Here is a 288358-nt window from a genome sequence, read left to right as displayed (position 1 = left end):
TTCAGCTGTCTCCTGATCTTCCTGCTTCTCCTTACTTTGTGGACATGCTCCATATTGCTGTTATGTAACCTGTATTAGACCTCCTACGCCAAATACTTCACTTCACAGGCACTCCATAACTTCACCTTTTATTTTTTTAACTTCTACTTTACTAATCTTCTTTTCTACATTCCCTCTTTGTAATATTATTTTCTTTATTGTAAAATTTTCCATATCTGGATGCCTTTGCCTGTATTTCTGTTCGAATACCTATGGGGCTGCTTTCTTTAAATTGATTTGGCTTTCTTCTTTGCATAAATATTGCACCATATCAAATCTCTCTTTCTTTCCCATGTCCATATTACTTTTTTAAACTTTTCAAAAATCTCTAGGTTTTGTTGTTTATATTTTTGCACTTCCACATGAGAAAAATCCAACATTACTTGAAATTTGTATGGTGCCAACATCAACATCTTCGGACATTTCAGATTCCAGTTATGGGGTTTGTGAAAAAGGACATTTTTTGGTGGAGAGACCAAATTGCTCAGAACCCAGGTCTCCCATTTTCCCTTCCAACTCCAGCACAGTCTGCAAAAACATATCCCAGAGACTTTGGGGAGTAGTGTTGATGTGGCTCAAACTGCAGAGTCTTTGAAACACAAAAGCAGACCAAAACACATGAACATAAAGTAGATGTTGCTTATAAATGCTCTCAACTCTCTCAATCATCTGTTGTCCTCTGGACCACTACAGGTGTTTTCAGACAACACCACAGTGATGTGGTATGTAAACAAACAGGAGGAAACCAGATCTTACCCTCTGTGCAGACTTTCCATGATAGCCTGGGATATAGGTTTTCAGAGCAAACTCACTGTACAGGCATATTACATAATTTCAGAGCAAAATCTGTGTGGCAGACAAGCTGAGAAGGACCAGGACAGGCCCTCACAAATGGAAACTGAATCAGAGGATCTTCCAAGAAATGAATCAGAGGATCTTCCAGAAATGATCCAGCTGTGGGGAACACTTCAAATAGATCTTTTTTTTCCTCCACTCACAACAATCATTTGGCAATGTTCTGCTCCAGGAGACCATATAAGAAGGCCTGGAAGACAGATTATTTTTCTTTTCCTTGGACATAAATGTTCCTGTATGTTTTTCTATCCTTTCCCTAACATCCAGAGTCATTCCAAAGATTCTGAAGGATTCCCTAATGATCATTGTAGTGCATGCCTCTTAGCTGTACAGATTTTTGCAGAATGTCTTGATGTTTGCCTTATATTTTTGGTCCTTTTTTCTGTCAAATCATTGGCAAGTCATTGAAGACTAAAGTCAGAAAATAATGACAAACATTTGAGTCTCGGACTTCATACTTTTTAGAAATTTCATGATAACCCAAAACCTGCTATGCTATCAAATTTAAATTTAAAGTTTGTAAGAACAATATATAAAAATTGTCCCTATGTTTGGGCCTTTGCCCCAACACTATTTATGCCTTTTTCCAGATTTTTTGCTCTAAGAGATTAAGAAGTATATTGTGGTGACTTCCTTCTGGCCCAAACAACATTGGTTATCCCTTCTTTTTTTTCTTCACAGGCTGGACCTACTGTCTCAAGACAGGGGGTGTTTGATACATCGTGACCTCAAACAACTGCAGCTAACTGCCTAGACTATAGAATTGTAATATATTTAGGCACCTATTTTTCTGATAATGTGCAGCAGGTATCAAAGGAAGTAACAAAACCTGCTACTAGTAAATAATATATTAACAAATAGAAAAGATTTTCTAGTTGGTGCTAAGACAGGAACCAGTACTGTTTCAGGTCTAGTGTTTCTCTGGTTGTACATTATTTGTATAAGTTACAATTCTCTGGTATGTCATACCGCTCCATCAAAGTTCATTTCTTGGTTATTTCAGCATGTCTGCTCATAGATGCCCCTCTTTCAGTGCAATCTCATGTGATTTTCTTTTAAATGGATGTTGCATACCAGGCCTTCTAGAAAACAGGTGTCTCTTCCTTGGTATCTTAATTTTGTGTTAGGGAAACTAACTCTTACTCCATTATTAAGCTAACTTGAGATTTTTAATATGCAAAACAGTGTTTCTGTCCTCTGCAAGAAAAGTATCTGAGTTCCAAGATCTTATAGTTGGTCAACCTTATTTTATTTTCCACAAAGATCTCTTATCCCTGGCTGTAGTGTTCAGGATGTTCAAATGGTCAGCAGAAAATCACCTTAGTGCATGTATACTAAAAAACAGAATATGCTCAAATCAAAAAAAAAAAAAAAAACCTCTGGAAGCCTCAATCCAAGTTGCAAAATCTCAATTCCTTTATCATGGGACTGATGAGCTCTGTTGTATACATGACTATTATAATCTGTGGCATTTGGGAAAGGGTTAGAGAAGTATTCTAGAAACAGCAACTTACTCCTCTGTGCATACATTTACAAAGCAGTATAAACCAGATTCCTTCTTCAGATCTAGGACAAGTTTTGCTAGGAACATTCTCCATGGGCTCCTAGATCCTCATCTTTCATTCTCCCAGTCAGTTTAATCAATGATAATCTGCCCATATAGCTAAGGCTGCTGAATCACTGTTCTTAATGATGAACATAGTACAGTTGTGTAAGTAAACTTACCATAACAGTAGATGTTCCAATCATCACTGCTGCAGTAGCTGCTGTCTCCCTCCAGCCCACTTATTTTTCTACTTTTTTGGTTGTCAAAGTAAGGACCCTTATTTATATTTTCCTAGCACTGACTTTTTAAGGGCTGTAGCCTCCCTCCCTGTCTCTCTCTGTCTTTCGGTATGAATGCTCTGTATAGTGTGACACTCAAACTTCTCTTTTTAGTCAGCTCAGCTTGAGCTGACTCATGGTTTAGGTGCATGGGAGGTACCCTTGACACTTTGGAAGTTGGCCAGCAGTTACAGCCCATATAGCTAAGACTACTGTAGCAGTGATCATCTGAATATGCACTGTTCTGGTAAGATTACTTACATAACTGTACTTTATCATACAATATTTTATATACCCTACTACTTATCTTTTTTTTACACTTGCTTCTGTTTCAGAATCAAATGAAAACTCTGCCATAGCTGGTATTGCACTTAGCACTCCTCTATCCATTTTTCTTTGCCTGTATTCTGTTATCAGACATTGGTATTGAATGCAGTCTCTAACCTGGAGCCCAAACATCTTCGTGGTCTTATCCCACTCTATTAACTTCCCCTCATTAGTTATTTGCTTCCAACATCTTGGTTCCTGTATTCGTTTTCTCCAGTATATTCCAATTTCCTCTTGTTTGTTTTCTGTACCACTCATTGCAGTCATCCCTGTTGTTAAAATCTCAGTTCTTAGTTATTAGAATCTCGGTTCTTCATTCCCTTGTTGTCTTATTTATTAGAATACATTTTGCTACTTTTTGAATATAATGTTCTGTATGGTTGTTATTTTTCCTTTAAGGACGTGCATCCAAAATTCTACTCTCTCCTAATTTTTCAAACCTGAGCTGTATAGCAATAAGGTATCCCTTCATCTCAGGTAATCTTAAATTACCTTGCTCTATGAGGCGAATCAGCTTATCCCACTTCACTCTTGTGCTCTTCCCCTGCCAAATAAATTCCTTCAACTCTTTACCAATTACCATCCACAACTTCAGTGGTTGATAAAAATACACCTGACCTGTTAATAAAATTCAAGGGACTAAAAGCATTCATTTTGCTTGTATCTTACTACCCGTATTTACAATAAACTGCTTCCAGTTTCTCAGTTTTTCTTTTATCTTTTGTTTAGTCTCTTCGCACATATGCTTAGCTGCCATAATATAATCGTTTTTAATTCATACTCCCAAATACTTAATCTCATTATGTCCCCATAGATATGGGTGTTATAAAACAATTAATGTGTGGGTACATAGTTTACCACTATAGCTTTTGTTTTATCTTCATTAATTTTTACATTCATACAAGACTTGAAACAACCTCAAAATGTTCCGCAGAACTGAAATGTCATTTTCTGGATTTATCAAACACAAAATACAATCCTCTGCAGTGCAAATAATGCTGACTTTTCTTGGGTCCCCATGCCAGTTATATTACTGAATGTGTGAGTCTCTTATTTTCTTTGCCAGGGGCACTAAATATAAAGCAAATAACATAGGTGAAGAGGACACCGCCACTTGGTTCCTCTCTTCAAACATGACATGTCGGAGGAATCCTCCCACCTTAATTTTTGCCTCTGACCCTTCATATATCCTCCTAATTAACTGCATTATTCTATCAGGAAGTGCAAACGCTATCATTGCCTGACTCCTAAAATCCCAGTTCACTCTACGGAATGCTTTCTGTGCATCAAGACCAACCGATAATAGCAATGTCTACTTAAATTTTGCTTCCCCCTGGATCATCACTGTTCTGTTAATGTTATCAAATGACTGCCTCCGCTCCTTAAAACCACATTGATCCATAGCTATAAATGTTGGCAATATCTCTGCCATTCTCTTAACTAGTTTATGCACTTAGTATAAGTATGGCTTAAAACTGAAATTGGTCTATATAAAGCTGGGTGTAAAGATTCTTTGCACTCTTTGGGTAATACAGTCACCACAGCTTTCTTACAAGATGCTGGTACTCAAACTTTTAAAATACTGTTAAACAAAACTTTCCAGATATTTTTCACTTTCTTCCATCCCAACCTCTAACCAGGAATACCATCTGCTCCTGGAGACTTTCTTGTTGATTCATTATACATCAGCATTAGTTTTCACATTTGTCTGCTTTATATAAATTTTCTTAGAATTTCTAAAATATCTTTAATACCTCTGTAAGATCAATCATCATTTTTCTTGTCTTAGGCTAAGTTTAAAAACACCTCTTATTACTTTCTGATGCTTAAGTTATTGTGCAAAAAAATGTTGTGCTCTGGAGTTGTTATAAAAAATGGTTGCTTAACAAAACACTTCTAAGGCTAGTCTTTTTGAATGGCTGAATAGACACAGATTTATCCAAGGGTTATCATTTATGGCTCTGCTTGATTTGAGAGATGATCACTATTAAGTGTTTAAAAAGGATGGTAAGACATTTTAAGTGTGTATACTTAAATGTGTATATGGCTAGGCATATTATGGTCCCAGTGATCACTTGCTTAATATTGCTCCTGTGTTCCTATATGTAATTTTGCATATTTGCTGAACTGCTCACCAGTATACCATGTAGTGCAGCTACCTGCAAAGAAGCACTATCTGTGTTATTTGGGATATGTAATTACTGCCTGCATTGCAATGTAGTGCCACCAAGCAGTGGCGGTGTTACACAGAAGGTTAGTGTCATTGTCTTCGACTCCCTGTTCCTATTTGTCCATCTCTTTGAATCCTGGCCGCAGCCTAATGGTAAGATCTTCTCTGTGTTTGATGCTAACCAATGTTTCTGTCAATGAATAAAGATTAGTTCTAAACTATGTACATTTAATGTACCTTTTAGTAGAAGTAGATTTCTAGGGTTACTATCTGGAATCTTACCAGCCCTAGAAATATTCCAGTGAACTGGAAAGTTACAATTAAGGCACTAGATGAAGTAGTCAAATATTTGTTTGTTGTTTTTTATTCCTTCTGCTCCATTCTTTCTTGCTATTCCACTGTCCTGTCTATTGCCTGGTCTACCAACTGCTCTTAATGCTCTCAGACTATTTCCATTATCATGCTGGTGCTGGCATAGAACCTAAGAAAATTGGCTACTTCTACCAGGGATTTTTTTAAATTTATGACCTACCCCTTGGTATCCTCCTCCATTGTTCTCCTGTTACATACAAGGGGCACTCCTCTCTAAGGACCACACAGGTAACACATCAACAAACACCTCCCCAGGATACCCTGTCAGCATCTCCAACACTCAAACTACTAATCGACCCTAGGTCGCCTGAGCCCCAGTTAAAGCTTTATCCCTCTATACCATGGTGCTGATCTAAGCAACATACTTGCTGATACTGTTGTCTCTAGTACTACTGAACAAGAATTTAACCTACATCTGCAGCCTCAGGAGTTAGAACACTAGTCCAGTAAGCCAAAGGTCGTGTGTTCAAATCTCATTAAGGCCTCATCTTGTTCTCTAAAGTCTAGTAGTTGGTGCAGAAGTTGTGAACTGTACTTCTTGTGGTACAGGGCTTTATTCTCTCAGCCCTCATTTGTCTTCTGTGTGACCTTGAACAAGTCACTTAACCAGATAATTATTAGGGACATCTTATAATTTGGGCTAGGCTCCTCAATGGTCCCCTGAAGTGCAAGCCTAGTAACTACCTCTGGACCTATATAAAGGTGACAGATCAATGTAAAAAGGCTTATAGCTAAATATAAGCACACATCAAATATGTATGACTTCTGTCAAACATATAGTTCATGTTTTGTCTTTTACAGGGCTTAACCTTAAAGATTACAAAGTGAAACCAACAGCAAGTATGCAAAAGTCTCTTTAGAAGTGATCGTTTATGTGTTTCCATGGTATGGCACTGTATCCATCCAAGTTTGCCTCTAACTTTTCATATGTAACAGTACAAATCAGTAAGCTAATGAAGTACAATACAACATGATTTTGGTCAGTGGAGTAAGAGAAAAGCTATGAAATGATCAAATATTTATCTATTACATAACTTATATTTAAAATCTGTTATATGGTACAACTCCAAATTCTGCAGGTAGGAGATAGTCAGGATGGTCTTGGTGCAGTGCAGCTGCAAGAATGTACAGCAAATAGTTTATACATCCATAGCTTTAAGTAATGCTTAAACAAGCTGCTCAAATAGAGAAAGAGATGGTAGCCATAGTTTTAGCTGTCAAATGTTTGACAACTGTATCTGTGATAAAAGTGTGGAGTCAGACTATAATGCATATCAGAGCATATAAAAACTCTATGCAGGGCATCTGCAAGATTTCAAAAAATGATATTTTGTTTGCAAAAGGTAAGTAGATGCCACATAACTGATAACCTACAGTAGAACAGCCCTACATGAGATTAAAGAAGATTTGTTTGAGAATATCTAGAAGTCTAAAAGTCTAATGGATTGCTTCAATTGCAAGTATCATCTGAAAAGTTGCTTGCATTAAAGGTTTGCACCACAGATGACTGTGGGCTTGAGCTGCTACATGAAATTTTCATGACAAGATGGCCAAAGAATGCATATTCTCTTTATCCAGTCATCATAGCTTTGATCTTACTTTGCCTGTTAAGGTGATTTGCCAATTATCCAAAGCTTATTATTTAAAAGTGACAGTTATTATACTGTATTACTTACACTACTTGACAGCATGATAGATTAAATATAACAGAAAGCAAATATGCAGAAAGGATGGGGTAAGGGGAGAATGCCCTGGGTGCACTGTGTTAAGTGGCATGATCAATGCTGTAGAAGAGGTGTCACTTGGTCCCTGAAACTTGAAAGCATTATTAGTAAGCATTGAAGCAGCCAAAATCATGATGAATAGCTCTGTGCCACAGTTCATCAAATATAATACATCTATATAATAGCTTAGCAAGAAGACATGTCTGTAAACATTTTTTTTGTTTTTCTTTTTACCCCAAGTCTGAGAACTTTTTTTTTTGCTTGTTAATATGGGGATAGGTTTGAGGGTACAAAATGAAGGCATTGTCCAGGTAACTCAGTGACCTTACTATAGCTCTGCTGTGGTTTTGTGTGGCATTCCTCACCCTGAACAGAAATTACATGCATACGATGAAAGGAAACCAAGTATAATGTAACATGGCAGCCTGAAAATTTGTGGAGCCTTGAAATGCATTTTTATAGCTCTGAAATGGTTTGAAAATTTTTATTAAAGTATTTTGTTCATTATGAAAAACTTTACTTAGGATGTACTTTTAGATGCAGTGGTAATAAGACAGATGCATGTTGAATTCTGAGTGCCAAGTCACAATTCCTGACAATGCCATTTTTTCTGAATGAATATTTCAAATACTGGAAACATTACTATGTTAAGTTGTCAATCTCGCCTTCCTTCTTGCTGGATGGTTCGGAGCCGATTCTCAGCTCCGACTCGGCACTTGCTAAGCTCAAGAGTCACTTCCACCAGCTCGAGGCAGCCCCATATCCCATGATGCAAGGTGGAGATTACCCAGATCTCGTTTGCCGCTTCGCTCATGAGGTAACTTTTTACCAGCTCCTGGTAAGTGAATTTTTCTACCTTTTTTTCTGAGACTTTAGTCCACCCCAGTACTTTATATTTATATATATATTACTTTATTAACTTCCCGATTCACTTATCCCTATTCCCGTTAGTGTCCCATTCCCTTTATTCATATTTTTGCTAGTCGGGCCTTAGGTCTTTAACCCTCCTATATTTTTCCTGTCAGGGTTTGTTTGGGTGTGTCTGTGTGTTTTTTCCCTGTACTTGGTTTTGTTAATCTAGTTTAATTTTTGGACTGACTGTGTAGTGTGTGTGTGATTAGGTACTCAGTCATGTCTAAAGAGGCTAGGGTCTCAGGCTTCAAGAAGTGTGACTCGTGCTGTCAGAAGATGTCTCTGACAGACGGTCACACTTCTTGTATTTATTGCCTGGGACCTCTACACCTGCAGGACTCCTGTGCTATTTGCCACTCCTTCAGCCAGAGAGTCCTGCAGGAACGTAGAAATAAACTTATTCTCAGGGGCTTATTAAAGCCTGAGAGCTCCCCGGCTAAGTCCGGCTCGGGGAAGCCCTCAAAGCCTCCCAAGGCCCAGGCTTCAGTGTCCAAGCCTTCAGCCTTGGCTCTGACTCCCTCGGAGTCGAGATCGGCTCCAGCTGGAGCCGATCCTTCCTTCTCTGAAGGTTCGGTATCTTCTTGCTTCCATGCCTGTGTCGGCTCCGGCTGGAGCCGACACATCTCTGACCCAGCTCGGAGCCGACAAGTTGTTGGCTCCAACTGGAACCGAAGGTTCTTCGGCTCCGATGGCTCCGTCGAGAAAGAGATCCAGATCTCCGTCGCTGGAGTCTATTCATTCGGCTCCGGCCTCTCCCTTACTTTCGGAGCGGAGCCATCTGAGCCGATCCTCAAGGTCTTCCAGACTCTCAGACCATGACTTGGAGAGAGTGGTGAGTAGACTGCTGAAATCACAGGCACTGGCCCAGATACTTCATAGCCCATTTCAGCAGACGACCGCTATTCCACACCTTCCAGAAATTCCTCCTTCGACTCTCCTTCAGAGCTCGGAGCCGGAGCTTATTGGAACTGTGACTGTTGGTGCTTCGGAGCCGATACCACTCCTTTCGGCTCCATCGTCTTCGACTCCTATCTCCTCCTTGAGACCGTCCTTGGAGGGAACCGGTCATCGGGCTTCCCTTGTTGGTTCCGGGGGGCGAGTGGCATCGGACCCTTGTCCGACCCCGTTCTCCCCTTTGGAGCTTCGGCTTTGGTAAGCTCGGTACCGACATCTGCTTTGGAGCCTTCCCTTTCGGTGGGGACGGGGATTCCTGTTTCCTCGGAGCGGGAGCTCTCGGTCCTCCCCGAGAGGGGAGCCTTCGAGGTGATGAGGAGTGTACTAGTCCCCGAGCTGAGTCAACAGTCGGTCCCTTTAGCTCCTCCCTCTTCAGTGCCTGTAGATATCTCTTCCCACTCTCTTGCTCCCGGACCCAGAGATCCATCGCCCCAGGTTTCCCCATTGGGAATACCTTCCTCTTCCGAGGTTTCTCCTGATCCTTCAGGGGAACCCCCGCGTAAGAGGACTTGCAAGAGGAAGCATTTAGACTCCCCTGAGTCTACATCAGATACCGACTTAGATGAGTCGGAGGGGTCCCCAAGATCCCCCTCTGAGGATGTCTCCTTTTCAGACATTCTTGAACTCCTGAAACAGAGGGGGAACTGGCCCTCCATTAACCCCTCCGAGGATGAGTCGGTATACCTGGAGGCTTTTGGATCTTGACCCTCCACCTCCTGGGTGTCTCCGCCTTTCGACCCCCTCATGGACATGATAGCTCGAAAGGCGTGGGCATCTCCTGATTTTGTGGAACCAGTCCCCAGGAGGCCTTCTAAATTTATCACGGCCCCCACTGAAAAACAGTTTCTCACCAAAGGTGTCCCGGTTGATGCCATGGTGGTGGCGGCCGCCACCAAAAAGGAACTTGCAGATCCTTCCGTACCGGTCCATCCTCCTAACAAGGAGTCTAGGACCATGGACAGGTATGGTAAGTGGATGTTTTCCTCAGCGACCTTTGCTATGCGTTCGCTGAATTATCTATGTCACTTCACCTGACTTCAAAGAGATATCCTCAAGGAATTGGGTGAGGTGGTACAGGATCCGTCAGCTGCTGGGGCTCAAGAAAAGATTGCCTCTCAGCTGAGAATCCTAAATTCCATAACTAACTCCTCCATGCGGCTCATTTCTTATGCAGCCAATGGAGCGAGTAGAGCTGCAGGCACAGGAGTGGCTCTCAGGCGTCAGTCCTGGATGCAACTTTGCAATTTTGCAGACCCCTTTAAGGTGTCCTTCACAAACTCTCCCTTCGATGGGACAACTTTGTTTGGACCTCAGGTGAAGGACACTTTGACCAGGTGCGAGCAAGATGGCAAGACTCTTTCTGCCGTAGGAGTCCGTTTCTCCACCCCTTCAAGGCCTTACTCCAAAGGTCAGAAGGGAGGGAAAATGTGGTTCCGAAAATCTCAAGGAGTCACGCCTGACGCACGTGGTCAGTTTACCCCCAGAGGCAGAGGGGGTAATAACAACAGACGCCACCCTAGGGGCAGAGGGGGTCCGCAGAATCAGGGCAGCAGAGAGCCTCTCTCTGACAAGCCCTTCCAGCATCCCTGAGGTGTTGCCCAACTGCCCACCCTTGGAGGCAGTCAGGGGGAGATTGTCACTGTACCCAGAAGCCTGGCTTTCCCTTTTTCAAAACAAATGGGTACAGTCGATCATATCCGAGGGTTACAAAATACCTTTCGAAAAAAGCCCCTTCCCTCAAAAAGGATCCCTTCCAGACGTTCCATCCGGTCTAAGGGAAATTGCAAAGCTAGAGGCTTCAAAACTTCTAGAGAAAAGGGCCATCCAGCCAGTTCCAGCAGGCCATTTAGAATCCGGAATCTACTCAAGGTTCTTTTTGGTCCCCAAAAAGACGGGAGACTGGAGACCAATATTAGACGTCAGCAGACTAAACAAGTCTGTCAAAAAGACGAGTTTTCGGATGGTCACACTTCAATCGATTTTGCCCTTTCTGGACAAAGACAACTGGATGTGCTCTATAGACCTTCAGGATGCGTACTATCACATAAAAATCCACAGACGCTCCAGAAGGTTTCTCCGCTTTCGGCTGGGGACCGGTCATTTTCAATTCAGAGCCCTGCCCTTTGGTCTCACCACAGCCCCCAGAGTGTTCACCAAATGCATGGCAGTGGTCATGGCTCACCTGAGACGTCAGGGATTCCAGGTGTTTCTGTACCTAGATGACTGGCTCCTCACAGCCACCACCAGGCATCAACTTCTCCAGGCCAGGGATTACACTCTACGTCTCTGCAGCCAGTTAGGGATTTCTATCAACTTTGAAAAGTCTTCCTTATCGCCTTGCCAATCTATTACCTTTATAGGTGCAGATCTAGACACTACTCGGATGTCAGCAAATCTAACAAATCAAAGAATCCTGGATATCCAAAATCATGTTCGGATCATCCTATTCAGCAAAAAGGTACAAGCCAGGTTGGTCCTGAAAGTGTTAGGCCTAATGGCAGCTGCCATCACACTTCTTCCTCTGGCCCGCTTTTACATGCGTCTCCTACAGTGGATGTTGTTTACCCAATGGTCCTTCCAGCAGTTGCCCATGTGTCACAAGAGCCTTGTCACACAGATCTGCAAGAGCCACCTATCCTGGTGGATTTCTTCCCCCCTAGTCCATCAGGGCAGACCATTTGTCCCCCTGGCCCCGGTAGCCACGGTCACTTCGGATCCCTCCCTGATCAGGTGGGGGGGGCATTATTAGGGCAGGATGGTCCATGGCACGTGGCAACCATTCGAATACCACCTGCATATAAATGTCCTAGAGATGAGAGCAGTGCTTTTAACGTTGCAAGCCCTCAACGACTTTCTTCCTTTAGGAACTATCGCAGTTCACACGGGCAACATGTCCGTAGTATGGTATATCAACAAGCAGGGCGGGACCAAGTCCTATCCTCTGTGTCGAGAAGCTCTCAGACTTTGGCAATGGGCGATCTCCTCTCAGCGGTTTCTGATAGCAACGCATATCCCCGGGAAAACCAACATCATAGCGGACAGGTTGAGCAGAGCTATACTCATGCCTCACGAGTGGTCTCTCAAACAATCTATAGCGGAAGAGATTTTTCAGAAGTGGGGCCCTCCTTGCTGCGACCTTTTTGCTACACCCCAAAACAGCAAATGCCCAGACTTCTTCTCTCTTTTTCCACTTCCAGGCCATCCCCCCAGAGACGCTGTAACCCAGGATTAGCCCCGGGGACTTCTTTATGCTTTTCCCCCTTTTCCGTTGATTCCTCAAGTGCTTCAGAAAGCTACCGACTTGAGAGCCAAGCTGATTCTCATTGCTCCTTACTGGCCTCGACAAATTTGGTTCCCATTCCTTCATCGACATCTCTTAGAGCAGCCTTGGCATCTGGACCCAGTTCCAGATCTTCTGACCCACCAGTCGGGTGAACTGCACCGGTCCATTCGTTCCCTCAACCTCACTGCTTGGTTGCTCCACTTCCTTCCTTAGCCAAGCTTCCTATGATCTCTAATCCCGTTAGGGATATCATAGTAGCTTCTCTAAAGTCCTCTACCAGAAGGATTTACTCTAGCAAATGGCAACGTTTTTCCTTTTGGGCAAGGTCTAAGAACATAGATCCCTTTACTGCCCCTATTCAGTCAGTTTTGGACTTCCTAGCTGAAATTTTTCACTCTGGTTCTTCTTCTTCCACAGTTAAAGTCCAGCTGGCAGCAATCTCGAATTTTCATGTCGGATTTGCAGACCAGAACATTATGTCTCACAAACTTTGCAAAGCCTTTCTCAGAGGGATCTTCCTACTTAAACTCCCTGTTAGGGATCCTCCACCGCAGTGGGATCTAAATTTAGTGCTGGCATCCTTAATACTTCCCCCTTTTGAACCGGCTGCTACATGCTCGTTAAAATTTCTCTCTTGGAAGACACTCTTTCTAGTCGCTATTACTTCAGCTAGAAGGGTGTCTGAACTTCATGCTCTCTGTGTTCGTCCCCTTACTTGGTCTTCCACAAGGATAGAGTATCTTTGAGAACTAATCCGTCCTTTTTGCCCAAGGTTGCTTCTAAGACAAATTTAAACCAATCTATTGATCTTCCAGTATTTTTTCCCAATTATTCTGACAGGGCGGAACAAAATTGCATTGCCAAGATGTTCATCGCCAACTCAGATATTACTTGGACAGAACAAAGCAATCTAGAAAGTCTGATCAGCTTTTTCTTTCTTATGCTGAAAATAAGAAAGGTCTCCCTGTTTCTAAGGTGACCTTATCCAGATGGCTGTCTTCCACTATTTCTTACATTTATCAGCTTAGGGGCAAACAGCTGATCTCAATACCAAAAGCACATTCTACCAGAGGCCTAGCCACATCTACAGCCTTTCAGGCTAGACTACCCTTAGACACTATTTGTGCAGCAGCCACTTGGGCCACTCCTCATACCTTCGTCTCACATTACAAATTGGATTTGGCCTCCAGGGACAGGGCGAGTTTTGGTTCCACAGTTCTCAAGAGTCTGTTCCATTGAGCCACCCAGGATAGAGGTGCTACGGACCTGGTCCCATCCAGCAAGAAGGAAGGCGAGATTGACAACTTAACATTTAGAAGTTATGTACCTACCATAACGTTCCATGTTAGTTGTCTTCTCTACTTCTTGCGTCCCTCCCTCCTGTCCCCCTAGCCTGGACAGACCTTGAACTATCCTCTTCTCTGGGAGATTTCTCCCTTGGACACCAGTTAGCTCTGCACTTAGTTACCTGGATTCCCCTTACAGTTTTTTCTCAGGTTAGTTCTTCTTCTTCCCTTGGGGGAAGATAGTAGGTATTTAATTGTTGTTTAATGGCAGCAAAGTATATTTATTTACTTTGTACCCCTTCACTACTTGAGTGCCTGTCTCTAATACCGACTTTGTATAGAAATGTCCTTTAAAGTATGTGTATTGTGTAGTACAACCACCAAAACTGCCTTTGTATTAATTTTGCATAAAATATTCACTTTAATGATTTTGTATTTGAGTGCTACCTCCCAAAATGCCTTTGTATATTTTAGATACAACATTCACTTTAATGTATGTACATAGCTCAGTGCAATTAATTCATTGCTGAACTCTTGATATGTCTCTGTTATAACCTTATAAATGATTTGCTTTAATAGATGTTTTGCACATTGCTTTGTCATAATAACTGTATATATGTAACCATGGTGCTTTGTCCCTAGGCTTCTGCTGAAAAGGGGGTTTAATTTCCAGCTGGAATTTCCTGGTAAACAAATGTAAATAACATAAATATTTAATTTAAGTGCAAAACACTAATATCCACAAAAGGAAAACTACAGATCTGTTCCAAGCATATCTGAAAACTAAATGATAAAGTTAATAAACTAAAAGAGCTGATAGAACATGAGTAATATTGCATAAGAAATGGATGTAAACATTGTTACATGGTACATAGCTTTGAACATTCATTTCTGGTCTAAAGAGATTGATACTGTTATACTGTAATGGTGCCAGAGTATAGTTCAAATTCATTGTAGTTAGAGCTTTAATCAGAGAGTAACCTCAGGTGACTGTACCACAGAAGGGCATATTTACATATTATGGGGAAAATTGCTAAGTGTGCCCCTTCAGATCCACCACCCGATTGTTACTGTTCAGGACCACTGTAGTGCATTGCTTGACTGTAAAGGCCATCCTTGGTATTTAAAGATATGATGACTCCTTGTGCTAATTGCTCAAACATGTTGCTTGATTATTGCGATGGTGAGAAAATGTTCTTTCAGGGACAGGTATGGCCACAATGACAAAGACCTTATTATCAGCTCGTTATCATGTCTCTAAATCAAACACTACCACTTACATACCTAACCATGCTAATGTTCTCCCTTGTGGCATGTGCATCACATTAGCAAAGGCACCCCCATACATACACACACATAGTCAGACACCCATGCATGCATACACACATACACACCAACAGACAAGCCCTGCCACACTCAATCACACTCACAGTCCAGCACGCACACACACACACACACACACACACACACACACACACACACACACACACACACACACACACACACACACACACATACATACACCTGAACTCTTGTTTCCTTATTTAACCCCCCAAGTGTGATCATCCAAGTAGACAAACACATGCACACATCATACAGACATATTCATACAGCCTCATTCATGTCCCTACAGACATGCACACATGCAACCACATATATACACATTATAGCTTTCAACTGTCCAGATTTTTACAGAATGCCCAGATTTTTACTTATATTTTAGGTCTGTTTCTAATATAATCTGTGGTTTTCTGGCAAATCATTGAGGAATAAAATCACTAAATAATGAGAGACATTTAAATTTCAAATTTCATAGCCTTCAGAAAATATATGCTAATGTAAAACCTTATATGCAGACAACTTTCAATGTTTATAAGAGCAACAGTTAAAAATTGTCCCTATTTTTGGTGATTTGTTTCCCATTATTTTTAACTTTGTCCATAATTCTTGAACTAAGAATTTGAGAGTTGTGATACAAACAATCTAACACAGCCGCCCACCCCCATGTCTATACTGAACTTATCTGCTCCACAAGTATTCCCATAGAAGTGAATGGATGACTGCTGTATTTTGACTCCGATAGTAAAATTTTATAAAACCAAATGATTATCTTGCTTAGCATAGCGAATTAGAAGTCAAAAACATTTCTCAGGGAGAGCAAATGTCTAATTACATTAGCCATTCCCCCAACTTTCTCATTAGTATATATAGGGTTTGGAAGTGGACTGCTGTCTGCCCTGAGGCCCCGACAAAGGGTAAACCTCTGTGATAGACCAGTCTGTAAATCAGAAAGTTTTAGTGCAATGAAGAAACCACCTGAATTTCTGAATCCTAGGGTATGTTACAGAGGTCAGCACTTCAGGATTCTTTCAATGTTCAGCAACAAAAGTACATAACGCAGCAATAACTTGCCATAGCTAGGGGCTGGATTCATTAACAGTAATTCTAAGTGCAGCTATTGTGTAGGTGGCATGGCTCATCTCACACACAATAGTGAGCTATTTCATGTTCATTAAATGGCTCTACACTTAGTGTAGAGCTGCAAAACAAAGGTAGATGCAGAATATGATAGCATAAGTAGCATTTTTACATGCTAATTAACAAATCAGACATGGCAGAACTATTCAGGAAGCTATAAAGCGATTGTGTACACTCAGTGTAGCCATTACCCTGTAATCAAAAACTCTTTGGATTACAGCCATGATTATACTTAGAAAAAAACATTAGTATTTGCTACTGCCATTAGAGATTTTTATGTGCAGGAGGGTTTAATTAAAGTTGCTGATGTTGTTGCCAGACCTCTGCCAAGAAGAAGAAGAAGAAGAAGAAGTGTTTTTATACCCTATTTGACTTAATATGGACTGCATGACACAGAAAATTGAACAGCAAAACTGGAATGACAGGGAAACAGTATAGTAAATATGCAACCTTTTCTGCCTCATCTGAAGACCAAGGTAAGTGAGGAACCTATTTGAAAAAATGTATTCATTCCATATGCAAGTAATTATATACCTTTAAAATGACAGATCTGTCCTGTGAAAAATGTAAATAATATTGTATGATCATGATGTCTGCAATATCCACCTCCGAACTTTGCGCAATAATGTTGAGCAAGCATTTTACTTTCCACACATATATGGAACTGTAACTACATTATAAATGTGCAACACCAGTGGACAGTCATCCATCATTGACACAGGGTGGTGGGAGAATACAAGAGGGAAAGCTTAACACCAAAAAGTGATTGAGAATTATTGAATTGTATTGTCTACTTGAAAGCTGTGCAGTATACCTGCTGTTGGTGTCCTCCATGTCAGAACCAACATCACTGTACAAAATAAGTAGCAAAATTAAAGCTCCATATTAGTACAAAGAAGTACACACAATCCCCCCAAAAGAAAGGAAATGAAAACCAAGTGGACAGGTCATGTAAGGAGCACAACAGCTGTGTAAGCGAGAAGTACATTTCAACATTAACCAAAGGAATGTACGCTTTTCCAGTACAAATGGGTAAAAGTTTCTTGGCTCTCCACTTGTGCAGAAGGCATTCAGTTATGTATCACAAACGTAATACATTTGAGGCCTACAAACTTCAACCCCCGATCTTGCTAGAAACTGATACAACACTCTTCTGCAATAACTTGCCAGATGAACATAAAAAATATTCAATAATGTCATGTTACATTCTTCACAAACTTATAACAAATAACTGATATACATCTCTGTGCCACCAGCAAGGAACAAGCAATACCTACACTAAGTTATGGGTATATTGTGAAATGCAGTCCATCACTAAGGAAACAATACATCATTTTATAAAAAAAACAGCAACTCACCATTGCATCAAAGTTAGCTGTGACACTGAAAACTTGTTTTGCAAGCAATTAGCAGCATGCAGTTTTCTAGATAAACACTCTCCCCTACCAAAATACACATTTCCTTTACTAGATGATTACTTTGATATAGTGCAGATTCAGCCTTGTCAACACTGTGAATATGCAAATATGGTGTGACCTCATTAACATTCATGAATTCCAAAATTTGCACTAAATGCAAGGAAAGTAAACATGGTGTAAGGACCTACACAGTTGCATGCATATGCCATGCCTCTGCAAGGATGAACATGGAGAAATGTTACCTGCTAATTGTTTGCAAATGTGAATGATTACTCTGACTGCAGTATCAGTCAGGGTCTGTCAGGGATAAGGTACTGACAAGAAATTCTGTGACTACTAATGACTGACTTAAGAGCGGAATATTCCTAACATTGATATGAATTCTCCATGACAACAGTTTCTGTCTCTCAATATAATTGTGTCTGCAATTCTAAGGGAGTAGATTACTCATTGAAACCTATATCAACTGCAAGGGAAAGCACTTAGCAGTCTTGATAGAGAATCATATATATTTGAATGAATTTCACAAAATAAAAAGAAGCAAAGAGGTGGAATGTTCAGATGTTTTGTTTTATATTGCGTGAGGAAAGATTATCTGCCCTGTTGCCATTATCACAGCTATCCACACATCTAACTACAAATTACACAGGACAAAGATCAGGAATTTTTTTCTGTTGCACCTGTAATGTCAATTGATACTATGTCACATATCGAGTATAGGTAACCTCTTTTTTATTTTCACAGTATAAGAATCTGAGCTGTATCTTGTGAATGCCCTGGTGTCATAAGGTTCTAATCCAGACATGGCCATGTTTGTGTGAGCATAATGATGTTTAATGAGCATACCTTCATGAAGAAACACAATCAAGTTGAAGAAATATCTAAAGTATACATATTAATTACTTGTTTCATAAAGTTTTCTCTATTTTAGTACCCTTTTTCCTTCTTTGTTTGTGCACAGTTTGGCATTGTGGACTCAGTAGTAGTCCCAAGCAGTGAACTACAGTTCACTGCCTAAGGAAAATAGTGAAAAAAAATATTTTAGGTTGCCTTCTGTAGTGTAAGCAAGCCTTGTGGCAGTGCACAGTCATCAGCACTCTGGATATTACTTAGTAAAGAAAATGCACCTGTTAGGTAACTTTCTCTGTGGTACAAGGTATAAGTGCATTGACCTTACATAAAGAAAACAGCTGATGCTTGGGTTTGAATCCAGTGAAGTGATAATTTTAAACAGGAGGGGGCTGAATACATATTTTTACACATTTTACAATATCATTGTGTTGGTGTTTGAAAATCAACTATTTCCAGTATTGCTAATAATGTGTGAGCTGTTGTATTTCCCCTTTGATATTATTTGCCAATACCCACAATCCTGATAATGTGTGTCAGAAATTAAAGTTCAGATGTGACTAGGAGATTGAGAAGGATGAATGTGTCATTATAATGTACTCTGTCTGGTTATTGCCATGTATACCCTATGCTTGAATTAAGTTTTCCTTTTGGCTTTTTTTCTCTGTCAGTTTTTGTTTGTTTGTTTTTAATGCCTTTTGTGTTTGCTCTCTGCTTGGTAGCATGCAAATATGGTTCACTTCCTATTGAAAAAAAAGTGAAAAAAAATAATTTAGGCTGCCTTCTGTAACACAAACAAGCCTGGTGGTGGTGTGGAACAAGGCGTAAGTGCAGTGATCATAAAGACCAAAGACAGCTGCTGCTTCAGGGTTCAAATCCAGTTGTGTGAGGGCTCAATACTCAAAAATGGACATTCCATTTTTATAAGATTATAACTTCAGTACTGCATGGCATTAGCAACTCAATATTTGCAAATGTAGTTATTAGGTTAAAAAGCATATATCTGATATGGCACAGTGAAATAGATTATTCTGTTTGTCATAGCATACCATTGTGATTAATTTGTTTTATGACACAGTCATGCCTTTCTATTGTATTTGGATGTGGCCAAAGTGTACTTATGTATTTCTTATATTGCTTTATGTATTGAAATAATTAAGTAGTGTGACATGCCATTGATCTAATTATGTCTTTTTTGTCTGTCCTCTAGCCTATCACTCCTTTTTATTTTATGTTTTTAATACATTGCTTCTGAAAACAATATAACCATCAGCACAGGGAGATAGACCATAGGATCATAGGAGGTTACTAGGCTATTGGCCCTGAGGCACTTATAAGCCTAGCCAAGAGTTTATCCCATGTTTAGACAAGTCAGCACCCAATGCCACTGTCCAACAGGAACACAGGTGAAATCCCAGTGGTATATTTTCTGTTTCCCATCCAGTTATCCAGATTGCGCTTAAAAACAGGTAAAGAGGTACTTTGCTTGATGTGGAGAGGGAGTCTATTCCATAGATGGAGTAGTCTCTGGGACACAAATCTGTCCTCCAACAAGTCCTATTAATGCCACAGACCAGGTTGAGGCCACACGAGAGTCACTTGAGTGAAGCTTGACTTTCGGATATGTAGGAGCCCATCAAGGTGGTGTCCATGATCACCTTGTATGCCAGACAGAGGTCACTTCTGAGGAGTCTGTATGAAACTGAGTACAGGGATAGGGCTTTTAGCCTATCTGTGTATGGTAGATGTTTGAGGCCCTGGATTCTCCTGGTGTGGTCTTTCCAGCTGGTGCATGTGCTTTGCGAGGTACATGCCGAAAGGAGCACTGTACTCAATAATGGGCCTTATAAGGGAAGAATACAGGGATGGTATGACCTCCTTGTCCCTGGATGAGATGCCCTTACTTATGAAGTGGGCCATGTAGAAGGCTTTCCGTACAACGGAAGCAACATGGTAGTCAAAAGTCAGGTTACTATCACCTTGGGTGCCCAAATCCCTCACGACTGATTGCGTACTTAGGAAATTGTTATTAATGTAATAATTTGTGGGGACGTCACTGTCCCCAAAGGGGATAATGGTGCATTGTTTGGTATTCAGCTTGAGGCCATGCTTCTGGCACCAGTCATTTGTCTGAGAACCTCTTGGAGTATGTCCACATCACTAAGGGGAATTGATGACAACACCCAGCTTGCTGTCATCTGCAAACATGGTCAGCCATAGCCCACTGGTTTTGGCCTGCATTTCAGAAAAGTATATCCCAAATAACAGAGGCCCCAAGACCAAACCCTGGGGTACGATGCTTGTTATGGGTCTACTGCTTGAGGTGGTTTCCCCTATTTTCACTAGGTGGGATCTGTTAGTGAGCCAGTTTGCTACCCATATGGTAACATATGGATTGGTGCCTAGTTGAGAGAGTTTATCTATTATGCCAGATTAGGGACTAGTATAAAAGGCTTTGGCCAGGTTAGGGTAGGTGATGTGCACCATCTTCCCCTTCATCCATGGCTTTGGTGACTGTCTCAAAGAAGTCAACCAAATTTAGCAGACATGACTGCCCCTTGACAAATCCAAACTGTGTGGGATTTAGTGTTTGGAGGTTGCCAATGTCCTTGTTAATGAGGTCCATGATAATCCATTCCATGGCCTTGCGGATCAGGCTAGTTAGGCTGATGGGTCTGTAAGTTCCCAGACCGGTGGACACTCCACCTTTGTGTAAAGGGATGAGAGTGGCTGTCCTCCACTCAGCTGGGATGAAGCTGGTACTCATGCTTTGGCTGAATAGGACACCTAGTGGTGCTGCAAGTTTCTGCCTAAGTTCATGTAGGATTCAGCCTGGTATGTTATTGGGTCCCATGGAGGCTGTTATTTTGCCTTTGAGAGAGCAGTGATGACCTGTTCCCTAGATATAAGGGGATGGGGGAGGTACGGGGATGTACTGATTTACTGATGGGGGGAGAGAGGGGTGAATTTTTCACTGAATCTGTCAGCCAGCAAGTTTTATATATCTACGGCATTTGTATTTGTGGTGTCCTTGACCACCAGTTTTGAACAGATCTGAGTGCTTCCTTTGAGGTTGCGGACATATGTGAAGAATGCCTTATGATTGTGTCTAGTAGATGTAGCAAATCTGGGCTCAAACTTTGCTTTGGAAGATTTCACTAGTGCTCTTATTTGCTTGTTCAGGCTAAGGAGATATTGCTTCCAATTGGGCACCTGCTCCTTCTTGGTCTTGGACAGGATTTTTTCCTTTTGTTATAGAGTTTTTTATTGCAGATGTCCACCAGACAGGTTTACTCTTCCTTGCGGAGGATGATTTAGTCCTGTCGGGTATTCCTGATTCCATGCATCTATATAAATGCTCATATAGTGCTTTCGTTTAGTTTTGGATATTGGTGGCAGTTCCTACAGAGGGGGAGGGGGCTGTGAAGCTGTTTATGCCATCCCTCAGGAGGCTGTAATCAGCTTTGGAGACATTTTTATGTCTAATCTTAGCTAGAGGCAGGTTGGAGGAGATGGTGACTTTGAAAGTGACTACTTTATGGTCAGATCTTACCAAGGAAGATGATACTGTAGGGATGCTGCAATCATTATGGTTCAGCCTGCCATACCTCCACAGGTGGCTGTGGTGGCACCATCACAGGCAGCATAGGCGTCCAGCACATCTAGGTCATGACCTGCCAGCATTGCATTTACAACTCCTACCCTACCTGCTCCTCCTGCTTTGGATAGCTCTGCCCTGGCTGCTGATGCAGTGGTACCCTCTGGGAGCAGTTGTAGTGGAAGTGGTGATTCTGTTACCCATCCAGAGCTGACAGGACTGGTGGAAAGCATGATGTAGAGGAGCTTTGGTGCCCAAATTGGCAGGGTTAAACATGTCCTGTGTCATACTGCCAAAACAATGCCACATCTGGGACTGATCCAGAAAGCTGACGCATGAGACAGTAATGATAGTTATGAGGGTGAGGACTAGATTCTCACTGATCTTAAGATGAACATGGATGCACCTCCAGGGTCCCCTACCTATCCCCAGTCATGTTGTCTCCCAATATTTTGTCTCCATCACTGTCCCTGTCTGTCTTGTATGTTCTGTATGTCTGTGCCTGCTACCTAACCTACCTGACCCTCTCATTTCCAAGCACATTCCCCAACATTCCTTACTCTCTCCAAACAAAAAAATGGGCACCTGTCCCAGAAAAAAAATTATACCCCATACATAACTCCACTTCACCTATGTGTCATCTTGACACACTTGATTTGTTCCAATTGGCTATGCAATATTTTTCTGTTGCTTTCACCCAGCCCTGGTGTAGTGACTCTCCAAAGTCATAAAATTCTTTGTATAATTCTACATTTATGTTTTGAACAGGTAGATATCAATGTTGCTCTATGACCACTCTCCTGCAAATTCCTGTATTCTTTTCCATGTGTCCTACCCTTTGCTTGCCACCTCTATTTTCACCCCTGTCCTATCAACCCCTTTTTCTTACAGTTAATGTGGTCAAAAAATAGGATCACACACAACACCCATGGCCAGAAATGGCCCATGGAAAAGCCTTCACTTTTTATCCTCTGCATTTGTGCAAAAGTTGACATCATTCACCAATGCTGAGTGATGGTGACTGCCATTCAGTTTCCTATGGCAAAAGCTGAAGATTTTAATTTCAAGCGCAGTAGTCCAGTTACTTTTGTGCAAATGTGCTTAAATCTGCTGCACCATGGGAATACAGAGTGAAGACAAAATAACAGTACTACTCTGAAACAGTTACTGTAACAGTTCTTAGGCTACTGGATGCAATGAACTAGAAGTTCCTATGTGGTATTTTGAGATAATTCTCACGTTTTTAATTTCTCCAAGTCTTTTGGGTTTCTAATACCATGACGGGAATGGACCACATTCCTAAGTCAAAGTACGATTAAAGATCGTGAAATTAGTATTGTTTCACTCTTTGATGTTAGCCAAACATGCTCTTCACAGTACCCGCAATGTGCCCAGTAATGACTCCTTCTGCAGTTCATACAGTGTTACATGAACTGGTAACATATCTAAATATGATTGTAAATTCTTTTTTATAAGACCAGTTGCTCCTACTACTATTGGAACTGTCGGGGTATCTTTCTTCCACATGGCTCTCATTTCTGCCTGCAGATCAATGTATTTTATGACTTTGTGTCTGTCTGTATGTAAGACACTGTAGTCACTAGGTGTGGCAATTTCAATGATCAATGCTACTTTTGTCTTCTTTTCTTGGACCACTATATCCGGTTTTCTAGCATCTATCTTTTGAACTGTTGGTATTGGATGATCTCATGTGATATAAACTTCATCATTTTCTATGATTCTTTGTGGCTCATGTTTCCCATGTTTTTCAGCCACTTTGATACCATAATGTTTCCACAATCTCCAGTGTAACAGTCTCGCCACATTATTATGCCTTTCAGTATACAGTCCCACTGGCATTAGTGCGTCACAACCAGCAACAAGTTGTGTGACTGTTTCCAATTCAGTTTTACAAAACCTACATATGTCTATTTCTCCCACATGTTCAATGGACTTTGTAAACCAGTGTGTGCGTAGCCCACTATCTTGGGCTGCCAATATTAACCTTTCATTGCTTGATGTGAATTCACCTCTCCTTAACCATTCCTGTGTTCGTTCTTGATCAACATGAGGGTCTTCCAGAAGTTTTCTATACTTGCAACTATATTTATGTTTTTTCTACATTTCTTGCCTTCTCATATGGTCCTTCACCTTATATTCTTTCTTTTGTGCTTTAGCACATTCAGTTGCTGCCTGTTTTATATCTGCTTCTGGTTTCACTTCCATTCCTGCTTGACGTCAATATGCTTCTGCTAAATTAAGCAGAGACATCATCTTAGATTTATTCTCCTCATTTCAAAATTTTTGCTGCATTTGGATCTTGTGAGTTCAGTAGATATGTGTGGAGTCCCACGATTGCAGCTCTATACACGTAATCAATTTCAGGGAGGTCAATCCCGACTTCGGAACGAGGAATGTATAATCTTGGTATACACTGATTTTTTTATAAATCATTTGGTGAGTATGAAACATCATTCTTGTTTCAATATCCAGTCTATCCAACACTTTTTGGGCCAATCAATCACTCCAAAACTATAAGTTAGGACAGGAAGAGCAAATTGATTTATAGCTTGGATCTTGTTCCTAGATGTTAATGCTGTTTTCAGGATTAATTTAAGTCTTCTAAAGTACTCCTTTCTGAGTTTTATTCACATTTGTTCATGTTTTATTGCTGATCCTTCATCAATTCCCAAGTATGTATACACTCCCTGTTGCTCAAGTTCTTTTATATCACATTTTTGTCCCAAACTGATGTTTTCCTGGTGCTGCAGTTTTCCTTTTTTAAAGGTTGCTTTTGCACATTTATCAAGACTAAATGACATTCCAATATAATCTGAAAAAGTTTTGACAACCTGCAGCTATGCTTTCAGTTCCTCATCTGATGAGCTATATAGTTTTAAATCATCAACAAAGAGAAGATGAGAAGTCATTAGACTTTGCTGTTTTCTAGGAGCCAGATTCTAGCCATGGCCTAAGCTGTTAAGTAAACAGCTTAATGGATTAATGGCAAAGCAGAATAGAACAGTGACAAAGAATCACCTGGAATATCCCCCTTTGAATTTTTATCACTGGGATAATAATCTGTCCTTTATCATGGCTTAATTGCGAAGTAGTCTGCCACTGTTTCATGGTTACTGTAATGTAGTCAATCAGTATAGGGTGTATCTTATACATTTTTAAACACTCTTTTATCCATGAATGTGGGATATTATCAAATGCTTTTTTGTAGTCAATCCATGCCATACGTAGATTTTTCTCCTTCTTATAGTTCTTCACTATAACTTTGTTTAACAACAAATGATCCTTTGTTCCATATGACTTTCTTTTATTGCCCTTTTGTTCTACTGCCATAACTGAGTTTTCTTCTAAATGACTATAGATTCATAGATTCATAGATTCAAAGGTTTGTACTAGGCTATCAGCCCTAGGGCCTATACAAGCCTAGCCATAGCAATTCCCTGGTTATTTCTTTCCACAATATTTACTTCCCTGGACCCCTGTCTAGCAGGGTGACTGACATGATCCCCAGGGTGAATTTGCTGTCTCCCATCCAGTCGTCAAGGTTCCTTTTGAAGTGGATCAAAGAGGTGATCTGCTTGACATGTATTGGCAGTCTATTCCAGAGTCTGGGGAGTCTCTGGGTCAGGAACCTATCCCTCCAGCATATTTTGTTCATTGTGATGACAAGGTTTAGATCCCTGGAGAGTGTGGCTCTGAGGGATTGGGATTTCTTTAAATGTAGCATGTCCAACAGCTCTGGGTTTGACATGGCCTTGTATGTTAAGCAGAGATCGCCTTTGAGTAGACGATATGCGACAGAATATAGCTGGAGTTTTTTCAGATGGTCAGCATAGGGCATCTGCTTTAGACCTGTGATTCTTTTAGTGAGGTATTTCTGTGGCCTTTCCAGTTGTTGCAGATGTCTTGAGAGGTACATACCAAATGGGGTGTTGTATTCTATAATGGGTCTAATGAGGGATGACTACAGTGGGACAATGATCTCTTTTTTTCTGGATGAAAAGCCCTTAGTTATGAGGTGTGCCACATAGAAGGATTTCCTGACTGTTGTGGTGATGTGGTTATCAAAGGTGAGACCACTGTCCACCTGTGTCCCTAAGTCTCTTATCACAATTTCTGTGTTTAGTGTACTGCCACCTTATGTGGTAATTCATGGGTACATGTTTTTTCCCAAAGGGGATAACTATGCATTTCTTGGCATTGAGCTTGAGCCCATGACTCTGGCACCAAGCATCTGTTTCTGTAAGGCCCTTTTGTAGAATATCCACATCATTTGGGGATTCAGTAATGGCTCCCAGTTTGCAATCATCTGCGAACTTTGTTAGCCAGAGTCCATTAGTGTTGTCCTGTACTTCAGAGAAGTAGATGCCAAACAAGACCAGTCCCAGGACTGAACCCTGAGGTACTCCACTTGTCACTTGTCTGGAGCTGGATTTGGATTTGGCTACTTTTACAGTGTGGGTTCTGTCAGTAAGCCAGTTGGCAACCCATCGAGTGACGTAGGGATTATGCCCAGCTTAGTAAATTTATCTATAATTCCAGAGTGGGGGATGGTGTCGAAGGCCTTGGCAAGGTCCAGATAGGCTGTGTGGACCGCCTTACCCTTGTCCACAACTCTGGAGACTAATTTGAAGAAGTCAGTCAGGTTCAGGAGAGAAGATCGGCACGTCACAAACCCAAACTGGGTGGGGTCCAGTGTTTGAAGGTTGCCAGTGTCTTTGTTTATAAGTTCCTTGATAATACATTCCATGGCCTTGCAGATCAGGCTTGTCAGATGGATGGGGCGGTAGTTCCCAGGATCCAAGGTGGATCCTTCCTTGTGGAGTGGGATAACTGTAGCTGTGCGCCACTCAATGGGCATGAAGCCTGAGGTGAGGCTATGATTAAACATGACACGTAGGTGAGGTGCCAGTTCATTTTGTAGTTCATGTAGTACACAGCCCAGGATGTTGTCTGGTCCCATGGATGCTGTATGGGATCAGTATATTTAATGCCATTCTGTTGTTGCTCATAGCAAGTCTGAGCATTGCCATTTATATTCTTGACATAGCTATAGAATGTCTTGTTGGCGTCTTTGGAATCTTTGGCAATTTTATTTTTGTAAGTAGTTTTGGAGGATTTTATGAGGGATCTCAGCTTCTTACTGAGGCTGGTAAGGGAGTTTTTTTGCATCCTGGGATTTTCCTCTTTTCTGCAACAGTTTTTTTCCTTTTGTTGTAAAGTTTGTTTATGGCAGGGGACCACCAGATTGGCTTCCTTTTTTGGAGGAGAGCGCCTTGGTTCTATTTGGGATGGCACGATTCCTGCACAAGTGGATGTGTTCATACAGTGCCTTAGTGTAGGATTCAGAAGTCGAAATTTCAGTTCCCATCTGCATGGGTGTCATGAAGTTTGTCACTTCTGACTTGAGTAGCATGAAGTTGGCTTTGGAGAAGTTTTTTACGGAGGTTTCCTAACGGAGGGGTAGGAGATGGATGTCAATGTCAAGGGTGATTAGCTTATGGTCAGACCTGACCAACAAGGGGATGACCATAGGTGTGGAGCATCAATTTCCCATGTTGGTAATGACCAGGTCTAGGATATTGGAGCCCCTGGTGGGACTATGGATTAGTTGATCCAGGGCATTGGAATTTATGAATTCCAAGAACCGTTGTCGGCGTCAATTCCCGTGTATAGTTTATACATCGTTGGAAGACAAGTTATTGGTCTATAGTTTTTAGGGTAGCTTGCAGTTTCACTCTTAAGTAAGAGCATTGTTTTTCCTGTTGTTAACCAGTGCGGTGTGTATTCAGGGTGCGCATATAAATAGTTCTTACTAATGGCCAAATCCTCCTGCAAAGAAGTTAATACTTTAAGCCAAAAGTTAGGTACTGCATCTGGGCCTGGGTTTTTCCAGTTAGAGGCTTTTTTCAACTTTGTTTCAATCTCTCTGACTGTTATTTCATCACATTTCATATCCTGTACCTTTAAACTTCTTATTCTTTCTTTTACTTCTTCCTATCCATTTAGCATCTTTGTTATGTTCCACAGGAACTTCATAGATACTTCTCCAAAATATATCTACTTCCTCTTTTATTTTATTTTATTTATTATTATTTTATTTTACATTTGTTTACCAGGAAGGTCCAACTGGACACATGTCCTTTTTCAGTGGAGGTCCAGGGAGAAAAGCTCCAGTTAGTAATTAGACATAGAGTAATACAAGACATAAAGGTCATAAATTTAAATGTGATTACATACAAATCAATACAAGATTTAAATGTGATTACATACAAATCAATACAAGAAGGAGAAAAGCTCCTGTTAGTAAGTAGACATACCAAATAAGAATAAAGAAGAACATGGTCATAAATGGAGTAATACAAAGGTCAACGGTCAAAAACTTAAATGTGATGAAATATAAATCAGTAGAAGACATGTAACAGTAGTGTATATACAATGTTATACAATGTGTTATGGCAGCTAGTAGTGTATATTCCATTAGTAAATTAGAGGAATTTTGTGCAGGGATGTGGAATATAGAGAGCCAGGATGAGATTAGATTGTGGTATATGTAAGATCTGATAGTGTATTTCTGTTGAATTTAGACATCAGTGGAAGAATGTTGTTTGAGGTAGGTCACATTGTGATGTTAAAAATAATCCTAGTTTCTGTGTTTTACATTAGGCAGGAGTAGTTGAGAGTGGGTTCCTATATATCAGCCGTGGTTGGAGTATGGGCAGAGTGATTTATTTTGGAGATGATTTTTTAGACTAGTTTTAAATAGTGGTAAGGCTTGTATAGCGGTAATGTTTGCAGGTAGTTAATTCCAGATTTTACCTATGTAGTTTGGGGAGTCCCCTGCTCGGTTTTTGGATAAGTGGGTTTTTATTTGTTGTTTGTATGAGGATCGGAGTGTTCTGCTGGTAACATAGGGTTGAAGAAGAGTTTCTAATGCTGGTATTTTATATGGCTCTGACCAGATTTTGTGGACCATTGTTAGTTGTGCATATTTTAGGAGTTGGGGGAGCTCTAACCAGTTAAGTTGTTTCAGTGCGAGGCAGTGGTGCGATCTAGCTGGTGAATTTGTGGCATATCGTACAATTTTATTGTAGCAGAATTCAAGTTGTTATAATTCAGTTTTCTTGAGATTAGTGAGGATGGGGGCTGCATACAATAATGTGGAGGTTGTGTGTTTGTGGAATGGCTATTTTGGTATTTATTGGTAAAGTAGTGTTTATTCCTATATAGAGTACCAAGTTTTTAATGTACCCTTTTCACTGCCTGGGAAATGTGAATATCAATTTTGAGTTTGGAGTCTATTTCTACTCCTAAAAGTTTAGTGTGTGGTGATAGGGTGATTAGGGTATTGTTAGCTGAGGTAATGAAGAAGGTGTTAGAGGAGGGATGCAGCTTTATTTGGGAGGAAGACTATTAGTTAGTTTTTTTAGGGTTTAAGATTAGGTTAGCATTTGTAAGCCAGGACTCAACTTTATGAAAGGATTTTTGAGTTTGAGTCTGAAGCTCTAACAGAGAAGGTGCAGAACAAATCACTGTGGAGTCTTCTGCATATTGGATGAGAGCTGCATGAGTGGTTGCTAGATGGAGGTTGTTAGTAAATATAGAGAATAGAAGTGGACCTAAGATAGAACCCTGAGGTACTCCAAGGGTGACTGGTAGTAGGGGAGAAAGAGTTTGCTGCCAGGAGACTGCTTGCTGCCATCCTGTGAGGTAATCTTGGAACCATGCAAGTGTGGGGTTTGAGAAATGTAGTTCAGTGAGAGTATTAAGTAGGTTAGTATGTGAGACCATGTCAAAGACTTTTGACAGGTCTAGGAAGATAGAAGAGACATAATTATTATTAGTCCTGTGGAAGTTGACAGTGTTAGTGTAGTGGTTGCGATATGGTATGGTCTGAAACCATGTTGGGTATTAGTTAGAAGATTGTTAGTAAGTAGGTAGTTGGTAACCTGTTTACGAGTTACTCTTTCAAGTATTTTAGATAGGGGAGACAATATTGCAATTGGCCTATAGGTATTTAGTTCTGTTGATGGGCCACCTTTATGTAGGGGAATTATATAGGAGGTTTTCCAGATGGGAGGGACCAGGTGTTCAGCTATGGATCTATTAATTAGAAAAGAGACAGGATATGCTATACCTTCTGCTGTTAACTATAAGTATTCAGCAGGTAGAACATCTGCAGCCAGTCTGGTGGGTTTTAATTTCTTCAGTAGCTTTTGATAGCATAAGTTGCTACTGGTTACAGAGAGAATAATGGTGAGGTATTATTTGTGGAATTGTAGGGTTTGGTTGTTGAGGGAGTTTGACTCTTGGATAGTTCTAGGTTGGTTTCTGTAAAGTATTTGTTAAATTGAGTAGCAATATTGTCTGAGTTGTTGGTAGTGGTGGGAGGAAATGTTCTTGTTTTCCCCTGGTAGAAGGATCTTGTTTATAGTGGACCAGAATTTTGTGGTGCTTGGATTGTATTTCTGTGTAGTAGTTAACCTTATCTACTTTAATTTGTTTCTTAGCTTTGTTTCTGAGTTCCCGAGAAGCTTGTTGTGTGGTTTGGGATTTATTTGATTTCCAGTGAGACCAAGCCTTGCCGCTACATTTGAGAAGATTTACTGTTTCTTTTTTTAGCCATGGGGCATAGTTAGATTTAACACATATTTGTCTAATGGGTGCTTGGGAGTTTAGGATGGAGAGGGAGGTAGTGTTGAAGTAATTAATGGCATCTTGAAGTGGTATCTGTTTTAATGGTGTCCAGTTGTAATGTTTCAACATTTCTACAAGTTTGTTGGGGTTAAGTTCTTTTTTTGGTAGTCTTTCAATTCCTTTTACCTTATTTCCCAATTCTCTATAAAACTTTTTTGGATCATCAATAAATTGCTTATTTTGTGCTTTTCCCTTATATTTATCTTCGTATCTTCTAAGTCTTTCTGCCTGTTTTGAAATTTTTAGTTTGTTATCTCCAATAGTGCATAATAGATCCTGTTCTTTTCTAATATTGTGCATTGCTTTTATCACATCTGTCTTTCTTAGTATTTTTGTTGATCTGTTCCCTCTTCTATAATCTTCTAACAATGACACTTCTTGTCTTAGCTGCTTTATAGTTTTCGCTAGTCGATATTTCCATGATGGTATTCCCTTTTGCCCCCTCTTTTCCCTCGCTACCCTGTGTTCCTGTGGTAGAACTTTATCAGTTATTAATTTAGCAACACAGTAATATATGCTGTTTACTTTTGTTATATCGCATGGATCACTATAGACAGTCCTAATTAGTGAGTTCATTTGTTTTATCAAGCTTCTGACTTTTGGGGTTTTATTAACCTTCTGCAGTTTATTTCTCTCATTGATCTTGATATATCTGTCTATTAAATCAAGGAAATCTTCTCTTAACTCATTTTCTTCCATACTGAGGGCACATTCCTTGTTTTCTGTTTCCTGCGGGCATTCTATAGAAAGTTCTGTAGCATCTTCCTGTGGCACATTCTCTTCAATTTCATCCTGTGTCATCTGTTGTTCTGTCATATGGGAACTCAATGGCCTATCACTCCTCAACATTGACTGCATAAGAGTTTCCACAATTTCCTTTTCCTTTCCTTACTGTCTAGCTCCAAATGAATGTTTATACTGGTTTCCTGTGGAAGGCTGCAAAATATCTCGATATAGCACCTGACCAATTGCTTCCTGTTCTACTGGTTTCCCCTTAATTTGGATATCCATTGCCCTATCCTGTTTGGTGCTTTCTGTATTCAATTTACTACACTGAATCCTTCTCTTTGCAGCTGTTCCATAACCTCAATTTCTATTTATTTGACTTCTCCATTACTAATCTCTTTTTCTACTTTTCCACTTAGTCTTCTTATTTTTTGTATTGTAAAGTTTTCCATATCCGGATTCCTTTGCCTCTATTTTTCTTCAAATATCTTTGGTGCTGCTCTTTTTTTATTAGTTTTGCTTTCTCCTTTGCATAAATATTGCACCATATTAAATCTCTTTTCCTTTCCCCTGTCCAAATTTCTTCTTCACATGTCTCCTTATCTTCTTGTTTTTCCTTATTTTGTGGACTCTATCATGCTGTGATGTAGTCTGTTTTAGACCTTCTACATTAAACCCTTCACTTTGCAGGCACTCCATAATTTCAACCTCTATTTCTTTAACTTCTGCTTTACTAATCATCTTTTCTACATTACATCTTTGTGCTATTAATCTTTTTATTGTGAAATTTTCCATATCTGGATGTCTTTGCCTGTATTTCTCTTCAAATATCTTTGAGACTGCCTTCTCTGTATTAGTTAACTTGGCTTTCTCTTTACATTCATAATGCACCATATCAAATTTCTCTTTCATTCCCATGTCTATATTTCTTTTTTATATTTTTCAAATATCTCTAGGTTTTGTTGTTTATATTTTCTCACTTCCTCAGATGCTTCTTTTTCCAAAGAGATAAAAATTTCTTGATCTATATCCTGTTTTTTGTAAATCTGTTGTATTAATGAATGCAAATTTTTATTTGAAGCTTCAGACAGTTTTTCCTGCGGAAGTATTTTTCTTTCCTCTAATTTCTCTCTTAATCATTTTGTATATCTTGTGTCTGGAAATTCTGGGCTTCTTACATAATAGCAACAATACATAATTTCTTTCTTATCCTCAATAGTCCACTCTATCGTCTTTATGGCTCTTCTTTGACCAATCATTTTTTGTCGTTTTTGTGGTCTACTACTTCCTTCTACAACAGGGTGGCCATCCACCTCCTGAGCCTGATCTGGCTCCATTGTAGGAATGTTTCCATATTTTGAGGATTCTACACTGTCATTTTTTCCAGTCCTGGCACCAGTGTGCCTACCAGGATTGGTCACTTTTTATCCTGGTCTTGTGTACCCAGCTATCTTTTTTATTGTTGATTTACTTCTGTCCATGATATATGCTATATAAATACAGTCTATATATCAGTGTCATCTTGGTGAGATTTTGTGGAAAACAGGGTCCACCTCGTGTAGGTACTCACCAAGACTTGAGGATGAATTCAATTTCAACACTACCACTCTCCTTTGCTTGCTGACTTTTCATCTGTCCATCAGGACCCCTTTCATCTCTCCATCAGGATTCCTGCCTGTGTAGACTGATGTTTTTGCATAGTGTCATGGGTTTAATTACAGCTGTAAGTCAAATTATTATTTCAGGACATTTTGTATTCCTTTTATAAAGTCAACAGCAAACATGCGTATTTCTCTCCATTTTACAAAATTTCATTAACATACCATTGGCATGCTGCAGCAAGACATCATTTGCAAAGGCACTGCATTCCCAAAAGGGAGACTTAGTAAACCACCCTTATCGAATACTTATGTCTTAATGTTGGTTGTACTCTCCTATCCCTTCTTGCTACCTATAGTAAGCACTTTATTACGCAGAGCATGACAGCTTAATAATGAGGAAATAAGTAATAGTAGCACATCATACAGATAGTCCTACATGTCCCAGAAAAAATACTGCTGCTGTTTTGATCTCCATCTGCCCCTCTCTATCTGTTCAACCCTTTTGCTTCAAGGGTTCTAATCCAGCATTAGCTAAGTGTTACTGGCTGTTTTTAGTACACTATTTTATGTGTAGCTGTTGCCTACATATTATCTGTTAATATTACCCCTCTTCTGTCATAAGCTACTTGGTCCCTGCCTCCCTCTCACCCACTCAATGCATTTTCTCCCTTCTGTGTCATTAGTTTTCTTCCTCTGCATTTGCACAATGTCTGGCACTAAGCACCAAATGTAGCTGAAGCTAAATGGAAGCACATAGATTATGGTAAAATATTGTGTTTTTGCCTTTTACCACTTTACTGTGGTGCCTTTTGTGCTGCTGTGTTTAGTCAGGTTAATCTATTTTTCAACAAGCTGAAGAGTTGAATATACAGCTTGCAATTGTGATGAAGGCAATGAAGAGTAATATATACATTCTCCTCTTCTGCAATCTGTTATCACATGGGAAGTTTGTGAAGTAGGAGTTCCTATGTGGTGTGTTTAGACAATACTCAGGTTTGCAGATTTTTCCTTGCAATACTTTCAAGGTTTGAATCCAGATGTATGCCAAACTGTTTTTGAATGTTTTGTATGATTCCTGTGGGTGTTAACATTGGCTACACCTTTTCCTAACACACCATTATCCTGCTACTATACTAATATGCTTGCTCTCTATTGTGAAGCCTCTGTTGTACAGATCTTGCATGAATAATTATGCTAATAAAGCAAACAGCAATACAGCACAAATATGTAAACATGAACTAATGTATTAGTACATATGTCTGTATCATGTATTCCTGTCACCAAATGTCCACCTCTTCCCACCACTTTTGTGTCATCCGATAAATCTCATTGATTCACAGTTGTTTCCATAAACCATGTTTCCACCAGCAATAACATGCTTGATACCTCATCTGTTTAATAATACCCCTCTAGCACACATATAAGGATTGACTAACTGCAACTGTCATGACAAATTTGTAAATCATGACGTCTGACCATAACACATATCTGTTTTGTACTCCCACAGATTTACACATAATTGTATGTGTATAATGCTTCTTTGTGCAAAAGTTGGCACAGAGCACCATATACTACCACTAATTCCCATTCTAAGTTGAACATCTAAAGATATGATTATGAATGCATTAATACTTTGCCATCAGCAGTACAACTGAGCTTGGTAAGCACCGTGCTTTAGGCAGAGAGTAAAAATAATTACAACAAATAATTTTTTGTTTAGGTTGCATATTGTCTGTACGTCTGTATTGCATTTTGATATCAAGTTATTAGGATTTCAGAGTGATGCTGACTCAGTTAAGTCAGTCTGCTAACGTATATTTGCACTACAATGGTTACACTCGAAACTGTAATACAATGTTGGATAACCTATTCAGACATAATTCATCAGTGTTATTTTGCAGTGGACTGTCCTGTTTAGGAAGTGTCTGTTTGTATTGTCAATATACATTGCACAAGCATGAGCAAAGACAAATGTTCAATCATCTCAGAATGAAATGGCCTGAATGTTTGATTGACAATCCACAGGTTTACAACTGTGATTGTCATTGGTATCCCATACTGTGAAACAGGTACATGTCCCTCACAGTAATGTAATGTACATGAAGGGCAGTATTTAATCTTAGCAGAGAAGGATGGGGGACAATCACAGTACTGTTTGTCTGGTCTGCCTACACGTATGCATTTGTCTGAAAATCTTTGATGTACAGTACCAGCTCTTCCAAACAGTGAATTTTTACTAATTAAAATATGCTTTTTCACATCATTAAATTCAGACTTCTTCAGTAGTGCTTGTGACTAATAATGTGCTCTGTATATTGTGTAACTAGATAGGGGAAAGGTTCACTTCTCACCATGGGGACATTATGTGTGGGGCTGCAATATCAGGTACATATAGCTTCCTGAACAGACATGCTATATTAACTTCCAGTCAGGGAAAAAAATAACCTGGGTGAGTATTCCACCCTCTCCTTATCCCAGTTTACCATAGACTTTGCTGTTGTTAAACACAATGGGAGGATATATACATATGTCTGCCAAATATGCAAGAAACATCTTCTGTGCAACACAGTGATGAGGTCATCCTGTCAAAAGTGCACTCTGTTCCCATAAGAGTCAGACTTCTCCTGGGGCACTTACAACTAATACTGGGTTCTCTAGATTATGTAACCGGTTTCGGAGATGGTTCAAATGTGACAGTGGTAAACTTGGGCACCTGTGTGGTTCTGCTGTCATGTTAATACACTTTCCACAATAGATGTGCTCTATCCACTTCCATTCAGGAGAAAAAAATGTACTTTGGACACAGTTCCCTCTGCAGTTTATCCCACTTTTAACACAAATTTCTTATCTGAAACACAGTATGAGATCATTCTGACAAAGATGGACTCTCTTCTCTTAAGTGCCAGACTTGTCCTGTGATGCTTGCAGCTAATACTGTGCTGTCTAGATTGTATACCAAGAAAGGTAGGAGGCTCAAATCTCAAAGTGGGGAACTTGTGTGTGCATCTTCAATGTCAGTTACTTATAGCTTCCTGAATGACAGTGTTGTATCAACATCCACTGAGTGGAAACCTCTAACTTGGGAGAGGATGCCCCCATCCCCTTATCCACTTTTACCTCAAACATCTTTTCTCCATTCCACTGATGATGTCAGCATGTCAAAATTGTACACTGCACCTTTCCAACTGACAGTTCTCCTGTAGTGCTTGCCGCTAAGTCTGTGTTGTATAAATTATATAAATGGACAGGTAGGGGGTTCAAAGCCAACGCTGGATCAATAATGTCAGTGTGTGTGTATACTCTCATGTAGAACTGTGTCCATGACAACATCCTCTTAAGTAAAATTCCACTTAAGTGACATATTTTGCCTGGCAAAGGATTACCCTATAGATTTGTACTACCCCCAGCCAATAAACATTTTTGGAAACATAATGCTTACATCATGCTTTCAAAAAAGAACCACCTCAAAGTTGTCATAAGAGTTACTCTGTGGCACTGGCTGTTAAAATATTGTGCTGTCTAGACTGTGTAAGTTCAGAGGGAGGAGGTTTGAATCCAGCAATGATGGACTACTGTCAGTGGGTGTTTGTCTGTCATGCTGTATAGAGAAGGTTTGCAATGTGTGTAGCTGTGTAGTATTACTGTGTGCTTCAATTGCCTTCATACATTTTTAGAACACCAAAATATGAAAGAATAAGAAGTTATATACCTACCATAACGTTCCATGTTAGTTGTCTTCTTCTCGCCTTCTTTCTTGCTGGTTGGGTTCGGAGCCGATCCTCGGCTCCGACTCAGCCATCTTCAAAAGCTCGAGACCTGCTTACTGGCTCAAGGCCCCCTTATGTCCCATGATACCTGGCGCTAGATACCCAGATCTCATTTGGTAACCTAACTACAGACATAATAATAACAACTATAATAATACAGTAAATTTAGCAGGATACAGGAACCTACTGGAGAGACTGACAGAAGTAATAAGCAGAGAAGACTCAGCCAGTGATCAACAAACCTAAGGAACTCTTCTCGGTCTACTAGGATAGGGGGATGGAGGGTGGGATGCAAGAAAGAAGGTGAGAAGAAGACAACTAACATGGAATGTTATGGTAGGTACATAACTTCTAAATGTTAAGTTGTCTATCTCGCCTTCATTCTTGCTGGTTGGGACAGCGTCCCTAGCACCTCAATCCTGGGTGGCTCATCGGAACAGACTCTTGAGCACAGTGGAACCAAAATCAGCTCTGCTTCTGGAAGCCACATCCAGTTTATAATGTGAAATGAAGGTATGTGGATTAGCCCATGTAGCTGCCGCACAAATGGTTTCCATTGGCAATCTGGCCTGAAAAGCCACAGAAGTAGCTAGAGCTCTGGTGGAGTGACCTTTGGGTTTAGCAGGAAGCTCTTTATTTCTTAACTGATATATAAAGGTAATAGTAGAAGTCAACCACCTAGATAAGGTGACTTTTGACACCGGTATGCCTTGTTTTCCCTCAGAGTAAGACAGGAACAACTGGTCTGATTTTCTGATTTGCTTGGTTCTATGCAAGTAAAAGCATAATTGTCTGTGGACGTCCAGCTGATGTAACTTGTATTCTGCCTTGTTGGAATAATTTGGAAAGAACACAGGTAGTTCAATGGACTGATTCAAATTATAATCAGAATTAACCTTTGGAAGAAAGGAAGGGTTAGTCAGAAGAGAAGCTGTATCATTGTGAAAAACTAGGTAAGGAGGACAAACACAAAGAGCCTGAAGTTCAGAAACTCTTCTGGGTGACGTAACTGTGACCAGAAGAAGGGTTTTCCAAGAAAGAAACTTCAAGGAACAGGAAGCTGCCGGTTCAAAGGGGGGCAGTATCAGGGAAGCTAGAATCAAATTCAGATCCCACGGAGGCAGGGGATCTCTTACTGGGGGCCTGAGTAGAGTGGTCCCTTTAAGAAAGGCTTTACAAAGCTTATGGGATATGATGCTGGAATCAGATAGGCCCGTATGAAAGTTTGAAATTGCAGCTAGCTGAACTCTAATCATGGCAGAAGAGGATCCTTTTCGAAAAAGTTCTGCTAGAAATTCTAAAATATGGTGCACAGGGGCTGAAAAGGGATCTATCTTCCTGTTCTCTGCCCATAAGGAAAAACATTTCCACTTGCTAGCATAAGTTTTCCTAGTGGTCGACTTATGCGAGGATAAGATGATTTCAATGAGAGATGTTGGGAAGCCTGGCTAAGGTCAGAAGTGGAGAAACCAAGCAGTGAGCTGAAGAGATTGAAGAGATTGGTGCAGTCCGCCTGATTGATGGATCAGGAGTTCTGGAATTGGGTCCAGGGCTGCTCCAGAAGGTGATGATGCAGGAAAGGGAACCAAATTTGTCAAAGCCAGTAAGGGGCAATGAGGATCATCTTGCATCCCAATGTGGTAGCTTTCTGAATTAGTTTGGGAATCAGGGGAAAATGGAGGGAATGCATAAAAAAGTCCCTGGGGCCAATCGTGAACTAGAGCATCTCGGGGAGGTGTCCAGAGAGAGGAAGGAGAGAGAAGAAATTGTCACACTTGCTGTTGAAGGGGGTGGCAAAAAGATCGCAGCAAGGCTGACCCCATTTGCGGAAGATTTTGTCCGCCACAGTCTGATTGAGAGACCACTCATGAGGCATAAGAATTGCTCTGCTCAGCCTGCCTGCTATAACGTTGGACTTCCCAGGGATGTGCGCTGCTATCAGAAACCATTGGGAAGAGATCGCCCACTGCCAAAGTCTGAGTGCTTCTTGACATAAGGGGTACGACTTGGTTCCGCCCTGCTTGTTGATGTACCATACCACTGACATATTGTCTGTTTGAATTGCAATGGTCCCGGTGGGAAGAGAGTTCTGAAAAACTTGCAACGCTAAAAGCACGGCTCTCATCTCCAAGACATTGATATGCAGATGGTACTCGTGAGGCTGCCAGGTGCCTTGGACTGTTCTGCCCTGAAAATACCCCCCCACCTGATCAGGGAGGCATCTATGGTCACCATAGCTACTGGAGGAGGAAGAACGAATGGTCTGCCATGGTGTAATGATGGGGAAACCATCCACCAAACAAGTTGGTTTTTGCATGACTGTGTGATCATTATCATGTGAGACATTGGGAATTGCTGGAAGGACCATTGTGTGAACAACATCCACTGAAGAATCCTCATGTGAAAACGTGCAAGGGGAACTAGTATTATAGCTGCTGCCATGAGACCCAATGTTTTTAGGACAAATCTGGCCTGAATCTTTTTGCAACCTAATAAGACCTGCACATGTCATCGAATGGCTAACACTCTGTCTGCTGGGAGAGTCGCTGACATGCCCTTTGTGTTTAAATTTGCGCCTATAAAGTTGATAGATTGACAAGGCGACAATGCAGACTTTTTGAAATGTATTGTGATGCCTAGAGTAGCGCACGTTTGGATGGTGTAGTCTCTGGCTAGCAGCAGGTGATACCTGGTGGTTGCAGTAAGGAGCCAGTCATCTAAATATGAAAATACCTGGAATCCTTGCTGTCTCAAGTGAGCGGTGACTACTGCCAAACATTTGGTGAACACCCTGGGGGCTGTGGGCTGTGGTGAGATCAAAGGGCAGCGCTCTGAACTGATAATGACTGGCTCCCAGCCGGAAGCGGAGGAATCATCTGGAGCGTCTGTGCATTTTGATATGGTAGTACGCATCCTGAAGATCTATGGAGCACATCCAATTGTTCTGACCCAGAAAGGGTAAAATGGACTGTAGCGTGACCATCTGGAACTTCGTTCTTTGAACAGACCTGTTTAGTCTGCTGAGATCCAGAATGGGTCTCCAGTCCCCTGTCTTTTTTGGTACCAAAAAGAACCTTGAGTAAGTTCCGGATGCTTGTTGGTCTGCTAGGACTGACTGGATGTCTCTTTTTCTTAGCAGTTTTGAAATTTCTTGAACTGCTTGATCCCTTAGATTGGGTGGAACATCTGGAAGGGATTTGTTGGAAAAGAGTGGAGTGCGAAAGAAGGGAATTTTGTAGCCTTCGGATATGATAGAAAGTACCCATTTGTCTTGTGTTATACTTTGCCAGGCTTTTGGGTACAGTGATAATCTTCCCCCAACTGCCTCCGAAGGTGGACAGTCGGGCAGCACTTCAGGGATGCTGGAAGGGCTTGTCAGAGAAGGATTCTCTTTGGCCCTGATTTTGCGGACCCCCCTTGCCCCTAGGGCGGGGTCTATTGTTGTTCCCTCCTTTGCCCCTGGAGGGGAACTCTCCATGTGTGTCAGGCACAGCTCCCTAGGATTTCCGGAACCACATCTTCCCACTCTTCTGACCCCTGGGATACGGTCTTGAAGGAGTGGAAAAATGGACTCCAACGGCAGAGAGAGTTTTGCCTTCCTGCTCACACCTGGTAAGGGTATCCTTCACCTGTAGTCCAAACAGAGCAAAACCATCAAAGGGGGTGTTGGTGAAAGATGTCTTGAAGGGTTATGCAAAGTTGCATAACTGCATCCAAGTGTGTCTCCTCAAAGCCACACCTGTGCCTGCGGCCCTACTCGCTCCATTGGCTGCACAAGAGATGAGCCGCATGGAGGTGTTTACTACAGAATTTAGAGTCGCCAGCTGGGAGGCAATCTTAGCCTGAGCCCCCACAGCTGATGGATCTTGAAGGGTATCTTCTAGCTCTTTAAGGAGATCCCTTTGAAGGCGGGTAAAATGGCACAAATAGTTCAGAGACCTCATGGAAAAGGTCACTGAGGAAAACATCCGCTTCCCTTATCTGTCCATCATCCTAGATTCCTTATTAGGGGGATGGACAGATGAAGAAGTTTCAGCTAACTCCTTTTTAGCAGCCGCTGCTACCACCATGGCATCCACGGGAACACCCTTGGTCAGAAATTGCTTGTCTTGAGGGGCAGTGATGAATTTTGTGGGCCTACGGGGAGTTGGTTCCATTGAGTCTGAAGCTGACCACGCCTTTCGAGCCACCACTGATATCATCAGTGGATCGAAAGGTGGAGACACCCAGGAGGTGGAGAGTCGGAAACCAAACGCGTCCAGGAATACCGACTCATCCTCGGAAATGTTAAGGGTAGTTCAGTTCCCCCTCTGCCTAAGGATTTCAAGGATATCTGAGAAGGAGACGTCCTCAGAGGGGGATCTCAGGGACCCTTCCAACTCCTCCAAGTCAGTATCTGGAGTGACAGACTCAGGGGAGTCAACATGCTTCCTCTTGCATTTCCTCTTTCGTGGGGGCTCCTCTGAATGAATGGGGGAGGCCTCAGAAGAGGAACATGCACCCAATGGGGTGCCCTGGAGCACTTGTTCCCCACCCTTGGGGTCTGGAGGAGGGGCAGAAGCAGGAGCAGGCACCATGGGAGGATTAGCCGATGAGGCTGACCGTGAGGCTGACTCAGATGCCAGCACACTCCTCATGACCTCGAAGGTGCCCCTATCTGATACCAGAGAAGGCTCCGGCTCTGAAGAGACCGGAATCCTTCCCGGCACCGAGAGAGAGGGCTCCGAAGCCGATGTAGGAGCTGAACTCACCTGCGCCGAAGCTCCGAGAGGGAGAACGAGGTCAGACAAGGGTCCAATGCCACTCGCCCCCTCGGAGCCGACGACAGAACCGAAAGGGGAAGTATCAGTGCCGATGGACCCATGGTTCCAGCCACAGCATGCTTCGGCTTCGAACTCAAGGGATGAGTCAAAGGAGGAACCACCGGAGAAACAGGTAGAGCTGAGCCCTGATGAGGGGGACTGGATAGCATTTTTGCCAAGGCCTGCGACTTTAAAAGCCTGCTCACCACTCTCTCCAAATCATGGTTAGATAACCTAGATGACCGAGAAGAGTGGGACCAATGACTACGCTCAGATTGCAGTAAGGGTGACCCTGGAGCCGAGTGTATCGACTCCAAGGATGGTGACCTGGAGCATTTTCGACTCCCTGACAGTTCCGGTCGGAGCCGAAGTTGATGTAGAGATAGGTGCTTCGGTTCCAGCCGGAACCAAAGTTGAAGCAGAAGCCATACTCAGCGATGGCTCCGAGCTGGGAGCCGAGAGCTTCGATGGCCTAGAAGGTTTCACTGACTGAGTCTTGGCCGGTGATCCTTCAGGTTTAAGCAAACCCCTAAGGATAAGCTTATTCCTATGCTCCTGCAGGACTCTTGGACTAAAGGCATGACACACCGAACAAGAGTCCTGCAGGTGTAGGGAGCCCAAGCAATAAACACAAGAAGTGTGACCATCTGTCAGAGACATTTTCTGACAGCATGAGTCACACTTCTTGAATCCCGACACTTTTGTGTCTTTAGACATTCCTGTGAAGGAAAATCAATTACAAAAAACAAGTATAAAGGAGAGTAGGTAACTGGAAAAAAATATACACAAAGCACACAAGTTATCACACCCTAACAGATACACACTATATAATATAAGACCTACAACTACCACAATTTCTAATGAACTTTGTCTACCTTAAAAAATAAAACAATGATAAGCCTCTAACTAAAATGGCTTACTTTGAAAAGGTAAACGGGAGTTGGGGAGGGAGGGAGAGAAAAACTCTCTAAGGAGAAAACAAGTTTTTAAGGGGGGGGAACACTAACAAACTGCCATAGAACCTACAGTTAAGCTATGACAATAAGCGTATATTCAATAAAGTACAAAAAAGTCCTAAATATAGTGAATAAAGAGAAAATATACGACCTGAGCCAGTAAACGCAACCTCGTAGCAGAAGCAGCAAACGAGATCTGAGTATCTAGCGCCAGGCATCATGGGACATAGGGGGGGCTTCGAGCCAGTAAGCAGCTCTCGAGCTTTTGAAGATGGCCGAGTTGGAGCCGAGGATCGTCTCCGAACCCAACCAGCAAGAATGAAGGCGAGATAGACAACTTAACATTGGTGGTTATCCATTCAGATGTGCACTGTCACAATTGTAAAAGAACATCTTGTGTGAAGGCTGCAATTCTGGCAGTATTCTGTATTTGGTGATCTTAGGTAGTCTGTTCAAATCCAGCCACTACTCCTTAAGCTGTCTTATGTCACTATGTCTGTGAATGTGCAGGTAGGTAACAATGTTGTCAGTCAGCTGTCTGTCTACTGTGTATGTGTATAGATGGAGATTACTAATACAATGATTTATGTTCCCTTTTTCACACAGAAATGCTTTTTTTGATAATGATAATGCCATGAGATGACATTTATCTTTCCCACGGGAAATACTAAGGCTTTTCCTGTGGCATGAGGACATGTGACTATGTTCTGTATGCTTGTGCGATAGTAAGGCATGTGTTTGAATCCATGATTATCCACACATTGCACCTGATTGCCATTCTCCTGTCACAGTGATGACTGTATTGTGCATCTCATGTGTCTGGTTATACCTTGCAGCAGGCAATGTTGAGTTAGAAACACGCATACAGCAACTCTTTTTTAAAGAAATGACAGGCATATATTTCCCTTGCAACAATAAAATTTTTTCATGGTTTCAAAGACCAAAATATCTCACACTTGTAGCTCCAGTGGCACTGTGGAGCATTCATTCTTTCCATGTCATGTAGCTTCTGTCGTCACATAGTCAGGGGTTCGAAACCCACATTGGCTGTCTGTAAGCATTGCCTGTCCTAATGCTGTTATGGATGAATGACATCTACAAGTGTTATAATGTGTACAATTACAGTGGGAGAAACCTCCCCCAGTACTTTTATCTCATACAAATTGCAACACAATCATATGATGTAATGACTTCACATAGGTGGAGTCTCACAGATTTCTTAAGACTTCCACTGTGATTCTTGTGATTCATACACGTTTGTAGTCAGTGGGCTTACATAGCTTGTTGTTCAATTCCAAAAAAGGGTAATATTCTATGAATGTATTAACATTACACAAAAAACACTGTACGAAGTTATTATTTTCATTTGTATTTATTTATTATTAAAGCAAATAATCTGAGGTACAGGCTAACACGGGAGGACTATGGCCGACCAAGTTCACAGATGACTGCAAACTGGGTGCCATAATCGACTCACCGATTGACACAAGCATCCTCCAAAAGTGTCTCACAGAGACGGATAACTGGTGCCAGAGCCATGGCCTAAAGCTAAATGCCAAAAAGTGTATAGTCGTTCCCTTTGGGAAAAACAAAGTGCCCACAAATTACCACATAGGTGGTAATCCATTAAGTACGGAAGAAGTAATTAGGGATTTGGGGACCCAAGTAGATAGCAATCTCTCCTTTGACAATCACGTTGCCAAAGTGGTTAGAAAGACCTTCTATATACCCCACCTTATCACGAAAGGGTTCACATCTAGATCAAGAGAGGTCATTGTGCCCCTCTACTCATCACTCATCACTCATCAGGCCCATAATTGAATACAATGCCCCATTTGGGATGTACCTTAACCGACACCTGCAGCAACTGGAAAGACCCCAAAAGTACCTCACCAAGAGGATCATGGGACTCAAACAGATGCCCTACGCAGTTAGGCTAAAGAAACTCCAGCTCTACTCAGTTGCTTACCGCCTACTCAGAGGTGATCTGTGCCTGACGTATAAAGGCATGTCCAACCCAGAATTAATGGACATTCTCCACCTCAGGAAATCCAAATCCCTTAGAGCTACATGCTCCAGGGACTTAAACCTCAGCACAGAAATAAATAGGACATGCTGGAGGGACAGATTCATATCCCAGAGGCTCCCCTCACTCTGGAACAAAATCCCAATCCATGTCAGGCAGAGCCCCTCAATGACCCTCTTCAAGAGAAATCTTGACGAGTGGATGGGAGATCGTAGGTTTACCCCTGGGATCTCTTCTGTGTCCCTACTAGACAGAGGCACAGTCAACTAATCTAAAAGTGTGGCGAAAGCCAAACACACTCTGGCTAGGTTTATAAATGCCCTAGGGCAGATAGCCTAGTATCAACCTATAAACCTATGAACCTATGAACCTATGGTGTTTATGTGCTGTTAGGGTGGTGTTTGCTGTAATGTGTCGTAAGCATGTCCAATATAATCTTGGATTATTTGTGTTCCATTTACAAATGGAGACCTTGAAGTACTGCATTGTTATCAGATGTGTGTTATAATTTGTCATTTGTGTTTTGATTGCTGTCATATTACAGTTTGTAATGTGCATATGTATATAAAACACATTCTTCTCTAAGAAGTGTCAGTGTAATAAACTGTCCATCTATGGTTGTTCAATGGCAAATGTTAAAACATGTCCCTTTCAGCTGTATATGACAGGATTATGCTTTATACAGAACTGAGTGGCGGATGCAGCATTACAGTCCATTATCACACATACATTCCCTGTATATACATGTCATATTCAATAACTGCACTGTATGTGAATGGCCCATAATGTGTCCACTGTCCTTGCTATTATCTCAGCTTGGTATGTTATCAAGATTAATATCACATTTAATCCCCTGTTGTATTGTGTCCATTTTCATTTGTTAGCATGACAATTATGTATGTGGGTAAACAGTTGCGAACAGGATTTATTATTACCATCGGTATGGATGCCTTTCTATTGAAAATATTTCTTTCTAGCAGCATCACATTTGAATGTATTAACTGAGTACATTTTTTCCATTTACCCTCCCATCATAACTAACACTGCACTGTTTACATTGTATTCTGTGTAAATTATCCCAACTGTACATCCCCTGCATCTACATACTTAAAAGTCACTGCCTTTACTTCATATAAGCTGTCCGCACATGCTCAGATAATATATTTGCCTACAGGCAAGTATTTTTGTTGAAATCTTGTGCTTGTGCTTTAGGCATCATTTCATGTGTATCAACACTATTACTGGCCATGAAATGGTGTTTGGAATCATGCAAGCTCAATGAGCATCATGCATATTCTCTGAGCACAACTGCTCATTGTGTTACCGAACTGCATTTGTGTGGGCTTTACACAACGCCTACACGATTGTTAATAAATCTCAGGGTGGATCTTTGCATAGTTCATGAAACAAGATAGTCATGATTTATGGAGGACAATAAAATCTCAGGCATACAAAGAATCACAGTCTGAAATACCAAGGAGATTGATTTTGTCAGTATCAGTCAATGTTTTTGAATACTTGGGGAAAAATAAAACAAAATTGTGTACTAAATCACCCTGGACAACCTGCAGGGCAAGTAGGCTGATTTTGAAGTCTGTTATGAATGCTGTTGGATGTCCAATAAGCCCTGTAGATTTAGGGTAAGTGCTTTATACCACAAAGGAATTGTGTCAAGGTACACCAGTTCGATTGTCGGCTGGAGTGCCTTCTGTGTGGAATCTGCATGTTCTCTCCACAGTCGAATTCACTTTAAAATAGACATGCAGGTTGGTGTGTGCATGAGTGGGTGTGCCTTCCATGAATGTTGGGTGCTGGGCTGGCAACTCGTCACTGTAAAAATTCACTGCCAATCATTAGTGGACCGGTGTTCCACTGTGGTGACCCCTAACTGGGAAAAGCCGAAAGACACCATTAAGTTAAGCACTGCACTCTGTAACTGAAATATATTGTTTAATGGTGTCCTTGATCTGAGATTACTTCCGGTGGTCTTAGAACTTTTTTTTTTTTTACTGAAGGACTCAAAGATGGTAAAAACATGTAAAACCTCCACAGTCCTTTACAAATCATTTATGGTTCTAATCCCTTTCTTCTGACACTCTTTTGATTCTTTCTGCCACCATGTACAAGTCTGAGATAATTCCACAAAGAGATGGCTGATTTAAAAAGGACTTCAGAGAAAGAAGCTCTCCTGAACACTTTTAGGACTATGTAACTATAAGCCAGTTGTGCTACACTTTTAATGTAGTAGATAAAGCATGATGAAACTAACTAGACATTGATGGTGTAAGGCTCCCCAAAATATCAGATTCTAATATGGGCCATAAGGGAAAGTCTTCTACTTTGGCAAACCGTAAGGTACATATATAATGTACGAGTGTCTAATCCTTAGAATTTCTTTGCCACTAGTTTGAACACTACTTCTGAATTCAGTCTGTAAGCCATTCTCCAAGTTTGTTCTACCAAGCCTTCTAGAGAAAAGTGCCCCATTGGAGTCCCTTCCTTCCTTTTTTTCCTCCTTGTAGTTTGTTTACATGTAATCTAGGATGGAAAAACGTGAGCGTAGGAGGCAGATTCCCCATAAAGATAGATAAGAGAAATGCCTTTTTTTGTTTGGGTGCTACACACGACCATTCACAGTGTGAGATTTGTCAGGCATTTATCCCTAAGAAACTCAACAGTCTTCTGACATCACTCTGTATTTATATAGAAAAACAACATCTGAAGCTTTTGGCTCAGGATACCATGGCCAAATTCACCTGCCCTGGTATTTAGCTGCCACTTAAGAAAAAAAGCTCAAAAGCCACACACTGATCCTGCTGATGACTAACCTCCATCAGATGTCTTAATCAGGTTGGATGAAGAACCCAAGGACCGCCAGGTGCTGCCATCAATTCCCTCTGCCATGACCCATTTGGAGGCTGACACAGAGCTATCTATCTGTATCCCCACTGAGGCTGTGCGTACTTCTAGTGCAGATGCATCATGGCTGATTATATCTAAGTGGCCTGGGGCAATTCCCCACATATTAGTTAGGAAAGAAGTGCCTGGTATCCTAAGCAAATCTTGACGGGGGTCTGAACCTCCTAGATTTGTTAAAATAGATGTTCCTTAAACAAAAAAAAAACATATTGCTTCTGTAGCTAAGGATCCTTACAAAGAGTGCAGGACTTTACTCAGGGGCTTTTTAATGCCCTTATGGCCCTGACCCCCCCCCCCCACAAAGTTTGTCTGACCTGACTTCTGCTCCCTGCTCTTCCACTCCTTCTAAAAGGCCCAGGGTTTCTGATTCTGCTGATGAAGAGTTGGATTCTAGTGAAGAGTCTTTAGCATACTCCTCCCAGATCTACTCTCCTCTTATCATGAGGTTTGATGAAGAAGATTCACTACCGCCTGATTCTCCTTTTGATGAATTATCTTTGAGAATACAGTGGTCCACATGATGGAACACTTTAAATGGGACTGTTCCCAGGTTTCTGATGTTCAAAAAAGATGCTGTGAACTCTTGCAGATGGACTCGCTTTGGCCTTCAGCAGTCCTAATCTTTGGCCCGAGAAGCCAGACAGATTTTCTAAAGTCCATGAGGATCACAAGTTTTTGTATAAAAGTCCTTCATCTCATCTTGCTGTTGTTTCCCTGTCAGCTGATAAGCCATCCAAACTGTTATCCTCTTCCAAGCTTTTACCTTTGGATAAGGACAACCTGTCGATGGAGATGTATGGGAAAAAAGGTATCATCCTGGCTGTTCCATCCCAACTTGGGGGGATTTTGGCTGATATACCTGATTCAGACAGTAAGACTTCTGCTCTTTCTCATTTGAGTTCTGCCTCTTAGGTGGCTCGCCATTCCATTAACTGTGGTTATGATGCTGCTGATGTCTCCTCTAGGGCAACTGCATCTAGATCTATAATGAGAAAATACTCTTGGTTGCACCCTCAGGCCGTACCTGTGAACATTAAGGCTAAATTATTAGATTTTCTCTTAGACAACTAGAATCTCTTTGGTACTGCTGCTGCAGAATTGTTTAAAACTCTCCAAGTTATGAGTAAGGTTATGCAGGACTTGAAGCAAATCTTTGTTTCTCCTGTCCTTATGTTCCAGAAAAAAATTATCCATGTCAACCTTCTTTTGTCCTTAGGCAGCCTAGGCAGTCTGCTAAGAGCAAGAGGGTTCCTAAGTGCATTTTCCCAGACAAGCCCTTTCATAGTTCTAGAGACCAAAAACCTTTTCCTGACAAATCTGCCTCTATCTGACATCCAGCCTCCCCTTCATCTTGGCCAGAATCGTCTGTCCATTAGGCTGATTCTTTTTTTTTTCTTGTTTTGCAACAGATAACTACAGATGCCTGGATATTCTCCATTATCCAGAATGGCTATTTCATGGTTTGGAAGTCCCTTCCTACATTTCTCAGTCTTCCTCAGCCTTCGTCTTGCCAGCTTCCTCATTTTCCTTTGGTTCTGCCAGATCTGGTGGAACAGGGAACCATCCAGCCGGTCTCCTTGTCTCAACAAGAACAGGTTTTTAATTCCAGAATGTTTCTGGTTCCCAGGAAGGAGGGGCTGTGGAGGACCATTCTAGACCTGTCTTCTCTCAACACTTTTCTCAACATTTTTCCATCTGTTGCCTCCTCAAGCTTTTCTATATCTCTGGATTTGAAGGGCGCATACTTCCATATTCCTATTCACCCTTTCTTCAGGCAGTTTTTATGTTTCTCTGTTTTTTCCTCTCATTATCAGTTCTCTGCTTTGCCTTTTGGTCTTTAAACAGCTCCAGGGGTCTTTACCAAATGTCTGACCCCTGAGATAGCCTTCTGCAGACTTCAGGGAATTAAAATATTTTCTTATTTGAACAATATTTTAATTCAAGTCCTCCCTCACAGTTCCTGCTTCAGAATCTACACTTCACCATGCTTCTGTGTGGTGTAGGATTCACCCTCAATCTCAAAAAGTCTGTGTTGACTCACTCTCACAATCAAGTGTTTCTGGGTAGCAAGATTCAGACCATTCCAATGTTGACTTATCTCCCACTTCCCAAGGTCTTCTTTTTGATTGCTTATTTCTAGTTTCTTTTTCCTGTTTCAGTCCTTTGTGCAGGGGAATTTCTCTGAGCTGTGAGGTATGTGGCATCCACCATTCCCATGGTTCCCTTTACCTAACTCCATATGAAGAAATTTCAATGGACTCCCAAGACTATTGGGCTTCAGCACTGCCACCCTCTAGAGTATCTGCTCCTTCTCTAGCTTGAGTTCCGTTGCTGAATTCATCAGATTTCCCTAAATTCAAATCTAACTTTTTAGGTTCCTCTCCCTACAAAGAAGCTATGCACTGATGTTTCTGATCATATTTGGGAAGCCTCTTCCAACAACTTTAAAGTCCAGGGTCTTTGGTCCCATCAACAACTGGGCAGACCACATCAACATCAAAGAGATTTTAGCTTCCAGGCTTTTCACTTCCTTTGGGTTCTAGGTCATCTGAAGGTTTATACAGACAATGCCACAGTCATGTTATACATCAACAAACAAGGGAGCACAACACCTTACTTTAGTTGCAGTCAGGCTCTTCAGGGTTGGGATTTTTCAGTCCTCCATCACTTGGTTCTTCAGGTGGTCTACGTTTCTTCAGAGCACAGTTGGGTGGCAGACTGTTGGAGCACATACAGGACAAATCCTCACAAACAGATGCTTCACAAGGAGGTGTTTCTGGACATTGTACATCAGTGGGGTACTCCTTTGTTATATCTTTTTACCTCCCCTCTGAACAGACAACTTCCCCAGTTCTGCCTTAGAGTGCAAAGTCTCCTGGCTTGGAAAGTGTATGCCATGTCTTTTTCTTGGAAGGGGATGTTTTGGTATGAATATCCCTGTCTTACTCTACTACCAAGGGACTTGCACAAGATCATGTGGGACACACCCAAAATCTTGCTGTTGACTCCCTTTTGGCCCAGACAGCACTGGCTTACCCTTCTATTGTATCTGCCCAGGGGCAGTCATCACAAACTACCACTCAGGATGGATCTTCTCACACATGACAAGGGATCTCTCATTCACCCTCATTTGTCCACCCTTCAATGATTTGAACTATCAACTTTGGATGATAGGGTTTTGATTCTTTTTAGCGACCAATTTCCTTAGGATTTGGTTTGAGTTTTGCAAGAGGCCAAAAAACCCAGTACTAGAAAATCATATGTGACTAAACGGAAAAGATTTTCTATTTGGCCTCTCAAGCATGACCTAGGCCCATTTTTCTGTGGGGGTTCCTGTGGCCCTTTCTTATTTGTGTGAGTTGCTCAATTTTGCTTTGGCATATTCATCTGTTAAAGTTCATTTGTCAGCCAGTTTTTCTTGTCTGCCTCTGACTCCACCTTTGGCTTCTAGTTTTGAAGTCAAACAGTTTTTAAAAGGTGTCCTTCATATACGGCCTCCACAAAAAGGCTATTTGTCCTTCTTGGACCTTAATTTTGTTCTTGAGAAAGTGACCCAGTTGCCTTTTGAGCCTGGAGTTTCATCTTCCCTTCAACATTGTACTTGGAAAACTGTTTTGTTGGTGGCTCTTACTTTTGTTAAGAGGGTCTCTGAACTTCAAGCACTCATGGTGGTTCTACCATTTTTGTTTTTTTTTTACAGGGACAGGATGCCTGTTCATACCAGTCCTTTTAAGTCCAAAGTAGTTAATGATTTGTCCTTGAATCAGTCCATTCATCTTCCTTCAAGTTGTACATTCAGATATCCTTGGCAGGATATTCCAAAAGTAAAGACTATTATGGTAAGATCTTATACAACTGTACTATCCTTCTGGCAGAAGTTACTACTACCAAGAAGAGAGTGTTCCAAGTCTGCAGAAGCTGCTGGTTCAAATAGAGGATTTTTTTCATGGACAAAATACAAATCCCAGTGGGGAGCAGGTTCCCTAACATGATGGTGTAATAAAAAATACCTTTATGGAAAGTCCCCCCCCACCCCATGCCTGATGACCATATAGCTTCCTGTCTGAGGAGGGCTGTCATCCATGCAGTCATGAAAGTGGTTTGCTTTTGAACTAGCAACCCAACAATTAGAGCATTTTTTTCATTTAATGATCTATCCTTTGTCTTGGAGTTGATATAAGGACTTGCTTAACTACAAGGGCTGCCTACACATTTTTGTGCATGCATGTGTGCTGATCCACATACACTGACTGGGTCTATATTATATCAATAAACGTTTAGGTTGTCGAACACCTAAATGTCGACCCCTAAATGTCGAAAACTACAAACCGCGAACGGCCAATTACACAAATTTTTTTACAGGGTAAAAATTTGCTTGGCCGGCGGAAAACAAAACATACTTTCAAACCCTAATCAAGTGGGGGGGTGGGCTTTGCCCCCCACACCCCCCTAACTAAATATACCAACTCAGAGATCGCTCTACATCAGGGAAAATTCCCAATGGCGGCCAAGTAAATTTTTTTCCCTGTAAAAAAATTTGCGTAATTGGCCGTTCACACTTTGTAGCTTTCTATGTTTAGGGGTTGATGTTTACGTGTTCGGCAACCTAAACGTTCACTGATATAATATAGACCCCACTGACTGAGGCTACCATCACATGCTTGAGTGGCCACAACTACATAATCCTGCCACCATCATGATGGGCCTTCATTTTACAGCTAAGACCGCATTCAGAGAAGCCAGAGAAAGAAGCCTGGAGGAGACCACCATCTCTCCCAACTGAATATGCATGCCCAGCTTCCCTACATGTGCCATCAAGGCTCAAGCTGCTAGTCAAAGGTAAGTTGCCTGGGCTGTAGTCAGGGCTTTCTCCTTCTATGCCACTGGTTTTATCCATCTATGACACTGATGCAGGCACCATAAGGAATGTTTTGGAAACCTTAAGGGACACTAAAGAAGATGAATCTTGTTCAGTATAAAAACTAGATATGGCAGCCAAATCTACTTTCATTTTTTTATATCTTGTATCTTTCTGTTGCCTGCCAACTATCAGTCCTGTCTTCCTCAGGAACTGTCATACAGGCAGCCCTCATTTGTTTTTGTTAGATCCAGAATCTCATTCTCTGGTGACTGATGTGAACACCTGCATCACTGCAAGGGCATTCTATGCCCTACTCTATCATGTATGTCCTTACACACACACCTGTGATGATTGCCATCACCAGCTTGGAATGTCATGCCCACACACCCCATCATGTGACCATGGTTGCTGTACCAGTCACCACTTGCACAGACGTAATTTGGCCAACAGAGGCCAATATCGCCCTTCCTCCCAGGATGGGCAAGCTGGCATAAGCCACTCATGTCTCTCCTCCCCTACCTTGCTTTAAAAGCCACTTGATGAACTTGAGTCATATGTATCAGTTAGGCTTCATTTCACTATACCACTGAGCCAGGGAAGTCTGCTTTAATTGATAAATAACATAGACCTAAGTTAAGAAGTACTGACAAATATTGAAAAACTATGAAAACAGGTCTGAAAAGGGCTACATATTGTGTCTAGGAGTTCGTTCTGGAAACCTCTTCTTGCCTTTATACATCTTCTGGATGGAATGTTTCTGAAAGGAAGGCAGAATATCTACTGCCATTCTGAAAAAGCCCTGATCTCTGGTGGAACAGCTAAGCTGCAAACTCCTGTGCCTACAGTTTCAAATGCTTTCTTCTGGAATGGTGAGACAGAATACCCGAGAGGAGTTTTCATCTGGTTCACAAAGAGGCTATCAAAATCACCCTGGCCCTGTGAATCCTGGACTTCTGGATCAACTTCATCATCAGAAGAAGTGGATGAAAAGCACAATGAAACCCCTGAGGCCAGTCCTGGCCAGTCCTGGACTAATGTATCCTTACTCTGTCTGCTAGCTGCAGGGATCAATGAGAAAAAACTCTTGACATCTGGCTCTGGTAGGACAAGCAAACAGGTTGCAGAATATCTTCCTGACAGTGGTCAGACTGATTCAGTATTTGAGGAGTATTAATAGGCAACAGCAAAGTCCGTCCACTGAGATTCATCTACTGTGGGGGTTTGCATGACAGTAACAAAATGATGGGCACAGATTGCTCACTCTCACATTCTCATTACTATCCAAAGAAAGGAGTAGAACTTTGCCTTATCTTGTTTGTTAACATACCAAACTACAGGCATATTGTCTAAATGAACTGTCAGAACTCCAGGAGGATGGTTGTCCTATAATGTATGGTGTGTGTGTGTGTGTCTGGAGAGATTTAGCAAGACCACTCTCATTTCTAGAACACTAATGTACAAGGATGATTCCTAAAGAAAATGAATCCTTTGAACTGTCCTCCCAATGAATTGCCCTTCACATCATAGAGCAGAAGTTTCCTTGGTGACTATAGCCAAAGGTATATAACAACTTGTCCAATTATAGCCACCAAAACAGGCTACAAGAAAACACACATTGGAAATTCAGCAAAAACAACAGCAAAGCAGCAGCAGCAAATACAACGAAGAACAAAGACCAGGAACCCAATGAATAAAATGTATTCCTCTTTGACATCTCGGCATACACTGCCTTCTTGGAGTACACAATTACTTCACATCACACACTTGTTTTATATACACTACTAAATAGGCAATTAAACAATAAAGTCATCAATTGATACCATAAAACACTTAAAAAACATTTAAAGTAATACATGCCAATTAAAATCAACATTCATACCCTTTGGAAACAAAGTATCAAACTTTAATATATACACTGCTTCTTTATAAAGAAGTTTATTCTTGCTGACGTCCCCCCCCAAAAAAAAAACACACTCTACTTTTTCTAAAATTGTGGCTTGTAAACCATGAACAGAACTATCATGTGCTTCCAAAAATGTTGTGCCATTGAACTCTGTTCCTTTTTATTTAATATATCACGAACATGTTTAATAGCCTTATTTTAAAAGCTCTTTTGGACTCACCCACATAAAACTTATTGCAAGGACATCTGAGGGCATAAATAATGCCCTCAGTGTCACACCTATAATTCCCACAAACTTCAAATCTTCGACCATTCAAGACTCCAAAATAAGGCACAATACATTTGCATGCCTTGCATTTGCCACATCCTACTGTCCCTTTTATTCTTAATGACTCATATAAGACCTCCTTGGGTCTGCAAACCCTAGATTTCACCAAAAAGCTCTTAATATTCCTACCCACTCTATATGAAGCAACAAGTTTATTAGGCATCCATGAACTTCCAGCCTTAAAATTTGATAACAGTTGCCACTGTTTGTACTATCTCATAAAACCTATTACTGAATCCACTATATGTGGTTACAAAATACATTTCACAACCAGATTTAGTATTGTTATTTAATGTGTTACAAAATACATTTCACAACCAGATTCAATATTGTTATTTAATTTGGAAACTCCCTTCCATTTTCTATTGTTTCCTATATATTCTTTCTTGAATCTAGACCATACCCTAGCAATTATATCTTCACCATACCCACGCTTTTTAAACATTTTGAAAGTATAACCTATCTCCCTTAAAAAATCTTGTTCATCACTGCATAGCCCATAAAGATGTATGCATTCACCATAAGGTAAGGCATCAATCGTATGTCCAAGGTGACAACTTGCTGCTTTCAAACAATATATGTCCCCCTGAAATTTCCTATGTACTTTTGTGGTTAGTATACCATCTTCCCTAAGTAACAAATCTGCATCCAAAAAGGACACCTTCATCCCTATTTGGATGCCATCAAATGTGAAATTAAATCTATTTACTTGTAATTCATCCAAAAAATTCTGCACTTCGTGTTCCCCTCCTTCACATAAAAAAATTAAATCATCAATAAATCTAAACTAATATTTAACATATTGAGAAAAAAATATTTTCCTATAAACATATTCAACTTCAAATAAGCCCATTCTTAAATTAGCATATGAGGGGGCAAAAGCCGCCCCCATAGCTGTTCCACATTTCTGATGATAAACCTGACTATCAAACTTGAAATAATTATTCTTCAAACAAAAATGTACTAAATCTACAATATATTCTGTAGTGGCCGACTCCCCCATGAAGAATCTAATTGCCTCAAGGCCATGGCAGTGTTTAATGTTAGTATATAAACTTTTCATATCTAGAGTCACCCAGTACATCTTATTAGTCCATTGCACTGTCTTTAACTTGCTTAAAAAATTAAAATATCTTTAACATAAGCAGGTCATAAAACTACCTTGGGTAGTAACAGGAAATGCAGCAATTGTCCCAGATTGTAAGTGAAATCATTTCTACCTGAAACAATGCAGCACACCTTCATTTTATAAAAAGTAGAGTATGCTTTTTTTTGGGGGGGGGGCATCAGCAAGAATAAACTTTATAACGAAGCAGTGTATATATTAAAGTTTGATACTTTGTTTCCAAAGGGCATGGATGTTGATTTTAATTGTCATGTATTACTTTAAATGCTTTTTAAGTGTTTTATGGTATCAATTGATGACTTTATTGTTTAATTGCCTATTTAATAGTGTATATAAAACAAGTGTGTGATGTGAAGCAATTGTGTACTCCAAGAAGGCAGTGTATGCCGAGATGTCAGAGAGGAATACATTTTATCCATTGGGTTCCTGGTCTTTGTTCTTCATTGTATTTGACACATTGGAAATTCACCTTAGTTTCTCTGGTGAGTCCAAGTGTTGGGACCACTGGGAACTCAATGCCCACTGCAGGATCCTTATATGCATTCTGGCATGAAGGACTATGAATACTGTGTTTTCCATAAGTCTCAGACTTTGGCGAAAAAAAAAAATCTCTGTGTACTTGGCTCTGTGAAACCAGGGAAGAAACAGATTACAGACGTCTGAACTGTGTCCAAAGGTAAATAAACTTGACAAGTATTCTCAGTGAGCATAACTGCTAATAAGAGAATGTCCTCGTAGGACTGAGCTGTGATGTTGCATGATTGGTAGTAGCCCAAGCAGGAAAACAGTCAAAGGAGAAATCCCCTGTGCTGGATAAGATTGTACCACATGGGTGGCTCTAGAAGCCAGTCATCTAGATAAGGAAAAACTCTGATGCCCTATAGGCTGAGATAAGTTGCTACTGCTGCCATGCATTTTTGTAAACACGCAGTGGGCTGACTGAGACTAAATGAGAGTGACTGAAACTATTAGTGACTCACTCCTCTTATAAAGCAGAAAAATCTGATTTCAGCATGGCCAAATTGAAGGACTCTTTGCAGATGAAGGTGTTTATGCTGATGAGGTCCAGTTTGGGTGTGAGGCCCATACCGCTCAACTGTCAAGATTTTCGCAGAATGTCCACATTTTTGCCTCATTGTTTTTGGTCTGTTCCTCATAAAATTATGCTTTTCTGGCAAATCATTGGTAAGTAATTGATGATTAAAATCAGAAAATAATGGCAGTCATTTGATTTTCAGACTTCATGCTCTTCAGAAAATTCATGATAATGCAAAATCTGTTATTCTATTAACTTTCTAAGTTTGTAAGAGCAATATTTAAAAACTGTTCCTATTTTTGGGCATTTGATCCCCCATTATATATGGCTTTCTCCAGATTTCTTGCTTTTACAGGTTGAGAGGAATGGGCCCAATATAATGTTTGGCACTAAAAAGAATTGAAATAAAATATAAAATCCTTATACTTGCTAGTCTGCTGGGACCTCTTGGATATTTTATTTTATTTATTTTTTTAAAGAGGGGCTGCTGCACTTCCTTCTTCACAAGTATCTTCTGACAGGATAGCTCATCTAAAAATGTAGAGCAAGCATTGTGGTCTGGACTTGAATGGGTTGAAGTATATGTTTTGGTGAGCTCACTTAGCCTCCTGCCTTTGGATGTCTTGCATCACTGAGATAGAAATGGAGTGAGAACCTCCTGATAACTACCTATAAGGGAAGATGGACAGAGTGGGAGCCAGGAGGTGCGGAAAGCCCACTAGAGAGGTATTGGCATCCCTGAGACCCATGCCCTTCAGATTTGCAAAGTGGCTGGACTCTTGGCAATGAAGACTGCCCAAAACCATCTTCTTGTTTTCATGGGTTCCTTTGTGTATATTGAAAAGGCAGCTTTCTTTGATTCCTTTTAGTCCCAGAAAAGAAATGATGAGAAGGATGAAGAGTGACTCCTGCAACTGAAAGAGAGTGTTTTTTTCTCTCTTTTTATGCCATGGAGATAATCATTTTTTGGCCCAAACAGCAAAGGTTCTTTAAAGGTTGAGTATATAAGTGTAGCATTTGTGTCCTCAGCAAAGATAATAATGTGCAGCCAGAAGTGCTGACTCATGATTATGCAAAACCCTGCATCCCCAGTAGCTCCCAGAGTGGTTTTAAGTGTGACTCAAACCATGAGATTGCTTACCATGGAAGGTGTAGACACCTGATTGATGAGATTCTCCTTGACAGAGCCATCAGGCAGGGTTTCAGTAAGGTGCAATCTTTCATCCAAAATTTCTCCCTGAAAATAAAACATCTGCCTTAGAAAATTAAGCATCCTGATGCAAAGGTCCACTTATCCAACCTGTCTAGAGCACTGAAATCCTTGTTAGTGAGCTGGAGAGATTTACTCTGGGAAGTAAAGTTCCTTCTCAGACATGCTGCAAAGACAGCCTCTAGCTTATGAATCTCTGGCCAGATAGCAAACTCTGGTAGAAATCTAAATATCTTGTTTGACTCTACTGGTCAAGGGAACATAGTGTCTAGATTATCCCACACTGCTTTAACAACATCAATAATATAATCTAAAGGAGTAACCACCAAGGTGTTTGCTTGATGAGATGGAAGGGCAGTTCTTCCTCTTTTCTGTGGACAGAAAAGTTCCTAGAAAGGCCAACTACCTTTTTCATCATGTTCAAAACTTTTTCTAAACTTTAGGGTCTTTCAGGGGAGGTAGAAAGATAGAACTAGAACGTTCATCATTATCTTCCATGGGCGGATCAATGTGTTAAGACTTTCTCGTCCTCTTCCTTGGAATATCCAGAGATTCCTCCATATCAGAGAAGGAAAATGTTGAAGCCAAGGGTCCTACACTTGGAGGTCCCTGATTCATCTGTGATGTGATGGCTTATGAAGCTGATGTGAAGTAGGCTGAAGATCCTGCTCTGGTCCTCCTTTTGCCAGAACAGCAAAGGTTGAACTCACCAAGGTCAGATGATACTGACAAGTCTAACATCAGCTTTGGCAGTAATAGTCTATTCATCATAAGGTACATAGGCACTGGCTCCAGCACTTTTCCTCACAGAGGCTGAACCAACATGAATGGAAATATAAGAGAAGGAGTCACCATTAGAACCTATGTGAAGCCACCTCTATTGGCATAGAGAAATGAATCCCTGACTGTGACCCAGATAACACAAGTTTGACTATGGGGTTGAGTGACTGTTGACACTTGTGGGGGGGAGGGAATAAAATGAGTCTCCATTGGCTCACCTTTTGTAGGTGGAAGAAGGAGGGTGATATGCTGGTATAGGGCAAGTATATAGCCTGGGGCTTGAAACAACTACCAGGCTAGGTGTATCAGATGGCCTGGTAGCCTGACTATCCTAGTAAGTGGAGCAGTTACATTCCTGTAGGCCATGCCTTGTTGCCCACCCTACCTGTAATGAATCAGCATGCAAATGAATAAGACCTTAACATACCAAACTTGCAGTATTGACTAGTAGCGGTGGTGACTTCAAGACTTACTTAGCTCCCATGGGGAAGCCATGTCATTACCAACACAAAGAGAGCACTGCTGACTTCATCCTAGGGAGATTGAGCACCTGGTTCCAATCATCTGTAGATTTCCAAGACAGTGAGATGGGGATTGCGGAAGGCATGCTGCAGCATAGCATGCATACGCCAACCCATCCAATGATGAGGACCAGTAGAAAAACATTAGCTCCACCTTCCTGACTTTCAAAGAACTGAGAGAAGGGAGAAACTGAAACTAACTGTTGTTGCTGAAGAACCATCGTAATTGCCTTGCCAGTTCTGCATAATTAATGTCAAGAAGAATGGGAGATCATCAGACTGAAAAGACAGCAAAAAGCCCTTCAAGCCATGGTATGCACAGGTATAACAAAGAGGGTGGACCTGCTGAAGAGCACACCACCACGTTGGATTGAAGAGTAGAACAGGAGATATCGCCATAATTCTAGCATCAAAGCCTAAACATGTAAATGAAGGCAAAGCTTTGAATTTAACAAATTTACACATTTGGCCTTAATTGCCTACTATTCAATACATTTGGCCAATATGATATATAAAAATTACTTAAATAACTGCACAGACCCAGAAAAATACAGTTTTTATGAGAGAATAAGAATGAGAGGAAGACAAGGAAAAGAGACATTTTCTGCCTGCACTCTGATACCAAAGAATCAACAGAAAAGGTAATTGCTGAGACTTTCACTTCACCTGAAGTGCTAACAGATATGCATGAAACCATACCTCCCAACCATACCGATTTACTCAGTTTTTACTGAGTTTTGGGGTCCAAATGAAGGGGTGCCACGGTTCCTGAGTGGCACCCCTTCAATTCCAATTTTGTTTCTGATGTTCTTCCTATTTTTTCAAATTTTGGCGCTTTCGGAGCTGACGTTATCACATGCATGATGATGTCAGCTCCGTCAGGGCTACCAGCCAGTCGGAATTGAGCTTTTGGCTGCAATTTGCAATTGTGAGTGAGCGGGAGAGTAACCGCCTTGTATAACAGGCAGTACAGCATTGGGACTTAGCTTTACAGCACTCGTATTTGGGACTGAACTCATACCATTACAGCACTCATTTTGGAGCATTTTCGTATTTGGGACTGAACTCATACCATTACAGCACTCATTTTGGAGCATTTCAGGTGTGTGTGTGTGTGTGTGTGTGTGAAAATGCCCCCTTCATAATACACCTGATGGCTAGAGGTATTCAGGCTCAAACCCTGTACCCTGAGTATAGGGTAAAAAGAGCCTAATGTCCCTAGCCACAACCACTTGTGAATGTTTTGTTCTGTTTCTCATAAACTCTGTGGTTTCAGGATGTTTGTGACAAATCACTGAAGGTTGAAATAATTGATTAATGACAGGCATTTGAATTTCAGACTTCATATTCTTCAGAAAATTATTCTAGCAATTTTCTAAGTTTATAAGATCAATATTTTAAAATTGTACCTAATTAGGGGCAAGTTTCAGTCTTCCTATCTTTTGGGAAACAAGCTGCTGATTTGGCATAGTGGTATGTTGCTCTGACTGTAGTGCACAGAGCCCTGTGTTCAAGACTTGCCAGTGAAATGCATAGTGGTAATACAACATTTTATTCTAGCAACTTTACAAAATTATACAAGCAATGTTTAAAATGTGTCCCTGGTTTTTGGCCTTTTGTCCCCCCCCCCCCAAAAAAAAAACAAATTGAAAATAAGTTTAAGAAGCTGTGCAAGATGCTTTTGCCTTACTACTGTCATTCTATTTTTATATGTATATTGTGTATGTGTGTGTGTGTGTGTGTGTATGTGGAAGTAGACTTTTATGATGGAAATGTTCTGAAGGCAGTTTTGTCATTACTGTTTCATGCATTTCATTTCATTGCCTACTGAAAAAATGTTCAAACAATAAATTTAAAATGTGCTCTGTCTAACAAGTATGCTGTATTATACATGGAATATAATCTGCTAAAGTCAGGAAGGTGTATCAAAGCACACATGTATGTTTCTTGTTTTGTGTGCAAGGGGCCAGTGATTTGAAAACAACCTAAAGGTAATCTTTATCCACCACTGGCCAAATGCATTTTCTTTGGATGTGGTGTAGGTTTCAATGCTATTTTGATGAATGTGAGTTTCAAGGGCAGGGAAGTTTTAATGCCAAGTCTATTTTCATTGTGAGACAGTATTACTTTGTTTAACAGATGTCTATTGGTGTTTGTGCATTGTGCTGTAAAGTGTAAAAATAAAATCCAAATAATCATTGTAGAAGAAAAGCAGTATGCACACATTAGGATTTATGGTAAATGGGGCAAAATAGCCAGGTAATGGGACATTGGAATGGCTGCAGGGGGAATCTGGTGCCATATTTTGGTTGTCTGTTCTTCAGTTTGCATGGAAGTTGGTATCCCACAATTCCACTGGAGTGGGTGGGGTTACATAATTATGTATGCAAATTTTATGTTAAACAGCATACAGATTTGTACGTATTTTTCATGGGCCTTGTCCTGATTTTTGATGTTTCAAGGTTGAGAGGTATGCATGAAACTGTTACTCATTTCACCTCAAAATCATGTCATTAAGCCCTGCACTAGTGGCACAAAGTTAGTCAAATGCCGTGGTCCTAAATGAGAAATGTATTTATCTTGACTGTATGTTATGAGTAATTTTCCTTCTATAGTAAAATTAGAAGAATAAGACACAATGGCAAAAAAGGGTCAAAGTCCAAAAACAAACCATGGGAAAAGAAAGCCTCAGCAATGGAGGATAGGAATGCCTCAGCAGGAGAAGGTAGTCATACAATAAAAAAACAAAACAAAAGACTCAAGCAAAAAAGGGGTGGTGGAAAAGAAGTTCAGTGACATGTACTCACATAACTAAGAGAAAAAGATCAAATCTCACTTGTTTCATAGAATAGATAGGGCAATTTAAAATCTACTCAGGTGTGTTTAGTGGTGGGAAGAAAATGGTAATATAGGGGAAAGGTGACAGACATTGTTTGAAAGGGGACATACAAGTCTAGCCAGGAACAGTTTTGCCCACTGAGCTGGGTGTGCATGCCATGCCTGAGTCCTGATGGTTACTGAAAACTGAACCTCCTTAACAGCTGCATATTTATTTTTTATATATTACATATTTACCCTATACAACAAAGTGAAATGAGCATGTTTATTGGAAACTGACTCTAAAGATATATGCTGTAGGAATGCTGTGGAATTATAATAATAAAGTAATAACCTGTAAGCCAAAACATGATTAGCATCTTCACTCTGTATCTAAACTACTTCAAATACTAGTTTCAATTTCTTTCATCCATGGTTGTCCCAGTAGAATATGTCTCTTCTGAAAGAGGCCACTTCCACTGACTGTGAAGTCACATAAATTTCTCCTCTGGAAACAATCAAAAATAAAAACTGCTGCAGGATAGCACAATGACTTGTTAGAGGTTGATAGTTAATCATTGCATGCTATCCCTATACCAAAACACACCTGCACTTAGTATGATTGTACAATTAAAATACTAGAGTGCTGTTTATTATAACTTCTTACTCCTACCTAAGCATAATGTACACTCTTCATATTATTACTCTACTTGTCTTATTTGTGCTACTGTGTCTATCTATTGTTGCATATTTAATTTATAAGCATCACTGTATTAATAACCACTCTACTTGTACATGCCAACTGGTATGCCTGACTGAAAATGGTGTGTTGACCAGCCTACCTACCTAGTTAACAAACTGAAAAAAAAATAATAAAATTAAAAAAATTAAACTGGAATTATGTTTTTTACACATAGATCCCCCCATATTCACAATGGATCTGCCAGGCAAGATCAATGACTGTTTAAAGATAATCAATTGGCAGCAATGGCCATTCACTTTTACAAACATCTTGTTACCTCACATCCAAAGGCAGCCATTGTTTGTATTTACCTAATATGATGTTTTACTGTGATGAAAGTGAAACAATTACCACAGTAATGTATTTCAGTGTTTTGCTCTCAGACACAAATAGTGCCCTTCCCTAACAAGCTCAATCAAGAATTACTTAATAATGATCAAGTAATTAGCATTTGCTTGCACTTATTGGCTGCTCCCCAACAACCACAACCCATTGCTATGTACCTCGTTGAGTATGACTTTGTTGAAAATTAAGGAAATAATAGTCACAGTAATATATTTCTTCTACTTGGTCCCACATGTACTATTCCTTCTGATAAGCTATAGCAACAATCATTTACTAATGTTCATATAACTACACTTTATTCCATTTCAGCAGAAATAATATCAGAAGATGGTATTAGAAGTATCAAACTTAAAAACGTCAAGTCAAAAAATAAAAAATATATTTTGAAATAATAGTCTGTACTTCTGTATATTATTTATATATATATATATATATATATATATATATATATATATATATATATATATATATATATATATATATATATATGTATTCACTTCATAACACTGAAAACTCAAAACACTGAAAATGAAAAAACTTCATAATATAGAAGACCAAAACACTGAAACTTCAAAACACTGAAAACGCAAAACACTGAAACTCAAAACACTGAAAACACATATCATACATATACTGAGTTTAAACAACATAAATCATAGCACTTTCCACCAAGTGTAAGCAGGGGGGCAAGCCCCCCCTGCACCCCCCATGTGGGGGGCTGCACCCCCGACACCCCCTACTACTTAAATATATCAACTCCAAGAGTGCACTTAGTGTAGTGAAGTGCAATCTTGGAGTTGATCTATATAAGTAGCAGGGGGTGCAGGGGGGCTTGCCCCCCCTGCTTACACCTGGTGGAAAGTGCTATGATTTATGTTGTTTAAACTCAGTATATGTATGATATATGTTTTCAGTGTTTTGAGTTTTCAAGATTTTGAAGTTTCAGTGTTTTGAGTTTCAATGTTTTGAGCTTTTAGTGTTATGAAGTGAATCTATATATATATATATATATATATATATATATATATATATATATATATATATATATATATATATATATATATATATATTTTTTTTTTTTATTTGACTTAAGGCATTTTTAAGTTTGCTACTTCTAGTACCATTTTCTGATATTATTTCCTCTTATTAATATATAGTGATTAACTAGACATGGAAGATTACTTGTTTTTTGTTTGGAACTTTAGTTTCTGGACCAAGGTTTCACTTCCATCAAAGGATCCCAAATTTGGTATGGAATTCCAGCATTTTAAAACATGGATAATGACAGACTAAGAGAATTACACATGGTTACAGAAAATGGAGATGGAAGACAGGGCCCAGAAAGTGTGAAGTCAGAGACTTTTTCTAAACTAGAAAAGCTACTGAAATGCATGCAGGGTCTCTACTGAGAACACATTTATTTACAACAAAGCGTAGATAAGAAGAGACTACCCAGGGGACTTAGATTGAACAAAAGACCAATGTGGAAAAGTATGGATGATTCACTTTCTAAGGAATGGGAAGATATTTTAGAGGATGTCAGCTACAAGTTTATTGTTCTGTTACTAAGGAACAACCTAACAAATACTGATATCACATTTTTAAAAGCAGCATTGGAGAACAATAATCACGATAACCTAGATGCTAAATTTGAGCTGCTTAAAGAAAGAGTGAAAGGATATGAGCAAGCCATTAAAGAAAGAAAGATTAATAAAATGAAATGAGGTCAAATGGACAAAGAAGACCCTGTGAGACTTACTAGATGGTATAATAATAATAATAATAATAATAATAATAATAATAATAATAATAAAAATAGCAAGAGAACCAACAACAGGCAAGGTTTTAGATACAACAGGGGATACAGAAGAAATTATAACCAGGCCAGCAGACCTCAGTGGGATTTTCCCAGGGAAGATCATCACACAGACCCAGACAGGGGCACAATGCAAGAACACCAGGAGCTGCCCCCCCCCCACCATCCCAATCCCCTTTGGCTATCATCACTCTGCAGAAGCCTATGGCATTACAGATGGATCAGAACAGGAACATGAGCCACAGAGGAGACCAGACCCAACAGAGGGATCTACAGGACAAATTACAGTACCACCGGGGCAACCGGAACCACAGACAATCCAGCTACCAGGAGCAGCAACACCTTCACAGAGACCAGTTTCTTTGGGAAGACCAATATCAACAGCACAGACATAAACCACCACACCAATACCAGAGCCAAGGCCAGTACCAGTACCAGAAGCATGACCACCACCAGAGCCCCAGGTCTGGACCCTCTTGCCAGGTCCCCCCACTACAGCCACAGCGAGGAATATTACTACAACCCACCGAGTTTCCAGAAAGGACAGGAGGATTTCCAAAGATCTCACACTCTATCCACGAACCCCCAGGGAGACAGGAGAACCAAACAGTGGACAGGGGTGAGGGAAATGTAATACCTGGGCAATCCCAACTGCAACCCTGACTAGAACCCAGGTCTCAGGCTCAGCCACAATACTAGGTGCTCCACTTATCTGGAACCACTCTCTTAAAGCCCTGACCAAAAAAGAAATGTGTAATATCAGAGGGACTTATATTTGTACCAAGCTGCAGTAGCGAGGCAGCTCAGGTACTGATAGACCTTAAAATGTATGTGAAGAAGCTCAATTTAAAGGTACAATTTCATGGCAAAATTAATGACTTTGTAAATAAACCTATTGATGAAACTATAAAAGGCCTAGCAGCTACTGTCCACCACTTCATCAAACATTGACTGCTTTTGAAGTGAACGATATCAGGAAACTACTTAAAAAAACCTCCTAAGAAAAAATGTATAACTTAAGTCTGTGTGCTTAATAAAGGATTTTCAACTGGAAACAGACTGTCTACCCTGCTTGGATTACTTCTAAATATCTACTAGAGTTAATAATTCGGCATAATATTTCAAAATATACATTCTTTTATTTTTTTACTTTAGGACATTTTAGGTTTGCTGCTTCTACTGCCATTTTCTGATATTATTTCTACTTATTAATATATGGTGATTAACTAGACAAACAGGAATTGAAAATCTTCCAAACACACACATTTCTTGCACTGTTTTGTTTTGGACCCACTATACTTGTATAGCGGGTTGTTTGAGACTTTGGGGATACCACAGAGATTACTTGTTTTTGATATTAGATAAATACATCCACAATATATTTGTATATGTTCATATCTATACCAATTTATTTGAGTTATCTACTTAAATTGCACTTTTTTGCATTTTTGAGAATGTTTTAGGTGTCTGGCCCATTATTCATCAAAGTAGATGGCTATTGTTTCTTATCAGAAAGATCCTTTGATTCTGATGGTGTCACAGTTTGATTCTCTGACTCGGATGGTCTTGAGACAGGCGTTTGTGTACTAGTCACTTCACCATCATGGTTGGTGTCTTCCACTGTTATAATTCTGGGTGCAAATGGTGGCTTTGATTTCCTTTCTAAAAGTGCCTTCCAGTCAATCTCCTGCAAAAAATAAATAAATAAATAAATAAAATAAAATAAAAGTGCATTGAAATATGAGACATTGCCAATAGAAATGTTAAAAGATGGGAATGCTGCAATCAGGGTGTGCATGAATAAACCACCCTAATAGGTTCTCATGTGAGCAAAGAGTACCACAGCATGAAGGTATTAAATGCTTAGGAGAAAGAAGAATAAAAATGTTGAAACTGCAACTGCCAGAAAAAAGGCTGGCATTTTACAAAGCAAATAAAGTACTGGATTCAAAAGGGAAGTATCAGAAGCTATTACAGGTGTAAACTTATTTCTCCAGGTATGGGACAAGTAACTCTATCTCTAAACCTTGCTTCTTTGTTATAGGTGAACCTGAGAAAATGGTTGCCAGAGAATATCTAGTACTCAAAAGACTAGAATTGTGTATAGCATATGTCTGTGACAGGCAGATTTATTCATATTTATCTGAAAATACACTTTGGATAAATCAGAGTAATATAAAAAGATCAGTCAATATACCATACCTTAAGCACATCAAAGTGTTTATCCAAGACTTAAGTCTACAATAAAATTGTAGGATTTAGCTGTAGCAAAACATATACCACAATGCTTATGACTGGGAAGCCCAGCTGAAGGCACAAGCATACTGGGGTGGGGGGGGGGGTCTGTAAATCATGAAAGAAGTTAAAATAAGATGCCATAGTGTTCACATTTGAATTCAATCCTTTTTTTTTTTCTCAAAATGTTAATGTTGGTGAATTTCAAATTTGGCTATACCTTAACATGTAAATCAGCAGAAAAACTGCAACCGGTTTGCAACACATGTGCAACCAGAATATAACCATTTATTTACAAAAGTTAAAGTCAGAGCAAAATCACAATTGCAATTTTTTAGGGCAGGATTAAAGAAGGGAAGCATTTTAACAATGCCTACTAGCAAAAATGATTAACAAACCCTCAGATGTCTGGCTTATTTAATAAGGTTTAGAAAGAAAAGCAAGACAGATGTTAAGGTTTACTAGAATAATCCCTGTCAGGATAAGCAGAGGTACCTCACAAGACATCTACAGTACCTCACAAGACATCTACAACAACTGGAAAGGCCGCAGAAATACCTCACAAAGAGGATTACCGGCCTTAAAAAGATGCCCTCTGCAGACCGTCTCAAAAAACTCCAGCTTTACTCCGTCGCATTTCACCTACTCAGAGGCGATCTCTGCCTAACATACAAAGCTATGTTAAACCCAGAGCTGTTGGACATGCTCCACTTAAAGAAATCCCAATCCCTCTGGGCTACACGCTCTAGGGACCTAAACCTTGTCACTGCAATAAACAGAACATGCTGGAGGGATAGATTCCTGTCCCAGAGACTTCCCATACTCTGGAATAAACTACCTATCTATATCAAACAAAGCTCCTCATTACCACTCTTCAAGAAAAATCTTGATGATTGGATGGGAAATAGGAAATTCACCCCGGGGATCACCTCTGTGGCTCTGCTCGACAGGGGCACAGGAAAATAATTTTCTTGGGTGGCGAAAGCCAGGGTACCTTTTTGGCTAGGCTTATATAGGCTTTAGGGCCAATAGCCTAGTACCTACCTATGAACCTATGAAATCAGAAATCCACATATCACAGAGGCGACCACAGGTCAAGCTTTCTGTATACCCTGAGTCTGTGAGTCATTTCAAGAAACAATGTAATGCACAGTAACTAAAGTGTTTCATATCCTAACGGTAAAATCTTTTCATTCAGACTTGAAAACTTAAACATGTACTTGACAAAAATATGAAGGGGAGAAAGAGATATAGTAAGGAAAATAGAAAAAAGCTATTCACTAGGCCTAACAAACATTAGCACAGGACGTATAGATAAGAATGCAAGACAGAAATTAAGGAACCTTTTGAGAAATGTGCTTCACAGAAAGTGTGGTGAAATCCTTTATACCACATTTTAAGTTCAGTTTGACAATTTCATGCTTTTTGTAATTAGGCAGATGAAAGAACAAATACTCATACTTAGTTGTACTAAACATTTCTTATAAAAAGCAGGTTATTTTAATTAAATTAGTTGCTCGTCTGAACTTACCCTAAAGAAACTGTGCTTCCTCAAAGTGTTGTAACCCCTCTTGGTGGCACCAAGGCGCTTTTCAGGAGTTCTGTTTAATAACTTAAAGAGGCAAACATTTTTAAATTAGTACATGCCTGAGAAAAGCATTCCCTTTGCTGGGTTTCTTCTGTTTACTTAACAGTTATGCCAAATAACATAATTACTAGCATTTTATAACCATTTTACAGAATGCACAGCAACAAAATAAAACCAGTGTGTGGCCTACTTTCTTGCATAACAAACAAAAACCTGCCTTTAAAGAAGTGGAACAATAATATGTCCTCTGCTAAAGAAAGTGTAGTGAAAAGGAATGACTTGTAGATATGAAACTGAACAGCTTAGGATACTGACTTTTTCAAAAGTCACAGGAAAAGCAAGAACACTTGAAAGAAGTTCCATGGTGGAGGCTTATTTTTTTTTTTTGAAAACATTAAACTAAGAATTAGGAAAGCATTATGATACCCTACATAAAAATGGGAGAATGATTTTAATAGGATGTCAAGCAATTCCAATGAATGCAGCAAAGCATTTCCCTGTATGTGCATCATTTGGTTTCAATTAAGTATTGAGTGCTAACAGCCACAATATATAAAAAACCCCACCAAACAGTCCAATACAACATTTGATTTGTATATTTTAAGAATAATTTTGTTTTTCCTCCTAAGCCATTTAAGATATCGCATTACATTTTTAGTACTATTAGGTGACATAATTCATTTTTCGTTACTGACGCTGTAGTGCTGCATTCCTGAGTGTACCACCCTTCAGATGAAATGTTGATATGAGGCCTCATCTAAGTCTGTGGGAGCTTAGGTGTATGCAAAAGATTCTGTGGCACTTCCCTAAAAGAGTAGGGAAATTTTACCAGGGTCACTGGTTAAATTTCCCCTAGTCAGTATAAATACCACTTTAGGACCACCTTGAAAAGAGGTCTTTGGCCTGGTGAGACTAAACCAATCAATAAAGATAAATAATAAAAAAAAAAAACTAAAGAACAAGCAAACTGAATAGTTATGCAGCTAGGACTGTACTGTCTGGCTCTGCACAGATGGTTCAATTAATGGGTAGAAACTGTAGAATGTACACCCACTAGGTATGGGTGGTATTTTGATTGAAAATGTATTACTCTATCTCCCAGTGACCCCTTTCCAATCTAAATATGAGCATGTTATCTACTGGTCTGCTTACATACCCATCTAAGGAAAAAGACAGGATACCTCCCAGTTCCTTTCTGCCTAAGCCTCAGAAAGTACTCAGCGTAACAATACATTTGAGTAGGGTAGCATCACTAGTACTAACTAAGATTCTAAACATCAATATCACTTATTCGGCTTGATTTTTCATGTACTTAGTAGTCCCCACATATCTATGAATATAAGAGGATAACACTCAATATTTCAGCTACCTCTGGGAATGTTTAGGGTTATCAAAAAGTACTAGAGAATCATCAGACAACTTATGTAGAAGATAGAAGAGTAGTATTGCTAAAACTGAATTCATCCTCAAGTCTTGGTGAGTACCTTCACGAGATGGACCCTATTTTTTTTCTCACCAAGGCGACACTGATATATAGACTGTATTTATATAGCATATATCATGGACAGAAGTAGGTCAAAAATTAAAAGAGCTACCTGGGTGCACAAGACCCAGAATAAAAAAGTGTCCAATCCTGGTAGGTGAACTGGTGCCAGGACTGGAAAAAATGACAGTGTAGCATCCTCAAAATACAGAAACATTCCTGCAGTGGGGCCAGGCCCAGGGGGAGGATGTCCCCCCCCCCCCATTTTAGAAGGAAGGAAGTAGCAGTCCACAAAAATCACATAAACAGGCCAAAGAAGAGCTATACAGATAATAGAGAGACGATAGAGTGGACTATTGAAGATAAGAAAGAAATTATGTATTGTTATTATCATGCAAAAAGTCCAGAATTTCTAGATACAAGATATACAAAACGATTAAGAGAGAAATTAGAGCAAAGAAAAATACTTCTGCAAGAAAAATTGTCAGAAGCCTCAAATGAAAATTTGTGTGGATTAATACAACAGATTTGTGAAAAACAGTATATAAATCAAGAGACATTGATCTGTTTGGAAAAAGAAGCATCCAAGGAAGTGCAAAAATATAAACAACACAACCAAGAGATATTTGAAAAATATAAAAAAGAAATATGGACATGGGAAAGAAAGAGAAATTTGATATGGTGCAATATTTATGCAAAGGAGAAAGCCAAATTAATCAATATAAAGAAGGCAGCCCCAAAGATATTCAAAGAGAAATACAGGCAAAGACATCCAGATATAGAAAGTTTCACAATAAAAAAAAAAATAATATCACAAAGATGGAACATAGAAAAGATGATTAATAAAGTGGAAGTTGAGACAATAGAGGTTGAAGTTATGGAGTGCCTGTGCAGTGAAGGATTTGGTGCACAGGTTACGCCACTGCATGATGGAGTGAGCCCCCAAAGTAAGGAAAAGCAGGAAGATCAGGAAACATCTGAAGAAGAAATATGGACAGGAGAAAGGAAAAGAGAATTAATATGGTGTAATATTTATGCAAAGGAGAAAGCAAAACCAACCAACACAAAAAGAGCAGCACCAAAGATATTTGAAGAGAAATACAGGCAAAGGAATCCACACATGGAAAACTTTACTACGCAAAAAAATAAGAAGACAAAGAGGAAAAGTAGAAAAGGAGATTAGTAATGGAGAAGATAAAGAAATAGAAACTGAGTTTATGGAGTACCTGTGAAGTGAAGGATTCAGTGTAGAAAATCTAATTCAGAAAGCACCACAACAGGATAGAGCAATGGATATCCAAATTAACGGGAAACAAGTGGAAAGGGAAACAATTGGTCAGGCACCATATGAAGATAGTTTGTAGCCTTCCACAGGAAACCAGTATAAATGTTCACATGAAGCTAGACAGCAAGGGAAGGAACAAGAAACTGTGGAAACTGATGCAGTCAATGTTGAGGAGTGATAGGCCAGTGAGTTCCCATATGACAGAGCAATGGATGGCACAGGATGAAATTGAAGAGAATGTGCCACAGTAAACTGCTATAGAACCTTCTATAGAATGCCTGCAGGAAATGGAAAACAAGGGATGTGCCTTCAGTTGGGAAGAAAATGAGCTAAGAGAAGAGCTGCTTGATTTAATAGACATAGACAGATATATCAAGATCAATGAAAGAAACAGACTGTAGAAGGTTAATAAAACCCAAAAAGTCAGAAGTCTGATAAAACAAATGAACACAGTGATTAGGACTGTTCATAGAGATTCATGTAATATAACAGAAGTAAACAGGGTATATTACTGTGCAGCTAAATTAATAACTGATAAAATTCTACCACAAGAACACAGGGTAGTGAGGGAAAGGAAGGTTAGAAATGGAATGCCATCATGGCGGTATCAAACAGAGAAAACTATAAAGCAGTTAAAGCAAGAAGTGTCACTGTTAGAAGAATATAGAAGAGGGAACAGATCAACAAAAATACTAAGAAAGATAGATGTGATAAAAGCAATGCACAGTAATAGAACAGACGAGGATCTATCATGCACTATCGCCAATAAAAAACTAAAAATTTCAGCACAGGTGGAAAAACTTAGAAGATACAAAGATAAATATAAAGGAAAAGTACAAAATAAGCAATTTATTGACAGCTGAAAAAAGTTTTATAGAGAACTGGGAAACAAGGTAAAAGGAATTGAAAGACCACCCAGAAAAGAAGAAAGAAAATAATTTTGTAGAAATATCTATGGAACATAACAAAGATGCTAAATGGATAGAAGTTAAAGAAAGAATAAGAAGTTTACAGGTACAGGATATGAAATGGGATGAAGTAACAGCCAAAAGGATTGAAATAAAGTTAAGAAAAGCCTCTAATTGGAAAACCACAGGACCAGATGCAGTACCTTACTTTTGGCTAGAAGTATCTTTGCATGAAGATTTAGCCATGAGTAAGAACTATTTATATGCGCACCCCGAACAGACACCAGCTTGACTAACAAGAGGAAAAAAATGCACCTACTTAAGAGTGAACCTGCAAGCTACCATAAAAATTATAGAACAATAACTTGCCTTCCGACGACGTATAAACTAAACATGAGAATTGATGCCAAAAGAGTTTATAGTCATTTAGAAGAAAACTCAATTATGGTAGTAGAACAAAAGGACAATAAAAGAAAGTCATATGGAACAAAGGGTCATTTGTTGTTAAAGTCATAGTGAAGAACTGTGAAAAGGGGACAAAATCTAAGTATGGCATGGATTAACTACAAAAAAGCATTTGATGGTATCCCACATTCATGGATAAAAGCGTGCTTATAAATGTTTAAGATACATCCTACACTGATTGATTACATTACAGTGACCATGAAACAGTGGCAGACCACTTTGCAATTAAGCCATGATAAAGGCCAAATTATTATCCTAGGGATAAAAATTCAAAGAGCGATATTTCAGGGTGACTCTGTCACCGCTGCTATTCTGCCTTGCCCTTAACCCATTAAGCTGTCTACTTAACAGCTTAGGCCATGGCTATAATTTGGCTCCTACAAAACAACAAAGTGTAATGACTTCTCATCTTCTCTTTGTTGATGATTTAAAGCTGTATAGCTCATCAGATGAGGTATTGGAAGCACAACTACAAGTTGTCAAAACTTTTTCAGATGATATAAGAATGTCATTTGGTCTTGATAAATGTGCAAAAGCAACCTTTAAAGCAGGAAAACTGCAACACCAGGAAAACATCAGTTTGGGACAAGAATGTGATGTAAAAGAACTTGAGCAAGAAGGAGCATATAAATATTTGGGAATTGATGAAGGATCAACAATAAAACATGAACAAATGCAAATAAAACTTAGTAAGGAATATTTCAGAAGACTTAAATTAACCCAGAAAACAGCACTGACACCTTGGAACAAAATCCAGGCTATAAACCAATTTGCTACCCCTGTCCTAACTTACAGTTTTGGAGTGATTGACTGGCCCTAAAACGTGTTGGATATATTAGACAGGAAAACAAAAAGGATGCATCATACTCACCAAATGATTTATAATCATTTTATCCTCTTCTCTTTTGAACTCATCTTCTTATCCCCGTTAACCCATTACCTCATTTTACTTGTTTTGTAAGCCTTTTTTCTTCCCTATCTTCTCACTTCCATTGTGTGTGTGTGTGTGTGTGTGTGTGTGTCTGTGTGTATATATATATATATATATATATATATATGTGTGTGTGTGTGTGTGTGTATCTTTCGGCTTTTCCTGGTTAGGGGTCGCCACAGTGGAACTCCGGTCCGCTCATGATTGGCAGTGAATTTTTACAGTGCCGAGTTGCCAGCCCGATGCCCAACTTTCAAAGAAGGCATGCCCATTCATGCTCGCACCTACCTGCATATCTTTAGTGTCACTCAACCACAGGGAGGACATGCAGACTCCACACAGAAGGCACTCCAGCCGAGAATTGAACGGGAGAACCTCTTACTGTGAGACGGCAATGCTAACCGCTGCACCACCGTGGCCTCATATATATATATATATATATATATATATATATATATATATATATATATATATATATATATATATATGTATACTAAAAAAAATCCATTATTGTATTGCAACTGGCTCTTATATATTTCCTGTCCTGATGGCTCTCTATTTAAATGCTTATTCTATTTGAATGTGCTTCATGTGTGATATCTCTAGACCTGTTAATTTTTATTTGACCTATTCTATATTATCATGTTTAACTCAAATTGTTGAGTTGTACCATGTTATCTGTGATTTTATTTTACTTCTGGAAGAACCTCATGTTGATCAGGAATGAATGCAGGAATGGTTAAGGAGAGGCGAATTCAAACCAAGAGATGTTTACAAAGCTCATTGAACATGTGGGAGAAACAGACAAATGTAGGTTTTACATTATAAACAGTTGCACATCTCATTGCTGGTTGCGACATACTAATGGCAGAAGGACTGTATACTGAAAGGTATAATAATGTGGGGAGATTGTTGTACTGGGGATTGTGCAAACATTATGGTATTGAAGTGGCTGAAAAACACTAGAAACATTAGCCACAAAGCATCATAGAAAATGATGAAGTCTACATCACATGGGATCATCCATTTACCAGCAGTTCAAAAGATAGATAACAAACCGACTAAATTATAATGCTACTAAATAAAACAAAATGAAAAGGAAGGTCACAGCTAAAAAATAACTGTTTATTTTAAATAGCAAGTGCATTCGTTAACCAAACATCAATGAACTTCTTCAGACATCCATTTTAAAATTCACCCCCATCTTAAATATACCTCTACAGTCATATGACCAATATAACATCATGTGACATTAGTAAAACTGTACTCCAAATTGAATACCCCTTTCAGGAAAAACATACACTTCACATTTCAAAAAGTTCAAAGACAAAATACGTCCAGCACACCTTATTTTATGCTAATCCACCCTCCTTACTTTTGCCATTGTTAACAATTTTAAAACATCAATAAAGAAATATGTGTATTTTTAGTTATATTTAATGAATACGAACATAATTCTAAACTCCTTCCTTCATCTAGAAAGACTTTTCAATTTAAGTAAACAGGCTATGGAACATCGATCATTCACCCCTTGGTAGCAGTAAGCATTCATTGCAATTTGCCACCATAGTTCTTGTTTTTCAAGCTTTAAATTCAATAGACCACCCCTTGTGCCCAATTTAACCTGTTCTATAACTCTAAATTTAAAAGTATGACCCGGATTGATTTGGACATGTTTTGTAACCTTTGTTAATACAGTAAACATGTTTGTAAATCTGTTTTTTTAACCTATGCTGGAATTGCTTGAATCGATGGTAAAGAAGTATAAGAAGGAAGAGGAAGGCTTAACGGACTAGCTAATTAAACTTAAAAATAGCATCTGTGCTGACCCAGACTTTATTAGATATAAATTTGAACACACAAGGACTTTCAATAGTATTGATCAACTTATGATTAATATGACACCAGGGAAATACTGCCAACCCAGCTATCTGGGATTTTGTAAATAATTATATGTCATTTGTGCATAGTAATATGTTTTGTACCCTTGTCCTACAAATGTAAGAGAAGTGTATGTTATGTACTAAGCTTCAAGAATGTAACCACAGTGTACCCTACTGGAAGAGAACAGAAATGTATGTAAGCTATATACCTGTGTAAATGTATGTTTTAATAGTAGAAGCTGGAACACAGAGTTAACTTACAAAACATCAAGAAAATAAGTTGAGATTGTTTTACAGCTGTGTTATCTCAGTTTCAGTACAGTCAGCAGATACAATGTCTAGAGCTAGAAGTATTCCTATTGTCTTGAAACAGAAATAATTACTAGGTTTCAAATGTAAAAGTGTTTTTATTGCTCTATGACTTCCTAGCAGCTGCACACTTCTGAGAGATATGTATTTTTGACACAGAGCTGTTAAATTCTAAGTATCTGTTTAGCCTGGGAACTGAAGTCAGGTGACAAAGAGTGATGTCATCCGAGCTAACCCAGCAGTTATGTTGATTATTAATTCAAGAACTCTCTCAGAGAAAGATGGTGCATTTTGTATCTTGTCCTGGACCTAGAAACATCAGTCATCAGCACTTCTGCATCTGCCTTGCTCTGTAAGTAAGTTCAGGGTACAATAATTTATTTTAGATATAGATAGGAATATAGTAAAGATTAGTTTAGATGTTTTCTGTATTTATTTGAGACTGTCTTGCAATGTTGTTTTAAAATATTTCCTGTTATTCTGAACTCTGTAGTTGCTGTGTTGATTGAGTATTGCCTCGTTCTTTTATTATTTATTATTAAATATATTTAAATCTATCTTTGTGGCTGATATTTGTGAGACATATTTGAGCTATTAGAGTACTTGCATATGTATTTGGTGACACTGTACTGGTCACTCCTAAATAGCCTTGAAAGTCTTGGTCACACTTACAATTTGGATAATAGTAACATTACACAGTAGGATTGGGCACCCTTTGTAAGGGCCTTAGATTAGATGATAAGTAGTGGTTGGTGGCAGAGATAACTACCTTATAGCCTGGGCAGAAAGGGTATAGTTAGTAAACCTGTGCCATCATTCCCCAGGAGTGTCTGTGTGTTTGTATATAAATCAAATCTCAAAGTGTATGTGTGTGTGTGTGTGTGTGTGTGTGTGTGTGTGTGTGTGTGTGTGTGTGTGTGTGTGTGTGTGTGTGTCAGCTACTTGGGCAGGGACATGAAGCACTAGTTGGACAGAGAGGGTGCTGGAAGTTTTGGCTTGACCACTCAGCTGAGACCATAACTCTATTGCTGTGCCAGTGGCGAGTCTTATTGTGGATCTGGAGAAAGAGGCAGAAACCAGCCCCAGACTGTCTGCTATCTCTGTGCGCTCTTAAGGGAAATTGTACTTTAATGTGTGTGTACTTGTCAGCCTCCCAATGTGTACGTTCCTCACTGGTGCTAGTGGTGAGGATTGAGGCTCCTTGATTACTGGGCCAGTGCAGGGGCATCACATATTAATTGGTTATCAGTAGTGGGATACCCACATAACATATTAATTGGTTGATAGTGGTGAGATAGCCATATCACATATTAACTGGCTTGTAGTGATGTGGATAATGAGTTCCTATAGCCTGTGTACAGTAGTCACTGAAGGTGTTTGTACTCTCAATCACCCATGCAGTGAACATTCAAAGTTCATATCACAATTACTTTATTTTTTTTTTGTTAGCTTAGTTAGTCAGGGACAGCAGGCAAGCATGTCAGCAGAGGAGTATGGCAAGCTGACAAAGAGCCAGCTGGCTGAGATGTGCCATGCTAAAGGACTGGTGCATGGCAACCTGACTAAAGTAGACATAATTGCAGATTTAGTCACAGCTGCATCACAGAATAGCAACCAGGAGGACAATGAGACTGTCCCTGGAGATGTACAACTCTCAGAAAATGGACAGATCAACCTTTCCACAGAGGACATAATAATCCATCTAGAATTAAAGAGACTTGAGTTGGAGGCCGAGCATTTGAAAACAGAAGCAGCAGAGAGACTGAGATATCTGTAGGCTGAGGAAAATGAGAAACTGTGATGTCTGCAGGCTGAGGAGAATGAAAGGCAGGGGCAACATGAAAAGAACATGCTGACTCTTCATCAGAGTCATGGAGGTAATGGGGAAGGGAACAACCGAACCCCAGAAGCAACAAAGGTCAGTAAATTTCTTCCAGAATTTACAGGGGGGATAATTTTGATAATTTCATTCATATCAATATATAAAAGTCCAACCAAGGAGCTATCACGGCACCAAAATCACGTAAGAGAATCCCAAAAATCCGTAAAATGTGAATAAAGTCCAAAAGACGTAATAAAGACGTAATAAAAAGACGTAATAAAATAAATTCCCTAGGACTGTTGGTACTGTTTTATTTGAGCAATTTCATTCATATGTTTGAGAGGATATGTAAACAGTATAATGTTGACCAAGGGCTCTGGGTACGGTTCCTGATCCCCTTACTCCATGATAATGTTGTAACTGTTATTTCCAAATTGTCTGATACTGATTGTTTAAATTACAATGTTGTAAAAACTGCTAAAATATTTTAAGCCTGAAGCTTATAGGAAAAAGTTTTGTGATCATAGACCCAAGGCAGATGAAAGTGTGCGTGAATATGTTGTTGAACTAAGCACTTATTTTCATAAGTGCGTGAGTGGATGTCAGGTCACCACTTTTGAAGGGTTGGCAGACCTTTTGGTGAGGGAACAAGCCCTTAGCACTTTGCCTGAGGACATGAGGATCTGGTTAGCTGATAGACAATACAATACTGTAGATGAGATGGGGAAGAAGGGAGACCTATACCTAGCAAGAAGGACATTATTGCACAGAAAAGGGACACCCAGTGCTGCTCATAGGTCTAAGGAACCCATGGCGGGCAGCCCAGACTGCCCCAACAGTGTCCGCCAGTAGCAGGGGAAGCCACTAGTCCAGGTAAATATCCAGGACCAAGGGTTAAATGTTTTAAATGCAACCAGTGGGATCATGTAGCATATAGATGTCTACAGAGACAAGGTGGGGAACAAAAGGTGGGAGAGCCAGTAAGTGGGAATGACAAAATGCCAGCAGTAAGTTGTCTTGAGACAACAAGGGTACCAGACTACCACAAGAGGTTATATCCTATCATAGTGAATGGGAAAGAGGCCATTGCTAAGAGAGACACAGCCTCTGACCTAACTATTGTGAAGCCTGCAATGGTTAGAGAGGAGCACTACTTGCTTGGACAGTCTACTCCAATCAAAGCTTTAGGAAGGACCCCATTCCAAATACTTTGCCTAGAGTTCACCTTGGTTGGGAGGGTGGAAAAGGAAGCCAGCAAGCAGCTGTGTTTGAGGATATCCCTGCAGATGTCCTGATAGAGAATGGTTTTGATAATGCAGTACCATGTGTGCATGTAGTTACATGCAGTCAGGCTTGGAGACAAGCATGTGGGTCTGGTAGCCTGGGGGAGACCCAAACAAACCACACACTTGCAGCCAGGACTGGTGAGGTGGTTACTTCAGGGAGGGAGCTACCATGTAGCAGTGAGACTGAAGGTGAGCCACAGCTGCTTGTGGGCACTGATGTTCCCTTGGACAGAGTGACTGCAAGGGCAGAGGTGAGTAGTAGTAGTACCCAGGTTGACAATGAGGCACTGCTGTCAGAGGATAGCATCCTTCCTGTGGAAGGGGAGCTGGGAAGGGTTACAAAGAGAGAGAGTTAAGACAGGCTCACGTCTCAGACTCTACATTACAAGGCCTGAGGGAGGTAGCTAGTGAGGCAATTGATTCTCAAGGGAAGGAGTAATTTGTATACTGGGACAAAGGGTTACTGTATAGAGAGTGGACCCCTGAGGGAGGGCTAGAGAGTGAGAGAATACAGGAGTTGGTAATGCCCATAGTCTACTGTCTGACACTTCTAGCCATAGCTCATAATATTCTCTTTGCAGGTCATATGGGCATAAAATGTACAAAGAGATGCATTATGCAGAACTTCTATTGGCCTGGGATTTCCAGAGATGTAATAGGGTACTGCAGGATCTGTGAGCAGTGCCAAAAGGTAGGCAAGGTATGACACAAGGTGAAAGCTCCTTTGATGCCTTTGCCTGTGATTGAGGAGCCATTTCAGAGGGTAGCTGTGGATATTGTGCAGCCTCTGAGTACCACAAATTCCTCAGGGAAAAAGTATATTCTAGTGGTAGTAGATTATGCTACCAGATACCCTGAGGCAGTAGCTCTGTCCAATATAGAGGCAAAAAAGGTGGCAAATGCTTTGTTAGAGATTTTCAGCAGGGTAAGTTTCCCAAAAGAAATACTGACTGACAGAGGTGCCAATTTCATGTCAGACCTGCTGGCTTGTCTGTTGAAGTACTGTGGGGAGAAGGACCTAAAGACCACCCCTACCATCCCCAGACTAGTGGTCTTGTTCAGAGGTTAAACTCTGCACTCAAGTCCATGCTGCAGGCATTTGCAGACCAGTTCAAGAATGAGTGGGACAAATATTTGCCTCATCTGTTGTTTGCTTACAGAGACGTACCCCAGAAATCCACAGGTTTTTCACCCTTTGATTTGCTGTATGGACATAGGGTGAGGGGACCTCTAGATTTGATTCAAGATGAGTGGGAGGATGAGTGTAAATTCCACAAGGAGTCTGTTGTGGCGTATGTCCTAAACCTCAGGACAAGGCTCAGGAAACTCATGGGCTTGGCCCAGGAGAAACTGGCAGAAGCCCAACAGCAGAAAAAGATCTGGTATGACAGGAATGCTCTAGCTAGAGAGTATGCTGTAAGGAAACAGGCAATGGTTCTCCTCCTGTCAGACACAACAAGCTGCAGGCAGCCTGAGGGGAACCCTACTTGGTGGTAAGGAAGGTCAGTGATGTTAACTACATGGTAGAACTGCTAGGCAGGAAGCAGGAGCACAAATTGTACCATGTTAACATGAGGCCCTTGTACTGAGTATTTACAGTGGAGTGCAGGAGGAATCTGAGGGGGATCTGGTGATTGATCTCCCCAGTGAGGCTCGAACTGACACCTCAATGGAAGGGGTAGCAATGCCCCAGCAGCTATCCCCTACCCAGGTTCGAGAAATTCGAGCAGTGTTACAAAAGTCTGGGGACATGTTCACTGGGAAACCAGGATGCACCCATGTGGATACAGGACCCCAAATGCCTATTAAGCAGGCCCCTTATAGGATGCCTGAGAGTCTCAAACAGATTCTGAGGGAGGAGATACAGGAAATGTTGGAACTAGAGGTAATTCAGGAGTCCAGCAGTCCCTGGGCCTCCCCAGTGGTGCTGTACCAAAGAAGGATGGCAGCACCAGGTACTGTGTGGATTACAGGAAATTAAATCATCACACAGAGTCAGATGCTTATCCCATGCCTAGAACAGATGAATCCCTAGAGCAGCTGGGTGAGGCTAAGTATCTGACCACTTTTGGTCTTACCAAGGGCTACTAGCAGGTGCCCTTGACTCCCAGTGCTAGAGAGAGGTCAGTCTTTGTGACTCCTTTTGGCTTGTATGAGTTCACAAAGATGCCCTTTGTGACTCCTTTTGGCTTGTATGAGTTCACAAAGATGCCCTTTGGGATGAAAACTGCCCCAGGGACTTTCCAGAGGCTGGCAGATCATATCCTAGCAGGAGCAGGAGATTTTGCCCTTGCTTACCTAGATGATATTGCCATCTACAGCAATTCCTGGCAAGAGCACCTTCAGGATGGTAGGGAGGTGCTGGGCAGACTACAGTACAGGGTTGACCATTAAGTCCAGCAAATGTCAGGTGGGTATATCAGAGGTGTCCTACCTGGAACATAGAGTGGGGAGTGGTAAGATCAGGCCAAAACCTGCCAAAGTGGAAACCATTCAGGCATGGCCTGCCCCTGTTACCAAAAAGTAGGTGAAGGGATTCTTAGGGACAGCAGGGTACTACAGAAAGTTCATCCCCAGTTATAGTACCATAGCTGCTCCCCTCACAGACCTGACAATGAAAAACAGGCCAGATAAGGTAGTGTGGACCCAGGCATTCCAGAAGCATAAAGGAGCTTTGGGATGCCCCCCTGTGTTAGCCAGTCCACATTACAGCAAATAATTTGTTGTGCAGGTGGATGCTTCAAACCATGGGGTGGAGGCTGTACTTAGTCAGGTTTCCTCAGAGAGAGAAGAACACCCAGTGGTTTATCTCAGTTATAAGCTCCAACCAAGGGAGGAATGCTATGCAGCTGTAGAAAAGGAATGTCTAGCCATAGTGTGGGCACTCCAGAAACTTCAGCCTTATCTGTATGAAAGGAATTTCACTGTAGTTATAGACCACAATCCCTTTATATGACTACATCAAGCCAGCCAGCAAAATGCTAAGTTACTAAGGTGGAGCCTAAGGTTGCAAGCATATGATATGACAGTGCAGCACTGCAGTGGGGTTAGCAATACCAATGCAGATAGGCTGTCAAGACAGGAATGGGGTTAGGTATTCCCAGATGGGCACAGCCCTCCCAAGCAACATTTTGGGGAGGGAAGAAATGTGACACCAGGGGAAATACTGCCAGTCCAGCTATCTGAAATTTTGTAAATAATTATATGTCACTTGAAAACATTAATATGATTTATATAGAAATGTGACTGCCAGCCCAGCTATCTGGAATTTTGTAAATAATCATATGTCATTTGTGAATAGTAATATGATTCATACGCTTGTCCTGCAAATGTAAAAGAAGTGTATGTTATGTACTGAGCTTCAAGAATATAACTACAGTGTACCATACTGGAAAAGAACAGAAATGTATATAAACTATATACCTGTACAAATGTATGTTTTAGTACTAGAAGCTGTAACACACATAGTTAACTTACAAAACTTCAAGAAAATAAGTGAGATTGTTTTATGATTGCGTTAACTCAGTTTCAGTGCAGCAAGCAGACACAATGTCTATAGCAAGAGGTTTTCCTACTGTCTTGAAACAGAAATAATTACTTGGTTTCAAATGTAAAAGTGTTTTTATTGCTCTCTCACTTCCTAGCAGCTGCATACTTCTGACACATCTGTATTTTTGACACAGAGGTGTTAAATTGTAAGTATCCGTTTAACCTGGGAACTGAAGTCAGGTGACAAAGAGTGATGTCATCTGAACTAACCCAGCAGTAATGTTGATCATTAATTTAAGAATTATCTCAGAGAAAGACGGTGCAGTTTGTATCTTGTCTTGGACCTAGAAACATCCATCATCAGCACTTATGCATCTGCCTTGCTCCGTAAGTAAGTCTAGGGTATAATAATTTCTTTTAGATATAAATAGAAATATAGTAAAGATTAGTATAGATGTTTTCTGTATTTATTTGAGACTGCCCTGCAGTGTTGTTTTAAAATATTTCCTGTGATTCTGAACTCTGTAGTTACTGTGTTGATTGAGTATTGTCTCGTTCTTTTATTATTTATTATTAAATATATTTAACCCCATCTTTGTGGCTCATATTTGTGAGACATATTTAAGCTCTTAGTGTGCTTGCATATGTATTTGGTGACACTGTACAGGCCACTCCTAAATAGCCTTGAAAGTCTTGGTCACACTTAACATTTGGATAATAGTAACTTTACATAGTAGGATTGTGCACCCTTTGTAAGGGTCTTAGTGTAGCTGATAAGTAGTGGTTGGTGGCAGTGATAACTACCTTATAGTCTGGGCAGAAGGGGGCATAGCTAGTAAACCTGTGCCAGCTGTGTGTGTGTGTGTGTGTGTGTGTGTGTGTGTGTGTGTGTGTGTGTGTGTGTGTGTGTGTGTGTGTGTGTGTGTCAGCTTCTTGGTCAGGGACACGAAGCACTGGTGGGACAGAGAGAGTGCTGGAGGTTTTGGCTTCATCACTCAGCTGAGATCTTAACCCTATAGCTGTGCCATTGGGGATTCTTATTGGGGATTTGGGGAAAGAGCCAGAAACCAGTCCCAGACTGATTGTGATCTCTGTGTGCTCTTAAGGGAAATTGTACTTTACTGTGTGTGTACTTGTCATCCTCCCAGTGTGTACACCCCTCACTGGTACTAGTGGTGATGATTCAGGCTCCTTGATTACTGGGCCAATGCAGGTGCATCACAATTAAATTAAAGGCAACCAAATTGAGAAAACTAGAGAGAGATGAGAGGGATTACAAAAATGGGTCAGCCTTCCCCCAACCCCTGCCCTCTCAGAAGCAGGACAGTAGAGAAGGGTACTCAAACGAGAAATATTACCTTAATGAACCTGTTTACTTAAATTGCAAAGTCTTTCTAGATGAAGGAAGGAGTTTATAATTATGTTTGTATTTATTAACTATAAATAAAAATACATATATTTCTTTATTGATGTTTTAAAATTGTTAACGATTTCAAAAGTAAGGAGGGTGGATTAGGATAAAATAAGGTGTTTTGGATGCATTTTGTCTTTGAACTTTTTCAAATGTGAAGTGTATGTTTTTCCTGAATGGGGTATATAATTTGGAGTATAGTTTTACTGATGTCACATGATGTTATGTTGGTCGTGTGACTGTAGAGGTATATTTAATATGGGTGTGAATGTTAAAAAGGATGTCTGAAGAAGTTCATTGATGTTTGGTGAACTAAAGTGCTTACTATTAAAAATAAACAGTTCTTTTTTAACCGTGATCTTCCTTTTCGTTTTATTTTGTTCAAAAGATAGATGATAGAAAACTGGATATAGTGGTAAAAGAAAAGAAGGCAAAAGTAGCATTGATATTTGAAATCGCCACACCCAGTGACTACAGTAAGGAGAAACACAAAGTTATAAAATATCAGGATTTGCAAGCAGAAATGAGAGCAATGTGGAAGAAAGATACCCACATAGTTCCAATAATAGTAGGAGCAATGGCTCATATAAAAAGAGTCTACAATCATATTTAGATATGCTACCAATACATGTAACTCTGTACGAATTGCAGAATGAGTCATTACTGAGCACATTGCGGGTACTGTGAAGAGCACTTTTGGCTGACATCAAAAATTGAAATAATACTAATTTCATGAACTTTAATTGTACTTTGACTTAGGAATGGGGTATATTCCCGTCATGGTATTAGAAACCCAAAAGACATGCAGAAATTAAAAAGGAAAGATTTTATAGGAATGAGAAGTGTACTAATTGGTTCACTGACAGAGTAGCAGATGCGTGGAACAGACTACCAAATTACATTAAAGCAAGTACTAGTTTAGATATTTTTTAAGAAAAGCCTGCACACTTAATATGGGAACAACAGTTTTGGTATATTGGCAAGATAGAAGGGCATTAATGACTGCGCTTGAAATATTTATATGTATGTAACAATGGTCACTCACTGCTGATACTCTAAAATAGCTCTACAACTAGTCTGTATAAAAACACCTTTACCTGCGCCACCACATTCAATTTTCTTAATGATAATTAGTTACTATAACAGCTTTACCTGCACCACCCTATTCAGTTTTCTTAATGATAATTAGTTGCTTTCAGTAACAAATAAGTGCAGTTGCTAGTAAGTGTAATAGTGCAAGCAAAAAAAGGTAACAGGCAAAAGGATTTGTATCCAGAATAAATATTAAAGTGGTTGGAGTGTAGATGCATAGTGCTACATGTGTATCTTTTCCTAGAATACAGTTCTATTATACAGTTACCTACTGTAACTCTACTAGTAGACAGAAATCATCACTACACCCCACCAAAAGGGGACATTCATCGTGATTTCAAAGCTGTTTTGAAGTTACTGTCTTCTGGGTAGCCACACCCTTAGTGCTAATCGACTTTGTAAAAGGAAATTGATCTTTTTCCAGTTGCTGTCCTCAGAAAAGTAGAGTAGAAACAAAGGGAGGATACTTTACGAAGATAAGTTAAACTAACAGAAACCAGGGGTGGAGGCAGGGTTCACAGTCTTCTGATTTCAGTGCACAAAGCTTTGGAGTTATTTTAGTTTCACATGTACAAAACTCTCTTACATGATTTGTAAATTGTATTTCTATCACTGAAAATCTTCCACACAATCTTTGTACAGATACCTATTGGCAGTGAGTGAGTGAATGAAGTGAAAAGTCAAGCCCTAGTAAAATCTTGCCTAGCTTTGGATGCAATGTTTCTGCAGCAGTATTTAAAAAAAAGTATGGGTGGTAGTCCAGGTCACATGGTTACAGATATTTTGGATAGAATCCCCTTTAAAATATGCAGGAAAGTAGGGAATGTCAGAGAGGAATGAGACTTTGTAGGACCTGGCAGTGGTGTATGTGTCAAAGTTTAAACAAGACATGAAACAGCCTTCTCTGAAAAATGTGAATCTGGACTATAAAATATTCATATGGGAAATCTCTACAGCCAACTCTAAAAGTACTATGTAGAATTTCAGGCATATTCACTTAAGATTGCTTTTGTAAACTGTTACCACAAAAATTTAAGATGTATTGGCAAACTGTTCTGAAATGCAGGCACAACTGGACTTCCAGAGAAGATAGGAAATTAACAGCAATATAACAGTTTTGTCAGGGGACACTGCTTTGTAGGAAACTAGGATCTATTATTTTTAATTAGTACAGTGGAAATTAATTAATGTTAGCAATTTAGATATCCTTTATATGTGACAAGATTAACAAAAAAAAAATCTATACCAGCACAGTAACAAACTATTCACTTATTATACTAAATGGAAGTGTGTAAATTGACAAGCTTACTCCTTCTATAACTGAGATGGCTTCATTAGGTAAGGATGGTGGATAGATCACTTGACTGTTTTTAATAGAGTTAAATATTCCACGTCTACTATTCCCAGTAAAAGGCAGCTGAAACACAAGACCAAGATAACAAGCAAGTAAATATTTGGACAAAATAAGACACCTTTTTTTTCTTACAAGAAACAGGAGTCATTATAGTTTTGTACTTACCAGCTTTTTTTCAGTCAGACACAGAGAATTTTCATTTAGTAATTTACTATGACTAAACAGCATTTTGTTTTAACATGAGCCTAATATCTCACCTTTTGTTAAAAATTTACGTACAAAGAAACAAGAGCTAGCACTCTTGTGTCTTTCGGCTTTTCCCGGTTAGGGGTTGCCACAGCGTAACTCCGGTCTGCTAATGATTGGCAGTAGATTTTTACATGCCGAGTTGCCAGCTCTGATGCACAACCTTCAACGAAGGTACGCCCATTCACGCATGTCTCCACACAGAAGACGCTTTAGCTGAGAATCGAACAGGACAATGTCTTACTGTGAGGCGATAACGCTACAAGAGCTAGCACTCTATACTTTGTTATTGTAGACAGAAATATTTGATTACAAGATAGGTTACAGATATTTTATGTAAGATTCTAAACTTTTAAAAAATTCATATTAATATCAACTACTTTGTGGTAACTGTCAAAACTCTTTCTTCTTACCCAAACTGAAAGATTTTCAAGCCACAGCATGTATGCTTTCAATGTTACTAAATGTTATCATATATTATACTGTACTAAGTTATATTATTGTATATTAAAAACAACTACTTTATAATCTGTATATTTAGATCTCTTTAAGGTAACTGTCTGTCATATTCAACATGTTTATTTCTCACTTCATTGAAATAAATATATTTCTTATGTTTGTCACACCTTTGTACTCTATGCCAACCGGGCACAAGTTAGATCTCAACAGGGTCAATGGAACACCTGCCCTGTTAATAATTAAATAAATAAGCAGAACTGCATAGTATCCATCATGTGGGCTATGTTTTATTTTAAATAAAGGAATGTTACTTAGGAAGTGCTGTAAAAGATCCTCTAAAGAACAATTCTTGCTGCAAATCTTAGGAGTAGTGTGACCTTAGTCAGCTGTTGGCTGTTTTTTTCCCTAGCAATATGGCATTCAGGATCTCTTGCATCCCGCTATGTGAGCCATATTACCATAAAAGGGTGGTTCCTTACATTCCTTCCTATTTTTCCCATAATTAGGCTGTGTGTCATATGACTTTAAAGAAGAGATTTTTCACTCTCTTTCCAGATTTCCCCCACTACAAAAAGAAAAAGCTATTAAACAGCAGAGTGATACATTGAAGACCAGTACCCATTACTACATGCTCATCTGAATAGAAATCAGTGGGTAAACCGAATGGAAAATCAAGTCCTGATCACTGTTGGCTCCTGGCAATCCATCACTCAGCAAAGCATTAATTTATTTGTTTGTTTGTTTGTATGTATGTATGTATGTATATATGTATTTTACTGATTTAATTTATCTGGGTAGGTGGGTTGGCTCGGAGGCCATTTTCAGCCACATCCTTGGTTCAAGAGAACAAATAAGAAATAGGTTTGCACACACACACGGAGCATGCATTTCACCCATAAACAAACACGTTAACAATTTTACAAGCAATGCACAAGTAAATTCACAAGAATGAGTCACATACAAAGACAAGAAGCTAGTAGTGAAACAGAATTATGTAGGAAGTAACGGTAGTAAAAAAGTAAAGACACATTGTACCGAGTACAGTGAATGATATTGTATCCTAGGACTCTTATATGAAAAGTAGACAAGCAAGTACATAACTTGTGACAAGCCATAGATGCTAGCCATAGATGACAGTAGTGCTGAGGAATGTGGGACAGTTGTGCAACACAGAATTTATTTTCAGTAGTCTTGCTTAATGCCATGAGATGCACCTTCAGCTCCCAGAGAATTATCTCTAGGTCATGGCTAATTATTATTGATCAGCATGGGAAAGGAATGAGGACAACAAAGGGATACTCCCCTTAAAATAAGCAGTAATTATACAAGCAATGGTGATTCATGGGACAGTACCTGTAACTCATAATACTACAGCCTGGCATGTGGTCTCCCTATAAAAGGATCACAGTTTAACTAGTTACACTCACTGTAGGCTAGTATGTGATTCCCCCATGAAAGGAGCACTGGTTATCTCATGACACTCAGTACAGGCTGACATGTGGCCTCCCCCATAAAACGAACACCATCTTCCCTATTGGTGCAGTGATCCAGCTGCACATCCTGATGGACAGCTGCAGGCTTGAGCTTCAGGGTGTGCAGACTAAATATCAGAATCGCTCATTCTGCAGGCTGCACATTCATCTTTGATGCACAGAAGATAAGTAGGATGTAGGTAATATTTTAACACCATGTACTTGATTTCATGTTTCAGTACTGACAATACAGTACAGTGCATGTTTTGTGTGTGTGTTTGTGTGTGTGTGTGTGTGTGTGTGTGTGTGTGTGTGTGCGTGTGCGTGCGTGTGTGCATGCATTCGTGCATGCTTGCATGCAGGTGCTCTCTTCCAAGTGCATATGTTAAGACATAAACAGGAATATGTCATGCTGTATATTTTTAAACATAATTTAGTTGTTATATGCAAATACATGTGTCAAAATTAAAAATTTTAAAGACATATTTATCCTGGCTTATTGCTTTATATATAGAATGTCTGTTTGACTTATTGGTTCATATTTTGATTTTAAGCCTTGTCATTCTAAGAGTTTTTGGAGGGCCATACTTGCTTGGAGGGGGGGTACATTCTGGAAGATGGCAGGCAATTCCAAAAATACTAGCTATCCTGACTCCCTAACTATGCCCTGTGTGCTTGTGTATATGTGTATGTACTTATGTATGACTATAACTCTCTCTCTCTCTAAAAAAATATGTATATATATATATGTGGATCTACTTTGATTCACTGAAAACTCATTTCACTGAATTTCAATTCACCCTCAAAAAATTGCTGAAAGCTCAAATCACTGAAAACTCTTCTCATTGAATCACATTTCACTGAATGTAAGTACTGTTGTGCAAATAAAATGTATATGCCCTTTTCCTCACTGTAGTGCAATCCTGGAGTTAGTATATATAGTTGAGGGGTTTGGGGGGCACAGCCCCCCACCTACTTAGCTTTTATATTTATGAATCTCATTTCATTGAAAGCTAACAATATAAAACCAAAAGCAGGTGGGGGATACACCCCCCACACCCCCCATTGTTGGAGGCTGTGCCCCCCACTCGCTAAGTATATTTATTAACTCCAGGATCACACTACAGTGGGGAAAAATGCATATACATTTTGTTTGCCCAACAGTACTTACATTCAGTGAAATGGGTTTTCAGTGATTTGAGCTTTCAGCGATTTGGTGTGAGTGTTTTGAAATTCAGTGAAATGAGTTTTCAGTGAATCAAAGTAGATATATATATATATATATATATATATATATATATATATACACACACACGGCATAGTTCGGGCAGCTAGTATCTTTAGAATTGTTAGCCTGTTTCCTACCTTTCCTGTAATTAGTGTTCCAGATACAGATTTGCTGTATCCAGGACTGTTTGTATGCTTCTGAGCCCCCCAAGCCTTTCTGTGTTGGAGGGAAGCCTTCTAGCTTATCAGTGGGAGTGGTAAGCATTAGGTAACCTGTCTACCACATAAAGAGTGGTTCTGGCCCAGAATTTGTAGTTATTGGCTGTTTGGGCGGTCTTCCATCTCTCTCAACTTTCTGATTTGAAGGCCTGCATTTGCACTTGTTTCTGTCCTGTAACTCCTGGGCCCATCTCATTTGCTCACTCAAAAAAAAAAAAAAAATTTTTATCTGCTTTTACTGTATTTGTGTTTCTTCCTACTTTATTTTGCTTTTGCGTCATCTTAAAAGTACTCAATTGTATTTATTACTGCTTGGTGTAACTCATTCTAAGCCTTTTAGCTTAAGCACTTGGGCTTCAGACCAGTTGTTTTACATTAAGAAGGTTTGTGGTCTGCACTGTGGTGGCAGAACAGGTAGCTTACATCCTTCTAAGTTGGGAACTGCTGATTGAGGGTTCAGTGTCTGTTATTCTAAAAGTGTATTAATTCGGGTTTAAGCACTTGGGCTTCAGGCCAGTTATTTTACATTAAGAGGGTTCATGGTCTGCACTCTTGTGGGAGGAGAGGCTGGACTCTGCCCTTCTGAGCTGGGAATTTCTGGTTAAAGGCTTATAGTGCCTACATATTTGAACTGCCTGCTGAATCTAGCTTTGTTTGTATGCTTGTTGTTTGTTTGCTTGTTATTTCCCTGAAATGCTAATTCCACCTAAAACACGGCTTTTCAGTGCTTCTGTGGATCCCTAGTGATATCTGCATTGCTTACTGTACTTATTTCCTTGTTTCACTTGAAAGAAAATTACTGTTTGTTGTTTTTGCATTTAAGTTACCTGTGACACATTGCATTTAAGTTACCTGGCACTTGCTCACTAAAGCAATTATATAAGTCAGGACTAAAAAATCAAAAGCATTACACCCTCACAAACTCCCCTTGAGTGCCTTGTTCCCCATTGGCCCTTTTTTCAATTATAAAGGAATTCCCAATACTATTCTAGCATGTCCAAAGGTCAGTTGTCAATCTCCTCTCCGGTCCACCTGGTGAATCTGGGAATCTTGAGGCAATGTTACAACTGCCTCATGTACACAGATAACCCTCTCCTCCTCCCAACAAATTCCAACACATGTGAGAGATGCAACCATATAGCCAAACTGGAGGCTAAGCTCTCTCAACTCAGTACTGGCATAACCAGTCAGGAGGAGAAGGAAACCACACTCACTACAATTCCAGTCTCACATAGACCTACCATGACAGCAAACCAAACATATAAACACACAAAAACATACTTGGAGGCTCTAAATAAAAATCTGCCTAAGCAGCAGAGACCTCCAAAGCAGACACCCAAGCAACCGCTACCCCAAAACAAAACACGTGCAACACATAGCTCACAAAGCCAGTGTGCCGAACAGTCACAGCCCTTAAGGCTAAACAACACATCTGATACACTTGTAATAGGTGACTCTATCGTCAGGCACACTGACGTCCCGCCCACCAGGCTGAACAAGGAGAAGGTCACGGTGAGCTGCCTGTCGGGCGCTAGGATCCGCCACATAACACAAGCGCTCAGGTCACTCCAAGGCAAGTACAAATATGACTCAGTCATTGTCCATGCTGGTGTGAATGACCTGAGACGTACCTCCCTGGACTAAATGAATAGAGACATAGAGGAGCTCTCTGAGCATGTAGCCCAGGCCGGTATGACCCTGACCTTGAGTAACATCTTACCCTCACCAAGAATGATGCCACAATATGAAGACAAGATGATCAATTTCAACAACTGGCTTAAGTATTGGTGTCATTCAAAGGGGATCCAATGCCTGTCAGCCTGGGATGACATGCTCGACAAGCCACGATGCTTCGCTAGGGACGGCTTGCACCTGTCACCCCTGGGCTTTTGGATATTGGCAAAGGCTCTTGCTACCCCCATAGTGCCTTTTTTAGGCAAAGCTCAAAAGACAAACCCACCTCCATAGGTATCACAAAAAATAAGAAACTAAGAGTAATGCTACTCAACGCCAGAAGTCTTAACTCAAGACGCACGCACTAAAAACTCTCCTTAGCATGGAGAACATCGATATCTGTGCAGTAACAGAAACCTGGTTCAAGGCTCCCGAGAGCACCCCAGCACTACTAGGTTATACCTCATACCATGCTTTTCGGACCCAAAACTTGGACCGAACCACAAAAGGAGGGGGAGTATCAATATTCGTCAAAGATACCCACACCTCCAGGTTGGTGGCACAGCACGAAGCATCAGAGACTATCCATGTGCAACTAACAGTGGGTAAAACTGCCTTCCAGTTTATAGCCTGCTACAGACTACCCTCCCAAACCCAGGAACCCCACTCGGCCTTCCTGAGAACAATGGAAAATATGAAGGTCTCTCCAAACACCATTATATTGGGCGACTTCAACTACCCAAACATAGACTGGGAGCATTATTCTAGCTCCAACACCCTAGCCCAAAGGTTCCTAGAATTTATAAACTCAAATGCTATGGAACAACTTGTTACCACTCCCACAAGAGGGGAAAACATACTGGACCTGATCATCGCCAACATGGGGACTCTATGCTCCAGACCAGAAGTGTATCCCTCACTGGTAAGATCAGACCATAAACTAATCTCACTGGATATTAACTTCCCGACCCCACCCCCTGCCCAGAAAACCACAGTGAAAAACTTCTCTAAAGCAAATTTCATACTCCTCAAAACCGAGGTGGAATCCTTCAAAGCCCCAGGGCCTGTGGAAAATACGGCCCAGACCGCAGAATCCTTTATAAACGCATTCTATGAACTCCTTCAGGAATGCATGGATCATGCAATCCCAAATAAAACCAAGACCCAATCCTCTAAAGGCAGACGTCCTGGCTGGTGGACCCCAGCCATAAACAAACTATACAATAGAAGGAGGAAGCTACTACATGATAGAGCAAAATCCCAAAAAGGGAAGGCATCTCTGATCAGTATTAGCAAAAAACTACGGGCACTCATAAAATCGTCTAAGGCCAGCTTCGAGAGAAAAATTGCACAGGACACTAAGGATAATCACAAGGCTTTCTTTAGTTATGTTAGGAACCTGGTTGGGAATTCCCAGATATGCTCAGAACTAGTCCAAAATGACAAAAAATACACCGAACCCACAGACATTGCCATCATCCTAGCTGACAGGTTCAGCGCAAACTTCTCCCCCCCCTCCCCACCAAAAGGGCAAATATCTATCCCAGCAGAGTGCTGCCCCCCTGACATCTCAGATGCTCAGGTAAGAGCCGCCCTCTCCAAAGCAAAAAACACAGCATCAATGGGACCAGACAGTGTCCTGGGCTGCGTCCTACATGAACTCCAAGAAGTGCTAAACCCAAACATAAAACTACTGTTCAATGTCAGCCTTACTACAGGATATGTACCTAAAGAGTGGCGTACAGCAACAGTGGTCCCTTTCCACAAAGGTGGTGCCTCAATGGATCCTGGAAACTATCGCCCCATAAGCCTGACTAGCTTGTTCTGCAAAGCTATGGAAAGGATCATCATGGACCTCATAAATAAAGACATTGGGGACGTACAGACACTGGATCCTACCCAGTTTGGCTTTGTTAAGGGCAGATCCTGCCTCTTAAACCTGGTTGATTTCTTTGAAACAGTCACCAAGGCCATTGACGAGGGGAAGGTGGTCCACACAGCCTACCTGGACCTCGCAAAAGCCTTCAATACAATACCCCACTTGAGCATTATAGATAAGCTCACCAGCTTAAATATAAACCCCTATGTCACTAGATGGGTTACAAACTGGCTCAAGGACAGAACCCACATGGTTAGAATTGCTGGAGCCATGTCAGACTCCAAACCAGTTACAAGTGGCGTCCCACAAGGCTCAGTCCTGGGACCTCTCTTGTTCGGTATATATTTCTCGGAGGTACAGGCCAACACGGAAGGATTGTGGCTGACCAAGTTCGCAGATGACTGCAAACTGGGTGCCATAATCGACTCTCCAGCCGACCCAAGCATCCTCCAAAAGGGCCTCATAGAAACAGACAACTGGTGCCAGAGCCATGGCCTCAAGCTAAATGCCAAAAAGTGTATAGTCATCCCCTTTGGCAAAAACAAAGTGCCCACAAATTACCGCATAGGGGGAAATCCATTAAGTACAGAAGAAGTAATTAGGGACCTGGGGACCTAAGTTGATAGCAATCTCTCATTTGACAACCACGTGGCCAAAGTGGTTAGAAAAACATTTTATATAGCCCACCTAATCATGAAGGGATTCACATCTAGATCAGGGGAGGTCATCGTGTCTCTTTACTCATCCCTCATCAGGCCCACAATTGAGTACAATGCCCCTTTTGGGATGTACCTTACCAGACACCTGCAGCAACTGGAAAGACCCCAAAAGTACCTCACCAAGAGGATCAAAGGGCTCAAACAGATGCCATATGCTGCCCGGTTAAAGAAACTCCAGCTCTACTCAGTGGCATACCACCTGCTCAGAGGTGATCTGTGCCTGACGTATAAAGCCATGTCCAACCCAGAATTAATGGACATGCTGCACCTCAGAAAATCCAAATCCCATCGAGCTACGTGCTCGAGAGACTTGAACCTCAGCACTGAAATAAATAGGACATGCTGGAGGGACAGATTCATAACCCAGAGGCTCCCTTCACTCTGGAATAAAATCCCAGTCCAGGTTAGGCAGAGTCCCTCATTGACTCTCTTCAAGAGGAATCTTGATGAGTGGATGGGAGATCATAGGTTTACCCCAGGTATCACTTCTGTGTCACTGTTAGACAGAGGCACAGTATACTAACCTCGAAAAATGGCATAGCAAAATTAATTTAAAATGGGTGGCGAAAGCCAAGCACACTCTGGCTAGGCTTATAAATGCCCTAGGGCAGATAGCCTAGTATGAACCTATGAACCTATGAACTTCCTTAATATGTTCATATACATTCTAAACAAAAAAGATTGCTTTGTTGTAACATGGACTTGGTTTGGGGTGGATTTTTATTTCTGCTTTTGTGCATGCATATTTAGGTTACTTTTCGTATTATCTTGGATTAAAATTTGTTGTGCTGAAATATGGACCTGGTTTGGGGTGAGTCTTAGTTATTTTGAAGTGTGTACATATCTGAGTAACATACGTCCCATATGACCCTACATTGAAATTTGTTGTTTTATCAGAATATGGATTTATTTTGGGGGGTGGGATTTATTTCTGTTGTAGTGGGTACATATTTGGTTTAGTTTTCTTATTTAAAGATTGTGTTAAGCTGACTGACTTCAGGATTCAGTACGTAAACCAGAATTTTTGTGTATTTTATACAACGGTAGCTTTTTACTCCTTGGCTAGAGGAGAATGTTAATCATGGTGTATTATGGAATGTTCTCAAAGTTTCCATGCTTACAGAAACCTAGATTGGATCCAGTCAACTATGCTATAATCACTCGCTTGCACAACATTTATATTTTGATACTGTTTGCAGTATTTTACTTATTTATTTTTTTAAATAAATTGTTCCTTATCTTATCTTCAACATATAAACTATGTTAACATAGCCTCTGTGTGTTAAAAAAGTCTGTATTCAGCAAGCAAAAAATGCTATGTTATACAGTTAGCTGAGCTTATTATTATGACATTTTGTTTTTAAGATGGTCTAATAAAAATAAAGGAAATCATGTTATGTTTATTAGACTTGAGTTGCAATTTCTATTTTGTAATCCGTCAAATTAATTAAGCCATTTTATTGCTTTTTACCGCTAATTTCATCATGAAATGAAATACTCATAAATTTACTGGAAGCAATGACAACATCCTTCTGTTCTTGTTTCTTCTTACAAACAAGCCAAAAACACCTAAACGTCAAGTACCATAAAAAGCTCTTTAGCACTTTACACTTTGTTTGTGATGCTTCAACTATGAGTAGACAAAAGCGAATGCACTGAGGATAACAATCCCCAAAATGTGTTTGCCGGAAAAATCCTACCAAAAAACTCTTTCTTAACTGTTTTTTCAAGGTGGCAAGCCCCTATGTACTCCCTTTGAACTTACATATACCAACACGAAGAAGGGAGAAATTCTCCCTAAAAGGAAATCACTACTGGCATAACTCGCCAACAATGATTTCCTGTGGAGGATCTCTGATCGTCAGCGAGTTGAACTTTGGTCAATTGAAGCTCTAGTGTTCAGTCTTCATTGTTTGTGACCATGCATTTGACTTCTTCATCCCCTCCATGCTTATGTTAGCAAGTCTGATACCTATTTGGTTAAATGCATCCTTCAGAGGTAACAGGTGTCTTATTGTAAGCAATCAGAAACACTGCTGTCCGGGCACACCTACTGTTTTTTTTCTATTCCTAATAACAAAGCAGTTAAACAAGAAACAGCACAAAAATCCCAGATACTTACATCACCAACTAGCATTGCATAGGTGACAATGCCAAGTGACCACCAGTCGACTGCAGTGCCATATGACCCACCTGTGACTTCTGGAGCAGTATATGCTGGAGTGCCACACAATGTGCTTGTTCGATCATTAAAGCCCATTTCTGGAAAAAATTCAACAGAAGTTTGAGTTTCTATTGTGTGACATGTTGTATATTGATATATTCATAGCAGCATGGCAGTCAGTTGTCAATAACACATATTTCAGAATTATTTGTAGACAGCTACAACAATAGTACTCCAAAATTACAAGAGGATTCCATGCTCTGGCCAGATCTGTAGCACAGTGAGATAAAGCCTAACTGCAAACTACATAATTTTAGAGAGACTAGTGATGTGGTCACAGGAAGAGTGAGCTGGCGAAGGTGGGAGTCAGTGACTGACACCTGCTCGTTCATCCTTGGCGAGGGAGGGAGGCAGCCCACCTCACTACATGGCTATCAACAGCAGAAGCAGTGTCGTATCACTGAGATACTGTGTTTCATGGATTGTGCACACATCAAGTGCCATGCAGGGAACATGAGACAGAGCAAACAGAAAACAAAGATAACGTCTTGCATGCCTGCCTCCCTAGACCACCTCTTAACACAGGCAACTAATGGGTTTTTCAGGTCATGGATGGGCTAAAGATCAGCATGCAACATAGAGTGAAATAACTGGCAAAATGAACATTAAACAAGTAGCTCCACCCCCCAGATGAAGGGCATGCTGACAGTAGCTCCAACATACTGGGTATGACTAGTAGTACATTAGTTACATGATATTTAGAGGTAGGAGGTCTGTCATCTTCCCTAGTGATATAAATATAAGATAGTGATGTGTTATAATAGAGGGTTGTAAAACAAAAAATCACATACTACAGACTTAGAAACATTTCTAACACTGCAGTTAGTCAGTAAAATAAAATTGTGACTTTTACAGTAGATATATATCCGTGCGAGTGTGTGTGCATATTTCTTTGTGCATGTGTGTTTGTGTTCTCTGTTAGTGTGTCACAGATTTCTTGATTATACATCGTATGTACTTGCAAATCAGAATGAACATCAAAGGGAAAGATTGATGTTCTAACGCAGAAGTTGCCTTCCGACTGTTATTGTAGTATTAAAAGCTTGTGATTATTAATTTTATTAGCATCAGTGTGTATTTTCTGTTGTCATTACTTATTCAGAAATCAACAATTTTATTTTATTCTTTCTATAAAAAGTAATAGTATAGATCTGCCTAGTATATAATTGGTAGAAGCAGGAAGAATAAGTGCAGTCAATAACTGAGATTGGAAAAAACAAGTTTGCAGAAGGAAAAAATTATAACAGTATGAAAACTGCAATTCTTGTTATATAAACAAATCATGACTGTACCTTTTTTACTAAGACTGAAGTCTGCAATTTTAACATAGCCTTCTGTATCCAGTAGTAGATTTGTCAATGTTATATTTCTAAAATGAAATAAAAATAAGGCTGTGATATTAAATAATGTTTCTTGTAAGTTTTATAAGTTAGAAATCTCTAAAATATGTTCTACGTAAAGGCTACATTTTTAAGTTTTCTCCCAGGTGACCCACAACTCTTTCATTAACCCATAAAATCACTGATGAAGCTATAGTGGAGATGATAACTGCACGTTAGAAGGCCATCATCTATATAGGTCTTGGGATTTTATGACCATAAACCCATATTCTTTGGCAGCAGACTGATGGAGCTCTACAATCTGTATTACCAGGCCCTCTGGTACATACATCCACATACCACCTGTAGCTACAGTGCTTCCACACTACTTAGAAGGCCATAGTGCTCATCATACAAGTTGTCTCTGCTGCACCACCCCTCTGTCAGGGAGCAGCTATACAGATGGCTTAACTGCCACCTTCCCCCAGGATGGTTGAGCTGACACTGGCCACTTAATGTCATCCCACTGGCTGGCTGTTCTAGTACCCGGTCTTGCTACCCAAACCAAAGTTGCTAGAGCTGCAGTCAGGTTCCATCCATCTATTTACAAAGCTTGTTCTACAAGGTGAAACAGTACTGTGCAGTCATCAAAACATATTATTTCTGTACTGTAAATGCAGTGTAAGTGTTCCTGTCTTCGGTAATCCATAACTGATTTTAAAGTTATAGAAAGTTTTTTTCATAAGAATCTCATCACAGTTTTTAGAGTAGAAATCATACTGCCTGCCACATGGTCTCCTTTGAGCTTCAGATAAACACTGCAAATTATACTAAAAAGATGCCATATAAACAAAAAGACTGTTTAGTGATCCAGTGCAATTATATGATCAAGGAATTGTAGTCCACGTCAATAATATAAAACACCGTGATGGGAGAAAAACAAATTATTGCATGATTTCAGGATTGAAAAATCAGGGAGCAAACAGTTAAAAGCTAGCACATCTTTAATATATGTGACACTTGGTAGTATCTTGCGTCTTACTCCCAGAGGTCTGCATTCAGCAGCACTTAACATTAGCTCATTAATGCCTATCGGCAGTAAAATTACTTAGGTGTTACATTCCTGACTGCTGGCAGGCTGGACAGCAGTTGTTTAGAGCCAAGAGGAAAAAGAAAATTAAATGTAAAAAAATCTTTTCAGATGAACAAGAAAATAGCTTTTTGCATTTCTTGTTCAGCTGAAGTCATTATTTTGCATTTAATGTGCTTAATCATAGCTCTGAATACTGCAAATTCTGCACAACAATTAAATTGCAGTAGCGGCTGTGTATATTCTGCTTTTAAAGTACTGTTGGCTTACATGGGACAAAACAGTCTACACAAGTAGTGGTTCATTAATACCATACTGCGAATTGCTGATCAAAGTCTCAGTGAAACTGCACCACCATTCTCACTTGAAGAGTGCACTTCTTCTGACATTTCTAAGCAAGCCGTGACTTTAAAATCAGTTACGAATGACCAATAACAGGAGCATTTGCATTGCATTTCCAACGCAGACCACACATACCACCTGTCTATAGCTATGAAGAAGTTTGCAAATAGTATGTTATCAAACTATGTACCTGTGCACTATCTTCATTTTATGAAGACATCTTATACCAAGGACTACGCAAGCAGCATAAAATCTGTCAGGAATAAAAAGAAAGTAAAATCATGTAATATATCTGTGGACCAAACTTCATGAAGTTTTGAATATTCCTCCATTGCACTTGCAACTTAAAGTAGTTTGAATGCTTTCAAAGCAGAAAAGGAAAACATTCTTAAGCAAGCCATATTTAAAGCATTGCTCAAGTGATGTATGTGATTTAATGAACATATTTAACAGATATATTTTGCCCAGTATGCAGCAGATTTCTTTTCATATTTTTATTGTATGTAATATATAACCTCCACTGCAGATCATAAGACAGAAATTCTTAAGTAATAAAACAAAAACTCTTCACTAACTTTCATCTGGATGTGAAACAAGTTTCTAGACTCTTTTCTTCCCTCATCCATATTACCTTTTAGTAGGGTCATCTGTACTACCCCTCTCACTCAAAACTAATAATGTCTTCTCACCAGTGGTCACAGCATTAAATTACATTACTCACTACTGCCCACTGCTTTATGCTTCACTTCTGGGGTTCACTGTATCTCCTTACACCTGTAGCTGTTTCTCTGGAAGATAGTACTTTAGCTCCCCTGCTTTTCAATCAACCATTCTCTTCACATCTGGTTTACCCCTTCCTCATCTGTTCTCCATACAGCTGATTATTCCCACTATAATATTGGCTCCTAGTTTTGCTCCAACCCCTTTCTTAAACCTTAATGGAAAGAGTTATAGCTGACATTCCTGTTCATAGGTAGGTACTAGGCTATCGGCCCTGGGGCCTATATAAGCCTAGACAAAAACGTTCCCTGGCTTTCGCCACCCAAGAAAATTATTTTCCTGTGCCCCTGTCAAGCAGTGCCACAGAAGTGATCCCCGGGGTGAATTTTCTATTTCCCATCCAGTCGTCAAGATTTTTCTTAAAGAGGGCCAATGAGGATCTTTGCTTGACATGAATGGGTGGTCTGTTCCAGAGTATGGGAAGTCTCCTGGATAGGATGTTCTGTTTATTGTGGTGACAAGGTTTAGGTCCCTGGAGCATGTAGTTCGGAAAGATTGGGGTTTCTTTAAGTGTAGCATGTCCAACAGCTCTGGGTTTGACATAGCTTTGTATGTTAGGCAGAGATTGCCTCTGAGTAGGCGATATGTGATGGAGTAGAGCTGGAGTTGTTTGAGACGGACTGCGTATGGTATCTGTTTGAGGCCAGTAATCCTCTTAGTCAGGTATTTCTGTGGTCTTTCCAATTGTTGTCGGTGTCTTGTGGGATACATGCCAAATGGGGCATTGTACTCTATAATGGGTCTGATGAGGGATGAGTAGAGAGGAACAATGACCTCCTTTGTTCTAGAGGAGAACCCTTTTGTGATGAGGTGTGCCACATAGAAGGATTTCCTGACTACTGTGGCGATGTGGTTATCAAAGGAGAGACTACTGTCCAGCTGTGTCCCGAGGTCTCATCACACTTTCAGTGTTTAGTGGTAGTTCATGGGTACTGAGTTTTTCCCAAAGGGGATGACAATGCACTTCTTGGCATTGAACTTGAGGCCATGACTTTGACACCAAGCATCTGCCTCTGTGAGGCCCTTTTGTAGAATGTCTACATCATTAGGTGATTCTATTATGGCTTCCAGTTTGCAGTCATCTGCAAACTTTGTTAGCCAAAGACCTGTGTTGGCCTGCACTTCAGAGAAGTAGATGCTGAACAGGAGAGGACCCAAGACTGAACTTTGTGGTACACCACTCATCACTGGTCTGAAGCCAGACTTGTTGTCAGCTACTTTTACTGTGTGGGTTCTGTCAGTGAGCCAGTTGGCCAACCATCTTGTGACATAGGGCTTTATGCCCAGTTTAGTGAATTTATCTATACTTCCATAGTGGGGGATGGTATCGAAAGCCTTGGCGAGGTCAAGATAGGCTGTGTGTACTACCTTGCCCTCATCTATGGCTCTAGTGACTGCTTCAAAGAAGTCAGTCAAGTTTAGTAGACATGATATAGCTTTTACAAACTCAAACTGAGTGGGGTCCAGGGTTTGGAGGTTACCTATGTCTTTGTTTATAAGCTACAAGATGATACGTTCCATGGCCTTGCAGATCAGGCTCGTCAGGCTAATGGGGTGGTAGTTTCCGGGATCTGTGGTGGCACCCCTTTGTGGAGTGGTATAACCATTGCTGTGTGCCATTCAGTAGGCACATAGCCTGAGGTGAGGCTATGATTGAACATGGTACTTAGGTGGGGTGCCAGTTCGTTCTGTAGTTCATACAGTACGCAGCATGGGATGTTGTCTGGTCCCATGGATGCTGTGTTCTTGGCTTTGGAGAGTGCAGTCTTTACTTGTTTATCTGTGATTAGAGGGGCTTTGCATTCTTCCAGTATTAAGATGGGCCCTTTGGAGGGTGAGAGGGAGGGTAAATTTAGCACTGAACCTATCTGCCATGATGCCGGCAAGATTGGTTGGTTCTGCAGATTTAGTGCTATTGTGCTGTAGCTCAGAGCAGATCTGAGTGTTGCCATTGAGATTCTTGACATAGCTGTAGAATGCTTTGTAGTTGTCTTTGGAATCAGTGGCAATTTTATTTTCATAACTGGCTTTGGAGGATTTTATGAGGGTTCTCAGCTTCTTGCTGAGGCTGACCAGGGAGTTCCTCCAATCTTGGGATTTTACTCTTTTTTGCAACAGCTTCTTCCTTCTGTTGTAGAGTTTGTTTATGGCAGGGGACCACCAGATTGGCTTCCTTTTTTTGGAGGATAGCATCTTTGTTCTTTTGGGGATGGCATGATCCATGCACTCATGTATGTGCTAATACGGTGCATTTGTGTAAGATTCAGCAGTTGTACCTCTATTTTCTGTCTGCATGGGTGTCGTGAAGTTTGCCACTTCTGTCTTAAGAAGCATGAAGTTGGCTTTGGAGTAGTTTTTGATGGTGGTTTCCTTAATGGGGGTGGGGGTGGGATATGGATGTCTAGGATGATTAGCTCGTGGTCGGATCTGACCAGTGAGGAGATGATCTCTGGCAAGTATCTGTATCAGGAAGAAAAGTATTTAAAACTGTACTGCACCTACCTACAATCAAAATTCACTTAGTTCCTGCTGAAAGTCACATTCAAGTTGGAAACAAGCCACAAGACATTGTTAACTTAATTAGGTGACTAAATATCCATGGCAACTGAACATGTCTCTCCCTTCATTAAGTTACAAGGATTCATTCAGATCATCCCCATATTATTTATTTATTGCATTTATTGACTAGGAAGGTCCACTGGGCCAAAAAGTGCCCATTTTCAGTGGAGGCCCAGGGAGAAAAGCTCCACAGAGATACAAATACATACAGTTTGATAAAACACAGTAATAATACAGTGCTTACAATGTGTTAGAGACAAGATAACAAATATATCAGATCAAACTATGAGACAAGATAGTTACCAAGTTACCTAACAAAATTCTTGGTACCAGAATTATACCACACTCGATGAGTTGGCACTGACCTGTCTTTGAGATATGGAAACACAGGCAAAAAAATAAGGTATCCCAAACAATTTTGGATTCACAAAACCAAATACTTCCTACTGTAAGACTTTGAGCATTAAATGAGGCTGACTGGTCACTCCTCTCTCCTGCTGTTTGGTACAATGTCCTTACACTTCCCTGAACCTGCTACACTTAGGTAGAAAGTAAAACTGAGCCCCAGCTATGGATCAGTCTTGCAGTACAACAGGTGACAAATCTCCGAGCAAGCCTGAGAAGTGCACTGATACACTGTGACCCCGAATCCCTGTTCTCTGTGATATACAATAAGAATACAACTATTTGGGAAGGTAAAAAATAATTTTCACTAATTACCAAATTTGTCATTCCAGGTAAACATTTCTGGAATGGTGTAACCTTTTAACTCCCAATCCCCAGAAAGTGTGATGGTGACTGTGTAGGCAAACTTTTAACCAGCAATCTACATTTGATCAGTAATCTCAAAGGCTTTGACCAGAACCAAACAGTCCCAACCTGTTCTCTACAGGGTAAAATATCATTTCACTCCTGAAACCACAGTTCAAACAGCGCAACTAACTCCAGTTCTGAAGCTTCTAGTTGTGCCATCCACCTGCAGTGACCTTCTGGAACACAATAAGGAAAGAGAAATGTACCTTTGTATGATAATTCCAGTTTTTATTCTGCATATTCATAGTTGTTAGCAAAATTGCTTTTCATAATCTTTTTACCTGATACTTGTATCACCATTGCTCTTGTATTTTGTTTGTGCCTTATATAGTCATACTCGATACAATTCTATCAGTGTTGCTTTAATAGTATGTATTTTGCCATGTGCACAGGTAATATCTGAAGAGAAGATACCCACACAGGAACCGCAAGTACAGCTGGTGCAAAGGCCGACAAAACCTGAAGAAATCACAAAAATGGCCAGCACCAAGTAGTGAAACCCAAATTCTTTATTGTGGCAATTCCAAAAAGCTATAGCGAGCTATAGCAAAAACAGTCAAACTAGTTTCGGCATCAAGGTGCCTTCCTCAGTGAACATAACACATAACAAAACACTTATTTATTTAACCAGCTGTTTCTGCTCAGCATTTTATGTGGGCCAAACATCTAGGTCCTTGTGGGTCCGGATTTCTGAACATTTAAGTGATATTCGAAATAAACGAGCTTCCAGCTCATTATAAGCACACTCTCCAACATGCCCAGCAAAATGGGTTGGCAGTCTGTTTTAAATATCAAAGAACGTAATTGGATCATCAGCTTGGGGGATTATTCAGGCCTGGTCTCAATGAGCAATTGTAATTAATTACTTAATTGGAGTGCGATGTGTATTTAAGTCATCTTTAAAATTTTTTGTGTGTTATGTTTACTGAGGAAGGCACCTTGATGCCGAAACCGGTTTGACTGTTTTTTGCTATACCTCGCTATAGCTTTTTGGAGTTGCCACAATAAAGAATTTGGGTTCACTACTTGGTACTGGCTGTTTTTGTGAATATCTGAAGAGAACCCATTTTCTTTTAGGCTGCTGTCTTACTTATCAAACATTATAAAGTAAACCAAAGTAAAAAAGGAGCTACAAGCTACATTCACTCAGTACTCAGTGGTGCATTTGGGTTGGCTTGTGTTAAAAAATGAAACTGCCTTTAGGACAGCCTTCTCTGCTCATAAAATGTTATAAAAGTACCTTGTACCCTTTCTCATCGGTATGGCCCACCCAGTCCGAGAGTTAAACCTGGACCTCCAAGCTTTTGCAGGACTGATGGAGCTGCATCACTTGTGCTGTTTAACAAATTGTTTCAAAGTTTCATATATGTTTACTAGGCTAACGACCACAAGGGCCTTTTCAAACCTAGCCATACAGCCGAAATCTCTGACAAGTTCTGATACCCTTGATAAGTGCAAGCAAGGGCTTGGGAGATGAAAACATTTATAAGCAGGGGCCTGAGAGATGAACCATTTACAAACTGCCTGTGTCCATTAGAGACATAGGTGCCAAACCAGGGATGAATTTCCTGTTCCCCATCCAATTGTCCAAGTTGCACTTGAACTACCAAAGGGGGCATTCTACTCAATGATAGGTCTGATGAATGCTGAATACAGTGGAACAATGACTTCCTTGGAATTAGATGCCATACCCTTGTTTATAAGTTGCACCACATAGAATGGTTTCCTTACTACTGTAGACACATGATGGTCAAAGGCTAGATTACTATCTATGTGTGTCCCTAAGTCCCTGACTACTGAGTTAACTCTAAGGGGTGTGTTGTCAGTATGATAGTTACCAGGGGTGGATGAATTCCCAAAGGATACTGTTATGCATTTCTTGTTATTTAGTTTTAGTCCATGGCTCTGACACCAGCTGTTTGTCTGTGTCAGTCCCTGAAGAAGAATATTTGTGTCAGTGTGGGATTCAATGACAGCTCCTAATTTGCAATCTTCTGCAAATTTAGTCAGCCAGAGACCAGTGACATTGGCCTTGACTTCAGAGAAGTAAATGCCAAAAAGAAGCAGTCCAAGGACTGATCCCTGAGAGACTCCACTTGTGACTGGCCTCTTTGTAGAGGTGGACTCCCCAGTTCTAACTTTCTGGGTCCTGTCTGTGAGCCAGCTGGCTATCCACCGGGTGACATATGAGTTTGTACCTAACCTCTTGAGTTTGCCAACTATGGGGTATTGTGTCAAATACCTTGGCCAGGTCAAGGTAGGCAGTGTGAACCATTTTGCCCTCATCCATTGCTTTGGTTACCTTCTCAAAGAAGACCACCAGGTTGAATAGACATGATTTGCCCTTGATGAAACCAAACTGGGTTGGTTCAGTGTCTGGAGGTTTACTACATCACTATGGATTGTTTCTATGGTAATTATTTCCATGGCTTTTCATATAAGACTAATGAGACTTATGGGTCTGCAGTTTCCAGGGTCTGTATATGACCCACCTTTGTGCAGAGGGATGACTGTTGCTGTTCTCCATTCATGACACATGAAGCCTGTTTGGAGGCTATAGTTAAATAACAATTCCAGAGGCCCTGATAGGTCATGTTTTATGCTATTTAGAAGTCATCCTGGGATATTGCCTGGGCCCATTGATGCAGTGTTTCTGGCCTTAAAGAGAGCATTAAGGACCTGTTCCCTAGTGATAGCAGGGGGAGATATATTTGATGGTATTTCCTGAGGAAGGATTGAGGGGGAGAGAGGGGGGAAGTTGGAGCTAAATTTATTGGCCAGTAGGTTTGCAATATCTTCTGGCTCAGTATAGGTGGCTCCATTTTCAATGAGCTCTGCACACAATTGTGTATTGCCTTTGAGGTTGGGGACATAGCTAAAGAATGCCTTGTGGTTGTCCTTGGCCTGGGAGGCCAAATCCACCTCAAATTTGCCTTTGGTAGACTTTATTTGTCCTCAGAGATAGTTATTTAGTTTGATGAGAGTGCCTTTATTCTGCTGGGTGCTACACCTCTTAATTTTTGCCATGATTGTCTTCCTTCAGTTACACAGTCTATTGATTTTGTGATTCCACCAGGGTGGCTTGTTTTTTGAGTTAGTTCTGTACTTTTTTCATGGGGGATACAGCTGCCTCTATGCAGCTATTAACATGCTTGTACATCTGTGAACAGTTCTGCATAGGCAGCAGTGTTCTCAGGGTTTATGGGGGCTTGAAATTTTGCTAAGTTATCACTTAATAGCAGGAGGTTAGCCTTAGAGTAGTTCCTGAATATTCCAGGTATCACTGGGGGTCCAGGTTTTATTTTTCCTTCAAAGGATACCATTTTGTGGTCTGACCTTACCAGAGAAGACATTACAATAGGGGCTGTGCAGCACTCTCCCATATTAGTGAGGAAAAGATCCAGTATGGCTGCACCCCTGGTTGGTGTACTGACTATCTGGTTCAGGGAGTTTGTGTTTACAAAATCCTGGAATCTCTGTGCCTGTATGTTTGGTGTCATATAGGATTCCCAGTTAATAGTGGGGTAATTAAAGTTGCCCATGAATATGGTATTGGGTTGGATGGTTAGTGTTTCTAATATGTTTAAATAAATGGTATGGGTTTCCGGGGTCATAGGCGGGACCTATATGGTATTGGGTTGGATGGTTATTGTTTTTAATATGTTTTAAGTACATGGTATGGGTTTCCTGGGTCATAGATGGGGGCCTATAGCTGGCAGGGAAGTGATATTGGATTTTGCCTATGGTAATTTGAACATGGAGCAGCTCAAGTGCATTGTCCTGTTTGACCAGCCTTGAGTTATATTTATTTTTTTATGTAAACAGAGACACCTCCACCTTTAGTCCCTGTCTGTGTAGTAACTGGTTTAAATGTGTGGAAGGCATTATATCCTTGCACTGTTGGTATGCTCTCTGCAGCTTTAAACCATGTCTCAGTGACCGTACAGACATCAGCATTCTCTAGTGTGAAGAGAGCTTCTAGAGAGTGGAGTTTTTTGTTTAAACTCCTAGCATTGAGCAGTAATATTTTTAGATTTTCTTGGTTTTGATTTGCTATGTCAGAAGTACTTTCAGTTTGGCATTGCCTAAAAAGGGCAGTATGGGGGAAGACAGTGTTTTAGCTAATATTCGAAAGCCTAGAGGGGAGGAAATTTATTAAATAATCAAAGCTTTAGGTAATCGAATACCTAAAGCTCGACACCTAAACAGCGAAAGCTCTAAACCGTGAATGGCCACTTTCGTAAATTTTTTCATAGGGAAAAAATTTGCTTGGCCTGACCAAAAAAAAGACTTTCAAACCTTAATCGAGTGGAAGGCTTTGCCCCCCCCCTGCACCTCCCCATGTGGGGGGCTGTGCCCCCCACACTCCCACCAACTAAATATACCAACTCCAATATCATTCTACAGTGGAGAAAAAGGCAGATTCCCGATAACAGCCAAGCAAATTTTTTCCCTATGAAAAAATTCTCGGAAGTGGCTGTTCACGGTTTACAGCTTTCACAATTTAGATGTCAAGCTTTAGGTACTCAATTACCTAAAGCTTAAACTATATGATATAGGCCAGAGGGGAGAAGTGTAGACCATCCCTGGCAAAGCAGCATGTTTTTTTGACCATCTCCTTCCATGCTGACAAATATTGCACCACCTGAATGACACCAGAAACTAAACCAACTATTAAAGTCAATCATCTTTTGTTCATATTGTGGCATCCTCCTTGGAGAAGGTAAAATGCTGCTCAGTGCTAGGCTCATACTAGCTTGAGACACATATTCCGAGAGCTCCATGGTGTCTCTCTTCATATAGTTTAGGGTGGTATGTCTCAGGTCATTTACTTCCACATGGACTATGACTGAGTCATACTGGTACTTGTGGTCCAATGACCTGAGTGTGTGTGTAATGTGGCAGATCCTATCCCCTGAGAAGCAACTGACCATAACTTTCTCCTTAGCCTGGTGAAAGAAACATCAGTGTGTCTCACAATGGTGTCTCCAATGACCAGAATGTTGGATTGTGTGGTGTTTTGCCTTATGGGCTTAGAGGTAGAGGCTCCATGAGATATGACTCTATGTGTTGATGTGGTTGTTGTTTCAAAAGAGTACATTTGGGGCTGCTGAGGGTATTTGTTATGTGTACTTTATCTAGGAGGACTTTGTGGTTTAGGAAGGTTACTTTTAAGTGCCTCACCATATGTGGGTCTATATGTCTGCTTTGAATTGTGTTTGATGGCTGCAGCGTGTGTACTACTGACAACCTTATTGACATTAGGAATACTTTTATGTGAGAGCCTTGCTTCCAGTGAGGCTGTGTAAATACATATCTCATATACCATATCAGTTTCTTTGAGAATTAACTGGTTGCCAGTAAACATGAGGCAATCTCTACATTGCCTCAGGATGCCTATATCCACTAAGCTGGTAAAGGAAATACTGGGAAAGTTCATATCCAAGGCAACAGACAACCACATCTTCTCTGTTTTTTTCCATGCTGCACAACTTGTGTGACTTCTTAAGAGAGAACTCCTTTTTAAGATGGCCACTGGCTGGTTGTCTGGCAGACTTGAGAAAGACAGTAACCCAGCTACAGTGTCAACTTTCTATGAAATATATATATATATATATATATATATATATATATATATATATATATATATATATATATATGGATTCACTTTATAATCTCGAAATGCTGAAACATCGAATTTCAGTATATCGAGACTATAAAGTCGAATCTGCAGAATACAGAAACCCCACAACCGCGAAAGTAAAAATTGTGAAGTTAACACACCATACACCACACAACACATACACCACACTACAAAAAAACACAAATTAACAAACCTACACTACAAATAAGCAGGGGAGCAAGCCCACCGGCACCCCCCATATGGGCAGGCCTCGCCCCCCCCGCTACTTAGATATTCTAACTGCGAGATCGCACCAAACAGAAAAAGACAGCAAACTCACAACCAGACATTCTACAGTCCCTCGCACAGACACACACACACACACACACACACACACACACACACACACACACACACACACACACAAACACACATCACATATATACAAACACCACCACATTCAACAGTTAAACACTCATAATTTTACCTGCCTACCATTAACCACATGTACAACTTCCAAAGATACTCACATACACTCAAACACCTACCCAAAACCCTTACAAAATAGTCACTTACCTTAAATTCCACCTATATCCACACAGTAAACCAGACACGAGCCACACAATACATTGCACGTCATGTACCATTAAACCATAACTGCGAATTTGACATATCCAGATTCGGGGTTATGCACTTTCGCTATTCTGAACATTCGACTTTATGGTCTCGAAATACTGAAATTCGATATTACAGTATTTTGAGATTATAAAGTGAAGCCATATTATATATATATATATATGTTTTTCACTCATGTTAAGAAAACATATTTGTGATGCTGAGCTGGTACAAATCTGCTTATTTAGTTATCTATGATGCAGTCAGTGTTGGGGGGGCTGACTTGTTCCTATTTTTAGGATTGATTTGATGCACAGTTAATCAGTAATACAACTGGTCAGATTTCCTTACCAGTTCATAGGTTCATAGGTAGGTACTAGGCTATCGGCCCTGGGGCCTATACAAGCCAAGCCAAAAAGGTACCCTGGCTTTTGCCACCCAAGAAAATTATTTTCCTGTGCCACTGTCGGGCAGAGCCACAGAGGTGATCCCCGGGGTGAATTTCCTATTTCCCATCCAATCATCAAGATTTTTCTTGAAGAGTGCTAATGAGGAGCTTTGTTTGATATAGATAGATAGTTTATTCCAGTGTATGGGAAGTCTCTGGGATAGGAATCTAGTCCTCCGGCATGTTCTGTTTATTGTGGTGACAAGGTTTAGGTCCCTAGAGCGTGTAGCTCGGAGGGATTGGGATTTCTTTAAGTGGAGCATGTCCAACAGCTCTGGGTTTGACATAGCTTTGTATGTTTGGCAGAGATCACCTCTGAGTAGGCGATATGCAACGGAGTAAAGCTGGAGTTTTTTGAGACAATCTGCGTAGGGCATCTGTTTGAGGCTGGTAATCCTCTTTGTGAGGTATTTCTGCGGCCTTTCCAGTTGTTGTAGATGTCTTGTGAAGTACATACCAAAAGGGGCATTGTACTCTATAATGGGTCTAATGAGTGATGAGTAGAGGGGAACAATGATCTCTTTTTTTCTGGATGAGAAAACTTTTGTGATGAGGTGTGCCATGTAGAAGGATTTCCTGACTACTGTGGTGATGTGATTATCAAAGGGGAGACTACTGTCCACCTGTGTCCCAAGGTCTCTTATCACACTTTCAGTGTTAAGTATACTACCACCTATGTTGTAGTTCATGGGTACAGAGTTTTTACCAAAGGGGATGACAATGCACTTTTTGGCATTGAGCTTGAGGCCATGGCTTTGACACCAGGCATCTGTCTCAGTGAGGCCCTTTTGTAGGATGTCCACAATGTTAGGAGTTTCGATTATAGCTCCTAGTTTTCAGTCATCTGTGAACTTCATTAGCCAAAGACCTTCTGTGTTAGCCTGTACTTCAGAGAAGTAGATACCAAACAGGAGAGGACCTAGGACTGAATCCTGTGGTACTCCACTTGTCAATGGTCTGAAGTCAGATTTGGAGTCTGGAGTTATACAATCTTTTATTATGCAGGCTTCACCATATCAGAATTTTGATTACCATCTGCATTTTATTCTTGTGGCTTGGTTCCATCTCTTTTTTAATCTATTGAACAGCAGTGAATTAACAGGAGTTCTTTTCTTGCCCAGTCTATGTCAATAATAAGTAAATGAACTTGTCAGGATGACATTGCAGATAAAAGCTGCCTTCAGCAGGAAGTTGTAAGCAGCACTACATTACTACATATGGGCATAACTATTTCATATTTATATGACCAATCTGTAAATTCATTGTTTGTTTGCTTTTATTTTCTTAGTGCTTCCTCCTTACCTAATAACCATCAAGCTGACCCTGTATGACTTAAGTCCATAACTCATACCTCTCAACCTCTTAGATGAAAAAATCTGGACAAAGCTTAAAACGATGGGGGACAAGTAGGGGCACATATTGGCCTTACAAACTTAAATAGTTGATACATTAATAGGTTTTGCATTGACATGAATTTTCTGAAGAATGTGGAGTCTTAAACTCAAATGTTTGTCATTATTTAGTGACTTCAATCCTCAGCTATTTGCCAGAAAGGAGCAGATTTTTGGAGGAACACACCAAAAATATGAGGCAAAACTCTGGACATTCTGTGAAAACTTGTACAGTTGAGAGGTATGAGTCCATTCATTCTCTTTTCAGATCCCACAGTGTGAGAGTCATCATCAAGAAGGGATGTCACCAGCATCCTGGTAATAAGAGATTTTTTTTTTGTATCTAGGAGCCTAACCCCATCCCTTTGAGTAGTGTTATGTGCACTTATGTGGCCACAGGGATCTCCTGTGCCCCTGTATTACATTGTCTGTGCTTCTTTGAACTGTTGTTCACTGGCTTGAGTGACCATGCTTACATCATTCCCTGAAATGGCTTTCACCCTTTCGTCTTTATCCCTATCCTTTAGTAGTGATCTGATCAGGAGTGGCAGCCTCCAGCTCTCCCATTTGTGCTGTTCAGCTCCAGAACTGCTAATCAAAACTGAGCCAAGGTCAGGCTTTATTCACCACCAGTATTGCTAAATGGATTGGTCTCAATACCTCTTTTCATCCACATCTCATGCACAAGGAAAAATGTGCAGAAAATATATTTATATCTATCTGGGATCCGTACAGATGCCCGACGGCACTTTCTGCCGAAGCAGAAATCACTGAACATACATAACCGATAGTGCTGTTCATCAAAGCAGCACTTTCAGTTATGTATGCTGGTTGTGCCGGTCGCACTACGGTGCAGTTAAGGGAGAATTCCCTTTTCCCCACTGTAGTGCGACCTCGGAGTGAGAATATAAAAAAGTAGGGGGTGTGGGGGGTGCAGGGGGGCAAAAAGAAGATTTAGTGTTTTTTTTTTTTTTTGAACGGACTTTAATGAAAGCGCTTTTTCGGTGAAAGCGCTTTCGTTAAAGTGCGTTTGGGTATTGTGGATTCGGACTATTGAACTTTTGTTCAATAGTCCTAGATCCATATATATATATATATATATATATATATATATATATATATATATATATATATATATATATATACACACACACATGGGTCTACTTTCTTTCAATGAATTTTCAGTTCATCAAAACACAATTAAATGAGTCTACTTACCCGAAACATCACTTTTCCAAAACTCCAGTTTGCCGAGGTATGTTTAATCAACATAGTTTCTGTATAACTAGTAGTGTGAGAAGTACAACTATGCACCCTTTATGTAACGTCTCATACACTGTACCAGTTGTGAAACATCACGGATATGCTGGTAATTTCAGCTGTCTGCAGTATCTTATGTTAGTGTTATACTGCTTGTAGCCTTCAACTGGAGATTGTACTATTGTAAGGACAGGGAAATTTACCCTGCTCTGGGAGGACAACTAAAAAAATCTTAGTTAATGCAGTTGGTGGCCCTACAATTCTACTTTTACCTAATTTTCCTTCAAGTGCTTACAACTGTAGTTTAGTAAACAAATAAATAGTACCATCTGAAATCTAAAATTGTTAAGTCATGAATTACTGAGAATGCAAGGTTCATGCTCTACACACACACACACACACACACGCACACACGCACACACACACACACACACACACATACACACGCACACACACACACACACACACACACTCACACACACACACACACACACACACACACACACACACACACACACGCACGCTGTGTGTGTGTGTGTGTGTGTGTGTGTGTGTATATATATATATATATATATATATATATATATATATATATATATATATATATATATATATATAAACTTCCCTCTCATACTACTTAAATTTACTTTTTTGTTCTTTATAGTTATGATGGACAATGCAATACCCTGCCAAACATTTTTAATATTCTTTCCTATTCGTAACATCGTAGGTATACCACTATTTCATCTTTCCAAAGCTCGACATTAATATTTTCCCTGGTAAATCTTAATACTGAGAAAATCAATGCATACTAACAGCTTTACTGGTGTTGCTACAGACAACACCCCCCCACACACACACACACACACTCACAAAGTGCTGTGCTGTGGCTAGCAGTGAAGGCCCACAAACATATATAAGTCACTGCTAGTCTTCTTTAATATTCATAATGTACTTACATGGCCTTATGTTCTGAGAATGGGCCACTTTGTAACTGTTGCCATAGATTGCCGTTGGCAGCATACTCCATTACAAAGTATATGTGATCTTGTGTTTCGAAGCAGGTAAAGAGGTTTATCAAAAAGGGATGTTTTACACTGCTTGTATCTTCCCAGATCTGTTTTTCAAGAACAAGCCTGCAAGTATTAGAAAAAGAAAAAAATAATTAGAGACTGATTCCTCATTTCACAATATACTGACAATGAAGTACTTATCACACTGATGGTTTGTACACATTTAGTGGGTTAAGGAGGACAGGGGATATAATGCCATTAATAGCCACGCACTAGTGCCTTGGAAGCCATCTTAACTAGGGAACACCTGAGAAAGGTTAAGTATATCAGTAGCCATGCGATAATTCTTTTGGTATGCAATCTGAGGGATGCCATCTAACTAGTGAATACCTGAGAAGGTTAAGTACAAAACAAAATTATTTAAAAAATTGTTAAGTCCTGAGAAGATTAAATAACAACATCAGGAATCCAATGAAAGTAGTTAATACCCGGAGAAGCCTGAATATATCAGTAGTTGTCCAGCAGTACTGTAGTGGCTGTTTGCTGGAGGAAGCCATCTAGGATGAATAATGGCTCTGTTTCTGCTTGTTTTCTGAAAAAAAAAAAAAAAACCAAAAAAATATCTCTTGTTTTCCCGCCTTACTGAGCTAGAATAGTCCAGTTTCAGAGCTTGCTGATCCCTGGACTTTGTTTGCAGTTCCTGTTACTGATTCTTTGCCTAATTTGGAAGAGAGGAAGTTCCCTTGCTTACCAGTGGGAGTGGGAAGCATTGAGCTGCCTGTTGGTCCAGTTTTGTGAGGTTTCAGCCAGCAACTTGCAGTTTATTGGTCGTTTTGGGCCAGTTCCGAGCTTCTTTCAGCCCCCCTGATATAAAAAACGCTAAACGCGCGTTTTGTAGCTTGTACCTACTCAGCACAGATCCTCGTGGTGGCCAGCAGAGTAATCCAAGCTTCAGAGAGCTAAAAAAGCGACTTTACCTGATTTAAGTATATTTTTTGTGGCTTTCCACTTCTATTTATCTAGCAACTGTATTTCGCCTGCTTGCTGATACATTGTTATTGTTTATTCTGCATTTATTCTGTTATTGCACTTGTTTCTCAGTTTGTTACTTTTAAAATCTGTAACTGTTGCAAATTGTTTGTGTAGGCTGTGATAGCCGATTTATAGCATTTATAAGTGTTTACTGTATCTGTTTCTGCTTTTTTCTGAAAAAAAAAAAAAAAAAATATCTCTTGTTTTCCCGCCTTACTGAGCTAGAATAGTCCAGTTTCAGAGCTTGCTGATCCCTGGACTTTGTTTGCAGTTCCTGTTACTGATTCTTTGCCTAATTTGGAAGATAGGAAGTTCCCTTGCTTACCAGTGGGAGTGGGAAGCATTGAGCTGCCTGTTGGTCCAGTTTTGTGAGGTTTCAGCCAGCAACTTGTAGTTTATTGGTCGTTTTGGGCCAGTTCCTAGCTTCTTTCAGCCCCCTGATATAAAAAACGCTAAACGCGCGTTTGCGCGGTTTAGCGCGATTTAGCGTGGAGCTGCTACCGTTGCACACTAGGGCAGCGCCGGTTAAGCAGATTTAAACTATTAGGGCTACCTAAAGTCCACTCTTCAAATTTTCCCTTAAAACTACCTTCCTCGAACTATACTACTGATCTAATCAGCATATCCTATAACTAAATAGATCATCTCTACCTGACTCTGAGTAGCCTATTCTGTATCTGTCAAACCTAGCACTTGCTCCTACAGTACTTATCACCGAGATACAGCACTCTTGTTATAGATAGTACCCCAAAAAGGCGAACCCCATTTCTCAGACACTCACATCCCCGGAATCTCTTTTTAAAGTTTTTTGTCTATTCCTTCTAGCATGTCGAGGGATCAGTTGCTAGTATCCTCTCCTGCTCAGCTGGTGAACCTGGGAATATTGAGGCAATGTTACAATTGCCTCATGTACACAGACAACCCTCTCCTCCTCCCACAAAACACAAATACATGCGAGAGATGCAACTATACGGCCAAACTGGAGGCTGAGCTCTCTCAACTTAGGACTGGCAAGACCAGACAGGAGGAGAAGGTTACCACACACACTATAGACCCAGTCTCACATAGTACCATCACAACCTCAAATCATACACATAAACACACAAAGACATACTCGGAGGCTCTGATCAGAAATCTACCAAAACAGCAGAGGCCACCAAAGCAGACACCCAAACAACCACCACCTCAGAACACAACACCTGCAACACATAGACCTCACAGTCAGGGTGTCAAACAGTCACAGCCCTTAAGGCCAAACACAATGCCAGACACACTAGTCATTGGTGACTCCATAGTCAGACACACTGACGTCCCGCTCACCAGACTGAGTAAGGAGAGAGTTACAGTAAGCTGCCTGTCGGGCGCTAGAATCCGTCACATAACGCAAGCACTCAGGTCTCTCAACAGCAGGTACAAATACGACTCAGTCATTGTTCACGCTGGTGTAAACGACCTGAGACGTACCTCCTTGGACTACATGAAAAGAGACATTGAGGAGCTCTCTGATTATGTAGCCCAGGCAGGTATGACCCTGACCTTGAGCAGTATCCTACCTTCACCAAGAATGATGCCACAATACAGAGATAAGATGATCAGCTTTAACAATTGGCTTAAACTCTGGTGTCATTCAAAGGGGATCCAATGTCTGTCTGCCTGGGATGACATGCTGGACAAGCCACGCTGCTTCAAGGGACGGCTTGCACCTGTCACCCTGGGATTCCGGATATTGGCAAAGGCTCTTGCCACCCCATAGTGCCTTTTTTAGGCAAGGCTCAAATTCTAAACCTACCACCCTAGAACACAAAAAGAAAAAACTAAGGGTAATGCTGCTCAATGCCAGAAGTCTAAATCTCAAAATGCACGCACTCGAGGCCCTTCTCAGTATGGAGAACATCGATGTCTGTGCTGTGACAGAAACCTGGTTCAAGGCTCCTGAGAGCACCCCAGCACTAACAGGTTTTACCTCATACCATGCGTTCCGGCCCCAAAATCCGGACAATACCAAGAAAGGAGGGGGGGTATCCATATTCATCAAGGACACCCACACCTCAAGACTGGTGGCAACGCACGATGCATCGGAGACCATCCAGGTGCAATTAACCATAGGCAAGACTGCTCTGCAAATTGTAGCATGTTACAGGCCACCCTCACAAACTCAGGAACCTCACATGGCTTTCCTGAAAACACTGGAGGGGATAAATTTATCTCCAAACACCATCATACTAGGTGATTTCAATTACCCTAATATAGACTGGGAACACTACTCAAGCCCAAAAACCCTAGCCCAAAAGTTCCTGGAATTCATAAACTCAAATGCCATGGAACAACTAGTCACCATCCCCACAAGAGGAGAAAACATACTTGATCTCATCATCACGAACATGGGAGCACAATGTTCAACACCGGAAGTATACCCCTCACTGGTGAGATCAGATCACAAACTAATCTTGCTGGAGGTCCTCATCCCACCCCCGCCTGAAATAAAAAAGACCACAGTAAAAAACTTCTTGAAAGCCGACTTTACACTTCTAAAGACTAGTGTGGTCTCCTTTAAGGCCCCCGAGCCAGCGGAAAACAGTACTCAAGCCGCTGAATCACTTACAAATGCCTTCTACCAGCACCTGCAGGACTGCATGGATAAGGCAATCCCAAGCAAAACAAAGACTCTTTGTACCAAGGGCAAGCGTCCAGTCTGGTGGACCCCAGCCATAAACAAACTCTACAACAAAAGGAGGAAGCTACTACAAGATAGAGCAAAATCCTTAAAAGGTAAGACACCTTTGATCACTATAAGTAAAAAGCTAAGAGCTCTCATAAAATCATCCAAAGCAAATTTTGAGAGAAAAATAGCTAAAGACTCAAAAGACAATCATAAGGCCTTCTTTAGCTATGTTAGAAACCTGGGAGGAAACTCCCAGATATGCTCAGAACTAGTTCAAAATGATGTGAAGATTACTGATCCTACAGACATTGCCAACATACTGGCTGACAGGTTCAGTGCAAACTTCTCCCCTCCCCAAAGGAGAGATATCTATACCAAATGGTTGCAGCCCCCAAACATCTCAAACGCCCAAGTGAGAACTGCTCTCTCCAAAGCAAAAACACAGCATCCATGGGACCTGATGGTGTCCCAGGCTGTGTGCTCCACGAACTCAATGAGGAATTAAACCCACAGCTAGGACAGCTGTTTAATCATAGTCTCACCTCTGGATACGTACCCAGGAAGTGGCGCACTGCGACTGTGGTCCCACTTCACAAAGGCGGTGCCTCCACAGACCCTGGAAATTACCGGCCGATTAGCTTGACAAGCCTTATCTGCAAAGCTATGGAGAGGATCATAATGGACCTCATAAATAAAGACATAGGGAATTTGCAGACTTTGGATCCAACCCAGTTTGGCTTTGTCAAAGACAGATCATGCCTTTTAAACTTGGTTGACTTCTTCGAAACAGTCACCAAAGCCATTGATGAGGGAAAGGCAGTCCATACAGCCTACCTCGATCTGGCAAAGGCCTTCGACACAATACCCCACTCGGGTATCATTGAAAAACTCATCAGCTTAAATGTTAACCCATATATCACAAGATGGGTCAGAGTTGCTGGCGCCATGTCAGACTCAAAGCCTGTCACAAGTGGTGTCCCACAGGGCTCAGTCCTGGGCCCACTCTTGTTTGGCATCTACTTTTCTGAAGTACAAGCAAACACAGGAGGGTTATGGCTGACAAAGTTTGCAGATGACTGCAAACTGGGCGCCGTAGTCGAAAACACATCTGACACAGATATCCTTCAGAAGGGTCTCACAGAAACGGATGACTGGTGCCAGAGCCATGGCCTAAAGTTAAATGCCAAAAAATGCATAGTCATACCCTTCGGGAAAAACAAGGTTACCCCTAGCTACCATATAGGTGGTAATCCTCTGAGCACAGAAGAAGTTATCAGGGACCTGGGGACCCAGGTTGACAGTAGCCTGTCATTCGACACCCATGTAGCTAAAGTAGTTAGGAAGACCTTCTACATTGCCCACCTTATCATGAAGGGATTCACATCTAGATCAAGGGAGGTCATAGTCTCCCTATACTCATCACTCATCAGACCAATGATTGAGTACAATGCCCCATTCGGAATGTATCTGACCCGACACTTGCAGCAGCTGGAGAGGCCACAAAAGTTCCTCACCAAAAGGATAAAGGGTCTCAAAAATCTGTCCTATGCTGCCCGACTGAAAGAATTCCAGCTCTATTCAGTCGCTTACCGCTTGCTCAGAGGTGACCTTTGCCTGACATACAAGGCCATGTCTAACCCAGATTTGATGAATATGCTTCACCTCAAAAAATCTAGATCCGTCAGAGCCACAAGGGCGGGAGACTTAAACCTCGACACGGCTATTAATAGGACCTGCTGGAGGGATAGATTCATCACCCAAAGACTCCCTATGCTGTGGAACAAAATCCCGGTATATGTGAGGCAGAGCACCTCGCTGGCCTTGTTCAAGAGAAATCTTGACCAATGGATGGGAGATCGCAGATATACTCCGGGGATTACCTCAGTGTCACTGCTAGACAGAGGCACAGCAAAATAATGGGTATAGTTCCCCATACAAAAGGGGTGGCGTAAGCCACAAAACTATGGGCTAGGCTTATGAATGCCCTCGGCAGATAGCCTAGTATGAACCTATGAACCTATGAACTGAAAAAAGGTTGCAGGCTATTCAAGGAGAACAAAAAGGAGGCAAATCTCGTATCTAAACAAGTAATTTATCATTACTGAAATGCATATTTTGAGTACAAATACAAAGAAGTTATTACATATGACCAAGACAAACCCTGTTTTTTACTGGCTGGTATTATGCCTACTGTGGTGTAAACCTTATCCAGCAAGTAAGTTGAGAGAGAAATGGGAAGCTGTAAAATGCACAGAAATAGTAATCATAATGGAGTTGTGAAACAGAAGGTACAAAGCTCCCATTAAAAAATGTATATAATAATGCTATTTAAGGCAAACTGTGATATGCTGATGAGCTGAATGCACAGCACTTGACAACAAAACTTCATATTTTTGAAGGCTGTAGTCATATTTTGTTTAAAGTGGGACTATTTTGGGTAAAAGTGTATACTGAATCAGCCAGAAATCACTCTGACAGATATTTCTTAGAGGCTAATATCACAAGTGATAGGTGTGCTCAGACCTATAGCAAGAGAATTTGGCAACATACCCATTTGGTGACTAACCCCCTCCCCCCCCCCCCCGGCTGTCTAATAATCTGTTGCAGCCATAATCACTTAATGACAACAAGTAAACTGTCAAACTTGTTATTAAGGTAGTAGCAAACTTAATAACTCAGTGCTAATTTTTAAAGGATAGTTTGACAGCTTACCAGCTGTCATTCATCAGTCATGATTACAATCATTCTATAGACAGCTTTTAACTATTCTCAGGTGTTTGCTAGATTAAGTGCTGCATCTCTGAAATATGCAGGACTTAACCTAGAAAGTAGTGTGTGTGTGTGTGTGTGTGTGTGTGTGTGTGTGTGTGTGTGTGTGTGTGTGCGCGCGCGCGCACGTGTGTGTGTGTGCATGTAGGCATGCAGACCTTCCTATGGTTAGGCAGCCTTATGGTACAAAAGAGAAGCACAGAAGGGAGAGACCTCCATGAGTAGGCTGATTCTCAGGACCCACTAGCTGGCCTGCTTTATAATATTCATCTCTCACCGCTGGAGGAATCAGTGAGTTGATTGGGCTTCACAGGTGGGAACAAATGGGCCGCAAGGCTGTCATCTAACCAGGGGACACCTGCCTTTCACCTGCACAGAATGAATGGGTCAACTGGGTACTGATAGTGAAGCCAATGGGCAGTATCCTGTGGAAATGGAAATAATTGCCAGGGACCTCTATCTGACATTTGGCCCATAATCTCCCACATAAGTACCTGTATGCCATGAACAACACTTCAGATATCTTGGTTTCTAATTTGACCACCAGCTTATCTTTGGAACCTATGTTGATACCATTGCTGCTAAACTTAAGGCTATGCTTACAGCATGCCATGAATTGTCATATCCACTAAACCACAATGACAGAAGCACCAGTAGAATATCAGTACTGCTCCCTACTGTAGTATGACATTCCAGTGGTGACTTTTGGCTCTTACAATTGCTGCAGCAGGACAAGATTTTCAGGTTTATGGTACAATCTGGGTTTTACTATTAAGCCTATGACCTACTGGCTTTCCTAGAAGCTTTAATACTTCAACTCCAGGTTGATATTTTGTAACACACACACACACACACACACACACACACACACACACACACACACACACACACACACACACACACACACACACACACACACACTAGCACAGTGATACAGTAGCTATTTGATAAGTCAGACTGCTGTTTTCAGGTGCTCTGTATTCTATACATTATGATAAAGCACTGATGTCTGCACATATAATCAGTGTAATATGGTAGTAAAGCATATCCCTTCAAAAGGACTGTATTTTTTTTTGCCTTTTTTTTCAGACTAACTCCTGCTAACTTCAGGCTCCTGCAAGGTCAGATCCCTGATGCCTCCATCCTTAAAGGTTCCCATGTCACAGGTCTCTGCTTTGCGATTTTTGATTGGCTCGTATACTGGCATGCAAGCCAATCAAAACAAGATTTTGATGGTTGCTTGGGAGTGCTGATCGTTTGAGTTCTGGTTAATGGAGAGCCCGTTGTTCTGCATTGAGTAGAAGTGGCTCCGCTTTGAGATTTTTGATTGGCTCACATGCCAGTATACAAGCCAAACAAAAATCACAAAGCGGCTCTCAAGCAACCGGAAACTACACTTATCCAGCATCTACCAATCACCATGGTTCTGGTTAACTGAGAGTTTACTGTACCATGGTTCCTTTGCCAGTTTTCTCCAATAAGTTCCAGCCCCCTCTTGCCTATTATCTGTATCCCTAACCAGAGTCATCCCTATCAACAGAATCTCTTTTCTCCATTCTCATGCTGGTTTAGTTCTTAGAATGCTCCCTGCTGTTTTATGAATACAATACTCTGTATGATTTTTGTTGTTCTCCTTAAGAGTCTGCATACAAAATCCCAAACTTAAACATAAAAATGAAAGAAATTAATACTGCTAATAAAAATCAAATTTTACCTTTGTCAAATGCCCACTAAATTGACTTTGCAGAGTGTTCATTTTAAACATGTATATATTTTATCTGTTTGCAGCTACTTTTACAGATACTGAATTCTGAATTTTGAAGTGTAAAATAACGGATGTGAAAATATGGGTCTAGTTCAGTTGATTGAACAAATACATCCTCGTACAACAAAACACTGAGTCCACAAAAGCAAACATCCAGAATATTAAAAGCCACATCAGCGAATGTGAAGAATATTGAAACCCAGACAAAAACAAAAAAAAAAAACATTTTTATGTAGGGGAAGGCAATCTCCCCTGCACCTCCAAAACCCTGTTAATTATATGTACCAACTCTTGAGATCACACAGTGGTGAGAAAAGGCAAATCTTAACCTCTGCTGTTGTGCGAGCTCCCACATACAAATGTTGACATTTTCTTCTGCAAGCATTTGTTTGATATTTTGCATATTCACTGTTGTAGACTCAATGATTTGTTGTTCAAACATGGACATTTGATCAAATGAACTAGACCCAAAAATATGTATGGGAGAATAACTAAAGATTAGTTTATGGGATAACCTTTACAATATGATCTTATATTGATCTACAGTAGGAGGGAGGTGACATTTTGAAATAATGGACAATTCAAGAGCCACTGGGCATAACAGTAAAAGTTTAGGAAATCAGGTTTCCTCACACACCACTGATGTCTGGCAACTGTCCCCATAAAAAACTTGAATTGTTTTTATTTGCCACCTTGAAACAAAAAAAACTGTTTCTAGTTCCTCCCACAATTCCCAAACAGTTACTCTCCCTCAAGCATAAACTAAAGAAACACAGTTTTCTTTCTGTCCTTACCTAGGTTTTTAAAAACTGAAAAAAAAAAAAAAAAACAAAAACACAGTAATATTGCAAAAAAGAGCGTAAAACAATGTAATAATAAACACACATAAAACAGATTTTTTCACAGTGTATCTATTCTGGCATCTGTTTCAGGGAAACTTTGAACTGCTCTTCTTTGTTACCCTTGGGCAAATCATGCAAAGAAAGAGAGAGAGAAAAAAACCTTCCTGTGTACATACTTGTCTAATTTACTTTGATCCTTCTTATGCTTCTCTGATGCCTTGATTGCAAACCTCTGACTTGTCCCTTTGAATTCTGCAAGAAATATCTAAAAAATAATTTAGATAAACATGACATCACACTGGAGGGAAACTTCATATGCAGACAATAAGTGTAGTCATTTACTTAAACTATACAAAATATTTCCATTTCTGCTGTCATAATCAGAGAAGATAGCCTAACTATGTAATGACATTATAATGAACAAATTGTGCTTGCCTAAATAATTAAAAGGGAACTTAACATTGCATAATTAATCAGTCACACTAAACATGTTCATTAGTTATGCTCCCTAACACTGCAAGGATGTTAGAAATACCTACATCTTGCTTTGGTTAAAATGAATGTGCTCAAAAAAATTTACACCAAAAAGAGGCTTATCAAGCTTGGTGGTGTGAAGAGACAGAGCCCCTGACAATGACCCAAATGACCTAGGATTAATTAGTAGTATTAGAGCTGGTGAGGATGACTGGGGATGGGAGAAGAATTAATGGCTGGTCTGTACATTCTGCTAAAGGTGGGAAGGAAGAGGTGGATGCCTAGGAAATTAAGCTCCTATGTGGAGACTGGACAGCCAAAGGAGAAATTTGCTTTAATGGTGATCATGGTATCTGAAAGCCTGTACTACTTGTGAAAACAAGTGACACTCCCTTGCAATATACATTGCAAATTCAACCCCCAGAGGCAGCACTGGGCATGTGTGGGAAAATGGTAGGATAAAAATAATATCCCTAATACCCATGTGGATGACTATACTGCTGCTGATGCATTTGGCCTTGGTCCTAGGGGAAACAATGGGCCATAGGGCTCTCACCTCTGGGGAACAAATGGGTCATATGGGTCCATAGAGTAGCTGGGAAGACAAATGAATGGTCAGGGGGGAGCCAGATCCAAACAGGCAAAAAAGGATATATCAAAATAATACTTACTACTTTGAGACCATTTGGTACCAATATTAAATGTGACTTTTTTAGCTTCATTACTCTCTAAGCCGTGGTGGTGCAGCGGTAGCGTTGTCGCCTCACAGCAAGAGGTTCTCCCGTTCGATTCTCGGCTGGAGCGCCTTCTGTGTGGAGTCTGCATGTCCTCCCTGTGGTCGAGTGGCGTTTGAAAGACATGAGTGAATGGGCATGCCTTCGTTGAAGGCTGGCACCTCGGCACCGTAAAAATCAACTGCCAATCATTAGCGGACCGGAGTTCTGCTGTGGTGACCCCTAACCAGGAAAAGCCGAAAGAAAAACAACAACAAAACTCTGTTTCACTACATCTATGAGCATCATATACATACAGAGTTGCATACTCTCTAACATTTACAGTGTTTCAAAAGCTATGGTTTCTAGAACATCCTTTACCTGTTGAAATTTCCCTTTTGCTAGGTTTTTCACAAATCTTAAGTCTTCATGTTTGAGCTGGATATCCTGGGAAATACTGAAAGAAAAAAAATACTTCAGTAAAATTATCTTTAGTTCGCTCATCAGTGCAAAACATGTGCCCCTCTAGATGAGAACAGGGCAGTTTTATATGGAACTAAGATGATAAAGGTATCTTCTACATGTAGCCTTTTTTTTGGCACTTTCAAAGGAATAAGTTATGACACTGGTATGCCAAAAGAGAACAGACAGTCCTGGACTGGATAGCAATATCTGGTACACAAATATCTGCTATGATGAAAGTGAGGAAGGAAATTGAACAAAAGAGGGAGGAACCTCAGCAAGGTAAGGTATAAAGGAAGAATCAAAATGTATTGACTTGAATTGCTCAGTAGACAAAACAAAAGTTAAGGAGGTGAACATGTGTATGGATGAAGCAACTAGTGTCCTCATCACAGGGCTATGTAGTAGTAATGGAACAGGAGTTTCATTTAGGTTGAGTCTATATTACCACTGCAAATCAAGCTCTGATGGAAATCATAGGGAAAAACCTGCACCTGTGCATGTGGATCAAACAATATAACTGGTAATACAGGGAAACAAAAGGACATTGCAGGTAGGTAAGAGACATAGTCACCTTTTGCAAGATGTTATCAGTACTATGTACAGGGAAAAGAAGGCTTGCATGTTTCAGTGACTGGCTGTGGGACTGATACATGATGGGCAAAGCTAAAGAATACTAAGTCACTGCAGAAATCCGTGGGAAGGGCAACCCAAGACTGCAGGCATTGAAGACTGCTTAGGAAGGGCAGGCTCCACTCAGGAATGCCAGCATCAAAGACTGCTTAGGATGGGGCAGGCTCTGCCTAAGACTGCCAGCATTGAAGACTGCTTAGTAAGGGCAGACTCCACCCAAACCTGCCAGCATCGAAGACTGCTTAGAAAGGGCAGGCTCCACCCAAGACTGCCAGCATCGAGGACTGCTTAGAAAGGGCAGGTTCTGCCCAAGGCTGCCAGCATTGAAGACTGCTTAGGAAGGGCAGGCTCCACCCAAGACTGCCAGCATCGGAGACTGCTTAGGAAGGGTGCCAGCATGGAAGACTGCTTAGGAAGGGCAGGCTCCACCCAAGACTGCCAGCATCTAAGACTGCTTAGGAAGGGCAGGCTCTGCTCAAGGCTGCCAGCATTGAAGACTGCTTAGGAAGGGCAGGCTCCACCCAAGACTGTCAGCATTGAAGACTGCTTAGGAAGGGCAGGCTCCACCCAAGACTGCCAGCATTGAAGACTGCTTAAGAAGGACAGGCTCTGACCTGGATTGCAGTCTGTACATCTTTTTATACTAGAACAGCTTACATAACTCTTCCCCTAACTCTCATAAAAAAACAAAAAAACAAAAATACTAATCAGTGTTCTGCTGTTTTGTTACAAGGAGGTATACAGACTGCAGGCATAACAAACCTCTACAATGGATGCAGTGTGGTACGTGCTGATAAGTGGATAAACAGAAGGTGAAATAGGATGACTGTGCTTTTAGGATGGGATAAAATGTACTCTGGAAGAGATCAAAGATACCAAGCAACTGACAATATTTATTTATTTAGATTTGCTAACTGGGTAATATCTGACTAGGCCAGTGGCCCGTTTTCAGCAGACACCCAGGGAGAAAAGCTCCAGAAACAAGCACAATGTAACATCAACAGAAGAAGAAGAAAAGGTGTGCTAAACTAAAAAACAGCTAACAGTGTCATTTAAGTATGTGAGCAAAGAACAATTACATGAGGACAGAGGTACTAAGTAACTATGTAATCACAATAACATAATATATATATATATATATATATATATATATATATATATATATATATATATATATATGTATAAACATAAATAATATAAAACAGAGATTTTGGCATCACTGGGAAATCAAATATCAGTCAGATTGGAAATGTTAAAAATTCAAATAGCAACCCATAAAAAAATTAAAGAAAATCATTGGTGTTGGGTGACGAGAAATAGGAGAGAGGAGATTATTCAGGTGAAGTACAGGGGCAGCGCCAGTTGTTGTTGAGATATTCTTTTAGTTTACTTTTAAAAAAAGTCAAACATGGATTGTTCTGGATGTCTGGAGGAACAGCATTCCAGGTGTTTGCTATTTTATTGTAATAAAGGGAGTCACTGGGTTTACTATCATTAGTTCGAATGGCAAAACATTTGCTGTTTGAAATAATGAAAGGTTAAACTGAAATGAAATGTTCTGAGTGTACACAATGTCGTCCCAAATGATCAAAACATTTAAGTCGACATTGCCGCTGAAAATGTGATGTGATAGCCGTATAGGAGCTGATGTAAATCAAACTCCTATATGACATATCACGTTTTTGCAGGGGGGCAAGACCCCCTGCACCTCCTGCTACTAATTTATTCCAACTCCGATATTGCACTACAGTGGGGATATGGGTGAATTTCCAATCCTCACTGTACTGCGATCTCATACATATTGTCAAAAACACTTGTGCAAATGCACTACTGCATTTGCATAAGTGTGTTCGACAATCCAAACCACTATTAATTTTCTGAACGACATTCTGATTTTTAGCAGCATAACTGCCGACAGCATGTCGTTCACGAAAATGATAGTAAACCGAGTCACTGTGGTAGTTGTGAGACTGGGTAACTTTTAGCAATGACCTGTTTGATGACCTGAGGGACCTGCTAGTGATATTAGGTTAGACCAGGTTAAAAAGTGCTGGACAGTTATTGGGGCTGTGAATTATTTTGTGGGAGAAGATAAGTTGGTTTAGTATTAGCAGATTGGGAAGTTCTAGCTAGTTAAGTTGATGGAGAGTGGAGCAATGGTGAGTTTTATGAGGCTGATTAGCAGCAAATTTGACTATTTTGTTATAGCAGGACTCAAGTATATTAAGGTCAGCCTTACATAAGCTGGTGAAGATGAGTGAGCAGTACAGGAGGGTAGACAGTAAGTAAGATCTTGCTTTGGCTAGTCTGGCTTGGTGTATTAGGTAAAGTTTGGCCCTGTGGAGGGAGCCCATTTTGGCATGGACTTTTTTGACAGTTACAGAGATATGAATATCAAATTTTAGCCTGTCATCTATTATGATGCCTAGGAGTTTTGTTTGATTTGTAGGTTCAATTTTGGTTCCATTTGAGGAGTGAATAGAGAGAGGTAAGGATTTGGTCTTGGAGGAATTGTTTGTGAAGATCATTAACTTAGTTTTATTTGAGTTTAGAATGAGTTGGTGGCTGTAGAGGTAAGTTTCTATGTCCTGGAAAGATTTTTTCATTTTAACCTGAAGCTCTTGGAGGGAAGGGGCAGAGCATATTAGAGAGGAATCTTCAGCATATTGTATTACTGTGGCAAGTTCTGTTGCTGTATTTAGATTGTTTGTAAATATGAGGAAGAGAAGGGGCCAAGAATGGACCCTTGGGGAACCCCGGTAGATACTGGCAGCAGTGGGGAGAGATTGTTCTCCCATTTTGTAGCCTGTTGATGATTAGACATATAACTGAGGAACCAAGTTAGGGATGATGAATTAAGACTGTAAGTGGCAAGTTTACTGAGTAAAAAGGCAAAAATAAGCTAACCACACTGCTAAAGGAGACTCACAAGCAAAACAACCAAACTGATTAAAATAATTGTGAGTCAACCAACATGGTCCAGGCAGGATAAACTTCTGTTGAACACCAAGAATGTATAAAAACTGTTTTATTGAAGAAGGTTAGCACTTTCGCTGGGTTACCACTTCATCAGACCAAATGCAAAAGTATGTTAAAACACAGAGATATTTAAAACATAGCACAACCAATCAACTAAAACTAATTAAAAAAGACCAGTCAAACAAAGTGATGTAACCCATATCACCACCTACTCAGTAGGGCTGGTTTAAGGGAGACACCACTATTAAATCCTGGGTATTCATATGCATGCAAAGAAACAATCCATTTTAGCTCACACATCTCAACAACTTTATTAAAATCACCTCTTCTAATATGGAAATGCAAAATTTGTAAAACTCTGAATTTAAAAGAATTGTGTCCTGGAAACAATAAGGCATGATTAGCTTAATAGTGGTGTCTCCCTTAAACCAGGACAGTGCTAGTACTTTGGGAAGGACGCAAGTCATGTTATGTGGAGGATAGTTCTTCCTGCAAGAGATAATCTAGCAATTGTTTTTGAATACATTTCTCAAGTATTTTATTGGGGGAAGATAATATTTCTATAGGTCTGAAGTTATTAATGTCTGTTGAATTTCCTCCTTTGTGCAGAGGGATAATGTGTGACTTTTTCCAGACAGAGGGAACGTGGGATTCCTGGACTGACCTATTTATAAGGATTGAGACAGGATAGGCAATGCTACTGGCTGTTATTTTTAGGTACTCACTTGGAAGGTGATCAGCTGAAGAATAGAATGGTTTAAGTTTGTTTAAGAGTAGTTTTATATAGGATGTGGGCACAGGTTTGAAGGTGAAAGTGGATGTGGTGATATGTCGCTGTTGGGCAAGGTTCAGATTAGATATTGAGGAATCCTTGGTTAGAGATACTATACTATCTATAAAACAAGAGTTGAACTGTATTGCAATTTTTGAGTGGTGAGTTATCTGGAGAGGGGTTTGGGTTGAATTTTTGGCTGGAATGTAAGATTTCTTTAATGGATATCCAAAACTTTTTAGGTCTGTGGTTAGTATTATTCTGAAAGTTATTACAGTATACTTTTTTGTCTTCATTTATTTGCTTTTTAGTACAATTGTGAAGCATTCTGAAGTTTTCAAGATATTGAGGTGTTTATATTTTTGCCATTCTTTCCATGCTTTTTCTCTGTCCTACATTATCATTCTACTCTTTTTTGGATAGCCAAATTGCATTACTTGTTTTTAGTCTCTTCCTTTGTTAACACAAATGCTCTGGAACAGATAGTCTGCACCCCCACTAGGGACTCTAATGTTCTGGACATAGTACTCACCAACATGGGGGGCATCACTGTACTTCCCCATGTGTGATGCCCTCCATGGTTAGGCCAGGCCACAAATCAGTCTTGTCTGAAGTAACTACTGAAACTGACACCCTCAGAGAAACAAAAATTATAAAAAAACTTCACCAAAGCAAACTACAGGGTATTAAGCAGTGGTATAAAAAGCTTCATACCACCCACAATAGCAGACATCAATGATCACTATGCAGAAGTGTACACAAATGCCCTGTACTAACACTTAAGTGACTGCATAAACTCTGCTATACCTGACTTGATCAAAACCAGGTCTTCCTGTAAGAACAAGGCACCATGGTAGACTTCAAGTATAAACAGATTATATAACAAGAGGAAAAAACTGTTGTCCAAAAGCAAGAGGGATATCACTCTGCAGAGAAAAAGTTCCCTCCTAAGCCTAAACAAGAAAAATGGAAATCTTGTAAGGTCTTTGAAGGCAAATTACAAAACTACAATTGCATCCCTAGCCAAGGATAATCATAAGGCATTCTTTAACTATGTCTGAAGTCTAAAAGGGAATGCCCAGCTATGTGTCAAACTGGTTGTAGATGGGTTCTCTCATACTACACTGGAAGATATCACCAACCTGCTAGCTGACAGATTCAGTGCAAACTTCACCTCCTATCCCCACCTACTTTATCCCAAAGCATATCTGACACCAGTACTCTGCCTAGTATCTCTAGAAAAAAAGGGCATCTCTGCACTTGCCAAAGCCAAAAACACAGCCTCAGTGGGACCAGATAATATCCTAGGTAGTTTAGTAAACAATCTAAAATAAGACCTAGCAGACCCACTTGGCGTTCTCTTTAAAGATAGCTTGAGAACTGGCGATGTTCCTCCAGAATGGAGAACAGCAACAGTAATCCCCCTGCACAAAGATGGGCCATCAACTGACCCTGGGAACTACAGACCTATAAGTCTAATCAGCCTCATCTGCAAGACCATGGAAAGAATTATCAAGGACCTTATCAACAAGAACATAAGCAACCTCGAAACACTGGCCCCAACCCAGTTTGGCTTCCTTAAGGGTAGATTATGCTTATTAAACCTGGTAGACTTCTTTGAGAATGTCACCAAAGCCCTTGCTGAAGGTAAAACAGTGCACACAGCCTATCTCAACCTTCATAAGGCTTTCAACACAATCTCCACTCTGGCATCATTGACAAACTCTCCCAGCTGGGGATTAACCCTCACGTTACTAGATGGGTAGCCAGTTGGTTCACAGACAGAACACACTGTCAAAATTGGTGACTCTACCTCAACCAGTAGACCCATCACCAGTGGAGTACCACATGGGTCTGTGCTGGGCCCCTTACTGCTTGGCATCTATTTCACAAAAGTCCAGACCAAAGTAAATGGCTGCTGGCTTGCCAAGTTCACTGATAATTGCAAACTGAGAGCAGTCATTGAGTCTCCTAACAGTGTCATCATATTACAAGAAGGGATAACACAAACGAATGATTGATGCAAAAGCCACATTCTAAAATTAAATGCAAAAAAATGCATTATTATTCCCTGTGGCAAAACAGAATTCCCTACAAATTACAATATTGGCAATACCCCCCTGAGTTCCAACCCAGTGTTGCGAGACTTGGGAATGCAAGTTGATAGCAATCTGAACTTTGACCACCAAGTTGCCACAGTAGTAAGGAAAGCCTTCTACATAGTAGACCTCATAAGCAAGGGCATAGTATCCAGGTCAAGGGATGTTATAACTCCACTGTACTTGACCCTCATCAGACCCCTAATAGAGTATACAGCACTCTTTTGTATGTACCTCACCATACCCCTGCAGCAGCTGGACAAACCTCAGAAGTTTCTCACTAAGAAAATACAGGGAATGCAATCCATGACCTCCGTGGACAGGCTGAAAGCCCAGTCACTTTACTCTGTATCTTATAGGCTGCTGAGAGGTGATTTGTGCCTGGCCTATAGGGTAAACTCCAACCCTGCCCTAATGGGAATACTCTACATCCACAAGTCAAATGGGACAAGAGTCAGTCGGGGAATCTTAACCTAACCTGTGTCATTAATAGAACATGCTGGAGAGACAGATATGTCTCCCGGAGAATGCAGCTTCTCTGGAATAGACTTCCTGTTCACGTAAAACAGAGCTTCTCACTGTCCCTATTCAAATACAACATAGATAGTTGGATGGGAGACCACAAATTCACCCCTGGAGTGGCACCCATGTCCCTCATGGACAAGGGTAGCCGGTGTTGATCAGAGACCTGCTCTGTTCATAAATTCATTCTGCAAACTACCCAAAAAGAACAAATGGGGATGCTTGGAATTAACATGGCTGGGCTTGTAAAGACTCTAGAGCCACTAGTGTAGTAACCTCCTATGAACCTTCTAGAAGGTGCAACACTATTTAGGGTATTTAGAAAAGTTGCATTAAATTAATTTGCAGCATCATTTAAGGGAAGGATTTTTAGGAAGTTCCAGTTAATAGATGGTAGTGTAGTAATGATACATTTCTGGGTTAAACTTGGCAAAGTTGCGTGTTGTTTTATAAATATGCTGTTTAACTTCATGTGTGAGATGTCTGGTGATATAGATTGGGAGGTGATCACTGAGAGAGTCTGACATTGTACTTGTGGTGGTGTATTTGCTAGGGTCTGATACTAGGAGCCAGTCAAATAGGGAATTTGATGTCTTGCTATAATGTGTGGGGCTATTAGTTGTGTGAAACCATGTAAGTTCAAGCTAGATGTAGGGGAGTTAGACTTTACATCCAATCAATTGACATTCACATCACCTAATAGTATTTTTTCCTTGTAGAAATGTTATAGATATTCAATGTAGGGTATCTTCTAGTATAGCTGTATTGCCACTAGGAGGGATGTAAAGGACAGTAATACATATTTATTTATAATTGTTTATTTATTTTATAGGTTCATAGGTTCCTAGGTAGGTACTAGGCTATCTGCCTGAAGGCATTTATAAGCCTAGCCAGAATTGTGTTGGCTTTCGACGCCCCCTTTAGATTAGTTCCCTGTGCCTCTGTCCAGCAGAGCCATTGAAGTGATCCCGGGGTAAACTTTCTATTTCCCATCCACTCGTCAAGGTTTCTCTTGAAGAGTGTTAGCGAGGAGCTCTGCCTAATGTAGATTAGAATCTTGTTCCAGAGCACAGGAAGTCTCTGGGACAGGAATCTATTCCTCCAGCACGTCCTATTTATTGTTGTGGTGAGGTTTAGCTCTCTAGAGCGTGTGGCTCGAGGGGATATGGTTTTCTTTAGGTGAAGCATGCCCATCAATTCTGGGTTGGACATAGCCTTGTATGTCAGGCATAGATCACCTCTGAGTATGCGGTATGCAACCGAGTACAGCTGGAGTTTCTTCAGTCGAGCTGCATAGGGCATCTGTTTGAGGCCAGTGATCCTCTTGGTGAGGTACTTCTGTGGTCTTTCCAGCTGTTGCAGGTGTCTTGTAAGGTACATCACAAATGGGGCATTGTACTCTATGATGGGTCTGATGAGTGATGCATAGAGGGGCACAATGACCTCTTTTGATCTGGATACAAACCCTTTTGTGATTAGGTGGGCCACATAGAAGGATTTTCTAACCACTCTGGCAATGTGATTATCAAAGGAGAGATTACTATCTACTTGGGTCCCCAGATCCCTTATTACTTCTTCTGTATTTAGGGGGCTACCACCTATGTGATAGTTTGTGGGTACTTTGTTTTTTCCAAAGGGGATGACTATGCACTTTTTGGCATTTAGCTTGAGGCCATGGTTTTGACACCAGGTATCTGTCTCAGTGAGACCCTTTTGGAGGATGTCTGTGTCAACCGGAGAGTCAATTATAGCCCCTGGTTTGCAGTCATCTGCGAACTTGGTCAGCCATAGACCTCCTGTGCTTGTCTGTACCTCTGAGAAGTATATGCCAAACAGGAGGGGTCCTAGGACTGAGCCCTAGGGAATGCCACTTGTAACCGGTTTAGAGTCAGACCTAGCTCAGCAATTCTTCCCATGTGGATTCTGCCTGTGAGCCAGTTGGCAACCCATCTCATGACGTAGGGGTTTATGTTCAGGCTGGTGAGCTTGTCTATAATACCAGAATGGGGAATGGTGTCAAAGGCCTTTGCAAGGTCTAGGTAGGCTGTGTGGACCACCTTTCCCTCGTCTATAGCCTTGGCAACTGTCTCAAAGAAGTCCACCAGGTTTAGGAGGCATGATCTGCCCTTAACAAAGCCAAACTGGGTAGGGTCCAGTGTTTGGAGGTCCCCGATGTCTCTGTTAATGAGATCCATGATGATGTGCTCCATAGCCTTGCAGACCAAGCTAGTCAGGCTTATAGGGCGATAGTTCCCGGGGTCTGTTGTGGCTCCACCTTTGTGGAGCAGAATAACCGTTGCTGTGCACTACTCTATGGGCATGTAGCTTGTGGAGAGGCTGAGTTTGAACAGTGTGTTTAGGTGAGGGGTTAGTTCATCTTTGAGCTCATGTAGGATGCAGCCTGGGACACCGTCCGGTCCCATTGATGCTGTGTTTTTGGCTTTGGAGAGCGCTGTTTTAACCTGAGTGTCTGTGATTTCAGGGGCACTACATTCTTCTGGTATGGTTATGGGCCCTTTTGGGGGTGAGAGGGGGGTGATGTTTGCACTGAACCTCTCTGCCAGGATGTTGGCGATATTGGTCGGTTCAGTGTATTTTGTACCATTCTGCCCTAACTCTGAGCAGATCTGGGAATTGCCACTTAGATTCTTGACATAGCTAAAAATGCCTTGTGGTTATCTTTGGAGTCCTTGGCAATTTTTCTTTCAAAGCTAGCCTTGGATGATTTATGAGGGATTGCAGTTTCTTGCTGATACTGATCAGGGATGTCTTACCTTCTTGGGATTTTACTCTTTTCTGTACTACTTTCCTCCTTCTGTTGTATAGCTTGTTTATGGCAGGGGTCCACCAGACTGGTTTCCATTTCTTGGAGGAGTGAGTCTTGGTTTTGCTTGAGATAGCATGATCCATGCATTCTTGTAGGTGCCAGTAGAGTGCATTAGTAAAGAATTTTGCAGCTTGGGCAGCATTATCCTTTAGCATGGGGGCTTTGAAACTTTCCACCTCGGTCTTAAGTAACGTGAAGTTTGCTTTTGAAAAGTTTTTCATGGTGGTTTCTTTGACCGGGGGTGGGTGATTAGTTTATGGTCAGATCTAACCAGCGAGGGGTTGACCTCCAGTGTGAAACACCGGTTGCCCATGTTGGTGATGACCAGGTCCAATATGTTGTCACCTCTGGTGGGGGTGTTGACCAGTGGCGTTTGAATTTATAAATTCTAGGAAATGTTGGGCAAGGGAGTTAGTACTTGAGTAGTTCTCCCAGTTAATGTTTAGGTAATTGAAATCACCCAATATCAGGGTGTTTGGTAGGACCTTTATGTTTCCCGGTGTTTCCAGAAATGTGGAATGGGGTCCTGGGACATGGTGGGTGATCTGTAGCAACCTACAATTTGAATTGCAGTTTTGCCCATTGTTAGTTGCACGTGGATGATCTCTGAAGCATCATGCTGTGCCACTAACCTGGAGGTGTGGGTATCCTTGATGAATATGGATAAGCCTTCGCCTTTTGTATTTCGGTCTGGGTTTTGTGGCCAAAATGTATGGTATGGTATGAGTTGTAGCCTGGTAGTGCTGGGGTGCTCTCTGGAGCCTTAAACCAGGTTTTTGTTACTGCACATATATCAATTTTTTCCATACTGAAGAGTGCTTCGAGTGCGTGCATTTTGAGGTTTAGACTTCTGGCATTGAGTAGCATTACCCTCAGTTTTTTGCTCCTTGTGCTATTTATGGTGGTGGGTTTGTCTTTGGAGCCTTGCCTCCAAAAGGCACTATGGGGGTGGCAAGAGACTTGGCCAGTATTCAAAAGCCTAAGGGTGACAGGTGCAAGCCATCTCTAGAGAAACATAGTGGCTTGTCGAGCATGTCAACCCAGGCTGACAGACACTGGATCCTCTTTGAATGACACCAGAAGCTTAGCCAATTGTTGAAATTGATAACTTTTTCTTTATACTGTGGTAGGATGCTACTCAAGGTCAGGGTCATACCGGCCTGGGCTACATGATCAGAGAGCTCTTCCATGTCTCTTTTTATGTAGTCCAGAGAGGTACGGTTCAGGTCATTTACACCAACATGGACAATGACAGAGTCATATTTGTACTTGTTCTGGAGTGACCTGAGTGCTTGTGTTATGTGGCAGATCCTGGCACCCGACAGGCAGCTAACAGTAACCTTCTCCTTGTTCAGCCTAGTGAGTGGGTCGTCAGTGTGCCTGACTATAGAGTCACCTATTACCAGTGTGTTGGGTATGTTATTTTGCCTTAAAGGCTGTGCTTGCGTGGCACACTCATTTAGTGAAGTATGTGTTTCATGGTTTGTGATGGGGGGTGGAGGTTGCTTGGGTGTCTGCTTTGGAGGTCTCTGTTGCATTTGCAGATTTTTACTTGGAGCATCCAAGTATGTTTTCATGCATTTATGTGTGTTTTTTGCCAGTGCTGGTTTCATAGGTCTATCTGAAACTGGTGGTGTGATGCATGTAGTTCCCTTCTCCTCTTGACTGTCTGGTCCAGTCTTGGGTTGAGAGGGCTTAGCCTCCAGTTTGGCTGTATAATTGCATCTCTCGCATGTATTAGTGTTTGGTGGTAGGAGGAGAGGGTTGTCTGTGTACATGAGGCAGTTGTAACACTGCCTCAAAATGCCCAGATTCACCAGTTGGACCGGAGAGTACACCTGAAACTGCCCTTTGGACATGCCTGGATAGGTACAGTGAACTGTTTTACTGATTGGCTGGTAAAGTTGAATAGAGACCTTTGTTCTTCTCTACAGAAGGTCGAATAGAGAGCCTTGTCCTTCTCTAAAGTATAGGGGAGGGTCTAGTGCTAAGGTTTATTAGTGCTTGCTATGAGTTTAGAGCAAGTGCCAGGCTGAGAAGTGAATGGTTTGAGTGCTTAAGTTGAAAGTTTGTCTAGTTCCAAGGGAAAAATTGAAGAGTAGACTTTGTTGAGCCGGAAACAGTTATACCCTAGCTAACCGGCGCTGCCCGGCACGCAAAACCACACAAATGTAGGTATTATAGCAGGGAAACAAAAGAGAGAAATTAGCCCAAAATGGCCAATAAACTACTAATTTCTGGGCAGAAACCACTCCTCCAGGGACAGATAGGCTGCTCAAAGCTCCCCTCTCTCACAGGTGAACAGAGATAGTACCTTCTATCCAAGTAAGGTATGGGCAAACACAGAAACTTGTAAAACAGCCCTGAATTCAGCACTAATCTGAAAACTGGACTATACTAGCTTAGAAAAGTGGAAAAACAAGTATATATATATATTTTTTTTTTCAGAAAATAAAGCAGATACAATCAAAAAAACACTTTAAATGCACAAAATGGCTATCACACTTGAGTGTGTAGCCTACAGCAGTTAAACAGGTAATTTAAACACAAAAACAAACGACTTTGTTAAAGTGCAGGCAGTAAAATAAGTACAATATGTAGCTGAAGAAGCTTTTTAAATCTTAGAAACTGTAAAATATTGGCGTTTAGGAGGAATTAGCTAAAGGCAGCAAGAAAATGCAGAAAAATGATACTTAATCACTCCAAAGTTTCCCTTTTGTCTCTCTGCTGCTGTAGAACTCTGCAGGGCACCAGGCAGGAGCTTGCTGAGCTGTATGCAAGCGTAAAAACCTCACAAATATGGGTTTTATAGCAGGGAAATGAAAGAGATAGAAATTAGCCCAAAATGGCCAATAAACTACTAATTTATGGGCAGATACCAGTCCTCCAGGAACAGATAGGCTGCTCAAAGCTCCCCTCTCTCACAGTTGAACAGAGAAACTTCCTTCTATCCAAGTAAGGTATGGGCAAACACAGAATCTTATAACACAGCCCTGAATTCAGCACTAACCTGAAAACTGGACTATACTAGCTTAGAAAGGTGGGAAAACAAGTATTTTTTGTTGTTTATTTTCAGAAAATAAAGCAGATACAATCAAAAACACTTTAAATGCACAGAAATGGCTATCACACTTGAGTGTGTAGCCTACAACAGTTAAACAGGTAATTTAAACACAAAAATGACTTTGCTAAAATGTAGGCAGTAAAATAAGTACAATATGTAGCTGAACAAGCTTTTTAAATCACAGAAACTCTAAAAAATCTACATTTTAGGCAGACTTAGCTAAAGGCAGCAAGAAAATGCAGAAAAATGATACTTAATCACCCCAGGGATCACCTCTGTGGCTCTGCTCGACAGTGGCACAGGAAAATAATTTTTGGGTGGCAAAAGCCAGGGTACCTTTTTGGCTGGGCTTGTATAGGCCCCAGGGCCGATAGCCTAGTACCTACCTATGAACCTATGAACCAATGCTCTCTTTTGTCTCTCTGCTGCTGTAGAACTCTGCAGGGCACCAGGCAGGAGCTTGCTGAGCTGTATACAAGTGCAAAAACCTCGCAAATGAGGGTTTTATAGCAGGGAAATGAAAGAGATAGAAATTAGCCCATAATGGCCAGTGAACTACTAATTTCTGGGCAGAAACCACTCCTTCGTGGACAGATAGGCTGCTCAAAGATCCTTTCTCTCACAGGTGAACAGAGAAACTGTTGAGGAAAACAATAAGAAGCTCTGCTGAACTAAATTTTGGTATTGGTTTGCTATAAAGGGAAATGTGGTAGATGCTGGGAAATATTAAAGCAATACTACCACCTTTCCTCTATATACTGTCATTACAGATGATATTATAGCCAGGGGGTATAACTTTGGAGCCGTTTATGCTGGGTTTATACTTGTTTATACTAAATACAAAGCTATTAAATGCATTCATGTAAGAAGCAATGATATCAATGGCTTCTTAAATTATTGGCAGCACTACACTGCACCCCATTGGCAACTACCAATTGTACCCCCTAATAATTTGCTCCTGCTGCAGCTGCCCCTTTGTTCTGCCTTATTTGCAGCTCAGAGTTCCAGCCACATTTTATGTGTGGTTTCAACTAGTGTTAGCAGTGATATGCCCCCTTAACACACACACGGCTTTCAGGGTGAGAGGTTGTCATAAGGGTTAAGGTGTTTACCTTGCAGACAGAAGGTACAGGGTTTCATTCTCACAGGTGGTAATTTGCTAGGCTTAAAATAGCCCCCAAAGGCAGTTATCCTAGTAGTAATCTATGAACCGATGAACCTATGAACACACACACACACACACACACACACACACACACACACACACACACACACACACACACACACTCACACACTCACACAAATATCAAGCCAGGCATGACTAGTCCCATCCACATTTCAGGGGTAGTGTCAATCTATAGTAGTTATAGCTTCTCTTAAACGCACACAAACAAAAATGCGCTCACACACACAAATATAGATATATACACACTTGCACATACTCACATATATGAGCACCTAGCTTAGTGAACAAAATCTCACAGTTAAATGACATTACATGATGTAGATAGCAGGGAGAGATTGCTAGTCTGTGGTAAACTCAAATGTTGCAGCTCCCCACAAATTCTGGAAACTCACGCTAACTTAAAGGCTCCAACTGTTTTGTTTTTTTCTACACTGTTCCAGTAACTGGCTCCATATGTCAACCATGTTATCTGTGAAAAAGTACTTTTTGGATTAATATTAAAATGAGACTATTTTACTGCTGACCATGCACTCCTTCCCATCTTAGCCTTCCTTCTCAGGGTAAACCCTTCATATTTTCATATCTTCCCCTCAGCTGCTCATGTACCCACAGCTCATCTCCCAGTCCCGCCCCTTTTTTCAGTGAATAAATGATGATCACCATATTTTCTTCATATATCATATCCGTGTTCCCCCCTCCATCCTATTCACCTTCCAGGATAACCCCTCTAGCACTGTGACCTTTCCCAGTAGAAGCTCCTGGACTGCACAGTTTATTCCAGCTACATCCTGTACTTTTTTAATGTTTAGATATTTAAAAATCATGTGATTTTTGTATTTTAATTTGATTGTTAGATTAAATGAGTTGGGTAATGGAAAAGTGTTGAAAAACACTGTTTGGTCTCGTTCTGCAGAAATAAGCATTAGAACTCAATAAAAACTGTGAGTGTTCTCTGAGTGCAGCATGTGTTTATTTATTTTGGAAAAATACCCCTTAAAGTGTATTTATCATCTGTTTTTCTCTGTGTTACAACAATGGGTTGTCATTCCCAAAATGCAATTCTAAAACAGCAGCCTATTTTCTCTCACTTTCAAAAACATATTGTTTGTAGGCCCTGCAGTACGTATTTATACCTTATGGCACATGCAGAGTATTGTAATAATATTAAAAGTAGTACAACACAGAGCCTGTGTTACAGTACACACTGATATACTGTAACACATGCACAGTGTTGCAATGATATATTGAAAGCAGTACAACACAAAGTCTGTGTTACAGTACACATCAATACACTGTAACACAGGCACATGTGTGTAACATCACTTCACATGCAGAGCAACACAAACGCAGGGCTTAATAAAAAAAAAAACTTCTAGCATTAATGCTGTAGCATAAATGCACTTGCTCCACAATGCAGAGATTTCCAGTTCAGGGACACATTAGCCTCAATGAGGAAAGACTTCACTATCAGCTAATTTGCATGTCTGTGAATCGTCATTGAGTACAAAGAGTGCAGATCAGCACTCCTCTGATAGTTACCAGTGGCAATCGCATCATATTAACATGGACACCCCCACTCATTCATTTTCCACTTGCAATACACACACACACACACACACACACACACACACACACACACACACACACACACACACACCACATGCCCCATAACTGTCCCTGTGTGATGAGAATGCCCCAGATGCCTCCTTTATCCTGCCCTCATACGTCACAGATGATCAAAGTCAGTTAATTATGCCAGACATTGGAGTTTCATACAGTTCATTAGAGTTTCATATTTCTTATTGTATAGAAACTGTACTGTGACGCTAGACAAGTTTGTCTATTAACTTTTTAACTGACTCAAAATCACATGTCTTAAAATTCTCTCTGGTGTCTTTCCATCTCTGTCTTGCAGCCCACCCCCCACCCCCCATGGACACACTCACATCCCTTGTAACTGTATTGTAAAAACAAACCCTTGCTGAACTAGCTTGTGAGTTAGTGCAACAGGTTAATATGTTAGTGCTACTTTTGTGAAATGTGCATGGTTTAAAGCCTTTCTCCTTCTTCCTTGCAACTGTATTTTTTTTTTCTTTTATAAAGTAGGTGATGTAATTCCTGGGGTCTATTGGTGGTGCAGAGGATTAACATTCTCTGTGAAAGGTGGGAAGATGCAGAGGTTGAATTTATTTTAGTGCCTTGAAGGCACTCTAACTAGCATCTGCGATGTCAAGTATTCCCACCTCTGACCCACATCTTCCTTTTTTGGATGTGCCTTTCAGGGAAAATATCCAGAGTATCACTGGTGTCCTCCCAATCCATGTAGTTGTAGTTCTCTCTGGTGTCTAGTGTTCCCTCAGCCCATGTTACATGTAAGTGCTGTTACAGGAAGTAGCAAAAGAGTAATTCCTAGTGTCTAATGTTTTCCCTCCCAGTCCCTGTTATGTTTGAGTTCTATTAAGGCACATAGCGAAAGAATAATCCTTGATATCTAGTGTTCCCCATTTCAGTCTCATATTATGTTTGTGTCATTAAGGCATTAAATGAAAAGTTTTCATTGGTGATCTCCCTGACCCATATAGCCCTTGTTCTCCTTGGTGGCTAGTGGTTCCCCTTAACCTACATAGTTAACGTTCTCCCTGGAGGCTAGTGGTTCCCCTTAACCTACATAGTTAATGTTCTCCCTGGAGGCTAGTGGTTACCCCTACTCATTGCTGTAGGCTTTACTCATTACAAAACCAACGTCTGAACACACCACTGGAAACAGGTTCTAGGATAGGAAGCACTACCACGCGTAGCACAGAAAGTAAAAACAGCCCCAATTTTATTAAAATTTGTTAAAAACAGAATCAGTTAAGCGCTTTCATCAATTACATTGACTACATCAGAACATCTTAACAACTTCTCCCGAAAGTTTATATGTGCTGTGCAATTAATTCTCCAATTAACAATTACTGGCAGAGTTACCTTCTTAAAGTGCACCAGTGCCATAACCTTTTTCCTTGTGAAATTTCACTCAACAGTCACCATTAAATATACAAAGAGCTTAATATATCATTATATGCCATAACATTGGTGGTCAATAATCTTTTCTCCATATCACCCTTTAGCTTCTAATATAGTCTTTACTGATATAGCATCATTTAAACCAGGGTGTGTGGTGGAATTCAAAAGTATTTGCCATTTAGACTCACTCTCATTCAATTTCTTAGTAATAATTTCCCCTCTAGGGTTACCCTTAATTTGTTCTATTATGGCAAATTTAAATTCTTTACAACCTTGGCTGTTAGATAAATGTCTATACAGCGCATTGGTCTCATCCTTTCTCCTTATACAATATGTATGTTCATATATCCTGTTTCTAACATCTATCTGTTTTCCCCACATAGTAACAGGGACATAGGGTACACTTAGCTAAATAAACCACATGTTGGGTACAATAATTACCATTTTGAAAATAGACCATGGTCTGGTTAATATTTTCTAACTGTTGCTATGTGGATGAGACCAATGTTGTAAAGAATTTAAATTTGCCATAATAGAACAAATTAAGGGTAACCCTAGAGGGGAAATTATTACTAAGAAATTGAATGAGAGTGAGTCTAAATGGCAAATACTTTTGAATTCCACCACACACCCTGGTTTAAATGATGCTATATCAGTAAAGACTATATTAGAAGCTAAAGGGTGATATGGAGAAAAGATTATTGACCACCAGTGTTATGGCATATAATGATATATTAAGCTCTTTGTATATTTAATGGTGACTGTTGAGTGAAATTTCACAAGGAAAAAGGTTATGGCACTGGTGCACTTTAAGAAGGTAACTCTGCCAGTAATTGTTAATTGGAGAATTAATTGCACAGCACATATAAACTTTCGGGAGAAGTTGTTAAGATGTTCTGATGTAGTCAATGTAATTGATGAAAGCGCTTAACTGATTCTGTTTTTAACAAATTTTAATAAAATTGGGGCTGTTTTTACTTTCTGTGCTACGCGTGGCAGTGCTTCCTATCCTAGAACCTGTTTCCAGTGGTGTGTTCAGACGTTGGTTTTGTGGTTGTTACTGCTGGAGTCACATTTTATTTCTGCAGGCTTTACTCATTAGTCTATGGATGTGTGGAAGTATGACAGCCACTCCAACGCACTCCCCATATAACACACACAGTCCCCTCCCCACCCGATTGCACCAACACGTACGTTCACACATTCACCCATACACACACATCTACCTAACCTATCTATTCACTAACCCTGCTACTATTACCTCCCAGGCAGATGCACATTCACACATGCACTCTCACATACAGCCCCTCACATGCACTCAGGCACACACCACCTAACACTGCCTGTCAGCTAAAGTCCCCAATGCTTTCCTCTTCCACAATGGATGAACATAGCATTTTGGAAGTGTGCTTGCTTTACTGCAAATAGCCAGGAGCAACCATGCTAATCAGTGTATGTATAAATTTCTAAATGTAGGTAGTTCTGAGGGGACAGTCCATGGCTAATCAGCATATGCCTCTACCCTGGACTGCCTTATTAGCATGTAGCACAACCGCACAGACAGCCCACTGTAGTGCTGCCCATCTTCATGTTGCACCAATGTGGAAGGGCTGTCTCTGAGTCAGAAGTGGTAACAGTGAAGTGTACACTTTGTGGTAAGTTTTCTGAATTCAGGCCATTGTCTGTGTTACAATACACATTTTTACATTATGGTACATACATAGTTGTATAATAAAACATTACAACTTGTACAACATAAAGTCTCTGTTACATTTACACACTGTGGCACGTACAGTATGTAATACATTACAAACTGCTCAACACAAAGTCTTTGTTACAGTACACATTTATACATTATGGTACATGGATGGTTCTATAGTAACTTATGAAAAGCATCTAAAAAAAATCCTGTTACAGTAAGCACTGATACATTGTAACATGCATTGTTCTGTAGAAAAACATTAAAAGTAAAAGCAGCTCAACATAAACTCATAGTGTCACACTCTTTATTCCAGACAGCAAGATGATGTTTTAATCTACTGTGTTACAACTGAATATGATCATTAAAAAATGCCTACCTTTGTGTATCACTTCTTGGAGAAAGCGCTGAGCTCATACAGGGCTCTGGGCTTTCACATTTACATTCAGTTTCTGGGTTCTGCTCATAAACAATGTCCATTTGGAGGCCAGAAGCATCCATAACCTGTTAAAAATGGCATGTAATTAAAAGACAGAATTAGCTTTTTTTTATATAGCATCTGCTACTTTAACAACTCTAGTAAAATCAGAGAGTGTGAGAATTTTAATAAGAATAATTGAAATTTTATTTCTGTGCTATGTGATGTCTTTTTAAAATCATTTTGTGTTACTGAGAAACACAGAATGCAAACTACAGTTATTATCCTGTAGTCTTGTTGCTGTTATAGTTGTGTCCACAGTTAGTTCCTAAGTGCTCCCTATAAAGGCCTACTGGATAGCACCATAAAGTTAAAACCTGTCAAGATATGTCATAAAAAGCTTCTCCTAGATACCTCATATAACTAGCGATTTTAGAGCAGAATCCAACAAGCACCTCTAGTCCACAGATCAGTGACTGAGAAAGAAAATAGATAAAACAAAATAGATCTCCTATAATCTTTCTCTGCTTTCTTATAGCATGCTCATACCACTGCTTTGTAATGGAACAGAGAGAGAGTGAGAGAGAGGGAAAACTAAACTGCCACAGTGCAAACGTCAGTATTTAATATATTTCTAAAACAATTACGGAGGCAACCAAGCCAGAATTGGCTGTGGACATCAATTGTCAAAGGTGCACTGGGATTCAGTGTTGTGGAAGCTGATGAAGCATTTAGAGACCCAGTTCTGATCCCAGGGTGCTTCACTCTGTTCTTATCAGAGAACACTAACACTGAACTACATTCTTTTTGTCTTTGACTAAGAAAAAAGAATCTCGTCTGTCTAGAGACAGTGAATGCATAGAGAAAGGTGAAGAAGTAAAACAGCAGGAGAAAGTCAGGAAGAATTGAGACAGAGAGAGAGAAAGCGCATGGCAAAAATAACTGTAGCTACATTTGATAAGAGGCAGCAGGCATGAAGATTGCTATGGGTTTATTGTTCCTAATAGTGACCTAGAGGTAGTAAGAGAATGCACCAGGTAAGCACTGGTTAATTTATATGCAAGGATCTTAAACCAGTGCCTGGATTTCAAGCTGTTGTAACATTATGTAGCAGCATACACTTGGCGAGGCTGGTATTATGAACCCCAGCAGCTGTGGGAATACTGGGATCAGGGAACTGAGCAAAAAAAAACAATGACTGACTGTATGATAGCTCTGGCAAACTAGGAATTTGATGACCAGCATGCAAAAAGTGGAAAAAAATAACCCACCAAATGTTTTTGCACAGGATAACTGAATGTATATCTAGTTACAGAGGTTTCTTGTTACAACTGGCAGTCGGTTGCTTTAAAGGTAACATGTCAGAAGTTATATGGCACTACTACAGGAGTTGTTTAGTACATGCATGTACTATCATTAATTTCAATGAGTGGAAGCATCCCTGTTGCTTAAACTGAGGGCAAACAATGTAGCCATAGTTCTGAATCTGTAAGTATTGTTAATCAGTATCCCTGTATTCTAAAATAAGAACATAACACTTAGAATAACACCACTTATTTTTGACAAGGAAACTATATAATGCTGTACTATGCTAAGTCTGTGGCAATAAAGTGCACAAGTGTTGTGTGATAACACCTGAAAATGGGTCTTCCCATGGGCTGTATATGTAATAGGCAATGGAGAGTAAACTGGAAAAAAGGATGGTGTGTGTGTAGGTGTGTCTTTCTCTTTTCCCTTTACTCTCTGCCTGCATGTATTAATATATGGATCAGCTACAAGAAATGAATTCCCAACCAACCAAATGCAGATACGTAAAAATGAAACAAATAATACAAATTACCATCACTGTGGTGGGTGCAAAACACAAGTAATATTTCATTTTTTATAAGGGGGGATAACCCCTATACCCCTGTCTGGGGGTATTTTGACCACTACACCCCCCTTACTTAAATGTATTAACTTTACTGTCACACAGCTGTGGAGCAAAGAGACACTCCCTGCAAGAGTTAAAACAGTTGAGATGAAAACTGCAGTCAGGCTGTAGTAATGAAAATTTGGTTGGGAAAGACAACTTCAGGAAAACAGCACAGGGAGATAACAGTTGACAAATAAGTTGGTCACATATGTCAATCACACATCAAACACACTTAATAATGAAGCTGTAACCAGGCAAAAAGGAAAATAGAGTCCAGACCCAATATGTACCAGATAAGGGAAAATGAGAAGACATTTTCAGGTAATGTCTACCTGGTTTATTTGAGTAGAGTGCACTGCTTTTGCTCTTTCAGAATGATTTCAGCATGGCACGTTTAAGACCCAAAGCTTGGAGGAGGGGAACAGTTCTACAAAGAAGATAACATTTATGATCCACAGTTTTACTCGTTGGTGTCACATTTCAGATGTTCTCTGTATTTAAGAATATGCCATGGTTCAACTTTATCATTTACAAGTTAGGTGTGAGGGCTGAACATTACAAAGAACTATTACTCCCAAGTAGTAGTCTAACAGATAGTAAATCAAATGCAGTAAACAAATGAGAACCCTGGGTCCAGGTAACTAAAGGGTCTACCAAGTATCCAGAATCAAAATGAAACAAACAAAAAAAACAGTAAAAAAACTATTTAGGTTACAGAAAATGCCACAAAGTTCTCTCTCCACCATATATAAACCATGATTTTAATACTTTTAATAAAGCAAATAAAACACCATCAAAAGGTAAGCGCTTTTATTTACCAATATGGTAAACTTCATCATTCAAATTTATAATTTCCTCCTTTCCTTTAAATATTAGCAGCTTAGCCATAATTGGCTTATTAACCACCCGTATTCTAATGACGTCATTGTAAACAATGTGTTCATTAAAAATGCATATTTATTTAAAAAATTTTACTTATTCAATAAATAATTTACCACAGTACAGTTGCCCACATATTCATAATTTTTTCCTTTCTAATGCTTTCAGTTTTAACAAAGGAGTTATGTAGCTACGCTCATTTAAACCTGGTCAACTGTCTGCCTGCAACTTTATCTGCCATATTAACTCTTTTTTTCTAATGAAACTGTCCATAAAGTCCTTTCATCTATTATTTCATTATCTATCACTGCATATTTAAAACAAAGTATCCATAATCCTAAGGTGTTAATCAGGTAATGAAATGCAGATCATTTTGGTGTAAAGTGATATGACCCTGAGCATGACCAAGCTGTCCTGGGTTAGGGAGCTGAAGGGGTTTATGAGGGATGGGTGGGAAATGAGCGGTCTTTGTTGGATCACAAATCCTGGAGGAAGAGAGAGTTTGTATATCCTGGGATTCCTGATTTCAGAACAGGCTGCTAAAGAAGGATTAATTGCATGGTTAGTGTGGGTGACATTCTCCATTGCATGTCTCTGCCAGAGTCACAACCCCTAACAAGATGAGGGAAAGGGGTGAAACTTAAACAAAAATCTGAACAGCCTGAGGATGACAGCCTGCCTTTGTTGGTAATATGAATGAAAACAGTAGAGAAGGATGAACAAATGGGTCATATTGGTGAGGAAAGAGGGATTACAAATCTGGACTGGAAGGCAAGACAAATGAAAAAGGAAATGCGGGTTGTGCAGACGACCAGGAAAGCATTACTGCTAGGCATTGACGTTTACTGCTTAAACTCACCATATTGAAATTTTGTATAGCTAAAATGGACCAAGGATAGTAATAAGGTAAGAATAACATGTACAAAACTCTTCAAGTTTGGAGCATTAAATCTACAAGCATCAAGACCAGTTAGCTTTTGCTTTTGCAAGTCATGTTTTGGCCTGTATTCTGTTTCGGTCATTGGGAAAGTGAAGCCTACAGTGAACAAAAATATAAACCTTTTTTTTTCAAACTGTGTTCCTGACAGGGAATTTTGCGAAGCCCTTTGTTTTAACAAACTTACAGTAGTTAACCCAATTAAATCTAAAGTACAATGCATTAGTTTTGACTCCTTTTAAGAGCTACAACCACTATTTTCTTTCAAGCAACGGGCCATCTTTATTATTTCAGATAGTAATATAAATACAAAATAAAGCCACTACTGAATATTGTGCAGAATTATCAAACTGCTTTTCAAAATCTCACAACCCAGCATTTCCAAACTGAAGACAAAAAATATCTTATCCATTGTACCCTCTGCTCCTGTGACCATACTCCCACAATTGTTGTGTAAAATACCAGCCTTCAAATGTGACAAGGACCATTACAACATTTTTTATGGACACATACCCCATTAACCTGTAAGAGAGTTAAAACTGATGTTTGTTCTCCAAATAATATACAGGCAGAAAATTGTTACTAAGAAATATATCATCTGAACATGTCAGGAAGAACAGCGTTTTCTTGGCACATCTCCAGACAGTGGAACAAACATTCTGTAATTCATTCCTTCATATATCCATTAAAATTAAAAATAACTCCAGTCAAGCATTTTAATATTTTAAGTTATAAACAAACAGGAAATTCAAATAATTGCTTTTATCAGTAACCTTTCATTAGTTTTACACTAAGTTAGCATATGATAAATGACTATATAAACAGAAACTAAAGAAGCTTCATATAAAAACATTTAAATTATTACTTGCTTCTGCTTCTTTGATCTCTATGAAGTTCTGCTGTGACTAGATCAGAATGAACTAGGAACTGAATAGTTTAAAACCCAAAACCTGGAGGAGGGGGACAGTACTTCACAGACTGATTTGTTGAGGGTGCACTGTTAGAGGACTGAGAAGCACTGCAGAATTATGTGGCTTGTGGGATCAGTGAGATGCAAGGGCTACATAGAATTACTGCAGAATTAAATGGCTATGGAAACAGTGAGATGTGAGGACTGCTTGACACTGCAGAATTACTTGCTGTGGGAACAATGTGATGGAAGGACTAAGCGGCACTACTGCAGAATTATGTGGTTTTACCCTCTTGTTTTTTTTCCAAGTCTTTTGGGTTTCTAATACCATGACGGGAATGGACCCCTTTCCTAATTCAAAGTATGATTAAAGCTCATGAAATTAGTATTGTTTCAATCTTTGATGTTAACTAGAAGTGCTCTTCACAGCACCCGGCATGTGCCCACTAATGACTCCTTCTGCAGTTCATATGGAGTTACATGTATCAGTATGACTGTAAATTCTTTTTTAGAAAACCCGTTGCTCCTACTACCATTGGAACTGTCTGGGTATCTTTTTTCCACATTGCCCTTGTTTCTGCCTGTGAATCCTGGCATTTTATGACTTTGTGTCTCGCTGTACATAAGACACTGTAGTCACTAGGTGTAGCAATTTCAATGATCAATGCTACTTTTGTCTTCTTTTCATGGACTACTATATCTGGTTCTCTTGCATCTATTTTTTGAACTGTTGGTAATGGATGATCCCATGCTATATAAACTTCATCATTTTTAATCATGCTTTGTGCTCATGTTTCCAGTGTTTTTCAGCTACTTCAATATTATAATGTTTGCACAATCCCCAGTGCAACAGTCTTTCCACATTATTATGCCTTTTGGTATACAGTCCTTCTGCCATTAGTACATCACAACCAGCAACAAGATGTTTGACTGTTTCTAATTTTGTTTTTCAAAACCTACATTTGTCTGTTTCTCCCACATGTTCACTGGACTTTGTAAACCAACATGCATGTAGTTCAATATCTTGGGCTGCCAATATTAATCTTTCGTCTTTTGGTTTAAATTCATCTCTCCTTAATCATTTCTGCATTCGATCCTGATCAACATGAGGTTGTTCCAAGAGTTTTCTATACTGGTAATTATATTTATGCATTTTCCACATTTCTTGCCTTCTCATCTGGTCCTTCACCTTATATTCTTTCTTTTGTTTTTTGTCACATTCAGTTGCTGCTGATTTTTATCTACTTCTGGTTTGATTTCCATTCCTGCTTGATGCCGATATGCTTCTGCTAAACTAAGCAGGGACATCATCTTAGACTTATTCTCCTCATGTTTCAATGCTTTCACTATGTTTGGGTCTTGTGAGGTCAGCAGATTTGTATGCAGTCCCACGGTTGTAGATCTATACATGTAATCAATTTCAAGGATTCCCATGCCTTCTTCAGAACAGGGAATATATAATCCTGGTATGCAATGATTTTTATAAATCATTTGATGAGCAGGACGCATAAGTTCATAGATTCATAGGTAGGTACTAGGCTATCTGCCCAAGGGCATTTATAAGCCTAGCCAGAATTTGTTGGCTTTCGCCTCCCTTTTTGACTAGATTCCTGAGCCTCTGTCCAGCAGGGCCATAGAAGTGATCCCAGGAGCAAATTTATGATTTCCCATCCACTCGTCAAGATTTCTCTTGAAGAGGGTCAGTGAGGGGCTCTGCCTAACATGGACTGGGATTCTATTCCAGAGCACGGGAAGCCTTTGGGATATGAATCTATCCCTCCAGCATGTCCTATTTATTGTTGTGTTAAGGTTTAAATCCTTGGAGCGTGTAGCTCTAGTGGATTTGGTTTTCTTGAGGTGGAGCATGTCGAACAATTCCGGGTTGGACATGGCCTTGTATGTCAGGCAGAGATCACCTCTGAGTAGGCGGTAAGCAACTGAGTAGAGCTGGAGTTTCTTTAGTCGAGCTGCATAGGGCAACTGTTTGAGGCCCACGATCCTCTTGGTGAGGTATTTTTGAGGTCTCTCCAGCTGTTGCAGGTGTCTGGTAAGGTACATCCCAAATGGGGCGTTGTACTCATTTATGGGCCTGATAAGTGATGAGTAGAGGGGCACAATGACCTCTCTTGATCTAGATGTGAACCCTTTTGTGATTAGGTGGGCTATATAGAAGGTCTTTCTATCCACTTTGGCAATGTGGTTGTCAAAGGAGAGGTTACTATCTACTTGGGTCCCAGATCCCTGATTACTTCTTCCGTAATTAGTGGATTTCCTCCTATATGGTAGTTTGTGGGCTCTTTGTTTTTCCCAAAGGGGATGACTATACATTTTTTTGCATTTAGCTTGAGGCCATGGTTCTGACACCAGGTATCAGTCTCTGTAAGGCCTTTCTGGAGGATGCTTGTGTCAGCTGGAGAGTCGATTATGGCTCCCAGTTTGCAGTCATCTGCAAACTTGGTCAGCCACAGTCCTCCTGTGTTTGCCTGTACTTCAGAGAAGTATATGCCGAACAAAAGTGGTCCCAGGACTGATCCCTGTGGGACGCCACTTGTGACTGGTTGAGAGTCAGACATGGCGCCCGCAACTCTGACCATGTAAGGTCTATCCCTGAGCCAGTTTGCAACCCATCTTGTGATGCATGGGTTGATTTTTAGGCTGGTAAGCTTATTTATGATACCTGAGTGGGGTATTGTGTCGAAGGCCTTAGCTAGGTCTAGGTAGGCTGTGTGGACTACCTTTCCCTCATCTAAGGCTTTGATAACTGATTCGATGAAATCAACTAGGTTTAAGAGGCAAGATCTGCCCTTAACAAAGCCGAATTGGGTGGGGTCCAATGTTTGGTGGTTCCCAATGTCTTTGTTAATGAGATCCATGATGATGTGCTCCATAGCCTTGCAGACCAGGCTGGTCAGGCTTATAGGGCAATAGTTCCCAAGATCCATTGTGGCGCCACCTTTGTGGAGTGGGATCACTGTTGCTGTACGCCATTCTTTGGGTACATAACCTGTGGTAAGGCTGAGTTGGAACAGTGAATTCATGTGAGGGTTTAATTCATTTTGGAGCTTGTGTAAGACGGGATACCATCTGGTCCCATTGATGCTGTGTTTTTTACCTTGGAGAGGGCTGCTTTCACCTGTGTGTCTGTGATGTCTGGGGGACTGCATTCTTCTGGGATAGACACAGGCCCTTTTGGGGGGGAAGGGGGGGAGTTTGCACTGAACCTGTTCGCCAGGACGTTGGCAATGTTTGTGGGTTCAGTGTATTTTGTGCCATTATGCACCAGCTCAGAGCAGATCTGACAGCTGCCACCCAGATTTTTGACGTAGCTAAACAATGCCTTGTGATTATCTTTAGAGTCTTTGGCGATTTTTCTTTCAAAGCTGGCCTTTGATGATTTTATGAGGGATCGAAGTTTCTTACTGGTAATGATCAAGGATGCCTTCCCTTTATGGGATTTTGCCCTGTCATGTAATAGCTTCCTCCTTCTGTTGTATAGTTTGTTTATGGCTGGGGTCCACCAGACTGGCCTCCTGTTCTTGGAGGAGTGAGTCTTTGTTTTACTTGGGATGGCACGATCCATGCATTCCTGTAGGTGCTTATAGAGTGCATTTGTAAAGGATTCTGCGGTTTGGGTACCATTTTCCATTAGCCCGGGGGCTTTAAAACTTTCCACCTCAGTCTTGAGAAGTGTGTAGTTTGCTTTTGAGATATTTTTCACAGTGGTTTCCTTTGCTGGGGGTGGGGTCGGGATGCGGATGTCCATTGTGATAAGTTTATGGTCTAATCTTACCAACGAGGGATTTACCTCTGGTTTGGAACATTGAGCCCCCATGTTGGTGATGACTAAGTCCAATATGTTGTCCCCTCTTGTGGGAGTGGTGACCATATTTGAGTTTATAAACTCCAGGAACCATTAGGCAAAAGAGTTGGGACTTGAGTAGTTTTCCCAGTCAATGTTTGGGTAGTTGAAATCCCCCAGTATCATTGTGTTTGGTGAGACCTTCATATTCTTCAGTGTTCTCAGGAATGCAGAGTGGGGTTCCTGAGACAAGGTGGGTGATCTGTAGCAGGCTATAAACTGAAAAGCAGTTTTGCCTACTGTTAGCATCCCTCTTGTTTTCCTTTCCAACCTATCCAACACCTTTTGGGGCCAGTCAGTAACTCCAAAACTGTATGTAAGGACAGGAAGAGCAAATTGGTTTATAGCTTGGACATTGTTCATAGATGCCGTCTCTGTTTTCAGTATTAATTTACGTCTTCTAAAATATTCTTTACTAAATTTTATTCACATTTGCTCATGTTTTATTGTTGATCCTTCATCAGTTCTCAAATATTTATACACTCTCTGTTGCTCAAGTTCTTTTATATCACATTCCTATCCCAGACTGATGTCTTCTTGGTGTTGCAGCTTTCCTGCTTTGAAGGTTGCTTTTGCACAATTTATCAAGACCAAATGACATTCTTATATCATCTGAAAAACTGTTGACTACTTGCAGTTGTGCTTTCAGTTCCTCATCCGAAGAACTATACAATTTTAAATCATCTACAAAATGAAGATAGGAAGTCTTTTCACTTTGTTGTTTTCTGGGAGCTAAATTGTAGCCATGACCTAATCTGTTAAGTAGACAACTTAATGGGCCAAGGGCAAGACAAAAGAGCAGTGGCAACAAAGAGTCACCCTGGAATATCCCCCTTTGAATTTTTATTCTTGGAATAATTTGTCTTTTATCATAGATTAACTGAAAACTGGTTTACCACTGTTTCATGTGATCAGTGTAGGGTGTATCTTATACATTTTTAAGCACTCTCTTATTCATGAATGTGAGTTACTGTCAAATGCTTTTTTATAGTCTATCCATGCCATACTTGGATTCTTCCCCTTTTTAAAGTTCTCCATTATGACTTTATTTAACAGCAAATGATCCTTTGTTCCATTTGACTTTCTTTTATTACCCTTTTGTTCTATTGCCATGATTGAGTTTTCTTCCAAATGAATATAAACTCTATCAGCATCAATACCAGTGTATAGTTTATACATCTTCGGAAGGCAAGTTATTGGTGTATAGTTTTTAGGGTATCTTGCAGGTTCAGTCTTAAGTAGGATTACTGTTTTTCCTGTTGTTAACCAGGCTGGTGTCTGTTTTGGGTGAGCATATAAATAGTTCTTACTCATGGCTAAATCTTCATGTAAAGATGTTAATACTTTTAGCCAGAAGTTAGGTACTGTATCTGGGCCAGGGGTTTTCCTATTGGGAGCTTTTCTTAACTTTGTTTCATTCTCTCTGGCCTTTACTTCATCCTATTTCATATCCTGTACATTTGAAGTTCTAATTCTTTCTTTTACTTCTGTCCACAGCTGTGATGGTAGGGTAAGTGTAACTACTGCAGCAGCATTAAATGGTGAGATGAAAGGACTGAATAGCACTGCAGAATTACATGCCTATGGAAGCAATGAGATGGGACAGCTGAGAGGAGCTGCAAAATTATGTGGCTATGGGAACAGTGAGATGGGAGGACTGAGTGGCACTGCAGAATCACATGGTTGTGGGAACAATGAAATGGGAGGACTGAGTAGCACTGAAAAATTTCGTGGCTGCGAGAACAGTGAGGTGGGAGTACTGAGTGATACTGCAGAATTACGTGGGTATGGGAATAGTGAGATGGGAGGATTGAGTGGCACTGCAGAATTATGTGCCTGTGGCTAAGTGAGATGAAGCATTAAAGTTCTTTTCTTTTCCCCCTTTCCAGTCTTTGGTCATGTCTGAGTGGTTATGGTGTTGAATTTTCCCCTTACAGGTTTGAATCCTTTTCCAAGATGGTCTATAAAAATACATTAACAAGTGCAATAGCAAAGACCTTACCGTTAATTCAGTAAATTCAACATAACTGTTACCATAAGTCAATATAAAATAAGTGGGCAAATTATAAAAAATTACCCTTGCTAAAGATTTAGGGATAGTGGCAAATGATAATTTTAACCGGTGATAATATTTAATAACTTTAACCAGTTTATACCTACAAAAATTAGGAAAATATGTTCTGTAGCTCATCTAAGTCTAAGGACACGTCGAGTCAATTTAGAGAGATAATTGTGCCACTTTATACCTCAATGACCCTACCCATTATTACACATAATACTGTGTTTCCTGATCTTCAAAGTTGCCACCTGAAAAAAAGGTATGATTTCATTCAAGAATCATCATAAGGCTGGAAAATGTATCTATTTAGAAAAGCTTCAGCAGCTGTCATAATTTGTTTCTTACAGGTTACTTAGTGGTTACCTCTGCCTGGTCTATAAGCAAGGACTGATCCTTTCTATTTAAAGGTCTGTGTCCGGAATATACTGCTTCAATGCTAATAGTAAAACAGGGAACACTAATATGGGAAATAAATGTCAGGGATGGGAGGGTGGCCTAATGGTTAAGGTGTTTGCCTTACAAACACAAGGTGCAGGGTTTGAGTCTCACAAAGGATAATTGGCTAGGCTTACAATGGCTTGCAAGGGCAGTTAGCTTAGTACTAACCTATGAACCTATAATAAAAAAGTAAACAAGAAGTGACAGCTACCTTAAACAGTACCTTTCAGGATTATGAAATAAGAATCTTCTTACAGTCACAAAAAAAACTATAATCAAGTTCATTCAAAAATATATTTTATAAGCCATACCACATAAAGGCAAGAATAATCTAACAGTCATCTACAATCTTTATCTAAAATCAAACAATGGGCAGGAGCCTGTCAGGATCTCTGGTGTTTTTATGAAAAGAGTAGACGTTAAAGTGTTAACTTACCCACTCTTTGGCTGAATATTTCAAAATATTTTGTGTTCTGGTTTTGTACTTTTATTTAGAAAAGTGTCATTGTTATTCCACTCTTTAAAGGAGGAAGCCATGTTGATGCATGTCTATCAGACCTACAAGAATAATATGCAAGGTTTTTGAAAAGATCATCCTGAAGTTGATAACTGTCAACTTGAATGGAAAAAAAAGAATTGTTCCAACATGACTTGACAGTGTGCTGTTCCTGTATAATGAAATTGCTTCAGTATTGTAGTTCAATTACATTACTAGATATGGGTCTTGCTGCTGATTTTTTTTCTAGCTTTCACTAAATATTTGGTGGCACTCTTCATTCTGTTACCATAAGTCAGATGAGGTTTAGCAATATCAATACTTCTTTAATTAACTGGGTATGAAAGTGGCTAAATGTTCATTTAGAGTAAAGAAAATAAATAAAAAATGATAATAGCCTATCCATATCTAGGAATATTTCTTGTCTTGTACCAAAAGGCTCAGAATTAGTTCCTTATCTGTTTAATTTGTTTATGTTAACTATGCCTGTATCCAGTCCAATTGTCCATAGTAAATTGGCAGGGATAAAAAAGTAACAGTAAAAGTTTTAAATATAGAGGATCATTATACTCTTTAAAATGAGATCTAGTGTTGTCTGTTTTTGTGCGTACAAACATATGGGTTTTTAGATCTGACAGGATCTGGCCTTGGCACCGACTTTGAAGCTTAATGGATCCAGACTCCTGACTCTTTCCCTACCCATAATTCCTTAGGCTGTACCTTAGATGCTTAGATCTCATCTGCCACTCAAACATTTTGGATGTCCATAGAGCTCTCTTCAAAACAGCAGGCTATCTTTTAAATATGGCTACTGCTCCTCTACTACTTGAGCTAAGTTAATGTTTCTGAAAGTTTTGACAGCGTTGATAGTTTTTGATAGGCTTTGTTGGTTGGTTAGTTAGTTAATCAGTTAGTAGCTAGTTTGTTATATTTAAATTTTAGGTCTTAGGTCTCTGTTATAGTCTTCTGTTTTATTCTTAAAAAAAAGAGTTAGTGTAATAGTTATAGCTAAAGTAAAGTTAGAATTAGTAAGTTCTTGTTTCTAGGCAGTCAAAATGTCAGAATCCATCAGATTTTAAGGTCCCGCAAAACCAGAAGGGCAAACTCTTTTTAAAGGGGGGGTCCTTCCCACATGGACAAAAGCTACCCCTTCACCTTCCTCATCTTCTAAATGAGAGAAAAATAAGCTGAAGGGCCAAGAGAAATATAAAGAGAAAAAAGATAAAAGCAAAAAGGAAAGGCGCAAGTCTTCAACTAAATCATCAAAGAAAAGGTCTCCAGAGCTGATAGATTCAGTTGGCCCCATCCCCAAAGTGCCCAGAAGGTCAGATTTGACACCCACTCAGGCTTGATCACCTTCTCCTCACACCAGTTACTCTCTAGAACTGGTGACTTCCAGAATCCAGTCATCAGTATTACAAGAAAGACAGTATTCTCGACCATCATCAGTAGCACCATCCACTCGATCATCAAGAAGCCTCATAGAACACGACATTGACAGGATGATGAGGAAATTCTTGTGAACACAGATACAGTTGGGGTTAAACCAGCATCATCCCCTGGGAAGTTACCGAGAGTTGGCCAACTTACTCATCCCTTACAAGAATCTGTACAAATCCAACCTTCAGGTTCAGTATTAATGGAACCAACTGGAAACGTAGCACCATTGTTGGCACCGTTGTTGCTTGCATCTTCAGTGCTGACTGTCTTCTACTCTCTCTTGGCTTCAATGTCTTTGGATCGAGATGACACTCAGAGCTGAGTTTTTTGGGGGGAGGAGTCAACACTGAAATTCTCAGAAACATCTCTCCCTGTCGGGGCTTTGACCCTGGACAGCTCAGCCTTGTGGCCAGGGCTCATTTTGCCAATGTTTCCTTCTCTTCTTCAGAAAGGAGGGAGTCATCAGTTTTGGTGGCAGCTTTAGCTTTTGAGATGGGGCTCATTGATGTCGAGGTTTCCCTCTCTTCTTCAGAATGGAAGGCATCATCAGGTCTGGTGGTAGCCTCAGCCTCTGAGGCTTTTGAAAGGGTTTTGGCAAGTACCAAAGACAAGGTAGCTTCAACCAGTTTGGTTCCACCCAAACCCCATTTGCAGTCTGTTTCTTAGCCTCTTTATCCTGTCAGTCAGGGACAGCTGGAGTCAATGATTTCTGAGAAAATTTGCTTCATTAGCTCCCCATCCAATTCTGACCCTTCTACTGCGCCCCCTGAAGGGAAGGTGTCCCCCAGAAAACTGACATGCAAGCGGAGGCACCTAGACTCTTCAACAGAGTCTTTCACTGAAGAAAATGACTTAGAGAAAGGAGAGGGTTCCCCTAGCTCTCTTTTTGAAAATGTTACATTTGGTGACATTCTAGAATTAATGAAACAGAGATTGGTTTGACATCTCAAGACTTTTCACCCAATGAGTCAGTATTCTTGGAGGCCTTTGGTTCCAGAACAACATCTTTCTGGGTGGTACCTCCTGTTAACCCACTTATTGACATCAAGGATCAATGAGAGCAGAAGGATCCTGATGTGGTGCAGCATCCCTAAGAAAGCTGACTGAATGTTATCTGCACCAGACAGAGGCACTGAAGTAAGGGTCTACCTCTGGATGTTATGATGGTGGCAGCAGGTTTCCACCCAAAAGTCTTCCTCTAATGTGGCCATGCGTCTGCTCTTTAATGCATCAGATGGTATGGCCAGAGCAGCAGACACTGGCATTCCCATGCAACACCATGCCTGGATGTGACTTTGTGACTTTGCAGAAGGCTTTAAGTCATCCTTTATTAATGCCCTTTATGATGGTTCTACCTTGTTTGGACTAAAAGTTAAGGATACACTCACCAAGAGCCAACAAGATTGTATGACACTCTCTGCAGTGGGAGTACACTTCTCCACCCCTCAAAGAACATTGTCTAGGAATCAGATATTGGGGGTAGAAGTTGTGATTCAACACATAACAGCATACTTTCAATGACTCCTAAGGTGACAGACCTCCCCATGACAGAGGGGAGGTAATTTTAATGGATGACACCCAAGAGGCAGAGGTGGATCACACAGTCAAGGCTTTCATGGTCCATTCTGAAAGAAGGTCTTTTAATGCTCCTGAACATTTGTCCAACTGCTGCACTCTGGAGGCAGTCAGGGAGCATCTCTCTTTGCAGCCTCAAACCTGACACATGATAACATCAGATTCATGGGTGCTAAGAATAATATTCAGAAGCTATTTGATTCCTTTTTCCCTCCCACCACAGGAAAAGCAGAAAGTCCCGATGTTTCATCCAGTCAGTGGGACTTAGCAGCCCTAGAAATTTCAAAGCTGCTAGAAAAAACGAGTAATCCAGCCAGTGCCCCATGACCAGTTACAATCCAGATTCTATTCCAGGTTCACCTAAACCAGTTTGTAAGACAGACAAAATTCTGGATGGTCACAGTTCAGTCCATTTTGCCTCTTCTGAGGAAGGACAATTGGATGTGCTCTACAGATCTCCAGAACACCTACTATCAAATCAAAATAGCAAAACATTCCTGGAGATTTCTCTGTTTCTAGCTGGGAGCCAGTCATTTCCAATTCAGAGCACTGCTATTCAGTCTCACCTCAGCTCCCAGGGTGTTCACCAAGATCACAACAGTAGTAGGTGCATACTTGTGCCGACTGGGGATCCAAGTCTTCTAATATCTGAATGATTAGCTCCTCACTGCCTCCACGGAGCATCTCCTACTTACACACTTGGATCAAGTACTCCAGCTGCTTTTGAATTTAGGAATTTCCATAAACCTGCCAAAATGTCAACTGACTCCACCAACTCAGAGTACAGAATTCATAGAATGCCACCTAAACACCAAATTTCAAATAGTCAGCATTCCTCCAGCTAGGGTCCAGTCACTCTGTCTAACAGCTCTTCAAGTTCTACACCACTCAACACCACCAGTGAGATCAGCTCTATGTTTCTTAGTCTCATGATGTCATCAATTTTAATGATTCCATTAGCAAGATATTTCATGAGTGTTCTGCAATCGACCTTAGCAGTACAGTGGTCTCAATCCACAAACTCTCTCCATTCAAAAATTCGGATTATGCAGGCCTGCAAAAAAAGCACATAGCTTGGTTGATAACATCCCCATCTGTGACCAAGTGCCGCCCTTTCCAGGTAAATCTGTCAGTCACAACAATGACCATGGGTGCATCCTTTCTTGGGTGGGTGGGGTATTTTGAAACAAAGATCATCTAAGGTTCATGGTTGACAATAGAGACTAACCTTCATATCACTGTCTTGGTGCTGAGAGCAGTCCTCCTAGCATTGCAGGAATTTCAGGACCTCCTCCACAAGGGTGTGATTTCCACACAGATGGAAAACATGACTATGGTATGGTACATCAACAAACAGACAGGACTTCCATCTTGTCAAGAAGCCATGAGGGTTTGGCAAAGGGTGATGTCTTCACAGCACTTTCTGATAGCAATAAAGATCCAGGTGTCCTTCAATGTACTCGTGGACAAATTAAATAGGGCAGTGTTGATGCCTTACAACTGGGCCCTCAATCCTACAGTGACACAAAAATTTTTAGTCACTGGGGCCAACCTTGCTGCAATCTCTTTGCCTCCTATCTTAACAACAAATGTAGCAGGTACTTTGCCCTGATCCATCCACAGGGACAGTCAGTGATGCTTTGGTCCACAATTGGCAGCTGGGTCTCCTGTATGCTTTTCATACAGAAAGCAAAGCAGTGCAAGGCCAGGGGGATCCTCATTGCTCTCTTTTGGCCCCAAAAGACATGGTTCACATACTTAAGGCCCCTTTTTTAGCACATCCTCCATGGATGTAGGATCATTATCCAGATCAATTACCTCAACCATCTGGACTGCCTTCTCCAGATATGAGGTCCATGAAATTAACTGCATTGTTCCTCCAATTATAACCATAGCCAGAAATGCCAGGAGTTTCCCCAAAGTAGTCAGTATCCATCCCTTTTCAGCATCAGTTCCTTCCAGACTTGAATTTTTCTATGATCTCTTTGACAAAGGCTCCAGTTTTGCAACCATTAAGGTACAATTGGCTGCAATTTCCAATTATCATATTGGACGCCATGACATGTTGATAGCATTTCTAAAAATCTCAAAAGCCTTCCTCAAAGGTACCTTTCTACTGAGATGCTCCATTGGAGACCCAGCACCTCCATGGGACATCACCATTATGTAACAAGCTCTAAACCAGGCTTCTTTTGAACCCACTTTCACTACAGACTTAATTTCTTGCATGCACAACAATTTTCTTGGTTGCAGTAACATCAGCCAGATGAATCTCATAATTACAAATCCTCTCATATAAGACCCCTTGCCTAGTGTTCCATAAAGATAGAGTTTCCCTTAGAACTAACATGTCCTTTATTCCTAAGGTGGCATCTGAAACTAATTTAAAACAATCAATAGATATTCCTATCTTCTTTCAAAGGTACTCAAAGTAGAATACCTAGTACATATGTTAGAAGTTCATAGACAACTTAGATTCTATATTCAGAAGAAAAAAGATTTCAGACAGAATGATCACTTGCTCATTTCCTTTTCCAAACCAAAGTTGGAAAAGGCAGTTTCCAAAGTAACCTTATTCAGATGGCTGTCAGATTGTATTTCCTTTGAATGTCATAAGTAGTATTTACCATTACCAGATAAACCAAAAGCACATTCAAACAGAGCACTTTCTACTTCTACAGACTTTAACAGACGATTTGCCATTGATGACATTTATTATTTTTATTTGCAGTGTGCTGCAGCCACATGGACAATGGTATATACATTCATCATTTGGTTCCACCATACTTGGGAATGTCCTTCCTTGAGGTCACCCGATTTGACAGTTTGGGATTCTGTCCCATATGTTTGAACGGACAAAAATAGACAACACTGGATGCGAATGTTATATACTTACCATAACTTTAGATCCGTGTTGTATGATTTACATCTACTTCAACTCCCCCCCTTCCAAATCGTCACCTATGGCTTCAAGATGGTTGTGTGGGTGTTGCTCCCTGTCTGTGCACAGTCACACAAAACTATAATTGCCTTCCACAACAACCTAAGATCACCAAGTTTTAGACTTATTTCAGGGAAATATTCTTTTTTTTTCTAAGTAGTTTTTTCTCTTATATTTCAGATTGGGGGGGTTGCAAACTACATTTGAGCATCTGAGGTATAGCCTGGTGGATTATGGGTAGGGGAGGAGTAAGAGCTCTAGATCTGATAAGCTTCAAAGTCAGTGCTGTGGTCAGATCCCTTCGGAACTGATAACTCATAGGTTTGAAGCAGACGAAAATCAGACGACCTGGATCTAATATTATGGTAAGTGCATAACTTTCATTTAGATAAGCTTGCCTTGTGGACATTTGCAAATAATCTTAGATTTAATTAATTAGTGGGGTGCACTACATTATTAATGGGGCTTACCCATATGGTTTGGCTGGTGAAATTAGTCAACCAGCTAATAACTTCAAGAACCTGGGAATAATAATTTTCAGAGATTTGTCTTTTAGTGTCCATACCTACAACAGCTTTAGGCAAGCTATGTTTTTGATATGATATGAACATTGCTTCTTCTAATGCTGCATGTGGCATTGTCACATTTATAACTTGTTCTTTTATATCCTGTTATTGAATATGGGTGTGCTTTTCCATATACTCTGTTCAAAAGATAAATAAACTAGAAATGATCTAACATATATTTATTAGAAAGCTGGCCTCAGTGCAGTACTAAACAGACTCCACAAAGCTTGATATATTGATTTCATATTCCATCTATTACAGGCCAAAAATAGGGGGTCTATACAAGCCCTTAAGATATAATGATATTATAGTATGTTGCCCCAAAACTAGTATCTTACCTCATGATCTAAATACAAGGAATAAATGGTTATTAGTATAAAATTGATATGACACATTCTGATCAAAAAAATAAATAATTTTTGGTGTGGGTAGCTAAAGCCTGAAATAAGCTACTAAATGAAGTGAGAGAAGTTTTGATGTTGGCATTCTTTAAAATTAAGTTAGGTCTTTTGTATGTGTAGATCTAAGACAGAACACTTGGATGTATAACACACAAATTCCTGAAGGCATTATTAAGGCAGTGAGTTGGTAATTTGAACCTTTGTAGATGATTAGCTAGAGAAGTTGTTGAGGGCAGCCTGAAGACCTGGTTACATTTTCAGTGGGACACACGCATCAAGGTTATTTCAAGAATAGGAAGAGAGACAAAATCAAAGTAACTGGTTATTCCAATTACAAATTAATACAAACCACTCATGATCTATGTTGGGGGATTAATACTGAGTATAAGCTCAACATACCAACAGAAACACATTTGAAAGTTTCTTTCTATAATTGTTGGCCATTTTTCCTTAAGTTGTAGAAGACTTAAGGAGGAGAGCTTATGTATGTTCCCATTGTGTTTGCAGTTACCTGTTAGACTATGTATGGCTCACAGGGTCTATATTAGAACATCAAGGTTGCAAATCTTCGAATGTTCTAATATCGAACCCTGTGCAGCGAAAGCTTAAAATATCGAAGCAACAGAAAAACAAATTTTTTCCTAGGGAAAGAATTCGGTTGTCCGTTTCTGTAGCTTTGGTATTTTCAGCGCTGTGGTGGAAAGTTATGGGTTGGGTTCAGGTAAGTGTGCGATTGTGTGGATGTAAGGGTTAGGATGGGTTAGGTGAGTTAGGGTTAGGGCACGGGTTAGGTATGTGTGCGATTGTGTGGACATGAGGGTTAGGGCGGGTTAGGTGAGTAAGGGTTCGGGAGAGGGTGAGGTGAGTGTGCGATAGTGTCGGACCTTAGGGTTAGGGTTTGGGTTAAGGTAAGTGGGTAGTAAGTGGTGTGTGTATAGTTTAGTGTAGGGTTAGGTGTAAGATTTTAGGTGTATGTCTGTGGATTGCTGTTTGTTTGGTGTGCTTGTGTTGTGTGTATGTGTTTTGGAACAGCGATTTGTTTCCCTAGGAAAAAAATTGCTGTTCTGACAGTTCTAGATTGTAAGCTTTCGCTTACATAGGGTCGATTAATCACCATTCGCTTTTTTAAGCAGTCAGTGATCTAATATAGACCCGGGCTCACACACCTCCATGACAATATAATACTTAAAAGAACAGTATCATAACCTACTGTACTGGGATAGGGACTCAGCCACTGACTGAAAAAGTGCCACACAACAATGTCAATCATTTCATTTAAATGTCTAGTTGCACAAAATATGTAAATATATGGCAAACAGAATAAATGTTTCATATTCATATCTTATTTTTGTAATATCATGCAATATTTTGAAATTCTTGCACAACAGTTTAGCATGTTATACTTCTTCTACAGCAATTTGTTTGAAGTTTCAAGATTCATAAATGAATGTTCCTAGCTTACTACTAAGTTTTCATATGCAGCAGGACTTCCTAAGGATCCTAACTGCTCTAGTACATTTGTTGGAAGGGGATACACTACTGATAAACTCAGCTAATTTTCCAGTAATACAAAAAATAAACACTCAAGATGGTTAGGTTGGTTTGGATGGAAATATATGCTGTGCAGAAACACCATATTACTCCCATAATTTCTTATGGTGCAGCTTTCAAGTGATGCAATATTTTTGATCATCGTCAATCTAATAGTTCTGAACCTCCATATTTTGCGTCTTTGCTATCTGTGTACGATACAACTCCATATGCTAACGTTTGCATCAGTGGTGCTAAAGTAATTACATTGCAGATCTCTAGCTTAGCTTGCACATACAGAAGCATGGTGCTGCATCCAGTTATTAATGCTCAGATATTGAGGGAGGTTGGCATAACGATTAAGATGTTTGCCTTACAGACAAAATGTGCTGCATTTAATTCTCACAAGGGTTAACTGGCTAGGCTTAAAATGCCCTAGAAGGGCAGTTAGCCTGGTACTAATCTATGAACCTATGAATCTATGAATGAAACATATATAATGCATTATACTATTCAGAATTAGTACAAACTGGGTTATCTTCCCTGTCCATCAAAACCATGAATAGTATTTGCTGTATTATCCAGGAAAGCTTTTCAAATCTTACCTGAATCTGCTGTATTTCATCCAAGAAATGTTTTTTTTTCAAGCTGGGAGATGGTTGTGCAGATACTGGTGAACATTTATTAGCCAAAGTACTGTAAGAAATTATATTAAAAGAAAGTCAGATAGTCAGTTGTCTCATAAATGTAAAAAAAGTTAGCACTTTATTAAAGTTAACAAGACAGTTAATACAGTAATTTTACAGGTTTATTTACAGATTGCCCTTTTATAATGAAATCAAGATGTCTCAGAATGCTGATAGGTCATATAAAAGCATTATTTATGCTTTCAAAATAAAAGCTACATACTCATCCTAGCAGCCAACATGCAAGAAGGTCTTACTCCCCTGCAGTGGATAACTGTTCAGGGTTCCTCTTCACATACCACATAGCTTCAGTTCGGCCCATTTCTGAAATTTCTGCATCTCCCATAATTGGAGGCACATTTGCTTTCTGACAATGAATGTCAGGATGTCATGTTTTAAATTAGAAAGGCCCTACTGCCTATCCGACCACCATGCCAAGAGTGAACATAATATAAAACATAGAAAAACACATGCATAAATGGTTCTATCATGCATAAACGGTTATGTAACAGTCCAGCTTGCACAAAAATCCACCCAATGGAACTGAATTGAGAGGCTGTCTAGACACAGGAGTAAGCCAGGACAGTGATAGGGTCCCACAGCAAAAGGTATTCACACATTTTAATTGATATCAGGAGTATATATCTGTTATATCAGACTCCAAGGGATCTCATCAGAGAGTAACTGCTGAGAAGAATCTCAAGCAATCAAACCTAATCCTCCTTTGAAATCCAGAGAAAAGCATAGTCCTAAAGTGCCAAAGTGACAAAAGAGGCATGACTTCTGGGATCGTGGCCAAGAAATAATGCTAACTGAGGGAATGAACAGGTAGCCAAGTGGCAATGCCTGACAATGACAAGTATTGAATGCTGCCACACAATACCGAAATGATACATGTTGTTAGACTTTAGCTAGAGTGATGTTATCTTGGCATTCCCAAACCAAGCTCTCAGGAGACATGTGTGTGTGGAAGCATGCACATGTCAGAGGATGGCACTGGATAACCAGTGTTACTGTGGCATTGATGTCACCACTTTGGTGAGGTTTAAGGCTTAATAAAAATACTTAGATAGCAGTGTTAATGAGGGCTTCACTTCAGATTCATTAGCAGGCTAAGAGATTAGTAGCAGTGTAGGAATCTGCGGTAGGGATTCAGTAGTCATATTAGACCACCCCAGTAGGCACACAAGCCGCCAGTTAAGATAGTCTACATGATGCAACTGGGAGATTTTTGGTGAACATTTTTTAGGCTTAAGTGAAGGCTGAAGAGATCACTGGGGTGTTGGAGTAAAGCACCCTCATGACTACCTGGAAAATGATCTCCTATGGACAGCTCAAATCCTGAGACCAGGAGAAATTCCTGTGGCAGGGGAATGAATGATCCATATTTAACTGGGTGAAGGCTGGTTAGTTAGTAGGCACTGGAGCAAAATGTAACTATAAGAAATGATTTTGCTTATTACCTCTACAATGGATAACAAACTGATCATGCTATAACCATCTCAGAGGTAGCCATTTGAGGACTTTTCTTATACTCCCTGTCCTACACACACATTTTGGAAAGAGTGCAAGGGATGAGTATGCAATGGGTGCAATGTGGGGATGACAGTTTTTTATGCACACCCCCCCCCCTGTACATAGACAGCTTACGATGTATCTCTGGTCACTACCTTGAGTGCACTGAAGGGAGACATTCCCCTGTAACACATCCCTCTCCTACCATTCAGGGATAAATGAGGAACTAATTCCTCTTCATTCCTTTGTGTCCACAGCACATGGGCTCCCAAATGAACCACAGTTGTCTGACTTGCACTTGGGCTTCAACTCCTGTCCACCACAGAGCCAGCATGATTCGATATCTTGCAAGATTGGTATACTTCAGCATACTTGCTGGCTGTGATAATAATGGTGGTAATGATTCCAAAGTATTCCAAACTGTGATTCCACAGTATTCCGAACTGTCATGTGGAAGACCTGGCTGGAATTGCACTGGATCAGGGTGCAATTCTTAGTATTCCTTCCAAATGAGACTAAATAATCGATGTCTTTGAAAGACCTAGCATTTGGGGAAACTTACTACCGATTATGACAACTAATAAACATATATTTCACTATTTTTATTCAAAAGGAACTCAGGTTTCTAACAAACATAAATAATAAAATACCTAAGAAACTTCAGATCACTATCATGCTCCTCTTTAAAACGTAAAGCTATTAGACTATTTGGAACATTGTTTTTATGTTTCAGATGTATTATTAAAAAGGAAGAGTGGTGTATTATTAAAAAAGGAAGACAGGTACATTTTACATATGTAACATTACGGCCACATGGTTTAAATACTGAACTGGTTATGAAACATTCATAGTAGTTTGTGTTTATTGATATGTTTTTTCTATGTGTGCATACTTTCTAAGTATACACATTTATTTTTCATTGTTTATTAAATGTTGGAATGTTTGCAGTTGACTGTTCCTTTAATGCTTCAGGGTGTTGGCTATTTTAAAATCACAGATTTTTTTTTTTAGTTTTATAGATAGATTTAATATTGGTATTATTTGAATTGAAATCATTAAAGGCATAAACTGAGGCACTAGTTTTGTTTTTTTTTTATTTTGTATTATAATAAAAGCTGATTTTTAAAGCTCACAGTCTTTTGAAATCTAGCTAATTTGAATTAACATTCATTCTTCCTGTTTTAGTCGTAACACATTATAATAACAGAGGTTGATATATATACTCTTATTTTACAACAGTTGCAGTTTTGCATATTCCAAACCCCAGTTTTCACAGTAAGAAAATAAAACACTATAGTGTGCTGCTCAAAACCTAATATCTGCTGCTCATCCCTGCCAAATGCAATAAAGACAAAACAGTTTCTTGTTTGTTAGTTAAGAGCTTTGTTCTTAACGGGATACAGTGTTGGGCCAGATCCTGGGGAGCATGAACAAACGCACCTTTTCAGTAGTGCATTCAATTTGTATTGGTAGTTATACCATCCCATAACACCCCCCCACACACGCGCACACACACACACACACACACACACACACACACACACACACACACACACACACACACACACACACACACACACACAATGCCAGATTATAGTATGACAAGACCCATCCACATTTCAGTGGTGGTGCCAACTTGTATTGATAGTTATATTATCCTTTAACAAACAAACACACACACACGCTTACTTAGATGTGCATATATGTGTGCACCACAATATCGACTTGCAAATGATCAAGTCCGGAATGTCAAACACTTATATAATCGAGTGGGCATAACAGGGACAGGCACAATATCAACTCAACCCAGCAGGTAGCACAGTGTTGCTGCTTTGAAAAAAGTAAATAGATACCCATGCATATGGGGTATGGGAATATACCCTTTCCCTGGAGACTAAGTGATCTCAGAGATAGTATATATAATTTGCAGGGAGTGTGGGGGTGCAAAAAAATGTGCGCACACACACACACACACACACACACACACATATATATATATATATATATATATATATATATATATATATATATATGTGTGTGTGTGTGCACATTAACTCATGTGAGTGCCGTCTCTCTCACACACACACACACACACACACACACACACACACACACACACACACACACACACACACACACACACACACAGACAGACACACACACACACACACACACACACACACACACACACACACACACACACACACACACACACACACACACACATGAGCACTTACCTTATTGAATTATATATCACAGATAAATGATATTACATGAAGTAGCTATCAGGAAGAGGCAGCTACTGCTAGTTTATGTGAATGTAGTCCACCTGAATGTTACAGCTAACTTAAAGCAGCTTCCCCTAGCCTCTCCCTTCAGAAACCCCAAGCTAACTTAAAGGCCCAACTGTTTTGGGTATTCCCACCCAATTCCTACAACTGTGCATGTATAGGTTCATACTTTCATAGGTTAAGTATTAGACTAGCTACCCTTGCAGGCCATTTTAAGCCTAGTCAAGTTCCCTTTTTGTGCTCAAAATAACCTATCCCATGTGGTTATAAATTGACTTACCCATTCCATGGTTGATAATTATATATTACCTGTAATGAAAATAACTGGGATCATACCATAGATAATTTGAGGGACCCATGCATGGGATAAAGCATTTAGGAGCTGCCTCTGTCCATTAGTAATAACAGGGGCAGTCCTAGGGTAAATTTTCCATTTCCCATCCATAGATCTAATTTGTACTTGAAAATGGACATTTTATATGGACAAGGAATCTGTTCCACAGCAGTGGTATCCTCTACGAGATATACCTGTACCTACAACTGTTCTGCTGTGTTGCAGAAGAGGTTTAGATAAAGACCAAATACGTCTGATATCATTTGACTTGCTGATGTGCAGTAAATCCATCAGTAATGGGTCAGAAGATGTTTTGTACGCTAGACACAGGTCTGGCAAAGTATATATTTCAAACATGTTTGTGAAAGAGTAATTTCTTATCTCAAGAGCTGCTGCAAAACGCCTTTTGTGAAGAATAAACCCATCATATTTCATATCTTCCTTCTTAGCGTCTCATTTATGTATATCACACTCCCTGTCTCTCCCTTTCTTTAGTGAAGCAAGGCTGATTCTGATATTTTCTTTATATTTTATAACCACTGCTGCACTCACCATCCTACTTGCCTTCCATGGTAACCCACTCTAGTACTGCAACGCTGCTTTACTTATAAGGCCTTCAACTCTGCACAGAGTACTTCAGATGTAGCCCCATTAAATAACTCATAAGGTATTGTGGTCACGTTCCCTTCTCTAGATGCTATCCCCAAAATATATACCCCAGCATGTGCTTTAACTCTATTAATGCCCTTTCATACCAGGGGCTGAGACTCATTATTCATAGGTGTGTACTAGACTAATGGCCCTGGAGCCTTTACAAGCCTAGCCCATAGAAGTGCCCTGGAATAATGTCACCTGATGTTAGTTCCCAGTGCCTTTGTCGAGTAGAGCCACTGGAGTGATCCCTGGGGTGAACTTTCTATTTCCCATCCACTCATCAAGATTTCTCTTGAAGAGGGTCAGCAAGGTGCTCTGCTTGACATGTATGGGAAGTCTATTCCAGCACATGGCCAGTCTGTGGGTGAGGAACCTGTCCCTCCAGCATGTTCTGTTGATTGTGATAATGAGGTTGAGGTCTCTGAAGTGTGTGGTGTGGAGGGACGGGGTTTTCTTTAGATGTAGCATTTCTAACAGAGCTGGGTCAGACATGGCTTTGTAATTCAAGCAGAGATTATCTTTAAGTAGGTGATATGAGACAGAGAATAGCTGGAGTCTTTTGAATCTGTCTGTGTAGGACATGTGTTTAATGCCTAGGATCCTCTTCGTGAGGTACTTTTGTGGCCTCTCCAGCTGTTGCAGGTGTCTAGTGAGGTAATGCCAAATGGGGCATTATACTCGATAATTTGTCTAATGAGAGAAGACTAGACAACAGATAAATACATACATACATACATACTCAGCCTGATGATTTAGGTGTCCTGATAAAGTAAGCCATATTTTTTTTTCATTCTGGATGTTTTAACCGACTGCTTTAATTACACATTTTGACCATGGATTGTCATTTCCAAAACAATGGCCTCTTGTCTTTCACATTCTGGAAAATAATTTCAATAGGTTTGCAGTATACTTTTATACCTATGACACTTGCAGAGTGTTGTAATAATACATTGAAAGTAGTACAACACAAAGATTGTGTAAACATTGATGCACTGTAACACATGCACAGTGCAGTAGTGACGTATTACAAGAAGCTCAAAACAAACTCTGCGTTACAGTACACACTGATACACTATAACATATGCACGGTGTTGTAATAACACATTATTATAAGTGTCTCAACACAAAGTCTGTGTTACAGTACACACTGTTACACTCTAAAACATGCATAATAATTCTACAAGCAGTTCAGGACAATGTCCGTGTTAATGTCATAGATTTTGCTCTAAAATACCACCTTGCTTTTTGACCTACCATGTTACAATCAAATGTAAAGATTTTCAGAAACACAGTGCAAAAGGAGATGCATACCTGTTTATAATTCTCTCCAGAGTATGTAGCAAGGTCACACAAGGCTCTGGACTTTCATGTTCCTGTTTAATTTCAGGGTTCTGTTTAGAAGCAATGTTATTTTCCGCATGTGGGAAATCAAAAAAATCCAAAAGGTTGTACAAAAAATGGTACTTAATGCAAAATACTACAAAATATGTGTTTTTATGCCATTAAAATATAGTTACCATTTGTTATAGAACAAAAGTTTGCTACTGTAATACTACTAATAAAATTCCATGAAGTATGGCATTTTTTACAAGAATACTTTAAAATATATTTCCATACTGTGCTTTGTCTTTTTAAAATCATACTTGCATTACTCAGTACACAGACCTTAAAACTACATTTAGTGTCCTATAGGATTGCTACTGTCATCTTTTTCCCCACAGCTACCCCCTAGGTATTCCCTGTAAAGGCCCAGTGGACAGCATCATAAACTTGTAAACGTACAATGAAATTTCAGAACAAAGCCTTTCCCAGACAGCTCATATAACTAGCTATTCTGTGATACAGTCCAACAGACACCTCTAGTCTCCACACCCCATCAGAAATTGAGAAAGAAAATGGATAAAAAATGAGATCCCTCCAACCTGACTCTGTTTCCTGATGCCATGCTCATTCTACTACTTTGTAAATGTACAGAGACACAACCAAACAGTTACAGAGCAAACATCAGCATTTAATATTTTTCTGAAACAATTCATGAAGCTCTGCCGGGAATGGCTTTGGGCAACATTTGTCAAAGGTGTACTTGGGCACTAGAATTCGGTGTGGTGGAAGCCGATGAAAAATTTGGAAGTCCTGATCTGATCCCAAAGTGTCCCACTCTGTTAGACTCTATTCTCATCTCAGGATGCCTCACTTTATTCTTATCAGAGAATACAAACATGACTCACTTTCTTCTTGTGTTTAACTTGGGAAAGAGAATTCCAACTGTCTTGAGACAGAGTGCATAGAGAGGGAAGAAAAAGGAAATGAAAGAGAAATAGGAAGAAGAACAGGAAGAATTGAGAATAGAGAAAAAGAGAGAATGAGAGAGAGGCAACCCATGGCAAAAACAAGCCTAGCTCCATTTGATAAGAAGCAGCAGGCAAGAAGATCACTCCGGGCTCAGCATTCCCACTAGTGACCTAAATGGCTTGGGACAGCCTAGTGACCTGGGCACTGGAGGATCAGGTTGGGGGGGTCAGCATGAGCAACTTACTCTGTTTTACCCATTTAGGGGTGGAGGGAGGTTGCATGACCTACCATGCTGGTCATTACCATAGGTGCCTGACCCCATTATTTCCACAGCTACCCTCCTGCAAACTCCACTGAAGGCAGGTTCTCAATACCAGGCCCACCCAGTGCTTATATGATTCCATACAACATCAGCTACAGTGTCTGGCATTGTTTTAAGATCCTTCGATGCAAGTGGCCCACTGCTTTCCTGGAACAGTCCCCTAGCACCCTTAGCAGTCCACAACACACTTCAAAATGAGTTGGATTATTTGATCTTATGGACACTTGAGAAAAATCTAGAATTGGATATCAGTAACATAATGTACTTCATTTTGGTTGCTTGAATAGGGCTTAGCATGCATTGAATGGTAAGATTATACAAACAACAAATTACTATAAAATGCTAAGAATAATGAATCACAGACATTTATTTTTTTAGTGCCCATACTGAAAACATTTATAGAAAGCCTATGGGCTTGAGAAGGCTTATCAAGAAATTGTGTTTGCTTGTACTACAGATGAATTGTTAGCATTGCTCTAAAACGTCTTCACAGTGCTCTAGCATGTTATGCTTCTTCTAGAAATATTTAAAAAGAATGTCACCTCCTTACTGAAAATCTGAGTTTTCGTATGCAACAGGACTCCCTAATAGTACTAACCTCGCATATGTATATTTTGGGATAGGATACACTACCGATGCACCAACAAAGTAGCCTGTGCAGTAAACACCATGGTACTGCCATCATTTCTCAGGGTGTTAACTTTTATTTCACAACATTTTTCTGATGTACTTCTTCAAACCTTGGCCTGAAACACTAGATTTTGTGCCTTATATATATGTATATACTATAAGAACCCACACAGCAAAGTTTGCAGCACTGGTACTAAGGTCATTAAATTTCAGATCTGAGACCTTAGGAACTGCATGCGTAGAATATGGTGTGGAATCCCATTATTAATGCACAGACATGTGCTACAATGAGAAATCGAACATATTTTACAATTCCAAATTAGAATGTAGCAGGTTATCTTCACCACCCATCCAACCTATGAAACATGTTTGCTACATTATCTGTGAAAGCTTTTAGTATCTTACCAGAGTTTGCTTTGTATCATCAGATGGATTCCCTTTTTCCCCAGAATCTGTTCTTGGAGTCATTGCTGAAGTGCTGTAGTCATAGTCACTGTAGTAAAGCAGTCAATAAAGATCAGTCAGATAATTGTGCATCCTTAGCACTTTTCCTGCAGTCTACAGGATGCTTACAAGATTGCTAATTTCACAGCTTCATGTATAGAATGGCTTTCCATAAATCAAATCATGATAACTCAGATGCTTGGAGGTCATATGCTTACAAAAATAACAACTATGTACTTTCGGTATCAGTTGATATCTGCAGTGAATAACTCCTCATATTTCCTCATCTGATATCCCCAGCTCAGCACAATTCTGAAACTTCTTAAACTCCTATATTTGGGACACATGTGCCTCTTACTTGATGACAATATTATGATTTCATGTGTTAGGCTAGGAGTGTCCCTGTAACACTTTCTTACCTTTCCCTGGATGTTAACGCACTCTCTCTCTCTATATATATATATTTACATATATGTACATACATATATAATATCTAAATATATATTCATAGATACATATTTATATATATATATATATATATATATATATATATATATATATATATATATTTATATATATCTATATATCTATCTATCTATCTATATATATATATATATATATATATATATATATATATATAAATAAATAAATATTTATGTGCATGTACTCCAGCACACCAGCACATACTAATGTGCCTCTTCCCTTTCATACTGTGCACTGAGGTTGAAATTGCTCATTACACATCAGTAGTCTTCTTATAATTAACAAATTTAAATATATATATATATATATATATATATATATATATATATATATATATATACACATATATAGGTCTATATTATAACCACAAAACCTCACATATGTGAATATGGAAACAACGCATATTGAGTGAACCGTGAAAACACCAAACGTCCTGGACCGCAAAATTCAAAATGTCGAATCGGCATAGTTGGCCAACCTCACCGCCCGCTACGTACTACCTACCCAAACAAAATAAATAATCCACATATATACACTTAACAAAACCCTACTTCTAACCCTAAATGAAAGCTTACATATATTACTATGTATGCACTTACCTTAACCCACACCCTAACCCTAAGGTCCGTAACTACTGCACAACTACGTTAAGGAGCTATATCTGAGAAGGGCCAACTAGGAAGATTCGACATTTTGAATTTTGCACTTCAGGACATTTGGTGTTTTCACGGTTCGCTCAATATGTGTCGACGTTTCTGTATTTGCGCAACTGCGGTTTCGCTGTTGTAATAGGTAACCATATATATATATATATATATATATATATATATATATATATATATATATATATATATATATATATATAAAATGGGTCTACTTCAAATTATCAAAAACCCACTAACCCGAAAATGAAAAGTATGAGATGACTTTACTGAACACTTAATTTCTTGAACTCTCGGATCACTGCAATTTTACGTCAGGAAACTAACCACTTGGCCACCAACACATAAAAAAACAAACTGAAGCAAATCAAACCCATCCAAGTGGGAGGCTTCACCCCCCACCCCCTACTAACTAAAAATACCTACTCTGAGATTGCACTATAGTGGAGAAGAGGGCAAAGTTCACCATGGTGGCCAAGTGGTTACTTTCCCGGAGTAAAACTCCAGTAATCTGAGAGTTCGGGAATTTATGTTTGGCAAAGTCACCCTGGTGATTACAAGTTTGATGAAGTGGGTTTTAGATAATTACAGGTAGACCCATATGTGTGTGTATATATATATATATATATATATATATATATATATATATATATATATATATATATATATATTTATGGATCTAGTAATCTTCATTGAATCTAAGGGTCTATGTTAAATCACTGCACACTTAAAAAAGTGAACAATGATTTTTCGAACCCATGTAAGTGAAAGCTTACCATCTCAAACACTTACAACAGTGATTTTTTTTCCAAGGGAAAAAAATCGCTGTTCCACAAAAAAAAAAAAAAAGTGTAAAACATTACATAAAGTGGAGGGCTGTGCCCCCATACCCCCACTACTTAAATATAGAAACTTTGAGATCGCACTACAGTCATAAAAATGGCAAAGTAATGGAAGCGGCTAAGCGATTTCTTTCCCAGCGAAAAAATCTGCTTATATGCCTTTTCACTATTTTGCCTTTTCGTGCTTTCAAGTTCGATCAAGACACATTCGAAAGAATGCGTCTTCGATCATGTAATAGGAACCTGAATCTAATACTTATGCCAAGATATTAATGACGACAAAAAAAATTGTCATGCTTCCACACATGATATGAGGATTCACCTTGGATTATGCAAAAAGAAAAACATGTTTTTTGCAAGGGGAGTTTACTTCCCTGCTAACCATTTATTCCAAATATGAGACTGCACAATCCCCAGGGAATGGGTATAATACCCAACCCATGGGAACTGTCAGTCTCATATGCAATTTTTGGCAATCCGTTTTGTCGTCCAAGGTGTGCCAATAAATCAAATGTCAATCAAACCTACTTCAGACTAAAGGAAGTGCACCTATATATGCATATACTTATATATATATATATATATATATATATATATATATATATATTTTTTTTTTTTTTTTTTTACATTATGGATGTCGTACTCCAGTTGCACTAATTACATATTTTGACCCTGGGTTATACACTTCTAAAACAGCAGCTTATTTTCTTTCACTTTCAGAAACATATTGTTCGTAGGCCCTACGCTATATATTCATACTTTAGAATACATTAAAAGTAGCACAGAACACAGTCTGTATTACACTACACACTGATATGCTGTAACACATGCACAGTGTTGTAATAACAATAAAAGCAGTATAATACTACATCTGTGTTACATTAAATCTTGATACACTGTGTACATAAACAGTTCTGCAATAACATACTAGAAGTCACTCAACATAAAGTACACATTTATACATTGTGGCACATGTACAGCTCTGCAGTAACACATTACTAAGAATTTAACACAAAAACTGTGTTACAGTATGGATTTGTACATTGAGGCACACTAATACAGTACAAGCAGCTCAACACAAAATCTGTGTCACGGAACACACTGATACACAGTAATACATGCACAATGTTAGAATAACACATTACAAGCATCGATAGCCTAGTAATCTCCTATGATACAAATATCATCTGTCTCTTTGACCTACAATGTTACAGTGAAGTGTGATAGCTTAAAAAGCACAATGCAAAAAGGAAATGCATACCTGTCATTATTGGTTTTCAAAGAATATGCCGAGGTACTAGAAGACTCTAGGCTTTTATGCTCCCATTTTGTTTCTGAGTCCCATTTTGAATCAGTGCTTGTTTTCTCATTTAGGAGGTCAGAATGTTCCAAACCTTGCTGCAAAAAAAAAAAAAAAAAAAAATACACACTGCATAGAATTCCAAGTGTGTGAGTTCACTCCATTAAAAGATAAAAGTTATATAACAAGTGTCTGCTACAGTAATAACATCAGTAAAATCACATGGAGTTTTTTGTCCACAGTCATTCCCTATCAATACCTTGTAAAGGCCCATTGGAGGATAGCACTATAAAGTTAAAAACTCACAATGATATGCCAGAAAAAATCTTTTCCCAGACAGTTCCTATAACTAGATATACTAGGACAGAGCACAACAAATACATCTAGTCCACAGACCCTATCAATGCTTGAGTAAGGAAATTTATAAAAAAAATGAGATCCCGTCCAGTCTGACTCTGGTTCCTGATGCCATGCTCACCCTATTACTTTGTAAAAGTACAGAGAGACAACCTAACAGCTACATAGCAAACATCATCATTTAGTGTATTTCTGAAACAATACCTGAGGCAACCCTGCCAAAAATACCTGTGGACATCATTTGTGAAAGTTTACTGGAATTCAGTGTGATGGAAGCTGATAAAGCATTTAGAGACCCTGTTCTGATCCCAGGTATCCCATTCTGTTAGACCCTGTTCTGTTACAAGGGCATCCCACTGTATTCTTCTCAGAGAACACAAACACAGATCCACATTCTTCTAGCCTTTAACATGGAAAATAAAATCCCAGCTGTCTTGGGACAGTTAGTGCATGGAGAGGGGAGGGGAAATTGGGAGAACGGCAGGAAGAACTAGAAAGAAATAGAGAGAGAGAGAGAAACAACACACATGACAGAATAGTTCCATTTGACAAGAGACAGCAGGCATAATGATTGCTTTGGGCTCAACTTTCTCAACTGTGAACCAGATGACATGGGACCACCTCATGATCTAGGGACTGGAGGTGCTGGCTGGAGAGGGTGGAAGTGAGCAGCTTATGCTGGTTTACTCATCTGGGGGAGGAAGGAGGCTGTATGATCTCTCATGCTGTTCATCCCCCATAGGTCCCAGATCCCATTATTTCCACAGCTACCCTGCTGCAAGCTCCACTGAAAGGGAGTTCACAACAGCAGGCCCACCCAGTGCTTGAATTTTTTCATACAGCATCAGCTCCAGTTTTTGGCATTGCTTTAAGATCCTTCGTTGCAAGTGACCCTAGTGCTTTCCAAGAACATTCTTGTAGCCACCCTTACGAGCTCATCTAATTCTGAATGCCCTGTCTTGTCATTCCAGGAAGAACTTTGTGCCACTTTATACCTTGATGATCTGACTCATTATTGAATACAATACCGTGCTTCATAGTCTTCGAACATAATCATCAGATAGAACCTGCAAAGGCATGAGTCCTTCGTAGAAAATTTGTAAGGCTGTAAAACTTGGACTATTTTGAAATCCTTTAGAAACGGTCATTATTTTCTATTTCTTATAGGTAGCTAAGATGAGACCACCACCTGGCTTGTAAAGCAAAGTCTGGTCCCAGTGTATTTGAAACTCTGTGTCTGGAATTTGCTAATGGGATGCTAACACTAGACTGGGAAAAGTAATACTAGAAATAAATTAGAGTAATACAAAAAGTGAGAGATATTACAGTACTCCTTCCAAGATTATGGGATGAGCTTCCCCTTCCAGTCAGGAAAAGCCACTAATTACATTAATATATTTCAGAAATAATATATAATATAAATGTAAGATGTATTAGATGATCTAAAATCATCTGTAATCTCATAATCTAAAAATGAAACTGTGGACAACAGGCCTGACTAGGTCCTTAGGATCTTTATGAAAACAGTAGATGTTAAGCTGTCCCACAGTTTGATGGGTCTGTATTATAACAGCGAACGCTGTATAATCAACCCCCCAAAAAAAAGGAAAACACAAAATTCCAAACAAACGGAACAGCGATTTTTTTTCCCCAGGGAAGAAAAATCGCTGGTCTGCAAAAAAAAAAAAAAAAAATACGGGGCTTCACTCCCCACACCCCCCCTACTTAAATATACCAACTTCGAGATTGCCACTACAGTGGAGGAAACGGCAATGTCCCGAAAATGAACAGTGATTTTTTTTCCCAAGGAAAAAAAAAACACTGATCCGTGTCTTCAGGATTTTGCCGTTTCGACATTTAGCTGTCGATTAAACAGCGTTCACTATATTAAGCATTCACTTACTTAATAGGGAACCCAGTTTGACTACCTTATTTCAAAACATTTTACATTCTGGCTTTGTGCCTTTTATTTAGAAGGGTGCCATTGTTATTCCAGTCTTCAAGGGAGGAAGACATACTGATACAGGATGCTGCAAGACTATAAATCTTACAAGTGTGATATGTAAATGGTTTGAAAAGATCGCCTTGAAAGTGATACACATCAACTTACTAAAAAAAAAACTTGTATCCAGTACCCACAAGGCTTCATTGCAAGTTGTTCCTGTATAACAAATGTGCTTTAGTATCACACTATTAGTATACATCACAATGCAACAAATGTGTTTCAGTATCACAATATTATTATAGTGTAATACTGAAGCATGTTTAATGCAACAAATGTGTTTCAGTATCACACTAATATTGTAGTGTGATGTACTGCGGTGGTGGTGCTGCAGTAGCATTGTCGCCTCACAGTAAGACGTTGTCCTGTTCGATTCTCAGCTAGAGCGTCTTCTGTGAGGAGACATGCGTGAATGGGCGCACCTTCACTGAAGGTTGTGCGTCAGGGCCGGCAACTCGGCACATAAAAATCTACTGCCAATCATTAGCGGACCGGAGTTCCACTGTGGCAACCCCTAACCAGGAAAAGCTGAAAGACACAACAACAACAACTAATATTGTAGTGTGATACTGAAGCACATTACTCTGCAAAAAAATATGTTTCAGTATCACATTATTATAGTATAATACTGAAGCACTCTATACTGTAACAACTAGGTTTCAGTATCACAGTATTATTATTGTGTAATACTGAAGCACACTATACTGTAACGAATGTGTTTCAGTTATCACAGTATTATTATAGTGTGATACTGAACACATCACACTGTAACAAATGTGTTTCAGTATCACAATATTATTATAGTGTGATACTGAACACATCATACTGCAACAAATGTGTTTCAGTATCACTGTATTATTATATTGTAGAACTGAAGCACATTGCGACAAAGGGGAATACTGCCAGCACATCTGGAATTTTGTAAATAATTTTATGTCATTTGTGAATATCAACATGATTTATATAAGATGCTGGTGTTACAACTGTATTAGAACTGTAGGTCATGTGTATATCAAACTGGTCTGTACAGACGTGTGTTAAAAAGGTATTTTATAAAGTGCTTGTGCTTAAAATGTAACCACAGTGTGCCCTACTAGAATAGAACAGAAATGTACATGCACTATTGTAACTGTTTAAATGTATATATTTTAACAGTGGAAACTGGAATACTGGAAGTTAACTTCAGAAAAATAGTTAAAATTAAATTACTTTATGGCTACGCAATAAAAATGGTATCTTTCAGTTTTCAGTACAACAGGAGACACAGTGTCTGTACTGGGGAGTTATATGTATTGTTTTAGGTTGAAATAATTGCTAGACTTGAAATATAAAGGTATGTAATTGTTTTCTGACTTCCAGAATCTGACAAAGATCTGAGGTCTATGTATTTTCACAGGTAGATACTAAATACGGCCCAGCTTCCAGCAGTGGAGGTTTCACCTAGGACAGAGTCAATATGATGTCATTCTGCAAGCTATCCCAGTGGTAGTATTTGGGATATTAATTTGAGAAGTCTGTTGGTGAGACAGATCATTATGCATTCTCTCTTGGACCTGACAACAACAAGAACCATTCACCACATCTGCCCTGCTCTATAGGTAAGTTTCTAGGGAACAGTATAATTCTCTTAGATATAGTCAGGGATATAGCAAAGCATAGTTAAGAAATATTTCTTTATTTATTTGAGACTGTCCTGCAAAGCTGTTTTCCTATGGTTTTGAACTCTGATGTCACTATAAATATATATTTAGTATTGTCTTGTTCTTTTATTATTTATTATTAAATATATTTAAATATTTCATTGTGGCTGATGTGTGCAGAGATATTTAACTTGTGAGAGTATTTGGATGTTTATTTGGTGACACTCTGTGGGTCACTCCTAATAGGCTTGTTCTTGGTCAAACAACCATTTGTATTAATATTAATATTACACAGTAAGATTAGACACTCTTTGTTAAGGGCCTTAAACTTGCGGATAAGGATTTGGCTGTTGGAAGTGATAACTACCTTATAGTCTGGGCAAAAGGGGCATAGCTAGTAAACCTGTGCCAGCCTTCCCAGGTGTGTGTGTGTGTGTGTGTGTGTGTGTGTGTGTGTGTGTGTGTGTGTGTGTGTGTGTGTGTGTGTGTGTGTGTGTGAGCTATTCAGGCAGGGACACAAAGCAATGGTTGGACAGAGAGGATGCTGGAAGTCATGGCAAGGACACTCAGCTGAGATCTAAACCCTATAACTGTGCCAGTGGGAAGTCTTATTGAGGATCTAGAGAAAGAGTGAGAAACCAGCCCCAGACTGACTGTGGTCTCTGTGTGCTCTTAAGGGGAAATTGCACTTGATGCAGAGAGTTGCATCTGAAAATATTGTATGTGTACCTGTCATCTTTCCCAGTGAACGTCCTCCACTGTTGCCAGTGGTGAGGAGTGAGGCTCCTTGATTACTGGGCCAGTGGTGGGGCATCACATATTAATTGGCTGTCAGAGGTGGGATCACCACATCACATATTGAGATTCAGTGGTGTGGCTATTTAACTCCTGCAGCCTGTAAACTGTGGTCACTAAAGGTTTTTGTACTCTCAAGCAGCCACACAGTGAACATTCAGAGTTTCTTTTCACAATAGTTTTATTATTTATTTATTTTTGTTAGTTTAGTTAGTCAGGGAGAGTAGGCAATGATGTCAGCAGAGGAGAATGGCAAGCTGACAAGGAGCCAATTGGCTGAGATGTGCCAAGACAAAGGACTGGTGAATGCTAACCTGACTAAAGCAGAGATGATTGCAGCCTCAGTCACAGCTGCATCACAGACCAGCAACCAGGAGGACAACCAGACTAACCTTGGGGATGTGCAATTCTCAGAAAATGGACAGTTCAACTTTGCTTCAAAGGACTTAAAAAGCCATCTGGAGTTAGAGACTTGAACTGCACACCAAATGTTTGGAAATAGAATCAGCAGAGAGACTGCAGCATTTGGAGGTCGAAGTAGAATCAGCAGACAGACTGAGATGACTGAGACATCTGGAAGCTGAAGAAGTGAGAGACAGAGGCAAAATGAAAAGAAAATGCTGACTCTTCACCAGGGTCATGGAGGTAATGCGGAAGGGAGTAACTGAACCTCAGAAGCAATAAAGGTAATTAAATTTCTTCGACAATTTACAGAGGGTGATAATTTTGATAGTTTTATTCATATGTTTGAAAGGGTATGTAAATGGATATAAAGTTAACCAAGGGCTCTGGGTACAGTTTGTGACCTCCTTACTCCATGGTAAAGCTGTAACTGCTGTTTCTAAATTGTCTGATACTGATTACTTAAATTATACCACATTTAATATTTGTTTATTAGAGTGTTTTAAGTTAACACCTGAAGCTTATAGAAAAAAGTTTTGTGAGCATAGACGCAAGGCAGATGAAAGTGTGTGTGAATATATTGCTGAACTAAGCACTTATTTTCATAGGTGGGTGAGTGGGTGGCAGATCACCACTTTTGAAGGGTTGGCAGACCTTTTGGTGAGGGAATAAGCCCCTAGATCTTTGCCTGAGGAAATGAGAATCTAGTTAGCAGATAGAGAATGTAATACCGCAGATGATTTGGGGAAAAGGGAACTCTATACCTAGTAAGTAGGGCATCACTGCACAGAAAAGGGATACCCAGTGCTCCTCATGGGACTAAGGGAACCAGTAGTGGGCCATCTAAACCACCCCAACAGAGTCTGCCAGTAACAGGGGAGCCACTAGTTCAGGTACACAGCCAGGATCAAGGGTTAAATGTTTTAAATGTAACCAGTGGGGCCATGTAGCATATATATGTCCATGGAGGCAAGGTGGGGAACAAAAGGTAGGGGAGCCAGTAAGTGAAATTACAGAATGCCAGCAGTAAGTTGTCTGGAGACAACAAGGGTACCAAACTACCACAAGAGGTTATATCCTATTTTAGTAGATGGGAGACAGGCCACTGCTAAGAGAGACAGCCTCTGCCCTAATCATTGTGAAGCCTGCAATGGTTACAGAGGAGCACTACTTGCCTAAGCATTCTACTCCAGTCAGATCATTAGGAGGGACCCCATTCCAAATACCTTTGTCTAGGGATCATCTTGACTGGGAGGGTGGAAAAGGAAGCAAGCAAATAGGTGTGTTTGCAGATATCCCTGCAGATGTCCTGATAGGGAATGATTTTGATAATGTAGTACCTTGTATGCATACAGTTACATGCAGTCAAGCTTGAAGACAAGCAGGTGGGTCTGGTAGCCTGGGGTGGGACCCAGACAGAATGCACACTTGAAGCCAGGATTGGTGAGGTGGTTACTTCAGGGAGGGAGCTACCTTGTAGCAGTGAGACTGAAGGTGAGCCACAGCTGCTTGTGGGTACTGATGTTCCCTTGGACAAAGTGACTGCAAGGGCAAAGGTGAGTAGTAGTACCCAGGCTGACAGTGCGGCACCACTGTCAGAGGATACCAGACTTCCTGTGGAAAGGGAGCTGGGAAGGGTTACAAAGAGAGAGCGAGAGAGTTGAGACAGGCTTAACTCTTAGACCCTACATTACAAGGCTTGAGGGAGGTAGCTAGGCAGGCACCTGATTCTCAAGAAAAGGGGGAATCTGTATACTGGGACAGAGTTTTACTATATAGAGAGTGGACCCCTGAGGGAGGGCTAGAGGGTGAGGTAATACAGCAGTTGGTAGTGCCCAGAGCTTACTGTCTGGCATTTCTAGCCATAGTCCTTGACATTCCCTTTGCAGGTCATATGGGCATAAAGCATACCAAGAGATATATTATGGTAAACTTTTATTGGCCTGGGATTTCCAGAGTTGTAACAGGGTACTGCTGGACCTGTGAGCAGTGCCAAAAGGTAGGCAAGGCAGGAGACAAGGTCAAAGCTCCTTCGATGCCTTTGCCTGTGATGGAGGAGCCTTTTCTGAGGGTAGCTATGGATATTGTGAGGTTTCTGAGTACCCCATGTTCCACAGGGAAGAAGTATATCATAGTGGTAGTAGATTATGTTACCAGATACCCTGAGGTGGTGGCTCTGTCCTCCACTGAGGCAGAAAAGGTGGCAAATGCTTTGTTAGAGATTTTCAACAGGGTAGGTTTCCCAAAAGAGATGCAGACTGACAGAGGTGCCAATTTTATGTCAGACCTGCTGGCTTGTCTGTGGAAGCACTGTGGGGTGAAGCACCTAAAGACCACCCCCTACCATCCCCAGACTAATGGTCTTCTGGAGAGGTTCAGCTCTGCACTAAAGACCATGCTACAGGCATTTGCAGAACAGTTCAAATGGGAGTGGGACAAATATTTGCACCATCTATTGTTTGCTTACAGAGAGGTTCCCCAGGAATCCACAGTTTTTTTCACCCTTTGAGTTGCTGTATGGGCATAGGGTGAGGGGACCTCTAGATTTGATTTATGATGAGTGGGAGGGTGAATGTGAATCCCAGAAGGACTCTGTTGTGGCATATATCTTAAAACTCAGGACAAGGCTCAGAGAACTCATGGGTTTGACCCAGGAGAAACTAGGCAGAAACCCAACAGCAGAAAAAAGTCTGGTATGACAGGGATGCTCAAGCTAGATAGTATGCTGTGGGGCAGCAGGTTATGGTTCTCATTCCTGTCAGACACAACAAGCTGCAGGCAGCTTGGGAAGGACCCTTCAAAGTGGTAAGGAAGGTCATTGATGTTAAGTACATGGTAGAACTGCTAGCTAGGAGGCAGGGGCACAAACTGAAAAATGTTAACATGATGAAACCTTAACATGACAGGGAGGCCCTTGTACTGAGTATTTGCAGTAGAAGGCAGGAGGAGTCTGAGGGAAATCTATGGCTACAGGGAACCAGCCAGCAAAATCCCAAATTACTATGGTGGAGTCTAGGGTTGCAGGCATATGGTATGACTGTGCAGCACTGCAGTGGGGTTAGCAATGCCAACACAGATGGGCTCTCAAGACAGGCAATGGGGTAAGGTATTCCCAGATAGGCTCATCCCTCTCAAGCAACGTTTCTCAAGGGTTACTTGAAAAACTAGCTTGAGTCTTCAAGGGGGGGTGTGACAAAGGGGGGATACTGCCAGCACAGCTGTCTGGAATTTTGTAAATAATTGTATGTCATTTGTGAATATCAACATGATGTATATAAGATGCTGGTGTTACAACTGTATTAGAACTGTATGCGTGTGTATATCAAACTGGTCTGTACAGACATGTGTTAAAAGGTATTTTATAAAGTGCTTGTGCTTCAAATGTAACCACAGAATGCCCTACTGGAATAGAACAGAAATGTACATGCACTATTCTAACTGTTTAAATGTATATATTTTAACAGTGGAAACTAGAAAACAGGAGGTTAATTTCAGAAACATAGCTGAAAATAAATTACTTTATGGCTATACAATAAAAAATGGTATCTTTCAGTTTTCAGTACAACAAGAGACACAGTGTCTGTACTGGGGGGTTCTCTGTATTGTTTTAAGGTGAAATAATTGCTAGTCTTGAAGTATGAAGGAATGTAATTGTTTTCTGACTTTCAGCATCTGCCAAAAATCTGAGGTCTACGTATTTTCACAGGTAGATGCTAAATATTGCTAGCTTGCAGAAGTGGGGGTTTCACCTGGGATAGAGTAAGATGACAATAAGTCATGTCATTTTGCAGGCTATCCCAGCGGTAGTAGTTGGGATATTAACTTGATAAGTCTCTTGGTAAGACAGAGAATTCTATATTGTGTTTTAGACCTGACAACAGCAAGAACCATTCACCACATCTGTCCTGTTCTATAGGTAAGTTTCTAGGGAACAGTATAATTCTCTTAAATATAGTCAGGAATATAGCAAAGCTTAGTTTAGATACTTGTCTTTATTTATTTGAGACAGTCCTGCAATGTTCTTTTAAATATTTCCTGTAGTTTTGAACTCTGATGTCACTGTAAATATATATTTAGAATTGTCTTGTTCTTTTATTATTTATTATTAAATATATATAAACCTTTCATTGTGGCTGATCCATGTAGAGATATTAAAGTTGTGAGAGTACTTGCATGTTTATCTGGTGACACTGCGTGGGCCACTCCAAATTGCCTCGCTCTTGGTCAAACTACCATTTGTATTACTATTAATATTAATATTACATAGTAAGATTGGACACCCTTTGTTAAGTTAAGGGCCTTAAAGTAGCTGATAAGGAGTTAGCTGGTGGCAGAGATAGCTACCTTATAGTCTGGTCAAAAGGGAACATAGCTAGTAAACCTATGCCAACCTTTCACAGGTGTGTGTGTGTGTGTGTGTGTGTGTGTGTGTGTGTGTGTGTGTGTGTGTGTGTGTGTGTGTGTGTGTGTGTGTGTGTGTGTGTGTGTTTGTGTACAGCAAACCACAAAGAGTGTGTGTGTGTGTGTGTGTGTGTGTGTGTGTGTGTGTGTGTGTGTGTGTGTGTGTGTGTGTGTCAGCTACTTCGGCAGGTACACGAAGCACTGGTTGGACAGAGAGGGTGCTGGAGGTCTTTGCTTGGCCACTCAGCTGAGATCTCAACTCTATAACTGTGCCAGTGGGGAGCCTTACTAGGGTTCTGGAAAAAGATGGAGAAACCTGCCCCAGACTGACTAAGGTCTCTGTGTGCTCTTAAGGGAAATTGCACTTGATGCATCTGGTAATACTGTGTGTGTACCTGTCATCCTTCCCAGTGAATGTCCCCCACTGTTTCCAGTGGTTACGATTGAGGCTCCTGGATTATTGGGCCAGTGGTAGGAGTCACACACATTCCACTGGAACAAATGTGATTCAGTATCACAGTATGATTATAGTGTAATACTGAAGCACATTTGTTATAATGTATTACTAAGGCACATTCCACTGGAACAAATGTGTTTCAGTATCACAGTATTATTATAGTGTGATACTGAAGCACATCACACTGTAACAAATGTGTTTCAGTATCACAGTATTATTATAGTGTAATACAGAAGCACATTTGTTATAGTGCATTACTGAGGCAAATTACACTGGAACAAATGTGTTTCAGTATCACAGTATTAATATAGTGTAATACTGAAGCACATCACACTGTAACAAATGTGTTTCAGTATCACAGTATTATTATAGTGTAATACTGAAGCACATTTGTTATAGTGTATTACTGAGGCACATTCCACTGGAACAAATGTGTTTCAGTATCACAGTATTATTATAGTGTAATACTGAAGCACATTTGTTATAGTGTATTACTGAGGCACATTACACTGTAACAAATGTGTTTCAATATCACAATATTTTTATAGCGTAATATTGAAGCTTATTTATTACAGTGTATTACTGAGGCACATTCCACTGAAACAAATGTGCTTCAGTATTACAGTATTATTAAAGTGTAATACTGAAGCACATTTGTTATAGTGTATTACTGAGGCACATTCCACTGTAACAAATGTGTTTCAGTATCACAGTATTATTATAGTGTAATACTGAAGCACATTTGCTATAGTTCATAGGTTCATAGGTTGGTACTAGGCTATCGGCCCAAGGGCCTACGTAAGCCTGGCCAACAAGGTTCTCTGGCTTACGCCACCCAAGAAAGTTATTTTCCTGTGCCACTGTCGAGCAGAGACACAGAAGTGATCCCCGGGGTGTATTTCCTATTTCCCATCCACTCATCAAGATTTTTCTTGAAGAGTGCTAATGAAGAACTTTGCTTGACATAGATGGGTAGCCTGTTCCAGAGTATGGGAAGTCTCTGGGATAGGAATCTATCCCTCCAGCATGTCCTGTTTATTGTGGTGACAAGGTTTAGGTCCGTAGAGTGTGTAGTTCAGAGGGATTTGGATTTCATTAGGTGTAGCATGTCCAACAGCTCGGGTTTGACACAGCTTTATATGTTAGGCAGAGATCACCTCGGAGTAGGTGATATGCTACGGAGTAAAGCTGGACTTTCTTGAGGCGGTCAGTGTAGGGCATTTGTTTGAGTCCGGTAATTCTCTTTGTGAGGTACTTCTGCGGCCTTTCCAGCTGCTGCAGATGTCACAATATAGTGTATTACTGAGGCACATTACACTGGAACAAGTGTGTTTCAGTATCACACTATTATTATAGTGTAATACTGAAGCACATTTGTCGTAGTGTATTACTGAGGCACATTCCACTGGAACAAATGTGTTTCACTATCACAGTATTATTATAGTGTAATACTGAAGTACATTTGTTATAGTGTGTTACTGAGGCACATTCCACTGGAACAAATGTGTTTCACTATCACAGTATTATTATAGTGTAATACTGAAGCGGATTTGTTATAGTATATTACTGAGGCACATCCCACTGGAACAAATGTGTTTCAGTATCACAGTATTATTATACTGTGATACTGAAGCACATTTGTTATAGTGTATTACGGAGGCACATTCCACTGGAAGAAATGTGTTTCACTATCACAGTATTATTATAGTGTAATACTGAAGAACATTTGTATTACTGAGGCACATTCCACTGGAACAAATGTGTTTCAGTATCACAGTATTATTATAGTGTAATACTGAAGCACATTTTTTATAGTGTATTATTGAGGCACATTCCACTGTAAAAAATGTGTTTCAGTATCACAGTATTATTATAGTGTAATACTGAAGCACATTTTTTATAGTGTATTACTGAGGCACATTCCACCGGACCAAATATATTTCACTATCACAGTATTATTATAGTGTAATACTGAAGCGCATTTGTTATAGTGTATTACTAAGGCACATTCCACTGGAACAAATGTGTTTCAGTATCACAAATGTGTTTCAGTATCACAGTATTATTATAGTGTAATACTGAAGCACATTTGTTATAGTGTATTACTGAGGCACATTCCACTGGAACAAATATATTTCGCTATCACAGTATTATTATAGTGTAATACTGAAGCACATTTGTTATAGTGTATTACTGAGGCACTTTCCACTGGAACAAATGTGTTTCAGTATCACAGTATTATTATAGTGTAATACTAAAGCACATTTGTTATAGTGTATTACTGAGGCACATTCCACTATAACAAATGTGTTTCAATATCACAGTATCATTATAGTGTAATACTGAAGCGCATTTGTTATAGTGTATTACTGAGGCACATTCCACTGGAACAAATGTGTTTCAGTATCACAGTATTAGGGGGTCCATATTATAACATCGAAGTCTTAAAACTTCGACTGTTATAATATCGAACCATTTTGATCGAAAGACTATAACATCAAACACTCAGAATGGCTTGCTGTTCCAACATACATACACACAACACAAGCACACCAAAATAAATAATCCACACATATACACTTCACACAACCCTACAATAAACCATGCATGCAATACTAGCTATCCACTTACCTTAACCCAACCCTAACCCTGAGGTCTGTAACTACTGCACACTCACTTTACCCGCTCCCTATCCCTAAAGTCCCTGTCGCACACTCACCTCACCTGCTCCCTAACCCTAAAGTCCATATCGCACACTCACCTTACCTGCTCCCTAACCCTATGGTCCTTATCACTCACTCACCTTACCCGGTCCCTAACCCTAAGGTCCCTATTGCACACTCACCTTACCAGCTCCCTAACCCTAAGGTCCCTAACTATCACACACTCACCTTAACCTGATCTGTTCGCACACTTACCTTAACCCGGTCCATAACCTTCACTCCACAGTCGAGGAAATAGCAAAGCTGCAGAAACGGCCCACAGAATACTTTCCCTAGGAAAGTATTTGATATTCTGCTGCTTTGCTATTTTCAGCATTCTTGGTCCTTATCACTCACTCACCTTACCCGGTCCCTAACCCTAAGGTCCCTATCGCTCACTCACCTTACCCGCTCCCTAACCCTAAGGTCCCTATCGCACACTCACCTTACCTGCTCCCTAACCCTAAGGTCCCTAACTATCACACACTCACCTTAACCTGATCTGTTCGCACACTTACCTTAACCCGGTCCGTAACCTTCACTCCACAGTCGAGGAAATAGCGAAGCTCCAGAAACGGCCTACAGAATACTTTCCCTAGGAAAGTATTCGATATTCTGCTGCTTTGCTATTTTCAGTGTTCGGTGCATTGGGTTCAATATTATAACATTCGAAGTTTTAAGACTTCGATGTTATAATATAGGCCCCAGTATTATTATAGTGTAATACTGAAGCACATTTGTTATAGTGTATTATAAGGCACATTACACTAGAACAAATGTGATTCAGTATCACAGTATTAATGCAGTATAATACTTAAGCACATTTGTTGTAGTGTATTACTGAGGCACATTCCACGGAACAAATGTGTTTCAGTATCACAGTATTACTATAGTGTAATACTGAAGCGCATTTTTATAGTATATTACTGAGTCACATTCCACTGGAATAAGTGTGTTTCAGTATCACAGTATTATTATAGTGTAATACTGAAGCACATTTGTTATAGTGTATTACTGAGGCACATTCCAGTGGAACACATGTGTTTCAGTATCACAGTATTATAATGTAATACTGAAGCACATTTGTTATAGTGTATTACTGAGGCACATTCCACTGGAACAAATGTGTTTCAGTATCACAGTATTATTATAGTGTAATACTGAAGCACATTTGTTATAGTATATTACTGAGGCACATTCCACTGGAACAAATGTGCTTCAGTATCACAGTATTATTATAGTGTAATACTGAAGCACATTTGTTATAGTATATTACTGAGGTACATTCCACTGGAACAAATGTGTTTCAGTATCACAGTATTATTACAGGGTAATACTGAAGCACACTACACTATAATAATAGATAATCTGACATTTGTCTTCCTGTTGACATTGTGTTTCTAGTACCTCCTATGGCATTTAGTTACATTCCTTATTTGGTTATCATAAATCGTCTAAGGTTATGTAATATGAATCCATTTATAACTAATGAGATAGCAAACTGAATAACTGCTTATTTATAGTAACATCTCTCTATATCATTATACCCCTATAATCACTTCTTGAGATGTGACACAATGCTTAGCATTACTATGCCAGTATCTAGTTCAACTGTCTGCAGTGAATTTGCAGACAATACAAAGGGTGCACTAATGATGTTGAATATAAACGACCATAATACACTTCAAAATGAGTTGGTTAAGTTGGCTTTGTGGACATTTGGAAACAATCTAGAATTGAATGTCAATAAATAGTGTTTTGGATGGTGACGTTATTCAATCAGCAAATCACTACAAGATCCTAGAAACAATGATATTCAGAGATTTAAGTGCCCATATTAAACATTTATAGAAAACCTATGGACTTGAGAAGGCTTATTATGAAATCTGTTTTGCTCATGTAACTGAAGTGTTATTAGCTTTATAACTTGCTCTGAAACTCCTGCACAGCAGCCTAACACTTTATCTTCTTCTGGAACCATTTTCAGGTTACAAGGATTAAAAATAGAATGCCACCTCATTACTGGAAATATGCGCTTTTTATGCAGCAGGACTTGCTAACAGTGTGAATTGCTCTTGTATGTATTTTTTTTGGTGGGGGCTGGGGGGAGTACACTATTGATCTATCAACAAAGTAGCCTGTTCAGAAACACCATGTTTTGTTACGTCATCATTTATTATTGTGTACCTTTTATATCACAAAGTTTTTCCCATGTTGCACATCTTCAAACCCTCTGTGCCTGTGAATGTATACTATTAAGAATTCACACACCAACATTTATAACAGTGATGCTGAAGTCATTAAACTAAAACTGTTGCTTAACGTACACTCAAATTATGCAAAGCATTGTGCTGACTCTACAAACATGCTGTGATGAAAAATAAATCAAACATTTCAAAACTACCGAGTTATCTTCTCCACACATTCAATCCACGAATAGGATTTGCTGCATTATCTAGGAAAACACCTTACCAGAATGTGCTCCATTTTATCAGAAGAATGTTTTCTGTCCACATGGAAAGATGTACTGTAATAAATCATTTAAAAAGATCAGTCAAATAACTATGACTCTATCATAAAGGCAATTAAAAGCACTTTTCTTGTAGTTTGCAAGATGTTTAAAAGTGTCTTAATTTCATTGCCTCAAGTACAGAATGTCCTTCCCTAAATTAAATCAAGATGACCCAAAATGCTGAAAGGTCATATAAAAGCATGCTGCATATGTACAAAAATAACAGCTATGTACTCATTATATCAGCTGATATCTGCAGTGGATAAATCATCATATTTCTTTTTCAAATATCCCCAGCTCAGCACAGTTCTGAAATTACTCTAACTTCTACACTTGAGACATATTATTCTTACTGGAGGATATCATTATTTCATGTGTTGTGCTAGCAAGGTCTCAGCACTCTTCTGTTTGACCAGCAGGCAAACAGTAACCATAACATAAAAAATAGAAAACAAATGTGGGCATAAATGGTTATACAAGTGTCCAGCTTGCACAAAAGCCATCCGCTGATACTGACTTATGAGTCTTTCCAGATATGAGTAATACTGGAGCACCCATTGAAGAGTGTCTTCTCACATATTAACTGATATTACATGTCTGATATATCAGACTTCAAGGGACTTCCACAGAGGGCAACTGCTGAGAAAATTTCCAAGGAATAATAAAAAAATAATCCTTTCTTTAAAGCCAGAAGAATTAAGATTTCTGAAACACAGTGATTACACAGATGGTGCAACATGTGGAATTGTGCAAAGCCACAATGCTACATGAAAGTGAGAACTGATGAGACGTTGGTAATGGTGTGAATCCTTGCAGCAGAGGCATTCCTGAAGCAAACATTGGCTATCAGGCAAAAAACAGATGCAGAGTATCTTTTGGCAGCAACATCTGCCATTGTGCAATTTGCTACCTGGTGCGAAAAGAGAATGCAATTAGCAATCTGCCACTGAAAAATCCTTCTTACCTGAACTAAAGCAGACCACTGTCTCTTCCAGAAATCATGCTGCCTGCCCAGGTAAAATGCATGCTGACAATGCACATCCATGCTATGAAGGGTCCTTTGTCTCTTAGATTCTGGCACTGCAAAAAAAACCTGCAGATGCAATGTTTAGTGACAGTCCTGGCTGGAAAATGTGCAAGGTGTCTTTAAGTGTACTGCAGTGTGCAGCACTGGAGTATTCCCATATCAGTTAGCTAGATAACAAGGATTTTTATTGAGAGTTGGTGTTGTACAAAAGGAGGACAAATGAAGGCAGCAAACCAGGAATTTGGTTACTAACTAGAAAAATTATTTGAAGGATGCATGTGTGGAGTGTGAAGGACAGTCAGGGTTAAGCTGTGGAGTCTTTCTTGTGAAAATACTTGTTCGGAGTTTGTATAGACACATGTACATGCAGGGGTGTGGGAAGTATAGGGGTCCTGGTTCTCTGTTCTTGTATGGGATTCAGTGAAGTGGCCATCATTTTAAGTACTGCCAATGAATTGTCCCCTACGTATTACACACACACATATATATATATATATATATATATATATATATATATATATATATATATATATATATATACAAACACACACACAAATATTTATATATATATATATATATATATATATATATATATATAGGTGCACTTCACTATCTCGAAATACTGAAATTTTGAATTTCAGTATCTGGAGACTAAAATCTCGAAGCCCAGTTGCACGAAAGTTGCATGACCGAATCCAGAAATGTCGAATTAGCGGTTGTGGTGGTGCACTGTGTTACTGGATAGTTGGAGATTCAGGTAAGGTTTATTTTTTAAGGGTTGTGGGTAGGGATTTTAGTGTATGTGAGTGTGTTGGGAGGTTGTAGGTGTAGGTTACGGTATGTAGGTAAGAGTGTGAGTGTGTAAGTGTTGAGAGTGATGATGTTTGTACGTATGTGATGTGATGTGATGTGTGTTTGTGTGAGGGGACTGTAGATTGTGTAGTGGTGGGTTTAGTGTCTTTGTCTTTTTAGTGCGACCTCGGAGTTAGTATATATAAGTAGCGAGGGTGTGGGGGGGCACAGCCCCCCACATGGGGGGTACAGGTGGGCTTGCCCCCCTACTTATATGTAGGGTAGGTACATGTATTTGTATTGTTGTGTTTGTGTGTGTTTTGTTTTTTTTGTTGTAGTGTGGGGAGGAAGGTGTATGTGTGTGTGTTTGTGTGGTGGAGGGTGTATTTAAAAGTCGCGATTTTGAATTTCGTGCTTTTGGGGTTTCAGTATTTTGAATGTTTGGCTTAATAGTCTCAAGATGCTGAAATACAAGATTTCAGTCTTTCAAGATTATAAAGTGAATATATATATATATATATATATATATATATATATATATATATATATATATATGGGTCTACTACCGTAGATCGAAGTTACACTATTTCGAAATATGATAGTCGTGTCCCACTAATGCGAAAGTGCACTTTCACGAAAGTCACTAAGTCGAACGGGACATTTCCTGCACTGTGGTCCGGTAGTGACGGACCTTAGGGTTAGGGCTTGGGTTAAGGATAGTGGATAGCTAGTAGGGCTATCCACTATCCTTAACCCAAGCCCTAACCCTAAGGTCCATGACTACTGCACCACAGTACAGGAAATAGGTCCAAAACTACTACTCAATGGAAGAAATACAATTTCCTGCACTGTGGTGCGGTAGTCACGAACCTTAGGGTTAGGGCTTGGGATAAGGATAGCCCTACTAGCTATCCACTATCCATTACCCAAGCCTTAACCCTTCGTTCGTTCTAGTAGACCCATATATATATATATATATATATATATATATATATATATATATATATATATATATATGTGTGTGTGTGTGTGTGTGTGTGTGTGTATAGGTCTATTTTGTATGACTGAACTGCCATAATGTCGAATATAAAACACCAAGTTTGATCATTTACAATAGAAAAAAAAAAAATGAATAAAACATCTAGAGAGGAAAATTATTTTCTCTCCAGATATTAAAACTACCCCCCATGACATTTGTCTGAACAGTAGCAGTGTTACAGGAAGGTTTTAATGACGGTAAAGTGTGACCACCTTAGTAATGGGTGCTAACCCTAATGCTGCCCAATTTTTTTTCCTAAAAAGGGAGGACATCATTCATTCCCCGTGACTAAAAAGGACATTTTAAAAAATACAGGTGTGATAAACAAAATTCCTGGTGAGCATTTCTTTAGTTTATAGGAGTGATGTAATGCTTTATAAGTGTTACAAAATTTCTTTTACAAAGCATTTTAACTCATACGTTCATACATGAAATAAAAATTATATTGCTTTCCCAGCTCATACAATTTAAACCAGCCATGGCAAGCACACTTTCAAGGAAATTAACACAAAGTACAAATGATGATATTTACATTTTTTTCTTGATTTTCTTAACTTTTTTTCTCTTAGCCTCCCTAAAATAAATGAAATAAAACCACACGCCAAATAAGTAGAAAGTTGATTTTGTGGTTCACTGCAATTAATTAGTACAGTAGCTTTTGGCCATAACACTGAAACAGAAAAAACTCATTAAATATTCAGAAAAGCAGGCCAAATTAGCAAAGGGACTGGTGAAACTGCAACTTCCTGCCCACATATTTGAAAAAGCCCTGGTGCTTCTGCTTCCACTTTAGTGTGTAATCGTGCTATTGTCACACGATATAAATAGGACCTTTATAAGTTTCAGTTCAGGGCCATGAAGACTACAATCCAAAACTGCAGAATAGTAATAGACCTTTTAAGAAGTGGAACAGCAGAGTCTCTCAGGGCAAGCCTCTCACTGATATGCTCATACTATAATACCTTTCACATTACAGAGAACCATTGTCCTCCTTTCGGAAAGCAATTAGACAGACATGAAACAATTGAAACTCCAAAGGTTAATAAGGCGATGGTTTGAAAACTCCATTCTCAAAAAGACAGACTCATATAAGCACTGAGTAAGGCGAATAAATGGAAGGGTCCTGGCCTGTGTAGGTTTCTTGCAGTTTTACTAATAATATAAGTTTTTTTTTTAAATAGTCACCTTATACACACATGTCCTTCCTAGCTTCCTATCAACAAGGACATTTAAATAAAGGAAAATTATGATACATCTTTTCACTTTTTTCTATTTTTTTTATGTAAGACTCCCTAAAAATAAATGAAATGGAGCACATTAATAGACAAAGTAAAATGCTCAAATACACACTTACAAATGCACACACACACACACACTTGTATCAGTATAACAGATTGACAGAACTGTTCTTAAACAAACAGGTAATGAAAACTCCAAAGACAAGGCAGCTGAAATAACATGGAGTATTTATTTACTAGGTAAGTGGAGTTTTTTTATTGATGCTTTTCAGCCATAGATTAGTACTAGGCTAACTACCCTTGCGAGCCATTTTAAGCCTAGCCAATTATCCCTTGTGAGACTCAAACCCTGCGTCTTGTGTTTGTAAGGCAAACACCAGAACCATTAGGCCACCCTCCCAACCAGGCAGATGATTCCAGTTAGCACGTCCCAGTCTAGAGAATGCTGTGTCACCTACAGCAGTCTTAAATGGAGGGGGTGTATTAGAGATAAACTTGTCCTTTGCATTTCTGAGCACATAAAGGTTGTCTTGTAAAGGTAGTTAAAGGGGGCAGTGACTGTTTTAGGACATTGTAAATTAGAGTACTTAAAAAAGTGACCCTATGAGGCACTGAAAATCATTTGTAATGTTTTATCAAATTGCAGTGGTGTATCTGGGGGTCTGGTCTGCTAACAGAATGAATCTACATATTTTATTCTCATGAGTCTGTATTCTATGAGTATTGTGGGCTGAATGCATAATGAGATGAGAAGAGAAGGCCATATTCAAGTTTGGGTATTGAAATATTTTTACTAATAGCCCTGTAAGCAGCAGATGAACCGAGGTGACCGATCCTGTAACAGTTTTAATTGAGCTAGGACTTTATAAGTTACAGAATCTTGTGGTAAAGGAAGTGGGGAGGGTTGAGTATTAGGCTTAGATACCTCTGTTCAGTGACATTAGATATTCTGTTCCCATTAAGATCTGTTAAGAGAATAAGAGTACTGAAGACATTTCACCCTGAACCCAGTACTATACACTGCTAGATTCAAACATGGCTAAAGGAACAGAGTACAGGACCATACTCTTCTTTCATGAGAAATTTACCTGCAGCAGAGGAGGGTTAGTGACAGTCTTGGCAGGAACATGGAAAGGCTGAACAACTGGACAGAAAGGTAGCTGTTGAGGTTCACTACAGTAAAAGGGGTACACCAGCTACCACAACTTTGGCCCTTAGACTGAGGCAGCAAAATCAATAATGTTCAGAAAAATAAGAGACTTCACAAGAGGAAGAAGAGCTGATTCTCCTTAGGAAATCCTTCACATTTTTGCTCATACTACAACCACCATTCACCTCTTGGTAAGTAGACATGAAGCAATCAAAATTGCAAACCTTAATAAACAAGAAGATACCAGGCCTGAATGTTGCAGTCTCAAAAGTCAGGCAATAACCAAAGATAATAAAGTAAAGGGTCCAGGACTGCATAATCTTTCAGTAGAGCTAGCTACAAGCCTTGTTCAATAGTGTACTGGGTTTTAGGATCTCACCCAGATCCTGGAGTACTGTGGCTTCAACAGTTACGTTCCAACCCAAAAAAGATCCAACAAACCCAGCATGGCATTGTTTCATCTCACTGCTAAATGCATGCCTGCAAGTTGTTGTAGATGTCCTTGATGATGGACTTTCAGAATTTTATCTATATTGGTCTCCTTGGTCCACTCTAGCTTTGTTTTGGGTTAGAACATACAGGGCAGTATGCATCAAGAAGAAACTCCTCCTGATTTAGAGAGCATTCCAAAACAGACTGTACTCTTGCTAGAATACAAAAAGGCATCTGAATGGGTTGAATGGAGCTTTTTGTATAGCATTTGCGGGTTATAGTGTTTAATGCCTCATTTACATAAATTCTGAGATGCCTGTATCACAATACTATAGCTCAAGTAATGGAAAAGTATTTTAAATATATATATATATATATATATATATATATATATATATATATATATATATATTTGGGGGCATTGTGACATCTGATCAAAAGGGGCTAGATAGTGTTATCCTCGCTCCTTTTTGCTCTTTGCTCTGTAACTGCAGTCCCCGTCCCAGCTTTTGAGACTGTTCAGTGACATGGGCGGCAGTCTGCTAAAAAGAGTAGAAACTATTATTTTTTTCTGATGGTCTCCTTATTTACTTGTATAAATAACAGGAGTAGCTGGTGAAGCTCTCTGATACACTAAGGGAGTTCAGAGTGATTCCACAATATCAAGGCTAGTAGGAGCCAGTCAGATGTTTTGGGAATCAATGTTATCTATACCTCAAGACTGGAAAGGATTTCCCTTTGGAATATGACTCAGATTTTATCACATACATAAGAATCAACATTCACAAAGATCATCTGACCACAACACTTGAGAATTATGTCACCATCCTAAAATATGTAAGAAGTACATGGCAGTTGAATGCCTCGACCTACGAGGGGCCAAGAGGTCTCTGTGTTTAAATTATCACTGGAAGGTGCTTTGTGCTTGGAAACAGATTGCTTCCTTTGTAGGAGTAAGGGCGGTGTGATTACATGGTGCAGACTCATATATTACAAGAAGTACCAGTAGTGTAGCTAGGGTGGGGAGAGAGGGGTAAATGTCCTGGGCACAACACTTGAGAATTATGCCACCATCCTAAAATATGTAAGAAGTACATGGCAGTTGAATGCCTTTACCTATGAGGTGCCAAGAGGTCTCTGTGTTTAAATTATCGCTTCAGCTACACCTACGACATACAGTATCCTCCTTACAGCACTGCAGCAATTTTAGTAGTGGAAAGCTATACAATCTAAATCTAGGGGAGCCAGTATTAAGCTGTCAGCCTGAAAGATGAGAGAATACCTTTCCTGGTGAGGTCATGTGGTATTATATAGAGGTCAGCTTAAGATGGTTAATTCCTGGCAAGAACAAAAATACCATACAAGTTAGAAGGCATCGGAGTGTGGCATGTTTTGGGAGAGAGAGTCAGTAGAGGCATTTGATCCACTGATAGTGGCTACACTAGGTACAGTCAAGCAGGGGCTAAGGAATATCAGATGCAGTGAGTGGATGCAGTCATTTCTTTACATGAGATCTATCTGGTTTACTACCAGTGAGTCACGGTGCTAACCTATGGAAGGTAGCACTGGAAGGTCCTTTGTGCTTGGAAACAGATTGCTCCCTTTGTAGGAATAAGGGCAGTGTGATTACATGGTGCAGACTCATATATTACAAGAAGTACCAGTAGTGTAGCTAGGGTGGGGAGAGAGGGGTAAATGTCATGGGCACAAAGTGTTGGGGGGGGCACAAACAGTCGATCCAGATCTCTTTAATACAATGCCAGCTTTTAAAAGACAATATTGCATTTACATTCAAACATCAGCACTGTAGCACTCCATGTATGGCCTAAACTGTAGTAAACTGCTTGCTACATTGTAGCAAGCAGTTAGATGTAGGTTAAAAGTATATAAAAAAATAGAAAATCTCTTTTTAAGTACAACCTGAGTGCCATAGCAGTATGTGCAGGCAGGGTATAAACTGTAGCAACTGTTTACTACAATTTAAATTAAACAAGATTTTTTTTCTGCTATAACACAGGCGCTGAAGTGCTCCCTGCAGGCAGTGTTTAAACTGTAGCAACCGTTTGTTAAATTTGTTTGCTACAGTTTTAAAGAAATTATTTTTTTAATAGAATGTGGGAAAGGATAGTTGGGGGCAGGGTACAGAAAACAGGACCTGAATGAGCATATAGTACTTCTGATCACCTGTTTGGTTACTTTCTATTAAGATGCTCTCAGTTCTACAGACAAATATCAGAGATGCTGAAGAAAAGCAATAGGTTCCTGTGAGTATATATTCAGTACTATCTTGCCCTTCAACCTTTTTTAGCCTGGTTCTTTCTTTCTTGGTAAACCTTGGGTACAAAATATTCCAATTAACAAGGGGAAACTTTTCAGTTTTCCTTATGTGAACTGCAGGGTTGCATTGACCCCAGAAAGCATTGCTAGTGTTGCTGTTTCATTATGAAAATGGTGCAAGAAACAACCATCCTTTCAGTACAAATGTTCAACATTTTGATGATTGACCACTAAACTAATCAGATACATAGTGGTGCACTTGTTAGAACTGTTGCCTCATATCACTAGCTTATCAGGTTCACTTCCTGGTTGGGTGCTTTCTGTACAGAGTCAGCATTCCTCCCTTTAACAGCTTGATTTTTTGCTAGGAGATTCAGTTTTCTCTCAAACCCAAAACACATGTTAAGTCAATCAGTAAAGAAGTAAATTCTAAATTAATCATTCATATATATATATATATATATATATATATATATATATATATATATACACACACACACACACACACACACACACACACACACACACACACACACACAAAACTAATATAACAATGTGTCAGTCTGCATGGTCTGACGTCACATACAGAATTAGTTTGCTTTCTAATAGTACAGGCATAGGCTCTGGCCCACAAGTGACCCTCAAGAGGATAAAGTGGATACCAGAAAACTGAATGAATATGAGGGAGTTAATATCACACCTTAGGAGTGTTCCCTGAAATATATGAATGGCATACCTCTCAACCTCTTAGAGCAAGAGATCTGGACAAAGCCATAAATAACAGGGGGACAAAGGCATAAAAATAGGGATACTTTTTAAATATTGCTCTTACAAACTTAGATAGTTGATAGAATAACAGGTTATGCATTAGTATAAATTTTCTAAAGTGTATGAATTCTGAAATTCAAATGTCTGTCATCATTTTCTGACTTCAACCGTCAAAAATTTGCCAGTGATTTGCCAAAAAAAAAACACAATTTTATGAGAAACAGACCAAAAATATGGGGCAAAAATCTGGACATTCTGTGAAAATCTGTACAGTTGAGAGGTATGTGGGTACATTGCTTAAGAGCTTGGAATAAACTCTGTCCCCAGCCAAAGATTTCCTTACTGGTAACAGACTAATTTGGTACAGCTGCTTCTCTTTTCTGGATGACCATGGAGTGGAACTGGCAGTGGTTCCCACCCCTCATCTATATTGCTTCTAGTGTTGTGATTTATTTATCAACATTCAGGACAAAATGGATAAAACTCCTCTGCAGATGCTTAGCAAAAATTCTCAAAATAGAAAAATTACATTTTATATACATCAGTATGCACATACATATTTTTTATTTGCCTATAAAGCTGAAGATGCCATAAGCTTGGAATGCATGTTGAATCACACACATTCTTATTTAAAGTGTATCTGTAAATTGTTATAGTGGCAAGTTGTTGTATATATATTTTTATAGTTTCTTAAGCACAATTGTATATTTATCAGTCTTGTGGGTATTTGTGAGTCCTGATGTTCCATGAAGTCAGTCATTGTTTTTATACTGCAAATTGTGTCCAAGATGCTAGATTAGTTATATACATGAAGGTTTGCAGTGCTGTATATTGATATATCGAGACTCGGATTGTTGAGTCTCAAAATACCAAAAAATAACCAAATATACAGGAGAAGAGTGAACATTGAACATTGTTCTTCTGCTTTAAACTTGTTTTTTGCAGGGGTCAAGTTTTCTTGCATCCCCAAACTTATATATACCAGCTCTGAGATCACCATACCTCAGAGAGCAGAGAAATATCCTGAGAAATGGCAATCTTCCTCAATATAATTAAGTCCAGATTTTCAGTCATTCAGTCTCAACATTTGGGGACTTGGCAGTTCAAGTCATGACACTGTAAATGGTTACATTTGCTCCTTCTTGCAGGCAGTGCTACCTTACATTTTATTCTAAGTTTGCTAGGCTCACCCATTCTATACTTCAATGGTACACCAGAACACACAGATGATGTTATACCTTTGTTGGAGCAAGGTAAGTTTTATAGTAAAGCTACTTGCATTTTGGAACTAAGATAAGCCCTCCATCTGGTGTTAAATTACTGGTGTTAGGTAAAGTGATTTAATATTCAACTGTGCTGAAAAAGCTAGTGAGGGAGAATATCATGTCTTTCCCATTGTCTGAAAGAGACATTTAAAAAAATGTCAGTATGAGAAAAAAGTCCAGGTGTGCAGCCCATAGGTTTATAGAAATGAGAAAATGCCTTATGAGTGATACAAAAATGCATTTGGCAAAACACATCTTATGTCACACATGAACTCAAAATAAGATTGCTTTTCCCAACACATTAAATGGAAAGTAGCAAGCAAACTTTCATGAACAAGGAACTTAAAAAGGGAGAAATTAGGATACTTATTTTTTTCTGTTGTTTTCATCAACTTTTCCCTGTCAACCTCTCTAAAAAATAAATGAATTAATGCAAACAAATTAACAGACAAAACAAAACAATGCTGGGCGCATGCACACACACACAGACACACACACACACACACACACACACACACACACACACACACACACACACACACACACACACACACACACACACACACACACACACACACACCATGCACAAATATGTACTAATATGACTGACTGATAGCTCTTCTTTTAATTAAAATGTAATGAGACTTAGCAGAAAAAAGTTTGCTGGATTTCCTAGCGGAGCACTGAAGAAGTTTTACCCTCGATTCTAAACTCTTCACTGTGTTTAGTTCATAGCTGATGGTACAGAATATAAGCTCAAACTCTAATTTTATGAGAAGCTTACATGAAGCAGTTGAGGTGTGGGTGGTAAAGGAGAGTCCAACAAAGGAGTTGGAAAGGCTGAACCAGTGACCAGAAAGGTGACTGTTGTGGTTCACTAGAATGAGGGTGCTACAGCAACAACCAAACTTTGTACGAATCCCATCATTAGTGGTGATCATATCAAGTATAATCTAGTTTTGATTGTAAAAACATTCACAAGAAAAGAGAATTCAACTTTGTTTCATTAAGATATTCCTTAAAATGGAAAAAAACAGAATAAAAGAAGTTGAATATATTTTTTATAAAAGCAAGTCCCTTGGCCTAAATTACTATAAAAGTTTTTGGCATGTTCTCATGAGCAGCTGTAAAGGATAGCATGTCTGAGTATAATGCAATGCCTACACATTTATCTCAGTTGTAAGCGAGGTCACCCTTTAGCCTACATCCTTATAACATTAGTGTCCTCTCTCCTGAAACCCCAAGGATGGCAACATTGAAAGACACATTGCTCCTGCAATTGGATTCATGTATTAGCAAGGGATGTCTTTGCCCTCAGGTGTGGATACTTATGAAAAACATGATGAAAATATAACATTCTGCTATTGTATTTCTGTCATAGCACTTTAGCTGAGTTCCTTCATTGTATGAGAGATACTGTATTTATGAATATGCTACTCATACAACACTATTATACCATATACGAGGATGCAATTTTGCTTTAAACAAGATCTTAATATTGCAATATAGTGATATATTTGTTCATATGTTCATAAGAGGTTACTAGGCTAATGGCCCTAGAGCCCTAACAAGCCTAGCCATATTATCCTGAGTTGCCCCAATTGTCAGTGGTTAGGCGAGTGAAAAAAGATCAAAGAAAGCAATTGCTGAGTCACAGTAATAGTACTTTTAAGTTCAAGTCATGTTAATAACTACTTAAATGCAAAAAGCCAACATCCATACTTTATGAATAGAAATGTACTTAAAGGAGAGTTTGCCCATTTAAGGAGACTACTCACAGCAAGAGGTTTTCTGGTTTGATCCTCGGCTGGGGTGTCTGCTGTGTGGAGCCTGCATGCCCTCCCTGTGGTCGCGTGGGTTTCCTCCAGGTGCTCCGGTTTCCTCCCACATCCTAAGGACATGTTGTAGGTGGATTGGACACTCTAAATTGGCCCTAGGCACGAGTGCGTGCCTTCTCTGGAAGGTTGGGCGCCAGGCTGGCAACTCGACACCGTAAAACTCCACTGCCAATCATGAGCGGGCAGTTGATCCGCTGTGGCGACCCCTAACCAGGAAAAGCCGAAAGAAGAAAAAGAAGACTAAGCTATAACATAAAGTTTGAAAAATACGTAACTTTTCTTAAAAAGTTATTTATTGAGAAAGAATATTATGAAAGCACTTTGGACACTATTATTTTAGAATTTAAAAGTCTGAGAGAAACAAGGTTTGCTTCTATTTTATTAGTAGGCTTTGATAAAACAGCAGTTATCAAGAACAAAGAAAAAAATTTTACAGCTTTCTCTCTCCCTATGTCATTAGAATCAGAAAACATTCAATGTAGCACCCAAAGAACGACTCGAGAAGGATAAAACCAAAAAAAAAACATTTTTTTAAGCGCTTTTCATCAGGTTCACTGACCCAACTTCCTCAGATAACAAAAAAGTAATAAAATACAAAGTTTAAATACATTCAAAGTGTCATGTGATAATGTCATTTACATAGTAAATTGCTTCAATATCAATTAATTACATAATTTCTCATTTCATTCTCTAAACTACCTTGCTTTTAAAGTAATATCCTAACTAATAAAACATGTTAAACAGTTTACTAAAATACAAGTAAATGTTCTCTACTTTGATATATAGTTAAAACCATTGCTGATACAATTTAAAACCTCAGAAAGCACTTAGTTTAATTTATGTCGTGTCATATACTATTTTAAAAAGTATATATATTCCTTAGAAAAGTGTCATAATATATATGTGTTGTTATATATATATATATATATATATATATATATATATATATATATATATATATACACACACACACACACACACACACACACACACACACACACACACACACACACACACACACAAAACAATTCCTTACAACTATCTAATCAGGCTTCTAAGTTTCAAATATGGCAAAATTGAACAAGTTTCATTAATTCCAGGAGAATGATGGGCATCTAACCTTAACTGCCATAACAGCTCCAGTTGTTCTATTTAAAAACTGGTAGATCCTCCTCTGTGGTCTACCGTAATTTGGTCTATTGCCCTAAATTTAAAACTATGAGTAAAATTATATTTTATATGTTTAGCTAAAGCATTCTCGATCTTATTTTTTCTTATACTGTAAAGATGTTCATATATTCTTTCTTTCAGTTTTCTATCGTTTTTTTCCGATATAGAAAGCTGGACAGGAGTTACATTGAGCTAAATAGACTACCATGTTTGTGTTACATGTGAACCTCTTCTTAATACTGTATTCTTTATTTCTAATGATAAATTTTTCCCCCATCGCTATAAATCTACAGTAATTGCATGATTCACATGTTAACATTCCTGGTGTCCGCGTAAAATTTATATTAGATACTTCTAACAAGTTTTTTAAATTATGTCTTCTCCTGTTCACAAATTCTGGTTTTATTCCTATTTTACTTGCTATATACTTGTCATTTAATAAAATGTTCCAATTTTTCAAAATAACTTTTTTTATTTCCACTGTTTCAGGACTATAAGTAAATACAAAACTCATGTTATATTTTTTACTTATTTCTTGTGTGTTCGATTCTCCCTCTAGGTGGACAATGTCTATTTGATTTATATTTTCTTGTGCTGTAATTTTTAATTGAGGTTCTATACATTATGTTTCAAGATTGGTTCATATATTCCCTTAGAACTTTTATATGTTACTTCAGATACCAAGTCTGAAAGAAGTGTTACTGGGTACCCTCTTTGTGTGAACATCTGTATTAATTGTTCACATTCTTTATGAAATTCCACTTCAATAGTTACCATCTTAGCTGCCCGCACTAATTGGCCCTTAACTACTGATCTTTTTTGGCAGTAAGGGTGTGAACTGGTGAAGTGGAGAAATGAGTTAGAATACATTTCTTTACGAAAAATAGATGCTCTATAACCATCTATGTCCTTCCTAAGGAGAACATCTAAGTATGCTATTTCATCAGTGTTAAAATTGTTTGTAAACCTCAAGTAGGTACCTGTCGGTGAGCCTGTTGGTTACCCATCTGATATGTAGGGATTAATTCCCAACTGGGATATTTTCTCTATAATGCCTGAGTGGGGGATTATGTCAAATGCCTTAGCTAGGTCAAGATAGGTGGTATGCACTGTCTTTCCCTCATTCAGGGCCTTGGTGACTTTCTCAAAGAAGTCAACCTTGTTTAACAGCCATGATCTACCTTTAATGAATCCAAACTGGGTTGGGTCCAGAGTCTGGAGATTACCTATTTCATTGTTAATAAGGTCCATAATGAATTCTTTTCATGGCCTTGCAGATGAGGCTGGTCAAGCTTATGGGCCTATAAACTCCACGGCTGGTTGATGGCCCCCTTTGTGCAGAGGAATTACTGTTGCTGTCCTCCATTCCAATGGAACATAGCCAATTCTAAGGCTGTGGTTAAACAAAGATCCAAGTGGGTCTGTTAGGTCATGTTTTAAGTTTATTAAAAGGCAACCTGGGATGTTGCCTGGTCCTTTGATGCCATGCTTTGGCCTTGGAGAGCACTGAGATGACCTGCTTTCTTGAGATAATAGGATGAGAAATGGTGGCAGGTATACTTTGGGGGATGACTGGAGGAGACACTGGGGTAGTTTCCAACAAATCTGTCAGCTAGCAGGTTGGCTATTACCTCCGGATGAGTATAGGTGGTGCCATCTACAACTAGTTCAATGCATAGCTGGGTATTCCCTTTTAGATTTCAGACATAGTTAAAGAATGCCTTGTGATTATCCTTAGCTATTTTTGTTCTGTAATTAGCTTTGGAGGACTTGACAAGATATCTAATTTTTTTTTTAAGTTAGAGAGGGATTTCTTCCTCTGTTGAGCCAGTTCCCTCTTGTTCTTTGACATTAGTTTCCTTCTCTTGTTCTACAGACTGTTTATACTAGGGGTCCACCAAGGTGGCTTGTTTTTTTCATCAAGATCTGGTTTTAGTCCGGTCATGTACAGCCGATTCTATAAATATGCTTAGGCAGTTATACAGGGCATTGGTGTACACCTTTGCATAGGTGCCCAGGTTATCAGCATTCAAGGGGGCTTTGAAACTTCTTGCATCATCACTTAGTAGGAGGTACTTTGTCTTAGAAAAATTCTTAAGCATTTTTGAGCTTGATGGGATAGCTGTTCTTATAATTACATTGGATGAGACTGATTTATGTAAACTGTTACTTTATCACTTGTAGCCCAGAACTAATCAGGACTGCATTTTGTGTAATTAATAGGGATGAAATTAGAAAAATAGCATTTTTGTGGCTCAGTATTAAAATAGCTTGAAAGAAAAGTACTTCTACTTCTGAGAAAAAATAAGGAAGCCTGTTTTGGCACAATATTTTCTATAATATGGCTATAGTGTCTTTTTAATTGTCTGTCAACAGCAAAGAAAGATGGCACCTAGGGAAAGCAAGATGAATCAAAGCAGGGGACAATTAATATCAGTATTTAACTGACATGTCAGTGGCAAAACGTAATATATACATATACAAATACATACACATATACATGTACATTTTCTGTCTGTGGTACTGGAAAGGCCATAAGCTTAGAATCTTTTGCATCCAATGCATTCCTTCTTACAGTGCTTCTATAATTTCTTACTGAAGAAGATTTTATTTCAAATGCTAGTTTATATGTCCTTAATAGATCATATGGAAATAATGTTTCTATACTTTTGTGATATTTTCTTTAAGAAATGGATTTGTATGATTAGGATAAACAATTTTCGTTATGGAAAGTAGCCACTTACAAAAGCGGTTCTAGGGCACAACCGTATATTTACCAGTCTTGGAGGTATTTGTGAACCCCAGTGTTCCATGATGTTATTTTATTGTTTTTATACTAAAAACTGCATTCAAGAATGCAGACTAGTTGCACACTTACAGGTTTGCAGTACAAATGTTCAGGGGATGACTAGAATGCAGTGATTGGACCAGATTCCAAAATAATTGCTCTTAGTGTATGTGACTTGTGTTACAAAATGCATTTTGCAATGACACCCCATTAGAGATGAACTGAAAATGATATTGCTTTTCCCAACTTATACCATTTAAATGGAAAGCAGCAAGCAAACTTTCATGAACAAGGGACTTAAAAAAGGGAGAAATGATACTTAGATTTTTTTTCTATTGCTTTCATAAAGTTTCCCTCTCAGCCTCCCTAAAAAACAAATGAAATAATGCAAATTAATAGACACAACAAAACAATGCTGAGCACACACACAGACACACAAAACCACACACCATGCACAAATAATTACTAGGATGACTGATTGATAGCTCCTTTCTTCATTAAAGTGTAATGAGACATAGCAGGAAAACAACTGCTGAAGTGCCCAGCAGAGAACTGAAGAGATTTCACCCTCAGTCCAAATCTCTTCACTGTGTTTAGTTCAAATATGCTGAAAAAAAGTACAAGATTAACTCTACTTCCATGAGAAGGTTACTTGCAGAACACAAACCAGGAAAACCACAGGAAAATTGAACAAACCCAAGAAAAAACAATCCTGCTGCAGTAAAATGATGTGGAGACTTGTAGAGACTGGTAGAAGAAATACTTTATTCAAACCAAACAATTAAGCACATTAATCTTATTTTTTTATAAGGACTTGCAGAAATTGGGGGTAGGTGGTAAAGGAGAGTCTAAGGGGAGACTGCAACAAGTGACCAGAAAGTTCACTGTTGAGGTTCAATTGAATGAAGGTGGTACAGTAGCTACCAAACTTCATAAGAAGCCCATGATTAGTGGTCATCGTATCTAGTATAACCTAGTCTTGATTTTAAAAACACTCACAAAAAAAGAAAATTTAAATTCAGTTTAATTAACAGAGTCTTTAAATTGAAAAAGGCAAAACAAAAGAAGGTGACTATATTTTTTATAAAATCAAGTCCCTTGGCCAAAACTTCTACAAAAGTTGTTGGCATTGTCTCATGAGCAGTTATAGAGGATAGCATGCTGGAGTATAAATACAATGCCAAAACATTTATCTCAGTTGTAAGCGAGGTTACCCTTTAGCCTACATCCTTATAACATTAGTGTTTTCTCTCTCTCTCTCCTAAAACCACAAAGATGGCAGCAGTGAAAGACACAGTGCTTCTGGAGCTGTATTCATGTATTAGCATAGGATGTCCTTCCCCTGAGGTGTGGATAGTTACCTCTCAGCTGTACAGATTTTCACAGAATGTCCAGATTTTTGCCTCATATTTTTGGTCTGTTTTTCATAAAATTGTGGTTTTATGGCAAATTAGTGGCAAATCGATAAAGATTGAAGTTAGAAAATAATGACAGATATTTGAGTTTCAGATTTCATACCCTTCAGAAAATTCATGCTAATGTAAAACCTGTTATTCTATCAACCTTCTAAGTTTGTAAGAGCAATATTTAAAAATTGTCCCTATTTTTTGGCCTTTGTCCCACTTTTATTTATGGCTTTGCCCAGATTTCTTGTTCTAAGAGGCTGAGAAGTATGGTGGATACTTATACAAAACGATGAAAAATATAATATTCTGCTTTTGTATTTCTGTCATAGCACTTTAGCTGAGTTCTGTCACTCCATCATTAGTTCGAAGAATTCTGAGTTACAAAATTGACAATATGCACTTATCCAAACACTGAGAGATACTGCATTTATGAATGTGCCACTTACATACTCTGTTATATCACATGTGAGAGCACAATTTTGCTTTAAATAAGATTTAATACTGCAGTATATTGATATATTTGTAAACTACTAGCTTATTGCTTATAGCACAGAACTAATCAGGACTGCATTTTGTCTAACTGAAAAGGATAAAATTCGGAAAAACTGCATTTTTGTGGGTCAACATCACAATAGCTTGAAAGCAGAAAAGTTTCCATTTCTGAGAAAAAATAAGAAAGTCTGTTTTGGCCCAGTATTTTCTATACCATGGATATATTGTCTTTTTAAATGTCTATAAATAGCAAAAAAATATGGAAGCTAGGAAAAGTAAGGTGAATCAAAATAAGTGACAATTAATATCAGCATTTAAATGACATGCCATTGGCAAGTTTTAATATATACATATATGTGTCTATACACACACACAAACACGTATATATCTATATCTATATATCTATATCTAATATATATATATATATATATATATATATATATATATATATATATATATATACAGTTACATGTTAAAAGATTGAACGGTTGAAATATTGAACTGCATATGGTCGAGATCATATGGTCGATATTTCAAAAGATCAATCTTTTAACATGGCTAAAAAAAAAATTAAGTAAAAGACTGTAATGCAGGAGGGCAAGCCCCCCTGCACACCCCCTACTGAAATATACCAACTCCGAGATCGCGCTACAGCAGGGAATAGGAAAACTTCCCATTCTGCACTGTATTCTCAGTGTAGTGCGATCTCTGGGTTGGTATATTTCATTAGGAGGGGTGTGGGGGTGCAGGGGGGCTTGCCCCCTTGCATTACAGTCTTTTACTTAATTTCTTTTTTTTTTAAGCCATGTTAAAAGATCAATCTTTTGAAATATCGACCATATTGTCTCGACCATATGCAGCTCGATATTTCAACCGTTCAATCTTTTAACATGTAACTATACATATATATATATATATATATATATATATATATATATATGTATGGGTCCCCTTCAAAACATCGAGTCTCCACAATATTGAATCTGAATTAGTCAAGACAATTTTGCCAAATCTGCACGGTATCGAACTCCCAGAACAACAAAAACTAACCCTGGGAAAAGAACCACTAGGCCACCATGGTGAACCTTGCCCTTTCTCCACTGTAGTGCAATCTTGGAGTTGGTATATTTACTTAGGGAGGGTGTTGGTGCATGCCACCAACTCGGAGACTTTTCTTGTTTTAATGTTTGTTTTGTGCTGGTAGTCGAGTGGTTGTTTACCCAGGGTTAATTTTCGTAGTTCCAGGAGTTCGATATAATGCAGATTCGGTGAAGTCATCTCTATGAATTCGGATTTGATATTATGGAGATTCAATGTTTTGAAGGAGATCCATATATATACATATGTAAATATGCATGTACATATACATATACATTTTCTATGTCTATGCTGCTGAAAAGGCTATAAACGTAGATGTTTCTTTTTTAAAAAAAGGGCAGGAATTGAATAATTTATGTAATGTGGCTTAGGTTATATGATATATATCAGTATATATGAAGTATATATGAAGTATAATGTTTGTGGGCTTGTTAATACAGATTGATTGTTTTTATATAAATGTAAATTTGCCTATGTCACTCAATAAAGGTGTATAAAATAAAAAAATGAAAAAAGGCCAAAAGCTTAGACTATTCTGTATCAAATGTATTGCTACTTATGGTCCTTCTATAATTTCTTATCAAAGCAGATTCTTCTTTCAAATGATCTATTAACCACCAGCCAAAAAACCCTGTCAGAAATACCCATCTACAGAGCACCTCCTAGATCAGTCCTGAAAGCACCGCCTTTGTGATAACAGTTCTTCAAACCTAGCATTATGGACAGTTGCTCTACCCTTGTTTCTCCTGCCAACCTTGTTGATTTGGGCCTCCTGAGGCAGTGCAGCAACTGTGTCATGTACACTGACAACCCTCTACTAATAACTCACTCTAGTACAGAGTGCGAGACATCCATTTTTAAATCAACTTGTCCTTCATAGAACATCCCTTTGGTCCTCCACGTGGTGTGCAGTCCCCTGGAAGCCCTGTGCTAAGACACAGGCTGTCTCATCCATTTCCTGTTCTACCTACCTCAAAGAGTACCCGACAAACAGAAAGAACTCCCGAGTGAACACAAACTCTGGACTGCTTAAAAGTGCCTCTCACCAGCCTCGCAGTCAAGGCGATAGCATATAATTTCTGTACTGAACTCTTCAAGACCTGGAAGCCCTGTGCTAAGACACAGGCTGTCTCAACCATCTCCTATTCTACCTACCTCAAAGAGTACCCTACAAACAGAAAGAACTCTCGAGTGAACACCAAACTCTGGACTGCTTAAAAGTGCCTCTCACCAGCCTCGCAGTCAAGGTGATAGCATATAATTTCTGTACTGAACTCTTCAAGAGTGAGTGCCTTTTTAACCTAATTGTAATGGCCAGCACACCCGCGGACCTACCCCGAGGCCATTCCTCCCCTTATAATATTGTCCTAACTAAGCAAACTGTTGTGGTTTCCCACTTTACCACTAGATGGCAGCAGAACACAGGTTATGAGAACACTGTTTCTGACTTTATAAAGCTCCCCCAGCCCCACTGCGTAATACCTAGTCCAAGAATCCCTAATTCTAGCATAAATACCAAGCAAGCTCCCCAAGGAAATAAATAAGAAGGTATTACCTTTCAGACATTAGACTGAAAGGCATGCTTATAGAAAGCTGACCCATTATAATTAAACCCCTCACCTAAGCTTTGCATACAAACGATACCTTCCGCCTTACTCCTCTGGAAACTAGACAGAAAAGACATCCCTGGCATTTTAGCTAGACAACAGTTTACTTAGACAGTGTTACCTACCTACTTAAGGCCTTGGTAGTGCACAGTCTCTCTGTATTACTGATTACTTCTCAGCAGACAACCCACTCTGTGGCTCTGGAAAATCTATACCCCTACATACAGGTGGTAAGTCCAAAGATTATTCTAACTATCGGCCTATAGCCCTTTTATCTCCCCTAGCAAAAATTATGGAGAAATGTATTCACCATCAGTTTTTAGACCACTTAACTCAACATGACATTCTGGCTAACTGCTAACATGGCTTTAGGCCATTTCATAGCACCACTACCGCCCTCTTATCCTTTACAGATTCCATCAATAGAAATCGCAACAATAATACCCTGTCATCTGCACTCTTTATCGATCTCTCAAAAGCTTTTAACATGGTTAACCACACCCTTCTTATTAACATTGTAGAGTCCCTTTCAAGGGAGCCCGCAGGATTTTTTGCAAGGGGGTGCAAACCCAAGCCCCGCCCATGCAGCACCACCCCCTCTGTTGCACCGCCCACTCAGCCCCACCCCCACCCACCCACACAGCCATTCCAGTGTCCCATTACTTGGCTATTTCTCCCCATTTGTCATAGACACTGTTCAAATCTCTCAGTGTGCATACTGTTTTATGCTTTACTTCTACAATGATTACAGATATTTGGATTTCATTTACAACTTTTATAGCACAAACACTGATAGTCATTTACTAAACCTAAACAAAGCAATAGTCTTACAATGAAAACAGACTTAGCATTAAAACTTCTCTACCTTTGAAACCCACATTCATTGAAACAACATTGAAACCCGCATTCAAAGAAAATGCATCTGGCCAGTGGCAGGGTAAGTTTACCTTTGGGCTGTTTTCAAATCATAGGCTCCTTGCACACATTTTTAGAACCATGGAAAAGTTATTTGATTCACCTTCCTGACTGTATTAATTATACTATATGATAATTGAATTATATCCCTTCTATAATACAGCACCACTTGTTAGAGCGTGTTTTAAATTTATAGTTCTGAACATTTTTCCTTTAAACAATGTAACAATGAAACAAATCATATGAACCAATAATGTCAACCTGCCCAATTCAGAACATTTCAACCATAAAGGGCCACTCTACTCAAACTTCTGTCATACAATCCACCAATATCAATTGATATGCAGAATCTTTGCAGAAGTAAAAGTCATCTGAATAATTCCACATTAAAGAGATCTGAAACCAGTGAAGAGGTTGTTGCTAGAAAACAACTTTATATTTCAGTGTTTAATCTACAAATTCAATGCTTGCTGCCCTTGAAGAATAAATTGTCTACGTTATATTAAAAAAATGGTAAGCTGGTATATTGCAATAGGGAATGGGTGGCAAGCTGAAAAACAAGTTCATAGTTATTAGGCATCTCATCCAAAGGAGGACATACTCAGTTTTGTAGCACTCCACCTCCTTAAAATACAAATCTACATGTTGTGGGAGTAGAACCTATAGCCTTCTGTATCAAGATGCAAGTATGCTACCTGCTGTGCTGCTTTAAAAATTCTATACCACAATAGTGATAACATTTGCTAAGCAAAACAGTTGCACATTTTAAGTAGGCTTAGCATGAGCAGCAGTAAATTTCTCTTTCCTTGAAGCTCACAATTCCTTGAAAATGCACTTGAAAATAAAATCCACCTGCTAACTCTAACTAGGGCATTTCACTCTCTCTCTCTCACACACACCTCAACCTCTTAGTGCAAGAAATCTGGACAAAGCCTAAAATAAATAGGAACAGATTATAAATATTGCTGTCATGAACTAAGAACATTGCTAGAATCTGATAAAAATAACGTTATCAGAGGCTGAGGGAATCAAACCACAGAGTACAGGAAGCAGTTTATCACCATCTCTTAGCTTTAATCCCCTACGCTAACTGCCAGACTAAATGAAGCTAAGCACCTTGTGTGGGAATAGAACCTACAGTCTTATGATCTCCTGGCAGAAATAAACAGGTCTTGTACTCTTGTACTGTATGAGGAGGTATTGTTAGTGATTGCTTGATGGCACTCCTTCTTGGGGAACCCCCCCCCCCCCAGTATTAATGAGTCCATTATCCAAAGTACTACAGTTGCTGAAGCTGATAATGAAGGAAGTAGCTTTTTCCAGTAAAAATAGTTATAGTTTGTCAACTGGCAGTAGTTTCAAGAACCACAGTGATATGTGACCTGGTGCTCAATTCCCTCACTATCAGAGATTGAGGAGTTCTGTTAACTGTTATTCATTATGCCCCATTTCAGCAGCCAGCTGTAGGTTCACATTTCTGATGAGTGCTGTTAGTGTTTTGTGTTATAATAATTTCTATCCTAAAAGAAATGAGTATGGCTCAACTTCTAGTTGTTTATTCAGTGCCACTGTGAAGCTCTTCTGAAGTTTAAGTTTCAGCACTGGCTAATTTGCCAATGTCACCATTCATTGTTTGGTCACTATATTTTTGTACACAGTAGCCCTGTACATGTTAAAATTTGACTCCAGACATGAACCTGCAGTTTCAAGAAATTGTATTTTTTCAGACCTCCTCATTCTCCATAGTGTAGAAGGTCACACAATACTGTAATTTAGTATACTAGCCACTTAAATATCCATTGCTTTCAAAAGGTTGTTGTGTTTTGGATTGATAAGTACAGTAAGCATATGATGGCTCTTCATACAATGAAATGTATGCATCATGTTTTGAAAATGTATTTTTTTAACTCTACCCAGCAAAATGTATAGGAGGAAATACATCTGATGCTGGAATGAAACACATGTCATTTTAGGCATAGTGATTTATAAACCTGTATTGTCATATTACAAATGCTACAATTAATACTCACAGAAAAATGTGCTAGCTCAGTCTTTCACAGCAAATTCAAATGTTTGCAAACCCATTTCACAATACATGCAAAAGATCATAAACAGCTTTGTCCACTTAATATAATAAGAGAAATGAGAAACATAATTGTTGCAGTACGCACCAGATATTCTATTACTTGCAAATACATTACACTAATCTCTATTACAACCTACTTGATATTGGAAGACTGCTCTTTTGTAGTGTGTGTAGGTTTCATTAATTATTCTTAAATTGGCTCTGAATACATTTATTTTTCTCTACTATAATCTGTCATATTTCATCAATTTCTGTACTTTTTGGCATACACTTTGGAAACTGACAGAACAGACTTCCCTGCTGGTGTGTCTGAAACTGTGAAGTCATACTGACTGGCTAATATAAAGGCATGCTTTTGTAGACTAGGGTTTATTTCAATTGCAAACACATTTGTGACCACCATATTTTTTTTTAAATAATCAAATTAGGAAGTTCTCTCCCAACACAGTTCTGATAACAAATATATTTTATTACTACAACTGATTAAATGAGCATATTATTAATGCCCTGTGCCAGATAGTTATGCCATAAAGTATATGAACTAAGGTAACTGCTTTTGAATGGATTGCAAATTATGTCTAATAGCTACTGGAAGGGCAAGGCGGGACTGCACATCTCAGTCCATATCAAATAGCTGCCTTCTAAAATGAAGGCATTACATTACCTTTTTTTAGACCATGCATGGTATGATATAATATTGTACAGTTAACATGAAACTGCACTTCTGACTGGTTAAATTAATATTCCTTTGGGAGTATATCTCCTCATAATTGCCATTAGAACATTCAAAAAGCAAGTCATGCTATCAGTTAAGATTTACTCCTGACATCTCGGTGTTTCTAAAATTTGTGCAGTAATCTCACATACAAACAAACACACACACACACACACACACACACACACACACACACACACACACACACACACACACACATACTATTTAAAGACATTTAGAAGACATTTTGAAACTATGGTTTGAAAGGACAACAAAGAAAGCTCAGCTTGTCAGTATTGACAGGGAGTAAGTGCATTAGGAAATAAAAATTATTTTATTAAAGAAATTATGGAAAATAACACTTTAAAACTACACTTACTACTAAATGGCATTCTATTCCCTCCCAACAGTTCTACTCAGCATCTGAGTCTTATGAATACTTAATATGCATTTAGATATACCTGGTATTTTTGCAGTTGAGATGTAAAAATAAAACAGGTTGCTACATTTAATTTAAAAAAGTATGGCATAACCACAACAATAGTTGAAGGGATTGCATGTTATGATTTTATTTATCTCCTCCAGGCATATAGTTCTTATTTATAACCTTCTGGTTAAGCTTTTGATCAAGAAAGTTTTACCAGGCGGCTGTGTTATTTAAAATTCAAAAACTAACTCTTGATAATGAAATTAAACATCCTGCTTAAATGAAACAGAGCACAGGACAGGTCTGCATTTAGAAATGAAATGAAAGCTTACACCCCTTAAATGAAATGGAGCACAGCTCTGCATAAGGAAATGAAACGGAGCACAGCTGAGCTCAGTCTGCAATTGCATATAGAAATTAAATGAAATGGAGCTTACCGACCCGTGGGAGTTGACTTAGTGTGGCTACCACTACCAGGAACTGATGCAATCATTTTTTTCCGCACACATTTGTGATTTAAATTACATAGTGTGCGGCACATTGAGTCAGGTCTTGCAGCTGTAAAAGTGGGAGGGTGCTTCCCTCCTCCTCGCCCTATGGTTCCAGCACCTAAAACGGGATGCAAAGGGCGTTCTTAAACAGGAATGCCCTTTCTTTAAAAAAAATTAATTTTTTTTTTTAATTAAAATAAAATTAATTTCTCGGCCAGCCGATTCCAGGGGGGTGCAAGTGCACCCCCTTGCACCTGCCTGCGGGCGCCCTTGGTTCCTTTCCCTTGATACTCTGGTTATCCAATGGTTCAAGTCCTACCTCAGCAATAGGCAACAGGCAGTTCTCTTGGATCAGAACCTATCATCCCTCCTGCCAGTCACCCTTGGAGTCCCTCAGGGCTCTATTCTAGGACCTCTCCTTTTTTCACTATTCATTAATGACCTGCATGTAGCAATTCCTCAAGCCACCTGTATACAATATGCAGACGATTCAACAATCATATGTTCAGCTAACTCCCCCTCAGAACTACATTCTTCAACTCAGAAGGTATTCAACATAATTAAGACTTGGTTCTTAAAGCATTGCCTCCTTCTAAATGCCAAAAAAACTAAACTCCTATTCTTTGTACCTACCAGTAAGTCCTCCCCAGTAGACTTCTCAATCAGTTCCAACAATGGTACCCTCATATCCCCAGACTCCACCACTAAACTGCTAGGAATTACTATTGATAATAACCTTAACTTTGACAGCCATATAAACAACACTATAAAATCTGTAAACAAAAAACTTGGCTCGTTATACAGAATTAAACCCTTCTTAACACCATCAGCCAGAACCAAAATTGCTCACTCTTCTTTATGCCTCACCCATTTACACTAACCTAAAAAAATAACCTTAGCAAACGAACTAATTCCTACAACAGTATTGCCCGATTTGCTACTGGCAATCCCTTTAGAACCCACCACTGTCTGAATCTACTGCAACTAGGCTGGCTAGAACTACAAAATCTTCTGTTATTTACACAACTCACCATTGCCTACAAGCTATTTTACCAGCCTAACACCACTCCTATACTCTCTAACCTCATCATCCCCTACAAAAACCTAAACTTACTACGCTCCTCTAGCAAACTTCTAGCCACCATAACAAAGTCCAACAACAAAGCAGGGGATTCCTTGATCTCTAACACTGTAGGTAAATACTGGAACCTTCTACCTATAGAACTTACCTTACTTCCCTCTCTGCCTCTTTTTAAACAAAACCTCAAAAAACACCTGAAGATCCATTGGTTATGCCCCTGCAGCAATCCGGATTAATCCTTTGATTCTTTACTTCTCAACTCTCTCTCTCACTTTTCTTCCTAACCTCTGCTGCATATCCCTGTAAGGACTGAGCTGTAAATAGTATTCCTAAAACTACCTATTGTACTGTTATTTTACCTATGTATTATACTGTTTATCGATTTGTCTTATGCTGTCTGACACTGTTTAGCATAATCTTTTTTATTACATTCATATCTTTTATCCTTTATACTGTGTATATATTGTTTCTATATTTTGTGTGCTAATATTGGAGCTTTTCTCCTCGGGCCTCTACTGAAAATGGAAATAGATCCAGCTAGACTAGCCCGGTTAACAAATGTAAAAATAAAAAATAAAAAAATAAATGTTTACACCATGAATCTTGAATTCCTGCTCTCTCGCACTCAAAACAGTAACACAGAAGAGGTTGTCAACTCATCCACCACAACTCTTACACATAGTACCACTACTTATACACATAGTAGGCATCTAACACATAAATCAACATATGTGGAGGTTCTCTCAAAAATTTTACTGAAACACCAGAGACCCCAAAACACAAGACTACTACAACTAACACAGTTCCAATAACACCCAAGACACATAGCAACACCATGTCCTTAAAGCGTAACACTCAAAAACAAATTTTCTTGTCATTGGAAACCCCATAGTAAGGCACACGGATGTGCCACTCACCAGGTTAGATAAGGAGAAAGTCACAGTCAGCTGCATATCCAATGCCAGGATTCGTCAGATCACGCATGCACTCAGGTCTCTCAGCAACAAGTACCATTATGACTCTGTCATAGCTCATGTTGGAGTGAACAATCTGAGATGTACCTCACTGGACTTCATGAAGAGAGACATGATTGAGCTCTCTGAGTATGTGTCCCAGGCATGTATGTCTCTAGGCTTGAGCGGCATATTACCCTCACATAGAACGATGCCACAGTATAAACAAAAAATGATCAGTTTCAATAATTGGCTTAGTTTTTTGTGTCATTCTAAGGGATCTAGTTTCTATCAGGCTGGGATGACATTTTTGACAAACCTTGCTGCTTTGCCAAAGAGAGTTTGCACCTGGGCACCACTAAGCTTTCGGCTGTTGGCAAAGGCTCTTGCCTCCCCCATAATGCCTTTTTTAGGCAAGGTCTCAAAAACAAAATTGTCAATGTGAAAATTGTCAATATTAACAAAATAAGGGTGATGCTGCTGATTTTTAAACCAAAACCTGCACACCCTGGAAGCACTTCTCTCACTGGAAGATGTAGAAGTCTGTGCAGTCACAGAACCTGGTTCAAGGCCTCAGACAACACCCTGGCCTTGCAAGGCTACAATGCCTTCCACACGTTCAGACCACAAAACAAATGTGAGAACCAAAGGAGGTGGTATTTCTATCTATATTAGATATAAATACACCTCCAGACTAGTTAGACTGGACAAATCCACGGAGTTACTCCAAGTTCAGACTACTGTGGGTAAGACCTCCATTCAAATTCATTGCAAGCTATAGATCCCCCTCCTTGAATCACATGATGCACATGAGGCCTACTTGACCAAAGTGGAGTCAATCCAAATACAGCCAAACACTCTGGTCATGGGAGATTTCAATTATCCCACCATCAACTGGGAAACCTACTCCAGCCCTAACTCACTTGCGCAAAAGTTTCTCAACTTTGTTAACTCAAATGCCATAGAACAAATTGTTCAAACCCCAATAAGAGGAACGGACATACTATATCTGGTTCTCACTAACATGACAAATGGATGCACCACCACAACTGTCAGACCCTCACTAGTTAAATCTGACAACAAATCAGTCTTCTTCAACCTGGCACTAACATGAGAAATCGCAAAGGGTGAAGTAAGACTAAAAAACTTCTCCAAGGCAAACTATACCCTCCTAGGAGAAGGTACAAATGCTTTCCAAGCCCCACCCCCACCTGGAAGTGGTAACTACACCAAAGCTTACACTGAAGCATTTTTGTGGGTCAACATCGTAATAGCTTGAAAGCAGTATTTCCATTTCTGAGAAAAAAAATAAGAATGCCTATTTTTGTCCAAAATATAACATTCTGCAGTTGTATTTCTGTCATGACACTTTAGCTGAGTTCTGACTTTGTATGCAGAATAACATCACTCCATTATTAGTTGGAGGAATTCTGAGTTAAAAAATTGACAATATGCACTTATCCAAACACTGAGAGATACTGCATTATGAATGTGCCACTCACACACACACTGTTATACTACATACTAATCCCTCTAACTTATGTTTGTCTTAATTAGACATCAGAGGTTGGTCTGTCCTAGCTGTTAAGTAACTGCTAAAAGGAAGTCATAATTTTTTTCGCAGGTATAGAAAATTGCCTATTCTTTTGTACATTGGACTTCCCTTCATCTCTCTCTCCAAGTCCCCCACTTCTGATCTGCCATCCTGAATGTCTATAAACACTCACAACTTGCTTAGCATGTTCTGATTATGACTTTTCTTATACTGCAAGTACATTTTCACTTTTTATTGCTGACTCTTGGCTGAGTGTATTTCTTTTTTGGTTGTCCATGTGGCTTTGTTTACTTAAAACTGTCAGGAGTAATTCATCTGCATATTTTGCATTCTGGAATGTAAATTATGACTGATCTATCATTGTGAGTGCAACATGATATTAGCCACACACTTGTGAAAAAATCTGGAATTAAAGCCAATTTTAAGATTAATAAAAAAAATGAAATCACTGATAGGGATGAGTCCGTCTGAGACACATTGGCAGTAATTATGTCACAAAGATTTGTAGATTGCAAATTATTAATGTTGTTATCAGTGGTAAAGGGTGTCAACCCGTTTTCTATACTGTATTTTCTGTTATAAACTTGATTTGCAGTGCAAGCCTTCCATTTCACTATACTAACCATATTCTTGCATAACTTGTGGTTAAATTAACTGGGTTAGTATATTTCACTGAGTCTTTGAAATCTTTGTCATAACTTGATCATGTATTGATATTTTTTCCAAAATATTCAGCATGCCTTCGGTGCTACATCACTTCATGAATTTAAAGTTGTGCAGTTTGTTCCATATGATGGCATTACAATCATATACTTTCTGGATGGAAGATGAACATTCTCTGCCAATTTAATTTGCGATGCAACTTTGTGAAAACAGTACGATGAAAATTTAGAATAAAAATACTGGAAGCACTAAAACTTTTGAATGTTTAATAATGTTAATGTTCTTGTAACTGAATATTTCACTGTTTTCGTTCTAATGTTTCATTACATGCATTTGCATGTTTACTTGATTTTTTAAAGAAAGTTGACTTTGCCCTTTACTGGCATTTAGTATGAATGATGGGGGGTAAATAGTGATGTGACAGTGGTAAGATGGTGTAGGTAAGCTGGACACTTGAGTTCAACAGTGGTGAACAAGATGCATTGGGAAGGGTGGAAGTGACAGTATGATACTTACACTGAGTTAGCACAATTAAATAGTAGCTAGAAAACAGCTGAATTTGGTTATAGCTAGGTGACAACAATGGTGAAATTGTAGCAAGATGGGTGGTAGTGATTTTGAGCTGCAAAGAGTGAAAGGTAAAAAAGGGACTAATAATGAAACTGCATAAGTGAAACAGATATAGATTAGGTGACATTTGTGGTGCGATGGCATGTGTTAGGGGCATGAAGAGTCTGGCACAGCCAAGCAGCTCATGTACCAGAAAATACTTATAGTAGTATCACACAATTCCCAGGATCTGGCTAAGTAATTGGAAGGGACGATAGCTTTGCATAGTATGAAAATAAATGCTGCTTTTTTACCACTTTATGATCAGCTTCTAAGTCAATCACTCAGTATTTCTCTATTTATTAATGGTCAGAACACCTAGTATATAATGTTTTCATTTGAAGAGTGTCTGAATATGCAAAGAAACTAAGCAGTGCAATGAAACTATACCAAGCTACTTAAATGACAGCACATTTTCTGTGGGGTTTCCTTTTTTTGCGTGGAGTTAAATCCACTGTATGAAGTAACAGGAGGGTCAACAGTGTAGTTTCTTTGTTGTGTAAATGGTACTATAATTAACCTTTTATGTAGACTCTTATGCATTTAAGTTTAAAGCAGTGTGGAATTGCATTAAAACTCTGATGCATCAGCAACAGACATGATTCCTCTGAATGTCATAGCAGGGCTTGGGCTGAATGTCTTTGCCTTAGTGGCGCGTTTTTGGCCATATTTATAAAAGAGGATGAACAGTCATTTAAAAAGGCAGGCTAGCATTGCTTGCAGATCCTTGGGAATACTGACACAACAGAAAATGGGCATATATTGTGCTGCAGACCCAGACCATCTACATGTAAGGACACAATTTTACTTTAAACAAGAATATTGCAATATAGTGATATATTTATAAACTACTAGTTTATCACTTACAGCACAGAACTAATCAGTACTGCATTTTGTGTGATTAATAAGGAAGAAAGTATAAAAAACAACATTTTTGTGAGTCAACATCATAATACCTTGAAAGTAGAAAAGTACTTCCATTTCTGGGAAAAAGTAAAGAAGTCTGTTTTGGCTCAATATCATCTATTATATGGATATATTGTCTTTTTAAATGTCTATAAACAGCAAAACTAGATGGAACCTAGGAAAAGTAAGATGAATCAAAACAAGTGGCAATTAATATCAGCATTTAAATGATGTCACTGGCAAGTTATAATACATACATATATATATATATATATATATATATATATATATATATATACACACTACTGAAAAGGTCATAAGCTTAGAGTATTCTGTATTAAATGCCTTTCTACTTATGGTGTTACTATAATTTCTATGAAAAGAAATCCTTCTTTCACATGCTGGTTTATATTTTCCTAATAGATAATATGGAAATACTGTTTCCATGCTTTTTTGATTTTTTATTAAACTGATTTGTATGATTAGGGTAAACAATTTTAATTCTGGAAAGGAACCACTTACAAAAGCAGTTATAGGGCACAACTGTATATTTACCAGTCTTGGATATATTTGTGAGTCCTAGTGTTCCATGATATTGTTTATTGTTTTTATACTAAGAGCTGCATTCAAAAAGCCAGATTAGTTGTTCACTTACAGGTTTGCAGCGCAAATGTTCAAGAGATGACTAGAATGCAGGGAATGGACCAAATTCCAAAAGACTTGCTCTCATTGCAAGTGACTTGAGTTACAAAAATGCATTTTGCAATGATATCCCATCACAGATGAACTGAAACGGCACTGTTTTTCCCAACAAAAAACATTTAAATGGAAAGCAGTAAAACTTTAATGAAAAAGGGACTTAAAAAGGGAGAAATGATGATACTTACAATTTTTGTGTTGCTTTCATAAAGTTTTTCCTGTCAGCTTTCCTAAAAATAAATAAAATAATGCAAATTAAATGATAAAACAAAACAATGCCGAACATACACAAGCACACACACTTATACACCATGTACAAATATGTACTGATATGACTGACTGATAGTTCCTTTCTTAATTAAAATGTAATGAGACGTAGCATATAAAAGACTGCTGAAGTGTCTAGCTGAGCACTTAAGGGGTTTTACCCTCAATCAAAAACTCTTCACTGTGTTTAGTTCAAATATAGCTGAAGGAAGACAATACAAGCTCAAACTACTTTCTTGAGAAGGTTACTTGCAGCATTTGAGGGTGGGTGTTAAAGGGGAGTCAAAGGAGGAACTTGTAAAAGCTGAAGAAGTGACCAGAATGGTGACTGTCAAGGTTCACTAGAATGAGGGTCGTACAGCAGCTGCCAATCTTTCTACAAAGCCCTTGATTAGTTGTCATTCAAGTACAATCTAATCTTGATTTTAAAAATAATAAAAAACTGAGAATTAAAATTCAGTTTCATTAAGGGATTGTTTAAACTGGAAAAAGGCAGAACAAAAGAAGTTTGATGTGTATTTTATAAAAGCAAGTCCCTTGGCCAAACTTCTACAAAAGATTTGGTATTGTCTCATGAGCAGTTATAGAGGATACCATTCTGGAGTGTGAATGCAATGCCTACACATTCATCTCAGTTGTAAGAAAGGTCACCCTTTAGCCTACATCCTTATAACATTAGTGTTCTCTCTCCTGAAACCGCAAAGATCACAGCAGTGAAAAGATACAGTGCTTCTGGAGCTAGATTCATGCATTAGCATGGGATGTCTTTGTCTAAAGGTGTGGATACCTACAAGATTTTAATATTGCAATATAGTGATATATTTGTAAATTACTAGTTTATTGCGTATAGCACAGAACTAATCAGGACTGCATTTTGTCTAACTGCTATGGATGAGATTAGAAAAACAGCATTTTTGTGGGTCAACATCGTAATAGCTTGAAAGCAGAAAAGTACTTAGCTCACACCGCCCTCCTTTAAGATTTATTGGATCCTGTTCCACAATACCAAATGTAAATCTTGTAATATCATAGCAGTGTAATGTGTGTTTATACAATGAGCTGTTGACATTCCCTTTAGATATTGCATAAAGATGTTCATATATTCTAGTTTTTAATTTTCTTTCAGTCTTCACTCAGTCTTCCCAATATAATAAACACCAAGTCTGTCAAACTGCAATATAAACTAAACCTTTAGTGCTGCAATTTCATTTCACAAGATTAACCCTCTATCCATTCTCCCTTAAAGTAATGCTGTTAGACTCTAATATATAAGGGCATTGTCTGCACATTTCACACTTAGATGTACCCTTAGCAGGTAGATGTATAATATTCGTAGAATGTTCGAATAATGACTTAACATTTCTGCCTGTCTTATAGACAAAGTTGGGGTTATTCCCAAGGATGTTCAAAATATCGGGGTTACCTTTAAATATTGCCCAGTTTCTGGAAATAATGGTTCTTACCTCAACTTCACCTACCCCATATGGTAATATCATACAATCACTATGCTAGAAAAAAACATTACACTTAGTGGCAATATCTCCTAAGTTGCCTTCACCTAATAGGGGATTGTATTTAACTCCCCATCCTGCTAAAATTTCCAGTTTGATGGGAGCATGTAAATTATTGGGATAACCTCTGTTTTTGAACATAATTATAATAAAATCAATTTCAAATGTAAAACTTGTAATATCTGAGCACATTTGTGCTGCCCTTACTAAGTGACCTTTAAAAATATTTTTTTTGTAAATGTGGGGTGACAGCTTTTATAATTAAGATAATTATTAGAAAATGTTTGTTTCCTCAATATATAGGAACTAAACAACCCATGTAATGTATCTTTAGAAAGTGTAACATTTAAATAGTTTATAGAATTCTCAGAGACTGTTGAAGTAAATTTAAAATATGTACAAAGACTATTAAGATGTTCCACAAACAGTGTTGATTGGTCATCTGTTTCCTTCCAAAGAATAAAAATGTCATCCAAAAATCATAAATATATGTACCATTTTGAGGGAAAACGGGACTTGAAAAACTTTTCTTCCCATGCATATAATACCATGTTAGCATACAAAGGGGCATAGCTTGCTCCCATTGCCACACATTTCAACTGTTTATAGTATTCTCCCTCAAACAAAAAGAAATTATTCTTTAGGATAAACTCCATGCCAACCATTATAAAATTAGTAAGTGTGTCATTAAAGTTTGTTAAAGCCTTGTTGCTTTATAAAGTAGTTCTAGACCCTCTTCATGAAGGATAGAGGTTGTTGTTGTGTCTTTCGGCTTTTCCCGGTTAGGGGTCGCCACAGCGGAACTCCGGTCCGCTAATGATTGGTAGTTGATTTTTACGTGCCGAGTTGCCAGCCCTAATGCACAACCTTCAACGAAGGCACGCCCATTCACGCATGTCTCCACGCAGAAGATGCTCTAGCTGAGAGTCGAACCAGACAGCGTCTTACTGTGAGGTGACAATGCTACCGCAGCACCACAAATCTATTGCGTCTATTGTGGAAAAACAACAGTCCTTTGAAAACCACAATGGGTTAATCTTAGTTAAAAAGTCCCAAGAATCTTTTAAAAAATAATGAACTGAATTAAACACTCCTTTAAAAAGCCTAGCAATAAAAATACCTAGAAGGTGTGTGGGGCTACCATTAGCAGAAATAATAATCCTGAATGGTAGTTATACTATTTCTTTATGTATTTTAGGTATTCCAAATGCTATGGTTATGTAAGGATGGTCAACCTTTAAAAAGTTAAAACGTTCCTCAGAGATGACCCCTTGTAAAACTGCATCCTCAGTTAATAAATGTATCTTCTTATATGCAATAAATACTTCATTTCCTGAGGAAATTTGGTATTTGGCTTCATCTGAAAAAATACTAGTAAGGGAATTAACATAATCTAACCTGTTAAAGATAACAATCCTCCACACCCTTATCAGGCTTCATAATCCTAATTATTTTGTCATCTCTTAATACCTACATTAGGTTATGGTCACTTCTAGTTAAATTGTACATCTTTTTATTCTACTCAAGTGTTTGTTAGACATTGAGTACAATTCTGTTGCACAAACATTTACAAATGCCTGAATCAATGGATGTAAGGGGGAATTGAAACAACTCTTTCTTTTTAATATTCTATTGGTAGCTAAATTCCCCGTATTTACATGCTCCCAAAACATGAACCAAAAATTCAACTTTCAGGTAAATTACTTTAATTCAGTAATTGTGTCTACCAAACCGATCTTAAATGAAGGTATCAATTTAAAACCTTTAGTGAACAATGTTTCATTTATTTAAAGAGATGTATAGTTGAAAATATTGAAATCACGATAAGAATTTAATATGCCATTATTACCAATCACAATAGTATTTTCAAAAGTAGGGGGTGTACTAACATTCAATTTCAATTTATTTGATGGGATGTAATTATCCAATTAAGTTTAAATCAATTTGTGAATTTTATGATTATATAAGGTTGAGTTTGTATGTTTCATTCAGTTCTGATGAAGTGTCTATGAAGTTCAAGAGATGAAAGCACTTAACTTTTTTGTTAATAAATCGTATTTGTTGGAAAATTGTGTGATCTGAATTCTTTGAGGGTATGGAGCTTATGATGTGGGGCCACTGAAGTGCCTGTTTGTAACTTCTAAGTATTGTTTTTCTGGTGATCACATCCACGTTTTATTTTGTTGAATCAATGCAAGTGACAATTAGCATTTAAATGCCATGTCATTGTCAAGTTCTAATATACACACACACACACACATATATATATATATATATATATATATATATATATATATATATATATATATAGATCCCTATCACATAGTCGACAGGCCATATGATCGACTTTCATTTGGTTGACAGTTCATTTGGTCGACAAGCAGTTTTATGTGGGGGGCTTCACCCCCACCCCCCCAATGTGGGGGGCTGTGCCCCCCCCTAACTATATATATCAACTCCAGGGTTGCACAACATTGGGGAGGGGGGCAAATTTGTCTGTCGACCAAATGAATTGTCGACCAAATAAAAGTCGATCAAATGATATATATATATCTCAGGTAGACCCATATATATATATATATATATATATGTGTGTGTGTATATGTATATATATTTATATATACATATATATATATATATATATATATATATAATCATATGCATGCATATATGTGTGTTGAATAAGTTTTCGCATGTTAGTGCAGTTTATTTATTTATGTGCTTGGTTCCTTTATATAATTTTGAGTAGCACATCTCTATAAAAATATGCAGTGATCTGTTCTTGTGTATTCACACTGATGACACCAGGGGGCAAAACCGGTCACCGGTCTGTGTTTGTCAGCAGTATGGCCACTGTGAGGATTACCTGAATGGTTGCTCTGAGTATTTGCACTTGGATTAAATTATAACGTTGATTCTAGTGTTTGTTTTGGGTCCCTTTGTTTGGATTTCTATTTTGAGACGTGGAAGAAGGTATGCGAGTACTGGAAGTTGGTTTTGGGGTCTTGGTGTTGTGTTCCGAGCACTGCGACAATTCTGGCATGCACCTATTGTTTTGGGGATATTGAGTATCTAGAGTGCTGCCTGCTTTTTTGACTTTTTGATTAATTTCAACTTGGGACTTTGTGTTTGTGTTTGAGCATTTACATTCACGGCTATGGGAGGCCACCTGCATGCTTTTATCAGCAATTTGCTGTCAGATAAAGATGATGTGGCTTGTTTTGAGGGCCGCAGTGCTACTAGAGGAACGGAGATCCCTGTGGAGGTGAGTCGTGTTAAAAATATGCAACTGATGTTTAAAGAACTAACTTTGGTCACCAAGAGATTTCAATCGACCATATGGCATATTAAATTATTGAAGGCATATATTAAGGCGGTGATGGCACCACAAGGTTTAAGAGTCTATCTGGAACCTGGGGTGGGCAAAGAAAATGCTGACTTTATGTCAAAATAGCGTTTGATTCAAAGCACAGCTTCAAAAATGTTCATTGAGTTACTTGTTGAGTTCTTTGAACATTCTCTAATTGATATCAGGCTGAAACTTGATGAATGTTTAGAAAATATGCAACAATATGAAAACGAGGCGGATTATCAGAAAACTTATGAGGCTTATTTAAATGAAGCGAATGCGTTTGAAGATGAGGTCAGGAACAAGAAACTCAAGAAGTTTAACTGAGATTTGGGGGCTATGACAAATAATGTCGTTTTTTCTTGGAAATCAACCAAAAGATCTGTGCGTTTCTCGGACTTTACTAAAAAACAATCTAAATTCAAATGGAAAAGGAACAAATCGATCTTGAAGCCTTCAAGAGGTGCTGAAGGCTTTACTGATTCCAGTACATCGGACTTTTCATCTAATCCAGCCAGTACTGATACTGAAGCAGAGTTTGGAAGATTTGGAATCACCTGTTCACAAAAAATCCAGCGGAAGAGGAGGCTCTTTAGGAGAGGGGGACGTAAACATCAAAGGTAGACCTGGGAGCAACACAGAGCAAACATTCAGGAAATTAATGCAAACATAGCAGAGAGCTGTGATGTAGAGATGGATATGAGTTAACTCCACAAGAAAAGAGTGTGTTAAATAAAGGCTTTAGTTATGTGCCATCATGTTTCATTTCTGAGTTTGATATGTGTATTGATGTCAAACCATTTTGTAGAGCTTTGAATTTGAGATATTTTTTCAATACTAAAGCTGATGGTAATGATACTAATGATGCTGCGTCTGATGTTTGTCTTTTTAAGAAATCTGACTTCCACCCACCATATCACTCTCGAGTGAAATTATTTAAAGATTTGGTTTTACATGACCTACATGTTGATCAAAATTCTATTTTCAGGGAATTTGGTGACAACCTAACTAGACTTGAGAGAAATGCATTGATAAAGTTAAAGAATAACAAAGATTTAGTGATAGTTAAGTCTGACAAGGGGGGTGCTACTCTATTATGGGCACAAACTGGCTATATGGGAGAAGCTTTAAGTCAATTGAGGGATGGCAGGTTTTATTATAACCTGACTCTTGATCCTACGATGGATTTTAAATGAAAGATTAATGAATTTCTTTTGAATGCCAAGCTAAATGGGGATATATCAGAATCCCTTTATAGGCAGCTTCTTGTGGACAATCCTAAACCTCAACGGTTTTATATTTTGCCCAAGATACATAAAACTATACTGAACCCCCAGGGAGACCTATAGTCTCGAGGAGAAGTTCTTTAACAGAACCCTTGTCGACATATCTGGAATATGAATTAAAACCATTACTCAGTCTGGTTAAGGCTAGGTTGAAAGACTCTAATAATTTTTTGTGCTTAATGAATGACCTGCAAGTACATCCTGAATCTTATCTCTGTACCCTTGATATCCAATCATTGTACATGAATATTCCACATAGTGGGGGTATTCAGGATTTGAAATATTGGTTAGAAGTATATGGTAAACATCAACCTAGACAGATTGATTTTCTATTAACTTTAGTGCAACTGGTTTTGGAGCAGAATGTATTCTATTTTTGTGGCGAGTGCTACTTGCAAATAATGGGAACAGCGATGGGCACTACTTTTGCGGCTATATATGCAGACCTCTTTATGGGGTATATAGAGAGGCACCTTATATATGGTGACTCTAATCCCTTCATGAAAGAGCATACCATGTGGCGTCGTTATCTGGACGACTGCTGGGGTATCTGGTCTTGAACTATCCAAGACTGGCTTAAGTTTGTGAAATACTTGAACTCAAATAAATTTGGTCTAAAATTCACTGATAGAATTGAGATTGAGAGTATTGATTTCTTGGGCATTACTGTGACTAAGAACTCAGATGGTACCATGAAGACATACCTCTATAGAAAGCCTTTTACTAAGAATGCCATTTTGGAGGCGAACAGTTGCCATCCTAGACACATCATGTTAATATACCGAAGGCTCAATTTCAGAGGCCTAGGCACATTTGTAGTGAGAATACGTGTTATAAAACTGAATTGGATAAAATGGGGGACAGATTTGTTAGGCAAGGTTATTCAAGTACAAATATTAGGAGAGACAAAGCCATTGCATCCAATTTTATTAGGGATGATTTCCTGTTAAATAGGAATCTAGATGTAGAATACATGAATGTGAGGTCACAAGCTAACCCAAAAAACAGATTTGTTACGAATTCTGGTACTAATATATTTAAAATTAGGGAAGTGATCTCCAAGCATTGGGATATATTGAAAGCCAATCTATTTTTGATCAATGTTTAGAGAACAATTGTTCTTACAGTTATAGACAAGGTAGAAATATAGGTGATTGGTTGGATGATAATAAATCAAGGACTTCAACAAAGGGTAGTAACCCCTGTGATAATTGTGTCTATTGTAGGGTGATGTCGCTGACAAAATCCTTTACATCTAACAATACGCCTAAGGCTTTTGATATTAAGCATTTGATAACTTGTCATACTGGATGGGTGGTTTATATGACAGTGTGCCAATGTGGTGCTGTCTATGTCGGACAGACTTCGAGAAGCTTGAAGAGTAGAATTGCGTTACACTTGAGTGATATCATTTGCAAATGTCAAAGGGGTGCATTATTTAAGCAGAGTTTAATACATACTACAGCAGAATTCCTTTTTGTGGGCATTGATATGGTGAAGGGTAGTATGTCATTTCGGCCACAGAACCCAAACCAAAATACAAAAGGTGGGGGTGTATCCATATTAATCAATGATACTCACACCTCCAGGTTAGTGGCACAGCACGATGCTTCAGAGATCATCCACGTGCAACTAACAATGGGCAAAACTACAATTTAAATTGTAGCTTGCTACAGATCACCCACCATGTCCCAGGACCCCCATTCCATGTTTCTGGAAACACTGGGAAACATAAAGGTCCTACCAAACACCCTAATATTGGGTGATTTCAATTACCCAAACATTAACTGGGAGAACTACTCAAGTACTAACTCCCTTACCCAACTTTTCCTAGAATTTATAAACTCAAACGCCCTGGTTCAACTGGTCAACACTCCCACCAGAGGTGACAACATATTGGACCTGGTCATTACCAACATGGGCGACCAGTGTTCCACACCAGAGGTTAACCCCTCACTGGTTAGATCTGACCATAAACAAATCACTTTGGATATCCATATTCCGCCCCCACCCCAGGACAAGAAAACCACTGTGAAAAACTTTTCAAAAGCAAACTTCACGTTATTTAAGACCGAGGTGGAAAGTTTCAAAGCTCCCATGCTGAAGGATAACACTGTCCAGGCTGTAAAATCCTTTACTAATGCATTCTATGGGCAGTTACAAGAATGCATGGATTGTGCCATCCCAAAAAAAACAAGACTTACTCCTCCAAGAAAAGGAAACCAGTCTGGTGGACTCCTGCCATAAACAAGCTATACAATAGAAGGAGGAAACTAGTTCAGAAAAGAGTAAAATCCCAAGAAGGGAAAACATCCCTGATCAGTATCAGCAAGAAACTATGATCCCTCATAAAATCATCCAAGGCGAGCGTTGAAAGAAAAATTGCCAAGGACTCCAAAGATAACCACAAGGCATTCTTTAGCTATGTCAAGAATCTAAATGGCAATGCTCAGATCTGCTCAGAGTTAGTGCAGAATGGCACAAAATACACTGAACTGACCGATATTGCCAACATCCTGGCATACAGGTTCAGCGTAAACATCACCCCCCCTCACCCCCAAAAGGGACTATAACCATACCAGAAGAATGTAGACTCCCTGAAATCACAGACACTCAGGTTAAAACAGCCCTCTCTAAAGCCAAAAACACAGCATCAGTGGGACTGGATGGTGTCCCAGGCTGCGTCCTACACGAGCTCAAAGATGAACTAACCCCTCACCTAAACACACTGTTCAAACTCAGCCTCTCCACAGGCTTCATACCCATAGAGTGGTGCACAGCAACGGTTATTCCACTCCACAAAGGTGGAGCCACAACAGACCCTGGGAACTATCGCCCTATAATCCTGACTAGCTTGGTCTGCAAGGCTATGGAGTGCATCATCATAGAACTCATTAACAGAGATATTAGGAACCTCCAAACACTGGACCCTACCCAGTTTGGCTTCGTTAAGGGCAGATCATGCCTCCTAAACCTGGTGGACTTCTTTGAGACAGTTACCAAGGCTATAGATGAGGGAAAGGTGGTACACACAGCCTACCTAGACCTCGCTAAGGCCTTTGGCACCATTCCCCATTCTGGTATTATAGACAAGCTCACCAGCCTGAACATAAACCCCTACATCACAAGATGGGTTGCCAACTGGCTCATAGACAGAACCCACATGGTGAGAGTTGCAGGAGCTAGGTCCGACTCTAAACTGGTTACAAGTGGCGTTCCCCAGGGCTCAGTCCTAGGACCTCTTCTGTTCGGCATATACGTCTCAGAGGTACAGGCAAGCACAGGAGGACTATGGCTGATCAAGTTCGCAGACGACTGCAAACTAGGGGCTATAATTGACTCTCCGGCTGACACAGACATCCTCCAAAAGGGTCTCACTGAGATGGATACCTGGTGTCAAAATTATGGCCTCAAGCTAAATGCCAAAAATTGCATAGTCATCCTCTTTGGAAAAAACAAAGTACCCACAAACTACCACATAGGTGGTAGTCCTCTAAATACAGAAGACGTAATAAGGGATCTGGGGACCCAAGTAGATAGTAATCTCACATTGCCAAAGTGGTTAGAAAATCCTTCTACATGGCCCACCTAATCACAAAAGGGTTCGCATCCAGATCAAAAGAGGTAATTGTGCCCCTCTACTCATCACTCATCAGACCCATCATAGAGTACAACGCCCCATTTGGGATGTACCTTACAATACACCTGCAACAGCTGGAAAGACCACATACGTACCTCACTAAGAGGATCACTGGCCTCAAACAGATGCCCTATGCAGCTCGACTGAAGAAACTCCAGTTGTACTCGGTTGCATACCGCCTACTCAAACGTGATCTCTGCCTGACATACAAGGTCATGTCCAACCCAGAATTGATGGACATGCTCCACCTAAAGAAAACCTTATTCCCTCAAGCCACACGCTCTAGGGATCTAAACCTCACCACAGCAATAAATAGGACGTGCTGAAGGGATAGATTCCTGTCCCAGAGACTTCCCATGCTTTGGAACAAGATCCCAATCTACATTAGGCAGAGCTCCTCACTAACATTCTTCAAAAGAAACCTTGACGAGTGGATGGGAAACAGAAAGTGGCTCTGCTGGACATTGGCACAGGGAACTAATCTAAGGGGGTGGAGAAAGCCAACACATTCTGGCTAGGCTTATAAATGCCTTTCGGGCAGATAGCCAAGTACCAACCTATGAACCTATAAGTAAACATGAATTGCTAGACAGAAAAGAATGGATGTGGATGATTAAACTAGGTGCATTATACAAACCAGGTCATAATGACCATTGGTAGGTTTGTTTTGGGTTTGGGGATGATTGTTTCTTTAAAACTTGTTTTTTGATATTATCTAGTTTTTTGGTGAGTTTGGATACTGGGGTTTCTTTGTCTTTGACCATAATAATTTGTCTATCTATGTTTATTGCTATTAATGCACATAAATGTAGATGATAATAACAATTTTTTCTGTTATACCCTTAGTGTCTTTTGGAACAATATATATGTATGTGTGTGTGTGTGTGTATATATATATATATATATATATATATATATATATATATATATATATATGTTTGTATGTGTATATTTTCTTTATGCTTGATATATATATATATAAAATATATGTATATTTTTCTATATAATTATATATATATATATATATATATATATATATATATATGTATATATGTATATATATAATCATATGCATGTATATATGTGTTTTGAATAAATTTTTGCATGTTACTGCAGTTTATTTATTTGTGTGCTTGGTTCCTTTATCTAATTTTGAGTAGCACATCTCTATATAAATATGCAGTGATCTGTTCTTGTGTATTCACACTGATGATGCCAGGGGGCAAAACTGGTCACCAGTCTGTGTTTGTTAGCAGTATGGCCACTGTGAGGATTACCTGAATGGTTGCTCTGTGTATTTGCACTTGGATTAAACTATAACACTGATTCTAGTGTTTGTTTTGGGTCCCTTTTTTTTGGATTTCTATTTTGAGACATGGAAGAAGGTATGCGAGTGCTGGAAATTGGTTTTGAGGTCTCTCTCTCTCTCTCTCTTTATATATATATATATATATATATATATATATATTTATATATATATATATATATATATATATATATATATATATATATATATATATATATATATATATACATGGGTCTACTTCATGTGATCGAAAGTTCATTTGATAGAAACTCATTTGACTGAGACCATAACACCGAAATTTCAAAACACTGAAAAACCTTTTTGACTGAAAACTCATAACACCTAAACATTACAGTGAAAGATATATGCCCTTTTCCCCACTGTAGTGTGATCATGGAGTTAGAATATATAGTTGGGGGTGTGGGGGCATAGTTTAGGTAAATATTGTTTTTTGCAAAGAGTTATTCATTGCAGTTATAAGTATCCTTGTGTATGGTTTAAAATGTCTGAAGTATGTGGGGGGCTCTGACCCCCACACCCCACTAACTATATATTCTAACTCCAGTATTGCACTACAGTGGGGAAAAGGGCATAATCCTTGAAATGTCATGTTTAGGTGTTAGGAGTTTTCAGTCAAATGGGTTTTCAGTGTTTTGAAATTTCGGTGTTATGGTCTTAGTCAAATGAGTTTCTATCAAATGAACTTTCAATCATATGAAGTAGACCCATGTGTGTATATATATATATATATATATATATATATATATATATATATATATATATATATGTATATGTATAGTAATGTACATTTGCATAAACATTTTCTGTGTCTATGCTGCTGAAAAGGTTATAAGCTTGGAATATTTTGTATCAAATTCATTCCTACTTATGGTGCTTCTGTCAAATGCTGGTTTATATTTTCCTGATAGATAATAAGGAAATAATGTTTTCACAATTTTGGATTTGTAAGATTAGGGCAAACAATTTTCGTTATGGAAAGTAATCACTTATGAAAGCAGTTTTAGGGCACAACTGTATATTTACCCGTCTTGGATGTATTTGTGAGCCCCAATGTTCCATGACAATATTTATCTCTTTTATACTAAGAACTGCATTCAAGAAGTCAGACTAGTTGTTCACTTGCAGGTTTGCAGCACAAATGTTCAAGGGATGACTAGAATACAGTGACTGGACCAAATTCCAAAAGACTTGCTCTCAGTGTAAATGACTTCAATTATAATAATGCATTTTGTAATGACATGCCAAAACAGATTAACTGAAAATGATATTGTTTTCCCAACATAAACCATTCAAATAGAAAACAGCAGGCAAACTTTCATGAACAAGGGACTTGAAAAAGGAGAAATTATGATACTTACGTTTCTTTTGTTTCTTTCATGAGCTTTTCGCAGTAGGACAGTCTAAAATAAATGAAATAATGGAAATTAATAGACAAAGCAAAAAAATGGTGAGCACACACACACACACACACGCACAAATATATAGTGCGTGCATTTTTGATGTAACAGAAGTCATTCATTAGGAGTTAATAACACTGAAGAAAAACAAAAAAGCTGGACTATATGCTAAAACCACACAGTTTATTCCCAAAACACAATCCAGTAAAGCGCTTTTCGTTCGCAGTTGTTAAAAATCATTTAAATAAATTATTTAAATAACATAATAATGATTTTAACTTAAGGCGAGAATATTCACTACAAACTAGTGATTATTTATAAATTGAATAAACTGGTTAAAATGTAATGTACACTCTATTTAAGAAAGGAATGGTGTATAGCAATTTGTCTGATGAAGTTTAGCCACTGGGCTAAACGAAAAGCTCTTTACTGGATTGTGTTTTGTGAATAAACTGTGTGGTTTTAGCATACAGTCCAGCTTTTTTGCTTTTCTTCAGTTTTATTAATGTGTCTCAATTCAGTATTAGGAGTTAATAACTCAATGATGCTAGGTGCTTTAATACCCACTTGTTCCTAAAAAGGGAGCAAAAAGAGTAACAATTTCTTTCCCGTTGTCTAAAAACAGACATTTAAAAATACAGTATGAGAAAAAAGTTTTGGTAGTTCATTTTAGGGGAAGGAGGCAGTACCTGATAAGTATTACAAAACTGCATTTTGCAAAATATCTCAAATTAAAAGTTAACTAAAACTTCTATGCTTTGTTTAAAGCAGCAAACAAACTTAATAAACAAAGAAATTAAGAGAAAGAAAAACTGCAATATTTAAACCAAAGGAAAATTGATGACAAAGCTTTTTTGTTGTAAAACAATGGAAAACTAATGATAACTTACAGTTTTTCAATTGTGTTTTCCATATTTTCCATGGTAAGGTCCCTAAAAGTAAATGAAATTAAGAGAAAGAAAAATTTAGATATTTAACCAAAGGAAAATTGATGACACAGCTCTTCTGCTATGAAACAATGGAGAACTAATGATACTTACAGTTTTTCAGTTGTGTTTTCCATATTTTCCCTAGTATAGTTCCTAAAAGTAAATAAAATGAAGCACATTAACAGGAAAAACAAACAATCCTTCAGAAATAAGCACTCATACACATATACATACATATGCAACAAAATGACCATCTGAAAGTTCTGCTCTTAATTAAAACATATAATGAGGCTTAGAATAAACAAGGTTGCTGCCTCCTCTAATGGAGTATTTAAGACGTTTCACCCTTGCTCCAGTGCTTCAGGTGAAACATATCTGAAGGGAAAGGTTGAGGCTGAAACTCTTCTTTGATGACAGCACTACCTGCAGCAACAGAGGGTGATGAGTAGTCTTAAAAAAGGACTTGAAAAGGCTAACCTGATGAGCCAGAAAATTGGCTGTTGATGTTTCAGTACAATAAATACGGTGCAGCAGCATCTGCCAGAAACATGGTCCTTTGGCTGACACAGCAAAAACTCAGTACTTCTTCACAAAAATATGAAACCTCTCAAGAAGGGCTGAGTCTCCCAAGGCATGCAGCCATTTTTTTCCTCTTAGTATAGAACATTGTACACTGTGGAGAACAATCCTCCTCCTCTTGTTAATCAGACTCAGGCAGACATAATGCAGTCAAAGCTCCATAGATTAATAAATAAGGAAGTGGCTAACCTGAAAGCTGTAATCTCAAAAACAGACTTGTACTGGCATTGTACAGTGGGATGAAAAGAAAGGGCCAAAGCCTGCATACATTTCCAAATAATACAAGACATGTTTTGAATATTAACTAGAAGCCTTGTTCAGTAGTATACTGAGTTTTAGGACATCACCATAAAAAGATCCAACAAGCCCAGCATGATATTATGTGATTTTACTACTAAATAAATACTGTGAATTGTTACAAAGATCCTGGATGATATGCTTTTTGAGTTATGCCACACTGGTCCCCTTGGTGCAGTGCTATACAATGAATGAAAGGGCAGCTGAGAGGAGATACACCTACTTGTCTTCTCACTAGATGCTGAAAAGGTATTTAAATGAGTTGAGTGTTCCTTCTTGTATAGCCTTCTTGGCAACTCTTTTATACATATTCTGGTAGGCTTTTATCATAATGTTAGAGTCCAATTAAAAGTGACAACTTATATTTTTATACTTGCTGCATCTCCAAGGGGATAGACCTAGGTGTCCTCTTTACCTTTTACTGTTGACCTTGTAACTAGAGCTCCTGGGCCAGCTTTTGAGGCTCCCTCCAATAAAATCGTAGTCTGTTGAAAATTGTTGAAACTGTTGTTGTTCACTGATGATCCCCTTATTTTGTTGACTAATTGAGATAAACATCTGGTGAATATCTCAAATACACTAAGAAAATTCAGCGTGTTCCCATGATATCAAGCTAACAGGGATCAAAATGTTCTGGATATCATCTTTATCCAAACTAAAGACTGAAAAACAAGTTTCCTTTCTCTAGGACTCAAATTTCTTCAGATACCTAAGAAATGACATTCACAGACATCTCCTGTCCACAGTAGCTTAGATTTCTACCACCATCCTAAATATGTGAAGAATATCTGACCTCATACATATCATCTGAATGTATTTGCTTAAGAGATGACAGGTAGTCTCCATGTATAAATTATCACTTTGCCTGTACCTAGCACACATTGTCCTAGCCTTATCCCACTGAAGCAAATTCAGAAGTTGGAAACCATGTTAGCTAGATCTATGGCGGTAGCCATGGTTAAAATGACAGCCTTAAAGATGAGAGAAGATCTTGTTTTTGGAAAAGAATGATATGTTATTATTTAGCACTCAGCTTAATATAGTTTACTACTGCTGTCCATATCACAGTACAAGCTAGAAGGAACAAGATTGTGCCATATTCCTTAAAATACTGAAACTATGGTTGCACCAGGAATTTTATTGAGAAGAGTCTGTCTCAGCATGTAACCCACTGACAGTGGCTAAAATGGATACAGTTTAGCAAGGACTGAGAAATAAATAGGATGTAGTTAGTGCCTCTTGCCAGCACCGTATCTGCTTAGTTTCCTACCAGCGAATCAAGATGCTGACCAGGAAAAGTAGCACTGCAGGGGTGCCGTGCTTGGATTCATAATAGACTTCTTGTAATTTTTTAAACACCTTTATTGAATTATCCATTTACATTTATATAAAAATAATAAACCATATTAATAAGTTCACATTTCCAAACATTATACATCATGTATATTGTTATATAAACTATCATCTAGGCAACATTGCATAAATTATTAAATTCCTGCCTTCTCTTAAACCACATTCCTCCAAAACATTTTCCTGCATGTATTGTTCCCACAATTTCCATTTTTTTCTATGTAATTTATTCCTACCCTTTTCTAAAGATCCCATTTGTTGTTCTTTTATCTCTGTTACAGTATTCACTACTTTAAGTATAGTCGGTTTAGATTTAGTTTTCCATTTTGTAGTAACTGCTTTTTTGCCAGCCACCAGAATTAAACTTAACAAGGCCTTACTATATCTAGACAATTCAGATCATGTAACCCAGCTCAGAAGAATCATTTCCTTACTGCACTCATTTGCTCACCCAATATTCTCGACAGTAATCTGTAGGGAATTTTTAAAGTCTGCTAACTCATTACACTCCTAAAACCTATGTTTCCATTAAATCTTTCTTCCCCTTCATACTTCCAACATTTGCTATCTACTTAAGGAAAAATTCTTTGGAGTCTGCTTGGGGAATACAAGCATCTATGCAAACACTTCCAGGCAAAAATCCCAAATTCTAGACATTGTTGACATTTGAGAGTAATACATATGTCCTCTCATTTTTTCTTTCTAAATTGCATATATAATCTCTCTTCCCAATCTTTTCTGACCTCTTCTGATTGATTCCTATAGTTATTGTACAGTATTTTATATGGCTACTAATTATCCATTTTTAGCAGCTTCTGCTATAGATTCAATTAAAACTCAACCAGTGATGATTCCCCTGTCCCTTTGTCTTTGTCTATACTCTATCAGTCCTTGAGAGGGAAGGCAATCACTAGCCGGCAAATGTCTTCTTGGCCTGTTTCCATTCTATTACCATTCCCTTTCTAATTATTTGTTCCTAAAACCTTGGTTCCTTCCTCCAGTAAATTCTAGCCCTCTCTTGTCAGTTCTCTGTACCCCTAATTGCAGTCATCCCTATTGTCAGAAGCTCCTTTCACCATCCCAGTGTTCAGTTCATAGTATGCTTTCTGCTACTTTATGAATGTAATACTTTTTTAATTTCTTCAAGTCTTTTGGGTTTCTAATACCATGACGGGAATGGACCCCATTCCTAAGTCAAAGTACGATTAAAGTTCATGAAATTATTATTGTTTCAATCTTTGATGCCAACCAAATGTGCTCTTCTCAGCACTTGCAATGTGCCCAGTAATGACTCCTGAAATTCGTATGGAGTTAGATGGATTGATAACATATCTAAATACAATTGTAGATTTATTTTTATAAGACCCGTTGCTCCTGCTACTATTATACAGTCTGGGTATCTTTCTTCCACATTGCTCTTATTTCTGCCTGTAGATCCTGATATTTTATGACTTTGTGTCTGTCTGTACACAAGACACTGTAGTCACTGGGTGTTGCGATTTCAATGATCCATGCTACTTTTGTCTTCTTGTCTTGGACCACTATATCTGGATTTCCAGCATCTGTCTTTTGAACTGTTGGTAATGGGTGATCCCATGTGATATAAACTTCATCATTTTCTACGATGCTTTGTGGCTCGTATTTCCAGTGTTTTTCAGCCATTTCAATACCATAATGTTTGCACAATCCCCAGTGCAGCAGTCTTGCCACATTATTATGCTTTTCAGTATACAGTCCTTCAGCCATTAGTATATCACAACCAGTAACAAGGTATGTGACTATTTCCAATTTGGTTTTACAAAACCTACATTTGTCTGTTTCTTCCAAATGTTCAATGGACTTTGTAAACCAGCGTGTATGTAGCCCACTATCTTGGGCTGCCAGTATTAACCTTTCTTCTCCTGGTGTGAATTTGCCTCTCCTTAACCATTCCTGTGTTTCTTCCTGATCAACACGAGGTTCTCCCAGAAGTTTTCTATACTTGCAACTATATTTATGCTTTTTCCACATTTCTTATCTTCTCATCTGGTCCTTCACCTTATATTCTTTCTTTTGTTTTTTGTCACATTCAGTTGCTGCCTGATTTTTTATCTACTTCTGGTTTGACTTCCATTCCTGCTTGATGCTGATATGCTTCTGCTAAATTAAGCAGAGAAGTCATCTTAGATTTATTATCATCCTCATGTTTCAAAACTTTCACTGTATTTGGGTCTTGTAAGGTCAACAGATATGTGTAGAGTTCCACGATTGCAGATCTATACATATAATCAATTTCAAGGAGGCCCATCCCTCGTTCGGAATGGAGAATATATAATCTTGGTATGCACTGATTTTTATAAATCATTTGGTGAGCATGAACCATCCTTCTTGTTTTCCTAATCTAATCTATCCAACACGTTTTGGGGCCAGTCAATCACTCCAAAACTGTAAGTTAGGACAGGAAGAACAAATTGGTTTATAGCCTGGATTTTGTTCCTAGATGTCAATGCTGTTTTCAGAATTAATTTAAGTCTTCTAAAATATTCCTTACTAAATTTTATTCACATTTGTTCATGTTTTATTGTTGATCCTTCATCAATTCCCATATTTTTATACACTCCCTCTTGCTCAAGTTCTTTTATATCACATTCTTGTCCCAAACTAATGTTTTCCTGGTGCTGCAGTTTTCCTGCTTTAAAGGTTGCTTTTGCACACTTATCAAGACCAAATGACTTTCTTATATCATCTGAAAACATTTTGACAACCTGCAGCTATACTTGCAGATCCTCATCTGATGAACTATACAGTTTGAAATCATCGACAAAAAGAAGATGAGAAGTCTTTACACCTTGTTGTTATCTGGGAGCCAAATTGTAGCCATGGCCTAAGCTGTTAAGTAAACAGCTTAATGGGTTAAGTGCAAGACAGAATAGCAAGGGTGACAGAGAGTCACCCTGGAATATCCCCCTTTGGATTTTTATCCCTGGGATAATAATCTGTCCTTTATCATGGCTTAATTGCAAAGTGGTCTGCCACTGTTTCATTGTCATGTCTATGGACAGTCCTAATTACTGCATTCATTTGTTTTATCAGACTTCTGACTTTTTGGGTTTTATTGACCTTCTCCAGTCTATTTCTGTCATTGATCTTAATATATCTGACCATGTCTATTAAATCAAGCAGCTCTTCTCTTAGCTCATTTTCTTCCAAACTGAGGGCACATCCCTTGTTTTCCATTTCCTGAGGGCATTATATAGAAAGTTCTATAACATCTTCCTGTGGCACCTTGTCTTCAGTTTCATCCTGTGCCATCCATTGCTATGTTATATGGGAAGTCACTGGCCTATCACTCCTCAATATTGACTGCATCAGAGTTTCCACAGTTTCCTGTTCCTTTCCTTGCTGTCTAGTAGACGTTTATACTGATTTCCTGTGGAAGGCTCCAAAATATCTTGATATGGCATCTGACCAATTGCTTCCTGGTCCACTAGTTTCCCCTTCATTTGAATGTCCGTTGCTCTATCCTGTTGTGGTGCTTTCCGCATTTGAGTTTCTACACTGAATCCTTCACTTTGCAGGTACTCCATAACCTCAGGTTCTATTTCTTTAACTTCTTCATTACTAATCTCCTTTTTTACTTTTCCTCTTTGTCTTCTTATTTCTTGTGTTTAAAGTTTTCCATGTCTGGATTCCTTTGCCTGTATTTCTCTTCAAATATCTTTGGTGCTTCTCTTTTTGTATTAGTTAGTTTTATTTTCTCCTTTGCAAAAATATAATACCATATTAAATCTCTTTTTCTTTCCCATGTCCATATTTCTTCTTCAGATGTCTCCTCATTTTCTGTTTCTCCTTACTTTGGGGACTCACTCCATCATGCTGTGGTGTAACCTGTGCTAGAGCATCTACACCAAAGCCGTCACTTCGCAGGCACTCCATAACTTCAACTTCTATTTTTTTTTTAACTTCTACTTTACTAATCTTCTTTTCTATGTTCCATCTTTGTGATATTATTTTTTTTATTGTCAAATTTTCCTTATCTGGATGACTTTGCCTGTATTTCTCTTTGAATATCTTTGGGGCTGCATTCTTTATAGTGATTCATTTGTCTTTCTCCTTTGCATAAATATTGTACCATATCAAATCTCTCTCTCTCTTTCTTTCCCATGTCCATATTTCTTTTTTATACTTTTCAAATATATCTAGGTTTTGTTGTTTATATTTTTGCACTTCCTCAGATGCTTCTTTTTCCAAACAGATCAAAGTTTCTTGATCTATATACTGTTTTTCACAAATCTGTTGTATTAATGAACTAAATTTTTCATTTGAAGCTTCTGACAGTTTTTCTTGTGGAATTATTTTTCTTTTCTCTAATTTCTCTCACAATCATTTTGTATATCTTGTGTCTGGAAATTCTGGGCTTTTTGCATAATAGTAACAATACATAATTTCTTTTTTATCCTCAGTAGTCCACTATATTGTTTTTATGGCTCTTCCTTGGCCTATCAGTTTTTGTGGACTGCTACTACCTTCTACAATGGAGGGGCATCCTCCCCCTGGGCCTGGTCTGACCCCATTGTAGGAATGTTTCTGTATTTTTAGGCTTCTACACTGTCATTTTTGCACTCCTGGCACCAATGTGCCTACCAGGATGGGTCTTGTACACCCAGCTATCCCTTTTCATTTTTAACCTACTTCTGTCCATGATATATGCTATATAAATACAGTCTATATATCAGTGTCATCTTGGTGAGATTTTCTGAAAACAGGGTCCACCTTGTGAAGGTACTCACCAAGACTTGAGGATGAATTTAATTTCAGCACTACTACTCTCATTTGCTTGCTGACTTTTCATCTCTCCATTCAGACCCCATTCGGATAATACTCCGTATGACTGTTGTTATTCTCCCTAAGGATCTGCATCCAAAAACCACATTATTTCCTTATTTCTTGAATTAACTCCCTGCTTCATCATCATCATCATCCCTTTCCACTTTGAATTGTAGCTTTCTGCTTCACCTTCAATGTATAGCTCTAAAATATCAATTGAAAGCAGGTAATCCAAAACCTTGTTCTGTTGGGAGGATTAACTTATCCCACTTGACTCTTGCCTTGCTCCCCCCCAAATAAAATCCTTCATATCTTTATTAATTACTACCCATGACGTCTGCTCTGTTTGATAAAAATATACCTGACCTGTGTATAAAAGCAATTTTACTGCTTGTATATTGCTATCCATATCCATAGGCAAGAGCTTCCATTTTTTCAGTTTTTGTATTCTTTCATTTAGTCTCTTCCCACATATTCTTAGCTGCTATAACCAAATCCTTTTTAATCTACATTTCTAAATAATTCATTTTATCATATCCCATTAAATATTGGTATTGCTGGACCAATTCATGTATAGGCGTATAGTTTATAGCTATAGCTTTTGTTTTATCTTCATTAATTTTATATCTCTAAAAAGTCTGGTGACATTACTTAACATATTTTTATGAGTCAATATCATAATAGCATGCATATGAAAAAATATGATTTCCTGTACTGAGAAAAAAAGAAAACAAAGAAGTGCATTTTGGCTCATTATTTTCTGTAATTTGGCTATTGTTGCATTTGTTAACTGTGTTTCTGCAGCATTTAAAAAATAAGATGAATTAAAGTATGTAGGTATTAATCATTACCCTACTGGTGAATGAAAACTGAACACTCGAGCTTCAGTTGCCCAAGGTTTAACCCATCTGTGAATGGAGTTCCTCCATAGGAAATCACTGTCAGTGAGTTATGCCAGCATTGATGCCCTTCTGGGGTGAATTTCTCACTTCCTTGAGTTGGTGCAACCATGGAGTAGGTATATATAAGTTCATGGGGCGTGGGGGCTTTCTCCCCTGCAAAAAAACACTTTAGAAAGTGTTTTTTGGTGAATGCAGTTTAGGATTTCAATCCTCAATGCATTCACTTGTGTCCACTAATAGTAGAAGCAGCATTAATACCAGCCTTTAATTGATGGCATCACTGGCAAGCTGTAATATACAGTTGTGTTGCTAAATGGTTTATTAGCTTGCAATATTTCATTTCACATGTATGCCTAGTTAGGTTCTTCTATTCCCTAGAGTTCAATGCAGGCAGGTTCTTGTGTGAAATGCAGGTTTATATTTTTTCTTGTAAATAATAAGTTACTAAAGCTTAATTATCTTTTTGTAATGTTTTTAAGAAAATATTCCTCTTACTAGGAAAGCATTTTATCTATGGAAAGTAAACTCTTAGAAAAGTAGTTGGATACATCTGCACATTTAGCAGTCTTGGGGGTATTTGTGAGTACCAGAATTCCATGAAGTAATTTATTATTTTGATTTATACTACCAACAATGCTCAAGAAGCAAAACTGATTGTAAACTTAAAGGTCTGCAGCAGAAATTAGCTTTCATCCTTAGAAGTAGCACTGCCTTATTTCACTATAGGTTACCAGGGTTACACTTTCTATGCTTCAAGGAAACAGTGAAGCAGAGATGATGTGATACATTTTACTGGACCTATATGTGTTTTACAGAAAAGCTACTTGCATTTTCAAACTAAGACAAGGCTTCTGTCTTCTTGTGGATGTTTGGCTTTAGGTGGGAATAAAGCTGATAAAGATCTGGAAGGTTTTATTTAACAGTATTTTAAGAGGAGGGGAAGCACCAATATTCTGGAAGAAAGTGATGGTGGCTGTAATCCCTAAAGAGGGTAAAGACCTATCACATCCAGATTCATACAGGCCCATTTCAATCCTAAACAATGATTAAAAATTATTTATGTCTGTAATGGCTAAAAGAATGGCAAAGGTGATGCAAAAATTGGTTTACTATCAAAATTTTAAAATTTGGTTCAGTGAACGAGGAAAGTCGAATGTTAGTTAGCCGACTTTCCGTGTTGCCAAGCGCTAGGAGATCGAGATTAGATATCAGCGAATGCAAGTGTGCATTTGATGATAGTAACATGATGTTGTGGGTATAGTCATGGTACAGTGCAGAAAGGGAAATGTATCCATTTCCTCACTTTAGTGCGATCTCGGAGTTAGAATATTTAATATGCAGGGGGTGTGGGGGTGCAGAGGGGCTTGCCCTCCTGCTAAAACATGATTGACAGTGTAGGTGTTTCATTTACGTTTGCACCTACACTGCCATCATGCCCGATTTTTGACATTAATGTTGAATCTGTTAAATTCAATCAACAGATATGACATAAGCTAATTTGTATGCCAGAAGTGTTACATCATTTTTATTGTATCGAACGTTCAGTGGTCTGAATGTCGATATTTTGATAGTAATCCACCAAAATTGATAGATATGGATGAATGTGCTTTTGCACAGGGGAGGCAAACATTCAACAACATTAACAGAACACTGATGCTCTAGAAGGAAGCAGAATGTAAAAATAAATACCATTGTTGTTTGTGGGTCTTGATACAGAGAAAGCATTCAACACAGTAAGCTGGGAGTTTATGAGCAGGGCAATGGAAGCGTTTGCATGCCCTGATAAAATTATAAGCTTGATTAGAAGGGTATATGAGGGATGGAGGGTATATGAGGGATTGGAGTCAAACATTAAAGTGGGTGGTTTCCTCTCTGATAATTTTTTTTTTTCGAGCAGAGGAACCAGGCATGGGTGTCCTCATTCCCATTTGTTATTTGTATTATATTTAGAACCATTGGCAAAAATAAGGGACTCAGAAATTCAAGGCTAAGGATATAACTGGTATGGTAGTCAAGAAAAGCTGGCTGTATTTGCAGATGATATTATTTTATGCTTGATAAAAACAGAAAAGGATATTTCAGTGTTGTGGAACATTTTGAGGCAGTTTCATATCTTTTCAGGATACAAAATTAATGAAGCTAAAACAAAAGCAATAGCACTCACATATGATCTGGTTCAGTAATATCCATATTTATGGGGACATGATAAAATTAAGTACCTAGGAGTATGGATTAAAAAGGATTCAGGTGTGGCAGCTAAGTATAAGTGAAAGAGACTAAACAAAAGATAATATAACAACTGAGAAATTGGAAACTTTGTTATATGGCTATGGAAAGCAAGATACAAGCAGTTCAATGTCTTAGTCCCTTTAGTTTTATATACAGGTCAGGCATATATTTATCATCCAGAGGAAAAGTTGGGGATAGCAATTAATAAAGAGTTGTAGGATTTTGTCTGGGAGGAGAAGATGGCAAGAGTCATGTGGGATAAGCTGATTCTTCCAATAGAACAAGACAGTTTGGGATGACCCAATTTGAAGTGCTATTTCAGAGCTGCACACTTAAGGGTCCTATACATAGCACAAGCAGAAAACTATGATTCAAAGTAGAAAGGGATGATGATGAAATGTGGGGAAGCTCAGGAAACAAGGAGAGACTGGGATTTTGGATGCAGATCCTTAAGGAGAATAACAATAACCATACAGAATAGTATATTCTTAAAGTAGCAGAAAGTATTCTAAGAACTAAGCCAACACAGGAATGGAGAAAGGAAAGGAGATTATGGCTGCCAATAGGGATGACTGCAATTAGGGATACAGACAAAAGGCAAGAGGGGGCTGGAATTTACTGTAGAAAACTGGCAAAAAAAACAAGGTAGTGGGCGCAAATAATTAGAGAGGGAAAGGCAATAGAATGGGAAGAGGCCAAGAATTTATTTACACTGCAGGCTAGAGATTGCCTTCCTTATCAAGGATTGATATCAGTGTATAGGCAAAGAGAAAGAAATGCGGGATCCTAAGCCAAAGGCCAGCACTGGTAGAGTTTTTTGTAGAATCTAGAACAGAAGCTGCTGTTAAAGAAGGAATAATTAATACAGCATACAAAATATTGCATGATAACTATAAGAATCAATCAGAGGAGGTTAGAAAGGATTGAGAAGAGACTAGATAAGCAATTCACAAAGAAATAATAGGGGAATATATGTATGTCTCCCAAATATGCAACAAAGTCTAGAAGATTTAGGATCTCTGCTTCGAAACATTTACATAGATATTTTTACATCCCAAGTAGACTCCAAAGAATTTTTCCTCAGATAGACAACACATGTTGGAGGTGTGATGAGGAAGAAAGAGGTAATTGGGGAGATATTTTCTGGGGGTGTAATGAGTTGGCAAACTTTAACAATTCCTTGCAGACTACTCTGTCAGAGATGCTGGGTGAGCAAACTGGCGTAACTAAGGGAATGATGTTTTGAGCTATGATACAGAATCAGAATTGCCTAGACATAATAAGGCCTTGCCAAGTCTAATTATAGTAGCTGCCGAAAAAGCAATTACTAGAAAATGGAAATCAAAGGCTAAACCAACTGTACTAGAAGTAGTGAATATAGTAATAGAGATAAAATAACTGGAATTAGGATCTTTAGAAAAGGGTAGGAGCACATTACATAGGAAAAAATGAAAACTGTGGCAACAATACATGCAGAGGGGGACAAGGTTTAAAAGAAGGCAGGATTTGAATGAGCTATGTAATTCTTGACTGAAAATGATGGGACAGATTATAAGTGATGTATAACATTTGCAACTAAAATTATGTCACTATGGTTTGTGACGTATAATGTTTCCAACTAAAATTATATCAATATGGTTTGTTTTTATTTATATAAATGTATGATTGCCTATATCATACATGATAATTTAATAAAGATGTCTCTTGTTTAAAAAAAAAAGATGAGCCCTCTGTCTGATGTTGTTATTGATTCTACATACACTGCTTTATTATCTCTTTGTGTCTAAAAAGGATGCAAAGGCACACAAGAAACATTTTTAAAAATATCAGTATGAGAGAAAAATCCAGATGTGCAGCCCATTTGTTTAGAAGAATGAGGCAGTGCTTTGCAAGTGCTACAAAAATACATTCTGCAAACTATCTCAAGTCAAAGTGCTGGAAATTGTACTTCTTTTCCCAGCACATGCTGTTTAAATCTAAGTTATCGAGAGAGCGTTACAAGACAAGGAAATTAGAAGAAAGGAATATAATGATATTTACATGTTTTTTGTTGCTTTAAAGAAATGTTGTATGTAAGTCTGCCTGTAAATAAATGAAATAAAGTACATTAACAGCCAAAACAAAATATTGTTGAATAGAGTACAGACTTGTGTACACACATACATAAACACACACACACACACACACACACACACACACACACACACACGCTGATTCATGGACACAGTACCTACACATTTACTTTGTTTTTGATGGAGATCACACTTTAAGCATTGAGATTCTTGAGTTCACAGCACACACACATACACACACGTGCGCGCGCGCGTGCGCACTGATGCATGGACACAGTACATACACATTTACTTTGTCTCTGATGGAGACCACACTTTATGCATTCAGATTCTTGAGTTCACAACACACACACACACACACACACACACACACACACACACACACACACACACACACACACACACACACACACACTCATACACGTACATGAGGACATTTTTGCTTTAAACAATAATATAGGGATAGATATGTGAGCTATAGCACAGAACGTATTAGAACTGAGTTTCAGGTAATTAATAAGGATTGCATTACTAAAAGATCATATTTTTTGTGAGTCAGTATCACAACAGTCTGAACTGAAAAAAAAACTAATGTTTTCACTACTGAAAAAACAAAAAAAAACAAAGTGAATTTTGGCCTACTGTTTCAATAATATAGATGTGCTGTCTTTTTATATGAGTATCAACAGTATTTAAGAAAAAATGGCACCTAGGAAAAGTAAGCTCAGTTACTGCAAGTGACCAATTATATCAGTCTGTTGCTGGCAAACTGTAACATATATGAATACTTTTTATATGTTGTGTTTCCAAAGAAGTCATTCAGCTTGTGATATTTTGTTTCAAGTGCATTCCTATTTAGGGAATTTCTATACATTTTTTATGCATGCAGGTTCTTAGGTTCATTTTATGTGTTCATCTGATAGTGCAAGTCATCATACTGTATATAAAGCCTACAATTGCTATATTACAGGGAATTTGACCTTCTGTGAGGTGCAAAGATCTATGATATATAGCTTATATAAGTCACTGGTGGGGGGGGGGGCAGAGAGTCTTGCCTGTGCAAACAATACTTTTTTATCTTTAACACTGAATTCCATACTTTGCTGTTCAATGTGTAGAATTACACTTAATTTTTCAGGGTTACATGACTTAGATTGCAGAATCTCAAACATCTAACAGTGTACCTAGAATCCTGTGTGAACAGCAACTATATATTTCCTATGTAAATAAAGGAATAGACATTTCAGTAGTATGTATAATTTAAAAATGCATTCTTATGACTAGGTAAGCATTATTGTTATGGAAAGTAGACAGTTAAAGAAAACATTCTATGGTACACCTACATAGTTACCTGTTTTGAGGGTATTTGTGAGTCCCAGTATCCCATATGAAGCAATTTATTATTTGTATTTATTCTAAAGCATATTAGTTGTTCATACAAAGTCTTATAGCACAAATAGCACTGCTTCATGTCATTGTAGGTTATCTAGGTTTACCCATTTGAAACACCGGAGTTCAGAATGATGTGATACATTTTATTGGACCAACACAGATTTTACAATATATGTACATGCATTTTTGAGATAAGATGCATTCTCAGTCTGGTGTTAAGTTAATACTCCTGCAGTCATGCAGTGTTTTAATATCTTCTTCTGCCTAAAAAGGGAGCAAGAGAGCATAGGGTTTCTTTCCTGTTACCTGAAAGAGACATTTAAAAAAATATCAATATAAACAAGTCTACAAAAGCATCTCAGGCCATATGGGAACTGAAAACTGAACGTATCCCAACAATTTACATCTGAAACAGCAAGACTTTGATAAACAAGGAAATTAAAAAAGGAAAATATACTTACAAACATTTTGTTGTTTTTACTAACTTTTCCAAATAATCCTCTCTAAAAATAAAAGAAATGAAACACATTAATACAGAAAATAAGCATGTGCATGCACGCTCTCACACACACGCACGCACGCACACACAAACACGTGCGCGCCCGCGCGTGCGCACACACACACACATGAACCAACAGATGGTTCTTGCTCAATTAAAACATATTAAGAGGCATAGAAGAAGCAAGGCTGCTGAAGTGCTTAGTGGAGCACTGAAGAGGTTACCCTTCATCCAAAACTCCTCACTGTGTTTAGTTCAAACACAGCTGACTGAACTGGAAACAGGATCAAACTTTCTTTGATAGCAGCATTATCTGCACCAGTGGAGGGTGATAAACAGTCTTAGGGAGGACTTGGGAAGCATGGCCAAGTGGGCAGAAAGATGTCTGTTAAGGTTCACTGCTGAGGCCAACAGGGCAGCTACCAGAACTTTGAGCCTTAGGCCGAGACAGCAAAATACTCATTACATCTTCACAAAAATAAGAGAACTTGCAAAAAGGAGAACAACTGAACTCCCAAGGAAATCCAGTCAGTGTTTTCCTCTTAGTACAAAACCTTGTACACTGTGAAAAACCATCAACTCTTGTCAGTAAGCAGACAGAAATGATGCAGTCAAAACTGCTCAGGTTAATTAACAAGGAGGATGCTGACCTGAAATCTCCATTCTCAATAGACAGACTTGTACTACAACAATGGAAGGGCAGTAAATGAAAGGGTTAGGATCTGCATAGTTTTCCAGTAAAATTCTGTTAGAAATTTAAGTAATTTAAATGTTTTTTTTTTTTTAAGATTATCCTTACACATTGTTCAGTGGTATATTTATTCTAATTGTCCCATCCAGATCCTGGGCTAATATGTATGCCTCAGTTATACTCAAACCAAAAAAGCCATAAGGATATTGCTTCATCTCATTGTTAAATAAATATTCAAAATTGCTTGCAAAGATCCTGATTTTTTTCTGTGGTTTTTACCACAGTTAGTCCCATTTGTGGCTCTGTAAAGAGCCAGAAGGTAGAGAAAACATCAAGAAGACAATCTTCTTGATTTAAAGAGTAACCCAAGAACGGACACACCTGCTTGCCCTCTCACTAGCTACTGAAAAAATATTCAGGTGAGTAGAATGGTCTTTCTTTTGTAGAGTCTGCAGGTTGCAGTACTTGGCAGATCTTTTATACATATTATGACAGGCTTGTATTATAACACTAGAACAGAAGTAAAGCTGTACTCTTCTCTTTTTCTGACTTATAACATCCCCGTGTGGATTAGACAGAGGGTCTTCTTCTCTACTGCTCCCCCCCTTAAAATTAGAACCCATAGCCCAGATTTTGATAGTGTTTTCAATAAGAAAGGTAGTGGCTTGTTAGAAGGAATATATAATTTTACTGCTCACTAATGATCTCCTTATTTTGTTGACAACCCCATTTCCATTTCTTCCTGTCCTCTGCATCTTCCTCTGTCACACCAACCACCTGCATGTCCTCTCTCACCACATCCATAAACCTCATATTAGGCCTTCCTCTTACCTATTACCTGGCAGCTTCATCCTTAGCATCTTTTTCCCAATATACCCAGCATCCCTCCTCAGCACATGTCCAAACCAATGCAATCTCACCTCTCTGGCTTTGTCTCCAAACCGTCCAACCTAGGCTGACCCCCTAATATACTTATTCCTAATCTTGTCTATCCTTGTCGCACCCAGTGCAAATCTTAACATCTTTAACTCTGCCACATTCAGCTCTGACTCCTGCCTTTTTGTCAATGTCACTGTCTCCAACCCATATAACATAGCTGGACTCACTACCCTCTTGTAGACCTTCCCTTTTACTCTTACTGATACTCGTCTGTCACAAATCACTCCTGACACTCTTCTCCACCCTGCCTGTACTCTCTTCTTCACCTCTCTTCCACACTCACCATTACTCTGAACTGTTGATCCCAAGTATTTAAACTCATCCACCTTCGCCAACTCTACTCCCTGCATCCTCATCATTCCCCTATCCTCCCTCTCATTCACACACATATATTCTGTCTTAGTCCTGCTAACCTTCATTCCTCTCCTCTCTAGAGCATCTCTCCATCTCTCCAAGGTCTCCTCAACCTGTTCCCTACTCTCACTACATATCACAATGTCATCTGCAAACATCATGGTCCATGGGGACTCCTATCTGATCTCATTTGTCAACCTGTCCATCACCACTGCAAATAAGAAAGGACTCAGAGCTGATTCTTGATGTAATCCCACCTCCACCTTAAATGGATCTGTCACTCCCACTGCAGATCTCACCACTGTCAGACTACCCTTGTACATATCCTGTACCACTCTTACATACTTCTCTGCCACTCCCAATTTCCTCATACAATACCACAACTCCTCTCTAGGCACCCTGTCATATGCTTTCTCTAAATCCACAAAGACACAATGCAACTCCTTCTGACCTTCTCTGTACTTCTCCATCAACACTCTCAGAGCAAACATTGTATCTGTAGTGCTCTTTCCTGGCATGAAACCATACTGCTGATCACTAATCATCTCCTCCCTTCTTAAACTAGCTTCTACTCTTTCCCATAACTTCATGCTGTGACTGATCAATTTTATCCCTCTGTAGTTACTACAGATGTGCACATCACCCTTATTCTTAAAGATAGGTACCAAAACACTTTTTTCCACTCCTCAGGCATCCTCTCACTTTCCAAAATTTCATTAAACAATCTGGTTAAAAATTCCAAAGCCATTTCTCCTAAACACCTCCAAGCTTCCAAAGGTATGCCATCTGGACCAACAGCCTTTCCATTCTTCATCCTCTTCATAGCTATCCTTACTTCCTCCTTGCTAATCCACTGCACTGCCTGATTCACTATCTGCACATCATCCAACCTTCACTCCCTCTGATTCTCTTCATTAATCAGCCCCTCAAAGTACTCTTTCCATCTGCTCAACACACTCTCCTCGCTTGTGAGTATGTTTCCCTCATTATCCTTTATCACCCTTACCTGCTGCACATCTTGGTCCCTCTGTCTAGCCAATCAGTACAGGTCCTTTTCTCCCTCCTTAGTGTACAACTCTCCATACGCCTTATCCTTAGCCTTTGCCAGCTCTCTCTTTCACATGCACCTCATTTCCTTATACTCCTGTCTACTTTCTTCATCTGGGGGGGGTCAGCAGATACAGGATAATAGCAAGAAGACACTCTTCCTTATTGAAAAAGCTAACCAAGAAAGGATGCACATCCTTACTCTTTGGCTAGATGTTGAAAAGATGTCTGAATACTTCAAATGGTGCTTCTTATATTCTGTATATGGATTTGTAGGTTATAGCTCTTAGTGAATTTGTTGGATGTGTTTTGTGAGCATTAAATCTTTTACACATATTCTGAAAGGCTTCTACAGTAGATTCCTTCTTATCTGGTCTCTCTTTAACTGACCTCCTCTTTAACTGGCCATCAAATTTCTGCCATAGCCCTAACAAAAGACAACAGAGAAGAACACTTCACCTCCTCTGGGCTAAATAATGACAGATATTTGAGTTTTAGACATCATATTCATTAGAAAAATGCATACTAACAGAAATCATGTTATTCTACCTTTATTGTTCACTGGTGATCTTTTTATTTGACTAACCAAGAGGAGGTCTGGTGAAGTTATCTGATACACTAAAGGAGTTTAGAGTTTTTCCATGATATAAGGCTTACTGGGACCAGAATTTTTGGGTATCAACTTTATCTAGACCTCAAAACTAGAGAAGGAGTTTCCTTTAGACTAGAGCTCAGGTTTTGTTGGATACCAAGGAATTAGCAGTTGCAGACATCTCCTGATCAAAGAACCTGAGCATTACGCCAACAGCTAAGAAATTCTAAAATAGATAAGAAATATCTGGCCTCATAGATGCAACCCAATGCCACTGTTTAAGAAATGATGTGCTCTCCATCTCCAAGTTATCACTTTAGCTGTTCACAGACTATACTTTCTTTACAACGCTTGAGCAAATTCCGTATTTGAAATCCAGGACACCTAAGTTAGTTTGGACTAAGCACAGAATTTGGGTAGCCAGTACTAAAATGACAGCCTCAAATATAAGAGAAAATATTGCTTCAAAAGTTATGATGTACTATTATATAGCACTTAGGATGGAGTATTACTGACATTATCCGAACTATCATCCAAACTAGAAAGAACCGGAATGCAACGTAGTCCCTAGGAAGGTGCAACTATTGGCCCACCAGGAATTTACCAGGACTCTACTGCCTGATGACACTTGGTTCTCTGTTTCATTTCCTAGTAGGGTGATTTCTATATGTAGGTTGCATGTCCTCCCTTTGACAGTTTCAGTTTTTGCTAGGAGTATCATTTGTCTCCTAAATCCCAGATATGTGCACATAAGTGAATCATTGACTCTAAGTTGCTTTTAGGTACACATGTAGTATAAGAGTGTATGTCTGTGTACATCCAGTGATGGACTGATGTCCCATCCAGAATTATTTTCTCTGCTCAACAACCAGTGAGTAAAAGGCCAAACCGTGTCTCACAAATTATCCTGAATAAAATAAAGTGGACACCAGAAAAGGAATGACTGGATATGGAAAAGTTCAAATCACCCCTTAGGAATATTCCCTACAATCTCTAAATATATATGTTGCTTAAGGGCTTGGCATAACATCCATCCACAGCAGCAGATTTGGTTACTCCTCACTGATTATTTTGTTTTGCGTGTATGGATGACCATGGGCTGGAGCTGCCAGTGTCTCCCAGTCCTCACCTGTTGACAAAGTCAGAATCAATTATTTCATGCTGTTTGTAGTGTTATGATTTATTTATCAGTGATCATATTCAGTGCAAAAGAAATAAAGCTCATCTCTAGATGATTAACTGAAATAATCAAAACTGTATAGAAATTACATTTTATTGAATCGTATATTTTGTTGTTTATTTGCTCAGAAGTGACTGATGCAGATATAAATGAATGTTTACTAAAAATACAATGTCTTTATTGTTGTTAAGAATAAAGGGTTATTTTTTTCCTAATCACTGCTTGTGATAATTTACTTCCATAAATGGATTTTTTGGAATGGAAAAAGGCAGAAAAGCAGAAGCTGAATATCCTTTTGTTAAAAGCAAATTCCTTAACCAAAATTGCCAAAATATTTTTGCTTGTGAGGGAGGCCACAGTCTGGCCTACAGCTCCAGAATGTTAGTATTCTGTAAAACCACACAGATCACAACAGTGAAGTGCATGGTGCTTAAGGAGTTGGTTTCATGCCTTATCGGATTCATGACATCAAATTACCAAAACACTGATTGGCATATTTCAGAACCAAAAAGATTTAAGGGCTTAATACTGAACCATACAAAAACAGAGAAAAGCAGTTATGTGAGATTGTGGAACAGTGGTGATCAGGGAATTGACCCTTTCCTCACTGTAGTTTGATCTGAGTCAGTATATAAAATATTCAGGGGAGCATTATTCGTCTTTTCTTTTTTTTTTTTTTGTTTTCTTTGTTTTGGTATTATGTCCTTCAATCTTTTGGCTTCAGTCATATGGCAATTTGGTTCTGGTAATTCAAGGAAATTACATGAATACACATTATCATGGGGATGCCTTTGTGCTCAGATGTGAATATTTCTGAAAATAATTCATAAACAATGAAAACATATATTGTAACATTTTATTCCTGTCAGAACACCTTGACCTAATTATTGTTTCTCTTCCAAAAATCTTTTTTTTCTGCCTTGGGATGACTTTGTTGCACGTTGAACAACATCATCCTAGCATTACTCTTAGGTGCTCTAAATTATACAACTGAGAATATACACTTATCAAAACACTGAGAGATAGCTTTAGTATAAAATGAGCCATTATAACTGAGAATAAACACTTATCAAAATACTGAAAGATATCTTAAGTATAAAATGAGCCAATCACAAGCTTTAATATCAAGTGTGAGGATATAATTTTGTTTAATCCAAATTTTTCTATTGCAATCAAATGATATATTTGCAAAGTACTATTATAGCACTTAAAAATGGCTCATCTAAACTGCATTTCAGGTGGTTATTAAGGATGATATTACTGCATTATTACAACAGCATATTTTTCTGAGTCAGTATTATAATAAATTCATATAAACAAATAAATAAATATAATAATTTCAAAGAGAAAATTGCAGTTTCCTCTGATGAAAAAGAGAGGAAAAAATGAAAATTAGGAAGTGTATTTTAGCCCATTATTTTCTGTAATATGGGCATATACTCTTAATAAAAGTCTACTGGTGCAGTGGTTAGCATTGCCGCCTCACAGAAAGAGGTTCTCCGGTTCGATCCTCGGCTGGGGTGCCTTCAGTCTGCATGTCCTCCCTGTGGTCTCCCACATCCCAAAGACATGCTGCAGGTGGATTGGACACTCTAAATTGGCCCTAGGTGTGCGTGTGAGTGTGCCTTCTGTGGAAGGTTGGGCGCCGGGCTGGCAACTCGACACCGTAAAACTCCACTGCCATTCAAGGACAAGGTGATAGAAGAAGAAGAAGAAGACTCTTAATAAAAGTCTACTGGGTTCAAGAAATTGCAGTTGTAATAAATAATACTATAGTCCAGTTCTAGTACAAAGAAATAATATGATTTATTAAAAGTCTATTCGCATTTGAGAATGAGATGGCATATAGGAAAAATAAGATGTATCAAAGAAAATGGACATTAATATCTATATTTATCTGACACTACTGTTTGTAAGCAAAGCCATCTCTATTGGAATAAAGAAAAAAAAGCCCTAACTACAGCCCAGGTACCCTAAGTTCAATTAGTGACTCAGAAACACACCTTTTAAATTTTCCTAATTTGTATGGTTCCCCTAACTTTGACTCAAACCTTTGCTCTGTACCTCTTAAAACTCAACATTTTTGAGAAGGTCTAGGTCAACAATATATTTACTGATATTTAAAAAGTGTGCCTAATTGGGGGCCTTTTCTCCAAGTATTTTTATTTTTTCTCTAAATCTTGAGGTAAAGGTTTGAGAGATAACTATAATCAGGGTATGTTAGAACTGGCAGAGGAGAGGTTATGCCCATCATGTGGGGACAGAGTACAGGACAGAGCAGGAAATGTGCTGCTATGATCCCTTTGAGGAGGGTAGCATTGTCTAGACTTCCCAGGGGAGGACTTTTGACCTACCATCAACTGCTTGGTGGTACCTCATTACTGTTGAATAAAACAACAAGTAAAAAGGTCCCACAGAAAGCCGTCATATACAAAATCATTAAAAAGACCCTGGCAATAGGTAATACCTTAAACCTCTCCCTTAAGCCATATAAGATTTTCAGCTACATGGCTTCTAAATGCTCAATAAAGCCAAAGCTGGATAGCTGTAGACATGATATGTTTCCCCTTTTTTATGGTGAATGCCCTTATCGGATCAGTTGCATATTTCCCATGGACTTCCTCTAAAGGAAATTTAAGGTATTACACAGAGAAGTCTTGGTTTTGCCAGGGTTGTTTTGATGATTTTGCCTCCAGAGGGCATTGTGGCTCTCTATGGTGATGTATTAGCTCCATGCTCTAGCAAAGGTGAGAGTCAAGCCATTCAAATGTCACTGAAGCCAATATACTGGTGATGATAGAAGGAGTTCTCATGTCTGCCGGAGTGACAGACTCTCTTGACATTTCTAACCTTTGAGGTTCTGGAATTACCTCACCACAGATAAATAAATGGATTTGATTGCAGTTAGGAGAGGATTGCTAATCATTTGGCACACGGTGAAAAAGAACAGAAGAAACATTGTTTGCAAGCTGTAATATGTATATGTGTGTACGTGGGCATGTGTGTGTGTGTGTGTGTGTGTGTGTGTGTGTGTGTGTGTGTGTGTGTGTGTGTGTGTGTGTGTGTGTGTGTGTATCTATGTATGGATTAATGGATATTTTTTATATGTCTGTACTGATGAAGCGGTTACTAGACTGCATTACTTTGCATTCCGGTGTATGGTGTTTGTATGAATTTCTTATGCAGCTACATTCTTGTTTGAAATGTGGCGTTCAATTTTTCTGGTAAACAATAAGGATCATTTGCATATATCTCATGTGCCTCTGATACAAGAGACTTGAGAGGTCACTCAATGGAAGTTCTAGCTTTGCTGGAGTTTTAATTTTGTTTTACTGATTGGTTTTTCAGTGACCTTCTCAGTCATTGTTTTAGTTTGGTAAACAATAAAGGGAATAATGCTTTATTACTTTTGTGATTTTTTTTAAGAAACATATTCATCTCATTAGGTGAGCATTTTCATTATGGAAAATAGCCACACAGAGAAGTATTTCTGGGGTACAAATGTATATTTTACAGTCATACAGGTATTTGTGCATCCCATTGTTCCATGCAGTCACAAATCCATAGTACATAGAAATTGGGATATCATCACCAATAGCCAGGAGATTTCCAACAAATTGGGTACTACCCCACTGTTTGCACATAAGCGATCGAGGTACTTACGTATTATCACAACCAGATTTTCACGCTAACATTGGTTGCTTCTCGTTGTGCCAAGTAGCACCAAGAAAGCATTAAAAAGCTCAGAAACATGTTTTCTTTAATGTTTTGTGTTTTTAGGTAGGTTTATCAGTTAAACGACTGAAAAAGTAAGGTTTGAAAATAGCTTTCCCCTTTACCTTGGAGTGGTTGCGTTTGCACGTGTATTTGGCCAGAAAGGACTTTGGCAGTTATTGTGCATATGTTAGGTGCTTTTCAGAGATACCTCATTTATTTTTCAGCTGTAGTTTTGTAGGTTAACCTTCGTAACAGAAACTTGCAGGAATTAAGGGCTTGCAAAAGTGATGGGGGCATGATGTTGACAGGTAATCCAGGGGAGTTTTTCATGGCACTGCCATGATGGCAGAAGTTACCAGGTGTGGTTTGTTTTGTTTTGGTGGGTACATTTTGGTGTTATGATGGTGGCATATTGGGACAAACTCTGGATGTACTTCAGGGATTTCTGCATGTTTTACAGCTTGAAAGCTATGCCTGGCTCATTCGTTGTTTTTCTGTTGGTATGTGTGTGGGGGGGAGTTATCAGCGATTGCACTCAGTAGCCCTTCAAAGTAGTTATTTTGCTGAGGAACATACATCACACAGCATTACTGACATGAGTTAATCACAGAAAAAGGGGCAAGCTATTTTACAATGTTATTTTCTCAGCGTTTTCAAGGTTAAATAATACTAGAAATTACAAATATTATAGAAAAGACTTTATTTAGTTTTAATACTGTTAATTTAGTTTTTTTAAAGGAAAACAGAAGCAACCAGCATTAGCATGAAAATCTGGTTGCGATAATACGTAAGTACCGCTATCCAAACCTTTAAGAAATTCTTTTGACAATAGAGACCCACCATTTCTTTTAACACAATCAAATATTCACAATAATTCTCCGGGCATGTTTTACTGTGGTACTTGTGTTGCTTGTGAATACATATTAATAGGAAACACTTTTACATTCCCTCATAATAACTTCAATATTTCTTTCAAAGGGCATTTTGATTGTAAAATCACAAATGTGGTCTATGCAGCCATTTGGGCATCTTGCCCTTCATTCTATATGGGTAAAACTACTCGCAAATTGTCATCTCGTATTAAAGAACATGCTGTAGCTGTCAGGAATATGGATATGAAGAATGCACTTATGAAACATTCCCTTTTTTACCCTTCTTTTTACAAATTCAGATTTATAGTGTTGGATTATCTTGAAATGTTTTTGGGTGATACTAATACATTATTAGAAGTAAAAGAACTCCGCTGGCGACTCAGATTAAATGCTGAATCACCCCCAGGTCTTAATGAAATGCTTAATATAAAATGTGCATTAAAATGGATATGCTAATTCTCTACTGCCTTGACAGTTGTCTGCTTACACTGTTGTTTTAATGTTCCCTCGTTTTCCTGAGAGTCATTTTACAAATATTATAATGATTATACACTACATACATTCCTTAGGTTTGTTTCCATAACAACCAAATAACCAGTTGAATTTATTGATCTTTTAAAGTAGTATTAATAATATTGATTATCTAGTATTTTCTTATTGGCCAGGTAAATGCTTGCATACTCTTATTTAACTACTGCTCCGATGTTCACTGTTTTGTCTGATGGAAGTTTTTCACACTAATAAAGAACGAAAGCTTTAAACCAGCTCCTGGAATTTGCTACTTCGTGTTTTTTATTTTTTATTCTTCTATATTTTGAAGTGTTTAAGTTTGATCTATTAGTATTCTTCATGCATGATCGGAGAGTTTTTATATCTTAATATATTGTTTTTATTTAAACTAAGAATAACAGTGTTCAAGAAGTGAAATTAGTTGCTCATTTAAAACACAAACATTTGTTTGCGTCCTTACAAGTAGTACCTCTGCGTGTTTTTCTGTGTAGGTCAGTTAGGGTTATTTTTTTCTGTACTTCAAGGGAACACTAGAATACAGATATAATGTCTTACCTTTTATTGGGCCAAAGCAGGTTTTATAATATAACGGCTTGCATTTTGAACTAACAAGAAGCCCTTCATTAGGAGTTAATAAATCAGTAACACCAGGTAACAGTGCTTTAATACCCATTTGTGGCTATAAAGGGAGCAAAACTTTGATACCCACTTGTTGCTACAAAGAGAGCAAAAGAATACATAATTTCTTTCCCATTCTCTAAAAAGAGACTGATTAAAAATATCAGTATGAGAAAAGTCTTGACATGCAGATAATTGGTTTAGGGGGATCAGGCAGTGTCTTATAAGTGCTACAAAATGGGTTTTGCTAGATACCGCAGATGAAATTTGAACTAAAACTTATACCACTTATCCCAGTACATGCAGTTTAAAACCAAAGCAGAAAGCAAACTTTAATAAACTAAGAAATTAGGAAAAAGAAAAATGATTGTACTTAAAGCTAAGGAAAATTGATTATGCTTACAGTTTTTAATGTTGTAAAACAAAGGAAAACTGACAACACTTACAGTTTTTTGTCACAAAACAAAGGACAATGATACTTACAGTTTTTCCATGTTTTTTTCAAACCTTTTTGAATTATATTCCCTAAATGGAAATGCTTACATAAGCATACCAAAATGTCCAACTAATAGTTATGTCCATAATTAAAACATGCAATGAGACATAGCAGAAACACGACTTCCAAGGTGCCTAGTGGAGTTCTAAAAAAAGTTTCACCAACAATCCAGTACTCTTCCATATATTCATTTCAAGCACTTCTGAAGAAATAGAGTAAAACATCCAGCCTTTCCTTGTTGAGGAAGGACTTGGAAAGGCTGACTAAATGAACAGAATGGTGTCTCTTGAAAGTCACTACGATGAGGAGGATGCAGCAACTACCAGAATTTTTTCCTGAGGCTGAGGCAGCAAAAATCTTATGACATCATCACAAAGATAAGAAGACCTTACAAAAGGTGGAGCAGTTGAATTTATTTATACTGTATTATATATTTATTGTATGTGTATACCTGGACAGTCAGACTGGGCAGAAAGCTACCTCTTTTCACTGGAGGACTGGAGAGAAAAACTCCAGAAAAATTCCAAAATTACATAAAGAAAATAGTAAACAGATGTATATAAGTAATCACAAATATAGAAAACTTAAACAGAATTTCACTAACTAATGGCAACATTATGTAATGAACTATGAAATTTTTTCCCGGGGAGTAAAGCTCCAGAAAAAAAATTACATAAAGAATACAGTGAACATTGGTATACAAGTAATCAACAAATGTACAACATTTAAACAGACTATCATTAATTAATAGCAGCAGCATTTAAAGTGTTAAGAAACATATTTGGAAATGAACTTGGTAGAAGAAGAGAAAAGGAGGAAACAGAAGATTCATATTAAGAGGTGAAAGAATATTTTAGGAAAGGTGAAAGGAAGACGAGAAAGAGAGGTAGAGGACAAGCAGGATATGCTGAGCCAATAACTAAGGTATAGTGCTTGGACCAGTAAGGTCCCCAAGGAAATCCCACAGTTGTTTTGTTCATATTACAAGAACTTGCATACCATTGGATAACACAGTCCACCTCTTGGTAAGCAGATTCAGACAGACATGACTCAACCAAAACACCAAATGTAAGTAGATAAGGAGGTGGCTATCTGAGAGCTCCAGTCTCATAAGATGGACTTATACTAGCATTGATTAATGCCAATAAAGAATAGAGTATGGGCCTACCTAGTCTTTCATTAGGGTTTTACTAATGATTTAAGTCTTTTCTTTTTGTAGATGAGCTATAGATCATATTTGACAGTGTATTGAGTTTTAAGGGCCCCAGCCAGAGTCTGTGGTAGTGTGGCTACCTTAGCTATACTCAAACCATAAAAAGGTCCAAAAAGACAAGCACGATATAGTTTCATCCCATTGCTAGATGCATGCTGCAAATTGTTCACAAAGGTCCTGACTGATAAGTTGTCTGTCTTTTACCCATATTTGTTGCTTTGAACCAGTGTGCCTCTTTTAGGAGTCAGATGCAAGACAAAATCAAGGAGTGAATTCTCTTTATTAAAACAACAACAAGAGAAGGCACACACCTGCTTATCCTGCCTGTACATGTTGAAAAGGCATTCAAGCGGGTCAAATTAACCTTCTTGTATTGGATTTTGCAGGTTGTTATTGATTTTCTATACATAGTCCAAGAGGCCTGTATCATAATGCTGTAGCCCAAGTAAAAGTGATCTTATTTATTTTTCTGGCTATTAATAGCTCCAGTGTGGCTACATAGAGGTCCAGCTTTTAAGTCTTTCCAAAAAAGAGGAGTGGTAGTCTGTTGGAAGGAAAATAATCTATTATTGCTCACTGATGATCTCCTTATTTTGTTGACTAATGCACAGAAAGATTTGGAGAAGCTTTCTGTTTCACTCAGGGAGTTCAGGCTGTCTCCATGATATCGGGTCAACAAGGAGTAAACATAAGTTTTAGATATAAACGTTATCTAGTCCCAGTTTTACAAGGTCCCTGATTTAGTCCAGTATGGTTCTGTCAGGGGTCAGCAGATACAAGATAATATCAATAAGACTCTTCTTCTGATTCGAAGAGCAACCTGAGAAGGGACACATTTGTTTAGCCTCTTGCTAAATGCTGAAAAGACATGAAATATGTCAAATGTTCCTTCTAGTATAAGGTTTAGGTAGTTACAGTATTTAGTGACTCATTTATACATATCCTGCATGACTTGTATCATAATGCTAGAAGCCAAGTACTAGTTAATTCATATTTTATTGGCTTTAACACTTCCAGCGGGCCTAGACAAATGTGTTTTATTTCCCCTGTTGTGCTTTGCTTTATAAATGAAACCCCTTGATGCAACTTTTATGGGTCTCTGCAATAATGAGGGGGTGGCACTCTGTTGAAAATAATAGAAATTGCTAATGTACACTTATGCTATCCTTATCAACCTGACTTACCCAGTGGAGAATTTGGTGAAGTTTTTTGATACACTAATGGAGTTCAGAGTAAGTCCACAATATCAAGCAAATACAGAACAAGCAGGCATTTTGGGTATCAACTTTATTCAGAGCCCAAGACCAGAGAAGGAGTTTCCTTTTCATTATGAATCAAAGTTTGTCAGATATTTACAACTCAGCATTTTCAGAAGTCTCATAACCACAGTAGTTGAGAGCTCTGCTACCTTCCTAAACTATGTGAGTAGTATCTGACATTATATCTGACATCATAGCTACCCCTTCAAAGTCTCTGCCTTAAAGATAACAAGTAACATGTTATATTAAACCATCACTGTTGATATACTTACCACAAGCTGTAACTTCCTTATCCCACTGGAGCAAACTCAGTATTTGAAAGCCAAGTTACTTAAATTTATTTGGACTAGGCCTAGATCTAGCAGAGCCAGTGAAAGCATCAACTATGACGGAATATCTTGCCTTGAGATATATCAGTCAAGTTAGATGGCTTATAACTGATATCATCCAAACTGTCATTTAAGGTGGTAGAAACTGGAGTGTGACATATTCCTTGCAATGATACAACTATAGAATATCAGGGAGAGAATCTGGCCAGACATGTAATCCACTGATAGTGGCTACACTGAATACAGTTAAGCAGGGACTGGGGAATGGGGAATATCAGATGCAGTGTCTGAATGCATTCAGTTCCTTTACATGGGATTTGTCGGTTTTCCTCCCAATACGTGAATGTAATTCCCTGTGGAAAGAAGCATTGGATGGGCTTCGTACTTGGATTTAAATAAGTTGCCTTTAAGGTTGGAGTGATTTCATTACTTCTTGTAAGTATTCAGGATGTGTTACTTCCAGATGGTTAATTATAAATGTGACCTTCTTAAGCATCCACAGAGGATTGGCAAGAAACCTCCAGATATAATCGAGTTCTTTGAAGCGGTGATATCTCCCTACACATACCCAGAGAATTCTAATTGCCAGGGCTTATATATGATGAAGTGGATCTTTATGAACCTGTTTAGGAAGTATGAAGAACGAGAACTGATATTGCATTGCTAACTAGGGAGCTCTTCCAGATGTCAGTGACCTTGAGATGGGTAACCATGTAGCAGAATGCAGGTTGCCTGACTGCTCCATCTAACTGAGTGCAGGTTGCCTGTCTGCCAATGCCTTAGCAGATTTGTATGCATCTTACCATCTGTCAGAAATGTTCCCAGGTTTGCAGTAAGAAAGTCTGAGATGCTAAAGAATAGCAATGGATGCCTTGGCGGATATTTTTGGGACTGCCATGTCCTTTACTCTTTCATTTAGTCTATAGCTATAGGTCAGTTTTGGTTAAAAAAAAGTTTGATTGCCAAGGCAAGCTTTTTTTCTGCTGCCTGTTTGTGAGGTGAGGGCTAGCGTGATCCTCAAAGAGCATTATCAGTCTTGCTTTTTCAGTGTAGAAAGAAAACCATTATAATAAACTAAAAACAGCCAACATCCACCTTCCATGAAAATGTTTCATACCTTGACTATTAATGACTGGAATAATGATAGGGGAGTAATGCAATGTTTAGCACTGCTACTTGATAGTACTTGATTGTCTCTCTGGTTCATTTCCTGGCAGAGATGCCTTCTGTATGGAGTCTGCATGCCCTACCTTTGACAGCTTTTATTTTATTTTATTTATTTTACATTTGTTAACCGGGAAAGTCCGACTGGATACATATCCATTTTCAGCGGAGGCCCGGGGAGAAAAGCTCCACGTTAAAAAAAAAATTGTAACACTTAAAATGCAGGTTGCAGAGATATCTAGAAAGTTAACAATAAATCAAAGACAAATTCAAATGAAGGTTACATTTAGATAGGAAATAATAAAAAAACTTTGTTGGTGATGGAATAGATATATAGGGAAAACAATCATTTAAGAGAAGTGTGTCTATAAGAAAAAGGATTTTCAGTTAGAAAGTAAGGATGATGATTAAGAGAAGGTAGGTTAGGTAAGAAGGAATTTATTTAGTATGGGCAGGATAGTAAGTTATTTTCCTGATATTGGAAATTAGAGACATATAAAGAAGTAAAGAAATATCTAGTATGAGGGTGTGGGAAGAAAAAATGAGGGTAATTACATTTGTGAGCTACGTTTGGTTTAATAGTTTCTTGGTATATTTTGGGTTAGTCAGGGTTTAGACATGAGCATGACTATGTTTTGTCTTACCTCAGTCTGATTATTGTATGGGTTAGTCAGGGTTTAGACATGGACATAGCCAGTCACTGTACATGTGTGTCTTTAGGGATATTTTGAATTGAGGCAAGAAGCAGTTAGTGGTTAGTTCAGCAGGAAGTGAGTTCCATTGTTTTCCAGCAGCGTTGGAGAATAAGGAATCTCCGGCTGAGTTGTTGGCTTTGGTCATTTGTACTAGCATTCTGTTAGATGAGGGGAGGGATGCTAGGTTTCTATAGGGGTTAATAATATTAGTCAGAATATAGGTACTGGTAGGCTGGTAGAGGATTTTATGAATTACTATGAGTTGGTTATAGTATATTTGATTGGGTAGTTCTAGCCAGCCTAATTTGTGAAGATTATGACAGTGGTGGGTTCTGTATGCTGAGCCTGTGGCAAATCTTGCTATATTGTTATAGCAGCTGGTGATTTTGTTGAGGTTTGATTTAGATAGATTAGTGAGGATGGGTGAGGCTTAGAGAAGGGATGACAGAAGATGTGTGCGAGCTATGGCGGTTCTGGCAGTTGGGGTTAGAAATTTCTTAATCCTATACATGGAGCCTATTTTTTTGTTTACTGTTTTTATGGTTTTGTCTATATGGGCATCGTAATTCAGATTGTTATCAATGATTATACCTAGTAGTTTAGTGCAAGGTTCAGGAGAAATTATGGTGCCATTGTTAGAACAGACTGTAATTATTGGTGGTGTTAGCTTACGGGTGGGGGAGAAAAGTAGTAGTTTGGTTTTGTTTGGGTTTAATAAGAGATGACGATTATTAAGCCAGTTCTCTACTTTGTTGAAGGTGGTTTGGGATAGGGATTGTAATTCTGTGGGAGTAGAGGCAGAGCAGATTAGCCTAGAGTCATCTACGTACTGTATAGAAGTTGCCTGTGGGATAACTTTGGGCAGGTCATTGATGAATATAGAGAAAAGGAGGGGACCCAGAATAGAACCTTGGGTTACTCCAAGGGTGACATGTAAAAGGGGGGATAGATTATCTTTCCACAGGACAGCTTGTTGTCTACCGTACAGGTAAGAGTGGAACCAGTTGATTACTGGGTTATCTATGGACAGTGATTTGAGAGAGTCTAAGAGTAGGTTGTGATTTACCATATCGAATGCTTTTAATAGATCGAGGAAGAGGGCAGAGGAGTGCAGGTTTTGATTACGGTTGTGATTTATTGTGTAAGAGAAGGAGAGAAGGGCAGTGGTTGTACTGTGGGCTGGTCTGAAACTATGCTGGGATGAGGCTAGGAGAGAACTGTAAGTGAGGTGGGCTAAAAGTTGCTTCTGTATGCATTTCTCCATTATTTTGGCTAAGGGAGATAGTATGGCGATAGGTCTGTAATTAGAGCATTCAGTGGAGTTTCCTCCTTTATGAAGTGGAATAATATGAGCGATTTTCCAAATGGAGGGGATGTAGGATTCCTGGATAGTACGACTGATTAAGATGGAGATAAGGTAAGCTATTACATTACCGGCCTTTTGTAGAAACTCTGCGGGAAGTAGGTCGGCTGCCAGGGTGGTAGGTTTTAATTTCTTAAGTAAAGATTTGATATAGTCTGTTGGGATAGGCTCAAATTTTAAGGGGGGTTCACCTGAGTAGGTGAGATTGTAGTAGAGGAGGAGGGAGATAGATTATTAGCTAGGGACTTGACGGTTTTGGTGAAGAAAGTGTTAAAGGTATTCACAACAAATTCAGGGGGTAGTTGTAAGGTAGCTGAGGGGGTAGGGGTAGAAGATTTACCTGGGTGCAGCAGCTTATTCAGACCTGATCAGAATCTTTGAGGCTGATTTTGGTGCTTTTGCTGTAAATTGAAATAGTACTTTTGCTTGTCTAACACAATAGACCTTTTTGCTTCATTTCTTATTTGTTTGAATGTTATGTGGGCTTGTGGGGATTTGGTGGCTCTCCATGAGGTCCATGCTGTATTTCTAGCAGTAAGTTTTCGTCTAGAAGTATTGGTTAGCCATGGAGCAATTTTGTTTTGGTTCTGATTCTACATGTGGGAGCATACCTGTCTAAGATGGCCAGGAATCTGGTGTTGAATTCCGAGACTGCTTGGTCAAGGGGAAGTATTTTAAGATTGGCCCATCTGCATGAGCTTAGATCAGCTTGGAAACTATTTAGGTTAAAGTTCTTTGTATACCTAAGGGTTTTAAAGGTGGTTTGGTGGGGCATGTCATCCCTTTTCCTGATTATGTAGGTTAGGAGGTGGTTGCTCATGTCTTCAGATAGGGTGCCTGATTTGTATAACTGAGGTTTGTTATTTATTAAGATCCAGTCTATGATGCTTTCCTTTTTGTTGGGCTTGTTGATTCTGGTGGGGATAGTAATAGTTTGGGAGAAACCATGTAAGTTAATATAGGTGGTGGGGAAGTTTGCTGAACAAGTTGTCCAGTCGATGTTGAAGTCCCCAAGAATGATTGTTTCTTGGGGATGGGTGGAGGATAACCATTGGAGGGTGCTTTCTAAGGTGTTTATGGTATTGCCTGGGGGAATATAACTACATACTATGTTTATAGATTTGTTTTTGTTAAGTTGGAATCTTGAGATGATTGTTTCGGTGTTGGTAGTTATTAAGTCTTGTGGGATGCTAATTGTGGATAACTCGAGAGAGGATTTATATAGGATGGCTACTCCACCTCCATTTCTACCTTTATGATCCAGTCTTATTATATTGTAGTCGGGGGGGGGGGATAATATTTCATTGTCAGAGATAGTGGGTGTGATCCAGGTTTCTGTAAGGCAGAATACATCAGGGGAGTGCATGTCTAGGAGTGCATGCAGGTAGTGGAGTTTATTATTTACACTTCTGATATTTAGGTGACAGACTAGAAATGATTTGGGGGCATTATGTGAGCTTCTTATGTTGGTAGGAGATCTATTTTTGGGGTTACTGGTAGCTGGTGAGTTTGGGTCAGGGTTAGGATGGATGTTACCATCAGCTATGAGGTTAGGTAGTATACTCCTTATGAGTTTGGTGAACTTTAGTAGGAGTTGGTAATAGTTCTTAGTCATTGGGTTTAAGTATGTAGGTAGTATAGGATGGAGAGGTTTTGGAGTAGTGCAGTAGGTGAGGAGGTGGGGTAGTATTGGTGGAGAGGTGTGTGTTTGGATATAAATGGTTGTAATTGATGTTGGATGCTGAGAGTTAGGCAGGTAGTGGAATTCATAGGCTGTGAGAAGATAAAGTATTATAAGTAGGGGTATGAGGTAGTACAATGGTTTTAGTTTTGGAGATGAGGAGGGAGTTAGTGGATACATAGTGGCTAGGGTAGTAAATAAGTAAAGAGAATATGGGTATGGTGATAGAGGAGATTGAATGTAGGAGAATTGGGAATAGGGGATGGGTGTATAGAAGGATGAGTTGTGATAGAATGAAAGTGGTTAGTGGGAATGGCCAATTAAGTAGGGGTGTGGTTAGGGTAGTATAAGTTTAGGAGTACTGGGGGGCGGGTGAAAATTGGGGGCAGCGTAGGGGAGCGGATGGGACAACAGCTTGGATTTTTCCTGCCAGTTTCAGTTCCCTCCTTTTCAACAACCAAAACACATGATGATAAGTGAACTGTAAGTTGCACATAGATGTGTCTGTAGTCTGTAGCATGTGACTATGTCTATGTGTCCATATCTATCCTGCCCATAGGCTGTTGTCCCATCCAGGATTAGTTTCTCTGACTTATTGCCAATGAGTACCAGGATAGCCTCTGCCTTACAAGTAACTGTGACTAGTATAAAAAGGAGAAAATAATGTGAAAGAGTCCATGTTACCCCTAAATAATGTTCCATGCAATCTCTAAGTATGTTGCTTAAGAGCTTGGAGTAAACTTTGTACACAGCAGCAGTTTTCATTACTGTTAACAGACTGAATTTGAAATGGTTGTTTCCATTGTCTGGATGACCATGGTCTGGAACTGCCTTCCAGCCCTCACCCCTTGGCATAGTCAGGATCAGTTATTTCAAACTGTTTATAGAATTATGATTTATTTCTTAGTGTCCATGTTTAGTGCCGATGGAATGAAGGTCTTCTGTAGATTAATAACTGAAATCATCAAACCGTAGATAAATTACATTTTATTGACACATAAATAAACTATATTTAGTCTTTCTTCAGATGTAACCGATAAACATAGAAATGCCAATTTTCTGAAAAGGTAGTAGCTCTATTTTTGTTAATAATAAATGGTCCTTTTTTAAAGAGAGTGCACCATAGTATGACACAAATTTTCAAAGAAGCCTATCATTGTTTGTGATTATTTTGATTTATAATCTTTTAAAAGCACAAGAATAATCCAATTCACTTCCATAAACTGAATATCTAGAACTGAAAAAGTTTGAGAAAAGCATGCTGAAAAGCCTTTTATTATTGGACCAAACTGCTACAAAATTGTTTTAGTATTGTCTCACATACAGTTGTGGAAGAAAGTATGCTGTTATATGAACACAGTACCAAAAGATTTATCTTAGTTGTCAGGGAAGCCACAATCTAGCCTACATCCCCATAAGTTTATTGTTCTCTTCTGAACCCACATAGATCACATTATTGAAATTCACAACATCAGATGTAGTTGCTTCATGCCTTTAAATGGGATGCATTAATGTTCACATGTGAACATTTATGAAAATAATTATTTTCATAAATGATAATAAAATATTCACCCCTTCTATTATTGACATAGTACGTTAGTCTAGTTTTGTTGGGCTTCCCAAAATCTGTTCCTGCCAGGGAATACATTCATTGTGTCTTAAATGACATTACACCAGCATCAGTTTGAAGAGTCTTAAGGTACACAGCTGGGAAAATGCACTTATGTAAACATTGAGAGATACTTAGAACATTAAGTGGACCATTTACAAACTGAAAAGCCACATGTGAGGAAACAATATTGTCTAAACAAGATGGTGATTTTGTAGTATTATGATATATCTGTAAATGCATATTTTAGCACACAACTTATCCGATCTGCATTTCAGGTAATTCATAAAGATGATATTACTAAAACAATATATTTTTTGTGAGTCAACATCATAGTTGTTTGAAAGGGAAAACTATTCCTTCCTCTTGAGAAGAAAAAAAAAATGCAAAATGAAGAACATTTTTACCCAGTATTTTCTATAATACTGTTATATTAGATTTTTAAATATATTTAATCTTTCAATAGCATTTCAGCATTTCAAAAAAGATGGCATATATGAAAGTTAGGATGAAGCAAAGACAGTGGGCATTGATATCTCTTTGTTGAGCTAGTTGCAATATATACACATTATATTTATTACAGATGAGGTCATAAGTCTGAAGTATTCTTTTTCACATACATTTCTGTATAAGATGTTCCTATGAATTTCTTATATAGATAGGTCCTTATATGATATACAGGTTTATATTTTCCTGATGAATAATAATGGAATACTGCTTTGCTCCTTTTTTTTTTTTTTTTTTTTTTTTTTAAGAAACATATTTTTACAATTATGTATGTTCACTGTTGAAAGAAGCCACCGAGAGAAGCCGTTGAGGTACAGTTGTATATTACCACCGAGAGAAGCCGTTGAGGTACAGTTGTATATTTACCACCCTTAATGGTATTTATGGGTTGGAGCCACTGTGGTACAGCGGTAGCATTGTTGCCTCACAGCAAGAGGTTCTCCTGTTCGCTTCTCGGCTGGAGTGCATTCTGTGTGGAGTCTGCATGTCCTCCCCGCAGTCGAGTGGCCTGCAAAAGACATGCGTGAATGGGCGTGCCTTTGCTGAAGGTTGGGCATCAGGCTGGCAACTCGGCACCATAAAAATCGACTGCCAATTAGCGGACCGGAGTTCCGCTGTGGTGACCCCTAACCGGGAAAAGCTGAAAAGACAAACAACAACAATGGTATTTATGAGTCACTGTGTTCCATAAAGTTATTTATTGTTTTGATTTTTACTAAGAATAGTTTTCAGAAAGCCAGATCAGTTGTTCACTTAAATGCTTTCCTCCTTGTAAGAAGTACTTCTGCCTTATTTCAGTGTCGATTACCTGGAATTACTGTTTCTATGCTTCATGGAGATGATGTAATACCTTTCATTGGACTAGTGCATGTTTTACTCTACAACTAGGTTGCACTTTTAGAGTAACAGAATCCCTTCATCTGAATCATCAGGAGTTACTAAGTCATGAATGCTAGTTGCAGTACTTTAACACCACTTGTGTCTAACACATGAGGAAGAGAGCCCTTAATTTCATTTCCATTGCCTAAGAGACATTTTAAAACAATGTCAGTATTTGAAAAACACTCTGGGTGCTCAGTTGATTAGTTTAGGAGAATTAGGGCAATGCTTTACATTTGTTTCATAAAAGCATTTTACAAGGCATCTTATATCATATGGCAACAGAAGATTATACAGCTTCTCCCAACACATACAGTTTATGTCAAAAATTCAAAGCAAAGTTTGATAAACAAGTAAATTAAAGCAAAGGAAAAGTAATGCTTCTTACAAGTTTGCAAAAAAGGTGTTTGCTTCTTCAAGCTGTTCTTTGTACACCTCCCTAAGAAATAAATGAAAGAAAAACACATTATTAGATAAATTCAATGCTATTTCACACAGACACACACACACACACACACACACACACACACACACACACACACACACACACACACACACACACACACACACGCACACACACACACTATTGCATATACATTTAACCAATGGCTTTTAACAGAGTGGACACTTTATTTCACAAAACAATATGAATCAGGATTGTTTACATTGTTTTATGAAACAAAATGCCTGTTCTATTGAAAACCATTTATTTTTTCTTTTTTACATGTACAGTCACCATTAGGACTGACTGCCGTCTCTTATCTTTTGTTAAAATATGTAATGAGGCATGGAATAAACAAGTTTGCTGCAGTGTCATGTAGAATACTAAAGAGGTTTCTCCCTCACACCAGTACTCATTGCTGTGTTCAGTTCAAACATATTCACATTTTCAGTTTTATTATAGTGTTTCCCAAGCACTTTACAAATGTGCAACACACAATTTGAAATAAGCCAGTGTTAGAAAACTGCAAACTGATTTAACCAGAACCAATCTGTCTGCTGTGAAAGGATGCAGTAACATAAAAATAAATGAAGTTAAACAATAAAATAATAATTGCAAAAAATGCAAATCCAGTAAAATGGGTACAAATAATACTATTTAAAACTAGCATAATAACTGATAAAAGCCAACAAGTGACAAAAAACATCAACAAAGAAAAAATCACTGGCAACAATAACCACTTAATCATTCTTGAAAGAACAAGTACAGAATCAAACTCTTCTTTGATGACAGTTGCCTACAGCAGTGGAGAGTTAAAAATATCGTAGGAAGCATTGAAACAAGAATGAAGTGGACATAAATGTGGCTGTCAAGGTTCACTCCAAAGGGAGTGGTACATCAGCTGCCATAACTTTGGCCTGAGAGTGAGGCAGCAGGAAACCCACTACATGTTCCTGGAAATTACAGAATTTGAAAGAAGGGGAACAGCTGCATTCAGCAGAGTCATCCTCTTTGCCAGCAGTGTTAAATAGGCATGAACCAATCAGAACTCCAAAGCTTAATAAACAAGGAGATGGCTAGTCTGAAAGCTCCAAGCTCAAAAGATCTGACATATCAGCACTAAGGCCACTAAAGGAAATGATCCAGGTCAGTGGGGTTTTCAACTGGTGTCTTACTACTACATTGCATCTTAATCTTTGAAAATTAACTATAGGCCATGTTCAACACCATATTGAGTTTGAGGTCCCCATCCAGATCTGGGATGGTATCTCTGTAATATGGAAATACTGGCTTTTTAAATATGTCTAATCTCTCAATAGCATTATGTGTTACAGTCACTTTAAAAAGAAGTCTCAGAATTTGCAATATTACTTGATTTCACTGCTAAATACCTATTGCAAATTGTTTGCAAAGCTCCTGGCTGATAGGCTTTCTGGGGCTTCATACATTTCAATTCCTTTGGTCCAGTGTGGTCCTTCTACATGTCAGCAGACAATATCCGGAAGGCTCTCTAGTTACAAAGAGTAGACCAAGAAGAGGCACACATATTTGTCTTCTTGCTTGATGTTGAAAGGGCATTCAAATGTGTCACATGATCCTTCGTGTATAGATTTGCATGTTATAGTATTCAGTGACTCCTTTATACATATCCCAAGAAGCCTGTATGTTAATGCTAGAGACCAATTAAAGGTGAACTCTTATTTTTCTAACAGTTGCTATCTCTAGCAGAACTAGACAAAGTTGCCCTCTTTCCTTGTTGCCATTTGTCCTATACCTGGAGTCCCTGCCCAGCTTTTGAGGCTATCTTCATAAAGTGTTGTGGTAGTCTGTTGAAAAGAATAGAAGCTATTATTGTTCACAGGTGATCTTCTTATTTTGTTGTCTAAGTAGGAGGAGGATCTGGTAAAACTTTCTGATGCACTGTGAGAGTTTAGAGTGACTCCCTGATATCAGGCTAATAAGGACTAAACAACAATTTTGAGTATTACGTTTATCCAGACCCTCAAAACCGGAGAAAAAGTTTCCCGTTTCAGTGGGACTGAAATTTTCTCAGCTAGCTAGGAATCAACATTAGCGGAGAATTTTACCACTGTTTTAAAATATACATTGAAAACTTGGAATCGTAGTTACCACCTGAATATATATGCCTAGGAAATAAGTGGACTTGACTTCTGGCATGGCGGCTTTAATGGGTCAGCGCAGCAGTTCTCAGTAGCTCTCCCTTTTCTACCTGAAAATTATAGTATATTACTTGTTGAAGTCACCAAAGAAAAAGGAGGGTGATTTGTTACTGTTGTAGTATTATAATGGATTTAGTCAAGAGGATGTTTTCATTTGCTTCTAAGGGTAAAAGGTAAAACCTGGATAATTAGATGGATACTCACAAACATACCCCAGGACTTACTGACCTAATCATCTTGGAGAAAGAAGATATATCCTGAGGGTGGGTACTTTTATGGTAAAAATACAAAAGCCATGGGAAAGTTCTTAGGCTGAAACTGTAGGTGTTTGGTCAAACACCTGAACTAAAATTCATGTCTGTTCACGAGAGATGTATGACAGACGTGTGCAATCATTTATGTAATACAGATTTGTTGAAGTAAAATCCAGGAAAGAAGAACAAACAGGACTATCACAACCAGACCTACTGCAAGAAAAGAGGCTGTGAGCAATGTGGTCACCAAGAGCTGGTCAGAGTCTCCTCAAACTGTGTTCCCAAGCCAGAGTGCACCAAGAACTGAAAATCAGGTGTTCAGAGAAATCAGTCCTTTTAAATATTTCAGATATGGAAAACCACTGAAGAACCAGGAGAGCTGACCATGATACTAAAGACAGAAAAAGTAATTTATTTCATTTCTTGAAATGGCTCTTGACTACATACAAACAGTAATATTCTGATGTTACTATTTGTACTGCATTTGTCTGCCTTACTGTGCCCGTTAAATTGTATTATGTTGCTTTTTCACTGTTTGCAAAGCTTTTTTTTTGCTATTTCCACTGTTTGCAAAGTAATATTGCTACTTTTCACTGTTTGCAAAGCATTTGTTCTGTTTATTATGTTTTCCCTCCAGTGTTTTAAATAACTGATTTGTTTGCTGTTTAAAAGACTCTTTAGTGCCTCCTAGCTGATTTTTTTGTTTTGTTTTTGTTTTTTTTTTTTTTGTTTGTTTGTTTTGTTTTTTGCTGCTTAAAATATTATTTAGTGCCTCACTGCTGTTTAAAAATGTTTTTAGTGTTTCCCACCTAAATTAGTGTAGCTAGTAGCTGTAGCATAGTCCATATACAGGTTTTGCTGCATCTGGGTCTGTTTGTAGTGGCTGTTGTACTCTGAGCACATTTTCCAAGCCATCTTTGATTGGAAGGGACCCTTCCAATCCCTTAGGAAGGGATTTTATCAGAGAAGTATGCTGATTGGCAGGGCCGGTGTTACCATTTTGGGGGCCCCCAGCAAATGTAAATTTAGGGGCCCCTTGGACACTTACAGTCTGAGTATCATACACTCACTGCCACTCCTCTTAAGCAACCATTTAGTTCATGCTGCAGAGTTTTAACAATACACACAGACTGAACTGTAGCTACAACAGTTTTACATTATGACAGGTCAGTGCACCACACTATATTGGCCCATCTCACATGGGGAACATTTGCAGTGATGGGTATTTAGTTGGAATAATGATACATCACAGCAACCCTATGTAAGGGCTGCCTAGAACTGAAACAGAGCCCAAGACAAAGGACTCTGTGGCACCTCCCACTCCCTAGTGTTTCTCCCAGCCCACACGCACACATCCTTCAGTGCTCTCCCTGTTTTCTCACCATCCCAGGCTTCCCACACCATGCACATTATTCTCTTCTTCCCTTTCTTATACATTGCCTTACTCTTCATTTTTTTTTTCAAAAACTCATGGCTTTCTGTAGGTTCTGAAGTGCATTTTAAAGTTTGCTTGTTAATTTTACAACCTTTCTATTCACTGATGGGTTGAACAAAAATTATGATTAGGGGAAAAAAAGTTTAATGTTGCTTCTCATCTTAACTTTTCCTTGCATTCCTTCAATATACTTTGCCCGACCAAGTTAGCACAGTAATAAATGTGTAGGAAATAGCTATATTATGTCAGACAGCCCCTGCAAGCTATAGAGTTATAGATGCTCTAAGGTGCATTTTACAGCATTTTCCCAGACTTTTGATTCAGTGGTTGCCAAAACAAAAATCACAAATAAAAAAGAATTTCCGTCTTTAAAGGAGATATATCTTGTGTCAAAGGCTTAATGTTCAAAGTTGGCTGAATAGTAGCTTTAAATAAACTAAAACAAATATATAAATTATGTTGTATTTCTTTTATTATTACTACATACTTTTTATATACTTTTAACTTAAAATTCTTCCTCTACCTATATTTCAGAGTTGCTGTTAAGATATTTAATTTTTTGGATGAAATATTTTACATGCAAATATAAGTTATGCAACTATTCAATGATGTCTGCAAATGGACATGTACACACGCATGTATAAAAGCAGACAATCTCACATTTATACAGAAATATGGATACACACCCTCCCCCTCATTTATAACCACACACACACACACACACACACACACACACACACACACACACACACACACACACACACATATGCTTAGGGTTCATAGATATCTAAACAATAGCAGCTAAAAGAAACACATAACCTGATTTGCAACACACACACAAACTTGCCCAGTAATTACAGCCACTTTCTTGACTGCGTACACCTCAGATGCCATATTGTGATCAAATGAATGTGCTCACTCCTTTACTCATGCATGCACACGCGCACGCACACACACACACACACGCACACACACAAACACACACACACAGCAATTACAGCCACTTTGACTGTGTACATCTCAGCTGTCATATTGTGATCTAATGAATGAATAAATTTATTAACAACAGTAGTGTGCATACAGTGCACCCCCCCCCCCCCCACACACACACACACATACACACCATTCTAACTGTGGCTATTTCTGCATTTATTCTCATTGATCATGTTTATTTTATTCATTTTAAGAGCCATGCAAGGTGAATGAAAATGATAGGTCCGTGTAACTGCTCCTGCAGTTGATTTTGTTTATTTATTTATTTTTTAATTCTTTACTCTATTTATGCTCAATAAATGCAGCCAGAAATGCATTTCATGAGTGTAACTAAGATGGTGGCGACTTTTTTTTTGTCCAAGCTTTGTGGCAGTTTGGTACATTATCATGAAGTATCTCCTTAGAAATAATGAGAAGTGATTTGAATTGAAGGAAAAGGTCTAATGGTCAGTTGTAAAATGCAGATTTATGAACAAGGATCATACCAGCAAGTAACAAGTAATTTGAGAAATTGGGGGAATCTTAGACATAACATGGCCAGTAGTTATCTTTATAAGATGAAATAAATAAATCTGTATCCTTTCTCCCCTGTTGCTTTAAATGAAGGAAAGCAAAAACAAAGATAATGTTTTAAGAATGGATTCATGACAGAATACAAAAGTGTCTAGAGACAGAAATAAAATATATCAATATTATTATGAAAGATTGCATTCAGAGCAACTTAACTGTTTTTGTGGACTGGTGCTATGAAGTACAGAAATTTCTACATGAAGAGCAGTAGATACCCCAGCTGGCTATCAGACTACAGCAGAACTTGTCTCTACCCATAACATGGCATGAAATGCAAGTGTCTATTAAGCCTACTAGGAAGACTAAAGCCACTGGGTTAGATGGTATCCCAGCAGAAGTATATCATGAGCTAAATCAGAAACTGTAGCCAGTCCAATTGGAACTGTTTCAAGATAGACAATAAGAAATAATACAGATCTGTCATCTGTGCTGCCTATTTTCAATGCTTTCCCAAAGCGGGGGGGAAATGCAGCTAGGATTACAATTTACTATCCCTTTTCAGTATTGAATGTAAATGTCAAAAATTACACCCACATTTTAACCACAAGATTGCATTACTTTCCTGCAATAATTTCTAATATTCCAGCATGATTTGTCCCAGGGGAAAAAATAACGCAGCTTGTTCAAACCTTGGTAACTGTAATGTTGGCCCAGTAATTAGAGAAAGGTACTGCAATGGCCTCTGATTGTATTAGATTGGGGTACTTCTGGAGGGTTAAAGGTACTTTTCAGATCTAAAACAAAATTATGGATGCTGTGGTAATTCAGCATAGAAATACAAGACCTGTGGTGGCAACTAACAAATTGCCACAGGCTTTTCCTCTTTAAAAAGAAAGTAAGCTGTGTTCACCATTCCCTCCTTTTACTTTTAATTGAGCTTACAACCAAGCCCTTAAACTGTGTTTTACAAAAGGAAGACTGTACTTGGGGTTGGCATTGCGGTGGGATGGAGATCACCTGTTTATTTTTCACCAATGATTGTTTTACTAGGGATAATAAAGCAGATGTAGAGAAGATTTATGGCTTTGCTGTTGTTAAATTCAGGGAAGGCAGCATTATACCATGTTGACAAGGCAACACTAATTCCAAAAGGAAGATGCCCACTTAAATGCTTTACTTAAAGTAAAAACCAACCCATATACTAATCCTCTTGACAGATTTCTTCTTTATATTTTCATTTACTTTGTAGTTTGGAAGATGATGGACTTTTATTAGCAGGAAGAGTTAAAATATAGGAGATATATTTTGTGTCCTTAATGTATTACATTCTGAGACGTATTACAGGTAAGAGCTTGGCTATTCAGTTTGTAAAGGTTAGTAATAGCGTGCTTGTTTGAATGTAAGGAAAAGACTGCTAGTGAAGATTTTCTGCTTCAGCCAGAGAAAGATTTTTTTGGTTGTCCAGATTTTCCAAGTCAAGTAGAGACCTTCTTCATATGTTTAGTTTGGGTAAGTTTTTGTTATGCTTATGATTAGGAGTCTAAATATGGTATGAAAGGCATTTGCTGGGGTCACTACAGCAGAGGCTTGTTTTAAATACTGCCCAGGAGGTCTTCAGAAAGGTAAGATGGGCTGATTATACTAACACAGAGCCAAGATATACTATTATGGGGCATCCTTTAGTAAAAACTAGGGGTAGTGAAATGTGCTGGAAAACTGAGATGACACAGATATAAAAACACCTAAAGATGTGACTGTGGAAATTCAGGGGAAGCTGGTTTGGCATCCTTTGTTTATCTTGCAACAAAACTGAAGTTGCCAGCAAGACTTCTCTGTAAATATTTTCAGATTAGAGATAGTATGCAGTTAAAGTGGAATGGCTGGCAACTCTTCAAAATAAAGTCACCCCACTTCTTTTATACTGAAAAACAAAAACTCAACTTGAAGGAAGTTAGGGTACTTTATTGGTGCAAGCTTCTGAATAGTAAAGGGATTGATTTCATTGTAAACTAGATAATATGCTAGGTTTAGAAATGTCAGTTTTAGATAACTAATTATTACAGAAAGTTAACTTTATGTCATTGTACAGCCTTCTTAAATGGGTCTATATTATAACTGCGAAAACCTCACATACATGAATACGGAAACGTCGACACATATTGAGTGAACCGCGAAAAACACTGAACGTCCTGAACCACGAAATTTAAAATGTCGAATCGGCATAGTTGGCCAACCCCACCACCCGCTACATACTACCTACCCAAACAAAATAAATAATTCACATACATACACTTAACAAAGCCCTACTTCTAACCCTAAACTAAAGCTTAAGTATATTACTATGTATGGACTTACCTTAACCCGCACCCTAACCCTAAGGTCCGTAACTATTGCACAACTACGTTAAGGAGCTATACCCAAACAAAATAAATAATCCACATACATACACTTAACAAAACCCTACTTCTAACCCTAAACTAAAGCTTACATATATTATTATGTATGCACTTACCTTAACCCGCACCCTAACCCTAATGTCCGTAACTATTGCACGCTTACCTTAAGGAGCTATACCAGAGAAGGGCCAACTATGACGATTCGACATTTCGAATTTTGCACTTCAAGACGTCCTGTGTTTTCACGGTTCGCTCAATATGTGTCGACGTTTCCATATTTGCGCAACTGCGGTTTTGCAGTTGTAATAGGTAACCTTCTTAAACCATATACTTATTACATGGAAAGAGAGATTTTATTTGTTCTGGGCAGATGTTTGGTACTTAAGCATGGTATGAATACAGGCTAACTATAGAATGCATTTGCTGATTTCATTTCAACTGAGAACATATCACATATATCTTTTCTATGTCTATCTGATAGGACTATATGGATAGCACTGTGGGAGGTGGGGTCATCCCCATCTTGAAAGTTCGTCTCCCTACCGAGAGTAATTTTTGGTGTGATCGCTTTCTTGAAATGCCCTATTCACAAAGAGCATGTTTTACTGATTTATCTGAAAAGCTGTTATAGCAAAATCTTTAACTGCTTCTTACTGCAAGGACATCGAGAATCGGGACCTTAAGTTGTTCATTTGGACATTTCCAGATATCAGAAACCACTACTGTATGAGCTATGCAATTCTGTTTAGTGATAGAAACTTCTAGTGTTAAATAATATGCTAGGTTAAAGAGACTGTACTGGAACTGTGGGACAGAAAATTTTTAAGTAAAAATTGTACATTGGAATTTTGATGTGCCTGTGTTTGGGTTTGAGTTATTGTAATTATACATTTATAAAGCTCATCATGGAATAAACAAACATCTTTTCATTTTGTTGTACGAGTCACTCTGGCTTGCTCATTCAAATTGTTTTTCATGGAACATAACACACAGGAAGCCTATAAGTTTATTGTGCATTTGACCAGAAATTTTTAAAAACACTTTCTTCTGTAGCTTTTTCACACAGTGACAAATGACATTTACCCAGTCCTAGCTCATGCAATCCTACAAAACCATAACAAAAACATACAGACACACACAAACACATGCATGCATGCACAGTATTGCCAATCAAGCAATGCTATAGTGATGCTCATACCAACCTGCAGTCATAATTCAGTAAGGCTTTTTAAAGCAAATGTCAAATCTGGCATCTCACTCTGCCTATCACATCCTAGTCCAATAAGCTCTCTGACGACTGATTCCCAACTACATTGTTTTATACACACTCATACACACTTTAAAGGCAGTTGACTCAGGATTGCTTCCCTGTTAAAAAAATGACAACTTGTTTGCCTGGATGCTGCAGCCAATCAGATCCCTTGCTTCACTGAAGCAGACCTGACTGAGTGCAGCTTATTGACAAATCAAAAGGAAAAAAAAAAACATGGAAAAAAGTTTGGGATAGCGAGGTGCTGAGGAACATATGGACAATAACAGAATGCAGCGGATTCAAATTTTGTAAATATTTTGTTCCACTTTTTAAATGTTTTTATGAGTTGAATGAACAGAGGATATGGAGAAACCTGTGGCTGCTACATGGAGGTCCTTGTTTGCAGGGAGATAATTGGGGGCCCCCTGCGGCTCCAGGTACCGCTGGTACCTAACGTCGGCTTTGCTGATTGGAACCTGTATGGTGAAGGATGATTGGTCTAGGGCTCATAGTAAGCACACTCATTGGTTCTTTTGAGTTTTTAATTTTTTTTTAAAGTTTTTATCTTCTGGTATTTAAACCTCACATTTAAGCAGGCTTCTGCTTGTTTGCATGTCGCTCAGCACCGCCCACTGCCGTGCAATTGTGTGTCATAGCCAGATAGATCATTTTGACAATTTTTCCCTTAGATATAGCTATAGTACATTAGTGTAGTCCTCATCTTTATCACATTTCTGGTCTAAGAAGTATTGCTAGTGAGCTGTGACCTATTAAACCACCAGCCAAAAACCCCATCAGAAATACCCATCTACAGACCACCTCCTAGGTCAGTCCTGAAATCACCCCCTTTGTGATAACAGTTCTTCAAATGTAGTATTATGAACATTTGGACTACCCTTGTTTCTCCTGCCAATCTTGTTGATTTAGATCATCTGAGACAGTATAGCAACTGTCTCATGTACACTGACAACTTTCTATTAATAACTCACTGTAGTAAAGAGTGCAAGAGTTGTATCTACATCAAGAATCTTGAATCCCTGCTCTATCACACTCAAAACAGTAACACAGAAGAGATTGTTAAAAACCCACAGGAATCACATCTTGAGAGGCTTTTGGAAGGGGATTTATCTGGGCAGCTAAGCAGGGATTCAGAAATATTAGATCCAAGGACTGGTTGCAACTCCCTGCTACCTAATTACACCTGGTGTCATACCAATAAGTCAGGATGATGACCTATGGAAGGTAGCAGCGGAGAGGATTATTCCTGCTTTCAGATCAGTCCTCTTGTAAGGGAAGAGGAGTTTTACTACTTGATGTGGCCCCTTGTAATTATAAGTAGTACATAAGTTTAATTTTATCTGGACAGTCAGTTACAAGTGTAAACTCTTCCGGCATCTGCAGAAGAATGGGAAAACTTCCAAATACTCATTAAAAATAAAATAAAAATAAAACTTCCTTGAAGGCGTAAAGACCCCTAAACCTATCCAGAGAGGTCTAATTGCTGGGGTTTGTAGACAACTGAAAAACAAAGAAGTAGATTTTATGAGCCCATGTAGAACCAGAATCAATATCCTACTGCCCCCTAAAGATGTCTCAGAGATGTTTTTGACCACAAGAGTTAAGACCATATCCACAGAGCAGAGGTTTACTGCCTGGTATTGCTTTCTCAGATTATTATACAATGTGCCATCAGTCAGAAGTATTCTCAGATATGCAACATGGAAACCAAAGCTGTACAAGAGCTGTAGATGAGCAGGAGTTGGTTCCCAAGAGCTTATGTCTGAGACTGCCCTATGATTTACTCTTTCTTTTTGCATATAATCCCCTTTCTGAAGTAGCTTTGGCCACAAAACAAACCAACAAAAATAAATCAATTAGCAGGGAAGACTTTTCTTCTGTCTTGCTGTGATCTGCAGGGCTGGTGTGGCCCCAGAGAATTATGCTGACCTAATTACCTCTGACTGGAGAGGAAGGTATTATGAAAACTTTGAAAGAGCCAGCCACCTCTTTGCATGAATTATTCCATGTTTTGATGAAGCAGCAGTGGGATATGGAGATGTTCATGCCTTACGTTAGGAATGTTCCCCTAAGCTTCTAAATAGAAGCCTTGGTTGAGGGGCTTGGAATAAACCCTATCCCCAGCAATATATTCTTCACTGTGAACAGATTCATTTGGCATGGTTCTTTCACTTGTCTGGATGACCATGGTCTGAACTAGCCAGTGCCTTTCCAGCCACTACCTATTGGGAAAGTAAGGATATGCCTCTGGTATTACAGTTTATCCTAGCAATAGATCCAACATTAAGGGTCTGATAAAAAACATGTATCGTGTATGTGTATAGATATTTTTGATAAGCTACAATGTTCACACATCGTTAACAGTTTCTCTGTATCCTTGATGCATCAACACTATTAACATCTTCTAAATCTGACAATATTTAATGTACTCACTATAAAATAAACTAAATGTTTGCACAATACTTCTGCAAAACCAATACAAATAGATCACTGAAACACCTTAGTCCAACTAAGACATCCCACTAAGTGCAAATCTGAATTTATATTAAAGGACAAAGTAAAAGACTAGAAAATAACCAACTTCATACACTGCACATACAAAGTACACATGAACACCTGTCCAGAAAAGTAACATGGTTCACCTAAATCAGCAACCACAAGTGAAAATCATTCTTATTAATATTTACAATAACAAAATGTCAACAGATATAGACAAATCTAGATGAAATCCATGTAATCAACCTACTCAAAAGAAAGGCATATCTGGAACCACAGTACAAACAAGCCACGGTGGTGAAGCGGTAGCGTTGTTGCCTCACAGCAAGAGGTTCTCCCATTCGAGTCAGCTGGAGCACCTTCTGTGTGGAGTCTACATGTCCTCCCCGTGGTTGAGTGGCCTTCAAAAGACATGTGTAAATGGGCGTGTCTTCTTTGAAGGTTGGGCGTCAAGATGGCACCTTGGCACCTGTAAAAAATCTACTGCCAATCATTAGCAGACTGGAGTTCCGCTGTGATGACCCCTAACTGGGAAAAGCCGAAAGAAAAACAAAGATAGTAAAACAAGCTTTCATGCAGCATCTTGATTTTTCTCAAGTTTTCAGCAAGTGTAAGGTGTTGTGCAAAAGCTTGTTTTACTATCTAATAAAAGTTTTGTACCGTGGCATCAGATAAGCCTCTCTAATTAAAATTAAAAAAAAAACTAAACTAATAAAAGTACAATGAAACAATAAATGCAGCTAGTTAATTAAACAACAGCATTACTGGCAAGCAGACCCAATTACTAAAATAAAATACTGACCACAAATAGCCAATTAGAAAACAGTATTACTGTCAAAATGGACTCAGTCCTAACTATAAAAGGAACCCAGTTCTAATTATGCATAATAAATAAAATGTTAGTTTCCCAAAATCTGTCTCCAGACATGCCTTCATTTCATCTGGAAGATGAACATCTTGCCATTATTAGTCAGAGTAATCTAAGTTACACAGCCGAGAATGTAAACGTGTTCATATACCGAGAGAGGTACTTCAAGAATAAAATAGGTCATGCACAAGACACAGTAATTAATATGAGAATGTAGTTTAACTGCCATTTCAGAACTTATGAAATGGCACATAACTGATTAGAAATCTTCATATCTATAAGGTTGATTTTATTAGTAAAACATGTTCTTCTTTCATATTAACACTATCCCCAACAGAATGATTTTATTAGTAAAACATATTCTTGTTTCATATTAACACTATACCCAACAGAATGATTTTATTAGTAAAACATATTCTTGTTTCATATTAACACTATACCCAACAGGATGATTTTATTAGTAAAACATATTCTTGTTTCATATTAACACTATACCCAACAGGATGATTTTATTAGTAAAACATATTCTTGTTTCATATTAACACTATACCCAGCAGGATGATTTTATTAGTAAAACATATTCTTGTTTCATATTAACACTATACCCAACAGGATGATTTTATTAGTAAAACATATTCTTGTTTCATATTAACACTATACCCAACAGGATGATTTTATTAGTAAAACATATTCTTGTTTCATATTAACACTATACCCAGCAGGATGATTTTATTAGTAAAACATATTCTTGTTTCATATTAACACTATACCCAGCAGGATGATTTTATTAGTAAAACATATTCTTGTTTCATATTAACACTATAACCAACAGGATGATTTTATTAGTAAAACATATTCTTGTTTCATATTAACACTATACCCAACAGAATGATTTTATTAGTAAAACATATTCTTGTTTCATATTAACACTATACCCAACAGGATGATTTTATTAGTAAAACATATTCTTGCTTCATATTAACACTATACACAACAGGATGATTTTATTAGTAAAACATATTCTTGTTTCATATTAACACTATACCCAGCAGGATGATTTTATTAGTAAAACATATTCTTGTTTCATATTAACACTATACCCAACAGGATGATTTTATTAGTAAAACATATTCTTGTTTCATATTACCACTATACCCAACAGGATGATTTTATTAGTAAAACATATTCTTGCTTCATATTAACACTATACCCAACAGGATGATTTTATTAGTAAAACATTGGTTTATTTCATTGTCTGATTTTTTTAATGGGACTGTATTATTCTGCTTACATAGAACCAACCCCACTGCTTCAGTATATAAAATAACAGCTTAAAGAAGCAGTTCTGGAGTTACATTTACCGGTTATGGGGACATTTGTGCATTCTAGTGTTCCAAGTACTACATTGTTATTTTGATCTACACCAAGAACAACATTTATGCGGCCATATTAGTTGGTCAGTTAAAGGTCTTCAAGTATACATTTTCTTTTGTGGAAGCAGTACTTCTAACTGATTTCAGTGTAGGTTAGCTATGGTTACACTTTTTATACTTCTGGCTAATGAAGTACACCTTACAAAAAAGCATTTTGTAACATTTTAAGTTGCACTGTAATTGAAATGATAACGCTTCTCCAAACATAGAGTTTAAACAATAAGCAGCATACAAATATTTATGAATAATGAAATTAATATGAAAAGCAAAACAAAGAGACTTACATCTTTTTGAAAACTAAACATGCTATTTTTTCTGCTAAGTCTTCCATGTTTGGATCCCTAGAAAATAAAAGAAATGAAATGTATTAATAGCCAGGTAATGCTATAGATATGAAACACATGCACATATGAAATGATAAACACAAAGTTTGATAGCCGTGTTCTTCTTTAAGATATATAGTTAACCACCTGTAGCTCAAGGATTTAGAGGAATGAAGCCATGACTATGATCCAGGTTGCTGACGATTGACTAGTAGCTCCAGCACTGGAGAAGCTGGACAAGGTGAGAAAGGAATGAAGGAGTGGAACATACTCACATCTCTAAGGTGAGAGAGTTGGGATGCACGTGCTTGGGGCACATGCACAAGTCAGACTTTCCCTGGTGGAGACTAAAGAAACTGCCTACAGTGTTTCACAGAAGGTGGATGGGACTTGTCCTGCTGGAGTATGACCCCTGGGAAGAAAGGGACATTGCTGTACTGGCACCCATAGCACAACGATTATTATGGGTTGCTTGATGATAACATACAGGAAGGCTAGAGCCTAGGCAAAAACTCAATTCCTCCACATAGATAACAGCCCTGCTCCCAATTCACTCAACCTTTACCTCCAAAGAGCTGTAAATCTGTCAGCAGGCAGAACCCAATGGATGAGTTGGGGGATGGTAGGGTGGTAGGAAGAGCTAGTTAGTCTGTCAGCAGGCAAAAACCAATGGGTCAGTGGGCGTGGTGGAAGGATGGTAGAAAGAACTAGACAGAGAGATGGTAAGCAGAAAAGCAAAGTAAAACAAATGTACCAAGATAGGCCTGTAAAGCAGCTGGTGTAGTAGTGCTTAATAAATTGTTTCAAAGTCTTTTTGATCTTGCTTTTGTGGATTTTTTCATATATTTTATTACTTGGTATAGTTATATGTAGTGTAAACAAAAAAAAAATAAGGTTTGTTTGTCTGATGGCAGTTTGGGGTGCCTTTTGAAAGTTTGAGGACCATAACTGCAAACCTTGAAACTGTAGAACTAAAGTGCAAATCAGGGTGGATATATGCTAAATCCAAGATTGTTGTACCTCAAGGTATTCTATTTTCTGTGACATATGATGGTCTTGTTGTTAGCAGGTGTAAATCGTAAGGATGTCTCCCCCAAGCAAAAATGCCTTACATTTTTTTAGCAATGAAATT

At 39.0% G+C, this 288358-nt stretch overlaps 1 protein-coding gene across 1 annotated transcript; it reads right to left on the bottom strand.

Moving 5' to 3' along the window:
- Window positions 1-113941: 113941 nt before the first annotated feature.
- Window positions 113942-236919, bottom strand: LOC122787930 (serine/threonine-protein kinase N2-like). Its single transcript, XM_044054856.1, has 12 exons — window positions 236897-236919; window positions 236747-236788; window positions 235818-235859; window positions 191553-191607; window positions 176286-176422; window positions 172999-173086; window positions 170661-170812; window positions 164475-164565; window positions 143885-144009; window positions 124638-124713; window positions 123246-123334; window positions 113942-114122 (listed from the first exon to the last, which is right to left on the bottom strand). Exons 1-12 carry the CDS (start codon window positions 236917-236919, stop codon window positions 113942-113944), a joined length of 1101 nt encoding a protein of 366 aa, XP_043910791.1.
- Between the last annotated feature and the right edge of the window lie 51439 nt (window positions 236920-288358).

The sequence above is a fragment of the Protopterus annectens genome, chromosome 13.part0, assembly GCF_019279795.1.
Source record: "Protopterus annectens isolate FY-2018-M chromosome 13.part0, PAN1.0, whole genome shotgun sequence".
Taxonomy (NCBI): Eukaryota; Metazoa; Chordata; order Ceratodontiformes; family Protopteridae; genus Protopterus; species Protopterus annectens.
The sequence above is the reverse complement of the archived record's forward strand: the minus strand, read 5'-3'. Positions and strand labels throughout refer to the sequence as shown.

Coding starts and splice junctions, on each gene's coding strand:
- LOC122787930 (XM_044054856.1), bottom strand. CDS start 236,919: ATGGAAAACACAACTGAAAAACT. Junction 164,566..170,660: donor CTGGAGAGAATTATAAACAG/GTATGCATCTCC, acceptor AATTTCTTACAG/TACTTTGGCTAATAAATGTT. Junction 144,010..164,474: donor ATGAAATACAGCAGATTCAG/GTAAGATTTGAA, acceptor CATTTTTAACAG/GTTATGGATGCTTCTGGCCT.